Below are 254788 nucleotides of genomic sequence, written 5' to 3'. Positions count from 1 at the left end.
CAGTTGCATTTAGGTTCCCTTCCCAAGAGAAACATCCATGTTCCAATGTGCAGAGTGGGAAGGTTGTGTGCACTCACCCTAATCTGCAAGTTGTGGAGCATCCCCAGGTCCTAAACAGTAGGCACATCAGAGGAAACCACTATACTTTTGCAGACAAGAGTAAATTTATTCCCTTTCGTCCCAAGCTTGGGGAAGTGAAAAGTGCACTAAAGCTTTACCCGTACCTATGCAAAGTATGAGTTTAATGGGAGCTGAAAGCTTTCAACTTCTACCCAGAGGCAAATATGAAATGTTGGTTTAGAATGCTTGGCAGAATTTGCCCAAATATAAATGAATGTGACAGTGGAGGTATGCTCTATTTAACAGTTAAGCTAGGCTTGTGTCTAGGCTAGTCATGCTGAGCCCTGATCTCTGGACCATTCAGACTGCTAATATCCTGCCCCACATGCTGACATCTTCTTCTCCCACCTCTGCACCCACAAACCCTGTGCAACAATGAGATTGAGCTTCCTTCTAAATTTGGAGAGAGTAGGGGCCCACAAATCGCAATCTGTAAAGCACCCAGTTGGTGACCACCTCTTGCTAAGAGTGGACACATGTAAGTATCCTAACCTTGTGCCCACAGTACAGCATAAGCCGTATTTTTGTCTTTATAATGTAATAGCGGAAGAATGCTCCCTTAGTCAAGCTCCAGGCACAGCAGAAAGCTGGTGACTTTTAGCACTGTCTCCAGCTAAGCCCAACAGCTCAGACATAGGCCCAGTGGCAGCCTCACGCGGAAACACTAGCAATGAGACCCAAGACTCACCAGGACTGCTCTCTGGATTCAAGGTAGGCTATATCTGCCACACAAAATGGAACTACGCTTCTTCCAGGATAAATGCCATGGCTCTATCAGTGGTAAAAGATTTACATCCTCTGTGGACTGGGACAAGTAATGTGCACTACATTACACTGAATTACACACTAAATTAGTCTGTTCCCCAGATCCTTTCTCACAGCTTTGCCAAGGAACAGTATTCTTTCTTATTAAAACAATTCACATCATAATCCTGAGGACAATAAACTTACTCTTATTTTTCTAGTCTGACATAGTGTACAGTAAGAAGTGAATCAAATTTCACATAGTCATTAACCTAAGGTCACTGCTCATCTGAATTTGAGTGACACAGTCCTTTTTTGGTAGAAAATATCTTCATATCAATCTGAAGGAATAAATATTTAAATGCTACAGGCATGTAGAAGACATGATAGCGGTCACCACATGTATGCTGGCTAGCTACTTAGTGAAACATTGCTTCAGAGATAGTGGACTGAACTTTATTCAGGCCCTACATTTTTTAAAAAAGCAAATAAAAACAGACCCAAAATCACAGTTTTCAAAAGTAAGCCAGGGAGAAAGCCACTGGAGGTCCTCTGACATGCCTAACGCCACCCCTCTTTCTCTCTCCACTGACTGCAGAAGGGTTTTTTGAGATGAAGATAGCTTCAGTGCAGGTCCTTCTAGGAATATGCTAGCTCTATGCACACGTTAGAAATCTTGTGCCAGGAAGTCATTGTGTACAGCATTCTCAAGTCACAATCCTATATTCCTACCTTTATCTGAACTAGAATTGATACCAAAGCTCATCCAGAAAAGAGAATTCTTTTCATCATATGAGCCACAGAGATCTTTCAAGATAGAGGTTAGTTTTTATTTTACCCAAGTCTCATTGCCAACATACCCTGCCATATACTGTGCAAATAATAGAGGCCAGATGAAATGTATCTTGCTTGCAATTAGCATGTTATGCCCATTTTCTTTATCCTTTCATAATAAATACTTTCCAATGAAATGTAGTGCCCTGTGATCACCTTTAAGAAAAGGGGGCAGTCCCTTTCCATACCTCAGTATCGGAGAGGAGTTATTTCTTGCTCTGAGTACACGGAGAGATCATAAATCTTACTGGAGAAATTCTAATCAACACATATGCTCCTTTGGAGGGTGTCTGTTGACAAAATTGACAAAGCTATCTTGATACATTTGTTCCTTTGTATATTTTTGGAGTTTTTTCACCTTGCTTAGTAGATGAGCCTTGCTCATTAGATGGTTTTAGCATAATTTCATATACAAGGATGTTTTGTAACTACTCAGTCCATCTGCAGTGATCAATACTGTAAACTTACAATAGTTTAGTTTAAAGCTGTTGGCCTTTAAATCCCCCCAATTTTTCAAGCTGATTAAAGGGTTAGACCAATCATTTGAAATTTGATTGCTCAGCTATACTTGCAGCAAACCAAATTTGTTTAAGGCTAATTCTATTTCAGGCTTGAGAATTTTGGTCATCAAAGGTTGCTTCAATAATCATGTTAGCTTTACATTGGAACAGATGCTTCTAATTGTAAGATCAAAGTCCTCAATTGAAGTTTTTACTCAGATGAAGTCTTTATTCAGACAAAATTTCAATTCACCCCTTTGAACACAAGCTAGCATGCTCTGTGAGAGGAGTGAAGGAGCAGAGACTGAGCCAGCATTCTGTACTGGAGCTTGTCATGATTGCGAATGGATGACATCAGCTTTCTAACCAGAAGATTAAATGATGTCATTTAAAACAGCTGAGAAAAGATTGCAGTTTGCAGGGATAGGAAGATACTAAAAATTTTGTACTATACATTCTAAGACAAGTTAACATGGAAAGTCTGGAGAGTTGTTTGAACTTGTGTTTTTACTGCAACTTCAGTTACAGCAAAAAAAATTGAAAATTTGGCTGAAGATAATCTAACAGCAAATAGTAAAAATATCATTCTAGCAAGACAGGTTCTAATCTGCAGAATGTCAGAAGGAAATACCATGAAAAGTGTAATCCTTTCTAAGTTCCCACCCTTTCTGTGGAAACGAATCAGTGAATCAACAATACAAAGTGTTCAACCTCTTTTAACTCTCCTTGCTTAGGAAAGAGTTCATTTCTGTAGCATATCTAAGCGATAACTAACACAATAGCTTGCTATCATATCTGCCTTGATTTTTTTTTCTCTTCATCATATGAATCGACTCCTCAGTCTGATATTTTGATATTACAGTTGAGCTGGACAAGCTGTGTATTGTATAAGAAAAAGCTGAACTGGACATAGTTGGAGTTGGCTTGGACACAGCCTGAGAAAGGATACCTGCTGGCACCTAGCCGAGATGAGGCACAGGGACAGAAGCATCTGTGGCCAGAGGAAAGGAAGAGTGGAGGAAATGGCTAGGCAAGGGGACCAGGAGGGTGACGGCCAGGCAGCCTGAGGCAGACGGGTGGGACAGGTACCCTTGGGCATATTGGGAAAGGAGAACAGGACTGCAGTGAGACACCTCAGTGTGTGCTGCTCTCTGTGAGAATGGAGTGGGCCTGGTAGCTAAAGAGAAAGGAAGTAGAAGAGTGAATCAGGGTGAGAAAGATACAAAAATTAGTATGTGCTCAAGTTAAAAAAACAGGAAAGTGTGTTAGCTAGAAGAGACTTCTCTAGAGGTTCAAGCTCAGATGCCAAAGCTGCCTCCTGTAAACTGCAAGCAGCATGCCTCTGCACCCTCACTGAGATGATATCCTTCTTGCTCTAGTGGTTACTCTGTCAGAGGTCCATGCACAGATGTAAACACTGCAATCCCATGGAAGCATAAAAGGCTTGCTTGCTTGCTAAATCAAAAGACAAGGAAATTAATGTCAAGGCCCTGAGCACCTAGGCCCCCATTTCAGCCCAACCTAGCGCTATCAGTCCCTGCCCCACCACACTGTGAGTGCCTTTGTCAGCCCCATCTCCTGCCATCCCGGCTTGCCAATTGGACTTCCCAGGTTGACCCCAGCCTGACTCACCACCTCGCCTGGGCTGATGATTGCTGGACAGTGGACAGGTCCTGTCACTGTCACTACCCTGGGCCTGTGTAGATGTGGTGGGGCTGCACCCTGCCCTGCTAGTGCTGGGTTGCTCTGGCTCCAGCTCCTCCCCAGAGCAGCCCCACTCTGCCTGCTCCCTGACACTTTCACACAGACACCATCAAATCAAAACAGCAAAGTCAAGCACTTGGAAATATGGAAAACTATAGATAACCTTAATCTGAATTTGGCATCTTCCTTTGAGATCACTTTCTGAAATACAGCGTAGAAAATCCTATGAGCAAATGAATACTTTGGCGTTCTATAAAACATTTGTATAGTGTAGAACAGCAAAGATAGTATCACCCATGAATAACAAAGTAAAATGCTAACAGTAATTTGATGCAAATTTTGTGCATGCATCAAAGTGAGATATAGACTGGTGAGGATGAATTGTTGTATGAATGGCAGTGCTTCAACTAAGAGTCAAAATAAATCAAAATAACTTCCTTCTTTCAGAGATCCCTCATCACAAGTTGGATAGAATCTCTTTAGTTTCAGAAATTATGTCAAGCTGGATTGTTTGCTTAACCTGAGTCTGCCTCAAGATGAGTCAAATCAGATACAACCTAAATAGAACAGAATTGATTTGTTTTTTACCTCAGAAATGCTATAGTTGTGTTTTCAGATCTGCCTGTATTTTAACTCCCAGTCAGCTTGTACCTGACTGGTTTTATGACAACCACCTACAAGGTACCTTTCTTCGATGAAAGATGTCTGTAGTTGAGTCTTTTAGCTTTTCCTTTTAAGTATGACATGGTCAATACCACAGGATATTGCTTCCAAAGAACACATTAAATGTGAAACATACTGTAAGAATAATTTCCTGAAAGATGTTTGGAAAATATAGGCCTAAATAAACCCAGTGTATAGTGTTAGATTTTGGGTTCCAGTGAAAAAGACCTAATTTCCTGAAATCTGTAATGTTCTGTTACAGTCCTTATCTCATCACTCTTATTCATTTCCAAGAATAGCAGATAGACACCACGTCTGTCATCTATCACATCGTCCGATGTGATAATGTCTTATATTTCTAAGTCTGATATGAATCATCCTTCAGGTAAAATTATGGCACTGAGTTAACTGCTGCTGTACAGGATTTAGGCATACAAATTAGGCTGCTGCCATAAATTTGAATTATGGCACAGGAAATGCCAAACTTATCCACTTTCCCTCTAGTAAAACCAAAATGCCTATCTGAATTATATGCCCTGAATGACAAATACATGACAAATTTAAATTATGTTTTTTATCCTGGACCTGCTCTACCAGGAAAAGCTACTAGATACTAGGCAAAAAAAGGTTTCCGGTAACAAGCTACATCTTTAAGAAGCGTTAGTGTAGCCAGTTAGAAATTATTACTGTGTTATGTGGAAGCTCAGCAAAGCTTATCTGCCTGCTTTGCCTCAGGCCTCTCTCTCTCACGTCTAAGGTCTAACTCAGCTTTGATTAATACCTCTTCCTAGGACCAAATTGGCTATGAAAATGCTGGGAAGCCAGCTGAAACACTGAAATGGTTTGGACATTAGAGTAAGACTTCATAATTTATCTGTTAGCAGTGGGTGCCTGCCAAATGAGGAAGAGTCAAAAAGTAGCTTTTTGGTTACAACACTATCTGTCAAACGAAGTTTTTAATGGTTTTCAGTTAACAAGAGGAGGCTTGTTGGAAAATTACATTACAGCAAATGCATACTGCGCATAAAAACAAAATATAGTATGTGCTGTTAAACCAAAATTTAAAAGAAAGTGGCGAAAAAGAAACAGTTAGGGGTTGCTGAATGCAGCAGCCCAGTTGAGGCACGGCTGTTGTGGCTCCATGCCCCCGGGAGCTGCCAGGAGCGAGGAGGCTGAGCATACGGTCCTAGCCGGCACATGCACAAACACAGCCACGCAACGTGTGTGCGTACACACAGCCGGCCACAGAGATCAGTGCAGACACACTCGGCACTCACGCAAGCGCAAGCAGCCTCATCCTATCCACCTTTCTGGCTGATCACCATGAAGGTCCACTAGTGGGAAATGCATGCATGCACGTACAATGTGGGTCCTTCCAGGAGCTACCCCATAGCTCGCAGGGTCCACAGTGTCCTAGTCACTGGCACCAGGTCACGCGGGCCCCAGGGATGTGCAGTCCATGTGTAGACACATGTCTCCCCATCAGTCACAGACCCCACAGTCTCTCCATCACCCCCTGGGCCCTCTGGTATCCAACTCCTCCATCTGTCTTGTACATAGACACACACATATTTTATGGCTTCTTTGATACCTGGCTCCCAAACCACTTCTCCTACTCACTGGCCACTTGGGCTTGGTATTTGCTAGCAATCACGCACTGACATATGTCTTACTTGCTCTGGTTGCTGGCACCACAGACATGTGGGCCCCAAGACCCATGGTCCCACTCCAGTTCCTGGCACTTAGGCCTCCTAATACATGTCCACACAGAAGAGTATCTCCTCAGCCAGGAAAATAGTTAGAAATGGAGTTTAATAAGAAGACAGGACAATGTGCACTGAACAGATGCACAGAATTGCCAGACAAGCAGCCTTTTCTATCTCTTTATCTCTTTATTTTCCCATGCTCCCCAAACTGCCTTGATTCCTCCCTTTTTCTGCCTTTCATTTCTCCTATAGACATCTCATAGTAAGCCTTGTACACTTCCCAAATGCTTTTCCTCTGCATCTCGTAACGTGTCCCTTACCTCCTAGGCAGTAACTCCTCTGGTGTGTGAGATGCTCTGTAGAGCAGCTCCTACTGACTCCCAGTGACACGCGTGGCCCTCCCAGCAGCGTGTGCCAACCCGGCCCGGGGCTGACGGCTGCCCTGTGACAGCCCCAGGGGAACCCATGGCCCTTTCTGACTGGGTTGTCAGAGTCCCCCCTCGCTGTTTTGCCTCTGTGCTCCTGCCTGTGAGTGGAGGTGAGCCTTTTACAGGCTGATCGCTCTCCTGGGATGGGTCTGGGAGTAGGCAGCTCAGGGGATTTTTGGGGTTCCCCACCTGCTGTTGTTCCTCTGGGCTCCTGTGAGTGTGAGAAGAGCAGCCTTTATCACATAACCTAGCAGAAGCATCTGTGTCAGCCCTGACGCTGATCACTCAGCTTCGTGAGGCTGAGCCATGACGAGTCCCTGTTAATCATGCTGAGGAATGCTGGACAAAGCACTCAGCTAGCAAGACCATGGCAAGCCCCTGAAGTCAGCCTTTAAAAGGCAGTTGGAATAGTGCAAGCAAAAGAAGTCACTAGCTCAGACTGAATCTTAAAAAGGACTCTGTCATTACAAACACAATGAGGAATCAAAAATACCACAAGAGACCTGAGGCAAAAATCTCTAAGGCCATGTTCACAGCACAAGTTGTCCCACAAACTAGAACAAAAGCAGACACTGAGATGACATGTGACATTTGGAAAAAGATACAAGAGACTCAGAGGTTTATATCTCTTTGCTTGAGCTTGCATTGCCATTCAAGTGTGCAAAACCTGGGCAAACACAAAGACATGAGAATCACTAGGTCAGGGCAGTCACTGCTGCAATAAAGAACAGCAGATTATTGAACTACCATTTTGCACTGAAAAAAGGAAGGGACTTGCATTATTTTTGATAGAGATCTGTCGGTCAGAGTAGGAAAGACCTGCAAATCCACATCAAAACTTTGGACACCAGAGAAGCATTACTACTGCATTAGGTCAAAATAGCTCAATCACAGGAGCCATTGCAGCTGATTCACAGAATAACCCTCTTCTCCCCCAGTCCCCCCGGGAGCATCCATGGAAGCATGGTCCGGCTGGGCTGGGCCATACTGGTTTGGATAATAGAGCTCTTGTGAGTATTTGAGATTCCCTTTCCTGGCAATGTCAAATGTTATTTGTTAATTGTTTTTATACTCTGTTAGAGAAAAGTAGGAGAGAGGAGTACATTTAAGAAGCTCTGATATCAGTTGCTTTGAACAACATATATGGTACGCCTCAACCTTTGTTATATACTGATTCTTAGGCTGTAGACAATAACAGAATTAAACCCATGAGGCTGTATTTAACTTGCATCCTGCGATATATCTCTTTTCCCCTCACCTCTCTGTGTCCTGGTTGCCCAGACAGCATGTAACATACGATAGCTCCCTTACCATCTCTGCATCTGCCTTTGCTCCCTATGGAAAATGAGGCACAGCTACCTGGGGCTGGTACCTGCCCAGGTCTCACTGCAGAGCTGAGATATGGCCAGGGGACACGCATGGGAGGAGTTGAGTTACCACCTGAGAGTCCTTGCCTCCAACGGTATGTGACACGTTGTGACCTTTGCTGGCTTTCAAAATGCTCCTCATATCTCCTGCATAGGCAAAATGTAGGCAAAATGCTGCAGTCAGCAGCATCCAACTGCAAATATATCCCAGTGAAAGCAATGGCGAAAGGCTTTCAGTCACTTTGGACAGGACTTTGAGATATATCATAAGGAAAGTTAATATGCCTTCTGCATCCTCTATTTCTTGATCAACTTTACCATTTTTGTAGAGCCTCTTACAGAAGGCAAGAAGCTGTTCCCCAAATGGCAGCAGGGCAGAAAGGAAAGACACAGAAAAGATAAAATCAGATCATTATTTTTCCCCCTAAAACATGTAGTTTCAACAAAATTGTTTCAGAAGACATTTCATTATCATTAGCAATAAGGAAAAACAGAAGAGTAATCTCATCTGTTTTCACTGTAGCCTCCAGTCTGTCATTCTGTTACTTTTCACATAAATTTTTGTAAAATACTGCTCATGTGCATTCACCCTTGGCTGCTCTGGGAGACATCACCTTGGGGCCACCAGAGCAGCTTTTCAGGGCTGAGTGCGTTACTCTCCAGCTTGCAAAAGCATGTTCCATTACTGCCAGGTACAGCACACTTGCATTATACTTGGAGCATTTCTACCCTGAGACAGTGTCAGGCTGGCATCACCCAGAAGTGCAGCCATGGCCAAGAATACAGGCACAGCAATTGTCACATGTAAAAGAAAAGCTGTTAATATGCTAAAATACTACTTGGTGAAGGACAGAGAATTATACCATCCTGTAATCCCTGTACAGTGCAAAGAATACTCCCTCTTCTTGTACTGCTCAGCTCCGCCCTAGTGTCTTGTGTCCCTGTGTGTCATTTACCTTTTTCAGCCACATCATTTTAAAAAAAGCTATGCTGATTTCAAGTCAGTGTGATATTATTTTTCAATGGTCAAATATTCCAGGAGCATTATCTTAGCACATCAGAAAGTCTTTTTAAAAGGTGACTCACAGAATATTTTTTTAGATGCCCCTTTAGTTTTCCTTGTCCTGGAATCCTAGAAAGTACATGCCACATACATTTTTTCATGACATCCCTGTCAAAAATGGAATACTACTGCATGAAGATTCACCTGTCTGTATGCTGTCTCACCTAGCAGGGAAGCTGAAGTGGTCACCAGGTTTACAGTCTCAGAGATCCCTCGGCTCTGAATCAAAAAGTATGTCCAGCTTTATTTGTGATCAGAAATTTTCTTAAGTCAACATAAAAAGCTGTTTCTATCATCTCATCTGTCAACTTCACTTCTATAATCCCAGGCCCATAGGCTCAGCAAAAATACAGCCACACCATTTACAGCGGACTGGATACCATGAACCACTGACCACGGGTAAAATCTTCTGGATCTGTGAGGTGGAAGAAACAGAAGTATGTGCCAGCATGCAAAGGCCCCAGGGAGAACTGGCACTCTGCCGCTGAAATGCAGAATGACACAGTACCTGTCTTGAGGACCCTCAGGCCCCAGAAAGCAGTAATGCTATGCTTCAGCTGTCATAAAGCAAAGGAAAGTAAATGCAAGTTTCACCTTTTGCAAAGTCATTGATAAACATCATCTTTCTGCATGAGAGCAAATCATAGGCAATTTAAAATTTTGATTCAATCAGGAGGCTATAGTTAGTTTGCCAACACCAGACCACATAGTACTCCCCAGGAGGAAGTGACAGCCACCAAGTCTCTGAAGTTGTGTGACTGAGGTGGCAAACAGGGAAAATTGCAAAAGATGTAAGTACACTGTTGCAGCCTCTTTCAGCGACTCTCTTTCCTCTTCCCTCCGCCCTGCTCATCGACCAGCTGATTATATTACAGAAAGACTCTTTCTGTACTTGACCTATTTTTTATATTCTTGCTAAGCATCCCCCGCTAGCCGTTGCTGCTGATAAAATACTGAGTTCAACAGATCAGAGGTTGGACTCACTGTGGCCGTTCTGATGGCTTTTCAGCCATTTCATGTCACTCGCTCAAAAGAGAAGGCTCACCGCTTCCTGGCTCCTGCACTCGGTATATTGTTGGCACCTGGGTGAAGGGTTTTAGAACGAACCTGTCAGCATAGCAGAACTTTGCAGTCACATTTTCACAGAGTAGGACAGGGAATATTAGAACAAAGCACTGGGAAATCAAGCTGACAATTCCTGTAAAATCCTAGTTGCCTTTCAGAAAGCACAATAATATTTCCTGACTCTCAAAACTGCATCATAGCGGTATTAAATTAGAGATTTAATATTATTTCAATTGCATTTTTTTCACACTTTTTCTACTACTACATTCGTGAACTCAAATGGGATTTCTAATTTGATGCCGAATTTCCAGTGCAAGTTTTAACATTTATTTTCTGTAGTTTTAGTACTACTCTGGCCTGGCAAAACATAAGGCCAGTAGCACCTTTAGGGGAGAGACTTCCCTGCAGACTGAGCTGAAAATGCAGAGACTTGTTTGTTTGCATTCATCCATGTAGAATGCTGTCTCCCTGCAGAACATCTTGCTAACTGCAATCTTACTTCATTTGCAGCCTTGAGAAAAACTTACAAAAAAAGCTCTGCAAGGTCCAGAGGGTGCAGTCAAAGGCTGGAGTGAAGACAAATTCCCAAGTTCTCTGTCTGCGCAGAAGCAGCCAGAGCCACTATCCAAGAATGACACAAAGAGCCTTTGTGCCTGTCAATGAGAGATCCCTTTGAAGCTTGGGAATCCTGACTGGCAGCCTCTCATATCTGGCCATCTCTAGGTTTGGAGCAATGAAGAATGGAAAAGGGGGAAGAGATGGGAAGGGAGAGACCATGAAAGAAGAAATGTTGGACCAACTCAGAACAAAATCTGACTAAAAATCCATGACATCATCATAAATTTTGCATTAGCATACCCATGCCACTTTTTATTTAATGTTTTCTTATCAAAATGGAAATTTCCTATCTATTTTTGATCTTTTGACGAAAAAGCAGGAAATAGCTCTTAGCTGTAAAGACATATTATAACTCATTGTTAAAAAAAAAAAGAAATCTTCAGTTTAAAGGTTCGTTGTAAGACAAAAATAAGCCTCAGTTTCTCTTTAAAGCATGCATACATAGCTAGTTTCTCTACCAGATTATGTGGAATCCTTTGCACAAATTCCTGCAACAAATTCCAGTGAAAAATTCCAACAACAAATTCCTGCAAATAAACCAGTTTTGTTTGACTAAGAGTATTTCCAGGTTTAGAAAAGTCTAATTCAAGTCTCAGCTCTATCTTGTGATGAGTTTACAGACAGAAAAAATGTTTGCCCCTCTATATATTGCTTTGTTCAGTCATAAACCATACAACTTCCTGGTTGAAAGCTGTAAAAATGTTATAGCTGATTCTTGTACAGCAGCAAGCATTGCTAGTACAATGTTCTAAAAGTCATACTTATAATGTTAACAAATCTGTTTCATTAATGTGTTTATCTTCGCCACTGTCAGTTTCTGATTTCCTCAATGTATAAAAAACAAAAAATTGACACGTCTGATCAATGTGTATAAGTACCTTTCTGTAATATAAGTCTTTTGTATTTTCATTATTCTTCCTTTCTCAATTAGATGTCATTTGCTGTAGCTCAGGGAAAGAAAATGATTCACAAAATAAATTAACCTTTCACTCACTGGACTTCGAATCCCAAAGTAATCATAGAATCATAGAATCAGTAAGGTTGGAAGGGACCTATGGAGATCATCTAGTTCAACCTCCCTACTCAAGCAGGGTCTCCTAGAGCATGTCAGACAGGGTTGCATCCAGGCGGGCCTTGAAGATCTCCAGAGAAGGAGACTCCACAACCTCTCTGGGCAACCTGGTCCAGTGCTCCGTCACTCTCACAGGGAAGAAATTCCCCCTCACGCTCAGGCGGAACTTCCTGTGCTTCAATTTCTGCCCATTGCCTCTTGTCCTGTCACACGGGACAACTGAAAAGAGTTTGTCCCCGTCCCCTTGACACCCTCCCTTCAGGTACTTGTACACATTGATAAGATCCCCCCTCAGTCTTCTCTTCCCCAGGCTCAAGAGGCCCAGCTCTCACAGCCGTTCCTTGCAGGGCAGATGCTCCAGCCCTCTGATCATCCTCATTGCCCTATGCTGGACTCCCGCCAGGAGCTCCATGTCTCTCTTGCACTGGGGAGGCCAGAACTGGACACAGGACTCGAGATAAGGCCTCCCCAGGGCTGAGTAGAGGGGCAGGATCACCTCCTTCCACCTGCTGGCAACACTCTTCCCAATGCACCCCAGGAGACCATTGGCCTTCTTGGCCACAAGGGCACATTGCTGGCTTGTGGTCAATCTGTCCTCCACCAGCACTCCCAGGTCCTTCTCTGCAGAACTGCTCTCTAGAAGGTCAGCCCCCAGCTTGTACTGGTGCCTAGGGTTATTTTTCCCTAGGGGACCCTGTACTTGCCCTTGTTGAACCTCAGGAGGTTCCTCTCTGCCCAGCTCTCCAACCTGTCCAGGTCTCTCTGAATGGCAGCACAGCCCTCAGGTGTATCAGCCACTCCTCCCAGCTTGGTATCATCGGCAAACCTGCTGAGGAGGCACTCTGTCCCCTCATCCAGGTCATTGATGAATAATCTGAACAGGATGGGACCCAGTACTGAGCACTGCAGGACACCACTAGCCACAGGCCTCCAACTAGACTCCACACCACTGATGACGACCCTCTGAGCTCTGCCTTTCAGCCAGTTCTCAATCCACCTCACTGTCCACTTCTCTAACCCACACTTCCTGAGCTTCTCTAAGAGGATGTTATGGGAGACAGTGTCAAAAGCCTTGCTGAAGTCAAGGTACAAATCAACAATTCATTTTGTTTGTGATATTCTATAATCTTATGTGCTTCTATTCAAGTGTATAATTCTGATCTTATGAGCAAACAAAATCAATAGTATGCATTTCAGATAGAATGCAAGTGATACGCCTAGAATTTTTTGATTGAATAGATAAGGGCACCAAAAATTATGCTCCAAATCTAAAAATATGGCTGGCTGTGATTCCCCAAGGCCAAAGCAAGAACTATAGAGACAGGAACACATCTCAAGCATTTGTAATTCTGTCACAAGTTTCAAAACTTTAAGGCATACTTTTCTTAAAAGTATCACACTTTCAGATGCTTCCCAGTACTTTTTCCAGTGCTTTCAGTATTTACATTTTTATCATAGGCCTTCAAAATTTTCTTCATTACCTTACTAAATACACACTCCTATGAAATTTTCATCATAGAGACAGCCCAGTCATGATATCTGGCCAGTACACAATTCAAAAATTATGTCAGACGACAGATCTCCTGGGGTCCTGTGTTGTTGTAAGGCCATGTGGAATGCAGGCTCCTTCCATCTCAGCCTCATCCTGCTGGAGAGGCGCCCGCAGGAGCCACCACTAGACTCTGCTGAATGAGCATCCTCTCTGGGAGCTGCCTTTCCTCCCTGGTAACCACAACACCTGATACCGCTCTGGCCACAGAAGATATGGATAAGAGGGGATGTATGGTAAAGAGAGTCATTCCTTGTCTAGGGCTTTCACTTTTGCTTTAATGTATGAACACCTCAGAAGAAGATTTGTTGGGGTTTATTCTTCCTCCTACAGTTGAAGACAGGAAAGGGAAAGAAAATCCCCTGGATGATTAATTGAACGGGCAAGGATTTAGGGTTTTTTATTTTACACAGCTAGGTGGATAACAACAAATACTGACACTTTTCTTCACAGCCTGTCTTGGGTAGGACATGGGAGACTGATTTACTGACCTGTGTAGCCTCAAAAAAAATATATATATAAAATAAAAAAATATTATAATGCACTTGGGGACTTGCCTACAAATATTCTGCTAACTGGTTTTGCTTGATCTCTGCTGGTGGAGTACATCAGCCTGACAGAATTGCTGCTACATTACGGTGCACTCACTCTATTAAAAACTGGGGCAATTTTAAGATTATCGATTTCTCAGCTGGCCGTGATGATTCAGGAGAAGAGTCAGTCCTAGAAGAGGGGAAGCACAAGAAGACTGCCCTCTGCGGCATACCTGGAAGGCTGCATTTGCAAAAAGAAGGCCGAGCGAGCCCGCACGGCAGCGGGCGGACCCTCACGCCTCCTGCGTTCTCCGAGGATGCCTCCTCTTTGCTGGTGAAGGAGTCGCTGCAGAGCCAAGTGCAGAGCCACGCAGCGCACACGGCATGGCAGGACCACTGCTGCGCTGCCTCTTTACCAAGCAACAGCCACTAACATTGGATATATCCAGTCAAAATGCAGCATGTGCCACTTCCAAGGAGTACAGAGTAAGACTCTAAAAAGAAGGAAGACAACATTTTCATACCCACAGTCCATGGGAACAATAAGGAACAGCATTTTGAAAGTGGAAAATAATATATATACCTAGCAGATGTGGGGTCTGCATTGATTGGAATGAAGTTGTAACTAAAGAGATTACGCTTCAGGTGCGCTCATGTTAATTGAGATTCTTGGTTGCATTATATTGTTCTTTAAATCAAAAATTTTCAAAACTTTCATTTTTGTTTAATCTTCATTTCAATTCCCTTCATCACATGTCCCTTCCTGAGTCTACGTCCCAGCTGATCATCACACCAGCCTTTCAGAGTACCACGCTGTGTTCATACCAAGCTGCTTTACCCAGAGCATACTGCTGTTTTTGATACCGCTCCTGCCTGGGAAGCTTCTGGATCCCCCTCAGTTCTCAGACTCAATGACGAGAGATCAATGACAAGAGAAAAATCAATGGTCATTAGGGCAAGACTCATCAAGGTTCAAGCACACCCACAAATTCTGCCATGATTCGCTGGACAGGAAGCAGAGAACCATTACTGAAATCTAGCTCGTCAGCACCAGGACAAATATTTACCCTCTCGTCAGGTAGATCCTACTTTATGTCCAAGCTGGCGCCACCTGGACTCCTCACTGTTAGCTGACAAGACATCATAAAAACTCTTGCAGCCACAACTACTTCCTAGTCAAACAGGTACTTATTAACGTCTCCTTATTGAGTCTGACACAGTATAGTGCCCTGTACTCTTTCTGAATTAAGTACACGCTGACACTGAGAGCTTTAGTTATAATTATTGTTACTGCCAATAGAAAGAAACAGCAGAGCACTTAGCAGGAGAGGATTGCCTCCCCGCCTGGGAGCCTCTGCTCCCTCCCTCCTCCCTTCCTCTCGGACTTTGCTCTTCTTTCTCCTGTGGATTTTAGTCCATGCTATCATTACAAGTCTTGCTTTCCATTTTTTTCAAGGCTAATATTTTCTTCCTTGCAGAGAGTCTTGTAGCTTCATCATGAAGTCCTGTTACTCTGACTGGTCGGACAGGAATTTCACTAAGATAGCTACGGTTGTCAGTTTTCTGATGAAATTTGGAGAGGCAAAGATCTATTCATTTCAACCAAGGAGTCCAGGATCTTTCTCTCAGCCTTAAGACATTCATAAAACAGATATTTCTTTCACTCTGCTATCACATCTTAAAATACAACCTTGCTTTGATATACTCATTTGCAGTTCTGGTTCTGACAGCACTTTAAATAGGAGGCATTGCTAACCCTGTATGGGTGGGAATCTCACAGTGCAGAAAATCAGGTGACATACCCAAGACCGCTGAGCAGACATGTGACATTTACAGCAGTAAAACCCACGTCTTTTCTGTCCACGAGCTTTCCCCTAGAGTATTGTGGAACTGCAACAGGGCCCCAGTGCTGAAGGAGTCCTTTAGGATCTTCCATGAAATAAATAAATGCAATTAGATGGCATTTTCCATTAACACTCCAGCCATTTCTGGATTTTAAACTGTTCAACAGTCAACACAGGAATGTCAAGATACCATTTTCCAAAATGTTTGGCACCTAGAGACACAGTTATGTCCAGTCAGATGTTGGCCAGATTGTCCGACACAGATGGCTCCTGCAGCTCATGCTTAGATATGAGTTACATCCATATCCAGTGTCATCCAGGTTAAAAAGCATTGGTATCTACCATAGAATTCATGTAATTTGCGGCATGTTACATTAGCACATGTGATAAAAAGCTTTACATCTGAGTGAAAGAAACAGTTATTTTTCTCTGAACTGGACAAAAACTGACTTCTCCTGCCCTCCTCCTTTTTTTTCCAGGCACCTAATTGTCTCGGGAAAAAATGACCTGTTTATCAAGTTAAACAAAACAACTGCTCTCTGGAACAGACCAATAAAACAGGATTTATATGAAAAGCTACAGTTTTATTGGCTATTGGCTTAAGCTGTTTGCCCTATTTTAGGACCGTATCATTTTTATTAGGTTTTTTCCCCCTGTTGAAAAGACTATTAATTACGTTGTCATAAATAAGGAACTACATTGTTTAATATGGCTGTTAAAAAGGAGGTTTATAGATCACATGACCACGAGGGTTCATTTAGCTCTCTGAGTAATTAATCAAAATAGATGCATAGCAACAGTTCACAACATGCTTTTGTTTGACCTTTTCCCCTTACATTTTCAACCAGTTTGGGATTGTTTTATATAATCTCTCCAAAAACTGACCTTCGTTGCCCTCTGCTGGCTACATCATTTCCTCACTATACAGTGTAACTCACTGTGTGCAAAACAGGGGTGTTAAGTGGACAAATTACCTTGGACCCCAGCTTGCTCACCATCTAAACCACCGCTACAAGCAGGAGCTATCCCAGGGACTGCCTGCAGCAATGCTATGGTCTAGCTCTGCTGTCTGTTGCGCTCAGGTTAATGAGTTTAATGCATATTCAACTGCAGGTACATTACAGCAGCCACTCTATTGCTTAAGGCATAGACATCACCTTATGCACAGTAAGAGTGAATATTGCTACACACAAAAAAGAAAATCACACTAGTTCAAACCCATACCTTAGAGCCTGGTCAGACAAACTAGCAAAAAGTGAATTATCATTTATTATGTATTACTTATTTTTATTTTTATTTTTATTTATTATTTACTATTATTATTATTATTTATTATTGTACTTCACCAATACACCTTGAAAGTCTTTCTTAGTGCCTGCATTTAAAAGGATTTTATTTCAGGAAAAAATAGTCAATTTCTACAATATCATGCTTCCAAACACTTCTGTTTGTTAGTGTCTTGAAGGAACAGGTCATGAAATACTACACTGCAATAATCTGCCCTAGGTTACTGATACATGTCTGTCTCACGTCAAAAGTGAATGATATTTTTTAGCAATTTTGTAATTTATATGAATTGTAGTTGTAGGAACAGTCCACTTTCTCACAGATACATTTCCATGAAGCCAAAGAACTTGATATCCAGTCATTTGGTTGGCAGGGTCAGCTGAGAGGCCAGCTCTCCCTTCATATATTCTCATGTGCTTGGCAGGTGCTGGTCATATCCTGTAGGAAGCTGGCTTTGAAATAGTGGTGAAAATTTTCTTTCTCAAAGCAATAATGTAGCCCATGACTCGATGGCTCTTCTATTTTTTCAGCCGCATCCTCCTGCTTGAAAACTGTACTGCGATGTTTCTGCAAATATAAGATGGCATATTTGGTAGGGCATCATGCAGACATTTTTTCACCAAGAAGGAGGACCCCACTACATAAGTTAAATTCTGCAAGCGATTTATGTATGAAAAAAGTTTTAAATGAGGAGAACAGAATGTTTTGGGCACCTTGAGTTCAGCGACTAGGTCAAAATAAATTCACGATGAAGTGGGCATAGCAAACTGTAGAGCTAATTAAGTTTAAGGAGGAAAGACTTACCTTAAAAAACAGTGGGATGATATAAAGAGGAGGCAGAAAAGAAAGTTAGATGAATCATAGACTTGGAATGGAGAAGTGGGTATTTCTCTTTTGTTCTGCCCAAGTTCCCCTTCAAGATCTGCAGTGACGATGTCCCTGTGGTTTTCTTTGAGAGAGTTTTAAGACACAGAGGAATGTATCCATTTTCCCATAGTTTACCAGCAGACTCTACCACTGCTGTCTATAACTTTTCCAGTAGAAACTCTCCAGTAGTTGAGACCCTACTGTGCTTGCTAGGTAAGAAAGGATTTTAGCACAAGATCTCCGAGTTCCTTGTGCACAAGAAAGTAAGTCCCCTCTGCAAATCTGTCACGGAATCATTTAATGTTCAATACACCATTTTCTTTAAAGGAAAGACAAAGCAGGAGATTGCTATTCCATTAAATTCACATTTCAATAACAAGTTAATACAGCTCCCTAGTTCCTATCCCTTATTTATCATAATTGAGTCTTAGACTATTCTCAACTCATTAGAGGATAATAAACCGTAAGAAGAAAGCTAGGATTTTCATTAGAGCAAAAGATTAGACCCAGTCATCCAACAGACAAACTCAAAATGCTCTACAGACAAACTGCTTAGCCTGCGAGGAACCCCACAAGCTTTCCCAAGGTGCAATGTGCCCCCAGTCAACAGGACACAGGATCAAGGCCCAAAAGTTTCAATTCTAGTTAAATCATCTGCTTCCCCTCTAGTCTACACGACTGTAGAATCCGTAAGTCCTGATGGAGAAAACAGCCGCACTAAGTCCTGTGAGCTTCACGTATCTAGAAACCAGAAGTGTTTTTTCTTCTAGCTACAACACATTCCTCATAGTGAGTCCCAAGTTTGTCTGTCTGAGTGATGATGAGTCAGATATGAACACTGCAGTGTGGGTAGAGGAAGTCTCCCCAAACCAAGACACTAAAAGTGGCTACAGTTAAATTCTTCAGCAGCGCGATGCTTTCCCACCTGTGACTAATGTTGGCCTTCTTATCATGACCGAGGATCTGCTTTACATAGCCCCAGAAGGAAACATTTCCCCCACCACACCTCCAGGGGCTTGAAAACAAACAGAGTGTGATCTGCTGCTTCACATCCCATAGTAATTAGAAATGTTATCATTAAAATCATGTGCTCCTGGAGGATATTATGGAGGGCATACGTGAGAGAGCTAAGTAGCTGTCCACTAATTTGAGAGTTAGTCTTTAAATATTCAAGATTCTGGATACTGATTGGACTCAAATCCCAAAATAAGGTAAGATGAATTGAGGATTTAAAAACAAAACAAAAATAATCCCCGAAAAATCCACAACCGACTAAACAAAAAAAAACAACTTGAAGAGTTGAAAGTAAAGCTTTTATACTCCCAGGAGATAAGACAGAGGAAAATGTTTAAAATACAAGAAGCCCTTCCCTGTCACTAGAATTGAACATTAGAGTATCCATCCTATTGAAGAAAATCCACAGAAATGGGAAATGTCATTTATGAATAATTGTCCCCTTTTCTGGACTCCTACTCATTTTACCAAGCCATCTGCAAAAATGGCCCCACCTCCATCAGAGCAAAGGCAAAAGAAAATTTATTTTTGATGAGATGACAAAATGTCAGGAGGGGTCCTCAGCAGGATTCAAGGAAATTGATTAAAAAGAAGACAGGCTTCTTTTGAAAATGTTATGAAATCAGATTTTCTAATGGCATCCCATGGCTTTTTGTAGCCTCTGTTAGTCTGGAATGGAAAATGTTCAAAGGATCTTGCCATGAAAACACTTCCTATAGAATAATGAGAGTCTGTGCTTCCATCTTGAAAACAACATGAGCACCGGCCTGCTATACATTAAAACAAGAGACAACAAATGAAATTACCGTGCAAGTTCTGGGAAAGGGAAATGTAAACTCATACTTGTCTCTCCCTTGTTGTTTTTGGTGTCATGCATACATTCATTGAAGTGATGCAGAAATAAAATTGAGTGGAGAATAATGAGTCTGAGGAAAAGTTTCAGAAAGTCCTGGATTCCCTCTTCACAAACATCAAATCAATAACACTTCATTAGCTCGTAAGAGATCTCATCCAAAATCAGTGAAATCAGTGGGAAGGTTTCCAGCTGGTTTCAGTGGGCTTTGAATCATCAAGAGCACAATTACAGCTGCTTAACATTTTTTTCAGCAAAATGACTTCTTAAAATGAAAAATAGCCTTTTAACAACAGTGAAATTCTCATGAGACCTTTTGTTTTCATTTATCTTTCTTTTTTCTCTTCAGTGCAACAGCTGGAAATAAATAAATAAAAATATTTTCTTTTCCATTCTTCCCCCAAACTTTTAAATTTCCTTTATTACTTTTTCACTGGGAAAATAATATAAAAAGCAGTGTGAAGAGAGAAAAGTTTCAAGAAGGCAGCACAGCAGTCAGACGAGGTAGCTGGCCCACCTAAAAAGCTGGGTGCCCACTAAAAGAAGCAGGGAAAAATGACCCCAGAGGTGGGCAGATTGGCCAGTTCTCTCACTTGCTTGGTTCATTCTTCTTTGTCTTTTTTGACGTTGCACACAAATTAAGGAAATGCAGAAATGATACTGCATGGAATCTAAGAAAAACTTTCAAAAAGGATTAAAATATGCTGACAGTACTGATAGATATCCAACAAATATTACAGTTCAGTAGAAACAGAAAACATCAGCTGTTTCTTGGCCAGATACAGGTTTACATGGACCACACACAGTTACCGATGACGGCCTGCAGGGTTATCTGCTGTGATTCTTCTCTCACTTGTGCATTCAGTTATCTGAAGGACATTCAGTTGCTCTCATCAAATCTCCATCTTCCACCAGAATATTCAGAAAATCACCTTCTGCATAATTTCTCCTTTACATGGACGGTACGAAGTACATGATGCTAATCTATTCCAAACAACTGAAACGCATCTGTAGTAACATCAAACATCCAGTTTCCTGAAGGTAGTAAAACAGGCACCTTGGCTATAATTATCTGTGCCTGCATAACACGTTCTTTTATTTATAAGAAGGGTGTTATTAAATCGGTTGTATACCTTTCTATTGCAGATTATCATTTACGTTGCACTACTGTCTCAAGCCTTTGGTTAAAATAGGAATCCCACTACATAAAATGTTTCAAACATAAAGATTTCATCTCATTCTTTGCCAGCTGCTAAAAATTAATACATATGTAAGTTAAATCACCAGAAAGACATGTAAATAAATGTGTAAATGACATCAGTTCTTCCTTCTTTCTTTTCCATTCTTGTAAAATGTTCCACATACTTTCTGCCATCCTGCCATCCCTTCAACAACAGTCTCCAGCCTTGTGTTTAGCATTACTAAAATCTGGAGATACAGTCTCTCTCCTTTTTTTTTCCTTTTTTTTTTTTTTTTTAATTATTTTTTTCCTCCAGATGTATTAATTGGCAAAATATTTGAGCCTTGAGAGGATTTACTGCCTGTCAGCACACAAAGTGATGTTGTTTGAGTCCATAACCATTTCTGTTATTTCAGAGGCACTATTCACGGCATTCAAGTATCCTACTTGCTTTGCTAACTACTGCTAAATACTGGCCAAACCCATTTGCTGAGCTTTCTGCTGTCAGTCCTCAGTAACAAAGCTCCTTGAACAGAGCTGAGAATTGAGAAGCTCTGGTGGTCTGCAGCTTCTGGAGACATTATACCCATGGAGATCACATCAGACAGAATAGGCAGATTTTCCTCTCTTATGGCATTCAAGATGTTGCTCTTCTGATTCGCAGTTTCTGCATCCATTTGCAGAGTCAGTCTGGCTGTAAGAACTAAGAGTATGAGTTAAAGCCTCATACCTCAGCCTTAGTGAACCGAGCTAGGACTAGCTACCTGGCCACGGCCTGCATAAACTAGTCCTTTCCAACTGTACCAACTCATAGGATTATTTAGACACAAACTATAAGATGAAGCTCAAATAACTGTGGGACACAAAACAAATGTGTGTCATTCTGCCCAGTATTGTTATATACCATTTACAAGTCATGTATTTACATTCATCTCCCTTTTAATAACAAATTGTCAGGACAATTACCTACTTAACTCCTCTCTGTTGCATTCCTTGTCCTCTCAAAACTGCAGTCTTTTTCCTCTTTGCTCTAACAATCCTTTCTTTTGTGTGGGTTGCATACCTCCTTCAAATAACATGATCTTGCTGACTGGCACACTGTCACTTCACAAGGTAAGCATCAGAGCTCAGAACACAGAAACCTTAAGTCAGTATGGGTCATATGGCTAATATCCCAGTGTAAACTAGAATTTTTCACAGTTATCTAACATGGCAGCTGGTAGCATTGTATTTCCTGAATATTGCCATATGGCTAGAAAAAGATGCAAAATGCATTATACTTTCTGTACATACAGAAGTGTATGAAAAAATATATATGTTTGTTTTCCATATGGAGGAACTCTATGAACTCTATTTTTCCCTAAATACATTCAAATCTGTGACCACATCTGAAAATGTTTCCTGTCATCCCTTCATGTTTCCTATAAAAATCCTGTATGCTACCATAAATGTCTAGAATGAGGCCAGATAGTTTCAATTACTCATTTCATGAAGATGCCTTTTCAATCAGAACTTTTTACTTGAAGGACAGCTTCTTGGGTCACATTGCATGTCAAGAGTCAGATTTCATGGTTATGGAAATTTTCTGTACATGTCAGTCTCAGAAGCAGAGGAAGACTAGACTGCCTACATAAAATAGTGTTTCATAATGAGAATTCTTTCAGGCACACAAGCTATCAATGAAAGGGTGGAACTCTTGAGGGGAATATGCTTCTACTAGACAGAGTAGTTTCATCTGGTGTGCATCATTGCGGCCCGAGCAGTTCAAGACCTACATTTATATTCTTCCAACACTCCCAGCAAATATGGGTAAGTATCAAGTGAGGTTGTTCCATTGGGGACAAAAAGAGATCCCTCTAAAGTCAATTGATAGATTCTTAAAGGACAAAGAGGAATTTGGATGAGTTTTTTATTTTCTGTGATTTAGCCAATTATTTGAAGAAAATGTAAACAGGCCTTGTACATGGCCATGTATAAATTATTAACAGAAAGGGCCGGAAGATATGTATCCTTTTAGGAAACTGAAATTGCAATGATGTAGGGATAGGAAACCTTACTGTGGTGTGCCATACAAACCAAATCTGTCAGGTCGTCATGGATTTGTGTTACTCATCCATGCTAATCCATGAAATAAGTATCTTCTTCAAAACTGAGCTAATTCAGTTCAGCTGAAATCAGCTGCAAAGCTCCCTAGTGAAGGAGTTACAAACGAAGGCAAACTCCTTTTCCTATCTGTAGCCTCTTACACAATTCAGAGAGTCAATGAATAAAGATTCTCTTGCTGACTGAAAAGAAGAATCTCTGTAGCCCTGCCATGATCTTTACATCAATTTACACTTACATTGGTTGAAGAATCACAAAAGACTCTTCATTGTCTGTTTCCAAACTCTTTCCCACCCCATCCTAATACAAGGAGTTTCTATGAAAATTAAATCTGTCCCACAGGAGCAGGTATGGATTTTCCGAAGTAGTAGCTTAAAGTTGCCCACCCTTGTGCACAACAACCTAAACCAGCTCTACTATCAGGTACTGTCTCCACCTGTGGAAAGAGGTGGGAGAAACTGCTAGCAATTGATTGCTTTAATACATCAGCTCAAATCTTTTATTAAAATTTAAAATTGTCCTTTTTTGAAGTATGAAATTTTAAAAGAACTATCAAAAATCCTACTTCTGCAGCACAATACTGACAAAGTTCTGAAAAGGAAGTCCTGTCTAGACATTTTTAGACATGTCTATACTATTCACTTCTGAAAAAAGATTTAGGTGCCACTGCGGTAAAAGCAGTTAGGTTGATACAGGTAGTGGTTTGTCAGACTTCTTTTGCACATCCTGTTCTCTGAACTGAAGAAGAATGAAGCGGAGTCAGTTATAAAAAACATCAAACAAGTTAATTTTTTGCGGTAAGAGGTATACGGCTAGCTGGGGAGAAGTAAAACTGACAGCACATGGAAGTTCCAGAGTAAGATAGCACTTTTTCAGAGACTTGTTTAAAATATTTTGCTAGTTAGTCTCTATCATACTAATACGAGATCTGCAACATTGGTCATCACTTGCATTGGTCTTCTAGAAGCTTATTTCTTTATGTCATTGATATTTAAAAAAATTGTTTATACCACAACCAATTGCCATGAAGATACAAAGTTTTCACATGCTAAGGATCAAATTAAAGCAATTAAACACTTTACTTGAAACAGTGCTATTGCTGTTCATCTGCCATAATAATATAAAAAACAGTCCTATGGAAAATATGTTTACTGATTTTTTCCAGCTTCTCAGGAGTCATCTCTTTGCCCAACCTGAATAGTGATTGTAACAACACATGTTATGAAAACTCACACGGACTCTACATCCATCTGTCAGAAGTTCTGTGAAAGCTCTGATGGACATAATATTTTGAATGTGAAATAATTATAATTAGAACTGGTAGATAGTATTCATCATAATATACTTTAATGTATTTCCCAGAGGAAGAAACATACCAAAAATACAGTGATACCAAAATATAGAAATGGGGATTTCCAAAATCATATATGAAAATGATAGTTCAAAAGTAGCAGGAAATTCAGCTTTTGAGACTCAGTTTGAGTACAACTAATGGGCATCACCACAGAGTGACAGACAGTATAGCTCAACCCAACAGGCAAACATGGGGGAAACACTCAGCTGGTTATTCCAGTCAGTATTACTCAATGAAAAATACATACCCTGAGTAGGGAAATCAATAGCTTGTAATGCCTGCAAAATGTTTGATTAGCAGTTAAAATGCAACATGAAAATGAACAAATTTAATAAATCTGGAAAGCAAAACACTGAATTCACACAAAGATCAAGAAATTATTTCCATATGTCATACATCAGCCACCTGTGAAGCCAATGCTAAATCTGATAAAATTTATCTGATAAAATATCATCAGATAAATCAGATAAACAGTTGAACACAACAAGGAGTTGCAAGGAAGCTAAATGACTTTTTTCTTGCTCTTTTTATAGAAGTTGATAATGAGTCACCTACCTTATATCTTCACTTTTGAGGTAAAACGTTTGAAGCATTATCAAGGCGTTCAAGTATCACTAAGATGTTCAAAGTGAAGATGAAGAAACAAATTAATTTTGAAAGCTACTTTTCCATTCATTCTTTCACTGAGGTAAATTATCTTTCAGTGTTAATGATAATCAAGGGAGGCAGGTACATTTCTTCAGAGCCAATCAATAATCATGGAAAAAATCTGCATGTCTGTGCTCAGAGCTACAAAAGTTTTCGTATTTGTTCTTCTCTTACAGTTTTACATAGAAGTCCTTTAGGATTCCGAATAACAGAAAATATTCTCCTTCCTATTCCTATCCAACAAAAAATGTGTCCTGATCCATACCATAGTTTTGACAGTGATTTTTCACATTTCCCTTTCACTGAGTAGGGCTCTACCTGTTGTAAAACTCCTCCTCTGACGGATACTTCTGAGATATCCAAAAGATGGCTTTCAAACTGGTATTCTGGTTTATAAACTTCAATGACCAAGGAAACGCAGAGCCTGATCTTCGCCTGTTGTGCAGTTGACTGCATCGCCTGTATCTGCCTCATCCCACTAGCTTGATCCATAGTGGATGATACCTACAAAGCTCATGCAGTGTAGAGCAGACATACAAGCAGGTGCACTACACGTACTTTCTCAATCACCAGCTTCAGACCTTCTCCAAATTCCTGTTGGCTTCGCTAGTGTAGGATGAAACTCATACTGAAATAAACAGGGCATGGCTAGAGACTGGGGAAAACTAATCTCGTATTATGATTTGGTCTTGTGATATTACAGGCAGCTGTGAGGAGAGTGTTGCTCATAAAATAATGCTAGGACAGCGTAAAGAAAATATTATCCCTTTTTGGTTTCCGGACTTCTTTTTGGTGCATTTTTGATAGACTCAAAGAGTTAACCTAAACCATGATTTTTAGAAGGAATGAATGCACATTAGAAAGAAATAGAGCAGCTTTACTATTTCAAATCTACATTTTAATATTCTGAATTTTTTTATGCATTATTTAGGAGTGTTTGTGACAATCACAGCTTTACTAGTGAAGTACAGGGATTTTGGTAGTTGAAGCAGCAGATAATTTGAAATTTGAGAGAGGTATCAGAGATTTTTCTTCTTCTCTACTTTCAAGACCTTCCTCTAGTATTTCTGTTGTTCTTACCATACAGTAGCTTTGTCCAAAAATTCCTCTGATTATTTTTATTTTGTACATTTTCTCTGTTGTATTTGCAGGATGTAATGATTAAGAAATCAGAGATCAAATTCCTGTTATTGTCAGTATTAAACAAATGAATAAAATTCAGGTACACCACTCAGTAAGACATCAGATACAGTTTTTGATAAAAAACAAAAGGCAGAACCAAAGAATAGTGGAATGCAAGAAAAGATGCCAAGAAAGACTCATGAAGTTACATAAACATGCAGTCTGAGTGCTTAGGATAGTCTGAGCCTTAGTTCTACATAAAAATCCTTTATTTTTTTTCCATCTAATGCCTACATTTATACATGTGCAAGGCCATTTCCCTCAGCACAGTTAGCCTACTAGTTTCAATTGTGCATGCTGGAACGATTTTTTCCAGATTTTCTTGTGCAGGTCAGGTTAAAAATACTTTTGAGATACACCTCTAGGATAAATTTTGATACATATAATTCCAAATTTCATTTTCCAGATGCTTCCATGAATATCAGAGACATATGAGCATACCAAAGGTAGTTTTAAGAGTTACTTACAGATTGTGTCATGGACAAAACAGAAAACCACTTTACTTCTTCTCTTAACCAAGAACTTTTCCTTCCCTTTAGGACATGGTTGTGAAAGCACGATGTTGATGGGTGCAAAGTTGAAGATTTTAGCTTTAAATCTTTATTTGTGAACCACTAAATCAAACTGAGACATTGCCTTTATGTCCCTGCCTGCTTTTAATTGCACAGTCTTATCTGTGGCTTGTCCTATTCTAACCATTTCTGCTTTTCATCTTTTGTCTGGTTGTTTGAGTGGGATGAGGAACTAGATACGCTTTGTTTTAAGCCTAGTTTAATGTAATTATATTTCTGGAACATCACAAAATTCAAAAAGAATAAAAGTCCTGAACCTAGAATGAAATAACACACTGCAGCAGTATAGGCTGGAGACTGACCAGCTGAGCAGCAGCTCCACTGAGAAGGACTTGGGGGTCTCAGCTGTCAGTATACTAAAAATGGGCCAACAATGTGTGCTGGCAGCAAAGGCCGACAGTATCCAGTGCTGTATTAATAGGAGAATTGCTAGTGTTTATCTGCTTTACTTGGCACTTATTAGGCAACTTATGGAATCTTGCGTCTAGTTTTGTTCCCCTCAATGCAAGAAAGATGAAAATGCACTTGAGTAAGTCCAGCAGAGGTGACCAAGATGGCTGAGGCTGGAGCACTTGCCTGTTGATTAGAGGCTTTGGGAGCTGGGCCTGCTCAGCCTGGGGAAGAGGTAGCTTTGGGGCAGGGGGCCCTAATGGCAGCTTGGCAATGCCTGTGAGGATATTATCAAGAAGACAGAGCCGGGTGCACAGTGGCATGGATAATGGTTGCAAATTGAGAGGAGAGGTTCTGACTGGACACAAGGGAAAAAAAAACTTATCTGAAGATTACGGGACGCTGCATCAGGTTAACCAAAGAGGTCATGGAATCCCTGTCCTTGAAGGTTTTCTAGACCCAACTGGACAAAGCCCTGAAAAACCTGGTCTGAATTCAGCGTTGACCTTGCCATGAGAAGGAGGTTGAACCAGAGACCACTGGATGTCCCTTCCAATCTAAATGCTGCTGTATTTAGACATCATCAACCAGTTTGGACTCAGTTTGGAAACAGGAAGTAGATTTATCTTAAAACTGTTGAAGAAAACTTTGATTTCTCAATTTTTAAAAGTATACATTGGACTAAATCAAAATAGTATGTAAATATACTATAACTCTTAAAACTACCTTTGGTATGCTCATATGTCTCTGATATTCATAGAAGCATCTGGAAAATGAATTTTGGAGTTTTATATATATGTGTGTGTGTGTATATATATGTATGTATAAATATATATGTAATAGTAAATCAAAATAGTATGACTTGCTGGCCAAGAAAGAGATTAATGAAGAAGTAAGAAAGATAAACAAACAGGCAAGAAATGGCTAGGCTTTAGAGCATCATTCTGTTATCTGGAAGGCATTGTAGAACTGTAATTTGGCTTCATGAAGGACTTCATCAGGTGTTCTTCTGAGGATGTGTTCAGGATAACACAAGATCCAGCTGTTTTCCCCTCTTGCTGTTAGGATCCATGTTTTCTTATGTTTGCCCTTTGTTTTGAGGGAGACCATGAAGGTAAGAGATCTCCCCGCAGTAAGAGCCCAGTGTCAGCTTCTGTCCCTAATGTCAGGCTAGGGTTGGCTGCCGGTTCCTCCAGAGGCTGCACTGTGCTTTCCCCTCTCTTAAATTGGACAGCCAGACTGAAACACATAAGGTAGATAGCTCAGTTGGTTAGAGTGTGGTGCTGCCAACGCCACGGTCACGGGTTCAGTCCCCATGTGGGCTACGCTGAGGGTTGGACTAGATGGTTTTCAGAGGTCCCTTCCAACCTTACCACTCTATGATACTATGATTTCCTCTCACATCCTGTATATGTCTGCAGTGCAGATTTCCATATCTGAGCTAGTAAACACAATTTCCATAAAAGGGCCTTATGATCCGTAGAAACTGAAAATTTAGAGACTTTTGCCCGACCTATTTTAGACTTTACTTTAGAGTGACATCCTTTGCCAGTCAGTACTCCAGTAATACTACATTGTGGATTTAGTTCAGAACTCAGTATGGTCAATGTTCCTATGACAGACAACAGATGTTATTTACATCAGGTTGTTGGATTTTCCTGCCATAATTAAATATTGTAATTAAATTATTTCTTTTCTTTTTTATTAATTTATTTGAACTTGTCTTTCCCGGAATATGGGCAAATTGACTCAGTTATTTGCAGACGTTCATTTTCATTCCACAGTCTCGCCACTGTAATCTTACAAGCTCTACTAAAAAACTAGGTATTTTTCCTTCTGTCTTCATCCCTTAAGGAATGCCACAGAAGCAGTGTGTAATTCGTATGCACCTCTAAAATGACAAACTAATCTTCTCAGTTTATAAGTAAAAATTTCTCCTCTCATTCCTCCAGTTGCCAGCCCTGTAAACTCAGTCTCAATATGAAAATTTTCTTTCTTCCTCCTCACTAATGCTCATTAAAAAAAAAAAAAAGAAAGAAAAAAAAAGTCTTCAGCCATTTCTACTGTTTTACAGAGTGGCAATGATGCTTGTTGACCACCATGAGAATTGTTCTTATATGATCTCTTGAATAAGTATGGTTAGAATTAGAATCTTTAATCCCTTAAGAAAACTATGACAGAAGAGAAGTCAAAATGTTTTTTCTAATTATCAAAATTATTAGGAAATTATCTGGATGAAATGATATGCAGTTAAAAGATGCGCTTATGTTTCATATGGGATACTATCATATTGACAAAAGAAAAAGACTGCTGGAGGTGACAGCACAGCTCCATTAACACAAAGGACAACATGCCTTTTATTGCAGTAAATTCCAGATTTTGCTCTTTTTTGTTGAAATGACAGAAAAGTATGGAAAATAGTCTGAAAGTCATGAGTAAAGTCGGCACAAATACAAGACCTATATGCTTTCCAATGCTTTCCATAATCTAAAGGCTTTTCCAAGCACATGTTTTCCCAAAATATATTTGTTTTTTTTTTTTGTGTAGACAACAATCCTTGCAAAATATGGAGGAGTTTGCAATTATACAGGCTAATGTTAGTCACTACACCTAGCACAAAAGGCCAGTCTCCTCAGTATCTGCCTTCAGTCAATTGGGAAAGAAGGGTTCCCTCAAATGGGTGACTGAGAATAGGAGACTAGCCAGATCTAGACAAAGTATTTTTATCATTAGGCATGTAAAGCAACATGAATACCTCTTTACTACCCTTAATCTGAACATCTTGCTCTGCCTGTGGGCTGTGTTCAATTTGTAGTGGTAGAAAATGAGGGAGAAAGTTCATTAATATTCCCTTACTCATGAAAAAATGCTGTGGCAGAATCAGAGCAGATTCGTGCTGCCCTGGTGTTCGAGTTCATAGGCACACTCATGCCTTCACCAGAACACATTCTTCTTGAAACATCACACCAAAATCTTTCAGCCAAATTCCTGCTGCAACAATTTACAAGCATGTGCAAAAACAGCATGTTTCTTATTCAAGAAAGGAAAAGAAAAAAAAAAAGATAGGGTCCCTGCCATCTGTTATACCATCTTCTGTGCAATGTCACCATTGTCAATAACAAAAAACTGCTGACTTACACCTGTCTGTTGAAATACTTCACTAATTCAAATGAAAGATCATCTTTATTCTCAAAGAACATTTCTGGGAGCGTGCCTAGTGCCCCAGCTGGAAGCCACTACACATGCCTCAGAAATGATTGTCATCAGAGCATCAGTTAAACAAGTGGCCAGGACACACATAGAGCTGTTAACACAGACTTTAGTGTTTAGCATACCTAAATCTTGGGGCTTGTTAAGACTTTTTTGAGGTCTAACATAATCTATTTTGATGTACATGTTAAGGAACAATTTAGATAGATACAAGATCTTCCAAAGACGTGACTGGACCTATACCTAAAAGGACTAACATCAGATGACAGGTGCCAGTCTCCTAATCATATCTTTTCATCTCCATTGTCCAAAGTAGCAGCTTTAAGGAGACTAATTTCTTCATGCTAGATATAGCCTACATGAATAGGCATGTAGGGAAAAACGAAAGGGGTTCCAGCATCCATCTCTGTAGAGGCAAGCTCATGCAGATCTTCTAAAGATTAGAAACGGAAAAGGCAAACCTATAAGAAATTAAAAGGTTTGAAGAAGCGCATGCAGGTAAAATTTAGGTAGTAGCTCAAGGAGATACTTTAGTTTGGAAGAGATTAACAACATACTCATTAGGTTTGCTGATAATACAAAGTGGGCAGCAGCATCCATGTATAGAAAGTTACGATATCATGCTGGAAAAATTAGATGTTTTATAAGTATGGAATACATGTTTTGGTATGAAACACAATTCTACAAGGTATAATGGTATGTTTTTCACAAAGACTATGGGCAGACATTTCTGCTCAAAGATAGAGGCCTGTTGGTCAGAAAAGATCATGGAAGATAAAGACTTGGGTGTACTAGCCATGCTGTGCCTGATCATAAGTAAGCAATATAACAAAAGGTGTGAGGCAAATGTGACCCTAGGATATGTCAAAAAGGTATTCACAGAGAGATATTTACTGAAATATTGTGGTATATTTTTTGTTCAGGAAAGCTGAACTCTCACTGGAACTGGTGTAGAAGAGTGCAATCAATCAGGTTTGGGGAATAAAGACCTTTACCTTACAACGAGAAAACTCAAAATCCTTTTCTTGTTCAGTCCAGAAGATAGAAGATCAACCTGGGATATGATATTTCTGCAAAAAAAAAAAAAAAAAAAAAGAGCAAGAAAATAATTATTTTAACAAAAGAGCAATGCTAGCAGGAGAACGCCTCCCTGATAAGTTGCCATATGTATGTTTAGGCTAGTTAAATAAAAATTTTTCTCAAAAGAATGAGTTTCAAGGATAATCTTATGAAATAAGAGTGGGATTAGATCCCAAAGTAACTTGCAATGGTTTAATACATTTGTAAACAGGATTTTATGGTGTGGCCCTCTCCAAGAGTGGAGGACAGTACTTCATAACCCAGTCCTGTATTTCTATCTGTCTCCTATTAATCCTTGGCTTCAAAAAAGCAACAAGAAAAGACTGTAGCTAGATGGAAGCTAATCTGAAACTAAATATGTTTCTGTGTCAGCTATGTGGGCTATAAATGTAACAACAAAACAGAGAAAGGTTAAGTTGGGCCAAGCTAAAAATATACCCCAACACTAGAAATGAACTGTTAGTCAATGAAAGGCAGAAAGTAATGTTTAACAGTTTTTAATCGCCACAAAGGTAAAGAAAAGTAACACCTGGATACTTGTCAGCATTTCCAAAGACTCTCATCTTTTACATTCTCTGTAAAGGAATTCTCTTCCACTCTCCTCAAAGTCAAGTTGTTCTCAATTAGACGTAAATATCTTTGCCCTGCTTCTCAGACATGAATCTTAATAAAAAGAGGCCGTAGCAACCCATAAAATTAAAAACAAAGAAGCAAAAAACAGAACCAAAAAAACAGTGATTTGGGAGAACTACCCTTCTAATCAAGTTTTCTGAATACATTGTGTTATGAAGGATAATATATGTGAAATAGGCTTTCTATTTGAAGAATGCAGAAGTCTGTTGTCACTTACCCTTTTCAGACTGCATGAAAAATGTTCCATGTGAGAACAGTAGATAAAATGGTTGCGGCTCCTTGGATCAATTGAAGGGAACGAGCTCAGACTTGGTCTAACTGGTGAACATCAGTGAATTGTTCAGTGCAGGGACCTCTGAATACAGCTTTGCAAAGAGCTCAGGTTGGGAGAGCTGCATTGCAGTAGCTGAAACCTTTCTATCAGAAAAATGGCACGATTTGTTCAGCTGGTAAGGAGTGATCAGCAGGAGCCTTTTTCTAGCAACTCATTTTTGAATATAAACACTACTGCACCAGAAAAACAGGTCCACATCAGGAGAAGAGAAGCCTTCCTGCCTTCTTTAGGAGAAGCTTTCCTGAATGCCTGCCAGAGAGATCACTACCATATTCTCTGATCCTGTATAAACACTCAAAAACATGCTTAACTTTAAGCATATGAGTGGTCCTATGGACATCAATGGGGTTGCTAATATGCCTAAAGTTAAATACATATCACGTGCTGTGCTGGAATGGGGCCAAGGACTCAAAAACTTGCAGGATCAAGGTTTGGCTGAAGAATAGAGAGTAAAAAGGGAGATGAAAGCTGAGAGATGCTGAGTTGCTCTCATGCCCTCTTGTGTCAATACTTCATGGAAGCAAACCCTGGGATAGGCCCCTGATTGTAATAAAAGTCAAAGGAATACCTGTACAGAAATCTTAAATACTAAAAGAAGCTGTAAACACTCCCATTTTACAGCACACAATGTCATTTAATTTTTATATGGTATTACATTTTAAAGCAAAGATATAGTGATGTCAGTGCAGGAAAACATCACAAAAACATTGCAGCAGCAGACGTCCCTTTCAACAGATGCCTGGTTGACTCACTCTCACAGCTGCAGCAAAGTAGTCCAATGTGTTTCTGGAGAGCATTCTTGCTTGTGAAGTCTTTATTGGGACACTCTGACTGTAGGGGAATGCAGCCGCTTTTCATTTCTTGTGGCAGTCAAAAAGTTTCATTGAATATTTCTGAGCTCTCAATCTCTTCCAAAACACATGCTGAATTTCCTGGCTCTATTCCTTAAAATCTGGTCTGCGTTTCTACCTCCTTCCCCTCTCAAATTACTTTATGTACACATAAAATACAAAAAAAAAAAAAAGGTTGATTTTTCAAAATTGATTTTTAACTGTTTTTCCAAGCTTTGTGAATTTGTATATGTAATCATTTTATGCTTAAATGATTTGCGTTCTGAACTTATCACTGGAGTCCAGTAAAGTTAAAATAAAAACATTTGTTCTTTAGCTATTTGTAATGCAACACTGCCAACTAGAGGAATTGGGAATTATCAAATTCTTGTCTTAAGGACCACATCAATAAACTGAAAGGGTTGTATAACTATAAGTACTGAAAGATCATATTTACTCTACACTAGTCCCACCCAAAGCCTCCAACTACAAGAGTGTTTGCATTTAATTTTCTTTACATTTTGATGATTCACAAAGTCATTTATGCAGTTAAAACACCACAGAGATTATTATTCTATCAAAATTTGCTTCATCCAGAAACTCAAATATAATAAGAAACTGAGATCTGAAATTACTTCAGGCTCCTAAAAGAGTTAATGAGTTAACAGCTTTTGGAGAAATATCTCTACCAGATATTACAAGAATAAAAAAAAATGAAAATTCATAACTTACAAAGCAAAAGTAAATCCTAGATATCTCTTTCTTAACCTATGATTTAAAAAGGATTTCTTAATCTGTTGAAATACAGAAATTATACTCTCTATTCAGGTGGGCTACAAATTAATTTCTATGAGTTTATAGCTCCATAAAATGGTGTACGCTTCTAGGGATGAGGCATTTGTTCACCACTGAAGTTTCAAGATTTAAAATACAGAAGATACACATTTGGTCAAAAAGGCTTAGCTGCTGCCTGCTGCCCGTGCTTTCCTGACATGTGCACGTTTACAGAATGGTATGAGAACCAGCTCATAAAGCTGTTAATTTTCACACACCATGGACAGAGATGGGTCACTTAGGCCTCACCTGTTGGTGGCGGGGGGAAGGGGGTCCTGTTCCTTTTCCTGAAAGGCCCATGGTAGTAGGACACTGCTCTGCATCCAGCAAGAGCGCTGGAGAGCAGGAGTGGCAACAGGATCTTCTGCAGCAGAACTCACGTCTCCTTATAAGAATGCAACAAAGCCCCAGGAGAAGGCTTTTTTCCAGCTGTGCCCTCACTCTGCAGTTCCTCCTCTGCCACATCAAACCAAGCATAACCCAGTGTGTAGGCAGAGTCTTACTGCGCCAGGAGAAAACTGGGAGGCCTGAGTACGCACAACACTTGTAGGTTTATCTGCTACGCTCCAGACTATGTAGTGAAGGCAGTATGGCTCTCCTCTCGTCCAGCCGAGGTTCACAAACAGGGGATGATTTGGGGAGCTGTACCAAGCCTAGTTCCTTTTGGAAAGCTGTTCCCCAGAGGATCTTTTGAGATGGCTAAATAAACGCAGAGAGAAGACAACTCTGCTCCGTCACAGCAGTCTCTGATCTAGCTAGCCGCAAATAGGGAACATCTAGTCTTCCTCTCCAGAGAGGCTGGGTGGCAGTCTGTGCTCTCAAACACACCAGGAAATTGGTTGGCCAGAAGGCCTTCCAGGGCTTCCCCATGTGTGACATATTCCAAATCTTGCTAATACTCCGCTCTATTATTCAGACAAAAAGATACCTGAATCTACACAAACAGGACTTTTCTTACAGCAGAAGCCTGGAGGATTGTTTGAAAACTGCAGGGTTAGAAACAGAATATAACAGAAAAATCTGCTGATAGAAGGACCAGTTCTATCTGTCAGCTCACTTAGCATTAAATAAACAAAATGTCCTGAACATTTTGTACTTTTGAGCTGAAGGGAGGAGCCGGTAACATCCAGAGCTGGTTTCCTACTGTTCACCAAAACACATTTATTCTGTAAATCTCAGCAAAATTCATCAAAAATAATAAATTCCATTTTTCCCCTGACAGCCTTCCAAGCCTAATATCTATGAAAATGGCTTGGAAGTTTGAGAAGCCTAGGGGGGATGAAAATAATCTCACTGGGAAACGGAAGCAGATAGGCAGACAGCAGTGGCTCGTGGAGGCTTAGAACTTCACCGTAGCTGCAGGGAGCTGACAATGAGGTGCTGATTAATTCAGGAACTAGGTTTTCCAGGGGCTGTACTGTAGGGCAGCTTAAGGATGGAGGAGTTAGAATGTCCCCAAAAAATGGAGAAAACTCTGAAGAGGGCATGAGGTGACAGGACTGGAACAAGATAAAGGCTTAGAAGTGAAAGCATAAACATTGACTGGGGAAGCACAGAATATAGTTTGCAGCCAATATAAACCACTATAAAAACTAATTCAATAAGTGCTTTTTTTCCACTTTTATTATTGTGCTTATGTTCCATAACAATGTCTTTACAGGAAAACAAAGCCAAAAATCACAGTGGTCCAGTGTAACCAAACCGCTGGGAGCTCAGACACCCCCGGAACAGTTTATTCATTTGAGCTTTATCTAGAGTACTTTCTTTTAGAAAAGAAAACAGTGCAGGTGTTGTGAATCATATTATAAATCAGAAGTGCCATTTCTGTATTGATGACTATTTTGAAAAACATACACAAAAACAGAGAAGACCACCAGCATACCATATCTAGATTTCATTCAATTGTTTTATTGAAATGAATTAGAAATTTTCTAATAATGATTTTTGGCTGCCATTCAAAACCTAAGCCTAATGGACTCTTGCAGGGTTTTTCCATCTATTCATGTTTCTGTTTGGCAGTGAAAGTTAATGTTCAGAGCTCAGAGCCTGAAGTGCACTTCTCAGCCCTAGTACTGTTTGTTATGTTTGACTATGCCTGAGATCCAGACCTGTTGTACACCAATAGGTCTGTGTGAAAATATGTTTTTTATGAAGCTTTTTCAAGGTGATAAATTCGTGGGGGGGGGACACACTGTGGATGTATAATCCCTTAATTAATTTTGCATTCATTTTCTAAGGTACATTAGGCATGTGTAAAAGTCTTTTTCAGGATTTATCAATAGATATTGCAGGAACAGCTTTGAATTTTGGCTGCTGTGGCAGCTGTGTCCTCATCCCTTGCTCATGCATGAGCCAGGCTGAGTAGGACTCCACAAGAACCATGTAAGCAACCTCCCTTTCTGGGAAGCAGATAGCACTTAATCCTCTGAATTAGCCCCAATGGTCAGCCTTGCTGTTGGAATGCACCAGCTAGAGCTACCAGCTTTAGGTAAGACAGGCAAAAGGATTCCCAAACTTCTTGTAGTCAAAGCGTCCCGTTTCAAGGATGGTTATAAACTGCCCATTTATATTCTCCAGCACGGACATTTCATTGGAGAAGTTGCCGCTGCCGGGAAGGCATGGGCCACATGTGCCGCATAGGGGCAGGCTCCCGGCACGCGCAGTCTATGGGACGCACTGCCACATAGCATCGTTCCCACAACTGCTGTGAGGTTTCCATCCAGCTTGCACGAGGAAACCCAGGCATGCAGGCAGAAATCACAGCCTGCGGTCTCGTCCTGGTGTGAATGAAGACAGGGACTGGGGTGGTGGGCACAGCAGTTAAGATAGCCTGTCTGCTCAGTTAAGCTCCTTCCCAGACCTCAGCAAAACTTTCGCTTTATTGTATGTTATTTTATTGTATTGTATTGTATTTCATTTCATGTCCATTTCATTTTGAACCATCAGTTAAAGCACATTGCCGCATTCCTTCTGCTGAGCGAGCAGCTAACCGAGATTCATGAGTTTCATCAGAATATTGCCTATCATCATTTAACATGTCATAAAACTTTTCACATAAGTGAAAGTGAAACACAAGTGAAATTTTTCACACAGGTGCATTTAAAATTATAAGGATAATGCAATTTTCCTGCTATGTTATTTACTGAGGCAGTGAAATAAGCAACAGAATTACCCTCTGCTAGTCTTTGCCCCAGTGTTTTGAGCTTTGTTTTTATAAAGGCAGTTTAGCTTCAGGATTCATCTCATTAGTCTCATTGGTGTTTGCAAGGCAGGAGAGGTGTTCTCCCCCTGCAGTTTGTTGGGGAGGGTGTTGAAAAGTGACACTTTTGTACTCAACATCTTTTCAACTGCTACTTTCCCAATGAGGATGCGTTCAGACGCAAGCGCAGCTGAACCCCACGTGGCAAGTGAGCTGTTGCAGTGGGAAGTTCAACCCAGTTCAGTTTCTGCCTGCCCAAGGGTAGATGTGAGGAGGTGGTCAGGGTTGAAGGAACTTTATGCCTTGCATGGGTCATATTATTTTAGGGGGTTGTAATGCACATCTCATACTACTCCAGGTATCAGTGAACCCAAGATTGACTAGAATTAACACAGATATAATGTAGATTTCCATAGCAATAGGATTAATCACCTAAGGTGAGTGCTGTCCCCACAGCTTTGCAACATTCACAGGTTGTCCAGTTTCTCCTTGGAAGTCAATGCCTAGCACAGTTAGTAGTCTTCAAAATTCTGGAGGAAAATCTTGGCACCAGGTGAGCAAAAGCTCAAAATCTTAGTGACTTCAGTGGGACAGCACATTTAATTCCCAGCCTTCAATACTATATGGGTCTGACTAAAAGAAGCACTATCGAAAATTCACACTCATCTTGATGTTATGACATTTGTGGAACAATTCACACTGGAAAAGGAGAAGAAAATCTTTTGTATAGGAATAACTTGTCATTGAAACCTGAATCCTTCATTGCCTTTTCTTTCCTGCATCAGTGACTCTAATGCATTTTTGTTTCTTTTTAAACCCAAAGCCTTTTGTCTACATTACTGTAAAGGAGAAAACTGACACTCCTTGTCTTACAAAACAACAGGTGAAATCATTTGTTTTTGTCTGCTAAAGAAATGCGTTACGAGTTTAACATGACTGAGCTGAGCAAGAAGCAGTGTGGCCATCAGGCCCCTTCAGAAATACTTCACCAGGCCTGCTCTGCCCTTTCTATTCAATCTGTAACAATTATAAAATTAGGATAAATTGACTGATAAACTCAACAGAAAGTGTATAAACCATAGATACTTGAAGAGAAAACAGCTTTCTGAAGTGTCTTAATGTCCCCTTCTTACTACTGTATCAGTAGTGTGCTTCACGTCATCACCCTTTTTTGTATCTTCCCCAGAGCGTGGTAAGAGACCAGTACCCGAGGGATCCAGAGGGACAGGAGCAGCAGAGGGAAGGTACCAGAGATGAGTATTTCAGCTGTGCAGGTACTGAAGAAAAGCAAAACTTTCATTTTCATTTAAATCAAATATACTTTCTTTTTCCTTGTAATGGAGGTTCCTTCTACTGTGCTTGCTCTGATTCAGGGGATTTTATACTTAACCTTGTGAGGAGAAGCCATAGCCCATGACAAAGCACGTAGAGCAAAGATGTATCACTGGGGGATCTTTTTCCCTAGACACTTTCCTGTATGCTGATTCTCTCTTTTGTCTTTTATTCTAATACTATGAATTCTCACACTACGCACTCAGTGAATTCAGATTTATGTATACCTTAAGAGCTCGAACAGGTAGGTTTCTGCAGGTTAACAAGTCACAAGCCTTGTGACTGGCTCATGTAAGCAAGCTGTACTGGTGCAAAATATACTGGAAAAGTCATCTGGTATGTTGGACTACCTAGCCCTAGTGATCTTTACAGCCCATGGATGCGGGAGAACAGTTAGGCTTACGGCAGTGACACTCATCCTCCACTCTCATGCTCGAAGAGCAGGCTTGTCCCTGGCTTGTGCCCTGGGCCTCAGCAAGCTGCTTCAGTTTGCTGATTCACTTTTGATTTCACCACCGTTTTGCTTTTTGGCACAGAAAATTTTGTGCACCTTGCCCAAATAATAATTTCCTGTACGCTTTTTACTCAGTAAAATTTTATATGAATCCTAAGTTGTGTTTCTCTTACGCGGGTGGTCGAAGTTCACTTTAAATTAAACATATGCATAAATGAGAGCCAATGTCACGTGAGGTGGTCCTATTACCACCCCACCAGCTTGTTGTTCCTTAGGTCAGGATATCCCCTACCTTATGCCACTCAAGAGGACACACAAAGGGTGAGATCAGGGAACTGCTACAGTGTACAAAAGACTTTTTTTTTCCCCTATGAACTAGCATAGGTTTTGTTTGTGCAGCACCACATAGAGCAAAATTCAAAAGACAGTTTCACATTTCATAGATGAGTTGATACCTATCTAAATCTGCCTCTGCAAGACTTGCATGAACACAGTGGCAGCTGAGTCCAAATGCTGGTTATTCTCCAATATCTTTCTAAAAGGTTATCATCTTCTTCATTTGCTTTATTCGACCTAACCCGTATGTTTAGCTAGCTCTTGCATTTCCTAATTTTGACCTGGAAGCTGTATAAGTACAGTTAAACTCTGCTCAAAATGAATCCTTTAGGAAGGAAGAGAAAAATGCAAACACCTTCCCTGCACGTTGCCCTGGAGACGGGGCTGGCGGCGAGCCTGGGTCAGAACCGCGTGCTCGGAGCAGAGAGGCGGTGTGGGGCTGGCGGCCGCCGCTGCACGGGCCGGCGAGCCGCGCGCCAGGCGGCGGGGCCGCGGGGGAGGCCCGCCGCCGGTGCGAGCTCTCGCTTTGCCCTCGGGTCTGGGTGCTGAGCGCGCGCGGGAGAAAGCAGGGAGCTGGCAAGCTCAAACTACTGAGTACTTGGCCTGTCAAACGAGAGCAGTTAGTCTGTTTGACTGAATCCCTGCCCGCTCGTTGAAGAACACAGTACCTCAGGGTTGGGCGCTTCAATCCACTCGCAACATTTGAAATTTTCTAATTGTTAAATGGTCTGTGGTTAGTTGAAAAATAAGAAAGATTAAGGCTTTTGTGGAATTTCTGTGTGATGATCCAAAGCTTGGATGGATGGGTGGATAGATAGGTGTTGGTTGTTCTTTAAATTATCCTTTGTTTGATTTCAGAGAATCTTTTTTTTTTGTTCAAAATTTAATAAGAAAACGCAATACAGCACTTAGATTTAAATATGTGTCTACCTTTCTTTCGTAACCAAACCACATTGCTTTCTTCTTCAACCTTTCTAGGAGCTCAGATTATTACGGACTTAAATACAATTACTATGCTTTTTTTAAAATTGGAAATTAAAGTTTCTATTCTCTATAACAAAAGTTAACGATAACTCATCACTAAAAATACAAAAAGCCACATTTCACACTTTTTGGTGCAAAAAATAGCTGATTTGTTGCAGCAGCAAATATTGGGGAGGAGTAAGAGAGAAAATACCACCTAGAAAAAGAAGTCTTATGCTCAAATTTTACAGATCAAGCTGAAAGGCTTCTTGAATAGATATGAAAAATGTAATACGAGAACTGTGCATCCTTAATCTTATACGTATCAGTGACAACAAACATCAACAGATCAAAGCATCAAAGACAAATAAGAACTCAGACTTCACACAAAGAGAAGGAAAACCTGTAACCATAAAATCAATATAACCAGATACATGAGAGAGGAAGAACTAAAAGAGGATTGTGTTCGATTCCTGTGCAAAAGCAATCCAAGGAGGGGAAAGATGACCCAGCTAATTCTTTCTTTGCGCAAAGCCAGTGAATAAAAGATGGTTCCTTTATTATTCAAGGGAGATCAAACCTTATCATACATCACATCCAAAGAATCAGATCATAAACTACAACTTACAGCAATAATCAGATGCTTTAAACTATACTCTTATACTCTTAAAAAAAAAAGAAGAAGAATTTTCCCCTCAGAAAAGTTACTTTTATTTCTTAATTACATTCCTCTACACAAAGTAACCCTTATGTTTTCCTATTAGCTTCATACCTAATCTTTAAGCACCAGTGAACCCAGCCATTCACTGGGAACAAAAGCACCTACAGTTCCAGCTTTCATTGGCAGTTTCTTTTTTCACTGGACATAAGCCAGACTCAAACTATTTGAGGGGGGGAAGTGGCAGACACACATAGGCCACTATTTATTATCAGTCCTCATACAAGACACCTGATACAAGCCAAGATGAAGAGAACACCAAGGAGTCAGTGCACAAGCATGAGAACTCACAAGAGTAGAAAGCTGGAGGGATAGCAGGAAAGGGAGGGGGTGGAAAGGTGATGAGTTTGGTTTCCAACAAAAAGGTCCCTCTCGTTTCTGCAGGTGAATGTGCTGTTGTTGCCGTGCAGAGACCCGGGCAGCTCAGGTGCTCTGTGTTTCAATCATCCCCATTTTTAACTAGCCACCAGGAAAAGGACCTTCTATCAGGAGAGCTGGTCAGCTCTGGTGAGCAAATATTTCTCATTCTCCACTTTTCTTTTAATATACCAAAGAGCTTTGGCTGATAAATGCATTATAAGCTTAGTGATAAGAAAAAGACAAATGATAGATACTTAGAGGTTAACTTGTTTGTTAGTGGAGGAAGTGTTGGCTGTCTTTTTTTTCTTTAAATCAATTAACTATTGGATCATACAACATCACAAATTCAGAACAGTGGGTTTAAACTACCCCCAGCTATGGCTCCTTGTGTTATCCTTCTGAATGCCTGTGGACTTTCAGTAGGATGAAGATAAATTACTTAAGCTTGAGATAAATCATACTGTAACTTGGAGAAATTTGTACTTTGATTTGTTTTCCAAGATATTCATCCTGAAAGAAAGGAGTGATTTACAAATTCCATACTTGATTTATAGTTATGCATCTGGTGTGAGTTCAAAGCCATAATAATTCATGCTTAAATAGAGTTTTAACCTGTTAATGTAAATGTTAGATAGTATTATTAATATTTGATAGGTAAACTGATGCTAAGCATAGTTATTACATTTGTAGAGAGCTGTTACAAATACTTATTTGTCAAGAATACAAGACTAGGTTGTAGGGATAGACTTTTGCTGAATCAAGCTAATGGTCTGCACAAATATGTTGAAAACTTAAGTGAAACTTACTCTGCCCCTAAGCTAACACAAAATTTTTGATTTTTTTCTTCCTTTAGGAAACACTGGGAAAATTCACATTTTTTCTCATTCAACGTCCGTAATCTCCAATTGCTATATTAAGGGGTAAAATTAATAAGCTCTAAAGGAAACTCCTTTATGAAAAATGAACTAATGATGGCTAATACATAGAAGCCTAATGGGGGAAAATGTGAAACAAATAGCAGCTTGAGAGTTGTGATGCCAAAGAAGGGGACAGGGGAAACATCACGGGTGAGACTGAGAAGGGGAAAATATTATAGTAATTGATTATTTTAAGAAACGTAGAGAAATTTCTTCAGAAATAAGGAATTGTTATGATGATATTTTAAAAGAATTTTTACTTCTTTTTAAGGTGCAAATTTTCTTTCATCCCTTGAATGAAAACTTTTCTTTATTGAGTTTGTCAGATATTGAAAGTGGTATTGGCATTTATTCACATGAAATTGAATGGATAAAAGTGATTTTATTGGCACTGAGGGATCCATTTAAAGCAAGGAGAAAAGCTTTTATACTTTTCCTGACTGTCTGTCCTAAGAAGCGTGAAGTGTTTTCTTCTGCTGGTGCTCATGGCTGTAATGCCATACTAGATGTCATTTTTAAATTCCAGTTTGAAATTTGCCTTATAATATAGGCTAAAGCAGGTGTGCTTGGGGAGGAGTATGTTTAAGGCAAAAGCATTTCTCAACAGGTTATCTTGTTTACTCATAAAGCTCAACCTCTGAAAGTTGGAATATCCTGTAAGACAAGAACTAACAAGATGACAGGGTGATATCTCAGGCTCTGCGCATTGTATTTCTTAACTTAGTTCAAACCAGCAGGTTCGAATCAACCTGAAAACTGTAGCTTTAATGCCTAAAGCTGACTCTACCAGGAAGAAATAAGACCTAAATTCCAAAAAATGTGATTTTTTTTGTAACGTCTTTTCTGCAAGCTTTGCTTTGTGCTTTAACTTTTATCAGGACCAGAAGTTACTGCATTTTCTAGTGATCTTTGTCATGAAGAGAATCAAATCCCTTCAGAAAATTGAAACATCTGGGAGCACGGATGGATTTTTTTTTTTTTTTTTAAGGAGGACTAGAGCTGAAAATTAGTTTACAGATGCCATGAAAAATGGGAAAAATATTCATTTTTTCATTGTGAGAAATACCTGAAAGTCAGAACATTTGTTTCACATCTGTCTAGTTCTCTGCACATCCTGGTTCATAAACTGCAGGCTCAAGATTGAATGGCAGTTCTAATATTCTGGAGGAATTTACTGCCTAAAGTAGATTACTTTAGTGGGAGGCAAACACTACTGTTTTTTTTCCCCTCCTATTTTACTAAGGGAGAAATCATGAGATACTTTTTGACCAGTAAATTTACCATTCATTTTTAAAACAACAACAACAACAAAAAATGCTGTTATGTGTTACTGAAATTAAAAAATTAACAGAACAAACAACTCCTAATGTTATCTTGTTATATCCATGATCGATGAATTGTACTCATTCATGATAATCAAATGCTGGGTGACTAGAAATGAAACAGAAATCAATATCTGTTGTAGTGAGAATCATCACCTGCAGCCTACCTTTGACAGCTCAAAGCACTGTTGCATGCTATAGAGTTAAGTACCCCCATTTTGCGCTGTGCTCAAAGGAAGGTATTTATGGAAATAATCCAACCTGTCTCTGTAGTACAGGTTGTTAGAATACCATTAACAAGTTGATTTACTTTGTACCAGGCAATGAATCCAGGCATCTAAAGTCATTGTGTTATTTCTTCCAGATTCCCTGCTGAGCTGAAAGAGATCTTCCTGAAGAAATAATGCTACATTCAACGCTGGCCTTGTCCCTCCTGCTAATCGCAGTTTCTTCCAACCTTGCAATGGCAATCAAAAAGGAAAAAAGAGCACCTCAGACACTGTCAAGAGGTCTTGTATTTTTACTTTACTAACCTCCTTATCCCACCCAATAGTTTATCAAATGTTTTATTTAGAATATATTTGAAAGCATATATATATTTTATATTTATTTATTTGTCTATGAGATGTGGCTCTCTAAACCAGCATGTTCTTTTTCCATGACTTTTCATGCCTTTGGTTTGTCCTGAAGAATACAGCTGAAGGTCTCATGGAGTCTGCATAACTCTTATGGCTCCCAGTGACATAAGAGAGGCAAATAACCTAATCTGACTCTCCCAGACAAGGCAGCATTTTTTTTTTAACTTGGTGAAAAACCTTTTTTACGTATATCTGTTAAAATATAATTTCATATGATAACTTACAAATACTGAATACTGAAATAGAATATCATAAATCCAGTTTCTATGGAATGGACACAGACCCATATTTCTATGCAGAACAACAGTTCGAACTGGCTTTGGGTGGTTTTTTTGTTTGTTTTGACTTTTTTTAATCTTTTTTTATATGTTGTGTATATATAAGACAAAATCATGCGACACTCGTGGAATAACCAAATAATAATGAAATTACATTTATTTGAGATATTATAGAGTCTTGAGCATGTTACCTGTAACTTCCACAAATCGAAGAGGAATATTCAAATCTGCTATAAAATAACCCCAGCTGATGGGGGTTTTTTTGAGAAACTGATTTTGGCCAAGGCTGGGAACTTGTGGGTCAACAGGCCAGAATCTCCCCATCAACCAGATAGGTAAATCTGTAATCGGAATCGCTCTGCTGCGAGAAGAGAAGACCTGGCTGCGTCACAAGCAGTTGTCCCGTGAGAAGGTTAACGCTAAATCTGCGTAATCAGGGCTGGGCCAAGCGCTGCCCAGACGAAACAGAAGAAATCAAGCCTTAACCTGGTCTGGGTCCAGAAGCTTTTGTGCCCTGTCGCTTGGAATTCGCCTGGCAGCTCAGCGAAAGGAAACGGCACTGCTCGGAAGTCGGGAGCCTACTGCGCGAGGGCTGACGTCCTTGGGAGTGGAGGGCATGAAACCAGCTGGACCATTTGCTTTTTGAGATTTGTGGCTCGCTAGCTATGAAGCTGATGACCTATTCAGACTTTGTTTCTATGGAGATTTTTATTGAATAGTCTTTTTCTTTAATTATTTAATTGAATGGAGTACTTTCAGCTCCAGAGATATAAATTCATGACTCAGGAGTTGCTCTTAAAACTGTAATATGTAAAGCATATTACAATTGGTCTTATTTTTCTTTTAATATTTTAATTTTATTTTTCTCTATAACTTGTATATGCTGTCTTCTTCTGTAAGCCCCAGGGTCTACATAAAGCACAGATCAGCCAATATAAGGAATTTGAATCCTGATTTGGGCACATCCAAGTATTCCAAAAGAGATCTAGTGAGTTTGTCAAAGGATGTGAACTGTGTACTCTTGCCGCTGAGGCTAAATTAATTTTTAAGTTTAATCTTCCAGTACACCTTTCAGGAAATCTAGATACTGAAGTTTCTGTAAATCTGAGCCTGTTTTTTTTATCTAATTTTTACATAGCTGTTAAAGTTTGTACAGTAATCATAAGAATTAATATATCCATGATGACTGGGAATTTTTAAATTAAAAAAAAATGTGTTCAACTGTCGATAAATATCAAAAATATCATTTTCTTATGAATTATATGTCTGGCCACTATTTAATCCTTCTGTTTTACTTCTAGGATGGGGAGATGATATTACTTGGGTACAAACTTATGAAGAAGGACTTTATCAAGCAAAAAAAAGGTAAGAGCTCAAGTTGTTGATCAGACAGTCATGCCTCAATATACTGTAAAGAAACAGAACAAATAAATCTCATTACAGTTGATCTGCAGACCACTCAGCTTAATAAACCAGAACTGTATACATACACAAAAGTGGTTTTAGGGGTCTCGTGACTCAGTTGTTAGGCATGTTTGCGTTTAATGCTATTGTTTCCCTGTTACAATAGCAGAGCAGTCATTTGAATAATAATGATAAATGAATATTATAATAAATGCACCTATTTCCATGATATTATGTATTTCTGATTATTTTCTTAATCAACAACTACAGGATCAGTTGCATTTGCTCTTGCATGTTGGTCTTTCGTCTCTAACATTTTTCCCAACACTTTATATGTGTGATGTACCCACAATCCTGGTAGAACAGGAAGTTAAAAATGAATCTTTCTCTGGGATTCAGCTGAAAACATATTTGAAGATCCATAACTTCATATTCATTTATATCTCCATTGCAGTTCATCTTAGACCATAATAGAGTAGTACATGCTATTATTAAATTGAAGGGAAACTATTTTTAAAAGAAAAAGCAATTAATCTCATGCACACTCTATGAGAAAGGCTAGGAATCTGCTACCAAGCATTTCTTGACAGTGATAACAGATCAAGCATCAGTAATTACATTGCTAAAAAGTAGCAGTAGTTGAAAAAATTGCAGGAAAAAATGCACAAATCTGTTTTATTCATGACTTGATGTTCAAAACTTTAAATGTCAACACTTTGTAAAACTATTTATGGAAAAATCCAATTTACAGTGTATCAGTTAATGAAAGCTTAAAAAAATAAAACTTTTTATGGGAAGTGTCTGATTGTGAACCCAATTTTATAAAAATGATTTTATTCCAAGTTTATAAAGATTTAATTTTATTTTCTTAATCACAGAGAGAGAACTTTTCACTTAAGGTATGTTAATTACCTCTTCGGTACCAACAATTTGATTATATACTAACCAGGTTATGGCTCTGTGGTTTTGTTCTTGAAGAATCTCTTATTTTAGAAAAACTATTTAGATATGGGACATCTGTTTCCCTATTTATTTTATGACAGAATTGTGTTTTTTTCCCCCTTGCTCAAAAATTTTCAGTTCTTCATAGAGCATCTGCGTGGTTTTACTGTAGGTTAGCATAAGATGAAATACTACTTGCTTTTTCCAGTCTGCTAGTAAAACCAGTGATTTGCACACTTGTCAAATGATCTAACTACCTGTTTTATTGTTATTAATAAAGTAACAAGCCACTGATGGTTATTCATCATTTGGAAGACTGTCAATACTGCCAAGGTAACTTCTATTTTTTGAACTTTAAATTTTTGTGAAGATTTTTATAAGAACCTACAAATATCTATGTACTTGCATGATCCTTTCATGGAGAGACAACAGATCACCTCATCACATTCTTACTCAAAAGCATTTAAAGAAATAGGTGAATGAAAAGGTAGTTGAAGAGCTAAGAATTTATTATTATTGTTTATACAAACTCTACTATGAACCTGCCCCACAAAGAATGTGAAAAATCCTTTATGCTGCTGTGCTACTATCCCCGATGCAGCACTCAGCAGTTTAAGAGTCACAGATTTGCTACTGATTCATTGAACAGATTTAATATTGTTCAATACTCCTGATCTGGTAACTAGAGAAGGAGGTGAGGACAAGACTGCTGAAACTGATTTAATATAAATTTTCCAAAAATAATACACTCTTCTCAACTGAGATACGGTATCTATTGAAACTACAGGCCTTGTAAACAACAAAAGAGAGTTTCAATTTTCCCAGCTGGGAGGTTGTTCTGGCATGGGTTGGAAAATCAAAAACCCCTAACAGAGCCCTAGAGGGAAGTGTCTCCTTCCAAGTGTGAATCAACAGACATGAACAATGTCATCAGTCCTGAGCCAACATGGTGCCTAAAACCAGAAGGGGCAGCAGTTGAGATAATTTCAAAATTATCATGTCTTTTTTAGCGTTGAAGAAAGCTTTTGCAGAAAATGAAGAGATACAAGAAATGGCCCAAAATAACTTCGTTATGCTGAATCTCATGGTATGAGGGATTTGGGGAGGTGACTGCTATCAATTTTTGGCCTAGGTTTATAATATTCTTGCTTTTCTTTTCCTGCCATTTTAGCTAAATATCTTCTGATATTTCATTTACATGTAAGTGTATGTATGTGAGCATGTGTAAACACATGCTAGTAGTGCCTCTTATGGCTTTGTCCACTGGTAACAGACTGTTCACTGATGATGCTACTCCATCAAAATTCCCAGAAATATTTTAATAATCAGCTTTAATTTCTCTGTCAGCATGAAACCACAGATAAAAACCTGTCACCTGATGGACAGTATGTGCCTCGAATCGTGTTTGTAGGTATGTTCAGTATTTACGTAGATTTCTGCATCTACATCACCTCAGAGTGTATCGTTTGAGGTGGGGGGAGCTCAAAATTTCTCATTACTGTGGAATGAATCGGAACTCGGCTCTCCCAAATTCCGGTTCTCCATCCATCGCAGGTTTTGCCTCTAACCTGAGACAGTTCACTAACACCGTATTCTAGAGGGTGTCTAATTCCTGCTGATTTCTTTGGGAACAAGAAGTTTAAATATCTGTAAGGATCTGGGCTTTTGTTGCTCTGTGCTACTTGCTAGTGATGTTAAGAGACTTTGTTTACTGAAGACTGTCAAATATCTGACTGAATACAAATGTCTACAGTGCAGACTTTGAGAATCATACATTAAGGGTGTATTCTTAACATTAAGATTAATGAGATTTAAGATTAATGAGATTAATTAAAATTAACATTAAGATTAAATTAGATATAGATTAATATAATCTATATGATTATATAGATTTAGTTCTGAAAGCTCTAGGCAGGTCATGCTAATATTGCATAAAGTATGCACAACCCTCATTATTTGTGCATCCAGTCAAACTGGTCTTTCTCAAGGTAATCCCTGACCATGTAAAACAGGATATTTTTCTTTAAATATGGGTGAAATATATGTGAAATCTACCATTTAGAAATAGCTACATATATAAAAATGAGCATTAGCAATTGTACAGGGCTTAATGCTCAGTAAAGAGCAGCTGATGGAAGAGAGCAGAATTGCGTTGTAGTTGTCTTGTTCACTAAATCAGAACACCTCAGAACCAGGTCTGTCAAAGCAGCCCCGTCGTCATCGCCCGCAGCAATTAAGAGAGTGGAACTCAACATTTAATACGGTTACTCTTTCAGACCCATCTCTCACGGTAAGAGCTGATATCACAGGAAGATATTCTAATCGTCTTTACACTTATGAACCACAGGACATGCCGTTCTGTAAGTGCCACTTTTTTGTGTTACTTTGCATTTCATGTTATAATCAGCCAGCTATACACCATCCCCATTTGTGCTTGAGAATCAGTTAAGATTTATCCTCTTTCAAATTTAGGAATGAAGAAAGTGCATGAACATTTACATTAAGTTATAACTGTCTAACCTGTTCTAGCAAAGCAGTTGAGCACAAATATTGTTCCACTGAATTTATTGGGACCTACTCAGGTAGGCACAGATGGGTACCAATTTACAGGATAAAGATCTAAGCAATATGCAAGGGGAATAGCAAAAGTCTGTATGCTCAGAGGTATTCCAACTGCGCAATATAAGCAGTCAGGGGTGGGAGGGAATCTGAGGAAAAAAATGTTGCTGGTTTCTTGGGTACCACCTAAGACCCACGTTTCAGATAGGAATGTGGTTTTTCAGGTTCAGCTAGTCTTTATTCTATACCATCTATCTGACACCAGAGCAGTATCTCACCACAAGTATGCACTTCATATCTGATTATCAGGTTTGCTGTTGAGAAGTAATGGTATTGAAAAGAGCCTTGTCATGTCCCTTTAAACTGGGCTTTTTGATTCATGAAACTTTTCACCTTCTACTTCAGTAACAATGCCAAAATTCTCACTGTAGAAAACTCTAAAATACAATATGTGACTATAATTTAATTTTGGTGTGAATAGCTTACTAATCAAACAATTTTTTTAATTGTACAAATGCACTGTAAGTACATGCTTACAGTTCTTATTTGTTTTTCTTCCAGTAATAGAGAACATGAAGAAAGCACTACGTCTCATTCAGACAGAACTGTAACCAGCAAAAATGAAATGTTCGTAGCCTCTACGAGGTGAAGCTGCACCAGGGAACATGACATTTTTAAATATCTTAGTTAGCTGCTTTGTCTCTAATAGCATTTTGAACTCCTGCCAAACAGCTTTGGTATACTACATTTCATAAGAAAGTTATATGTATGATATGAAGAACAAATATAGATTACTGTGCCCGTTAGAAAACAAGATGAGAAACCTATTAAACACTGTCTGAATAACTGAAGGGGATGGTATAAGATGTAACAACTTTGAACTATACTTCTTCAGTTCAACTATGGCTTTATTTAAGCTGGCTATAACTACTAGCTGAAAGCTATAACCAACTCTTTTCACGTCTATTTGGTATTCATTATGCAAGTTAGCTACATCTCAACTCTTCATTTTTATTTTTATTGCATAGAGTGTGCAAGTCTTTAGCATAATTCAGCTTTATTCAGTTATTTCCCATTAAAGAAACAGAAACGTGTTGGCAAGTCAGAAAGGACGACACTATCTATGGATTCTGGAGTAGCTTATATAGAAAAAAATCAGTGATCTAGGTTTAAACATAGGAGAGACTCTTCATATAAATTTTCTTCTGTATCATTCTTTAACTATTACTTCTGCTAGCTGTTTTCAGCTGAGCTTATGGTGTCAAATAGCAAACAAAGGTTTTACTGTGAGAAAAAATACAATGATGTAAAAGAGAGAGAAGGAGATAATCCTTGAACTCTGCACCCGACGCCAAGTGATGCTTGTAAAATCTGGTATGGGGAAGATTAGCAGGTTTGTCCTAGTTCTTCTCATTCAAATGGAACTTGAGGCATGTGAACCCCATCACAGGTCTTTCCCTCTTCCTCTGTAGCATCCCAACCTCTGACACTGTGGTGGCAATATAATGAGAGATCTGCATGTACGAGCTCTTCCTCACAAAATTTCTCTAGGCTCGTTGTAAGCCAGGGCAGACACCTACTTATTGTAAAAAGTTTAAGTCAATTAAGGTGTGAAATTGTTGTCCTGACAGCATGTTTTTGGTTTTCTTTTTTTCCCCCATGAGAGCAAGGCAGCAAATGATTCATCTACAATAAAAGCAAGAATGCATCTGTTATGGTGCAAAGCACCACTGTTACTTTTCTGTTACATGCCATTTCCCGTGACACTGCCTAAAAGCACATACAGAAAATGAGGGAAGGCTCTCTGCAGGACTGCTTTGCTAATTACAATAGCTAGTATTAATTTGTCATGATAAAGTTATATTGTGCCTATCTATGTCTTCATAACTGTAAAACTTAGTTATAAGCATATTCTAACACACAGAAGTGATATACATACTAAAAGAAAAAATTATTAGTCATTAACAGTATTGTGTCCTCATAATCTGTTAAAATCTTTTTTAACCTACAGGAAAATGCTAGAAGCAAAATTAAACTGATTGATAGTTACATTTCTTTGAAGTGTGTTTACTTATTTATGTCCATAATCTACTCCAGATTTAGCAACATTCCTCCTCTATGGGAATATCCCCTGTAGAGCAGGGCAGAGGCATTTGGGAGAAAGCGATGTGAGCTGGTGGCCAGAGCTGGTGCAGGCAGCATTTTTGGAGTACGATCATGAGAAAACTTCAGAGAGAAGCACAGCACACAGTAAGTTAGGAAATGCTGAAGTACAGTAGATTTAAAATATTACCAAAAGACTATCTGGGAAGAGATTTTGCTATTATTTTGCAGAGAATTTTTTTCCTTCGTACGTTCACATTGGCCAAGATTGTGGGAGACACTGGCTTGGTACAACCTCTGCTCTAACTCAAGGAGGGAATTAAATGTGGAATAGTTACACCATTAACCAGTGCTTAGTTCACCTATTTAAGATTCAGAGGAGTCAGGTTACAGCTATAGACAGATATCTGAGGGAGTGTTGTACTTGTACAACTATTTGCATATAAATAAGTAGATACTCACTGCACACATGCACAGCCCAAGGCCATTGATGATGTCGCTTTTGTGCTTATTGCTGATGCTCTTCAGGCTTAATGCTGTTACACTGCTATAACAAAGAGCGGTAAGCTGCAAATAGAGTTTGTGTCACACCAGTCTAAGTCAGCAGTCCCATCTCAGCTTTTTTACTTTGAATTACAAGGAATTCCCTAAAAGCAATTTAGTTATCAGCTAAAAATACAGTAAATACATTGAGTGTCTGGAAAACAAGACCTGTGAGTTAAATAAAACAACATAGCTGTAAAACAGATCCATTCACAGCAAAAAAGTCTTCCTTTTCTTTTACAATTAAAACACGATCAAGGTAATGGAGGTGGGGGGGGGTTGCTTTCACAGCTGTTGACTAACTAATATGTAGCAGTTATTCCTAGATACACGGACATGCTGGAGCTGCTCTAAGATAAGGTTACCAAACTCAACCTCCATCTCATGTCCGTGGTTGCCCTCAGTAAATTTACTGCTCTGAGGAAACCAGATGTACAGCCTTTGCTCTGGTTTCTCTGGAGATGGCTGGTGCACATTGCCTACCCACACTGAGTCAAAATCAAGTTTATTTATTTTTCAGTGCTGATAATGATTGCTAACTCAGCTTAGAATAAGATACACCCTTGAAGAATTTTGCCTTGACTAGTTCAGGTTTAAATGAAAACGAATAGTATTGCCATGCTTCTCTTTAATTATCTATGCTATAGCAGGCATGGTGTCAACTTAGAAAACTAGACACTCATAAATAAAATACATCCTAACAACAACCCTTACACCACTTAACTCTGCTGTGGTATACTCAACTATGGGCAGAACAGATGCGTGTCAACTTGCTTGATCTGAAAGTTATACAAAATAATAATGAACATACAAACATTTGCATGCTTAGGGACTACATTTATGCCACTGCTTTCTGTCATTCATGAGCAAAAATGACTGTTAAGAATCCACAAATCTGGAATCCCCAAAGGTTTGTGACTCTGGACAACAGTCCAGAATTTCTATGGGCTCAATAATGTTAAATTCCAGAGCCTGACTGACCTCAGGGCTGTAACAGAAAATAAAAGGATAATCACTTAGTGGTATTGTGGAAAAAAATAAGCAATGAAAACCCTGGGCCCAGAAGTCTACTGTTATTTTCCCCTATTTTGAGCATTTGATATTAAGCCAGCAGGCAGGAATTATATTATCTGAATTAAATAACAAAATAACAAAAATATCAGAATAATACATTGACCATTTATTTTATTCTGGAATGAAATTTAGCCTTTACGTCTACCTTCCAGTGCTTGTAATTCTAATGTTTGAAGAAAATCAGAATCAGTTGCCTAAGGTCTTACTGATGTTGGTTGTGTCTGAAACCCAGAACAGTATTCTCCACTCCAGACTGTTTTGAGACCTCCTCCCCAAGCAGATAACAGCCACTTTCCAGAAATGCCACAGGCACAGCAATTGCTCGTGTCTGATGTGATCTGCTCTGCAAAGTGACCAAATACATTTTCACTCTCTTCTCCCCCTTCTCAAATCTCTGCATGTATCAGAATGAATTCTGTTCTCAACTGCAGCCTTGAGAAATAGGACTGAATCTTTATGAGTTTTAAAGATTCAGAGCCAGTCCTTTTGGTGGAGCTAGATATTCAGGTTAAAACTACTCTTTGTATTGCTCAACGATTTTTCTTTTCGTAGCTTAGTTCAACATCCATCTTTAATTTTACAATTGCCACTATCTTTCTCCTTTTTTCATCATGGAGATTATTTTGCCAGATAATGTCAGATCTCATATTAAAGTCGCATTGCTCAAAGACAAAAATCATACTTCTCAAGAGCAGACACAACCAACATGATTCTTTTCCTCCTGTTCCCCCCAAAATGAGACACTATTCCTTTCCTCTTTTCTTCTTGTCTTCTTGCATGCACCGATAACTTTATTTACAACATTAGTGGGCAGCTCCTTATCCATACTTTTTACTTTCATCTTTCAGAACAGAGTGGGAAACTTCCTTTTGCTCCTTATTTAGTTACAGTTAAAACAACCAGGGTTATCTGACCTCCACTGTTCAGTCCGCGGCTAAAGCAAGAGAATGAAAGACAGAAAATGAGGGTGAACATGCAAAGGTAATTTTGCACTGAATCAGTCACAATACAAAGGACCTATAACTGAGAAACCTGCCTGTGTAGACTGTGTGATCTTACAGAATTAATAGCATCCACAGATGTAGTGCACAGGTTAATATAAATGTGAGCATAATACAGCATGACCTGTGGAAGTCAGTGTTTCGTATAAAATAATATTTTTCTGAGTTCTGCCTTTGCTATGAACACGACACACTCTGGAAAGCAAACTTTGTCACCATTTGCTCACATATTCATACCTGCTTTACTCTCTGGACTTATCTGTTTTAATCGGACTAAGGGAAGTCAAACAAACGTGGCCTTAACGTCAGTGAGGTGAGGCATAGGAGTCGGGGAACTGACGGAACAGGATCCTCCCCTATGTATCCGTCTCAAAGCAGAAAGGCGTTGGCTATTCTGGGCAGATGGCTGATGTATTGGTCTGTTTTGAAGCTAAAACATTTTCCAGTGTGCAAATATTTGCACTGAGGCAGAACAAACGAAAAGCAACCATACCTTTGTGTACTATGGAGACAAGGGACTGTGGGACACCTCAGCGTTTTAATGGCAAAAGCAACATGATCTTGAGGAATGAGACTGATGTACTTTAGACTTGTTCATGTTCCACACGTGTTCTTGGCAAAGGCTGATTCAGAGAAATTTCCAAATGCTGAGGTGTCCTCCACAGGACTGGCCAACTCACTACTGTATTTCCTTTCGTTTCTGTCTTTGTTCAAACAGTTTGCAGAGATCCACAGTACGATGGAGGTAGACGATAAGTCTCTATGTCACTTAAAAAGCCCAGAAACATCACTAAGAAGGGTGTGGAATATTTGCTCTGGCACCAGGAAATCTCCAGAGTTTACAGTTTATATACATGTACCTTTTCCTTGGTGTTCCAGGTGCTCATGGTATTCTTCACTTGCCACCTTGGGTGGCTGCTGTGCACTGCATAATAACTGACCTACTTGTCAGCACCAGTGGATCCATTTCAGAAAAGTATTTCTTTGGGGAGATGTCAGATATTTAGTCAGGCTTTTAGAAGAAGAGATAAGACACAAACAAGCATTCCTAATCTTCACATAGTAATAATAAAAAAAGACCAAATTGCAGTAGAACCAGCCTTTAACTCATACTGCCATATCAAGGACTGCATTTACAAATTTTCCTATAATCTCAACTCCCACTATTCATAAGTATATGTTCAGCAAAAATGAGTCTCCATCTGTGTCTCAGAAGATGCCATATGCAATAATTTTTCCAGGTCATAATGCTCACAAGACAACACTCATCTGCTTTATTGTTGCTCAAACTTGGTTACTGTTTCAGGAAAGTGCTTAAAAATACTTGGAAATATAAGACAAAATACAATAGATCTTTTTAATGTCCACTGAGGCTCACTGATTGCTGCTCTTCACACTCTGGCTGTATATGGCCAAGTAATTCTTTATAAGAGGTTGGCACAAAAGGAAACCCGCTCTGCTATTAAGCACTCAGCCAGGTTGGAAACAAATGAGTTCATAGATAGATCCAACCAGCTGGCTTCCTTGCTCATGTCCACATACGAGGAAGATGACAGTGCCTGCCTAGAGCAGAAGCTAAGCTAAGTCAAGCTATACTTTGCAGGGTGGGAAGAAAAGGTGCCTTGGTCTGACTAAAGCTAATTTTTGCTTTAAGTCTAGGGACAGGTGAGGCTGTGATCTTACAAAACTCTTGGCCATTTGTTTTGGAGAATCAAGGAACAACAGTCAGCTGCTCCCAGATGTGCACTGCTCAGTTTGGAAGGCAATTCCATGTCTGATATATTTTACTGTTATCAAATATTTTCTTATGCTCACTGAGGAACAAGCTCACTCTAATTCAAAGAAATATTCCCTCATGGCCTCAGTGGCTTTAGTTCTCATTAATTTGTATATACGCAACATTGATTTAAAAAAAAAGGGGGGGGGACAAAAGCCCCTAACCCCCATAATGAATTCTCAGGAGGTCTGAAAGAATGTAAAGACTCTCAGTAACGACAGCCTTGGTCCAAGGAGACCGAAGACTCCTTGGAAGTTTGAGTCTCCACGAGACTCAGACTTTTCCTACTTGGAAGAATGCCCTTTCTTGTTTACTAATCAAACAAATTAAAGCATAAAAAAACCATGCTTCAGCGAAAACACATTATTGCTTGCTTTAACTAAAGATATGGGATGTGGAACAATTCTTTAAAGGGAATTAAAGGGATTTTATTTTGTTGTTATTGTTTTAAAAAGTCTAGAAAGAACTTTGGCATATCTCATGGATATTTTTAAAAGAATAAGTATTCTTTCACGAGATATTGGTAGGAGACAATGATGCAAATGTTAATATATCTTAGGTGTCTATATGATATCTGCCATAACAACATCATCGAGCAGGACTACTGGTCTTCTCAGGGATGCCTTGAGGCTGCCTTTCATGACCAAATGTGTTCACTACACAGATACTGAACTGACTCTCTACAGCCGAGGTACAACTATTGGGCCTCTTTGGAGCACAGTAAACTAGATATCTTAAGGTTTAGGCTACACTGTTACTCACACTCAGGTACACTGCATGAAGGTTGCCTAAAATGTGGGAGTAGCATTTGAAAGATGGGTAGATCTCTTGGAAAAAATTATGTGAGCTAAGGATGTTTAGTTATCCATATTTTTATACAATGGAGAACTAAAATATAGGTAGGTTAAGATCACACAAGAAGCATACGGCAGAGCAAGGAACAGAAGCTGCATTTATCCAACTAATGATATGAATGAAAATAAGCAGCTTCTTTCAGATCACAAAATGCATTTTGCTGGTCATTTTAATCTTTGAATTTAATAGAAAAGAAGACGCTATATTAAGACAAATGAAACAGAGGGCTTCTGGGATTTAATTACCAAGGCATAAGCCTTAAAGCATAGAGCTTTTCTTTTTTTTTTTCCCTGCCCTGAACCAAATCAAGGGATACGTGTCCTTCTAGAAGAGAAAGGATGACTCACCAAGAAAGCTATACAGCACAGGGAGAATTTTCTTTCATTTTATAACATGCTCTGTTGAGCCATAAACAAACCCAGAAGTAACAATGTCATTGAGAAAGGGTAAATTCCAAAAATATTTGTGGTAAATGGACAATTCCACAACCACAGCTACAGTGCTTCTGTGGCTATTGTATCACCAGGTAGAAAAGTTAAAAATAGTCAAAGAAGAAATTGGTTCCAAGGCTGGGAATATTGAGTAGTGCCAGTGAATACTTTGGCACTATTCTGTGCATATATTTTAGTCATGTAGATTCAATACACTTGTAACTGTGTGCAGATAAATCAGGGAAATGTTCAGACTACACAGCAACCACAGTGGCAAGCTGCCAAAAAGATGTTAGGTTGATAAGTTTCTTTTGAAACAGTAAAGTTGAAAAACAAGTAAAATCTTCCATTCAAATGATTACAATAAATTAAAACAGAGTGGAAAAAAAATAAACAAATTATGTATTTTTATACATAAATTATGAATTTATTGGCAAATCTCACTGGTGAGACCTAGAATTAAAACAATACTTCTCAGGTATTTCATTTGTACATACATGGATTGGTTTGCATGCTGATACAGTAAAAAAAAAACAAGTAAAGATCATTGTTCTTAAGTTCTTGATGTTAACTGCTCTCAGCACAAACTGCTTGAACACAAAGCTTTCCAAAAGTTCCCTTGTTCCCTCATCCCCACCACAACACAATATGCTCTAATAAACGTTATCATTTCTTTACAATATATTCGCTAACAACACACTATTCTCTAGATTAAAAAGTGAATTTAGAATATTAATATTATGTTAACACGTGTTATTGCCAGGTGAAGTGGACAAGAGGGAGACCTGGAAACGAGCAATGCAGGGCTGGGGGAGGCGCGCTCCAGGCGCATGCACACCAAGGGCTGAGAGGACAGCATTATGGCTCTCGCCTTTTGGGGGAAATCAGCACAGCTATGTGCCTTTTGGAAGTGCCTGTGCACAAACGCACACGGCACGGGGATCAGGCAGGAAGAAGTAGAGGTCTGCATAGAGTTGCAGGGCAATGTTCTCATTGGGGTTGCAGAGACATGGTGGGACAGCTCACCCAACCACAGTGCTGCCGTTGCTGGGCACAGGCTCTTTAGGAAGGGCAGCATTGGATGGGGGGAGAGCAGAGGGTGTTCTTTACCTTTATTTTAGCAAGGCTTTCAACACTTTCCCCATAACATACTCACTGGCAGACTGATGAAGTATGAACTAGAAAGGCAGACAGTCAGATGGAAATTGGCTGAGCTGCCAGGTGCTAAATGTTGTGGTTAGTGGCACAAAGTCTAGCTGGAGACTTGTCACTAGGTGTACCTCAGGGCTAGAAACTGGGACCAATATTGTTTAATATCTTCATTAATGACTGGCGTGATATGACAGGGTGAACCCTCAGCAAGTTTGTGGCTCATACAGAACTGGAAGAAGCAGCTGATAGACCAGAAGGCTGTGCTGCCATTCAGGGGCTGGTGAAATAGGCAGGGAGGAACCTCATGTAGTTCAAGAAAGGCAAGTACAAAGTCCTGCACCTGAGGGCAAATTACCAGTACAGGCTGGAGTCCAGCTGGCTGGAAAGCAGATTTGCACAGAAGGATGTGGAGGTCCTACTGCACAACAGCTTAAACATGGGACAGCAATGTGTCCTTGTGGCAAAGTAGCCCAACAGCCTCCCCACTGAAGAGGCATGCTACATGAGGAGACCAAGCAGCTCAGAGAGAAGAAAATCGGGCACAGTGAAGCATGCATGTAGTTGGTAGATAATCTGATAGAAGAACCACTTAGAAGGGTCATTATTTCATACCTCAAATGTATTTTCCTTGTATTGTTTTCATTCTATGATTCTATTTGAACAGAATACTTTCCATTGGGAAAATATGCTGATTAATAATTCCATCATTATTCTTCAGAGAGAACAGATATTGTATGATGAAACAGCTCGGACCTGCTGTGTGAATACAAAGAACTGATAGGAGACAGTAGCCCAGCTCCTTGGTCTGGAGAACAAGGAACAGACAGGAACACAAAGAACCGGAGGGATCCAGGTTTTTAGCCTCAAGGGCTGCCACCAAGGGATCAGGCATGCTGCCAGCCATGCAGATTTGTGATACACTGCTGGAGTGTGCCTGTGATATGAGGAAGGTCTCAAGCTTGAATTCGGGAAGAGACAGCTCTGAAAATGGGAGACTGCGTGGGGATTTGAAAGTGAAACTTCGTTCTTTTTGACTGATTTAGGCAGTCTCTGTTGTCATTAAAAATATTTGACCCTTCAGCAAAAGATGGCTATCCATAGCAACTGTGCAGCCCTTTGGTCTATCTTAGGACAGAATTTGGCCACAACGGCAACATTTAGGTAGATGCAAATACATTTCCCCTTTTTGATTATTATATTCTTCACATGGTATATGCCTTCATAAATAAAATGCACATTCCCTGGTAGAGAATACTGTCTCTGCTTAGATGAAGGGATGGTATGTTAGATGCTGTACTGTTGCACTGCTTGAATCATTTTGCTATGTGTTTAAACAATAATAATAATAATCCCTTGGTTATATCTAGTTTATCAGAAGTTTATCAAGTTGCTAAAAGCTGATTGTCTTGCCTAAATTCAGAGGAGAGGCCTCTGCTTAAAGCCAAGGCATCTATTACAGCTCTAGACATAATACAAGAGAAGTAAAGGGACAACACTATCTATTGCATATGTAGCTAAATTCTGCTTAGAGGACAGTGATCATTTCAGAGCAGAGCTTTGGTCTTCAGTGTGCGGCTGGTTGCCGACTGAGCCTTGAAGGATTTCTTAAAAGTTTTCATCTCTTATGTTAGCAGCATTAGTTTAAAGTCAACACAAGTATTAGCATAAAGTGCCTAACTGGGACAGATGCTCATGCATGCATTCAGATGTATAAAAATCCCTGTTTGCACCCGAAGTTGAGTGTACACAAGCATACTAGGAAAACCACTGTGTGTGCCCCAGGGACTTCTCTGCATACCAAGTGCTTTAATGCAGTTAAGGCACTCACTGGTACATGCTGCATCTCTTGCAATGTAAGGTAGTATTTTTAATTATTAATTTTGCTCCCATAGAAAGGACATAAACTTACTATGAATAAAGTTGAAAATAAAAAATCTGACATAAATGTGTTTCTGCAGTTGAAACTGTAGGGGATCGTAATCTCTACCTATTAAAGGCTTGGTGTACAAAGGCAGCATCCTCCTGGTAACTATTAGTTTTAATTACTACCTTATGCACCTCTCAGAGGAACAAAATATTTTAATTATTCAAATAACTACCAAGGTGATTACCATGCAATGAATGCAAAAAATGTTTAAATTTATCTCTTTTATAAGTTAGGCTTTATTTAGATAGAATAGAACAGCAGATAGAGATTAGTTTATTTAATAGAAGAGGACAGCTTACACAGTTGAAGTCATAGTCTCATAAAAGAGTAGGTGCTGAATTAAGTACAGAATTCTGAGTTTTAGAGACAAATTGATGAACATAAATGGTAATCAAAAATTTTTACAACCATATAATTGAGTATCCTACTGGAAAGTATAGATCATATCAGTTCTCTGCTCAAAGGCCAAGTCACCACCTATATTGAATATTCGCGTCCTAGCTTCACAAAGACAATGCTAGATTTAAAGAATCTGTGGTAAAATATTTTGAGACATTTGGAATTATATGAAGTCACTCTAGACAATGGATGGCTAGTAAGATAGCCCTTCATTGATACGCACTTTTTTTTTTCTTTTTAATTGAGACAGTTGGCAACAATAACTACTTCACTGCTTGCGGAAGTACGAAAGTTATCCTGAAAGCTTCATCATGGCTTTTCACCATTTTATTTTGGAGGCCATGTGAATTCCTGAGCTATTTCAAAGCACACTGCTCTGCAGTACAAATTAGAGCATTATGTAGAATCAAAAGGATTAGATACACTACACATTAGTTAAGCTTGAAAAATGTATTCTCTTTCTATAGTGATTTTTTTTTATCATTTTGCTAAATCCACATAAACCACATGTACCTAAGATCCAGCTTTCCTTTCTACCTCTTTCTTTGGCTGAGACAGCAAGAGAGACTATAGAGAAGCATATAAAGTATGCCATTAGTTTGAGTAATTTACTGCAAATTACTGCACAAAATTCACATTCTCCTTTGGTTTAAGGGGAAAAACAAGAAATATCAAATGTGAAAGTTAAGAATCTAAAAAAACAGTAGAGGAACAATAGAGAAACTCAGAAAATCCCCTTTATAGCTTAAAGTGTATCTTTCTAGACTTGATCCAGAATCAAGACAGGAACTAAATCTCTGGAAAAGAAGCCTGGAGTCAACTACCAGTAGCTGGCAGGGAGAAGGAGGGTCTTCACACTTACAGGCATATAGAAAAAGAGAAAGAATTTGTAATGTATAAGCTTGTCCTACTCAATAAAAGATGAAGGACTTTTGGAAGAAAATTTATCACAAGTTGTGAAGGACATCAATGGAAGATCTGTGCTGATCCGCTGTTTTCTCCATGTGGTCTATACTTGTGTAGCAAAATAAATTTGTTGTGCCAAAGATGCTCATTTGAGTTATTTTAAGCAGCCATTTACCAGTATAGAAAAGGAAAGACTTGGGAAATTGGCCTCTCCGTTAACAGCAGCCACAAGAAGCTCTCTCCCCCATCACCTGCACATGCAGCTTCCTCACACAGGCAGCCTGCCCCACATCCAGCCTTTGCAGGACCAAGCAGAAGAGGAGTTACGGGCATGAGCAAAGAAGGGCCTCCTGGATTACTCTAGTTGGTAAAGGGGGGCTGCAGTCCAATCAAAAAAAGGTAAGAGTGGCAGTTTCTACCCCAAGGAAACAATTCCCCAGCTGATTTCTCTCAAATGAGAAGAATGTTATTTTATCATCAGGACAGAGAGCCTGAGTATTATTCATAAACTAAAAGAATTTCCACAATCAAAAAAAGTTACCATAAATCGCATACATGTTTTTGAATATCGGGTTATTTTTTTTAGTGCAACAAATGCGATCTTACTTATCATTTGATCAGTCTTTATCAGTATTATAAGCTAGGAGAATATATTAGATAACCTGGAAATAGGCTTTTATCAAACATTCAGTCCTGCAGAGTTTTGATTTTTGTTCAACACTTTGTTGTTGTTTGGTTTATTATACTACTGATTCTGTTTACCTTCATTTACCTTAAGATTCTTCTTTCTAAAAAAATAACAAGGCACAAGCAAGCCAAAACCCTTCACAAGGCAGCTATGCGCTCTACGTGGCTCTAAGCAGTTGCTCAAGGTTACTTATCTCAAGATTGATTGCAATTGTTACCAAAAGGCTTGCTGAAGGTTTTCTGAAAGACAGCAGTGTCCTTTCCTATGCTACAGTAAGTTCACATGCTAAGCATGTGTATCGCAGCACTTATTCCTCCGGGCACAGAGCAACAGCAGGTGCAGAAATAGCCAGGAAGGACTATTGGTGACAATCGCGCCCCGTTTTCAGCACAGATATCAGGTTTCTTCCCTCTACGCCCCATGATGATACCTGAGCTTTGTCAAGGATCCTACACATAATACGTAAATCACAGTCGTAGCTCCTATACACTATTCCCATGTTTTACAGCATCCACCCAGCAAATCAAAGCTCTGAATTAAGCTGCAGCAGCTCTGAGATGTCCCTCCTTCTGCGGAAACTGAGCCAAGTCGGGGGTGCAAAAGATTCATTTCCCAAACACATTTGCCTTCTCAGGTTGGTTTGCCCAAAGCAGCCTGTGTAAGAGTAACTGTCCCTTAATGCTCTCCCACATACACAACAGCTTTGCGGAGCGCGCAGCAGGGCCTCACCCTGAGCAATATGGGCTTTGCAGGACCAGTTTAGGGATCAAAGGTCTTACCGAGTCTTTACAATGCAAAAGAGTATGCAAACAGTATGATAACAGCGATTAAGTATTCAAGAACTTTCTGCCGTTTTATTTGATAGAATATGCTGTTCCTTACACTCCCTCCCAAGCTACTGGGGCGGGGAGGGAGGATGGGAAAAACGCAGCATACTACTGTGCAGGCAAAAGAGAGGCAAGCGGGGTGTCAGAATGGCAACTATTTCCTCACGTGGGGACATTCAGGGGCTTTGTTGAACAGGCTTTTGTTTGAAAAACCTGCCCAGATTTCCCCCAGAGCTCTGCAGTAGCTTGTGCAGTTGTTTGCTCTCTCGTTTCTGGCAGTCGGGCCATTCAGCAGCAGGAATATAATTACAGCAGGCACTGAAGCGTTCCCCGGCCCGGGCTGGCAGAGATTAACCCCTGGCCTCTCCCCAGCTGGAGAGGCAGCGATCTCACTCTGCGGGGGCCTCAAGCCCAGCACTGTAACCAGAGTGCTCCCCACCAGGTGAAGAGAGCGTGTGCGCTGTAGATGGGCAGATTCATTCAGTTTGACAGTCCCCATTGACTGCAATGGATTCTTGTTTCAGAACAGATTCATCTGCAGGAGAACAGATATTGCGATTTGGACCAGCCCATCCAAAAAAACTATACCCCCTCCGTGGTCACTTGATTTTGAAGCAAAGCTCCTTGGCAAGATGTTTTGTTTTGTTTTGTTTAAATTCTCACGCTAGGAACACACACTCTGGAGATTTAACCTGATATAAGCTAAGAAAAACATACAATATTTTGAATCTAATTGAATAGAGCCTACAAGTTAGGATTAAATAGGACTGTCTTCCAGAATCATTCACAGGAAAAACCAAATGGCCGCAGATAAAGTCATTCTAAGTTAAGACAGGTTTAGCTCAGTTGGTTGGAGCATGGTGCTGCTGATGCCAAGGCTGTGGGTTCAATCCCCGTATGGGGCTGTGCTGAGGGTTGGACTAGATGATCTCCAGAGATGATCTTTCAACCTTACCATTCTATGATTCTGTATACTCAGAAGTAAGCAACGCTATCTGTTGTTAGTGCTAAATACTGGCCACAGATCACCACAAAAAGACCCCTGGAGAAATAGTGTTGATGTCACTCTTTACAAAAGAGTAAAGTCCATGAGGTTTCTCGATTCTGCAACAGCAAGTAATGATCTTCATGGATTTCAAAGGTTTGAAATAACTATGAAAAAAAGCCTATTTCCCATTCTCAAACATTTTCTGAAAGACGGGTCTAATGCACCACTGCTTCGGCAAGATCCTTTATCTTTTCTAGATTCTGCGTGTATACAGTCACACACAGATAGGTGTCAAAAAACAAACCAAAAATAGATTTGATAGAGAGAGATATAGCAATTTGAGATTTGTAGAGCAGGTATTAATGATACACTAAGACTTGCATTTACTACAAACAGGAAAGATAACAGGATTGAAAATGCAGTCGTACAGAGAGAACAAGATTTAGGACATGTCTGAGATTTAGGACAAATTATTTAAATCTAATCAACCTATAAATGATTGCATAATACAGGAGGAAGTTTTTAATTAGGAAATATTAATTAGCAGCAACTTGAGAAACGGAAGCCTTCACGGATAAATATAGCATGGATACAGTGTAGCCCTGAAACTGGCTTGAAAAACAGGAAGGTAGTAAGAAAGAGGGAGGCAACCATTCACAAACGGACACGTATTCTTTCTTTTAATAAAAGACTACCTCAACAAGTGTTTTGAAATGGCTTTGCAAGGCAGGAATTCCAAACTGATTTGCTATCGCTAACGAAATAGGCTGCAGGTAGAACAACATTCTCAGGAGCCATATTATCTGACCTAGTTCACCTGCTGATTAAACATATATAGATCGGAAGGAGATTAGTCATTAAATGGAGCTGAAATACACGTCAAGCTACAGCTCACTCAGAGAAACTCTATCCAATTAGTTTGCAAGTGATCTGAAAGCAGGAATTAAGAGGAAGGTAGTTCCAGGACTTTTCTGCCAGCACATCCTGTATACCCGATCGGGATACCCAAGCACATGCACGCGCCATTGCACTGATGATTTATTTAGTTATCTACATTTTGTGCCACAATGACAATGCAAGATTACTAAATCTTCATAATGGGGAAAGATGAAGGATGAAGAAGCGCACTACAAAATTTGGGGTAGGTAATAAAAAAGTTGCTCTGCCACCTTCTTTTAAAACCAATCATTATCATCACGATGAATACGTGTGTCACCATGCCCCCCAGTGTCATTCAGGGAGTGGGTTGAATTTCTACTCCAAGATGGTGCCTCTAGAGCTTTTACAGTTCAAAACCAGTCCCTCAAAACTAGTCTAAAACTAAGAATAAAACAAATACTGAACATAACCTACAGGCACACCATAACTAGCTTAATCTCAAAACCATGTCTGACTGAAGTAAAGCTCTTCCTACAGTCCTGATGATTGAAAGAGTATTCAGCGATATAACAAACCTCACCCAAGTGTAAATTCTCCCCAGTGGCCAAGAGAAGGGGATAGCGCAGGGATGAAGGTATCTGGCTAAGCAGTTATCTGGTCTCCCTTAATTATGAACCTGAGCAACAGAGGATAGATGCACTCCAGCTGTCAAAATAATAATGCAGTCGCCACTATCTCCCTACACAACCTCAGTGCTGTGTAGGCTGATTTTATTCCTTTGGGGACTAAAATAACTCATGGTTTCATATCACATAACCTAAGATTTCCCACTCAAGAGCAGAAGCTTTACAAATGTTCATATAGCTATGCTGTACCCTGCCAATTTCTTCACTTCTTTCAATTACATCTATCAGGTCAGACATCCCTGCCATAGGTGACACCACCAGCCTTCCTCTGAGAAGGTGGCTTTGTACTATGTATGTTCAGTCATGGTGCTCTAGTGGTGATCTAATAATTTTCTTTTTTAATGGAAATTTGTATTAATTGAATCCTTCTCTGAGATAAAATGCATGTAATATTCTTTTTGTACCAGACACACATAATTCACAGACAAAGCTGGCTAAAGGAAGCTATTATCTACCCTACCTACATATTCTGAAAGCAGAGAGGGAGATTGTCTACTGCCTCATGAAAATTTACCAGCATTTGTTAGTTCTCTAAACTACCATGGAATCCAAGGACTGCAAGAAATCTGTGGCTCTCACTTCTTTATATTTATATTACTTCTCCTTTTGTGATTAAAAGAATGCAGGTTTCATAACTGAATTGATACAAATGAATCACTTCATATGTTTGCTTTCCACTTTCTTTTTTAGCTATTGGCTTTCCTTTTTGGAGGATAAAACTCCTTTGAAGGAAAAATTAACTTAAGTTTTAGATATCACACTGAGATGCCCAGCAAGACCTCTAAAGAGACATAGGTTTGTGTCCTAAATCAGCTGTTCTAATGAAGTAAAATGTGTAGTTTCTGTATAGTGCTAAGAATATAATGTGTGCTTAACAATACTGTATCTAATCAGCAAGAATATTAGGGTGATTGAATACACTTTCTTGAATAAATTCATTAATATTAGGAACCAGGTGCAAAACTGAGATGTGGACCCAACTGCTGAGCCCAAACTATCTCAGATTTTAGTCATATTCCTAGAGTTCCAGTTTGAAAGAATCTCAGCTTAAAAACTTGAGCCTTTTGCTCTTACGTTTACCATTGTTTTCAGAAGCCTCACTGCACTGGAAGGAACAATCCATTTTTCACTTCTACTTGGCCAGGCAAATTTTCAAAACCCAATTTTCTACTGAGAGTGGAAGACTCCTGTGAAAAACTGCTTATATCATCTTCTCTACTGTGCCAAAATTTTCCTACCAGTTTCTTATGACTTAACCCGGCCTCCTACCAGACCGTCCACTTCGTCACACCCCTTGTAATGTGCTGACTTAATGACTGCTTCATGCTTTCCCTTATTCTTCCCGCTGCCAGTGCTTACTGGTTCTCCACCAGTCAGAGGCAGCGCACATAGTTCTCTGCAACAGTTTCACAGTTTCGCTATGGGAAGGGAAAGGAAACAAAAATAATTTTTCTCTAAACAATTTTTATTTCTTTTGCATGAGAAATTTGAAAACCTTACTTTTTTCATTCCAGAACGTAAAAATATTTTTTTCAAAAAGATAGACTTTGTGGCACCCCAAAAATCTTATTCTTTCTTGAGGCACTGTAGTATTAGGCACAAAAACCTTATGCTTCAGACTATGGCTCTACAATGCGACTTAAGTCATGGGAACTTCTGTTGGGTTTTCTTATGGTAGCTTTTAAAAGATGGCATATCCCTTTAGTTGACAGCAAATAACAATCTGGATTTCCAGACCTCTCTGAAAAAGTTGGAATAAAAGAAAAATGAATGAACAAAACGTAAGGAATAAAATACCGCTCAACTCTTTTTTTTTTTTGAAGATGTACATGGTGCGAAAGCCATGGGAGTAGGGAGAATGGGAGTAAAGTATATCCTCACTAAAGCAAGGAACTAGAGCTGTTATTACAGTCTCCAATTTTCCAAAAATCAGCATAAATTTTCCAAAAAGTTAGTATCGGCACTGCAACTTATAGGGAAAGAAGTGTTGCTGAGTCTCTCATTAATATCTTAAACATGGACTTGGCATGAACTGAAGAACAACTTTAAAATGGAGGCTTATATATATATATATAATATATATATATAAAGAAATTCTGGGGTGAGGCTTCTATTTGCATTTAGTTTTATATCTAATTCGCTTTCTGTTAGGGAAAACTGCAGTAACATTCTTTGTATAGTTTAGCTGTTAGCTATTGTGTAACCAGCCCAATAAACCCAGCATTAACTTCTAGTCATCTCAATTTTGTTAACTGAGAACTGCATTCCTGCATTGGGATGCACTGGTCAGTACCTTCAGAATGAAATCCTGTCCTGCACAAAATACCCAAGAGGAAGGAAGAGCATATTGTCCTTCGTGGACAGACAAAAAGTCTTCGTCATTTTTTTCCCACAACTCTTCAATTACTGCAACCAGTCGCAAGTCCTCTTCCTTAAAAAAACCTGAAGGCAGAAAGCGGAGTACTTGATTATTAACCAAACAAAGCCACTTCTGAATTGCTATGGTGCTAAACAGCAGGCAGCCAACACCCTGGGCTGCCGCAGCTAGTGACTCCTGCTTGCCAGTTCTGCAAGTCCTGGGCAAGACTTGTTCCACCAGAGTAGGAATCAGTGAAACAGTGAAATTAGGAGGGCAGCATTTTTATGCCGCTGGCTAGGTGCTTTTACAAAATACAGCTCCTGTCATGATGTGCCTCTGCCTCAAACTAAAATGCTTTATCCAGAAAGAATTCTATTAAAAAAAAAAAAAAAAAAAAAAAAAAAAAGATACAGTTTGTAGAAAGAGGTGAATTATTTTATTAGACCAACTGATAAAGTCAGAAAAAATGAGAAGTGTTCAGTTTGAGATTCCCTTGGTAACAGCTGACCAAAACCAGAGATGTTTTCAGGCTCAGAGTCCCTTCGCAGACTACCACTGTCACAGTAGCATTGCTTTATAAAAGTGAATTTTTGACAGGTGGTCAAGAGCAGAGCTTTGTTTTAACCTAACAATTCTTAGAAATTGCATCAAGAAAGACTTGAATAGGGAAGTCTGAAGCTTACATCCCTCTGCATAGTGTGGGCTGTGCAAATGCACAGGTTTATTTGATCATCAAACAGACAAGCAGTGAAAAGCTGACAGCTTGCAACATAGCATGTTCTCATGAAGGCAAAACTCATAGATTTTCATGGAAAAGTCCTTGCAATACTTTTATTTGATGGGGCTGGAGAGCAAGAGGGAACATTCGGCTTTACAGGAACAACACTGGTGACAGGAAGAAAACTTTAAAATCATGCAGTAAAAATCATACATCTGGAATATGAAAAGTACCTGTTTCACTTTCCCTGAACTGTTGAGAGCCTAACACTTCTTCACCTAAATGAACATCTTTAAGTATCTTTAGTGTTCCAAGGCACACATCAGTTGTCTGGAAAAGATCTGTTAAATTAAAGCATTTTTCCTCATTTCCAAAATCAGAAGGTACTAAAAAGCTTCTGAGTACTGCGGGCCCTAGTTCTGCTAACCAAATACATGTGCAGCGGAGTACTCGATTATTAACCAAACAAAGCCACTTCTGCAGTTCCCACGGACTGCACAGGAACACTGCACAATGTATACAGCACAATACGCAGGATTTTACAGCACGGGCTCTAGCACTCGCTAGCTCATACAGATAGATTCAAACAATATTGCAGCTCCCAGAGATTCTTACAAATACATTGGCCACTGAAATAGTCAAAAAGTAGAGCTACTTGCATAAGGGGAAAGCTCCTTGTTCCTGCATTTAACAGAAGAATTGGGTTGGTTTTATTTCAAAACCTGTCTGACTGCCTCAGTGAGACAGTTCGAAAATTTCTGTTACTATGATGCATTCATGCTTAAGTTTCGTTTTCACGGAAGTGTCAGTCCTCAAAAGGACGGTCTCCTAGCTCAAGATGTAACTTACTACTGCTCACAACAATTCTTAGGCTTCAGTGATGACTCTGCTTTAATTAATCAGTTATAAGAGTGATAATTATTTATTTTGGGGGCTGAGCCAGTGTAATAAGAGCGGAAAGAGAGACTGTTCCTGCATCACACCTGCATAAGAGACAAAGTCAAACGTACATATGCCGATACACCTCACACATCAACCAGGAAGTCTGCAAGGAAATACAGGTGCTATAAACTTATTGGTCTAGAGATATAAGAAATGAGACTGTAATGAACACCTTTAACAGAACAATTAATTGAACCCACTGTGTACAACTTAGCCTTCCAAAGGAAGGCTGGAGAGAAAAGGAAAATTTTATAGGAGGTTATGTGTGAAGTCACGACTCCCAATGGCAGACCACGGCTTCTCACGCGCACAGGCACGAGAATATTCACAACACCCAAGCGCCCACATCAAGCTCATCTAAACCTGCAAGTCATTTTGGGCTTCCAGACAACACCTCTGCCTCTTCCCTTCAGGTTCTTCAATAGAAAATAGAGAGAGCGAGGACTGAGAGTGGAGCCTCCAAACCATTTGTAGGTTGTCATTTGACCATCATTTGAGACAGGGAAAAGCTACTGCCATCACATAAACTTATAATGATAAGAATTTTCATCATTTTCAGTTTACAGATAAGATTGCTTATGCCCACAGACACCCCAGTGGGAGGAGAAGAAACAAGAGACCCATTGCTGGCTGCCACACCAACACTCTGTCGGCTGAAGCGCGCGGCTTCGTTTAGTCATGCATCCATTTAATCATGCATTACTGACAAGCGTAGCCTAGATTTTTTGTTTCACTCCAGGAACCTGATATCAATTACCTGAATTACCTGACTCAGTTATCCAATATCTTCCTTTTTTTTTTTTTTTTTTTTTTTTTTTTTTTTTTTTGCCATTTTCAGCAAGATATTTGGCATTTAAAACTCACGGTCAGTGGAGGGACAGCACTCTGTACTGAATTAGTAACTCGAATTTCAGCACTGTTAGCCAGTGCTGCAAAGTAGCAAACACTGCACCGCCAGAGCTTCACACGTGCAAATCAAAGACCAGGCACACATGGACATTTTCCCCTTCCTACTGTGCTGCTGCTATGCCCCACACCCTCACTCCCTCCAGAAACCAGGCCTCGTGGATATTTCCCCCAGGTAACACCTGCTGAGCACAGCTGGCTTGTCAGCAGCCTCAGCATCAGCTGCCCGTTTGCCTCTGCACTCTCAGCAGCTGCACTACATGAAACAGAAATACAGGAACCAAAGCCCCAACCTGTCAGAGTTCATAAAGGGTCCTTGCATTCAGCTCCAAAAGCTTAACTAATTCAGCCACGCTAGCTACATATCTTTCACCAGACAAGAAATGACATCTTATTTCATCTTTTTCTGTTAGACATGTTAAAAGACAAGCAGCTCCCAAAAGATCGACGTAACAATTCAACAAGTGTGTGTAATTTTATGTATATTTGACTCCTCATGAGATTTTAAGTGCTCTACTCTCAGATCACTCTCAAATCTTCATCTTTCCCACCCAGTTTTATGGGCATACAACAGACAGAACACTACTGATCTGACAGTTTGGGAATTCCCTGTGCCCCAGAACATCTCCAAATGGTGGAAATGGATACAGTGGAGCAGCTGGACGCAAAAGACCACGTTGCCTAAGCTCTCTACTATTTCAGCCATTCTCAGCTGTGGGAATGACCTCATGGGAAGGAGGAAAAACAAGCGTTGGCTAGTCTCTGAGCCTGAGGGCTTTGTCCCAACTTCTGCGTAGCTAGGCTAAACACAGTTCGAACATATCTCAGCCCTTGGACCACTATAAGCTAAGTAATTCACAAGATTTAGAATGGTGTTTCTTACGCCAACTACAAAAAATGCCATTTTAAAGAAGCAGAAAGAAAGCAGCTGAATGTAAAGATGGAATATCATTATTGTAATGATATAAACTGGAATGTAGCCAGCATGAGCAGTAACACCCATTCTCCTATCAGTTCTCTGTGACTGATATTGCTTATTTAGTGTCGCCACCTGAGGGAGTGTGCTTGCTGTTTCCAGGCCTTTACTTTTAACAAGACTTTAGTACACGTGTCCTTATGTCAGTCTAATTGACTAATCAGCCAGCTAACTACTCTGGTAGGGATATTACAACTGTATTTGTACAGTGGGATGACCCACACACTGGTGAAACCTAAGCATCTCATGGGCAGAAGGTAATAACCATTCTGTTCTAGCTATATTATCCCAATCTATAAACATAGTATGGAATTTTTAGATTAATTTAGCTTTTATATGGCTATAGATCAGCTGCAGCTGAGGGTGGGATATGTCCTGGTCCAATTATAAGTTCACCTTTACACTACTTAATCTTTCTTTCTTACGTGCTATATACACAGAATCACACAATAGATGAGGTTGGGCGGGACCTCTAGAGATAGTCTAATCAAAGCAGGATCAGGGAGACTGGGTCACTCAAGACTATGTCCAGCCAGGCTTTGAATACCTCAAGGGTCAGAGACACCGTAACCTCTCTAAGCAGCCGGTTCCTGTGTTTGAACACCCTGACCTCAGGAAAAAGTTCTTTCTTATGTTTCAATAGAATTTCCTGTATTTCAGATTGTTCCCGTTACTTGGCCATCCTGAGAAGATTCTGACTTTGTCTTCTTTACTCCCCCCATCAGGAGTACAGTAACAATGATAAGATCCCCCTAAGTCTTCTCCTCCCCAGACTGAACAATCCCAGCTGGCTCAGCCTCTTCTTGTATGACAGATGCTCCAGCCCTCTGTCATCTTCACAGCCCTTCACTAGACTCATGCATCTCGTATACAGCACTGGCCACAGCACTCCAGATGTGTCTCACTAGTGGTGAGTAGAGTGGAAGGATCACTTCCCTTAGCTTGCTGGCCAGGCTCTGCCTACTGCAGCCCAGGAGCTGTTGGTCTTTGCCATGAGTGCACATTGCTGGCTAGTGTTCAACTTGTTGTCTAGCAGGACCCTCACATTCTCCTCTGCAAAGGTGCTCTCCAACCATTCGGCCCCCAGCCTGTACTGGTGCCTGTGCTAGCATTATTCATTCCCAGGTGCAGGACTTTGCACTTCCCCTTGTTGAACTCATAAGGTTCTTTGTCCATTTCTCCAGCCTGTTGAGGGCCCTCTGAATGACAGCACAGCCATCTGGTGTACTGGTGACTCCTCACAGTTTTGTATATGTCAGAGCCTGGAGCAAATCCCCCTTCTAGGAGTTCTGTTGGCTAAACTGAACAGTTTGGTTGGTAAGCACCAGGTAAGCCCTTCCACTGGTAAGACCTGTCATGAAAAAAGCTATAAGTGAGACCTGCCACTCCTTGCCCTTGGTAGCTGCTTTTAAGCAGAGGCTTTACTGCTGACCCCTGCCTGCGCTACCTTGCGGCTGTGCAGCAGCTATGACTGCACTTGATCTCTTACTTCTGAGAGTCTCACTGTGACCCATTCCCATAGGTTTGGCTTCTTGAATTGACCTCAGACCTGTCTCATTACAGACATGCTGAGCGATCAGCAGATGGCATCTGGCCCTGATCCAGACTTGCCACTCTGCATCCCAGCTCCTTTTCGAAGTCACTGCCCCCACAGTTTGCTCCCTGCTCTCCTAACCTTGTAGGCCAGCTGGCCATCTCTGCTCCCAGACAGCATCATCTGCAAGCTTGTTGAGGGTACACTCTTTCCATTCATTAATAAAGATGTTAGGTCTGCCCATGGGGTATATCATTAGTGACTAGCCCCCAGCTGGACTCCATGCTTCTCCTCATTGTCCATTTACCTAGTCCGTAATTCATTGCTTTGTCCTTGGGTATGTTATGGCAGGTCAAAGATCAGTATATTGTGATGTGTTCTGCAACTGAGGAAACAGCTGAGTTCCTTCAGGAAGGATAATCTTTGAACAGCCACTGTCATTGATTCTGCTGCTGTGTGAACATTCTGGACAAACAGATACTTTAGCAAGAAATTCATGGTAGGGAACAGGTAAAGTGTCCTAGGAGATTATTGGCTATAAAAAGCTATTCTTAAAAAAAAGTAGAGAGAAAGATTCTCTTCCCTGTGAAATGGACTATTTTTGCAATAAGTAGGGTATATGCAGGAGCAACACTGAAAAGCTAGTGAAATGTTATACTCACACAACCACAGAATGCAAACAGAGGAAAAGCTCTGTCTTGCCACTTATGACTATATCAAGATTTGTAACTCCACAGTGATATTGAAGGGTAACCTTTGTTAAGGGTAACCTTTTTAGGCATATATCCTAACATCCTGTTGTATTGACAAATAGGGGGCTATTTTTAGAGTAAGTATATCAGTTTAGTGTGCACTATAGGGTATCTAGAATTAAAAAGATAAGGAAAAAATGAAGTTTTTGAAGAAGGCAAGCTAGTGGTCTCTAACATGTTATTAAGATATTATTTAACAAAAGGAAGCATATCATTAGTATAGTATACAATGCTAGGTAGAGTGCATTTATATATCTATATACGTGTGTGTGTGTGTGTGTGTGTGTGTGTGAAGTATAATCTACCAACATTTGCAAACAAGAATTATAGTGAGAAGCCTTCAGAAGCACACTCAACAATCTGCATTGGGAACTATATCTTGTAGTATCAACCAGCCAGAACAGGTTGCTGTGTTATTCCAAAGCCCACGTTAGACAGTGTAAAACAGAAGTCAGACACAGAACCAAGGTATTCTTTTGAACCCCATTCCTATGAATAATCACTGAATAATGGCATGAAGATTTAAAACTTTGTCAAGCCAGCTCTTGGAAACATCTGAAAACAGGGTTCCCTCTGCCTCTCTGGGTATTCAGTACCAGTGCTGCACTACCCTTGTCATGAAGATGATTTTGCTGATGTCCACAGTGAACTTCCCTAGACACAGCTTGTGGCCCTCACACCTCATCTACTGCTACTATCAAGAAGAGTCTGGATCCATCATCTTTATAACTTTCCTTCAAGTAGTTGCAGGCTGCTATTAGATTGCCCCTCAGCCCTATCTTTATCAAATTGAACAAGCTCAGCTCCTTCAGCTTCTTGAATTTTAGTAGAGGAGGCCAGTTATGAAATTATTACAGAAGATATTTTACTCTGAAGGGAATAAAAATGGGAAATATCCCCCAAAAGGAGAAAAAAAAAGAAAGTGAAAACAGTGATAGGAGCTTATCACTGATTTGGATCTGGAGAGTCAGCTTTACAATTTTTGTGGCTAAGACCCTAAAGATAGACCAGATAATTAGTAGGATCTGGGACAACTCAAAAAATGAGACTGCTGAATCCCAACAAGACAACTTGAATTGTTAAAACAGAGACAATCCAGTCAAACAAATCATTGTATAGGCACACATATAGGGACATATAGGTAGTACAAAAGGTACTGTTACCTGGACACAGTAGGGACATGGTGGAAATTTCAAAGCATGCAAACTGAGAGACCTGCTGCAGAAAACCTTGAGGCTGGAGTCTGTCCAAACTCCATAGTCTGTGCCCACGGGAACCATACACTCTGTGACAAATACAGAAGCCAAGACAATGTCAGGAATTTGGGAGAAGATGACAGATGCCGTGGAGCATGTTGTATGGCCAGAAGGTGCCAACACTACCAGAGACCATGCTGCTTGAAGAAAAAGATTTGACAGAAGGAAGATTTGAAGGAAAAGAGTTGACATCGTACATCTTTTTCTGGTTTTGTTGTGTCAATGGTCTCTTGTCAGGCACCTTAGAGAAGCGGAGCACATAATGGTGCACAGTTCTATCAGTTGCAGGAGATATTGTTTATTCTCTCAAATTATCTTGTGGACAGATTTCGGCACCTAATATGTTCCAGAGGCACTGATATTCATTAGAAGCCAAGGTCTTCTGATCTTTGAGGTTACATAAGAAAAACTGAGAGATCCTGCCCTAAGATTAACCAAATAAATTCAAAATAACAAAAACAAAGACAAGGAGGCACAAAGAGAGATCACAGAAAATTGAGTGCAAAATGGCAGCTCCAGGAGACTCACTGAAATTGCCAATATCATAGCGTAGCTACTTGTCTATATTAGAAAATCATCATCTGAGGACCACGGAATGCAAGTTTTACAAACAAGCTAGATTCACAGAAAATGTTAACTAAAACCTCTCCACGTGATAGCAAGTACAAATTAAGCTGTCCACAAATGCAAAGGTATTCCTGTCATCCTCATATATTATAGTACAGTAAAAATAGGAAACTATTGACTTAAAGATTCTGAGCAAGATCAAAAACAGGATATCAATATGCTCAGATAGGGGAGGAGTCATTGACTTTAATCCTTAGGTACAGAAGATTTTCTGTTTTAAACACAGCTACTTATCTGATTAATTAAAATGCATTTACATAAAATTAAGTTCAAGAATTTCATTCACAAAGTCTTCCCAACCACAACCAACTTGTTCAGTTAAGAAAAGTAGGTAATTCTTTTCTAAGGGCTGCGATACACCCATTGCTTCTGAACGCCTCTCATCAAAGAATGTCTCTTCATTCATTTGGTGCCTCTCTATAGGACTGAATGAAACATTTGAAAAATAACTCTAAGAGTTGTCAGCATCAAACTTTCTCTTACTGAACTTAAACTCAGCAATTAAGCCCCATATACGCTAAAAACCTTGACAGTCCCTGGTGGATCATGACAGTTTCCATTGTGAATAAGTGCTCTAAATGATACAAGAACAGGTACATGTACTCTGGGTGTTCAGATGACATGCTGATTTGAAAACATGTCATTCAGCAGTTCCTTCCAGCACATGCCAACACAAAAGAGTATATTATAAGAAACAGTTACATGATAAATTCCAGCCTTTATCTTAAGCTATTTAAAAGATATTCCATGTTCTCATTCCAGCCTGTCAATTTATATCAAGTGGTGGTGATTTGCATTATATACATGCATACGCAAGTGGGAAAGAGTGAGTTCAGAGGTATCAAAATCCTGATGTATTGGTACATTTTCTTTAGAAGCATTTTTGGAAGCAGTTATCAAAAGGTCAGAGACTTATAAATATCAAAAATCCTAATATCTCTTCTGCTATCAGATTTGAAAAATATTACCAATAAACTGTAGGTACTTCAAGTTAATAGAGGCATTCATTCAAGTGTTAGGCTGACATATTTTGGGAAATTATCATCAATCAGGATAAATCATCAGCTGTATAGCAGGTATTTACCTGAACACTTTGAACACTTCGAGAAATATTTTTAAAATGGCTACAATATTAGTCACCAAAGCTGTGATGATTTCTGTATAACATAATGAACAAAGGTACCATCAGACCTGAGAAATTAAAATCAGAAAAAAAGAGAGAGAGAGAGAGAGAGAGAAAAGCCAATGCCTAGTTTTGTAAAAGTGTTAAATATTAACTATAATGGAGTATATCAAATCTTTACAGCAAATGAGGAGAAACTTTCTGGAATAGTTTTATTTTCTTCCAAGCTTTCCTGGGGCAATTCCTGCAGGACATAGTCACTGAGGCAGAGAAAGCCTCTGATAAGTGGCCTGAAGCCAAGCTAGAGACTGGAGCTGTCTTCATGACCTGAGCTGGGAGCTGTAGGAAAGACTGAGCTCCCTTCTCTATTTGTTAACAAAAGCCAGGGCTGTTTTAGAGACATTTTTAACTAGTTCCTTCAAGATCACCGGGTATGAGGCGCAAACAAAGTCCCTGTGAGTAGCTCTGTTTGCATTTTTAAGGTTCTGATAGAAAATAATTCTTGAAGAGCATCAAGAAGCTATATAGAAATAGGCTAAGCTAAATGTATCTCTTAAAACAGGAGAAGTAACAGTAAAAATTAAGAGGAATACAGCTAAGACATGTGCCAAAGAGTAGGTGGGGACTTAGTTCTCAGAATGAATTTTTAGACGAACCTTTAAAAAAAATGTGTGAATGGGAGCCTACCCATTCATTACCTCTTCACATAATAGAAGTTCTAGTTGCTTTCAAGTTACAGGCTTTAAAACTACCAAATATATGCTGCTTGGTGCAACCTGAAAAGTCAGACAGCAAGAATACATTGAATTACAATTTAGAATTGCCAGAGAGAAGACTAAGATTTTAGAAGTGGGTGCACAGTTGCTTGACTCCTAAATCCGCACTGAGGTGGATTGAGGAGGCAACCTGATTGCTCAGAGAGAGCTATTCCAAATATGGACTTGAGGAACTTATTTTGACGTAAGTTTTAGAAAAAATGCCTTGGAGTAGATGTGATTTGGATTCATAATATAGTAGCTGACAAGACACATCTCCGAATCTTCAGGGAGAAGCACTTTAATTGGAGCAAAAATTCATATGCAATTTCTTGCTCTTATTTCATTCCATTATCACACTATCCATGACACGAATCACAGAAATGGTAGATAAAATGATGAGCCTCCCCAGAAGTTTTGGATTCCTATATTGTATCACCCTTCTAACACTTGAAGTCAGGCATCTAAGCAAAGCGCGTAACTGCACGTTTGGAAGGAAGAGTGATTATTTGTTGCTTGAATTCACCGTCTTGCTCCTTATTTTCCTAACCACTATTTTAAAAAGGTTAAAAAAACAAAGTGATCCAAACCACCATTTTCTCTGAGATGTATTCAGAAAAGTGTGTGTCATTAGCAGCTATCAGAAAACGCAATGAATTTCAAATAGAAAAATCCGTATCTGCTTGATTTCTTCTATCCAAATGAGTAATGTTAAGTGCTCACTGTTTGTGAAGATGTGATTTAAGTCTCACTAAGATGCATGAGGCATGCACCAAGGAGAACATACCTTAGTTTCAATATATATTACCCAGGACAAGATTGCTGTCCTCTTGAAAAGTACCATCTGCAGTCTGTGCAAATACTAGGGATGACCTTCCAGTAAGGTAAAATGGTCTACAGTTTTCCTGAGTGTTGCACTATACTACCTGCATTGGAAACCTAAAAAGATGGATTTTCACATTGTAGCTAAAGTAAGTGTCTACAGAATTAAATATGAAATTTGAATACAATATTTATTTAGACATCAGCTTATGAGCACGGTCTACTTTTATGGTTTCCACGTATGTTTTTAGTGAAGCTCTTTATAAACATTCCATTAGGTTCTGTTAAAAATTTTCCTATACAGTGCTATATGTGCATGTGTACATATATATTTGTATAATGTGCACAGTTAATTATCTAATTAACATCTAAAGTTCTGAGTCATCATCTAACTTTTTCAGAGGACTAGAAGACCAGCGGCCCAGGTTCAATTCCCAACCAATCAAAAAAAGACAAATCACTCCTCAGGCAAATCAGGAGTCCTGATTTAGGCTTACCTGGACTTGGATCTTTGCCAACATTTTAAAAATCACCTTTTAAAAATGTTCAAAAAGTCTATAAAGCCATCTCTGAGATTTATATGTAGTGTTTGACATGAAATGCTAATGTTATTTAATTAGAAAATTAGCCAAGAGCATGTTGGTAGAGAGGAAATCGGAAGATTTAGCTTTTTGGCAGTAGTATTCAAATCCAAAGCTCGTGGGTGGAGCTGGGGTGTGTGAAGGCACATAAATAGGCAGCAGGAACCGTAGCATTTACACTGGAACTCTGGACACCTTCTCACCTGGGCAGGCATCCGGGAGAATAAACAAGGTAAGGCAATACGCACGTCTTTGGAAAGGGCCTGTTAAGACCTGGGCTCAGGTTACGTAGAGCCAAGCAGCTAATCAATGGAGAGGAAAGACTGCAGCAGCTTGGGGACAGTTTGGTACAGCTTGCTAAGAAGAAAACGTACAGGGAAATGCTGTCTTTTCAGCCTAAAAGAACCAGGAAGGGAGGGGTTTTGTGGGGTGGAGAACTTAGCAAAAGTGCACATAGCTTTGCAGAGGTGAAGTTTTAAAAGAGCAGGTTTAACAATTCTCTTTGATTTCCTGGTTGGCAAATACTTTTCTTTTTTCAAGCATTACTTCCTCAATACAGATCTAACTAGAAAAAAATCTCTAAGCAGCCCTGAAAATCCACTAGGTTTCATTTAACTTTATGTAGTTTTCTTCCTTGCAAAGGAGACTTTTCTCAAGGCAAAAGGCAACCGGTTGCAAAATCTTATTTTGTGCCTTTGAAACAGTGACTCTGTGGATGTTGAAGGTCTACTGAACCTCCCAATCGCAAAAAGCACTGTAATACGGATTCAGACTCAGCTAATGCCTCCTCTGGGCAGTCCCTTCCAAAGCCTAGAGGAATGCTGCTGTTTCCCCAGACTTTCATTTTCACTGGCAGAATTTTAAAAGTTTCCAGCCCGCTGTAGTTTTTGCATGAATGTTCTGGATTTTCTGTATTTTGAAGGGGGGGGGGGAGTATCTTAGGTCTTCCTATTAAACCAGTATCCACTAAACTGGTATTCTAGCTTTCAGGAGGAAATTCAATGAGAAACCATAGGGTTACCTTGCTGTCATATTCCCCTCTACCTCCCCCCAATTTGAAGAAGCATCCTAGTTGGACTGCTGAGGAGCTTCCCATCAGACATACCTCATCTCTATCCCCAAACTCCAGTGTCAGGCTCAGGAAGAGCCCTCTGCTCTCTTCCTTGCTTCAACTTGCAAGCTGCATTTCAGTTCTCACTTTTCCACAGATAACTCCTTATCTAGAGACTAAAGAAGACTTTTAAGGGGCAAAGACATGTTCTAAAGTTTCAACACCAGCATTAAGTTGCATCCGTGCCAATGACTCACTATAAAACCTAGCTTACAATTTACTTCTCATGGGATTTGTCATAGCGGCAAAATAGAGGAATAGCCTAGACAAGTTAATTTTTCAGCACCTATGCTACTCGAGTGCTTGGCTACTATAATTTTGAGAGATCTAGATATAGCTGTGCCTGCAGAACTTGAAAGTCCTCTTGGATTCTTGTAGAAATTGCCAGAACTTGGTTGTTTTACTGAGCCAATTCAATATTTGCAAAAAGAGAGAGAGAAATTAGCACCAAAGTGAGCATCTAAGAGGACTATGGCCCAAGGGGATGAACAGAGCAGTGGAAAGTGACTGATTTCATGGCGACGATTTGCTAAGCAAACATCAGTCTTCCTTTGTGTTCCCACCAGCGCAGGTGTTCCCACCTGCCTAGAACAGTTAATTTCAGCACTGACTCACCCTGCTACCTATTTGTGACTTGAGCTGTCACTCAAGCACTGCACCTCTGTGCAGGCGGCAGTTTGGAAAGCACGGCAATTGCACATTTCTCTCTTTCCCAGGAGCAGCCATGGAGAAGAGCTATATGTCGGTGTTCCTGCTGCTTGTCGCCCTCTCTTGTGCTCTGGCTAAGGATGCACCCAAGAAGGAGACCAAAGAGACCAAGGAGACCAAGGAGACCAAGGAGACTAAGCCAAAACTGCCACAAACACTCTCCAGAGGTAATAAAAGGGAAAAAAAAAGTGCAACCATGCTACAGATCAGATTCCTATAGTAGTTCTAACAACTTAATTTCTGCTTCATTAACTGTCCTGCCCTGCCCTTTCCTCCCTGCAGGCTGGGGAGACCAGCTCACCTGGACGCAGACCTACGAGGAAGCCCTCTTCCGCTCCAAGACCAGGTACCCAGCCCTGCAAGCTCCCCAGCTCATGGCCCCCCTTAGTGCCTCCTGCACCTGTCCACCCCCCGCAGCCCCTAATGGGACACCTTCTTTTTCAGCAATAAGCCCCTGATGATTATCCACCACTTGGATGACTGCCCACACAGTCAAGGTAATCACTCGGCACAGAACAGCAGCAGCTTTTTGACTTCACGATATGTAACGTTAAAAAAAATTACTTACTCAATAAGCCTTAGTGAAATACCAACTTACAGAAGCAGGCAGAATATTTTAAATATCAGTGTCACATACCTTTTTTATTTTACCTCAGCAGGCACAAAAATACCTGTATTTCAGCATTATGCAATACCTGCATCTCTTGATGAACACAGGAAAGAGCAGGTTTTGACCCATAGCAAGCGAATTTTTAGTTTGCCTTAGAATCAGCTGAAACTGATTGCAAGATTCTTGTCTGTAATAACTGAAATTTTCTGGAAAGGGAGAGAAAAGGAAGTATTCAGCTCTCAATATCCTTGATGTTTGTGACTGAATCTGACCACAGACAAATCAAACAAGGCTGAAACGAGTTTAGGGGGGGGGGATTTCTAGTAACTTGGACTGCTCTCTGTGTTTCTGAACTTACTCAAGGGCTCCTCATCCTACCAGCCCATCCGTGCAGCAAGACCTTTGCTTCCCTCAACAGCCCCAGTAGCTCCAGAGGGAACTTGGCACAAGCATAAACTTCTCGCAAGACACTTCAGGTTGAGCTCCTACATCTCCACACTATATTGTCAGAGCTGTAAGGGCTGGAGCCTGAAGGCATAGTATTAGAATAGGTTTAAAGGGTCAAATACTCAAATTCAAATTTGAGCAGGGAAATTTTGAAGAGATCTGCACTCACTGAAATTCTGTACCATTATACTTACTCTTTACACAAAATAATGAAGCTGAATGAAATAAAAATCTTTGCTGTAACTATAAACTAGGAAGTCTACCAGGCAGCCACATTTGAATCAATCAGTTCTTTTGAGAGAAATTTTTTTAGGCTAATATTTCAAAGTATTTTTTTTTTTAACATTCTTTCACCATAGCACTGAAGAAGGCCTTTGCTGAAAATAAAGAGATACAGAAAATGGCTGAAAAGTTTATTCTCCTGAATCTTGTGGTAAGTTTCCTGATTATACTTCATTAACTGAAAGTAATGAACTTTTAATTATGGCTTCCCTAGCTATAATTACTCTGTTTAATAGCTAGGTTTGTTCTAGGAAAGATGGCCAGTACTGAAATATAAATCTCTTATAAAATCTCTCATATCTAATAAATCTCTTGTATCTCCGTAATAATTCTCTCATCTCTAGCTATCATAACCCCAAAATGCAAAGAGATTCAAAGTTTTATTTAATGCTACCTAATCTGTATTACTATCAGTTTGCAACTCCAGCTGTTAAAAGGTCATATCCCAATTAGCAAATTTCTTAAGCTGTAAAATTCAGCATTTAAGCTGTATTTCATAACACAAAGTATAAAATATAAAATATATTCTTGTAACATACTCTGCTGCAACTTGAATGAGAACCTTATCTGTTTTCTTTAAGTATGAAACAACAGACAAGAATCTCGCACCCGACGGTCAGTATGTCCCTAGGATTTTGTTCATAGGTGAGTGCCTTAAGCATTAGTGCTGGTCTTGGATTGAAAGCCTTGCTGCATCATGAGTCTCAAATCCTCAGGCATATTGACAGGAATTTATTCCAAGAGAAATATACACTCTCTGAGTGTGTTTTGCTGCACATGTGAGAAAAATCAAAAAAAAGGGGGGGGGGAGTTGCTGTGCAAGACCTTCCTCCCGGAGGAGGTTTGCCTAGCCCAAGAAACAGAGTAGTGACAGAAAAGCAGTGGTGCACTACCAGAGGTGAGGACACTGATCACAGCTGCACCTTGGCGTGGGCAGGATACAGCCCCTTCACCACAAACCCATCCTCTCTCGCATGCTGCTGCTGCCTTGAACTTGGCGCCCTGCTTCACCTGCACGCCACTGCCCAACCTGCCTTTGGTGCCCCTCCGGAGAGGGGAGAGCACCATGCTCTAGACCTTGAAGCTTTCACTGTCTAATTTAGATTAAAATTCAGACTAACCCCAGCCATGACATTAGTTTCATAAATCTCGAATTCAGCCTCCCATAATTTCATTGAGATTATATGATGCTACAATCATTAAGCACTGAGACAGCCTTGTTCATGATGTTATTTCTGGAATGACCACAAAGCAGACAGGTTTCATTTTGCCACATAACCTCACAGGCTTCATAAAAACAGCAGTGATTAGATACGTTTCAAGGGTTAGATTTTCAAAGCTTGATACCTAGTTCTGAGCTCAGCTTTCTTGCACTAACACCTCATAAGCATTTTCATTTTGGACATGTAGTGGCCATGCACGCATGCACCCATATATTCCTTCTCCCAGAGGAGCTATATAGCCTCATATACTACACATTATGTATGTGCATTAGCACATACCTTCACAAATCTAGGTCATAATGCACATTTCTATTCATCATCCCCTCAGAAGACTTGGATGAATACTATTTTCTGTTGACGAAAGCGACTGTTCTTTTTTTTTTTTTTAATTTGTAGATTGAAAGATGTCTCAGCTTACAGAGTTAATTCATGTACTATGCAATGACATAGGGTCTAAGGCTGATCAACATTACTTGGAATGAAATCTGTCCCCTCCTTGATAAGCATGCACACACAAGACTTAAAACTAAAACTTTGATTACTTTGTAGAACCAAGTGGTGTTGGCCGTTAGTGGAAGAAGAACAATACTCTAAACAGATTAGCAGATTCATCTTGCAGAAGTGCTCAGGATACAAGCAGAAGTGCAACTTTATCTTATACTTGGAGGTTAACGCTGTCTTCTACAATTTTTCTCATATTTTCCCAGATCCCACCCTGACTGTGAGAGCAGATATTACTGGAAGATACTCAAACCGTCTCTATGCATATGAGCCCTCTGATATTTCTTTGTGTAAGTACTGTATTCTCAAAGCAGTCAGATTTTTCACATAACAAGGAATAACACTAGACATTACACACTCTTGCAATCAATACTTGCTGGAAGAGAGTTATCTAACACAAGGACAAGTTTGGGAAGAACGTAACTACATGATTCATACTATCTTGTGACAGTAATACTCAGCATTGTTTCATTCAGTGTTGATATTCACATTTGAATTACATCTTTTAGTCCCACTGGAGCTCATTGGGTCTGCTTGACTTTAGCTTTCTAAAGGCTAAATCTAAAATCTTAGAAAATTAAAGGGAGTGCTAGACTTAGACTCACTGAGAACCATGGTACAGCCCTGGAGCCTTGAACATTCTTTGGCTTTGAAAGAAAATATAGGTTGTAGGAATTTGCATAATTCATAATGTCCACTGTAACCAAGAATTAGACCACAAGTACTCTCGCATACAATTACTGTCTCCGGAAAAGTTTTGCTGACCTGGGCCGCGGAGAAGGGTCACATACACAAGCCTTCCCTCGCCACACAAGTATCTCATAAGCAGCACAGCTCAGGTCTTGGAACTGCGAATATTTTGCATGTGCATTAAGGTAACACACTCTCTTCAAATGCAATTAAATAGACTGACGTTCATAAAACATTCGCGATAGGCTGCAGAATGGTGCATCAGAATAAATACATCCATATGGATTTGGGCAAAGACTTTACTATAAAAATGACAATTCTCTTAACATAATTGTAGTCAGTGGCAGAGGAAGTTGCAACAAAAATAACATGTATAAATATTTTACTTCCAGTGTACTCAAATATGCAGAAAGCTCTGAAGATCCTGAAAACTGAACTGTAAGGGGAAGGAGGAAACCTTTGAATACCACAAAGTCTGATCTTCCATCTCTTCTCCACGTATTGACATTGGTGAAGGGACTACTTACAGTGGTTTTTAGTGATGTATAGTGCTGGCTTATATATATAAACACTATGGTTTTACACCAGTACTTTTGTACTGGGCAGCATTTTTAAAAGCTAGAGGCTTTTAATCATGAAGGCATACAGAATACTGTATGATCCAGCTGTAAAAAGTGGGTTTTTTTTAATAAATCCATTTCAAATGTTTACAAAGATGGTGCTATGTTTTGTATTTCTTTCCTACCTCATTATCACCTGCTGTTATTAGTAAAATTACTGTGTTACAGGAGACCACAACTTGCAACTTCATACATAAGCTCTACAGAAGGAAAAGGAAAGCTTTTTCTATCTTTGATTTTAGCAACTAGTAAAGCTCTGTATTTCTCATCCTATTTTCTCTCCATTTGCTTTCTTTCTTAGAGCACCCAGAAAAAAACAGCATCAACAGTAAGCAACCTATCTCTAGTTCTCATTATCAATACTTTCTGTAAAGATAGATAACGAAGTGTGCAATCATTTTACAAGAAATTTCTTTATCTTGCAGTTAATTACATAGTAATGTGCACAATGGCTCAGTCTTTAAGAAATCACATTCTCAAATACAGAAAAGTCCTGAGACTAGAGGATGTGATTGTTTATGCATTTTTAAAAACTGGCTGCAGCCCTAAAGTGATCTCAGCATTACCTTATCTACTTGAAGAGCTACTACATAAGAGCTCCTCTTAAAAGATTCCTGCTTACATCAAAATTCAATAAAGCCTTGTGATGGTTATTAACAGTGATATTGTATTTAAGAGATGATTGATTTCATCATTGGTTTATGGCTTATGATTTCTTATTTACTAGCCCTAAAAGGGCTAAAAGTTGTAACTTAAAAAAGCCCTGTAGCTGGACACCACAGTATGGTACATCCCACCTGCCTTAAGGTTAGGTCAGAAGCAGACTTTCCATCTTCAGTGTCAAATATCTAAGTAAGCAGTAGCAACATGAAACACTTCGCCCGACTCCATTACCTTCTCAGCTCTTTAGCAGTTCCAGCCATCATTGACTGCCACTACAGTCACAATTACAACCATGAGTCAGGAATACATTTGGCAGGGCGGGGCAAGGCAGGCAAGAGAAGCTGTAAGGATTTCAACTCAATGGAGAAGATCAAAGCTAACAGAGGCAACAAGCAGATGCAGCAGTTAGTGTAGCAGTGTCTGGGCTTTGCTTAGAACTTTTGGGGACCTTTTTGGAGGTTTCTGGGGACCCCCAAGGAACTAGAGGGCAATTGCTGCTATGAGGAAAGGGAAACTAAGCAAGGACAACTACATGAGGCCTTAATTGCCCCTGGGAAAAGCTCTACCTAGATGTAGCTGCTGCTAACAAGCTCTCTTGGTTGCCCCTGATCAGAGGGAGTTGGAGCCTTTGACCCAGGTGGCCCTTGATTAGGGCAGGTCAAGCACCCTGTGAGTCAGTGCTAGGGAGAGGCCTGTGTAAGAGCCAGGCCTAGCACACAGCTTACAGAGGCAGTGAACAGATGCAACAGTTAGTGAAGAAGGGTGCAAGAAGGCACCTTTGTTTCTAATCCTAGTAGTGTACATTTCCTCAGATTCGCTCATGACGCGCCACAGAGCACATTCCGCAGTAGCTGTTGGAGTTGCTTCAACAGCTGTGCCAGACACTTCAACCTAGATGACTCTCTGACAGCAGATGCACAGTTCTCGGGCTGCAAGGGAGTGCTTGAGATGTCTCCGTGAGGCCTGGGCTGACAGTCAGCTCTTTTGCAGAAGGTGGGCTGTTGTTGATGAGTTGTGTTGTCAAGTAAAGGAATTGCAGGAGGAATTCAGTAGGCTGCAACACACCAGTGAAGATGAGCAAGACATAGGGTATTCTCAGAGACTGTACAGCTCAGGAGTTCATACAGCTCAGGAGTTCCAACCCTCCACAGTAGTGGAGGTGCTGCAGGATTCCCTGCAACGAAATGGTACATTGTAACACTGTAGAAGACGGCTGTAATTTGGTTACTCCTCACTGGTCACATCAAGGAACAGGTTTGGTGCCCTCCACACTGAGGAGGAACTGGGCATGGCTTCAAGGGAAGCAACTAGGCCAACAGACCCTGTGCCTTGCGGGAACACTCAGAAGTGGTGAGTGATTGTTGGGGGTGACTCCCTGCTTCAGGGGACAGAGACACCTCTCTGCCAACCTGACTTCTTGTTTGTTGCCTGCCAGCAGCTTGAATACGAGATACCATGGAGAGATGGACAAGGCTTGGCAATGTATCAGACTATTACCCTCTGCTGCTCTTCCATGTGGGCACTAATGATACCAAGGGCAAATTGGAAACCAATCAGGCTTTCAGAGCTCTGTGGGTGGTGGTCAAGGGTCTGGGAGCCCAGGTCATTTTCTCCTCAAGCCTGCCAGTAGGGGAGAAGGGTGGGAAGAGGAGTAGACAGATTTTCCTGGCTGCACCACTTGTGTTGGCAACAGAGGTTTGGTTTCTATGATCATGGGACCCTGTTGGAAGATTGACAGCTAACAAGGAGAGAAGAGATCCATGTCACTAAGCAGGGCACATGCGCCTTTGCCCACAGGTTGGCCAGCTTAGTAAGGAAGGCTTTAAACTAGGAAATCTGGGGGAAGGAGAGAGTTATAGAGACAGGGGAGTCAGCAAAATGTGGCTCAAGTTGGGGTGCCTCTAGCAGGTGCATGCAGCTGGGGAAGTGCCTATGGGACATGACTATGGAGCATCCTCTTGCACCCCTCCTCAGCAACCTGCACACTCAATTATCTCTCTAAAATGCCTGTATACCACTGCACATAGCATGAAGAATATATGGGAAGAATTAGAAATCTGTGTGAGGTCACAGGGCCACGATCTCATTGCAGTTAGAGACATGGTGGAATAGCCCACATGACTGGAATGCTGTCATGAATGACTCAAGATAAATGTGTTCTATTGCCCCCTGTGGAATTAGTTTCCAAAAGAACATCTCTAATGTAGATTAAGTCTTTTTTTTTTTTTAATCACAAATTTAAAGAGGCTGAAACTATTAGTAGGATAGAAAAAGTTTAATGCAACCACTAGCTTCAGATCTCTCTTGAAAACTAGAACAAGTCACATTAAGAGTTCTGAGACATGATAGTTTTTAAAGCAGTAACAAGTTCAGTGTTTCCTCAGTAATCCACTCACACTCCAGGATCACTGATCATATTTATGAAATCAGAACCACTCAAAACCAAGCACTAAAAACAATTAGGGGGAAAAAGTTGGAATTGTACTGGCCATATGGTATTATTTTAACCTTTATACTCCCTGTTCATAAGCCTTTTCTATTTATTACATTTATGTACAAAATGCAGAGCCAATCTAGACTAGGAAAATTAACTATTGCTACAAACAGCCATGAGATGATCAACTTCTTGACACATACCACAAACAGCTGGTTACTTGTGTAAACAAGGCAGTACTCTAAGAGCAGCTGTGTACAATTATTTAACACCTCACAAAATCTGAAGGCTCTAAGTCCCATTCCTTTTAGTATAGGCACACGATCTTACTGAGTGTAGAGGTATGTGCTTGAAACAAACGTCCACGCTTTCAGACTTATGAAGCGCAGTAACTCATAGATTAAACACCAGGAGATGGCGCTGATAGTAGACGTTGAAGAAACAGTAAGAGCTTGCTGCTCACTGAAGAGAAGCTGTTCTTACCAAGTTCTTCACGTCCTTCTCCACGTTCAGGATCAACTATTCCTTTTGACTCCCTCAAAGCAACTTTTCTGGCACCTTCAAATCCAGAAGTGTTCTGATGAACAAGTGTTTAAACTTTTTTGCCTCTTCTGCAAAAGAAAGAAGGCAGCTCCCTAGTAAAGGCAGACCCTATCAGAACCCACTTTCACTTGCACTTACTGTCTCCTAGAAGTCTCAACTTCATTCAGCTATAGTAATCCTTAGCAGATGGTCTTAATACTTTTCTTCTTTTCTTCCTGTACCTCCTTCAGAGTTGCTTTTCAAGCTACAACAGCTGCTTACCATACCAGAAACAGGTACTTACTGAAGAAAAGATACTGTACAGATCTGCAATGCAGTATGATTAAAACAACTGGAGCATTGTGCACCGCTAGTGTAAGATGCCCAAACTTCTACCTCACTGCATCACTTGTATCAGAGGTTGGACGATGGACCATGCTTTCCTTCAGCTCAGACAGCACAAGGATACTGCACAACCATTTAGACTTTTTATTTTTTTAAACAAACTACTGAAAATGCCAGATTTTTTTTAAATACACTTCAATCTCTCATCAAGTCTCTTAGCATATATTCCTGTCACCCAGCTATATCATCGTAACAATTTTACACCACCTGTAAAAGTAGTTGTACAACTTTATAGACATCAAGTTTCTTACATTAACAAGATGACAGACCACTATTGATTCTGATGCTGTGCAGATATCCAATTTCATTCACTTCCTAAAGACAAAAGTTTCAAGTTACTCAGCTGCAGATTACATTTTCTTGATCTTCATTCATTCTTCTTTTAGTGAAGATGCCCATTAAAAAAAAAAAAAAAAAAAAAGGTATTTTTAGTCTCGTAAAGGAATTCTAAAGCTACTAGAAACCCAAAACAAACAGAAAAGAGGGGTGGGGGACTGGAGACGACTACATAAGTCCATTAATATACACTTATGTGCACTACAGAAAATAACACCTTCAAGTTCTGTTTTTACTCTAGTAGAAGACTGAGAGACCATTATTAAGACATGAAAATAAATTTACTCTTATTCATCCTAATGGCTAACCAAATCACACAACTCCAAGCACCCAAAATATGTTTTTATCATTTTAAGGAGAAGCCACATGACTCTCTGTAATCAATGAACACAGCAGAAGATTTGTTTCTTAGACATCAAAGAAGCAAGTAGTGCTATAAAATTCACTGAATACAATTCACCACATCAATTGTTTAAGTATTAACAAAGTTATTTAACCAGCTCTGAGCAGCATTCTGATTCTGTCCAGGTACTGTATATACATTTCAGCTTCAAGATAGAGATTCTTAGAAAGAGGACAATGGAAAACTAAAGACAACAGCTATGGACTTCTTTAGAAGGAAAGTTTTCTTTTGAGTACATGGAGATTCCCATTATGGCGAAATGCCAAACTATGGAGAATTCATATTTTGAAGTAGAGGGCACAAGGAGAAGATTCAGTCCTGTAAAAACTTATCAAAGAAATGCACTAGGATTTGCACGAGGATCCTTTTGGTTCCTGTATCTGTAAGTCAGCCAGACTCCCAAAATCTGAAAACAAAGGACAAATACATCATTAAGCAGAGTGTCATCATCATCATCCCAACTTCCAGGAGTTTTACAAAAACTGGTTTTAAGCACAGAACTCTGATAATGAATTTTTAGTCCACAAGTTTAGGATACTTGACTACTGTTAAAATTGCGTTCACCAGATTTCTTAACCATTAGAAAAAAGAATGCACCTTTTCAGAAAGAATTTGCATCTAGCAATGATAGAAAAACAAACAAACAAACAAAAAATGCCAACACTATACCCACAATGCTAAATAAAATATTTAGTATGGAATGTCTACTTCAAAATTATTGTTTTTTTCCTCCCTCCCCTCAAAAGGTTATTCATAAATCTGCTTCTACTGAAATGATAAATAAAATAATCTCTCTCAAATTGTTCCCTGTGCTGCTTAATGCAATTTGCAGAAAGTTTATGGAAATTACAGCAGCAAGGGCTATACAGCAACTTAAGCAAAATCACTCTGTCTTCTGTCCTGATTTCTCTAGCAAGAACAGGAAGGAATTGCAGGGGGGGAAGATTTGAAAATGTACTGAAAGAGCAGCCTTCTGTTAAAATGGTAGATATAAAAGGAAACATTCTCACATGCTCTATTGTGGAGCTATGAAAGACCTTCCATGAGGAATTTTTTTCAGCGACAGACAAACAAGTCTAGGTACCATCTAGATACTAAAGCAAAGAGTTGAAAATATCAACCTAATTTCAACCTAATGCTTAAAATACAATTCACAGCACAGCTCTTTCAGTGCTGTATCTTTGCACTGTGGGAGGCATCAACAAATAGTAATAATAATATATAAAAAAAAGCAGAAATGTGTGTGAGGAACAGGCAGAAAAACAAGTTAAAAGCAGCAGCATTCCTTTATTATTTTAAGAGGAAGGTAAAGCTAAACAGCTAACTTTCCAGAAAACTTGAGCATGTTAACAGCATCACATTTTAAATATGGTATTTAGTCGCAGTTTGTAATCTAAATAACAGAAGTTTGTGAAAACTCCCAGTGTTGAAAAAGACAAGCCCTCCTTTTGACAAACGTAAGCAAAGTGATATCTTGAAAAACTTTATGTAATTAGTTATTTGACTCCTAAGACAATAGTGGAAGTATCTGTAACAAAACCCCTAAAATTTAAGGCTTTGTTCTATGAAACAATTAAAGGGGAAAAAAAGTCTTCCATTTTCAAACCTGCTCACTCACCTCTGTGAAACTGAAGAAGAGTCCTATGCCTCCAACAAACCTCAGTACCATTCCAGAATATTCTTCTATTACCAGTAAACATGGTCGACACTGGTGGCTTCTAAAGCAATCCTGTAACAAAATGTTTTAACTGGTTAATTGCACTCCACTTTCTGACACACTTTACTGACTGAAAGCAAGCAATTAGCTCTATAAAAGACTGCCAAGCACAGGCAAAACTCTGACTTTTAGAAGTCTACAAAAAGCAACCAAACATACAAATAACAATGGAACCCAGCCTTTGCAGGATGCTCCATCATTAGGTCTCCAAGAAGTTAACTAGGGAGCTTAGTATCATTGTAAAAACTTGTACATTTGTTAAAAATCTCAGGCTTCTATAAAAATGGTTGTACGTTTCTGAACACAATGAGAGAAAGTTGCAAGTATGTTCACCCTTTAAACAACTTACAGACAAGCAGGTTTCATTTGGATCAAAGGTTCTGAATCCACAACAATTCAGATTTCTCTCAATATCTGTTCTTGCGCTGTTTGTGTTATTCCAGCCAACCTCTAGAAGTTGACTCTAGAAGGCATAAGCATATAAATATTAATAGAACCGGTCTTGCACTTTACTGGAAACCAATATACCGGGTAAAGTTGATGAATCCCTCCTCCCTACCTTGATAAAAAGAATAAAATCAAGGGTACCAAAAGCATAGCCCAAAAAGACACTTTATTTCTTTGCTCCCATTCAGTGAAAAGACACCAAATGACAAATACTGTTGCACTGATCTTAGCCTTGTTCCACCAATTAAGTACTACTTAGCAACTAAAACTGGGAGATCCCCAAGTTAAACAGCATAATACACTAAAGTATGGCTTAACATTCGAACAACTTCAATAGCTTGTGGAATAGCAGCACCTAGTGTAGTTTATGGTCATAATTAATTTTCCTCTGTTCTTTTTCCTAAACCCAGCAACAGCATTAATAATGGAACATGTAACTAATCTAATTGAGACTGCTCAGATTTTTAATGAAAAATGGGCTTACATGCAGCAAGCAATGATCATCTAGTCATTATCTCCTTGTATACTTCTGGTGCAGTAAAGATTATTCATCATATCCCATGGTTTTACTTTCACACTTATGGGTCACCTCTGTACCTAAAGCAGTCATCACCTTTTCAGTTACACAAGAACAATTCAGTGGCTTTATCACCTATACATTATGATTACTGTAGATTTTCATCAGCTTATCTGGAATTTCTGAAAACATGATAAAGTCAAGGTATCATGCTGCTAGCTGCTAAACTCGTAACCAGAAACCTAAACAGAAAGCTTAAAAGCAAAAAAGGAACACACCTGAAAGAAAAAAATCTTTAAAGATTTCTGCTCGTCACAGAAATAAGATTTATAAAACTCATTCTGTGGAAGACTGAAAATTTATACACAGTCAAGACTTCCTGAAAAGTCAGGAAACATTTCTTACCTGCTGTTCCTTGTTTAGTGCCAAACAGGCACAGGAGACAGAAAACTGTACAATAAAGACAAGCAAAAGAATAATCATATACTGAAAGCGGTAGTTAAGGGTATACTCTCAAATTAGTTTGCTCATATAACATACATACCCAATAGTATTACTTACTTAATTGGATAACAACAAGTGGATATGGAAAAGATAACAATCTACTCAGCAATCAACCACCACTTATTACCTGTTTCTGGCTAATCATATACATACCTTGGATTTCTCGGTTACATTTCTTTGCCTGGCAAAAAGATATGAGCAGGGAGGTAATAAAAGAAGAACAAGTCAGCAGGAGATCACTTTTTCCTGATTTTCTTATACCCAGAACTACCTACTTGTCATACATTCTTGAGTTTTAACCCATATCCTTCAATCTCCCAAAAACTTGAACATCAACAGGAACTGGATTTAAGAGGACATCTGGAAGCAGTGATTTCTGAACTGTACAATTCAGAGCTTGAGATTTCCTGCAACTGCACAGTTCTTTATTAGAATTTTTGTTGTATCGTATAAAAAGACCAGAAATTTTCTTTAAAATGCAATTCACTCCTCCTGTTTGCCCTGATTGTTATTCAATATATGGACAATAATATGACTTAAAGCTAACAAAATTAGTTTAAAATCATGTTCCATATGTGGTCTGTTCAGGAAACTGTTCTTTTTAACTTCTGGAAACATACAACTTGGTTTGAACTCTGTGTTTGCAGAGCTGAAAGCACAGACAGAATAACATGCTCTGCAGGATAAACCTACCTTAGGCAGCACCTCTCTGGCACATTCCTTTGATTGGTGTTACCTCCTGCCCATACACATTAGAGAAAAGAACTGAACGCAACTGAAAGATAGAAGAACCAAACACAGCAGCAGCTCCTGTTCCAAAAGGATTTCAGAGGCCTGAGGAAGAATACGATGAAACACTCCGCTGCACAGAAGCCCCACAGTTGTTGTTGCTTCTGCACTTTTGTAGGTAAGTCTTAAGACCTAAGATTAATGTCTCCAGCAACAAAACAGTTATAAGGCAGTTCACTGCAAACGGTCACATTACAGCAAGTGATTTGCTAAATCTCTTTTGTGCATCTTTCCTAACTTACTTCCAGCTAGGTAAAGTAGTAAGGATTTCATAGTTTTGCACTCCAAATCATACAGGCATTACTGTCTCTGAATACAGGCCAACAACTTCTTCATAGTACCCCAAATGAGGGGGAAAACTGTCAGTCCATTTCATATATTAACATTATTAGCTATAAATACATGAACTGGTGTGATGTGTTCACTGGAGAAACTGTTTCCCTATATACCTTGCATTCAGCATCTGCTATGCATTCTTTAGAAAGAAAAATTTAGGGATCAGGTGAAGTATGTGACAGCATTTGCAAAAAATGTTTCTCTTGTCTCCTTCAAAGATAGTCTTACTTTTGAGAGAGAAACCTACAGCTAAATCCCTTAACTTTGGGGACTCATGTTGTTAATTTAAGATACTTTACCCAAATGAGGTAATAAAGAAAACACTTCTCTAGATACTCCATATTTTTTTCTCTCCCTTGAGGGGGTCTTGTGACTAGTTAGAAAGGGTCTTTGAACTACTATTAGAAAAAATAAGCGAGTTGCCTCTGGAACACACAGCCTCATACACTTTGAGTATTGCATCTAAAAACAGTACAAAAGAGACAACAAATCATAGTATAGATATTACAGATTAAGTTTTGAAAGTCAGGCACTGGATTTGTACCTTTGCTGTTCTTTCCTGAGGTAGATATCTATCTCATGCAATTAAGTTATTTGTAGAATCACCTTGTCACACTACTTACTAATAAGACTGCAACCAGAAAAATAAGAATTTCATCTCATGAATCTATTCTTTCACCAAAGCAGAGCAATTTTGTTATGCAAGGCAGCACCACAGACTGCTTATTCAGTGTCAGTGAACATAAAGCAGTGGCAAAGCACACTGAGAAGGTCTGTGCTCATTTTTAATCTGGGATCACAGACGAGCGGTAGGTATGAAAAGAAAGTGCTTATTGACAACATGCACTGGTAGTGATGCATTTCTCTGCCAGCTATCATCAGTTCACTGCCTGGAAGTATCATCTTCTTCCATTGTTAAACATTAACAGCTTGTAAATGTCTAGTTTATAAAATGTAATTGGATCAAGCATGCAGTAAGAAGCATCTATGACTTAGGGATCCACCAGAAACAGCTCTGAGCAAAATTAACATCTTATAAATTTTAATAGGAGAAGGGGTCAGTAGTTGTGTCTTCAGAGTGAAAACAAGAGAGATGAAAGGAATTTAGAATTCAGTAAACTGGAAAGGGGGTTTAGGCTGCACTTGATCAAAATAGACTGAATTTCTCTTCTGTTTCTGAAGCATCTATCACAACAGTTTCAGTCCACAGAGTAAGTTATTTAGGTGGCTTGAAAGAAACTGTAATTCAAGTAACACATCAAAAGGATACAAAGAACAGCAGTACTTGATGATGTTTCACCGCACCAATCAGTCCAACCAAGGCAATTAGGAAGAGAAAAATTCCTACTGCAATTGCTACTCCAACGACTCTGAAACTAGAGATGAGGCCAAAGCCAATTCCCCATGCTGCAATTCCAATCAGCAGCAGGCTTACCAGCTGGAGGGAAGAAAACACAAAAAGTTAGTTTGCTCACTAAAAAATAGGATCAACTTGCATACAGCTTTGTGTTAAAGCCATTGGTAGAAAGATACAATACTTCTTTCCAGTTCAAAGAGGAGACCAACCCACAAACCAACTCTACTTCATCCTAGAGAAGACTCTAGTTCCAAGTATTTAAAGGCCCACTGTTAACGTGGGGCTGTTCTAACTTAAACCATCTTCAACCCAAGCCATATTCAATTCAGCATCTCTAGTGAGGCCCAGAAATACAAGTGTGGATTGTAACTGAATTGACAGATAAGCTAAAAATAATTTTAAATTAATATTTTTATATTAATATTTTTATTAATATTTAATATTTTTAATAAAAACAACAGAAGAATGAAAATTCCAAATGCATTCTTAAATACCAACAGCATATTTAAAGAAAATAGGATATATAGCTCCACATCTCTAAAGAGGTAAAGAAAATAGACTTTCCCAAAACTTATTGTAATAACAAATCACAAATACAAATCAGTTAATGAATTGGAGAAGCTTCTATGTAATTGATGATACAAAAATGATTAATAAGCTCACACAAAGGCACTTCTTAGATCACTATCTCAGGAAAATAGCTCTACTATGAAGTCAACACTATTTCAATACTCAAAACACTTGTGTATTTCCTTCCTTAAAGGATGGTATTCAGGGAAGGTAAGCAGAAACTGTCCCAGTTAATTTACTGGAATTTATTGTTTATGTGGGCAGGAAGCTCCTGCCTTTCCTGTTTCCACACCAAAAACAAAGAAAACCATCATGGAAAGCTGCAGTGAAATCTGTAATGAGACATAACAGGAGGGAAGCAGCACACAAAACCAAACAAGATCTCCTAGAGAGAAGGAAGATGCATAAAACACTCACCTGAGAGAGAGGGAGGAAAAAAGCAACAACAAAGTTTGACCTATATATAACATACCACCAAGTGCATACTCTGTTAATTATCATTAATTCATCGGGAAGTTTTAACTTCCCCAAAACTTGACCTTGTCAAAAGACATTCAAAAAAAATTTTTTTTAAATAGTGACACAAAAGTGTTTGGCCTACTCCAAATACTTAGCTTTAATCAATAACAAATACAGACTGAGCGCTTACATCTGTTCACCAGTTTGCATCCAAACAAGATAAATCTCACAAATAAGCAGTAAGAGAGGACACTTCCAGCTCACTCTTTATTTCAGTACATTTGCCATAGAAGAGGGAGTTTTTGTTGTTTTTAAATACTAAATATGTCTGTACATCTTTTTCATCTAAATGAATTTTTAGAAGTCTGACCCCCTTAACCTTGTTTTTAAATACGGAAATCTAGAATGACATCAAGAAAGCCACTGAAACAAGCAGTGATGCTCATCAAGATCATGTAATAAAATGGGTGTTTTTCTCCTGTGTTTACATAAGAACATACCTTGAAAAAAGCTTATAAAATCCAGTAATCCAAAGAAGAAATTCTTAGCGAGTCTGCAAGGAGAAAAGGAGGATGCTTGCCCCACCTACACCTCTCAGCATGTGAACAGACAGCAGAACAATAAAAAATTTGAAGGAATTATTCAATATTGGAAGAGTTCTAAGATTAAATCACCTTAGCATTTGTTCCTCTAAAACATAAATCCTCAAATCACCAAGTTTTGTTAAAACCAAAACACCTGCCCAAGCTGTCATTAATCTGAGAGGGAGGGAGACAGCAAAAACCCCTGGCTCTGCAATTTGCAGATTTTATGAGTGTAAGCTGCACGAGGCTATAAACCTCTCAATGTTAAGTTAAAAATTAGCCCTGCTAATCAGACAGTTAAGTGCAAGGTCTACCTGTTCTAATCTATGTCTATTCATTTTACTTCATTGTCTCAAACCAATGAGATTTATTTTACCATTTAAGTGTCAGAAGAGAATAACAACAACAACAAACCCCACAGCCCACTTTCCAGTGAGACACTGCAGCCTAACGCCCCATATCCGCATCAGTTGCAGAGCACTGAACTCACACAGGTACTACACAGCTCTTGAAAGTGTTCTCGTATTTCTTATAATGAAATCTCAAATGTTATGTCATATATCAATTTATTTCCAAAAAAAAAAAAAAAAAAAAAAAAAAAAAAAAAAAAAAAAAAAGAACAAACCTTGCCCCTAATCACTGTCATCAATGCTTCTTTCTCCAGGCTTAGCTATGACTCTAGGTATTTATTTTCACCGACTGGCTTCCAGTATGCCAAAATTTATGTTTGTTCAAATCTTTGCTCATTAATTTCACTCAGTTGCTTTAGGCTTCTTATGAGATGTTTTACTGTTCAGAACTGATCAGAAACAAACCAGGAAACCTAAGGAAAATCTACCTAAAACATTCTTTTAAAAGAAAAGAATAGCTTAGATTCCCTTTTCAGTACTTTGTAGTTACAGAACCAACAGTGTTTTTATTTTCAGGCTTGTCCTCCACAATACTGTTTTCTGTTCTTTTAGATTAGAAAGTTATCCAATGTCTAATTCCTTAAAATGTCTGGAGGTTCAGTATAATCACAGGTCAGTGTTACCAGGCTCTGGTTGGCACAGTGTGTAGAAATGCTTTGTCTGATTTGCCAGATTCCCAATTTGGATCAAAATAACTAATTGGCTCTTTAGAGGAAAGAAAAAAAAACATCTGTTTTAAAGCTGAAATGGCAACAGTGGTTTATAAACTATTCTGGAAATAGACGTAGGATTAAACTATCTCCTCCGCATGTTGAAGAAAAGCTGAATTCATTGTTACAACTTCATTTTCAATTTTAGATTGGCAATCAGAATCATTTCCTCTTGGTTACCTCCGAGTTACCTCTTATTACCAAGTTAACAGGTGCTTACATAGGAAACTTCTCAGATGAGCAATGCAATAGCTCACCTGCTGTCAGATCCAAGCTGTAGAACTAATTAACAGCTCAAACATAGACCCTGAAGAAATGGACTCCCTGTCTTGGCAGCTAAACAGATGTCAGTTCTTTTGCCTCATCCCTACCCCCTGGAAATAACTGGCTTCCCCCCCCCCCCCCCCCCCCCGTATTGTTCATTTGGTTAAGTAATAAGACTAGATATGTAGTTTTAGAGTGCCATAATGTGAACAACTAACAAAGTCACTGCTACTGTAAACATGAAAAAAATAATTTAAGCTGTTTTGGGAGGAGTTTTTATAACTCTGTAAAACAATGCAAGGCTCGTAGCCTTAATAACTGTTTAGCCACTAGAAATTATAAGCAAACAATGCTTATTTAGGTTTTGAAACCAAAGGATTTAGATGCAATACTTCAAAAGTGGAATTACTAAGACTTTGAAGTAAAACATGCTTGAAAGAAAACCAATTAGTGACACTAACCACTTTTAAATAAGCAATTCTAAAGGCACAAGTTTCTTCTACTAATAAAAAAGCCACGTATTTCTATTTATGAAAAAGGTTTCTCTACAGAACTTCTATATAACATGTTTTGCTTTACTGAAACCACATTTCACAGCACAGAACTCCTATCCTTGGAACACTGAATTACAAAGGGAAACTCCATTTTACCTACAGATTCACTACATAAAGCCTTGGTTACTAGTGTTCCCTATAGTTGTCCGATAGTCTAGCAGAAATAGATCAAATCACAGTCCAGTTCTCAGTATTAAGACTGATTCTGTTTCCTATAGCATTCTCATTAGTAAGATGAAAAAGCATGAATTAGAGAAATGGACCATAGATTGAAAACTAGCTGAACTATTGGACTCAAAGGGTGGTAATCAATGCCTCAACATCCAATCGGTAGCCGGTAAGCAGTACGGCTGAGGTTGACCCTGGGGCCAATAATACACAGTAACTTCATCAGCAACCCGGGTGATTAGACAGAATGCATCTCCAGAAAATTTGTGGATGACACTAAACAGAAATAAAAATAAAGGAGTGGCCAACTCTTCAAAAGAGTGATCAGATAAAGCTGAAGGGTCGTTACAAAAACGACATAAGAAACTCTTCTTCGTATTGACAGACAACAAAACAAGGGGCAACAGCAACATGTAGCAGCTTAGAAAATTCAGACTGGACATTAGAAAAAAACATCTTCGAGGTAGATCAGCACCAAAAGAGGTGGGCCCGGGGAATGTGATGGCAGTTCCGTTCTCAGAAGCTTTGAAGATTTGAGCAGAGAAAGCCACAGCCAGTGGCAATCTAGCGTTGGCCATAATCCTGCTCCACACAGGAGGCTGAACCAGGTAAGCCCCGGAAACCTCTTCCAACCAACATTCCTGCGACTTCAACACCTCACACATCATGCCCAGCTTCTCCCCCCAATGATATCTTTGCTGTTCTCTGCACCAAAAAAAAAAATCAAAGATTTTAACAGAAAGATCAGGGCCACATTTACACTGATCAACAATGCTTCTGCATTATCCACCTCATGAAACAGCCAGGTCTCAAACTGCATGTCAACAGAACACTTAACTAGAAAAGGTTCTCAATAAAAGAGTAATGAACAAATCTTCACAAGCACTTACACAGCTTCAGAATGCAAGTCTTATTCCCAAAAGTGATTTAAAAGACCTAATTCATTTGAGACTTGCTTACAAAGAAGATAACAGGCAATCGAGTAGAAAAACTTATCATGATCTCAAAACAGAGCATGTTGCTTCACAGAAAGGTGCTACAAGCATATACTGTCCATGAACAAAGAGTAACACAGAGTTGGGAGAAGGAGAATGAGGGGACACACATAATATCTTATGTTCTAAATTTAACACTCATTCAATATAGTCTACCTTCTCTACCAACACAAACTCTATGAATCTTATTTAAACAAACAAGCACAATCTTAACATAATTCAATACATGTACTCATCAATTTGAAATTAAGTAAATGCTTTACTGGACCAAACCTATAGAATCAGACTCCACTTTAAGTGATTTCAATTATATTAAATATATATGCTTGAACTTCAGAGATATATTAAAAAAATATACACAAAGAAAAAAAAACAATTTATACACAAAGAATTCATCACAGAAGATCACAAGTTTGCTTGTCCTGTTCTCCAGTTAACTTAGTTATCATGATTAAAGCTTTAGCATTAGTCCTTCCTTTACTGATACATAAATCTCTATTTTTAACCCATCTAAAAGCTAAAACAAAACAAAAACAAAAAATCCATCCCAACATCCTCTTCTTTTGTTAAATTTTTTATTCTCCAGTATAAAAAAAAAATTCTCTCTTTTTTTAATCTCCCCTCCTGCTGTATTGGACAAATGCATTGATCCTCTTATTTACTCCTTGTGTTATTTCTCCATAAACTTCTACCACATGTTAAAAATAACCACCAAGATATAGAAGAATGATTTCACTAAACACAATTGAGAACAATTCAATCTCCAAAACCAGTTTTCCTCATTTCCTTAATGGCATGGCATAAGCAAGTCTCTTTTGACTAACTAGCAGTTCTTCAGAATTTCCCTCAGTTTGGGCTGCTTCCTAAGTAGAAAGACATACATGAAGTTAGTTCTCAGTAGTTTCTTACAGTCTCAGACCAAAAAGGAGTTAGTAAAAACTGCATTTCAGCACTTAAATTTCAAGAAGTATGTTCTCACCATTCCTGGGTAAAGAGACTAAATAGCATTTACATTGGTATCAGCAAATGAAAATATTTACAGAGGAGTTGTCATGCTGGATACGGAACAGGAACTAAGAGCACACAGATTACACAAATGATTAAATACATCCTCCTTAACCAATCCTTCTATACAGAAGTCCATAATTTATTTAAGGGGGCTTTAAAATTTAAACCTCAAATGGTATATACTTCAAAGTTAAAAATTTCTACTGCTCTCTCAAGTCGGCCAATCATTTCTTGGCAGATTTAGAAAATCTAGAAGACAGTTCTTCTGGTCCTTTGTGTATCATCTAAAAACCATCACATCAATACCTCAAGCAGCATACAGCTAAGCACCTTTAGTGAACTAAAGCTAGCTAAATTGATTTCTATCACAGTTGTAAGCTACACAACCTGTATGCAACTTTGTTTCCTTACAGTACTCCTTCAGCTTTACTGAAAATTAATTGAAAGAACTATAATGAAAGCTCTGGATAACTCCAAAGAATTTGTAACAGAAAACATAACCTTCCACCTTTAAGTGGCTTATTTAAATGAGAAATTATCAGAAGTCTGGTTACTGAATAGCCTTGAACACATGATGTGGAACAAAAGATTTACATGCAAGGCAACATTCCTGTCTCTTATCACAAAAGCCAAATCTCCTTTTGATTTGATGGTCTCTAGTTCAGAGTTCATGTTACTGGCCAATAATTAGGATTAAATTGTTTTTGATGAAATAACAAACTTGAACATTAAAATGGCAGAGAGATTTGTACTTATATTCACATTTCCTGGTCTTTGAAAATGCAAGCTTTCTGCTATGCAACAGGACTGCTCTAGTTTGTTGTTGCTGTGTGGGTTGGGTTTTTCTTGTTTGTTAGAAGTTGCGTAACATTTTCAGGAAGGCCAATGATATTACAGACCCTTCCTCTACACACTTTTTCCTCAACATGAAAGCACCAGTAAAAAAACCCAATGATTTAAGCTACAAGGCTCCTAAATGGTAATCTAAGGGCTCTTCTAAATTATGCTGTCTTTAAAATGTCTACCTGCACTGCTACAGTGTCTGAAGATGAGCAAAATACATCAGTCTCCAAAAATTCTCCTTGTGTACTCTATCATGCCCCAGTTCTAAATATGGTCTCTATTCATAGCTGTGACCAAACACTCTACACAATATAAATAAAAACTACACAAAATTCACTTAGATTCACCTACAGAACCACATGTCTACAATCAGGCCCTGCTACCAGGAACTGCTATAATTCTGTCTACAAACTGACATACAAATAAGCTGAATGTACTTCTAAACACTGACAGAAAGTCTTGAAATACACTTATATTTTTTGCTGCACCCACTGTTCTGTATTCTCATGGGTAAACATAGAAACTTTCCAAAGAAAACCCAGGCTGGATTGACACAACCAACATTAAGCTTTCTTGTCATGTACTTAAGAGTTTCCATACCACTGTTTTATTTACATACCAAGATGAGACAACACAGACATGCTGCCACTTTCAAAATGACCTTGGGAAGGCAGAAACGGCTCTAAAACAACCTACCACATCTGTTAAGCATCCAAGTAGGAAGAGGAGCTTGTACTGCCCAACCACATTCCTAAATGCTGCCTAAAGACCATCAGACACAGCAAACAACAGATTATTTATGGATCGCTTCTTACAGAAGAAAATAAGCTCATACAAGCCAAAATGGAACTGAACTTAAGAGATCAGAGACTGGACTACTACTATGAAACAAAATACCACAGCTTCCTTCACCTTGTGGCAGGAACTCTGTCTGCCAGTACCTTGCTCCATGTGACCACTACAGCAGTCAGGAATTATTGGAAAACATGGACAACAGCTACATTGCCTTTCACCTAGGAAAACTCAGATGTTTACACTATCTCTCAGGTGTAGTTTCCCTTATGGAGACTGGCAGAAGAGAGATGGAGTTAGCAGATTAGCATGGAAGATGGGGAGTACCCACCAAAGACAGGTTAGCATGTTGTAGTGACACAAGCATTATTAAAAACTGTACTATGACAAACAGTTGCGGTCCAAACCTGGTAAGTTTTGTCCTCATGTTTGCATATTTACAAAATGCAGGAAAAGTAATTTTGATAAAGAAGGCAGATAACATCAATGTGCTAATTATACTATCAATAATTACTTCACTCAGGAGCAACATGCAGCAATAGAAAAACAGGAGCATGAACTGCAATGCTTTTAACAGTGATGCAAAGAACAGCACACAGTACTCTGGAAACAAGTTCAAAACAAAGTACTATAAAAAGTAAATTATTTTAATATGGACTTTTCTAGTGTTTAAAGTTCATTCTTATGTGTTGAACTCTGTGCTATTAAAGAAATACACATATTTAATGAAAATACTGATACAAAGATACTATATCTTTTAATTTAAAAAAGGCACCCTAGGTGTGAGAAAAATCTGAAAGTCTACTCATCAAAACAAAGTCAAGACATTTATATAAACAGTTATTCCTGCAGCTGCAAACATTAACTGTTTAAGTGGGTGCTCAAGTGATAAAAACAGCATATATCATAAAAAAAATTTTAAAAGAGTCTAGTAGTCAGTTAATATATACAGTCAGTCTTGGCAGCTCAGCTACCTTTTCAGTCTTTCATCACTAAGTAGGACTTAGGAATTTCCTTTTCCTTTCTGAAAATCTGATCAAAGAAAGGTATTAGCTGCTCACACTAACTGATTACTCAGGACTTCCTTGAGAGTAACACTGTCCACCTACGAAAATCATTATATGTTTCATGTGAGCAAATACTGGTGGAGCAGGTACCTATGGTGTGAATGCCTGGAAGATTAGAAAACTCAAGTTAGATTCACATCCTTGAATTCAACTAAATTTTGGGAACATCATTTTATTCAGTTTGTCTGGGTTTGCTATTCAAGGGGAAGAAAGGTAAATATGAATGAATAAATACAAATTTGTGCCAATACAAGAATTTTTATACTAATTTTGAGTATGCAGACAGGTAGCTCTTCCATGTAAGACTTTAATTCAGAAATACACTTCCCTTTACAGATACTGTCAATGAATAGCCTCAATTATTTTTCTCCACTGTTCCTAAACCCATAATGAAGAAGACTCTGCACAGGTGCCAGAATTATTCATATAAAATAAATTTAAATGTGGAATCAAGGCCTAAGAACATTAACATAGTCCAGAGAAGAACCAGAAGTCATCAGCAAAGCACCATGTGAAAAGAACATAATTAGGTTATTGCGTTTCAAGTTTTTCTGTTTTAAACCAGCAACCGATTTATTACTGTTAGGACAGTTTGGACTCTTGCCCAAAAGATTCCAAGAGACTTGTCAGGACTCTTGCTTCGTGTATTACTTATAAATTAAAACAAGACAGCATCAAAAACCAGGCTCAAATACTCTGCTGTTTTGAAAATTAAGATATTCTATATCTTAAGATATAGAAAAAGAGAATACAAGTTATAACCCTCAATATACAATTTTCATGGTTATTTCATTCCCAGCACATGATACAAAAAGACACTTCAACACTAGTGTAAAATGTTCAAGGAAATTAACCTAGTTAACCTTATTTCCCTTCCTTCTCCCAGCAATTATTACTGCAATGTTTTTAAAAGATTGATAATGAAGTTTGTTCTGGTTGTCTTCTGTATTCTTTTTTCCAGCTTGGAAAAAAAAATAAACCCCTAAAACCATCATGCTGTTCCAACCCAAGTCCTGTAGTGTCGTCTTTTTAACTAAGGAGCAGCGGAGCCCACATATTTTGCAAGATTCGCTCCTCCAAGTTAACTAACACCTTAAATATTATTTCTGCAACTCAGAAATTAAAAGCACTGGTCTCATAACTTTGCCTGTCTTTAACAGGAAACAAAAGCAATGGCAGATATTCCAGTTACTACAGTATGAGAAGTTATTCCCTCTTTTCAGTAAAAGCATACGTCCTGCATAAGTCAAACAAAAGAATACTAAGTACTACCTACAAAGTAAATTTTACCTACAGAGGCATCAAAGCAAGATTAAGGTCACAGATATATAGTACGGATATTAGAAGTAGGACCCTTGCTGAGGCCAAATATGTTCACAAGACCTACCAGCTCCTTTAGATTTGGTCAGTATTTCACTGCAGGAGTAAGAGGTGGTATCTTAAGAAAAAAACACCTGTTTTCCACATGATTTTTTTTCATACATCACACTAGAAAGATCCAAATTTCTCTCTCTCCTGCTGCACAGAGGATTTAAAGGGGGTGGGGGGAAAGGCCCTGCATTAGATTTGGGGGGATGCAAACTACATCTCAGGGGATGCAAACAAGAGTCACTTCATATTCAAAATACTGTGATAACACACAATTCCAGCTTCAGCATAGGCTCATCCATTTAAGCTCCATCATGGTGATTACTATCAGGTCTCTAATAACTGCTAATTATTAGAACTGTTTGTTCTAACGAACAGCAGTAGACCTGTTTGTTCTCATGTCTTACTTTCAGTAACAGATTAGGCAATATTCTCTCAAAAGCTCTGCTATAGCTGCATGCAAGCATTAGCTCACCTCAAATTCAGTCGGCTGTAGGTCATCCTTTTATACACTTGTCCAACAACAAGTGTTTGTGGACATTAACTACTGGAGGACATACTACCTCTCCAGAAGTAGTGAGAGAGGAAGCCATTACATGTACCTGCATTTCTTTCTACATCTGTGACATTTTAAAATGGAAAAAAAAAAGAGAGAGAGAGAGAGAGAAAGAGAGAGCGAGAGAGAACACTACAGGTTTTGTTTTTTTTCTGTTGAAAATTAGTTCTCAGCCTTACCTGAAGGAAGGAATAATGGCAGATAATTGCCTTAAAATTTAAGCTCTTCAGCAAGTCAGTTATTACAGTTTAACATCTTTCCCTTTTTACCCCTCAAGCTCCCACCAGCCAAAGGTGCTTCACTCTGCAACTTCTTGAGCTCCTCCAAGGAGGAGAAGCGAAGTTCACGTGCGAAGCAGCTCGGAGCCTCGCCGACCCACATCGCTAAGGCAGGCGGGCATTTCCCGCCACCCCCCTCCCTCCCCAAGGCTGAGGTGCTTCCTGAATGAGCCTAACCACCCTGCACAGATTTTTGTGTCTTCCCTCAAAATACACCAACACGGCACTTCTTAATTCAGAGTGCGAAAAAGCACTTGTTTCAAAACCAGCCTAAGCGCTCGGGCAGAGAGACACCGGCAGCGCGACGCTGCCCTCCTCGAGGATCTTTCCAGATAACGCGGCCAGCGGCGGCCCCTGCCCCCGCAGCGGGAGCCCGCCAGCCGCGGCGCCCCCGCCCCGCCACGGGCAGCGGCGGCGGGGAAGCGAGCGGCGCCGCGCGCGCCTCGTCAGCACTCGCCGCGCCGAACAGCAGCGGCGGCCGCGACGCAGCCCCCGCCCCGCACGGAGGCCGCGACCGCGCGGCCCGGTCCGAACCGGCCCAGACCGGCGCCCCCCGCCGCGGCTCGGCAGAGCCCCCGCGCCGCCTCCCCTCCCCCCCGCCGCCGCCGCCGCCGCCGCCTCTGCTCGCCTCAGCGCGCCGGGCGGCGGCCACGCACCGTGTAGAGCAGGTTGAGAGCGCAGAGGCAGTTCTTGGAGCAGGCGAAGCCGCCGCAGACCATCTCGCCGGTGCTGGGGCGGCCGCCACCGCCCGCTCCCGCGCCGCGCCCGCACCCGCACCCGCGCCGGCCTCGGCCCCGCCCCCCGCCGGCTGCCCACCGCGCGGGCGCGGCCGCAGCAGGTGAGCGGCGCCCGCGGCGCGCCGCCGCGCCCGCTGATTGGCTGCGACCCGGCACGAAGGTAGAGATATGCAAATGAGCCGGCAGGGGGCGGGGCGGGGCGGGGCGGGGGGGGGGGCGGTGATGGCGGTGGCCGCCGCCGGGGTGGGCGCGGCGGTCTGGTGGCGGCCCCGGCTTGCTGCGGGGGTGGGCAGCGGTGCCCCCTTGCCGTGTCCTCTGTGCATGAAATGAGTGGGGGAAATAAAGGGAATTCGGCGTGCCTCACCTCAGGGTAGTCTGAGGAGGCTCGGCATCTCCTCAGCCATTTTGTTGTTTAGGAAACGGGAGCGCCTTCCCCCTTCCTCCCTCCGTGATGCCACGTATCTATAATTGATGACTTAATTCCCTGTGTAATCAAAAAGAAGTGGCTGGGGATTTATTTTTCCAGGACATTTAAGTATTTAGAACATGGTTATGGTGTTACCAGCTCTTCATTTCCATACTACTTTCTTTTTAAAATTTTTATTAACAGTCTTAAGTTTTCTGCCTATATGTTTTTACCTATTTACATCTTTACGTATTTCCTTAGTTCGAGAGTTCAATATTTAAACTTACAGGTAGTCAAAGGACCCCGTCCATGTCGTGGGGTCATGGTCTTACCAAGTTTTTGTCACCATTTCGGACTGACAGGAATAGCATCCCAGCTCACTAATCCTCTCCAAAATCTACAGTCCCCACAGGCTTGACTTTATAAGGCTTTACGATAAATGCAACAAACTTAGTAAGCGCAGGCTGGTTCAGCGTGCACATGTGTTGCAGGATCGGCACCCAGGATCTGTCCGTATCCTTTTGCTGGGCTTCACGGCGAGAGGAGGCGTCGCGCACTGCGATTGCTCTGGGTGCGCGGCTCCCGGCGTTATTTTGTCGAGGTCTGGTGCCGGAGAAAAAGTTGTGAGGTCAGGTCCTCGCGCACAGAGGAAGCCGCGTCTACTTTCCAATGAATTCATGACAATTCTTAATAGGAACTTGTCATCGAAACAATTTAAAAGGAAATTCCAAAAGCATTTTGTTTTATGTATTTTGGCTGGCCTCTGCTTAGGAAAGCCACAGCAGGCTAATAATCTTTTCCAGCACTAAGGCAAAAAGGCTGAACAGCAGCAGACTTTGTCTTTCCTGGTCTGTCACTCAGATCTTTCCTTTTTTTAAACATCTTTTTTTTCTACGGTCTTTGATATTTTGCCAAACTTCTGCGATTAAACACAATACATGTTTTTTTCTCACGCAGCAATAAAGACCTGTAGTTTTCCTACTGATGGATATCTACCTCTCAGCTGCTAACCAGGCAACAAATTAAAATTCTCCAATATTTGTGACCACAAATTAAATCTGAATGCTCAACAGCTGCTAAAGTTTTCTGTTTATTTGTTTCCAAACTTGAAAAGCCTAGACTCTCCCTGCTGCCAAAGCTTTGTAAAGTGATAGGATGAGTGAAAAATAAGGGGATGGGGGTATTCCCTTGCTAATTAAGTCAACTTGATGCTGTGGCTAATTCAGCCTGTTGAGAATAGGGATTTACTAACTTGAACTACTGCCTTCACTGGGCTATGCATATGAAATTTTGGGCCCAAATTTGCCAGAGAATAAGCTTAGGATAAAGTCACTTGCTTCAATAGTTTTTACCAGCAGCTTTTAGTTTTGCTCTAAAGACCAGTTTCAGGAATTGTTTAATGCCTTCTCAATAGGAAATAGTATCTTGAATGTATAGCCTTTCCCGAACACAAGAAGCTTTCTGCATATCAAGTGTTTTTGTTGGATTCTGTTGCAAATACTCACCTATAAAGTTACTGTACCATTGTTCCTTTTGCTATAGCACTGAATTATTCAATATTATCATCCACTGTCCTTCTCAAAAGATATCTTTCACTGTTAATTATTAAAAGGTATACCTCTGCATTCTTAACTAATGCTAGTATTAAGCATTTCTAAGTAAGTTCTTCCAACATAAGTAAGTATTTCTTATTAAGGGACCCTGGTGCCACAGTCGTTTTGGGGTTAGAAGTACCTATTACAGGATTAGTTCTTCATATGCAAGTATTTGTCTAACCGTATCTAATGCAAGTTGGTTTGTACCCGCCTCTGGCAGCTGCAGAATCTGTGGAGCACAATTCAACTATATAATAAAAGAATATATATTGATATTAATTATTTAATATTAGTATAAATAATCAGAAGTTTCAGTTAAGTAAAAAGTGCTATGAATATAGCTGAATGAACACAGCTGAGGTCTAGCTCTTTTTTTTCCCTCTAGTTCTGTTCACAAGTTATAGTACAAACTTTGGACAATATGATTTAGATTTAGCATAAAATTATGGCTGTTATAGCATTCAGCTGCACTAACTGCTATAATTTCTGGTAGTGGTCAGAAGTACATCTGTACTCCTATTCCAAATCAGGCTGACAGATTTTGCTTGTACCCTGGCTTTGGCTAGAACTAAATTCTCGCTCTCTCTCTCTCTCTCTCTTTTTTTTTTTTTTTTTTTTTTTTTTTTTTTGGTAAATAGATAATTTCAAAGAGTTACTTATACTCTCTTGTACTCTACACTTAGCTCTCCTGCACTTGGAGAGAAATCTTTCCTTCTCTGTAGGGAAAGCAAAGATAGTATTTATTTATTATTATTTTAAGGCTTAGCTTTTTAAACAACTGGTCCAAGTGAGGATCTTAAGCGTCTCTTTCCTCACCTTTTGTCTCTACAGGGGACAAATTCTGCAGTCCTGCCTGTTACATTAATCCAGTGTTGCCTGACATAACTGGGAACAGAATATACCTTTTCCTTTTCTTCCCTTACTTCTTCTGATGCTTGATCCCCACTTCCTCGCACGGTCTTTGTTTCCCTGCCCTTCCTTGGTGTCTTTCAAGGCAGTGCTGGCAATGGGTGAATGGTTTTCTTTTTTGAGAAACTGTGAGAGTGGGAGAGCACAGGGGCACTTGTCACGCTGTTGTTGCTGAGGCAGCAGCGAGACACACACTTACACGCAGGGTGGTGAAAATGCAGAGTTACTGGGCCACCGCACTTCTTATGATTCAGAAAAGATTCAGATGAAGCCATTTGGGTAGTTTACTACTCGTTTCCATATAAAGCTCATGTCAACTGTTGTACCTTTTGGAAGGTTTTCAGCATGGGGCCTTCTGCTACAGTACTCACATTGCAGATTCTGCTTTTCAGCAAAATTGCTTCTGTTTCCATAGGCTGTGATCCCATGTTCAGTTATGGTCCTGTTTTATTTTTTTAATTATGTGCCTGAAATTTAAGGTTCTGTATCAAGTCTGAGATACAAATTTGAAACCTGATGGCTTAGGTATATACAAATTGTCATAAAGTATATACTATTGTCTTAAAATTAGGACATTGTGACCCTTTTTCCTTGCTCAGTACTGTTACAGAGTGCCTAAAACATTTCCAGTGAAACTTTGTTTACAGAAATTGATTTTTATTGCTTTATTTTTCCCAGGTTTACAATGAGCAGTTGACAGCACTTTGGGTAATATATTTCATTCTTTGTCTTGTAAAGTAATTTTTCTTCCCTTGTTGTTTGTTTAAAGTCCCTCATGCATATCAAAATCAGGGAGGAGAAAGATAGGGTTAAAAAAAAAGCTAAGTGTTCTCAGGAGTGGGAATGCCACATGCAATCTCTATACTTTGTAATTATTATCAATTAGACTCTAATTTGAATATATCTTAAATATATAAACAAAATATTTGTGATAATAAGAAAAATACACTTAATGAGTCTAAATGATATGAACTGTGTTGCAAGACAATGAGGCTTATTAAAATTTTTGCTAATTCTATACATTTTTTAAAAGAAACTTAAAATACATCTTGTACAGTTTTCTTCTCTGGCTATATTTGTCGTGATATTTCTGTTTTTTAAAGTCATGCTTCAGTATTTTTGCTTGTTTTAAGGCACTATAGGAAAACTGCAAATGAGACTGTTAAAATCAGTGATGTGGTGCTTGAGGCTATAATGATGCAAAGAGAATTTCTCATTTTCCTTTTATATATGTAAAAACATCCCATAAGATTGTTTGTAAAGCTTACTACATTGGCACTAAAAAAACAGCCAAGCATCTGTCTAAATTATATTCAAAGCACTTTTTATATTCAGCTGACATTTTTAATGTTTATGTGTATAGTATATAGTGAATATTCATAAACGGACAGTTTTTCAATTAGTTTGGAGTAATGTAAGGGCTTATCCTACCTTGGCGGTTGGCCGGTAAAGCATGTTCCTGCCTGTGCAGTGAGTGTGCCTGAAGTTTGCTGGTAACTGTGAGATCCTTATAACAGCTGACGGTCAACAACATCTGTGAAGTAAAATGATGTTTATAGTCTATATAGAGACCTATAAAAATGATAACAATAATCTATAACTGATAATCTATAAAAATTATGTTTATGGTCAACTATGCCAATCCATGCAAAGCAGAGGTTCCTATGTCCAGCCATTTCACGTAGCACTGTGAAGGGGAATGAAGGGGAATCTGAGTCATCGTGGTCACCTGAGCCACTTAGTCAGCTTAGTTACCAGGAAAGCAGCAGGTAGAATATATGAAGTCAATAAAACATATACTAAAAGTGTTATCTGGAGTAACAGTCAGGACTCATTTTTAACAAGAACTAAATGCAGTGCGAATGTCCTGTGGACATACTCCGGTTATTCACTGGATTGTTTTGTAATGGATTCCTTGTGTCAGGGTAAGTATTTGTGTGCAGTCATAAATTTCTCTCGGCTTCCTGGAACAAAGTCAATTTACCAGCACTACTATTAAGCTTGTGCCAGAAGGCACCCCCACTCTTGAAAAAGCTCTTTCTGGCAGCAGGCACCAGACGGTCAGAAATAGCATAGGACAGTGTATTTATTGCATGGATCTTTGCCATTTTATGTGTGCCAGATGTAGAAACACAAGGTGGTGAGATGGTGTCTTGTGTTGAAGAACATGAGAACCTAGATTCAAGGAAGTGACGATTCTAGCATGAAGAATAAACTCGCCTGTGTTGTTCCTAGCATAGAACACGTACAAAAACTACTTTGTTGCTGTTGATAATTTTTTTAATGTGAAATGGAGCATTGTAGATTAAGAGAAGGAAATTAGGGCAGGAAAATATGCTGTTTAAGTACAGTGGCCAGAGCAATGCACTACTAGGTCAGAAATTAGTTCCTCCAAAGGCACAAAGATGTAGCAACTGTTCGGTTTAATAATTCTGACAAGTGGCTACAAATGATTACTGGTGAAATAACAGTGTATTCCAACTTTGCTCTTGGAAAGACAGGTGCTGCAGGTATTTGAAAAACTTTCTGACTGGAATCAAAAAGGCATAAACTTGAATTAAACCTGGAAAATTAAATCACTATTAGGAAGCTACCTGGAATGGAGGCTCTTTTCAAGCAAAAATAGCTGCAGGCAAGTATGAAGCCGTTGTTCCAAACTGAGCCATTGGATGTCTGGGCTAGCTTTTTAAGCCATGAATTAGAAATTCCTACCTCATCTACCATGCGATGGATGAAAACAGCATTTGAGGGCAACAATAGCATGTCTACTTGTTAATTCTGATAATACTCATTTTTTTTGAACCGTACCATGCGTACTGCTTGCCAGACAAAAAATAGACTGTTTGTCTGCTGTTATGTTTATTGACAGATTAAGGGGAAAAATAAGTAAAGAACTGAAATAGCATTAGGACACTGACTTTAAAGGGAAATTTTCTAGTATTTCACAGGTCAGCCTTATAAAAAAGTAAAAGAAGAAGATAGATTTTATTTTATAGGTTCAGAAGCAAGCTCTTGCATTTCTCTGAAGCTGTTATCTAATTGTAAGAATTGCCTGTAGATACATCTAAAATCCACTTTAAATTAAGCAGAGAGGGGATTAGGATAAGGAGAGTTCATTTCACCCAACATATTAAGAAGCAAACAACCAGAGGCTGAAAATAACACTACCAAATGATACTTTAAATAGTAGCACATCAAAGGGCTTGACCTGAAGTCCATTTCTTCTGTTTGTGTAGGCCAGGATTTGGGGATGTCCTGGAATGGACTGATTTTAGTTAGCCTGGGAGAGAAGAACGCAAGATTCAAGACCCAAACAGCAAAAGTGGTTTTTAGTACTTTCTGCAGCCAAATCCAAACCTTTTCTGTTGTTAAAGGTAAGGCATTTGCACGTCTCTCTCGAGAGGCAGCTGCAGGGGTTACCTACCAGAAACAGTGTTTTTCATGCTCCCTTCTAGTGAAAAGTAGGTGGATCATTTGTATCAGTGTAATGTGTTAGCATCTGAGCTGCTATCACCTTTTCACTTGTTTTGCTTTGTTTCTTTTTTTTTAACCTATCAAGTGACGTCTACCTCTAGTGCTGTAAGAAGGAAAAGAATTAAGTGACTGAAGCACAACCAAGTAACCTGCATCTGATCACATTTGCAAAAAGGTGAAAAATATAAGCTGTACTCAGTGGGTCCCTGCCTAGCGGCCCATGTGTCTTTTGGGCATCGCTTCCAACAATTTTACTACTCACAAATCTCATTTGGACTTCCTGAGAGACTTGTGAGTAAATTTTCTATTTACTTTGAATATACAGTGTTGCATAGCTATGTACACAACTGATGTATGTACTGCTTTTCTGGTAGACAGCCTTATGCCGATATTATATTTATTTTCATCTCTGTTTTATGAAATCCACAGAGCCAAAATTTCAACTGAGGAAGAATGTATGATATATGATGCATTGTACAGATAATACATTATAATGGATTCTTGCTAGTATCCTTCTTTCTGTATAAAAATATAAAAAATATAAATAAAATATATATATATTATATTATCTATTATATAAATAATATATAAAAGACAATATAATATATAAATTAAGAAACAGTGGTGCTCTAGCCATGATGTTCAGAAAAAATAAGCTTTGTAAATGGAAGTGGAGTCTGTTATTAGAGCAACTGCTAGAGCTGCAAAATTTTATGACACATTCCCTTCTTCAGGTCTGAAATAAAATCAGCAAATTTCAAAATTAAATATGAATTATGACTCTGAGATTAACAGGACATAATAATGTCGTGTGCACTAGCAGAAGGATGTAAGCAGTGGAAGAGTAAATAGTCTTCAAATTAACTGCAGTTCTCACTGGTTTATCTTCTGTCTGCTGCAGATTCTCATTACTATCAAATCTCAAAGGTTTCCTGTTTGTCATGGTCAGGTGGAGATCATCCCCTGGCTCTGGGTCAAAGGGAGGATGGGTACCATCTGTGAAACACCTTCCCAGGTGATCCCCTGAGAGAGTGTCAAGAAAGCCTCACCTCCCAGACTTCTTTTCTCCAGATTAAATAGGTGTAATTCCCTTTGCCTATCCTCACACATTACACATTTCAGCCCTTTAGCCATCCTAGTGGTCATCCCCTGGACTCTTTCCAATTTGTCAATAACTTTCTTGAACTGAGGAGCCAAAACCAAAAATTGATATTCCAAATGTGGCCTCATAAATATTGAATAAAGGAGAATTGTCAATCACTCCTCTCACCCCGATGGCTCTGTTTTCACTAATTCAGCCCAGTATGTGGTTGGCCTATTTTACCACACGGGTGCACTGCTGACTCATGTTCAACTTTTCCACAGGTCCTCCAGGTGGCTTTCTGCAGAGTTGCTCCCCAGTCTGTCATTTCCTAGCCTGTAGCAACGCAGAGATTTATGCTGTTCAGGGTGCTGGACTCTTCATTTGTCTTTGTTGAACTTTATGAGTCTCCTGTTGGCTCACTCTTCCAGTTTACTGAAGTCCCTCTGAATGGGAGCCCTGTCCTCCAGCAAAGGCAATTGCTTCCCAAATACGGTATCAGCTCTAAACCTGATGAGGTTGTTCACCACCTCCTTTTCCAGGTAATTGATAAAGATGTTATACAGCATCAGACAGTACTGAGCCCTGAAGAACTGGCTGCCGGTTAAACTTCAAACTGTTGACTGTTCAAACTGTTTAGCCTTTCAGACCAACGGTCCAGGCAATTTTTCATCCAGTTTGTAGTCCAAATCTTTTCAGTCTGGCTACAAGGTTGCTATGGGAGATTGTGTCGAAAGTTGTGGTAGGATCCCAGTAAGTGACATCCACAGTTCTGTGCAGGCCTAGGCATTTTATCAAAGAAGGTTATCAAGGCAGTCAAGCACTATTTGGTCATGATAAAGCTATGCTGGCTCTCCCCAGACTCTGTCTTGTTTTCCGTGTGTTTGAAAGCAACTTCCATGAAGACATACTTCACCATTTTTCCAAGAACTGAGGTCTGTGTTTTCCTGATCCTTCTTTTTCCCTTTGAAGATGGGCTTTCTTCAAGGCATTGAAAGCTTTCTCTGATCAATACAGCCTTTCAGAGATAATAGAAAGCAGCCTTGCACTGGCAGTATCCAGCTTTCTTGACACACTTAGATATAAGCACACTTGGTCCCATTGACTCGTGTATGTTATTTGAGTAGCTCCAACCTGATTGTCTTCTATTGTCAGTATTACTTCTTTTCCCAAAACTTGGTTTTAAGAAACAGAGACCTGCGAGACATGAGAACAGACCTTCTCAGTACAGTCCAAGGTAAAGAAAGCAGGTCCTTCATTACTAGGTCAGCTGCCCCATTCAACAGCAGGTCCACATTTTCCATGGTCTTCCTTTGCTGCTGACATACCTGTAAAAGTTCATGTTACCTATCACATTGATGACCAGTTTTAACATTGGTTTTAGTTTTGCCCTCTATATGCCATCCTTGCATGACCAGATGAGTCATCTGTAACTAATTCATTATCCATTCTTACTTAGGAGGTATAATCTGCTTCCTCGCAATGCTTCAATGCTTCCAGCTGACAAATTACTCAAAACACCCATGGTGAAGTCCTATTCTGTGTTTTGTTCTTGTGGCAAGAGACCATAGCTATGATTTTTAGTCTTTTAAATGTCAGCAGTATGATGGGGAATGTGTTGTAGCCTAGTATGTAAGAGGATGTGGGAAGTCTGTATAGTTAGTTCAGCAAGATAATCTGGTGACCGCATGGCTTGATTCAAAGATGATCCCTTCCAGGCCTTGCTTTTCACTTACTATATCAAGCCAGTACAGTTAGAGATTATCTTTCCTCACAATCCAAAAATTACATGCTGCTGTGTTGCAAAACTGTATTAAATTGTGGCACCAGCCCCAGCTAGGCCCAATCAGTCCCAGCTAGGCCAGTTCCACAAACTAGATGTAGCTCAAAAAGAGGATGAATGGTTTGTCTAAGAAAGGTTCATGTTTGTTTTTTTTTTAAAAAAAAAAAAGAGAGAGAATAAAAGAAAAAAAAGAATGCAGTTGCACTTTAGCTTTACCTCATTCTTTTAATTGTTCTGTGTCATACTTCAGATAAGCAAGCTAATTCTAAAACACACCCAACTGATATTTTTTCTTGAGGGCATGAGTTGCAAACTGATGCTATATTTTTCCCCATCAGTATGGCACTAGCTTAATGCTAATCAGCAAATAACTTTTTTAATCAAGACCTGACTTAAGCTGTGGTGTAAGTGAAAGTCAGCTCTGTTATCCCTTCACAGAGTGGGTGCAACAAGAGTATAGATGGGGTTCTGAGCAGAACTTGGTCTTCAGGGGAAAAAACACATTATCTTATCATAAAAAGCTCAGAAATACTAGAAAAGAGCAAAGCAGATACAGTATGCAGAAAGACCTGTTCACCAGCTCTTTCTGCATCATTCATTCAGGCGCTAGGGGAGTCCTTTTTCTGCCCGTATCATGTGCTGATATTTCCTTTGACTTCCTGCTTTACTTCTAAGAGAATAAAAAGGTTTGGTCCAAATCAACAGTTACCAGAGGAAAGGAAGTCAAAGGGAGAAGAGAAAGACAGAATGCCAAATTTTAGTGTATTTGTTGTTTCTTTCTACATTTTCTATAATTCATGGGCAATATGTTCACCGTGCTCCAATAGTATGGCTTATTTGTAGCAAAGTTAGTTGCTGCAGTCCTGTGATGATGTGCAAATCACAGCAGAAACAGAAAAAGAACATTGTGAACAAAATCTTTGAAAATAAGAGCATAAAATGGCTAAGAATGCAGAAAGCAAATTAAAAGAACCCCATTTCCTTTTTAATACTGTTAGCTTAAGCTAGTTCCAGAACCAGTTTAAAGACCTGACATATATTTTGAAGCAAGTGGTTCAGTAATAATGCTCTGTGCCCCAGCAATTTATCCTTCTTTAAAATATCTCCTTATTAGAACAACCTAGCTTCTTTTCTTGCAATGAAGTGACCTATATAGTCATGAGCTGATGTGAATCTGAATGATGTGTGTGCGGTACTATTAAGGAGCGTATGGCTATGGCTGGGTTTCCTCTAGTTAGAGAAACAGTCTGCCAATGCCAGCCAGTCCTTCTGCTTATTCACCATCATCATCTATACATAAGCTGGGGACAACCTGGAAAGCAATTTTGTCATTTGGTCTTTTCCCTTGAAAGCACTGAATAAGTATCTAACCCTCACATAAAAATGTAAAGTAATGTGAAGGTTCTGGAATATGTTTATTAATGTAGCTCTTAATTTTCCAGAGGTCTTTTTGCAAGCTGCCCAGCAGAACAGGGTTTGCCTAACTCCAAGGACCCAAGTCATTGGCTACTCTTCTGGCTCCCTGGTCCCACCACCTCATTTGCTCAAGCACTCATCAGGTCCTGCTGCCAGCTGCCAGGGTGTCCTGAAATGAGCAGCTAAGAGCAGGAGCTGGAGCGGAGAAAGCAGCAGAACTTGCCCCTTTCTGAAGTGCAGATCTGTTAGATTGCCTCAGCCACCTCATGTCACCTCCTGCCAAAGGGCTAGGTGGGATGGAGAAGGGGCTGATGGAGCTGTCTTGCTGCAAAAGAAAATCTTGCCACTGGAAACACGCAGAACCAAATCCGTCTACAATGGGCAAGATTGTCTGAACAGACTCAGTATGGAAGTAATTTCCTGGTGTGTGGCAGCTGCGGATGTAGCAGTGGTCCTGCCTGAATAAGGACCCCTGCCAAACTGCTGGCACTGCCAGGATAGTCACTGGCTACTCTGCCTATGTCTATCACTGTGGATTGCAGGGTGCATTTACTGCCATGATTGAGTGTGGTAGGAGAAACAATCTGTACAAGGGAGGTCACTGGCTTTGTCCCTTCATGTGCCCAGAAGGGCAAAAACACAATCCCCAGACATCTAATTTCTCTCAGTCTACCTGAGGCAGAAGAGACATAGCTCCTACATCATGTAGCTTGGCATAAAGACTGACTAGGGAAGATGCTGACAGTCAGATACAGATATTTGCAATAAGTAACTGTTCCCTTAAGCACACAAGAATTTTCTGTTGATTAAACTGGCTTGTTACAATTTTCCTTAAAGAAAGACAAAGATGGTAGAACATGACTTATCTTTCACCAAACAAAGTTTCTCTCAGAGACCCTCTGCCTCTTTCTGCTGCCTGGCTTGCCAGCTGGCATGACCTCTCATTCCCACATTAGGGCTCACCCCTTCTGAGCTGCAGTTTCCCGTGTAGCTAGTCAATGCTAGTCAACACAGCCATCAGTCAAAAGTGGTTTGGTTTGAACCATCCAGGTGTTAATTCCTGTTTGTTCATCTGCTTTCTATGCAGTTTACACAGTCACAAGGAAGGGGGTCCCCTTAGTGTGGGCCTTCATTTAATTATGTACTCTCACATTTGTCAGGAACTCAAGAGAGGGAGTAATAGAAACAAGCAGAAAGGGATGAAGGAAGGACATACAGAGGGTTTTGTGCCATTGTCTTCTCTTCTCTTCTCTTCTCTTCTCTTCTCTTCTCTTCTCTTCTCTTCTCTTCTCTTCTCTTTTTTTCTTTTCTTTTCTTTTCTTTTTTTAGGAATATGAATAGGTGAAGAATCCCTACATGAGGAAAAAAACCCCAGTGACTGTGTTTTACAGAAACTACTCTGAATTCCAAACAAAGCTAAATATAAATCTAAATTTGAGAGCATTTTAAGCAATGGATGGATTTTCAAGTTAAAAATAATTAGCTTACTTCTCAGTCTGAGCTAGAAAGCATTTTTTGGTGTTGTCTTTCATTTTCTTTCCGCTTTCTGTGGACAAGGGAGAGATGTCAGCTCTAGGAGCTGCCAGCCTGTCACCACAGGAGCAGCTCTTCCTCTAGGAGTGTATCAGAGCTTGTGGACAGGGAACAAATCCCTTGGAGCAGCCTGAGCTGCTTGCCTTGTTGGTGCCACTCAGAGAGACACAACTGCTGACAAAGTTGTAGTAACTATATGCTGCCAAAAAAACAAAGCCCTTCAGCAGTAGCAAGCCATTTTAAATACCAACCTATCTTTTAAAGGAACCCATCTTAAATGAATGATATACTTAAAAGAAATCACTCTTTAAGCCTACTTTCCCAGGGAAATATTTCTTCATATGATTTAGAGAAAGCAAGCAGTCAGTGGTATTTGGAGCATACAGCTTTGGAGCACCGATCACCTGTGAGTGCACTGCAGTACTTCTTCACAGAGACATTGGGTGTTCAGTGCAATCCCTGATGTAAGTAAGTGATAATAGCTATTACCACTGTTACAAGCCATAGTATGATAGAAGCAGATGACTAACAAAAGCCAGGTAGACCTTATGGCCCTCTCCCTATCAACAGTAAGTCAGTTTTTGTTTCCAATCTTAATTCTGTCTATTGGTGCTAAGTTTGCCTCTGTGGTAGCTACCATGAGTGGACATCATGTCTCCTTCATCTAGTTCTTATTGTTACATCTGTGTTAGGGCTGAAACCAAGCCATCTCATCCCCAGAAGTCTCCTATATCAAAATTCATGCAGTATTTCCAAGTATCTTGATGTCTGCCCTGAGTGTCGTCATCACCTTTGAACCAAAGAACGGGAAGGTCATAGGTCTGAGAGAATGAGATAGAAGATCCCTCAGAAGTACAGCTTTATTCCAAACACTGTGTAAATCCTTAAAAGTGCTGAAGCTGCCAAGCCAGTTCTTCTATAAAAAATCTATGCTTGCTTTATTTGCCATAGTGGTGTGGAAGGCACATGCTTTGTAGTAACCAAATGGTGTAGACACCTCCACATTTGCAGAGCATGTTTATCTGACAGTTTTTAGTTGATAATGTGTGAGGTTTTTTCACAGTGCTTTATCAGATCTACATAATTTTATTTTACTGAGCTGGGTCATTCTGTTTGTTATTTTGCTTCTTGAGAAGGATGTATTTCTTCTCGTTACTGGCTAGCACAGCCATAGTGATAGCTGGTGGGAGGTAGGTCAGGATTACAATAACAGGTTTAATATTCTCTCCAAACCTGGAAGGAGCTTCTGCTTCTGATGCTTGCATCTTGGGGGGAATATCTGGTTTTGCAACATTTCCATTTTATGGGATGGAATAAGAACCTTTGGGAATTTCAGAATATCTCTGGATTTCTATCATTTTAAGTGACATCTTGTGAGAACAGCTAGCATGATTTCCTCATGGAAACAAGATTTCAACTTATATGTCATCTAGGCAGCATGGTTCAGACCCTCCCACTGTTGCAGCATTTCAGCTGGAAGGTTGTTTTTCTACACTCTCTCTCATTTATGTTTAGAGAACACAATGCTTTTATGCGTTTCCTGTAATTTACTTCTAGGTTCCTATCTATATTATTTAAGCTATCTCTAGTGGATTCATTCACAGATATGCAGAGAACTTGTACTTTATTTTCCTGTCTGAGGATTAGTATTCCCAAGAAGACCACATTTTCCCTCAGTGCCTTTAACATGTTAAGAGTTTCCTGGGCTGCTTTGCAACATCAGCATCACCATATGTCTCTCTTCAGTGTCATCCGTATCTACTTACAGCTTTTCCCCAGACCCTATGGAAATCATTTGGAGTTTAGGATCGTGAGAACCAGTTGTTTTAGCACTTCTTCAGTAGATATATTCATATAACTTTGATTTATCTATGCTGAATTTTCTTTCCTACATCTGATTCTTGCATTTCATCTGTCCTATTCAAGTTTAGTAATTTTTAGAGGCGTGTTTGTACACAGGCAGGGCATACATGAATGGCTGTTTGCTTTTTCTGTCCTTGAAGGGACAGTCATGTTATTTAAGTTTAAATAAGAAGTCATCCAGATATATGTTTGCATCATTCAAGCTGCATTTGGACCTCAAAATCGTTCAGTTGAGGGAGCACCATCAGCTGGTGTTCTAGAGAGGTTTCAAAAAAAAAAAAAAAAAAAAAAATCAGATACTGTAACAGCCATTACATTGTAACATAAATATTGTAACATATATGCAACAAATCACTAAACTCCAACTAGTTGTTACAAAATAATAAAAACCACCCACTCAAACAAAACTAAGAAAACATGTAAAGGAAACCAGGAAATTGAATATGCACAAAACACAGCTGAAAGCTGAAAGAAAAGGAAAGCAAAGGAGATAGAGCAGCCCTCCGCTCCCTGTAGCAGTGATCTGTGGCGTGACTGTAAGGGCAGGCAGCACATGAGAGAGCAGCGTGGAAGTGTGATTTGGTGAAGAGGTGACAGCATTTGACCGTGATTTATGCAGTTATTTCAAATTACCTCTCCTTCCTGTTGTTTGTCTTCTCCCATTAGTGGTACAGGATTTTCTCGCCTCACAGTTTTCCCTGGTGCTGATTTTTCTCCTGATGACTTGCTGCCCCATTAGGGATCCCCAGAGACTGCAGCCCTACCAGGCAGACTGCCACGATTATTTCTGAGTTTGACGCAGATTTCCTTGAGCAACAGAGCAAGCGTGCCGAGAAAGACAGTTCCTGTGCTCTGCTTGCCCTGGTCCCTGCTAGGATTCTGCAGAGCTGAGGGGACACCAAGGGAGCCTGGTGCAACGCCCCATTGCCAGCTAGGCTGGGGCTGGTCCTTGCACCAGCCGTGTGGGCAGCAGCACTGGCAGGAGCACAAAGAGACGTTCCACCATGAGGGTGCTGGAACCTGGGAGTAAGGAAGTTGTCCAGCTCCACCCGCTCCTCCATTCCCTGAACAGATCCAGAATTTGGGCTATGGGTGACAAAATGCTCCAAAGCCTTTCTGGATACCTGGGCCAGTCTATGAGGGAGAGTAAGGTGAGTTACATAGTAAGTGAGAAAGGATCTCTGTGGGAGCTGAAGGTATTTCCATGTTGGATTAGTTGAATTATAGTTCTTTTGTGAGGGGAGGAAGAATTCAGGACATTCACAGCTGGGTACAGGATGAGATGCTTTTTGATTTGAAACCAGACTTAATGGTTCCTTTCCAAAATAGCTTTCTAAGTTCAGAGGTTGCTGGATTCACCAGTGTCTGAAGCTCAAAGCCAAATGCAGAAGATATGAAATCTTGGTGATAGCAAGAAGTGTAACTCTTCTTCTGTCAACCCCAGAATCCCGCTGTCTCAATAAAATCGCAGAAAAAATGTTTTCACATTCCAAAGGTGGGAAAAATTCAATTCTACAGGTCTGTCTCACTGCTCGCCTCTCACGACACAAGAGAAATTTGCAGTTGTGCAAATATAGTCCCATGTTCATGCTCTTTTAGAAGATATCTTGGTGTTGGCAGTCCCGCAACGGCTTGGATTAAAAAGCTAACAGACTCCCATGTTTGTCCATGGGAAGGGACAGTCTTGCCGCTGGGATCCTAGTCACAAGGCAGACTTCATTTTGTGCCAGTTGGTGCAGTGTTGTCTGCAACTCTTGGGCAAAGGTAGAGAAGTTTGAATCTCATAACCTCATATTTGAACTTCCTTAGGTTTTCAGCTTAATAAGAGAAAGATATTTTTGGGTATCTTTTAACCCTTCATGCCCTTCATATTCCACTGGCTGTGAATTATCTGCCTTTCTCCATAGAGATAGCCCCCTTATAATTTCCTTCTGCCTGCCTAGTCCCTCTACAATACCCTTCTGTTTCACAGGTACCATCTGTGTTTTCTTTCAGGTGATCTTATTGATACAAATCTAAGTTTTAGAGCAGTTGTTCTCAATTTGTGTATATTTTGTAAGGCTGTTGCTTTTGTTTTTGACCTGGAGAAGAACTAATGAACTTGAAAGCTTATTGGTTTTTCCCAGTTCAACTGATTGGGCTAATAATAGATGTCTGCATGCAAACGTTGTTTTGGTAATATCCCTGGATACATCAACAGTGCTGGTTTTCTACTTCTTCTGGCTGCCTGCATTATGCAAATATAATACATCCCAGAAACAAATAGTAATGATATAGAGAGGATTATATTGATTGGTCATGGCTGTTCATAAACTTCATTAGGGAAAAAGTAAGCAGAAAAATCTCTTGCGCCACAGATGTGTTGGGAGAGACTCAAAATGAAGCTGCCATGGTACAGTCACTTGCTCATTCTGGGTTGAATCTGCTTTTTTTTTTTTTTTTTTTTTTTTCTTTTCTTTTCTTTTCTTTTCTTTTCTTTTTTTTTTGTCTCCATGTGATCATAAATCAGAGAAATTTGGTGTTCACAGGTACGTTTCTCTCAGTGAGCCTCAGTTTGCAAAGTGCATTTGCAGTCCTGTAGGGTGAAAGGTGCTGGAGAAATGGGAGCCAGAACAGTACAGAAACAGGCACTCAGGTCTTGTAAGTGCTAGTGATGAGGATAGACTTCACTGGCAATCATTGATGTTGAAGTGTTAAATGAGCTACTTGGACTGAAGGAATCAAGTTGTTGGCAGCCAGGAGCTGTGGGAGTGACAGATCCAAGTAGCAAATGTCGCCTCTCCGTGTAAAGCCACGTCATGTGAGATGTCCCAGCCCAAGCCTCTGTGTTGCTGCTGACTGGGAGATGATGGTAGATACTGGGATACATAGTCCACAACGCCTCTGCTGTGGCAGTGGGCACGTCACGCATGTCTGGCAAACACAGCCCTCCCTATGGGCCTGCTCTGTGATTGCTGAGTGACAGCTGAGACTGAGAAATGCATTTTGCTTTTAACCGTGCAGTTTAACATCGCTGGGCAGAGAGACGCGGGCACATACTGTAAACGCCCTGTTGTTTGGATCACCCCGCCGTGACTCCCTGTGATGAGATGGAGGTTTACCCAGAGGACAGCACAGTGCCAATGTGCAGTCCAGAAACAACTGTCAGATACACGTACGCTGGGCAAAACCAGTGTTAAGTGTGAGAACTCTTTAGGAGAGTTATTTAGCGGTAATTACCCTCAGAAATAAAACGCCTGTCGCAGAGCATAGCATGAGCCCATGCATCGGCACAGCCCACCCTGCAAGCACCCACCACGTGCCTCCAGCGCTGGCGTGGCACGAGAAGTGCTCAGTGCCCGTGGGCCTGCCCCTGGGTCGTGCTCGCAGGTGCACGCTTTTTCTCAGCCTAGGCCCCTCACCGCGGCTTCCTCAGAGCGGCATTTTGGGCCCCCGGAAGGGCTTCCCACACGTTCGGCGCTTGCTCGCCAGCACAGGCAGTCCTGGCCCATGCCGGTCGCTGGGCCAGGGAGGCCCCAGAGCGTTTGAAGTGGATGAGGGAGGTGCGCGATGCTGCTGGCTTCCCGCACAGAAAAGGCCACGAGCTGTTTCTCTTGCAGCTCCCGGTCCCACAAGTCACAGCAGTTGATTCCCCAGAGCCCTACCTCCGTGGGGCCTAGGAATTGGATTATCATAGGGAAAAAATAATGAGCAGGTCATCCAAGACCTCAGCTCGACAGCCCTGGGCACGGGGGGCCGGGTTAGGGTTACGCGCACAGCGTGGGAGCATTGCCTGCCTAGTCTAATCTGCAGGTATTGGCATAACTGATTGCTCTTCCTCTCCTCAGGTTTGTTTCCACCACCATGTGGCTGCAGAGGCCCTTCTCTCTGGCAAGAGGTAGCAAGAGGTAACTCTCAAGTAGCACAGCCTGGAACAAACGCCTGGCCGAAACATAGAAGATGACACTGAAAATTTTCCTTTTGGTTTCCATGTTATCCCTGGGATATTTGCTGAAAAATTGAAAGATGTGGCTTTTCTGGAAAAACACAGTTATGTAATCTCTCCTTGTTTTGTTCCTTACAAAAATAAACAGTGCAGCTCAATCAGATTTGAATAATTGGCTGCAATTACCTTGTGTAATATTACTTGTGATACATTTTGGGGAAGGACTGTTTTGGCTTAGTCAACCCATAAGCCTTATCTTAAATATTGAAAAGCTCCATTTTTTAAATATAAATGTGATTTTAAAGGTAATTATTCTTGTCCATGAACATGACAGCAATTTAAAGCAAATTCTTTAAGATGTCAGAGAACTATTGCAGTTATCAGATAATTTATTAGTACCTCAATAAAAGCATGCTCAGAGAATGAGGAGTTTTGTTCTTTTTGACTTGCAGTTCAAACCTAGCAAGGCTGAATCATAATGTTTCCTAAATCTACCACACTGGTAGGGCTGAATCTGGTACTTCAGAAAGTTCACATTTTGAGGAAGGTGTTCAACCAGAGTTCAGCAAACCCTCAGCCTTTCCAACACTGTAAGTAAGAGATAGTTTTCCATTGCTTAGGTGCACAAGATGTCTTGGAATAAAATTGTACCTCTCAAACATTAAGCTTGCTTCAGGAGGCTGATGCAGTACCTCAATTTGGCAGCGCCTTGCACAGGCACCGCAGTCCGGGCGCTGCAGCGCCGGGCTGGGAGCCAGCGCCCGGCAGGAGCAGACCCCCGAGGGCTGTGCTGGGGCCGTGAGCCTGCGCTGAGCAGCAATGCGGGGGAAGAGCCTCCCGGGCTCTCCCGGTCCTCCGCAGCAGCTGGAACGTGGGGCAGGCTGGAAACTTTTGCAGTGCTTTCAAATGGGAGGAAGATGCTTACAAATTGCAGAAAGCAGCTCCTTATTGCTTGAATCTCAAGCAATGATTCAAGAAGCAACAGGGCTTTGGTGTTTTAAGCAAAAAAAATCTTGGAACTCGTGGCTTTAGTGAAAATGGTGAAAATCACAAGAGTTGGCTAACAGGAAGGCAGGGAAAGTGAGACCAGCTGAATAACGAGGAAGCTATTTATGACCCAACCTCACTCACTATTGCCAAGGACTGTGTTTTTTTCCTTTAAAAAAAAAAAAAAAAAAAAAAAAAAAAAAAAAAAAAAAAGCTCTAGTAAGCACTGATGGGGTAGTGCTGAGAACTTGGAGGGATTATGTTTTAGCATTTTTTAGTATATTTTAAGCTTTTAATGTTACATCACAGGTTGTATTTGCACTTCAGCTTGCTAGCTGTCAAGAGTTGGAAAATGATAATGAAAGTTTCTAACATGTCTCTGTTCATGTGCCTGGCTCTCCGTTTATAGGCCAAACGATTGGCATGAAATGTTTGGTGCTTGAAAGTCTTCCCAGGATCATGGTCAGGTGATTCAGGAGAGAACCCACTACCTCGTATCTTTTAATCAAGAACAGGAATCTTCCTCAAGCTTACGACAGAAGTAATAGAGTAGAAAATTCTCTTGCACATATGTGTCTCTATACAGCACATAGCACAAATTGTTCCTGGGCCATAACTCGGGTTCTAAGGCATTATTATATTACTCATACAGTTATTAATAAATAACATATCCTGGATTATACTTGAAGTCAGAGTTGATCTTTTAAGAGATCTTTAGTAGCCCTCAAATCTTTTAATTCAAACAGTTGCTGAACTAAAATAATGTATAGCTCCAACAATAACTTAGGAGAAAGGAAACCAAAAGCAATTTTAATAACTAGACAATCAAATGTGGAAGTCTTCATAAAGTAAGAAACGTCCAGCCATTTCTTACAGAATATCAAGGAAGAAGGCTGAACCATTTGTCAGTCTTCTCCGTTAACAGTAAAGAGTGGGGCAAATTCCAAGAAATTGATTGCACTCAGGCTAAAAGCATTACTTACTTACAAGCAATGCTTCGAAATTCAGGTGTTGTAGTTTTCTGTGCATTTCTCAGAATAAAGTAATTGAGTGAAGCTACTAATGCTCTCAACAAAACTAAAATATATTCTAAAAGTTACATACTAGTTTATATAATTAGAATTAATTTAAACAATTCATGGACTAAAACTGAGTTGTAGTCAAAAAATTCTGTGACTAATTATTTTTCTCTTAGTATTATGCATATTTCTTATAAGAGTGCAGTGATTTTTCCTAATCCAGTTTTTCAAAAATAATTGTGTATTTTATAAAATATTTTATGTATATCTCTGTATTATTTAGATATTTTAATATGTAAAGATAATGCATAAAGAAAGTATATTAGTTGTGTTTATAAATAAAATTATAATTATCTACATTAACTATGTTATAGTAAATATTTTATTATTTATATATTCTATTTATATATTAAAGTGTATTTTAGTAAAGTATATTTTAAAGTAGTTTTTCTATTTTCAAATATGTTTTGACAAAAGCATGAAAGGACAGGGCCTTAATCAGAAAGAAGTCATTAGAAGACTTCAGGGTTCTTTGTTGAATGAAAATACGCATCCGTTCCTAGATACCTTCTATGTTCTGAACTTCTCAAATATTAAGAGAGTAACCTGACGAAGGAGAGCTTTGTTTGCACAGTCATACAAAGATTAGGGATTCACATTTCATAAACTCTCTTTCAAGACAAGAAACCTGATTTTGAAAGTTGGCATTTACCAGCATCTCACTTGGCTTTGGCACATCTCCTAACTTCATTTTTTTTTTCAATCAGACAAAGCAACTAATTTCATCCTCTCAACAGAATGAGATGGAAGATTCATTTGCTTGTTACATAAACCAAACATCTGCTACGTTGGCCATTCTTTTAATACCTGCAACCAGTGGATGAACTCAGCAGCAAGCCATGCAGTCAGTTTGCTAGCAAACAATACTTAAATCTGTAAAACTGAACAAAGAGAAAAGTTCAAAGAAGCCCCATCCTTAATTTGCTGATTAGTTAATCAATCACTCATGTATAAAAATCTTAATCATACTCATGTGCCAAAACAAAAAAAAATTCCCACCACCGTAGCCCTCTCCTAAGTGCTGCAATGGGCTGGACACTGGGGAAGGTGCAGAAGAGTCCAGCCTGGATGAAATTCCTTTCTTCACTTCAGAAGAGGACTACAGTGCGATGGCATCATGCTGCATACTGAAGGAATATTTAAAAGCAATGTAAATGGCTATCACAGCAAAAACCTCAGCATGGTTTCAGAAAGGGTAGACCAGGGGAGAGAAATCACCTTCTAATTCAAAAATCCCCATCTTAAAGTGCATGCCATTGCGATTTATCTTAGAACAAAAGTCATAGCTGCAGGTCTGACATTTACATGCCATTGATATTTCAAAACTAAATGTAACATATCACGTGAAGCACATTTTTTTTTACTGTCTCTTATTCTTAAAAGAGAACTAACAACAGATTTGAACAATGTATTTAGTGTTGACTGCAATTTTCATTTCTCCAGCACAGAAATACTAATTTAATGGTGGTGTTAAAGAAATGCTTAGTTTGGGAACTTTTTTTTTTTTTTGAACTGAAATTCTGATTTCGTGATGGCTTTTAGAGAGGGATATCTTGCCTTAAGAAAGCTGCATCAAAACTTCTGCCCAGAGTCTAAATCCACCCCCCCCTTTTTTTTTTTTTTTTGGACTAGGCACCAAAGCCTAGTCACGACACCTTTTTGTACTGAAACGCAGTCTGACGGAAACTAGTTCCGTTCATATTTGTGCTGCCACCTAGTTCAGCTGCCGGTCTGGGCAGGAGTTCTAAATTCCATTTAAAAGCACACGTGGGTATGGAAAGTCCCCATCTGAACTGATTTCAAAGATTAAGCAGGGAAAAAATCCTGAAAACTAGAATCAGAAACATTTACTGCCTCAAGCAAAACAACAAGCTCTGTTGCTGGGGGAAGTGGGGGCTGAGGGAGGCTCCCAGGAGTTAAACTTTAGGCACAGATAAGAACGCATAAAACAGGTGCTGGGGGTTGTGCAACAAAAAAAGTCCCCTCCCTCCTCCAATCCCCATGGACACTTTGTGTGTCCTGTAAAGCCTGCGGGACTTGTTGGGGTAGTCCGAAACCCAAGTTGCAGACTGGGCCATGGCTCCTGCCTTAAGAGCACCGGTTTCTCTCCAGCGACCATGAAGGGTGCCAGGACAAACAGTTTGGCCATAGGTGCCTGGCTTGCACATGCTGAAACTTCAGCGAAATGGATCCCACCAAGTGTGACCCATGACTTAGCTTACATCCATTGTGCACCTGAAGACACTGATGCAGGCATCAAAGATGAGCTGAATTTAACCACAAGAGACTTTTGCCAGTGATGGTTTTTCTCTCCAGCAGATGGCTCATACAGCCTGCAGCCAGCCTTGTCTCACCATCCACTGCTTGCACCCACAGGTATATTTTATTGTATCCTTTGCACATTATTCTAGATTGAACCTTTGAAGTCAGCTGGAGTTTTAGATTACGCAGAAAAACAGTTTTACATACTCCAACTGAATATTCATTAATACCTTACAAAAAAAAAAATCACAATTTTAAAATTGAAATGTTTATGTCAGTAGTAGCTCTGTATCTGTAATCACTCAATACTACCAATTTATGGCGAAGAGATATTTTATTGGTGAAGAGATCATCCCAGGTCTGTAGCAATTGGAAAATTTATTTTCTGTAGGAACAAAGACTGAAATGGAAGGCATCCAGCTAGTGCATCGATTCTCCTTTAAAATGACTCTGTTTCCATCATCTCTGTGCTGCTGTAAGTTACTGGAAAGACCCACATTATATATTGATTTGTTTTTTGAAAGAGGAATATCTGCTACAAAAACACTGTTCTATACTGAAAGCTGGCATTCAAAAGTCTATCTCTTCTAAATCTTATTAATCCAATCATTCATTTATAATGTGGATTTAGTCCTATGTTAAAAGGGAAGAATTTTTATTTGGAAATTGTGAATTGTATAAACACAGTAGCTTTTCCTTCCAATACTATTTTAATATTCATACATCATCATACCAAGATGATGGACAACAGGCAAGTTAAAGTAACTATGAATAACAGAAAATGTACAATATTTGCATACAGACTATTTATTCACTATTGGGCATGTTTGTTGCTATGTGTATGACCAAGCACTTGCTTCTGGGCACCAGTGTGGTCGGAGGCATGGACTGCAAAGGGTGGAATGAGGCAGGAGAAGACTATTTGCAAGGTAACTTTGCCTGTGGAAAAATAAACGGTAGCAGTTTTTTATCTGACTGACTGCTGTGTGAAGAAAGTGCACGTTGGGAGGTGGTGCACTTCAGGACCCTCCACAGCGCAGGATGCCAGGAACTCTGATCCTGAGTGTTGGCTGAGTATTCACACAGTGTCAGAGCTCCAGTTCTGAACTTGTGTTCTGAGGGCTACATGCACGTACAACAAAGCTGCACATAGGCTCTATTTATACGACATCCTTGACAGGTCCCAGGCACCTGAATTATAAATGACATCACATCAAGGCACAGGGAATATTAAAGAAAGTAGAATCCAGCTGGAGAAGTTCATATATTCATTTCTGTATTTTGGTCAAATATTTTGCTGTGACCTATAATGTCACATTACTATCAATGAATTCCATTTTTCACGTGTTATGACTTTACTCATGCATGTTTTGAAGCTAATATTTCTAAAATGAGAATGGCATTGCCAATACCCAAGGGTAGTATGAACCCAAGATAGCATATTATTTATTATTTGCATAAATTTTGCACATGCAAAACTGGAACTCTGCAGACTTGTTCCTCTACATTTTCTTTGAACTAATAAACTGAATAATCCATCCACAATGATATAGAAGGCAAGATAATAAAGATTAGACAGTGATCCCAATTCACCAGGAATGGGGATTTTATGAATATATGAAGTACAAAACCAAAAGGTCTAATGACATTCTTGCATAATTTTCACTTTAAGAATTGTAAATTCTTAGTGGCACATTTGTAAGACATACACACTAACACTACAAAACTAAGATATAAAAGCCATTTATTCAAAAAAATGTGGTGGTGTCAAATCACATACACAAGCCAATATTGAGCTACAAACACAGACCAAACAGTCTATAAACAGAAACTGGAGTGTTCATATACCATAGTACCTGAAAAAGACTGTTAATAAAAAGGAGTCCATAAGTATTTCATTTCACCTTTCCTATATGGCTCCTTAATGAATGTCTTTGCCTAAATTAGTGTACAATGAGCCAGAGGTAGAGTCCCAAGTAAAGAATCTAATGCCTCAGGGCTCCATTAAAAACCTTTATTCTTCTAAACAAAATGAAAGCCTAGCCTATAGTTTTCTGTATGACACTGAAGTAAAGCCTCTTTGCTTGAACAGTACGGCATTCCCAAGCGCATTTGGCATTAACCTAGGCTGAGACTGTGCTTTGTAGAACTTAGTTCTCCTCCCCTTCAGACTCCGACTCTAGAAAAGAAAAAGTAAAATACTTCAGATAGGTTGCAAAAGGACAGTGATGTGGGTAATTCTATAAAATGGCAAGAGACATCCTACCATAATTCAAGTTAAATTTTTCTTTACACCTAACATCTCCTAGGGAAGGTTGACAAATTAAACAGAACAGACCAGAAAGAAACACACAGCATCAGAAAACTAAGATCTGCTCTGTTACACTCCACTGTAGAGATCTGAATTTAGAGATCTGTTACTAGAACAAACCCAGATCACTATGAATTATTCTGGTCCTAATCTACAGAATCAACCGATGCATATCTGAGCTCACTTTAAGTTTAACAAGCAGTCAGCATTATTTGCTTGTTCTTCTAGTCTCCATTGAAGTAGTAGTATGTTCTTAACTATTTGCTCTGAAAATATCATCATCATTCAGTTCAGCCTATCTCAAAAGCCATCTGTGGTTTTTCACTCTACAGCGGGCATGAAATCTGCACTAACAAAAATTTCTTAGGATTTGTATAGAGTAAAATAAAAGAATATTAGAAATAGGAACATAAATTGTCATTTCAAGCTATTTTGCATTACATTGCATTTCTGTCCTTTCATTCACCTGACAGGAAAGGGCTTGTTGTCAATGAATATTACATGTTAGATCAGATTTTTCAAACAAACATTTGTAGAACAAACATGTTCTGCATGTTTTTAGCAACACTTGGTCTCTGCCAGTGCTAAACTTTGTAATTATGGACACGTGGGAGGGAGGACATGTAGGAAAGGGGAAAAATACAAAGGAGAAACAGAAAGGCATAAGCAGAAGATTAAAACAGGAAAAAAAGCTTAATCAGACCAAGATTGTTGCTACTCTAAAGAGTGTGTGAAAGCACTTTTATACTGCTACCTGTATATGTGAACTGCTGCAAAGTCTTATCTGCTTCTCAGCATTACATATTCCCTCTAAGATTCTACAATTAGTTACATTACATGGATGTAAATTAACATTAATAATTATATCCCTGTCTATTATGCAGAAGTTGATCTTCCCACTTGATGCGGAATTCCTTTTCAAGAAAAAAAGAAAGAATCTATTTGTTCAGTACAAAGAAATATCTTCCTATGCAGAGCATGAGAAAAACAGAATTAGGGACTGAAGAATTCCCCTCCCCAGTAGCCTGTTTTGCAGCAGCAAATGCAGACTGCGTGTCCTAGCCTAGCCATTCAGCTAAAAGCAATGGCAGCTGTATTGGCACTGGCATGGTGATGCTATGTTCATGTAGTCGGTACAGATAACAATAGCAGAAAATACATGACTACAGAAAACTGCTATTGGTAGTTTCTACCAACACCAGCGCACCTCCCACTGTCATCAGTGCAATACAGTGAGGTAGCTCATGCAACACTTGCACTATCATTTAGCTATGTAGATGTATACCCAAAGATCCTCCCAGCAGAAGCTTAAAAGACAAGTGAAAACTGATGATTTCAGGAGTTTATAAGGATACTATCAGCATTAAAAAGCAGCAAGTGTTAGATCTGGACATGGCTGTAGGCAATTTGGAGCAGTCACTGCCTGCTATTTTCTATTCTGAGACTATATAGTTCATATGCCTAGGACAGCTAATATTTGAAAAACAGATTTGATTTGCCAAGAGGTGACCATACATATTTCTTTGTTTAAATGAATCCATACCTTCTTCAGCATTTTGCAGCCACTCCACAAATTTCTTCATCTGGTCAAGAAAAACACTTTTGCCTTTAGCAACATGCGCTTCTTTATACCACTTCAGGATAGCTTCTTCACTCAGAACATCAGCTGAAACACAGATCAGTGTTTGTAAAAAGTCAGTATAAGTTAGAAGATTTTGAACATAGGGAAAAGAAAGGTTCTTTTTTTTTTTTTTTTTTTTTTTAAGCAGCAGAAAATATACTAATACGATCACAGTGGAACAAGCTTTGTATCAACAATGTTAGGGTTTAACTGAAAACATCTGAGGTGTATTTGGGATATGACAAATGCGTAATATGTTAGGCTTAAAATAAAGCATCAAATACTGTGCTTCTGTAAAGGATAATTCTCTATTCATTTGCTTTAAATACACTGCATATAAGGTTAAAAGATAGGTAGGGATTTTTTGACATCTTGTCTCCCTAAAGGTTTTATATTGTTTTTAGCTAATAGGTATTAAGTCCATCCTCAGGGAACCACTCAGATAGATACTGCAGCTGACGTTTTTTGTTGATTATCAAGAACAAAATAACTGTTAGGGAATGTAAGGATGAGTAAGATTCAGAATAAGAAATTCTAGCAAACAGTGAGGACACTTAATGTTTCCAAGCGACGCCAATTTAGGTCTAGCAACAGATCTCTAGCCTCAGGGACAAAACCTGCTGAGATCTAGCTAAGCCATGTATCTCAATAATAGGCAGTTGTGGACAAAAAAATCTAGGATCCACAATGGCATTTTGGCGATTACACAGAAGGTGAGAACTAAAAATCAAACTTTATTTGTTCCATTAAAAGACTGAAACCAGCTTCCTACATCTTAAGATTTCCACTTTTTTGGGCATATTATTTAAACAAACTACCTTCCCTTGTACTGCAAGGGGGGGGGGAGGAAGGAAAAAAAAAAAAGAAAGAAAGAAAGAAAAAAAGATTTACATCAAGTGCTTCCTTGAACTCCTTGGTGTGGTCTCACCCATTTGGCATCTACCTGTTGAAGTGCCAGCCTGACCTCTTTAAAGACCACAATCACCTTCTGCTTCAGCTTAAAGGCTAGAGCAGATGCAGCAGTGAAAGAAAGAAGGCCAGTTGAAATAAATGAAATGAAAGCATCCAATCCAATGGGAATGAGACTGGGACCAGACACATTTCAGATAGATAAACAGATAGAAGTAACCAGAGGTGGGGGTGAATTTAATCAAAACTATCCCAAGATATCCAATGGTGACTGAATAGAGAAAGTCTCTCCAGAAATTTGGAATTTAGTGAACCACTGATTGGAAGTTACCTTGACTCTCAGACACTTTTTCCAAATAAAACCTCTTCTACAGTTTGCTGCAAATGACAAAAAGTTAAAAACAGAAAATAGGACTGCGCTGCCTGTGTGCTTCTTCCCATACAGATAAATAGCGCTTAGAGAATTGTGCAAGTGACACATAGAACTGTCTTTCTGAAATCACAACCCACAATACTGAACTTGAAAAGTAACAGAAACACTGGAGCAAAGAAAGAGCTTCCAAACATTTTGCATTAACTACTTGTCGACAATCTTTAGCAACATCTCACAGACATTACAGCATTTAGCACATCAGGATTTTCATTTAGCAAGCTTCAAAAATATTTCACATGGACTGATATAAAATTGGAATTTAACCCCTGTGTATAAAAAGCTTCACTACAGAAAAGATTCACACCAGAATCCTGAAAGTTCACATTACTACACCTCAGAATTACTGAAGCTATGACACAGATTGTGATCTTTAGGGATTAGGCAAAAAAAAAAAAAAAAAAAAAAGAAAGAAAAAAGAAAAAAGAAACACAGAAGAGACTTCAGAAAAAAATGAGTAGACCTGCCCCTGAGCTACCCATTGGGTGTTGCAGACATTTAAAAACATATATGGAAGAAAATACTGAAGCAATTTGCTGCATTAAAATCCATATTTAGGGTATTATAAAAGCGAGGGCCTACAGGCAGACACATACCTCAATCTGAAAGTAAAAAGGATTTAAGGCTGTACTCTTGATTTGCAGCCTATCAGCTCAATGAGTTTGTTGCAAAAGTAGAGCCCCTGTTAATGGGGCAGCATTATAACAGCTGTATATGGTCTAAATCCAGGATGCCAAGGCGGGGGTGGGGGGGACAAAAAAACATGACTAAAACTGACATAGAAGCATGCAATCCCACTATATGCCAGGAAGATTAAACATCCTCAGGTTAAGTGGATGAGAAATTCGCCTGTATATAACTTCATAGCAACAAGCCTTCTACACCAGCAGAGGGAAAAATAAAAATGCATTCAACTATGAAAAGGACAGCTGCAACTCTCATTTTTAAGTAATATTATTTGTAATACATTTAAGCCTCCAGTGCTCACAAGACATGATATTCTCCTGTCAGGACAGAGATGCTCAATTAAGCAATCAAGCAGGATAGGGTGCAGTTAATCATACCCTTAGGTTGCTTTGAAGCAATGGGAACAGAGCGGCAAGGGGAGGAGGCGGAAGAGAATGATTCATTTTATATATATAGTTATTTCTTATTAAACTTGATTATAGATATGTTTAAAGTGCTGAAGCTGAACATTGTGGTTTGTGGGTGTACACACATCATTTGCACTGCAGTTCCAGGTGCTGTCAGCCGAAGAGGGAGCTCATTTTCCTGCAGGTGCAGCCAACTGCCACTCAAACCACCCACTGACAGATCCTCAAGTGTCTCCTCATCTGTCCTCAAAGGGAGACATTCCAAAGCAGGGACTCTGAAAAGCCCATGGTCTTTACTGGGGGGTGAACTTAAATGCTACTTGAAGTTTAGGTCTCTGTACTAAATCCCTCAGTTTGAATGAATTTCTGCTTTTAACTTGAACTGCATAGCTATCAGTGGTAAAGGGCAACACACACCCTGTGAGCTGCTAATGCAGTCAATCAATCAGCTTAATTCAACTCAACTCTACTGCAACTAACTCTGCTGGGAGGACACAGCCTTAGGCAAGAGCTCTCATAATGCAAGGAACGCTACCCACAGCATAGTTATGGCAGAACACATCTTTCTGGTTCAACTTCTCTGTAGGGAAAAGTTTGCATCCTCTATTAAAACAGGGTAATTGAATAATGAAAATTATTTACAGAAAGTTGTGTTCCATCAAAAAAAACCCCAAACCTGTTTGTCAAATGGAGCTGAAAAACTGCTTCTTGTAAGTGCAGGATTCATAGTGCATTCATTTGAGAAGACAGTTCGCGTCTTTTGGTTACAGGACCGCACAATAGTTTCTCTGAGGCCTAATTATGCTGTAGCAAATTTAGGTACTTCTTATTCTTTCAGTATTTCATAAATGTTGACTTGAATTCTAATGCAATGGTACAGAGGGTATTGTGGCTGCTAAGGGTGTTTGCTGTCCAAAGAGTGAAAAATCCTGATCCTCATGAAAGAAATGGCTACTGACTTCAACAGTGCCAAGATTTCACACCTGAAAGATTTCACACCTCCACACTGGACACAAGCAAAAAGAAAGGAGACATTGCAAGTGAATGTGTTATACAGCATGTAATCCAATAACAACTATGCTTATTTTACACACATTGTACATTGTGTGCAATTAAGAAATGCAGGGCAACCTGAAATGCACTAAAAAACAACGTATATCTTACAACTCATGTACAGCCAGAAAAACTCAGCAGATGTCAGTCAGGAAATTGCTGTAATTTTCTTATTCTACAATTATCTTTAAGAATGTATGGTCAACATGAAGTTGGTAGTTACTTTTTTTTTTTAATGAAGTATAGTTCTAGCAGTTTGTACGGTAATATCAAAGACTAGTCTCTTCTACACAATTACAAATATATTGAATAAAAAGAGAATATTTTTTAGGTGAAAATAGAAAACTTAGTGAATTTAGCTTGGTATTGGGTCAGGCTTTGTAAATCCTGTATAGTCTATTTCTTCTCATTAGACATGAAGGTTTTAGGTCTTTTATTATTGGTACTTTTTAAAAAACACCTAAGAGCTGGATGCAAGTAAAAGCCCCCCCCCACCTCACTCAATAAAGTTACGACCAATCAGTAAGTTCTAGACGCTTAGAAAAAGCTATGTAGCTCTGTTGACAACAAACTCGAACAGAACCTACACACAGGTTCTCATGAAAAGTCAAAAAATAGACAGAAAACATATTGCACAGATGATGGGTTATTTTGCAGAAGTGATCTACAACTTATTGCCATATATTTCTGATCCTGTTGCTGTTCTCTTTAAGAGAGTCTTAAATGTTGATTACACTTTTACTGGCTTTCTGCAGTAATCAGAAAGCAATGTCATAGCCAAAGATCAGCGTAGAACTGGGCAGCTTTTTCTTTACCATACCAGGAGCAAAAGATGTAATAAAGCCAACAAGCTTGTAGCTTGTAGAAGCTATAGAACTGCTTTTGTGGATTATACCTACCATCTATGAAAAAAGAGCTTAGGCTTTGGTTGGAGAAAGAATGGATATTCCTGCTTGTTTAGAGATAGGACAGATTTCAGAAGAAAAAAAAACAGACTTTCAGACCTTTCAGATGCTAATACGTTCAGGTATTTCCAGGCAATTACCAGGAAAGTTCATGACGGAAACAGGGAGGATTTAAATGTAAGATGCTAGATATATCCATAAGAGAATAGTCATACAACTAAATTTATCAAAGCTTAGGTGGCACTTGATGCCCATCATCATCGATGACTATCTTAATGCCCAGGAAATACTCCTTCATAATGAGTAATAAGCATCAAAATATTCACATGCATGCTGGTAGAAAGCTACATTAATATCTTTGCCCATCCACAGATACTCCAGATGCCTTTAATCACTACTAGAAAAAGTTCATCGGGTACTCGGAAACCTTTCCAAAACCTATGGAGCTTACAATTGAAACATTACAGAAAGGGGAAAGAAGGGCTTCCCTCACTAGCCACCCAGCCAGTAATAGCTTTGGGGGGTTGTTGTCCTTGACTATTAGGAAATAGAAGATATGCTTTATTACAGTTTCATTGCTTACGAGAGCCTAAGTATCCAAAAGGACTTGGTGGCTTGTTGCTAGTAGTAGGTGCAAACCGGAGAGAAGGGGAAAGGAAGATCCATAAGCATTGAAATGAAGCAGAGGCAGGCCCAGGCAGTGCTCAGTCCCCAGTTCAGACTGGAATCCTCCTCACAACTTTGGACAAGCCAAAGCCATGAACAGTTAAAGCATGATATTATGTAGGAGAAATAGGAGGACAAATGCTCCCAAAGCCTTTCCTGGTTAATCCAGGAGCATGTCCTTGGCTCATGGGTGCTGTCAGACTCCAAAGCTGCTTTAAATAAATGGAGCTTATGATTTACTGAGTCCAGCACTAAGAAGGGTCTTATGCCTAGTGGTTGCAAAGGCAGGCTAGTAATTGCTAGCAGGCAGCAGTGTGTCTGCTAAACAGGACAGATTCAGCTTCAGTTTAAATGGGAGAAGGAACGGGTGGCAGCTGTGCTTGCGCATGACCGCATCATATGATACAGAAGCAGGTGCTTCAGCACGCCTATTTCTGCCCAAGATATCCTAGACAGAAATACAGGCACATGCAGCATAAATAATTTACATTCTGGACATACTGAACTCACTGTACAACAATTCCAGGATACATAGATTCCATACAGTAGATCTAAACACTCTTCTAGATGTTATGGGAATCTTAAATAATGTTGTGGCACCTGTAGTGCTAAAATCTTCTCATCCTTCCTAACAAATCTTCCCGCAAGTATATCTTCAGAGTCATAATAGGGGCATGTTAGGTGAGTAGAGTAGGTTGGAACTGGGTTTTTGGAGCAGCCGATTAAGTTTAACATACACTTTAGTGATTCTTTTTGGTTTTTTTTAATGCTCTAGAATGTCAAGGTTGCTCTTGCAGACTAATGCAGTAATGACTTCACAAAAACTTTGAAGAGAATCTTATTCAAAATGTAATGGCTGTGCAATCAAACTGTAAACTATGGTTAAAACAGGAATAATTTTGTATGAGTGTTACAGTGCTCACTCAGCATGTCCAAAGTGAATTTTCTTCTCTAAAGAAAATGTAATAAAGTGCTTGCTGCAGGTTGTAGTTTCAAGGTTTTCCTCAGTCATTAACAGTTTTACAAATTTTAGAATTTGAGGGCAGACGGACAACAAGGTTTATTGGTTTTTCATTTAATCCTTGAGGCCCCATATTGACCCAATAAGGATGGAAATAAATCTGACTCATTTAGTTCTACCTTCTGAAGCCATGCAACTGTCCTAACAGTCTGAACCTGCTTGCTTTGAAAGTGTACTTGGACACAACTGTGTGAAAAGGGGTCAGTGCTGGGTTTCTACTCCTGCTGCTTTTTCTCCTTCAACTATTTATAGAATGAATGTCAGAACAAACTGGTTGGCACCCACTCATCACACAGAGTGCAAGACTATTAGTCTCTATGACAACCCAATCTGAATAAACTTGCTAAGAAGTCAGCTTCACAATAAAAATGAAATCCCTCAAATTATGGTATCTGCAGGAAACTGACATGAAAAAAGAAAAGGGAAAGGAAAAAAAGCCTGTGACCTAGTCTTTCTTCTATTAAGGGCAAAACAAGAAGTACCATCCACTTCAACAGAAAAAGAAGAGCATCTTTAAGAAGGAAAAAGCTTCATTCTGCCAGGGAAGAATAACAAGAAAATCACAAACAACTTCCCCCCAGGAAGGTTTCCACTTTTAATACTCCTTAAAATCAAGTTCTCCTTCTGCCTCAGGACATCACGAATTTATAGAAAAATCTTCCTAGTCTTAGTTTTATACTAGGGCTAAACTGTACTTAAACAGCAGATGTTGCTGGGATCCTGCTCATGCTTCTTGACTCCAAGATAAATATGACAAAAAAAAAAAAAAAGAAGGGTTTGTTTTGACTTTTCATGGTGGCACATGGTACATAAAGTACCTTTGTAAAGCACTTCAGACTTCAGTTTCACCATAGCCTTTCCCATATGCAATACACAGAAAAATTCTGTTTCCTATTATACCAGAGGTAAGTGGTTGGCACAGAGAGTAACTATGCCTCTGGAGAATCATTTGTGATTCTACAAGGCCTACAAGGGGGCCATTCAAGGAATCTCCTGCTAGTTAACTGTTCTAGCAGACCATGAATTTAGCCCTGTCTGTAATACATGCTTAATAACTTAGTATAATATGTGCAAGTTAATGCTAGGTATGATGTTCATGTACAGCATACAACACTGAATATAGAGTCTTACCTTTATAAAAGAGTACCACTATTTTCTGAAAGGCTTTCATGAAGTGGATGTTGTCGTAACAGTATTCCTGAACCTTCTGGAGAAGGATTAACTCCGACTGGCCTTGAGTGCTGAAGACAGCAAGCAGGGGGGCATATTGCTGAAAGAGGGACAGGGTAAAAAGCAAAATACCTGTCAATATACTGGAAATACAACAACAGTAAAAACTTTTCTAATGTATGGTAGCATAAATTTCATCCCTGAAAAATAGTTTCACTGAAACCTAGAACTTACTTGCCAGTGCATTTGCCTAAATACATATAATGCACATGCATAAAGATCTATAAGCTTTTGTGAGATGTACAGCGTGCTGTGAATTAAATTCTAGCACTACATTTAGATACCACATTTTGTAAAATGAATTTATAAAGTTCATGTGTTGGAGTACTGCTGCTTGTACATTTCGCAAGACAACATGCTACTGTCTCAGGAATAATGCTTTCTTCATGTTTCCTATCTAAGAAATCCAAGGATGAAGATCCTGAAAATACAAATCTCCAGTTTCGCAAGGCTTTCAGAAGTCTCAAAGCAACAAAATAAAATTAAATTATTCCAGGTTAACCATGATCAAATGTCATTATTTTTTTCTCATTATCACTCTGAAACTTTCATGACGACCTTTCCTTTGATATAGAAACATATTTTCAAAGTATGATATTAAATGCTAATGATATTCTGACAAGACAATAGCAGTACACTTCACTGTCTTTTCCAGGATGTTAGCGTAAGTTTTAATTTTAAGAGTTTTCAATATGAGAGAAAAAGCTTAACAAAAAGAAGCTTTTATTTTTTAGGAGCAGCTACCTTTTTATTTATCTTTTATATTAAAGCCCTTCAAAAGAAAATGAGAGACCTTAATTCAGGCACCCATTTCTGAAAAGCTACCATGTTCATTCATCTTTCTTTCCTATTTCCTTTCCTCTAGCCTGTAATGAGTCTAAGACTGCAATCTTAAAACTAAAATTAAGCTAATATTAAAGGGGTTTTTTTTCAGAGCTGAAGAGAAGACAAATTACACCATTGGTCTTCAGAGCCACTGGCCAGATGTACTTTAATGTTACTATTTACATTGTTCTTGCATTGGTCGTTCTTCATAATGTTCAGTGACACTGTCAGCTCGGTGTTTTTCAGCTGCATTTGTAGTGCCTTGATGTAACAAGAGTTCCGGTCTGTGACTAGGACTAACGTAGTCTGATGCAGTCATAATGAAATACTAACCAACAGCATAGATTCACCCATTCTTAAGATGTTAGGACCTTTATTTATTTATTTATTTTTTAATGAGGAGTTAATTCCTGAGGTTTTTACTTAACATGTCCACTAGAAAAAACTATTAATATGGACAAAAACAAAGGATAACTTGCAAAAGATATTCTGGACCAATCTTTCAAAAATTATCATCTACTAATTTACTGAAAGGGACAGCAATAAATCACACAGTAACTGTCGTAACGGCCAGCTAGGAGGCAGAAAACATCATTACTTTTGGAAGAAGCTTTTAAAAAAAGTAACTATGAAAATGGCTAGAAATTAGCTAACATTAGCAATTATTCTTTCATTCCTCATACATATGTTGACAGGCACTCCACAGGCAAGCACGGGACTCCAGGTGGTGCAGCCCATAGGACAGGGGGTTGCTCTAGGGTGCTCCCCAAGAGTTAACAAACCCTGGGTACATCATGGTGCCTCGAACCACCTCATTAATGACAGGTCCAGACAAAAGCGAAGTGACACCACAGACACCTCGGGGCTGTGGACCCACTCCCTACAGCAGGGCCTGTTAGTGGGTGTGTTGTTACCCACTGAGCAGGGCTGTGGCTGGTGTGCATACTGGTGGTGCCTTGGGGTAACTGTGGGCTGGCATTGCTCTGAACGGGTATAAAAGAGAGTCAGCCACAAATGCTTGTGCGGACTCGGGCTCACTGGCAACTAGCCTGTGGACTCAAGGACCCATCCGTCAGTCAGGAGACCCCTGATGTCACCAGCACAGTAAGGAGAAGCTGGGGAAAACTATACTGCAGGGGTGGCCCATAAGGGGCAAGAGTGGTCATTGTACTGTGCACTTGTTCCTTGAGAATCCAAGAAAAACTATACCAGAGGAGTGGCCCTTGAGGAGAAGGTGAGAATGGTCGTTATATCACGCACCTGTGATTGAACTGTATAGCTTGTGGGTGTATGTGTATATATATATTTTAAGTACTGGTACATTTTTAGCTTTGCTAAACTGTTAGCTTTGTTATAACCTCTTAGCTCTAATATTTTATCACGCTTTACAAATGCTGATCTCTTGAGTTCAGTGCAACTAACCTCAGAATCCAAAAGAATCCCCTATGTCCCTCTAGTGGGGTGTCACAACGTATAAACACATCTTTTGAAACAATTTTGACATAGCACTGCAAAACTTCGGGTATCAAGACTCTCTGTTACCCCTTTGTCCCTTTAAACTAGTATTACCTGCCTTGGTACTTTATACTCCATAAAAAACTTGCCCTCTGTTTTTCGGCAGTGGACGTAGATATAAAGATGTATCTTAAAAAGTGTATCTTATTAAGGCAAGATGACTTGCTTGATTCAGTGGGGTTATGCACATGACTACGGACTAGTTTCAGTAAATGAGAACTGAAGGACAAGGCTTCAAGTCAACAGTACTAGAAAATAAAGGGATGCAGCACAAGTGATGTGATCAATTATCATATTGAAGGAACAAGAAAACATGTGTTTCTTTTCTTTTTGTAAACTATCCCCTCTTTCTATGCTATTTGGGTCCCTACAGCTGGAGAAGATTTCAAACTCTGCATTTCTTTTTATCATTAAGGGCTATGCAAGATCCCAAGCAACTGTATTTTTAGTGTGACGTATGTCTCTCTTGAAAAACCAAATTCAGAAGAATGGATTAGCAACAGCAGGAGCTAAATCAACATGGGAACTTGAAGTATGGATAGCATCCAATGTGAAGAAGAAAGGAATTCTAACCATGCTTAAAATCCATTTATCACAAAGGATAAGGTGCAGAACATCTTTGGGCAATCTTTGCAGAACAGGCTGTGAGGAAGTATTCTCTTGCTCACAGTTTACCAGAGGACTAATTTGTAGAGTCTCTCTGCCTCTGCTCTCAGTTCAAATGTCTTAAAATGTACAATTCTTCCAAACTTTGCTGATAAATATCAACCATAATAATGACTTCTGATGTCTCAGTATCATTCCTTATCTGAGGTTATAAGAGCTTTTGTACAACTGTGTAACTGTGGCCCAACCATTTGTCATCACTTAGCAAACTACAACCTGTATTTCTACACATTCAGTTCTCTTAAACACAAATATCCACCAGGAGAGTATCCTGGACTGGAGAGCAGCCATTCCTACAGCACACAAGCTCTCAAGCCAGCTCCATGCAGAACCAGCTTGACTCATTAGTTGAGAAATAGCTCCCACAGTCAACTTAGCTCAATCTGTGTGAAAATGTTTCCTGTCTAAGATCAAACCAGCTCTATGCAAAGCCAGCACAGATGCTGCCTCACCATGCCCCCAAAGCTTCTTTGCCTCTGGCAAAAACACTGCAATATGTCTAGGGTTACTAGTTAGGTATAAACAGAGCTGTTTCAACATTTGCTTAGCATTGTGGCCAAGGCAGAGTCCACACTACTGGAAAGCATAATGCAGAGATACTCAGACTATGACCACCTCACTTTGACCTAGTTTTCTGCACTGTACTGCATGCTTCAGAGAATCCTACAGTATTCAATAATCTGAACTACCTCACTTTTGCATTACTTTGTCTAAAGGAGAACAGACTACATGCAATATATTCCAATACTTTGGTATCAGTGTTAGCTCTCAAGACTCTAAATCTTCCGGATTTAAACATGTAAAACTTGATGACTGTAGAATGCATTCTGTTAATCAACAGCAGCCCTTCCCTTCTACACCCATGCACACACCTTTAGATGTTTAAGGGCTTGCTCTGCAACTAGCTCTTCCTTCTTGTTCCACTCCACAGCATTCATTACACAGGTCCAGAGGAGACCAATCACTGCTGGCTCTGGCAGCTCGTTTCTTTTCATTTCTTCTTTTACATAAAGCACTACCTGAAGCAGGAAATAAACTGCTGTCTTAAGCAACATTTCCAATCAGTTCTGACTTATCAAACATTTGCAGTCATTTACAAGTACCACCACAGTATAGAGATAATAAGAAACAAAATTAGAATAAGAATAATAAAAAGAAAGCATTTAGTATGTTTTTATTTAGCAACACTACTGTTACTTGGCTACAAGTTTTCTCCCTCCCACCCACCTCAGCAATTAACACAGTTAAATAAAATCCATTCTCATCGAGGACTAAGGGATACAAAATGTAATCAACTGCACTTGAAAATCCAAAGGGCATTTTGTTGTTTCAGTCCTTTGAAAACACAGTAAACTGACAAATAAATTAAGGTAACTTAAAAAAAAACAGGAAACCTGTAAGGCACCTGATCCTCTGTACCTACTGTTTATTCAAGTCTTTGGCTATGATTATATAAACAAAAATTTTTTTAAAAACACTCTTTACCTCTTTAATTGGGCATTCCTGAGAGAGACGTTCTTGTAGTTCTTTTTGAAGTTCTTTACGTGTCCCCAGTGACTGCTGAACTCTAAGGAAATCCGAGAGCTCTTTTAGACCTGCATCAGTAAAATACTTGGCAAAATGATCGACATTCTGCCGGTTGGCTGGAAATAGTTCCTAAAAGATAGTAATGCTCTTTGTTAGATAAATAGCTAATTATTCTTACTTAATAGAGCAGAAGGTGTATTTATATTTTTTTAAGAATGAACTCCATGAGTCAACTGTTACTGCACTTAAAAAAAAAAAAAAGTCAATGTTTGTATTAATAATGGAAAAGTCAACACTTCATTCATATTGTTGCATTTCATTGAAGCAGGAGGGGAAATGAATATGCAGTTATGCAAAAGACCTAACACCCTCTCTACATTAAGTGCATATATTTATTAATAGTTGTGAAGTTAAGATGTCACTCAAAACAACTCTTGGAGGCATTATACCTTTTCCAAATTCCAGGAGTCTTCTAGCAGATGGTAAAGCTACTACACGCTGACCACATTTATACGCCCTTCAACTGCATCTACATTTACCTCTTAAAATACCAGCAATACACAATTGGCACCCTGGCTTAATATCACTACTCTAAAAAATTTGGTCTATTGAACAATTTTTTTTTTTTTTTTGTAATAAAGGCTCAACTTTTTTGTAATAAAGGCTCAAAATTTGTTATGTAAACTGTTAGCTTTACCTCATTTAAGCATGTGAGACTTTACGCCTTCTAATTCAAAGACATTGTAAATCTGATTTATGAAAAGTCTAACTACTGAGAAAAGATAAAACGATTCTTAAATTGCTACAACTGATATCCCAATTTGACAAGGATTTAATGGTATTTGCTTATAAGCCAATTCTTAGTGTCTAAAGGAATGATCTGTGGTCTGGATAGCCTCTCTTAATATATATGTAAAACAAAAACTGCAGTCCTTCAGTCAAGATGAAACTTTCATCAAGGCATCTATGCTAGGCAACATCATCTGATATTTGATAGCTTTTTAATAAGTGGCATAATGAGAGTAAACAGCTGAAAGCTTTAGTCAGTAAAATTTGAAATAGAAATAGGATACAGTTGGCTTTTATTTTTCCTCTCTAACAAACAGCATAATTAGCCAGTTTCCCAGCTATGTGGCAAATTGTTTATCATTTGGACTCTTAAAAATCATATGAATTGAAGAGATGAAGGGACGCAGAAGGATGTTCTGTTTTTGAAAGACTTGTCTAAATATAAATTAAGGCAGAAATAGAAAATACTGGTGAAACTCTCTGGGTGGTGCTATAGAGCACGTTGTATTGGATTATCACAGTAGTCCTTTTAAGAATTAAAAGAAAGATATATTGATCCTCAGACTTTCAGAAAGACACTAGGAGTAAAAGGCACTCAACATATTACTGCATATTCAAACATACATTAAATACCTCAGGCCATTGCTACAATCCCAAGACACTGGTTTGAGTAAAAAGGTTGAAAGCTTTCCTGCATTGCTCCTAGTAGCTCTGCTGCCATCACCATAAGACCATATATCCCACCCAGAAGGCCACTGCTGTAGGAAAATTTAGCTTATTGTGCTATGTCTATTCTATTTTAACACTTTTGCATCAGAAAGCTACATTCTGATCATCTGTGATTACACAAACCCTTTATATTTAATATATACAGAGGTAAAATATTTCAAAAAAATAAAAGCCTTTACACACAGTTGCTGGTGATGTGTACTTTATTAGCAGCTCTCAGAGAATAAAAGTTTAATTAATTTCTGAGCCTCTTATAAATGCCTTTCAGAAGGCATTTAACTACAGAAAAATAAAGACAGAATGGAAAAAAACCCATGATATTTAATTCTCCTAAACCTGTATCAATGCTACAGCCATAATAATACTGCCATTATTCAAAATATTTTTTAAAAAATGCTAAGGGAGCCTGAGAGGGAGTTAACATGCTTACAAGAAACAACTATCTGAATTTTATTTTCTTCCCTTCCTCAAGGAGAGACAAGAATTTTTTAAAATACATAGTACTTACTAGCAATCTTTTATCTAGGTTGGCTTTTCTTAAAGCAGAGGTAACAGAATTGGCATCTTTCTCTGCCATCCATGCTTTAAAAAGCTTTACAGCAAAAGAAGCTGCAATCCCTGTTTGAAAAGAACAAAAAACATGCTTCAGCAATTTTCAACAGGGTTACAAGAATTTTATATGGAATGAGAATAAATTTTATGACCACAGGAACAAACATGTAGAGCTGAAGTGTACATTATTTTCCTTAATGCAGTATTAACTTTCTAAAGTATGTCAGATTGTTTGAAAACCTTCTCTTTCTGTTTCACCCCTCTACATTCAAGTGTTCACAAATCTCCCTTTCTCCTTTTCCTGAAATTGTTTTTACCTTCCACCGCAATTCACAGTCTGTGACAAATGCAAAACAGAAAATTCTGAGTTAAATCAGTTAGAAAGTGAAGGCAGGAAATAAAGACTAGTCAGGAATAAGAACTGAAAGACTTATCTAATTCAAAGGGCTTTTTAATAAGTCCTGGACTTACTAAACTTTAAGGTTACTGACTGTACCACTTCCTTCTAGGAGGTGTTTAGTAGCTGGTAAGACAATGCAACTAGGACTATGCAACACTATTTCAAGGGGAAGAACTTCAGTTAGTCATAGGTTTACCAAGGGAGGTAAAAACCCCAAGTTCTACATCCCTTTCCATCCAACACACTTTCCTAGAGTAGCACAACTGCTTTCCTTCTGCTACTCAGACACAAGTAGCAAGCGCAGGGCCCTGCAGTGCTGTCCGGCAGCTGGACATGCATCTCTTCCTGGTCAAAGTGCTTTCCTATAGAGGCCAGTCAATGCTTCTCCATACTACATTAATACCAATATTTGCAGTAATACTGAGGATGGCAATAATGACAATGGTATTCTGTGCTACTGCCAATCAGCATGGTTTTTTGTTTCACCTCCAAACAGTCCTAAAACTCTAGGAGCTTGAGGGGACTGACCACTAGGAGCTAGCTTAGTCATTCTCAGCCACTTTACAGGGATCCATTCTTTCTATTTCTAGGATACATTGATTAAGTGAGTCACCAAACAAAAAAAGGAAGACATCATTCCCCAAGCAGTGTAAACTTTAACAACGTTCATTAGAAATCCTGACTATTATGACAGTTTTGCCAACCTTATTTCAAGAATGTAGAGCTAAGGTATGATTCTTAGAGAAGTACTAGGTTTAGCTCAATTGGTTAGAGCATGGTGCTAATAATGCCAAGGTTGTGGGTTTGATCGCTGTATGGGTCACTCATTTGAGGGTTGGACTAGATGATCTCCAGAGGTCCCTTCCAACCTTATCAATTCTATGATTCTACTATATGAAACTAGAAATGCACAATGCCATAGAAGAGAGGGCTAAAAATAGTACTATAGCTTGTTTTACATATTGTATGTCATCTTCCAAATAAAATCAGCATGATGTAGAAGTCATAAATAAACATGAGCCAACTACTCAATAGTGACAAACCTTTTTCAACTAACAGGGGACCTAATAATAATGTATACCTATAATTCTGAATACAAAAACATAGTTCAGCATATGAAAAATGTTCATATGCATTCCAGTTTGGTTGTACTGTATAAAGATGCCAGAGGCATTTATAGCTAGCTATCCATAGTCCATATGTTCTGCAAAATAAGTGAGAATAGCTGTGAAAATATAAAGCCTTCATATGGGAGGCAGTGGAAATACAAACAAAATCTTTCCACTGCATCACCATCATAACTTTTATTTCAGCACTGCCTGCTAGCACACATATCACAGTTTGGCTTGAAACACATCTTTTATTAGACAACAGTAAAAACCACACAGCAGCTTGTTAGGCCACATGCTACTTCCTTAGGAAAGCAAACATAAAATAGCAAAAAGGCTGACCAATTGCAAAAAAGCACACCAGCAACAAAAAGTGCTTTCTTTCAGATCACTGAAATAGCTACCAAAATTAAATGGAACTGTTTGTGTCACCAAGTACTGTCCCAACAACCTATCTCTAAATCTTTTCTCAAATTATATCTTTAAGTGAGATTATGTGCCACTACCATTATTAGAGAAAGGTTGCTCCAGAGCTTCACTACCCTTCACATGTATTTGAGCTGTAAATTATAAGGAAGTTTGAAAACACTATTGGCCAGTTCTTATTCTATTCTATTTGTGTACTGCCAATGTCCTTTTCTGAAAACAGTTCTTTTTTTGGTTTTCTGCTTTCTGCAAATAGGGCTGAAAGGATTTTAATCACTCATTTTATTGATTATCCCCATTAGTTGTTCTTTGCATTTGCTCTAGTTTTGAACATGGATGACAATAAGGTTATATTTAACCCTGATAAGATGCCAACAGTGTCTTCTAGAAGAGACACTTGCGTCTCTTCTAGAAATATATTAGACACCCTCCAAAGGCATTTTTCCCATTACACTTCACACTAAAAGTAAGGACAACACTGAAAAAGGGCAATCCTAAAATGAGTTCAGTTATTGGTAACATCTCTCAAACTTGATGGATCTCCTATTAGCACAGTCTACCCTAACCTCCCTTCTAGCCAATTCTTTGCCAGTGTTGTAATTCTCATTCTGATCAACAACTCCTTTAGCTCACATAACTGTTTCTTCCTGTGTTTCACAAACATTTAACCTCACCTACTCACACATCTTTTTTTAATAAATCAAAGAAATGCATTGCATTTATTTTTGCACAATTTAGGTTTTGTAAGCCTTGATCTAGTCTTTATTTTTCATTTATCATCATATGTTTAATTCTTTTTCCCTAAAAAAGTCTATTCAAAAACACTGATTGAACAACCTTTTCCCAACGGCTGACACAAGTACATTTTTGGTAAATATAAACTGAGAACCAAAGGCATAAGGGAACTTCTGACAAACATTTAGAGCTCCTAAAAACACAAGTTCACAATGCAAATGGCTTTTTTTTCCAAGGATTTTTACCTAACACTTGTATTCTTAAATCTTTAGTTTAAAATATAACAAGTTACTTCAGTTTTAAAAAACAAGTTCAGATGCCTCTTGTGTTCCTATAAATGAAAACTTGTTTTTAGTTAAAAACATTCTAGGCCATTATCCTAAGTCATGGATTAGTGCTTTTGTTTGGATTTTCTCCTAGTTTAATTCTCATTGTGAAAGCTATGGCTGACAACAGAACAAGGCTGCAGCTGTGGCTTTTCCTTCTGCAGCATTTAGAAAACAAATGTAATAGCATGCTGCAAATCAGAATGTTCTGTTTCTGAAAGTAGAAGAACTTATGAAAGAATACATGTTATAAAGTTATACTATAACTTAGTTAATATATAGCTCTTTCAAAGAGAATATATATTTCATAAAAACTCTACAGCATTGGCAGTGAATTTTCAATTATTCCAGGTAATCAGTAACTGGAGAGAAAAGACACTGTCAAGCAAGCAGCTGGAAAATCAAGATTTCAAAGTGGATGATTATAAATCGAAAACAAAAACAAAACCTCATCACAAAAAGGCACCATGCCCTAAGATTGGAAGAACAATTACCAATTGTATGGTAGATGAGAGTTCATGGCATCAGTGATTAACACTGATCATTAATGGTATGAAGGCAAAACAGAGGGTTCTGGGTTTTTTTGTTTTTCTTCTGAAATATCCACTAGGGCTATATGTACACTGTATACAGTGGGTTCTGCCCCACTTCACACTCACATGCACAAAATGCTGGCAGCTCTTGAAAAATGGTAAGTATATGTCAGGAATCGATGTTACACTACTCACCCTTACAATGTCATCATAATTCAGATAGATACTAAGTTATATGTGTGTGTACACAAATGTGTACGTTCTACAAAACCTACACTTTTTATGTGGGTACTTTTTGTTGTTGTTTTCTGACTTTGACTGCCTTCTTGTTGGATTTTGTCACGTATGTTGGCTTTTGCTGTCAGTATATACTTTAAAATACTGCTTTATGCTGAACAGTCTTCCAACACTTAAAAGATGTCGTATAAAATACACCTCCTATTAAAGTTAAAATAAGGAAGAAAGACCAGAAAGAAAATTACCTTCTTTGACTATATTGTCAGTGAAGAGGCTTGTTAAAATTGTAGCAGGAAGAGTCCCATTGGCTAACAGGATCCCACTAAGCATTGCCAACTTTGTCTGTTCTGTTTCAGAAAAGGCTTTAAGAAACAGCAGAAGCTGTGGGTCAGAGAAGAGAAAAAAAGAAAAAACATAGATACATCTGAATTACAGGCAACAATAACAGGCAGAGAAAATATTAATGAACAGGTGTCCCGCTCCCACCCATCCCCCAAGTTCCACTGTAATTAACAGTAATGTCAAAATCTGTCCTGAATCATGCAGTGCTATTCCACTAGTTAGTTATGACCTCACTTTGCATAAGGACACAAATGTGGAGTTCTGCCATACTCTTACTGCCTTACAGACAAAGTCTATCCTGTCCAAATGCAAAAAACAACGGTGCTTGTTAAAAGCCTAAGACCTGTGGAAATTAATACGAATTACTGAGGAACACAGATTTGCTGATTTCAACAGGTTGAGAGGAGCCTGCCCTTTCACGTCCTCAAGACGTGAGGACAGGAATGTAGGAATGTACTTCTGAACCACTGAATTCACTATGAATGCAGTGACATTTTACAAATCCAAGTAATGAATAATGTATGTTATTAAAACACACAGAATGTTTTACAAATGCCTCTCTATCTGTGAACAAACAAAGAGGGGGGAAAAAATCTTTTCATTCATATTGTAGTGCTTATATAACATCACCTTTAAGTTAGAGTTTACACAGGCCTCAATGATTCAACCACAGAAAAATCATTTGGCTTTTATTTCTGTCAAATACTTATAAAACACAGTTTTAGCTTAAAAGAATAAATACAAAAGTGACTCACAACCAGAAAATGTAAGAAAATTTGGGATGCAAATGAATAGAATTATTATTTCTAAATACATGGATGAGAAACAATTGACATGCTGTATTTCCAAATGTAGCAATTAGCTGGTGATATAATGGTGCAGGATAAAGAAACAGAAGGGCCACCTTTAATGAGAAGACTGAAATCATTTTTACAGAATTTCAATATAAACCTAATGTAAAACATTTGGTCAAAGGCTTGGGTATTTCAAGTTTTCTTTATGCAAGCTTTATCAATAATATTCCACGAAAACATGATCTGCAGGAGAAAAGAAGCTAAATTATAACTTCTGCTCTTTACTGCGAGTACTGAAGCTGAAACTATTAACAAAGATGAAATAACTTCAGTTTTGCAGCATAAATTTGTGGGTAACCTACTTAACACCTACTCTTTCTGTTCCTATATAAGCAACAAATAAAGACTTTGATTAGAAGGTGGTCACACTGACCATTTCAACACATTAGACCAGCCTCTTGATTCATTTCTGAGCTATAACCCATACTGGCTTTTGTCAGCAGTGTCTAGACCATGAACAGTGTTGTATCCATTCATGTCAGACTGGAGTCATGAAAGCAACAATACTAGTAATTCCAGCTATAAAATGAGAGGTATGCAATCCAAGGTGAAAAGAATTCTAAGAGAAACAAACACCTTTACCTATCAAAGGAGAACAGCAGTAACATGCTAGCATTGTTCAGAAATGCTCTGTGTGCACATGATGATGATACAAGAAAAACTTACCTTCTACATAATATTAATTCTAACAGAAAAAAAAGATTGCAAACTTTAATACAATAAGAGAACAGGGAAAGAACACCCAAACATTTATCAGTTCAGTTGAGAAATTTGTATTTGTTCAAATGCTTTGGAAGGTCTGAAATCACATTATCTATGAAGTTCACAGCCTCATGTTCTTCCCTTCTCTTTGCAACATGTTTCTTGCAAGTCTTTTAGAACGAATTCTAATTAGGATGATTTTGAACTATACTCTTTCATAGCATCTTTGTAGCAGGGGCTGCTCTTTTATATGTCTCCCACTGCCTAAAGTGCTGTGGGTGCTACTAGCATAACTTGTTTTATTAATATTTTGAAAAATACCTCTAACAACATTATATATCATGTGTCAATTTCTTCCATTCAGAGACATTATTCTATATTTTCACGCAGTGCAAAACATAGCCTAATATACAGCAAGACAGCGATGGGAGGAATTGAAACCTTTAATTAACCCACTAAGGAACAAACCATCAAAAAGAACAAGATGTTCAGTTCAAAGTTTTTCTTTTAGATTTTTATTCCTGATTTTTTAAGAGTTTTTCTTTTGTCATCGCTTAATACAAACCTATACAGGAAGTTACAGAATGTCCAAATTATTTCAGAATAGCACCAAATCACCCACAAAGTTCTAACCTGATTCTTACCTGCTGTTAGACAAGCACTGGTATTACTGCATTTGTTATGAATATAGACTGTTTCCAGGCATAAAATGTGCAATTTCGGCTCAGTGTTATATTTCTAGCATATCTAAAAGAACTCCCACCTATTTTAGTGGGCGTTTAAAATGCCTAATAAGCACAAGATCAGACCTAATGTGCTGTTACATGCTGGTTTTGCCCATAAAGATTTTCTCTTTTTATTTTAAAGTCACACAAGTTCTGGGCATAAAGGATATACAGGACTAAACAAAAGGTACATCTGTAACGTTTAAAATCATACAGAAATAACAGTGTGTCTGTTCTCTTGCAATCTGGAAAACTTATCAGTGGAAACTAAGAAATTCTATCCATACAGAGAGTATGGTATCTTTTAATACCTTCATTACCCGAAATGATCTGTTACTTTAGTGTTTGACAGTTTGTCACATCTGTAGACAGTGCTGAATTGTCAACAATGTAGAAGGCAGCTAACATAACAGATACCTGATGCCTGATTCTTATCTTTTATTTAGCTGATTTAGAGCATCTGTTTACTCCACATTTGATCTCAGAATGTTAGTATCCTCATACCTCGTAATTCCCAGCTTGATTCTCTTTCATTAGAGAAACAGGAACATGACCAAAGGACCTCATAACATCTCCCAGAACTTCAGTTACTCTCATATAACTCAGTAATTTATACAAATTTAAGACCAAAAATATACTTATTTGTACTTTATCACAATTATGATGATAACAGAAACAATACAGAATGCTTTACTAGTTAAACAAATCTGACAGAACGCTGAGAATAAAACCTCTTAGACTACTAAAAAACATCTACTTAAACATGCAAATACACTATACAAACAGCTCATATTGCATGCTTCGTCCACTGACCTGAACAGAAAAACATATGTAAGAAAGATGAATACAAATTCGGAATGAGGAATTTCACTTAAATTATTGCAAAAATTTACCACAGGTCTATGCAGTTACGCTGGGCAGCACTGATATGAACTTGAACTGACTATATTAAGAATTAGCAAGTGAGAAAAGCACTTACTGAACACTTTATCTTCTATTGAAATGTCTTGCACAAAATTAAAAATTCAGATTAAAAAAAACACTTTGCAATTTTGGGAAGTGAGATTCAAGAAAAAAAATCTGAAAGCCAGAAATAGGCACAAAAGGGAAAGATGCCTCAATAATAGTGTCTTTAAAGACAAAATTATGAAAACATAAAGCAAATATTTGCATGAACACTGTCATTTGAGACAATCTCTCCTTAGGGAGCAGTCCCACTGACACCATCTGTTTCCTCAGAGTAAAGTTGCTGATTTTGCTTTGTTTTTTTAGCATGACTGCAAGAAGAGCAAATTTCCCCCCAGTGCTCTAAACTGCCTCTTGAATTTCCTAGAAAAATCTCTTCCATTGCTGGGACAGTGACTGGTGAAATACCATGCAGGAGTCACTTTCTTGTTTTTCTAACTGCAGTCTAGGTTTGCTGCCATTTGAACTACTAAACCTTGCAGTAACAATACTAGAAATGCTAATGTACCTGTCTTGTACCAGCAGCTACTCTCACGCACATATTGATAAAAGCATTAAATAGTCAAAAACCCAGTAGTAGCCTTATTGGTCAGAAAACAGCCACTGGAAGTGCAGATTAACAAAAACAGTGGGAGGAGAAAGGGAAGGAGAATGCCAACTAGAACCAGTTATACACAGGCCCAAATCTTCACAGCCACCTTCCTAGTTTCTAGTTCTCTGATACGGGATAGCAGAGGACTCTCCCCACTCCCATCTCAGCACTGGCAGACAGTTACACTAATTAAGGAATGTGCACACGGTCCACACCAAAAGGCCAGGTCTTCAGGAGCCACACTAAAATTTGCACAGAGCTACAGCGGGAATGGATGAGCAAACCCCAAAATTAATTCCCACTCTAGGACCAACATGTATCTGTAACTGTGCGATCACTCGTGCAAACTGTGATCTGATTCAGAAGAACCCTAGTTCTTCACAGGGCCTCTTAAAAAAAAAATAGAAAAAAATATCATAGCACTACTGAATACTATACAAAAATTACCTACATAAAGTTGAATCTTGCAGTCTGCCAGGTGAACAAAACCCACTCTGAGCTCCATGTTGACATGACTAGCATGCCTTCAAAAGCTTTAAGAAAGATTTCAGGTATCATGACTCCATTCTCCAGTTGAAACTGTACTTCAGATTTGTGCTTTTTCTCAAGCTAATGTATGGTTAATCTTCAAATAAAAGGCATTTGTTCCTCAGCTCAAGAGTCAAATTATTCTATATTGACCATGGTCTCATCCTGTCACTAGCATGCAAAATGAATTGTTATAAACTTAAAAGATTCAAAACCAGACAAGTTACAGAAAAGAGGAGGCAGTTTGAATTGACATGGCGTTTGCTTAATATGCTGAACACACTCTGCAACTTGAATGCTATGAGTCAGCACTTCTTGTGTCACTGATTATAGTAATTAACAGCAAGAACATTAAATCTGCATTGGGACAGAGGTAAATTTAGGTCTGTAGAGTGATGTATTGCGTAAGCAGCCTCAGTTAATAGGCATTCTGGTCACAAGTGCAAAAATAATTTCCTATATGAGCAAGAATGCACAAAAAGGAGCCAAATTCATTCAGCCACAGAAGGTGGTGGAGACATCACTCCAGACTTTCCCCTCTAATATTTAAATAATATGTAAATACACTTTTAACTTATGGCACAGCACCATGCTATTACTTATCCAGGCCATTAAAAACAAGAAAGAAAGATGATACTCACATCTGTCAGTAGGAACTTAAAATCATTGATATAAATATTTCTACCCAGATTTCTCCTATTTCCTTAAAATTCAATATCACAAAACAACAACAAAATCTACAAAAATCCACAACAATAACAAACAAATCCCCTGAGAACTCTGCCAGTGTGATAATGACTCTCTTCTTGCATCTATCTATGGCCTTAAATTCAAAGTTTGTCATTGGAAATCATTCTGTAAGAGCATAAGACCAATTTAGTACTCATGTATCAAGTGCCAACGCAGATCTGCATTGGTTGCATGGAAAAAAAAACAAACAAAAAAAAAAAAAAAAACACACACAACCCGGAAACCTGCTTTATTGGCAGGATAGTAACACCTCATCATAGTATGAGCCATACTCCCAAACATACAGAAGTCCTGCACAGAAAAGTGCAGAGAAGGTGGGTTTGGTCAGAGTAACCAAAGGGAGCACTATTTCAGAATTACTCTAGATAAAATGTTACTAGAAGTATTCTCATATAGCTAAAAGTTTTGGATTAAAGATGCCACCTCTGCAAACTGTAGAGGTTTTCCAGCAGAGCTAAATAAAAACATCACATTACATCAGGTAAAAAATATTGACCTGCAAGAGCAGACTGCTACCAACATTACCTTTTTGATTTCCTCTTCAAATGCCTTCTCCAAATACTTGTATCTCCTGATAAGTTTATTGAAGACCTAAAGATAAACAGACTAACATTAAATATGTAAACATCATAGCCACTCTTTTATCAGAAATGCAAAGGAACAAGACTGCCACTAGCAAATATTTCAAAGAATGTCTTTGGCTAATCCATGATGAGACTTTGTTTTTCAGTATCTTCACAATAGGAAAAAAAAAAAAAAAAAAAAAAAAAAAAAAAAAAAAGTAGCACGGGTGGCTTCTCCTACTTTCATATTTTCTGCTACACAGTTTTATTTTAGATGTTAATAAAGACATTGTTTTCAGAAAATCAGCAGTCAGCAGTGCAGTATTTGTGCAAACATCTGTTGCATTGTCTGGCAAGTTACCATGAAACATTTTCCTCTGTTAGGTTGTTCAAAACCGAAAAAGCAGAAAATAAGCTTTGCAATTCTTGCTTTACACCAGTAATGCTTGAATCAAAGAGCATTTACTACTGTTTAAGAATTTTATTGTTCCCGATTCTCAAAATTTTTTTCTGCTCTTCTTTTTAGCCTATCAGTGGATTCAGAGGTGGGGCAGGGTGAGGAGAAGAGGTAGAAGAAGGTTAACAAATACGGGAAAGTTCCACTCGGCACCCTTCCTATGATAATGCAGCTTTCTGGGGAAGCTGTTAGGTGTGGATCAACACAGTGAGGCCGTCAGGTAGCATTGCTGAGGTATCTTCACTCAATACAAAATCCTTAAAAAAAAAAATACTAACACAAATGCTTGCAAAGCATGCTACAGCCATGGAAAAAGGAAGATCGTTTTACATAGCTATTTTACAAAAAGTATGCACTCCTGAAAATGCTTACTGTTTTTTTTTTTTTTTTTTTTTTTTACTTTTTTTTTTAAAACCCCATCATATGACTAAATGATCATGAATGCAGGAGAAGCATAGGTGCAGGGTGCACTTAGATGGGAGAAGGGAGACATAAGAAAGTAAATATTCTGTGAGAGTAGTGATTTGTTGACTGAAATAAAACAGACAGCTTTCTGTAACAGAAACAGTTGCCAATTGTGACGAGATCCTAGATATCCTTTTATTTCCTACTAAAAATTACAGGTTTGATGGAAACAGGGCAGATTACTGCTTAACTCAGTTTTCAATTACTCCCTACAAGTAGTCATTGAAGGCTGTCAGTCTGTCCCATGATAATCCCTTTTCACACATAAATGGAAAACAGTAATCAACAACAGGCCCCTTAATAATCCTGACCTGAGCATAGTTTCGGATGGCATCATGATCTTCATCTGCAAAAAATACACAGTGGTTGGTCATCTTGGTCTTGTCATTGTCATCTATGCGTGTGCCTCCAGGAGCTTAAAAAAAAAGGAAAAAAATATTCTATCTAAATATTCTATTTAAAATATTCTATTTAAAGAATGCTTAACAATTTAACAATTCTTTTATTAGTATTACTGAGGCAAAAGGTGCAGTGAGAACTGGCAGGGGAGATAAAAGAGTAGAGGGCAAAAAGACAAAGCCAGAGCTTAATTAGCTGTAGTGGCATCTGACAGAAAGATCAGCTGACCAATATGGGCAATATTACCTCAAACGTATCTCTAAGGGACAGAAAAATTTAGGTCTCACTAAGAAACCTTAGCAGCTTTTGAGAGTACTAGGTGTGATCAAATAAGAATTGGTTGGAACATAACTGATACCCTCATACTTGTTTTAACTACTACTTTAAATGCTACAGTAACATAAATCTTTTCCAAAGGGAAAAGTAGCAGCACTTTGTTACCAGTTTGAGGGCTTGGAATGTCCTCCTGACCTCTCTAACTCTTATCAGCCCCATGTAAACATTCAAAACACTGCTGCAAAAACATTTCTCCTCAATTACTTTTTGAGAACTTTTATTTAGAACCTTCTACTGGCTCTCCTTTTCTGCATTCTCTCAAAGCTTAGGAAATAAAAAATCTTTACATCTTAAATACCAAAAAATAGGAACTAGGAATCAAACTGACGTGACCAGTAAAAAATGCCAACTTACGCTAAACATATAGGAAGGCAAAAGGTGTGTTTTCTCCCATGCTGCCACTGTTACCTGCAAGTCCCCATAAGCATCCACAAGGCCTCCTTACTATGCTTCAGTTCTCTTCTTAACTTGTCTTTGATATAATGACTACAAAAAGATCTTTGTAATAGCTAGTAATCTGGAGTGCCATATCACACTTTCTAATGCTAATAAATTCTTTCATTTCCTCTCATTAGTCTTTCTCATTTTCTTTTCTGTTGCATTTATATGCTATTTCAGCTTAGACTGAAGAGTTCACACAGCAGTATCCATTTTCTGTTATATTTACAGAATGTGTTGCACAACCGAGTCCCTAGGCTGTCCTGCGCTACAAATAATAAACAACACTATGACATTAGATCCAAAAGGTATCTACATACGTGAATTATAATACAGTTTATAATTTCCACTTTGTACAGGAAAATAGTATCTTAACCAAAATAAGGCAGACCCTCAAAACTCTGCACTGATACGCTGCATTTTACCTAGCATGCTGCCAGCTACCAAAATATCGAAGAGTGTGTCAGCATAACGGCGATAATCAAGCCGTGAGCCTGCTGCATCCAGAAACTTGGCTATAGCCTCCAGGTCACTCCCAGCTTCATTGAGACCTTGTACAATGGTATCCCTGAAGACTGTGGGTTCAAATTTCTCCTTTTCATCTGAAACAGAGATTAGGAAAAAGGAGAGACAGTCTAAGTTTTCTGTTAAACCTCCATACAATTAGCAATTGAAATCACTGTGGCACACAAACCTTCCCATTCTTTCCATTCTGGCCAACAGACTGCAAAAGCTTGTTTGTTTGGCTTTAATTACATCTGAAAATTCTGCAGCATTTTGGCCTGGCTTGCTCTCCTCCTCACCAACAAAAGACACCCAACACTCCTCACCCTCAAAAAAATACCCAAACCCATATAAACAAATAATGATAAATGAAAAGGGGGAGGGAGCAATGCAGCCATTGGAATTACTTTCAAATTTCATACTCTTACTGCTGTTGAAGATTTTATTCCACATGCATACTTCTATATAATGTTAAATTTGATAGCAGAATAAAAGATACATCAATTTTGTCTAAATAATCTCACTGTAGAAACACTTCATTTTTCATTTCTTGATTTTTTCTTTAAATAGTTGCATAGCTAAAATGTTTTCAAAATAAAAGTCTTCAAGAAGAGAGGTTATCAAAGCATTCACCAAAATAGTATTTCTGTAAATGTTTAGGAAAGTGTAATATGTTGTAACCAAGACTTTATTTTTTCATGTTCATAGACATGAGCAGAGCTAGAAACACAGAAGGGCACTGCTATTTCTACAGCTGTACCTAGTTCAACTCAATTAATGTAAAGTGACCAGACAACAACATCCCTAAGTCAAAGCCATTAGTCATAACAGATATAACTGCAAACTCCTGATAAAGCTAGGTAGATTTACCTCCTGTTGCTTTTTCCGGCAGACTGTTAATAGCTTACCATATACATTTGAAGCTTCTTAGCAAAGCAAGTCCTGACTTTAAACATGTGCGCATATGGAATGTCTGTTACTATCGAAATAACTTTGGTCTTCAATCACATAACTGAAAGGTGTTTTGTGACATTCTAAATAATTTTAGATTGTTATCACTTGCTAACAGAAATGTTGATACATGTTCCTAAAAAACCTAAATATATTACTTCCTGAACATAAATCCAGAGGCTTTAGTTACTGAGATGAATAAGAATTGGTTTAAAAAAAAAACTGTCTAAACATGTGTTAATGTAGTCTGAAACTTGCCAGATGCAACTCTTAATATTTTTTGGTTAGACATTACATACCCTCTGGCTGCAGGTCTCCTTTCTCTGCAATTCATGGTGCAGCTTTTTTATCCCAAATATTAAGCCAAACCAACTCACAAAATACTTCGAGTTCTGATAGTCTTTCTTCCTCCAAACTCCTTCCTACTACCACCACAGCCTTCAGGCAATTAAATAACTATCTTACAAGGCCTACTTTTACCAGCTTTAATATTCTTAACATAGAAACATTTCCTTCTTGGATATGTTTCTCTGCATTGGCTTGAAGTGCAAATACTCCTTCCACCATCTTTAGTGCATCACTTGCATATTCTCTCCCTCTTTCAATGGCTCCCTTCTCTCCCACAATACTCATTTCAAAAGCACAAAGCAGTGCTTTCCCACTTAGCCACAGACCACTTAGAAGCTCAGAGGATTAAGCAATGCATCATTCCAAGGAATGTGGCAGTAGGTTGCCAACAGCAGCTCCATTGCTGTCTGTCAAGTGCTCATAAGCATTTCCTGCACTGAAAAAAAACACATCATCTTATTCTCCAGAAATGTACAGCTATGCCTAGCTTTAACTAGCTTGTTGCTTTTATCACCTATCCCCATGAGGTTTGGTCCTGTATTCTCCTAAGGCAATTGTGAGGTTTATTCTGCTTCATGGACTCCTATATACATGCTCATGAAACCACCTGTTCCCAGTGCCAGTTCTTCCTCAAACGATGCACACAACCACAGTGCCAGCATCAGCTTTTCTTTTGCCATCCAACAAACCACTCATTAGGCCCCTTTTCTGGGCTACCAGTGACTTCTTCCCAGGCTTTTACTTCACCCCTGATCTTAGAGATAGTTAGGCTCTCAATCTTGTTACTTTGACCCACAGCCTTGATCAAGATCTAGTTGGTCATTTGAGTAACCATCTTAGAGATCTGTGGGGCATCCACATGGTGGACAAGCCCGAGATGGCTGAGTGGGAAGCTAAAGAACACGCCTTTGCTCTGGGAAAATGCCTACAGAGAAACATACTACTTGAATCCCATCAGGGATTCAAGCCACCAGGAGCCATCAGACTGCTCAGTTACCAACTGCTCAAGTTCATTTCTCTTCCAATTTGACCTATTAAAACCCAAAACAAGCAACACACCAACCAACCCACAAACAAACAGGGCTTTTACTTAAGTATAAGTACTTCAGTATGTGTACTCCAGGCAGTTTTATTTGCACACAAGAAACACAGCTCCACCTATAAACAAATCTGAGTATAATTATTCTCTTTAGGTTACCACATAAGTACATATTATTTACATAGTAAAAAAAAGCATACTTGATTCACTAACCAGCAGAAAGACAGCCTCCTGTCTTAAAAGGGGGGGGGGGGAGAAAAAGAAAACTATTTTACTTTTTCAATTTTATTTTTGTCAGAAAGTTTAAGATGTTCTGGTGTTTAAGCTGAAAGATAATATATGCTTGGTACCACAGATACATGGACCTCAGTACAAACACAAACACCATGACTAGTATTTGCTTAGCTATTTTAAATAGATTCTTCTTCTGCCTCAGAAGTCCTCCCCTCATCTGAAGTATCTTACTGTTTTCTTTTATATTATAATCTAAAAGCTTACACAGGAAGAGCAGGTGCACTCTTCTTACTGCATGAAGAGTGATTTATAGCATTACCAATACTTTTTCCTACCAAACTTACATACTAAAGAGTAACGTGGTGATCTAGTACAAGAGGCTGATTAAGAAGCCAACATCAAGAAGTGGAGATGGTATATCGAGCTGTCAAGTACATAATTACTAAACAATCAATTTCAATCATGGGTTAGTGGAGGAAGGTGTAGCTTACAGATGCAACACATGCAAAAATCCAATGGAGCAGCGCTATACAAGCTTTTCATTTTCAATGTTCCCAGACACTTCCTTTCTTTTGCTTCTAAGGAAACCACAAAATACATTTATATTTCTCTCCTTAAGAATTAATCTTAACTCTTCAGCAGAAGGTAATTTAAATAATATTAAATAATTTAGTAAATTAAATTACTTTCTTCATGAAAAAAAATAATCAGCATTGTTTTGCTCAGGTTCTTTTTATACTACAATTTACCTTTCTCCACTCTCTTCTTAGCCAGTATTAACTCCATGGGAACAAATTTAGGTCTCAGGTGGTGCCTCAGTCAGCTCACTTTAAACAACATGCACTGTTAACACTTCAGTAGACTTTTTGTCCTGTAGGTATCTGTCAACTTTCTGGATATGTAATGATTCCTTATTACCTACCGGTACTTTTGCGATTCCTATTTCCTCTAGACTAAAAGAAAGAAATTTGCATGTGTATAAGTACATAGAGTGCTCCAGTACAATTCATATCCCATATATCTGTGCCATAAATACAAATCCTGGTCAGAGCCAGCTACTGCCAAAAATGCAGTATTCAATAGATATAGAAATTATACGAAGAATTAAACAAATAATTCTTTATCCAGATTGTTAAAAATTTAATATGGAACTGTGACATGTCTTCTTGCCTCAGAAGGTTCTTCCACTTACAATACCAGTTCTCTGCCCTCACATCTTTTAAACCGATTTTAATGCCTGCCACTACATATGCCAGAGAGGCAAGGTATCAGCGTTGTATTATGTAAACTTTTATTAGGTCAACTGACAGAGCTGGAAAAAATGGGATATACAACTTCTTCCTTCAGGTCACAGTCTTCTTTTAAATATATTTTAGTCACTAAGCACATTTTCAAATTTAAAAATAAAAAGATATATGTATCATCATCTTCTTTCTGCTGGTTGAAAGCTCAGCAATTGTTCACATTCGGAGATCAGCTGTAGCTAGCAGACCACTAATGAAGCTTGCATGGCCAGTTCTTTTTATTGGATACCCAACTGCAGTGTCGCACCTCACCATGCTCTGAGGCAAGTACATAGCTCATTTTGCAGATAAGAAAAGCATTCACCTCAGACTGGTACTGCCTTTGGGAGCAGCAGAGGAGCAAAAGCATCCCAAGACACAAATCAGCAGATTAGTAGAACAAGCAGTCACCTCTCACTCAACTAACTCCCTCTAGCATTTGTGCATTTCAGACCCTCCTAACTGCCTGCAACACATAGCAGATTAGTCTGAGGACTGAAATGCTATAGCCAAACAAGCCGCTGAGCTCAGTCACAGCTGGGTTAAAAAACAAACAAACAAACAAAAAAAAGTAGAATAAAATCAAAATAAAAAACTAATATTATCTTTTAGTCTAAATCTTAATCCGTGAATTAATCCTACAAGGCTAATAATATCATAGCAGTGGCACAGATAATAAGAAATGTATATATACACACTGAAGGCATTTCTCTTCCTCAAGCCCTCTGCCCCTAGAAAAATGAAACAGGAATCTACAATTTTTATAAGCAGGATGCTCAAACATTAGGGCAACCAGGATACTACTATTTTTGAAGAAGAGATATTTATCATTTAAACACAAAGAAGTGTTTGCATGTTAAGATTTCTATATTAAAGTTGTTTCACATTCCAAATCCAATTTTTAAACAACTTGGTATTAAAAGAAATCTTCAATCCTCCCTCGACAGTCTTTCACCTTCCTCCACATAGTCATCTAGAATCCAGTGCCACTTCTGATCACTTTAACAAAAATATAGCAGATAGACATAGAATTACATACACAACTTTTCTTTAATTCAGCTATTACTTGTATTACTTGCATTGTAATAGGTGCCAAAGACCAAATCAGAATTGGGACCTACTATGCTAAATACTGTGCAAAACATGGAGAGAAAAGAAAGTCTTTATGAAAGGGAACCTTTTCTACTTATTTTTAGTAATAACATATGTACCATAATTGGCTGAACTAGACTGAATGATACATTTGATCATTCCAGCAGTACGTGTCTCTCTAACTTGCATTTACTGGTTGATTTGAAAAAGTTATTTCTTTAGAAATTGTTAGAGAAACTTGTCTATATAATACATATTTTAATTTTATTCCTCTACACATCTATACTGTTGCTAGTTAACACTGTGTACAGCTACCTACTGCACAGTGTTTTGGACCATGCTGACAGAAGGTTAATCCTACTAATTACTGGAGCATAGTGACATTTATTCACAGAGAGTAAAAATTTCTTTTACATTAATCACTATAAAAATATCTTTTACATTAATCACTATAAAAATTTCTTTTACATTAATCACACTTATAAACATTATATCATATATGCAGAGTAAGGGCATTTGTAGCTTAAGAAATTCTACCTGTATGAGCCCTGCAAGTCAAAATAATAAAGGAAATGATGTATGTAAAGGAGGAAAGATGAGACAAAGTAGAAATCACATTTTAATAGGACTGCAGTTAAACTATTTCACAACTCTTACCCAAGCTTCACAACCTTCCTAGATTTTAAGACATTCACTCAGCTCCTCAGATCCACAATAAATTTAGTAATTTTCTGAGAAAGGCTACAAACTCTTTTTGTTTCTTTCATTTACACCAAGAAAATACTTTTATTTACATCATCCTTCACGAGAAGCAAAGGCCAGGTATTAACTTTTAGTCAGAAATGGGAAAGTCAAGAAGGGAAGTCTGTTACATGACAGACAGGAATTTCAACTGTGCGTGCTAAAATAGTCTGCCACTAACAGAAAAATGTAGGCTTTATTTTCATGAACAAGGCATTTTCCTGAAAATATTTTATTTCTTAAATACATATTTGCTCTCTGCTTCAAAGTGTTGGACATTCATTTATTGTTTCAGACACTTAAACCATGACAAATGGATTCTAAGCTAACAAGCTACCATTCTAACAAGCATGGCAGAATGAGGTTGACCATAAGAATATTTTGATAAACAGTGTAATTAACACTACATAGCTTTCTTTAAAAAAATTATGAAATTCTGTACACAAAAAAGGTCATGCTTATAAAAACTCATTAACACGGACTTATCTAATGGTAATTAGGTATGTGATTAATAAGAAACAAATTATGCTTACATATGGAGCAGAAATAAATATTAGTGGGGTTTCTTGCTGTTTTTTTAAAAAGTTTTCTAACTCCTGTGGTTGAAGAAAGCCAGCCCAGTGAGATAATCTGAGCATCTCATGAAAGAGGGAAGTACAGGAAGGTAAGCAAACTCCTCTTTAATAGAAGCAAAAACTTCATTTACAAAGATACCATTAGTTTGACTCTGAGGAAAAAAAAAAAAAAACTACAAAAAATCCAGATGTAATCCTCAAAAGTGTACATTTTGCTTCCTTAATTAAAAGCGATATTTCAAGAAACAGCTGAAACAAGCATTTAATAAGCATTCTTCCTAATATATAAATATATTAGAATCCTAATAACAATTCAATTCCTTATCCAATGCTTCAATGAGACTAACAGTAGTTAAACTTTTACAGCTTTTACAGAAAGTCCTAAACCACAGAGAAAAATAATAAAAACTTCCTAGCTTTGTCAAAAATAGTAATTGTATTCTTAATATGGCTGAAGGAGAGAAAAAACTTTAATCCTATTAAACTTTTAGATACTCTACATGCATTGTTTTTAGTCATTTTAACATAGAGGAAAATAAAACAAACAAGCAAGCAAATATATATAACTTAACCTACCCCTCTTCCTAGTTTTGAACCGCTGGCCTGTTAGCACTGGCTTCTGATTCTTATTCATAAAATTTCTGGAGGGGAAAAAAGAAAAGAAAAAGAAAAAGGTATTTTTACTATGATGTTTATAGACAACAATATAACTTAAGGCAAAACAAACATCCTGTGTAGTAAAATCCTGTCATGTGAAAGGAAAATAAAGTTCTTGATGTACATTCAAAGAATAAATCGCATCATTTTAAAGATGACGAGTACTACAAAAGAAGTATAAATTTAATAAGGTGTGCTTCTCTCAAAGCCTGACTCTCAAAACTTGGCTCTTAGTATTTCTATTGAGAAAAAAAGACAACAAAAAACCCCTTTATGTTCTTTGTGGAGACACCTTCACTTTGCACACTTGGGCAAATGTACAATGTAGAAAGCTGGAAAGTAAGCAAGAGTAGAACTACTGCTCCTGTCCCCCTGTCACCTCGGCATCCCTTTGTTCAGCATCCATAAAACAAGAAATAGACCGAATAAGCCAATTCTCCCCACACAACATGGGGTTTCAAACCCGAGCAGGAACATAAAGGAGCCTCTCTTTCCCCTTACAGTCAGCGAAGGGCCACAACAGCGTAGCCCATACAGCAAACGCTGAACCTACAGTACACACCGAAGATGCTACAAAACATGTCCGAGAATTAACTCTGTGGGGCTCAACACAGCACGAGCCTCATCCTCCACGGAGCTCCTCACTGGGAACTTTTCTGCTGTCAAGAGCCTTGGGCAGAAAGGCTCTCCGGGCTGCACACACTTCCTGCTGAAGAAATAATGATGGTCTAACCACAAAGACAAATTTTAAAGTATCAAAAGCCTCTTGAATATTTTTTTCATAGTATCAATACATTTTAGAAACTTTTAGCTCCTAATACGCTGTATGTGTTCTAAACATAATAAAAGATAGCAAACTTTTCCTCCCTCATCAATTTTGTGTACAAATGCATAGTTAAGGGTGTATACAGCACAACATACCACAACAACAACAAATATTAGGCTTGCATGACTTCAGATCTTAACTGCAAGTCTCAGCACGCAATCTAAAAAAATCTGAAAGTGTATATATTAATGCCTTTTTATCTAAGGATATAGTTAGTTAAGTCACATGAGATGCAGCTTGGGTCACACGTAGCTAAACTGACAGATGAATACCAACAACCTTCAATACAATCAAGTCTTGTTGCACCTAGTAGTAGTCATAGTTCTCCCAGCCTTTCAGTCTTCTTCTTCCTCTGCCAACAGAGCTAGTGTTAAGACTAACAGCCTCTCTGTTTCACATTCTGCAGATCATTCAGTCAGTATTATATACTTTCCTCGTCCAGAATTAAGCCTTACCACACAAGAGACTTTGTCCTTTGGGTATATTCTAATAAGTTTGATTTTACATAAATTTATATCATTTGTATCTCTTCATGATAGACTCATTAAATTAAAAATTTAATACGAGACTAATGCTACTGCATGCCTACTTTAAAAGCACATACCTTTGCCAAGACTTCTTCCTACCACGCATAAAGAGAAACTCAGGCATGATGGCTAGAAAGACTCTATCAACTACACATTACTATACAAGTAATGGTCTCTCTACTCCTAATAATTTCTTTAATGACTTTGTGAAGATCCCTCTAACTATATTATATTCTCCCATTCACCAAACTACCTTTCCATTCACAAAGTCACTAGATGGCCACTTTAGCGGTGTTTCAAACGTATAACTCAGCAAACCAATGCTTTCTAGTCTAAGTCTATGGTCTATGATTTATCTAGGGTCAGAATATGCCACAGCATGCACGGTAGAGAGCCACTAAATTTCAAATTCAAGGTTGGTTTTGCTTCTTGCAAGGCATAAATAAATAAATAAAAGGAGCAACTAGAAGGTATATTGAGGGGTTCACATTCATAACTGAGATAATTATTACATAATTTTTTTTCAACAGAGTGAAAAGAGCTACAGTTTTAACAGACCAAGTTAATGTCAAAAAAGCTGCAACCCTAAATAGCTTCTGGAAATGCCCATTTGCAAAGAGAGTTAAAATTGTCAAACTAAAGTATCACGGGAGCTCTCAAAGTGCTTTAGGATTCAAGCTTCTCCTCACAACACAGGTCAAAAGTCCCTTTTCATCTGTGATCAAGAGCCTCACAAGATAAAGAGAAAGCCAGACTTTCCCTCCACTTATCTGTCTCAGTGACAAAGAAACAGGAGTTGCTTTTTTAAGTAAATTAGGCAGATAATCTACTAGTCAACAGAGATAAGCAAGGCACAGCTTCTAACTAGTGACCAGCTAGATCTGGCAAATTTATCCACTTTGTCTCTGTGATCATCAATTACTTGTAAAAGACTAATCTGTAAAGTATAATATTCTCCCAGGTATTTTTGATTGTTCATATGCTTTGCTAGTGCCCCAAACACCTTATCCCTTGTTATGAGAATAAAAATGTTAGTTTCAATTGGTTACAGGAGGTGCCCATGATGTTTGGAAAGGAAACATCAGGGAAGCCACACAACACAGATGAATTAATTCTACTGTCACTACTCTTTCAGAGCATAAATATGCCACCAGACTAGTATCAACACTGCTTAATGTCTTAATGAAAAAAACAGAAGCCTTGGGGACAATAAAATGAATAAAGACATCTGACCTTCAAACCAGTGTCATCAGAATGGCTCTCCAAGTGCTATAAAGATAGGACTTTTTTTTCCCTTTGGTGCAATGTCTTTTTCTAATGCTAGAAAAACTGCATACACCTGAAGCTCAGCTACTGGATTTTAAAACTGTTTTCTGTAGATATAAAATATGCCTTTTAAGACAGCAGGGAACAGCAATAACAACAAAGTAACACTCACCACTTGTGGCAGATCTAACGACTAGAGGTTCAGTGCAACAGAAGTCTCTTGAACAGTTAATTACTAGGCACACAGGATCTGCCTTCATCTATATTTAGCTTTGAATGCATTGTGCTATAATCTGCTCCAGCAAGGGACAGGCTTTAGAAGGCACTCCCTAAAGCACTGGCCCAGGAAGAGAAAAGGCACTTTTCATCAAGAAACTGCAGAAGACTAAGCCTAAGCAAAACTGAACCAGTGATTTGTAAGACAAACCTAGGACATCACTAGTACTACAAGTAATGCTGAATAGAGCAAACAAGATTTTATAGAGCTGTTGCCACCCTATCAGGTGCCTGAATGAGTGTTAAAAGTTATGAAAGTGCATTCAATGCAAAAACTATTTATTTTATTTTATATTAAATGAAGAATATGCACTCTCCAGCGATCACTTCTGTCCTGCTCTCAGTTCAGCATGGCGGCATACAAACTTGCATGGAACACTTGATTGCGCTGTAATGCAGCCTATCAAGTGACGTGAAGCCTAAAAGCCTTTGACACGCATCCTCCATTCTGAAAGTTAAGTGGTTCAAGTGGCTCAAAGCTAAAGATAAATTTGAAATGCCAGCTAGAGATATGAAAGATCTTCTAAAAGAAAACCCAAAACATGTCATCCTTGTATTTTGAAGCCCAGTGTTGTCCAGTATTTGTATGCGTTGTCAACAGAAAACAGGGCAAAAGATGTGGAAATAATAGCTCCTTAGCACACCATTTCACAAACATCACTGCTCTATCAGAGACAGGAAAAGCTCATCAATAGCTGCTTTTCTCATGATTCTCACTTTAGGAGCTAGAAAACCTCCTGTAGAAAACTCATGATATCAAATCCCATACCCAGATATTTGGTATTTCATAAGTAGATATTTTGTAAGCAAAGCTGGGCTGACTCAGGTGGGAGATGTCCGACAGCATTACAAAACAACGTATCACACACTGCAGAATGGATTCATATGAACCTCACAAAGAGTAAGCCTGCTGGTAAATAACCTGCAGCTACAAAATTCATCAGCTAATTAAAAACTGTATGATTTAAACAGTTCCCCAGATTCCACTCCCACTCTTATGAGGTTTGCACAAAATAGATTCAGCAAAATAAATCCACAATTTGTTGAGTTGCTACTTTCTCTTGAAACTGTCTGAGGTTAACAGATTCAGCTTTTCCTGCATTCTCATTTATATAATAAAATCTGAACAGTTAAAATGAGACTGAGGGACATCTACAATTATAGCTCACATAATTCAATACCACAGGGAAATCATTATGATGATTAACTCCTAAATTATTTAAATCTTCGATAAGGCTGATGTTTCTGCCAAGCTGAAATACTGAAAGTGCTCTTGGAAAAATACAGCTCAAACTGAAATAAATAAATACTGAAAATCTACACATAAATCATTTTTTTTTAGTATCACCTTACCTTACTTAACAACAACCTCAGAATCCAACATTAGCGTGCTAACACTGAATGCAGAAACAGTTGTTCCACAGCAGTAAAACTTTGCTACTGTAGTTGCAAAAAGAGGTAAATCAATGCCAGGCATCAAAAAAGAACAACTATTTAATAAAATTCGCTGCTGAGCTTTTATGGCTCTATATACATATTGGGCATTTTAACAACAAAAAAAGCCTACAGTGGCAGGCAGTAACGCAAAGTGTAGCTAGACTTCAGGCTGCTGCTGTAGGGCTCTATATTGCCGTGACCTGTGCTGACCATGTTTGATTGACACAGTGCTGAAAAGAGCATTAAAGCACCACCAACACAGCACTGTGAGTTCTCAAATGCACAGATGCTGGAAACAATTTTTTCCATCTCCCTTCCTTTGCTCAGACATCATAAAAGACATTAGTACACACTAGATAAGAAAGAAACCAAATAAAATAGAAATATAGATGGTGAGAGATTCTATCAGAAATTGCATCAAGGTCAATCTTCTTTCCCCAGAACGGGGATATGCTGGATGTTAAAAAGTTTTACTTGGTCTTTTTCATTCACAGTTGCTACTAGGTGTTTTCATCCTCTCACTATTTTAGTTTCAGACTTAGGGTTTTTTTGTGACAAGCCAGCCAGGGGTTATATTAAAAGCAGTCTGCAGAATGCCAGTGAGAGAAGGAGAGCTGTCCTTACAATCTTATTAGAGAGGAAATATGTCAACATACAGGGAGCAGCTGCCTCTGCTGTCCGGGAAGGCAGCAGACGTTTAGATTATGAGCTAACAAAATCTGTAGGTGGAAAACTCATAAATCATTTTCAGTAGAGAAGAACAAAGCATTTTAAGAGGATGACAGGATACAGCGGATATGATGCAGCCACAGGTTCTTGCCAAGCTTCCCACTTTCCACTATGATATTTAGTCAGTCCTAGGATTCTTTTTTCCTCTTTTTCCATAGACATTTCACAACAAATTAGTACAATGGGAGCAGAGCAAAAGCAACAAATATCTGTTATGCAAACTGCACAGTTGTTAGAGAGTTCACTTCATAGCAATGATGATAGTTAGAACTGCAAACATCTTCTGTTATAACACAGTTTTCACATGCTCATAATGCTGAGAAATTCATCTTGGGTCACGACATTTCCCAATTCAATCTCTATGAAGGAAAAGTTATTTATTTACACTTTTGAGCCAGTATGTCTGCTGACCAATATTATGAAGAGTAGTAGTCATAATCCCTACAGTCTTCTAAGGTTACTTTGATACCATTAAAAAAATAAGCAAATAAAAAGCTCTATCTATTTGCTGTTTCTAAGGATTCTGAGTGTTAAGGAAGGGAATGGAGCAGTGGTTAAAAAAAAAAAAAAAAAAAAAAAAAAAAATCTTCTCCTGGCCCTCCATCTCCTTTCCCTCTGAATAACATCATGCTTCAGGAGTGACCAAACACCTTCACTTAGGGTTGAGCTGCAGTGAAACAACCCAAATTTTATTTATACAGATTTACTTATACCATCTCATCACCATTTTCCTACTCTTGCCCTCTGTCCCTAAAATATCCCTAAAACCAACAACCTAAGGGTCTGTAATTTTAACTATGATACAAACCAGCAAAAAGAACACTGAAAGCCGTAAGGTTTATCTTGTTGTTTTGCCCATAGAGGCCAACACCAGAGTTATGATGTTTACAAACCCTTTATCCCAAAGACCTCATTTATTATAAAGTTCTACTAAAACAAGAGTCAGGCTTCTATCATGTTAAAATTCACTCACACAAATTTATATCCCATAAATGATCTCAATGGCAAAGCTTAGGGACAAAATAAATAGTTACATTACTATGCATAGGTTAAATACAATCAACTATTCATTTCACTATTTACAACTATGCATTTCACTATTTACATGCAATTACACAATACTGTTAATTCCTGTGTTTACTGCTGAAAAATACATCTTCTGTTATGGATTAATGTTGCTTATGACACTACAGTACATGAAGTAATTTGATACTGACCTTTAATTTTGTATTTGGAACACAGCCTTAGTTATGAGCAGATATCATGTTTAAGAATATCTGAAGATAGTGTGGTAGCAGGTTTTTAACAAGCACTGAATGCTCTGTCTTCCCTAAAAGAACTGCTAAAATGAGTTATACATGTTTCTTGAAAAAGAATCAAGAAATCACTACCACCAATTAAGGTACAATCACACACTGAACAAGAGATGCAGCCTACTGGACTTATTTCAGGAGAGTGGGACATTGCTTAGGTCACTGACAAAGAACTTGTAAAGAAGATGTTCCGCTGAATAACAAAGTAAAAACAAGAAACCTCCCACAACCAAGGCATTCCAGATGTACTTCACAAGGTCAGGACATCTGTAAATTGAGCCACCAGTCAATGGACTTCTGTGTCTCATATTCAGTGATAGTATCAAATATGCATGAGTTACAGCACAGTCAAAATGGAGGAAAAAAATTTAAATCATTAATAGGTGAAAATATAGTCAAGAAAATCAAGTCAAACATATGGGCTGTCACATACAAAAAGTTAACTTCCAGTAATAAGGATTCTTTTAGCAGCTAAGAGGAGGAATGAGATAACATTTTTCAAGGGCAGTATATTAGTAGGAACTTTACAAGTTCTTCTCTCAGACTGCTTTGCTTCTAATTGAAGTACCTCCAGATAATGGAGACTGTACCACAAATCAGTTCATATGCAATTAATAATAACTTTAAGGTGACAGTTAGTCATCCAACTCAAAGCTTGCACGTCTTGCCAGAAGCAAAACCTCTTAGAAAAAGAAGAGGATAAAGAGGATTGGCAGAGATCAGGGTCAGGTTAACTTAGAAAACAGGTAGAACACGGTACTCCCACAAACTTAATTGCCAAGGTATTTTTTCTTATACAAGACACAACTTGCAGTATACTATGCAAACGTTAAAACAGGATTCTTTAATTCAGAGAGACATTAGCTGTACTATCTATCCTAAAAATGCAATCATCTCAGCAACCACTGTAAGAAATGATCATGTTAAAGGAAAGACACTGAAATTCTAGAAAACATGAATATAAAGGTGCTGTCACAACTTAGCTCAGTTCTTCGGTAAAATAATCTTTAACAGAGAAAGTGTTACCAGAGACTGTTCACAGTACACTGGGAAGAATCCCTTTACTGAAGTTGAAGGTTTTTTTCCCCCAGTTCTCTAACAAACAAACAAAAACAAAAATATCCAAGCATTAGGAAGAAAAAGTATTAAAAGAATTACTAGGTAGGCTTCACACCTAGTAATGAAGTTTGTCAGACACAAGACAACATAAGACCAGCTCAATAACCACACCAAATATAGAGAAATAGGTGAGGTTTCCATGTAGTACTGAACTGAATCTTTGACCACAGCCGTACATCTTCAACAGCAAACTGTGAATGTGGCTGATAAATTTTGAAATTCCTGATACCTGACCTGCAAGAGGTAGGAAGACTGCTTTTTTCCTCCTGTTTTCTCTATTAATTGTGACTGCATTAGAATCTGCAAGGCTGCTGGCTAGTATGAGAAGAATGGATTTCTCATGTACAGTACCATTCTTTCTGCTCAAGTCCTCCATTTTTCTCTTTTGTATTAGCATACTTAAAGTTTTATTTTTACAATATCAGTTCTACTCACACAATTCAAATATCATAACAATAAAATCAAAAAAGTGACAGTTCCATTTTTCTTGCTATCTTAAAGCACTGAGCAGCAGCAATAGCACTGGAGATCACCAGTATCTCCAGGATACAGCAGCACTGTATTTGACAACCCATAAGTTGTCTTCAAAATTTCAAAGGCTATGTTAAAAAACAAGAAACAAAGTGTGTTGATTCTTCAGAAAGCAATCCCTTCCAGTAACTAACAGGTTTTCTTTTCTTTTATTTTTTTTTATTTTTATTTTTTATTTCATGAACTAAATACAGTAATTGGAGGAGGGACATACTAATAGTCAGCACCTCTTAGACACTTGTATCCAGTGAAGGCCTCAGCTTTAACAAATGCCAACTGCTATAAGCAGTAAAGCAAGTTTTAGGTTAGAATTTCCTAATTTCTTCTTCAAAGCACACACACAGGAAAGGAATGCACCAAGTTAATGAATGGCTATTTACCTTCAGAGCAATGAACAACTTTGGGATACAGGAATTCTGATATTTCTGGCTAAAAACAGACAGTGCAAAAGAGCCAGCAGGAGATATACAGAAAGCTTTGCACAATGTCAGCTATTCCAAACATATCAGCTAATGCTGATTATGCTGTTAGCAGTACTCACTTGGACAGAAAAGAGTTCAACTGACTTGTACCACTCTATCTCAATAGCAGTCTCAGGTTTCCTGTGACTGCTTCCCCTTTCTCATGGCTGGCTACACATTTTGACAGACTGCAGTCGTTTTGATGAACAAATTCCTCAAATGGTTCACAGAAGGAATAAACACTACGATATCTTCAATTCACAGATAATACATGATTTTCTAGGCAGTGATTGATATAATTCCTCCAAGTCCAAGCTGTAATATAATATAGTATATTGCATTATATAGCACATTACTATAGCGATAGCTAACAGATTAATATGCAATTGCACAAAGAAACTGCAACAGCACAGGCCAAGAGTGCCCACATAACCAACTACTATCCTTAGCTAGCCAGAAAAATAGACAGTATATAATGAAGAACCACTAGAACAAGCAGAAGGACACATCATTTGCTTTTCTGCCCACCATTTGGCAGTTAACATACCAGCACTCCTGGGCTTATTTCAGAATGTAAGTCTTCATCTCTACATGGAAGCCCCAAAAGCTTCATGAAGATGAATTCATGGAAGAAAAATCTGTCAAGGGCTATTAAACACAAGATTATATAACCTTCTAAACTGAATACTTCAGAAATCAAGACAAGTGATTGACAGAAAGATAAATGTAGCTCTCCCATCTTTTTATATGACTCTTTCCTTTTCCGCCCTCCCCCCCTTTTTTTTCACACTACTTATCTATCACAAGCCACTTTCAGAAATCAGCTTCTGGTCTCTGGGATCAGTTTGTCCAAATACATCCAGCTTTGGTCTGAGGTCAGATAATTTGTATGCATCATGTATTCCAAGCAGTTCTTTCTCACTCTATACTTCTAAAAAGGCTCTCAAAGCCACAAATGCCCACAAAAAGTATTAATCATCTCTGACAGTGTATTCCACTTGAGAGTAGTATGACAAGCACTGAGAGTTGTGTGGCAATTCCGGAAGGAAATGTAGTCAGGGAAGATAAAACAATAAGAGAACTGTCACAGGTCAGTATATTATATTACTGATTTCGTTAGAGGACACTGGAATTTGGGGAGGGGGGGTTTAGGATGAGGGAAAACATTCAAGCTAGTCTACTTTTAGTTATGAAAACAAAAAGCTGAACCACACCAATATTGAGAGATACTTTCTCCACACCACCATTAAGCTAATCTGCAGAGAATATTGTGATTTCCATAACTGTATGTTCTGTATTTTATTTTAACTATGCTTTTAATATTAAATACTCACACAAAGGCTGCTGCTTTAGCCCAGTTACCCCCTTTCTACTGCATATTCCTACGTGAAGCCATCGGTGTTGACATTATGACATCAGAATTTTCGCAGCTGATGTCAGACAGTGTTATAACTTCTGGGGGAGACTAAAAAGCAAAAAATAAATGACACGAAGGAAAACCAAACTAATGCACACATTTAGGCTTCTAAAATAGACAGGAAAGCAGAGCACATATAGTGCTAGGTACACTTTCAGTCCAAGTTTCAGATTTTTTCCACAGGACCTTCAATCTCAAGAGCGAAAACAATGATGATCAATGGCACAAGCTCAGTTTTCTTCAGGAGAAAAAAGTATAATGAAAACATTCTAATAATTCAGTTATGTTCTTATCTGTGCTGTAACACAAACACGCATATACACCTCTACTACCTCAAGTATTAAATAATCACCTGTGGCAAAGACTCTATTTTGACATACCATGCATTGACAGTCACCAAAGTACTCAAAACACTTCATCTTTGCTAAATTTCAACAGTTTAGCTTCCATTTCTTAATCTTATTCCAAGTTGTGTCTGTGTACAAATGGAATGAAATGCAATGCTTGTTTGAAAAGATAAAAGCATAAAAATCAAGAACGTAACATTGCGATGGCAATCCAGATTCATCTTCCCCTCCCAGGCCCTCAAAACATTCAGGAGGCTTTAAAAATTCATCATACTGTCCCAAAGAATTCATAGCCTATGTATAAACACAGCATTGTAAGTAATAGCAAGAAACAATGAAAACAAAGAAAAAAAGGTAAAATGAGGGTGAAAATAATTTTGGTTTGCACCTGTTTTGCTCTACATGCATCTTGATATTTTTGTTCCTCAAAAATATGCATTTATAAGTAATTGTGATCATTAAAGTCAAATGAAAATCCATTTACATTTAGAGATGACCAGAATTTTAGAATTAAGAAACATTTTCACATAATGAAGTCAAAAAGAGTTTGCAATATAAACCATCAGAGCTAGAAGCCAGAGCAATTAGGTCGTTGCTTCACTAATTTGTGTCTGTTTTTCACTATTAGTGTCATGCATTAACAGCATAATGGCATTATAAAAAGCTAGCAGAAGTTACAGATTCATACATACATACATATATATATATAAATTATAATATAAAGGACACCTAGATTCCCCTAAATTCCTGATTGTACTATCATTATGTAACAGAAGGGACAACCTGGGTCACTGAAACTAGTTCCCTCAAAGTTGTAAGCCACCATACAAGAGCTAAATCCAGACACATAAGAGAAAATTAGAAATTGATTGCTTTATTCTGCAGCCAGAAAGTCTTGTATTACTTGAACTTTCCGTATTATCCACGAATGTTAGTATCATGACTACACACATCACTGCCTGAGGAGATAGTCCTGCATTTGTGGAGTGAGGTAGTCAGTGAAGGAAGAGGAACAGGAAAAAGATCAGCCTTTTCTACAGATCAGTTAGCTGGTGTAGTTTTATTCAATAGATAGCCAGTTCTCATAACTGCCAAAATACCAGATGCTGGGGGGACATACAGAGGAGAACAGCGGTGGTGACCAAGGAAGATCAGAAACAACAGCAGAAATTCAAGATGACAATGCCCCCAAAATCCCCTGAACAGGAGCAGATGAGCCATATTTAAGTCCCTTTAAGCAAGGAAAGACATGCTGCTATCCACCCGTAGAAGCTCAAAATCTTTGGTACTGCTCAGTAGTAAATTTGATATCAGTAAATCAATTGTCATGATTGTCCTTATGGAGGCTTACAGCACTGTGAAGCAGTGGCTGCTGTATACATTACAAATTACAGCAACACACAGGAGGTTGAAGGCTCTGACCATGGTGTAGCTTCCAAAATAGAGCCCAAAATGCACGGAAGAAACAAATCAATTAATCCTACTCTATCAAATCTTACTTGGCAAATCAATCCTGCTCTACTTCAGATGGGATCAGACAAACACCACGTCAAAATACTCCTAAATTAAGTCCATCTATCAGCAAGCTGCTGAGGAAAAGGGCATTTCTGCCCCCTCCCATTCACTTCCAGCCATGTATTTCCACTCCGATGCTGGCATACTCCTGGATCATCTGCTCACTCCATAGGCCAACTCTCTCCCTTGGCTAACTTTTTGCTCTTATCTTCCCGAACTAACTTAACATCAGGTCAAATGACAACCTGTGCCAGTGCAAAGAAAGGCAAAAAAATGCAAAGCCAATGAGCACAGCTAACCTTTAGGCTGTCTTAACCAGCATCATGAAACTATACCCTACATTTAAACTGCCAAGCTAAAAAGACTGTTTCAGCCAAGCCAATTATTTCCTCCTGAAGTAGACAGGAGCATGTAGATAACATTTTACCCCATTCAACCATAGAGACAGAAAATTCCAATTGAGAGTGGTAACATTTACACTACAGCTGTTTCTGAAGTGCTTATATGTCTATACACTGAAACTGTGAAGTGAGAATATCTGTAAATCAACTCAGTTTGGTGCAAAAACTGACAATTTAATTCATTTTATTAGTTGGCAGGACCACTACCTATCTCACTGTTGCTCATTATAGCCCACAATCAGGTATGCTAAAACTACATATTTACTTTTTCTGACTGAACAGACAACTGACAGAACCCAAAGATGGGATTCATTTGACCTAACTTTAAAAGTGACTGACAAGAGATGTATAAATCTGACCTTGTGATCCTTGCCTCTCTTTTCAGTCAACAGAGAAACGTAAGCATTTCCAGAAAAGAGTTTATCAAAAATATTTTATTTTCCCACCCTGGAGTAAGATCTTAAAGGAGACTCTGGTAAACAGCTTCGGCTTTAGACATTTTTTAAATATTTGAATTAGACCAGATAGATCCTACCATAAATCTCCAACCTCTTCCAACAGTTTCTACAATGTTACAAAGGAAATTATCAACAGTAAATTTACAATCTTCTTGAATAGCTCAGTGATAGCTAAAAACATTTCAGGCAGAATAAGAGTTTAATTACACAGTTAAAATTAACAATAGTACAATTACCAATGGTATACTATTCAATTCTGTAGTTAATTCAGCAGGTTTCATTGTTTATCTTTCTTAAATCATTCACAGAATTTCCATTGTTCACTGAGATGTTTCAAAATCCAGTTTACCACAAACATGTTTACAGAATAGGCTCAGTCTGAGACCACAAGAACCCACCCTCACCCAACCCAGTTTCTGAAGTTAAAAGTTAGTGCAAGAGTTACTCATTTCTAACTCTTGCAGCACAATGACTAAAGCAGGTTCAATATCTTTAATGGGCATGAACATCACTATCCTAGCCAACCTTGCTTCCTTTAATAGAAAAAGCATACATATGGTTTGCAGTTGTTTGGCCTGTATTAATGTCAACTCAGTACAACGATATTTGACATTATTAATCAGGAAATTCATTTTATTCTTTAAAGTATTATTGCTCATGTAATGAAAAGATCACTAGCAGCAATCTGTTCCTGTAGACAATAAAGTTTCCACACGATATATGTGTAGGTATATAAAGAAAGTATACACATATAAAGAAAGTAAGAATGCAAATAAAAGCTATCTTAGATTTTTAAAACTCATTTCCTACAAGAAAGCAGGATATTAAGAAATTAAAAGGTTTATTAATGAGGCAGCTAATACAAAATTCTCCCCCCTCTTAATTGAGGAAACACTATGAAAAGCTTAGTTGACTTTGAGATTTTGGAAAAGACATCTGTTAACCCAGGGCTCTTGAACACAGGTTTCTAGAATGGATTTTATGAAATGATACTAGCTTTCAGTGAAAAGGGGACATATACCTTTCAGTGCTACATCGTGTATGCTTTTGAAAGAAACAGAAGCTTTTCAAAAGCCAAACACTGAAAGTGTTATCAGTTGCTGTATCTATCATACTACAAGAAAAATACACTGTTTCTAATTTAGAAAAGTTAACAGTTGCTAAAATCCTAAAACACAGATGTCTTTAGTCAAACCCTCAAAGTCAGTAACTGACTGTTACTGCCCATGCAGTCCAGCCCCAGCACATGTGCTCCCCATCCTGAATGCTTCTCTGACTAGCTTGATACACTTCATAGGGCTGAGAAAATGAAAATGCTGGCACATGTTCTTTGCTAATGGAAAGGTGGCAGCAGTGCTAACTAAATATATTTTAAAAATCTAAAATAAAAGAAACCAGATACTCAACATAATTCCCAATCAAGGGCTTTGTTGTAGTTTTTCCTCTCTATTCTTGACAACACTGCAAGGCTATTCCTCTTTTTTAAATATTGAGAGAAAAAAAGAGTTGATATTTCACATTATATGTTGCTATGAACATTACTGAAAACATTGATTAAGCTAGGTATTTAATAACCTACCAGCCTTGTCATTACAGGAACTGAGTAATTTATATCAGGATTATATATATATATATATATGTAAGTAAGTAAGTAACAAAGATGTTGAAAAGAATAAATAGACTAACATCCTGGTCTGCACTAGGGAAACAATGTCCTCTCACCCACCAACAACTTTTTGTTCTCCCTCAGTTTCAAAGGATTTTTTTTTTTGTCTTGTCTCCTCATGCCATAAAAATTGCTCTTGTACCAGGTCAAACTGAAAAAATATTTTGACCAAAGGACCACTTGTCAACAACTGTTTAAACTGACAGCACAAGACAAAGATAAATGGGAAAGAATCAGACCTTCCCACATCCAAGAAACAAAAACTCTTTGGGGGAGAGGGCATTAAGCTATTAAATCCTAATCCGAGCATCAAACAGGTTATCCCTGAAGTCTTTGGAAACACTTGGCTTCAGAAAGGCATGGACCACTAGTGACCATTGTCACTGCCTCAGAGGGGAAAAAAAAGATTTGTAGGTTATGATTCTCACTTAGTTATGCTGCATTGATGACAAAAGAGTCATAAGAGACTGCTATATAGATGAAAGTTCAAGAATCACACACCTCCATCATAGGAGAGTGTGATAGTCTGATACCTCACCTATTTAGAGGTGCAGGTCACTTAGCAACCAGTCCATTCTCATAACTGAGGATCTTGGAGGCACAATAGCAATGCAAATAAATTAAGTGACATACTATAGTAATACACATTGGGAAGAAGGAATTATGACTTTCCAATACACACTAATAGTACTGTAGACACTGTAGCAGAAATAAACAAATATTTAAAATACAAAGCCCTTTCTTGGCTCCTTCGGAAACGTAAATTCTGAGTATCTTTTCCTTTCTCTAATTCGAGGAAGAGTCAGTTGATGAAGTTAAGCAAAACAAGAAAACCAAACTCAAAACCTCACAAAAAAACTCATCTACTTATCTCAGCACAGGAGAAGTAAATGTGTTCCCATGCTAGGAACAGAGCTGAGACTGATACACAGAAGGATGGATCTCATGGGCAGAGCCAAGGATTCAGGAGGTCCTGGGGACATGCCTTCATCTTCCCCCACCTAGATTCTTTATAAAAGGTTGACTTGTCCTTGAGTATCTAAAACAAAGGGCACACCTTCTTTATCTAATTTTCCCTCCCTCACTTGAGGTATAAAATGGTAGTCAAAACAAAGGACAAGCTTTCTATCTGCTAATGCTCAGAAACATGTTGCTAAGATTTCATACTCTGAGCCTTACTGCAAAAACTAATTAATGCATAACTTGAACGGACTGAACGAATTTTCTCTCTAAAAACATTTCCAGAGAAGTAGGGGATTTTATTTATGCAAATAAAACTTAAAATTGAAGGATGACTTAAACTTGCATATTGCAAACTGTCAAAATGTTTAAACCTCCTTTTCTGCATGATTTTAAAAAAATTGTATTTCAATAGTGGTTGTTACAATGAAGCATAACCCCAAAGCCATACTTAATTGTTCTGTCTGTAGTAGTTAAAGGAGTTGTAGAAGAGTGTAACTCATTGGGATTCAAGATTCCTGTTTCCTTGACTGACCCTTCAGTTCCAGACTGTCTAGCATTTTCCTTGCATGTCTGTCCTCAATCCTAACTCTCACCAGTGATAATCCCTCTTTCTTACAGGCTGACTGAAACCAACAACCTCTGTCTGCTATTATGAATCTGCAATAGCTGCAACAATCTCTACACAGAACTCCCACATCCGACATAAGAGTCAGTGCAACAAAGCATGGCTTACAGAGGTCTCCAAAACATGTCTATGTATGAGGTACTCAATAAATTTTACAAGTCTTACGTAACATTTTAGGTGAATGTTTCTGCTAAACCACACTTTTAATTCCAGATGGTTATGAAGCATAGAAACAGTTACTTATAGACAAAATCTCTATTGCGGTAAGAATTAATAGTAATTCCTGACAATATTTTCCTGCTTTCTAGGAATTTATTTTGACAAAGAAAAATACAGAACTCAAAAGATTATTCATTCTATATGAAACACTTTAAGGATTCTTTTGTACTATATAAAATATACTTGTTGGTAAAAGCATATCTGAAGTCAAAGTGGGAACAAGGCTGAGCAACATACATGTTACCACACATATCAACAAACACCCAAGTTTCAGCTTGAGACCGACTAGCTTACCTCTGAACTACTTTCACTTTGCCTAGAAAGTATACACCAAAAATACCCTGTTCTCACAATCTGATCCATGTGAAGTGCCACTTGCAGCTCTTCAACCTTACTGCAAAGTTGTGGTCCAAGCCAGACTGGGCTTTAAGAGCAGTATGTTATAAATACATGATTTCCCTTCATTTTGCTTGTTCTGTAACATGACACTTACAAAAAGGCCAAAGCTAGTAAAATTACTTGAAGTCAGTGAATATTTTTACCTTGAAACACAGGTGTTTCATTCTGCTCTCTACAGTAAACAAGAGAGTTCTGAGGTGCACTACGCTGACTTAAGGATGACTGCCATACCCCTGTACTTACCAACACCACTGGGCTCTTTTTTTATTTTGCTCTTTATTTTGGATGGGCTTTTTATTTTTACTTTTGTCACCTCTTACATAATCCACAATTAGATTTAACAAGTATGGTACAACAAATTCAGAAGGGTTTGCAGGCATTGCAGAATATTATTGCACTCCACATTTTCTCTCTCTAGAGAGAAGCAATAGATTTTTCCATCTTCCTCTTGCATAACAGTGTTAACTAAAGTACTCAACGATCATTAAGAGATATTTTAAATTAACAAAATTTAATTTACTACGATAAATTGCTACAGTTAAGGGGAGAACTAGTATTTAATCAACGACTAGTGACATGGAAAAAGACCAGTAACCAAGTTCACAGTTCAACGGGCAACCATGGCAGTTCACAGGTGAAATTTACTGTGTATGACATACAGAATTATTTTTACTTGTAGGCTCAGGCAGTGAGATAGACACAGATGATTGTTTCTTGCCTTATGTACCACATAAATGTAAGAATTCTTCAACTTGAACAAGAGGAATGAAAACACAGTAAATAAGCTGAGAACCATAAAAAAAAATGAGGATGCACGCCAATCAATATGTACTTGATAACACAGAATCATTCAATGCATAATCATATTCATTTGTAGAAGTTTACTTAAACTTCTCTTAAATTAAAAATTCACTCTTAGAGTAGGTCTAATTAGATATGTTTATACCCAACTGCCTCTACCACTTCTGATCTGAAAAAAGGTTTGATAGTCACAGGTGGAAACTGCCTCAAAAGTCTCCCATTGGCATCACTGAATTACAACTACCGAAACAAAGATCTGAAGGATTTTTTTTTTCAATGTTGCACTCACAATTCCAAAAAGGTGGAATAGGGCCTAAATATATTGCATATTTTTTCAATGTCCTTCTACGTGGAGATAAATTTACCTTATAGTTTATATAATTTTACTTCCTTTACATTTCTGAAGTTTTTAAGTTATGTTAATAACGTCTCTCCAAAAAGATATTACGAATCAATTCTTATAGAATTGCTGTAGTAATACATAACCAGCTTATGAGTCACCAGTTGCAAAGCATAAATGGGAAAGAACGTACTCTTGCAAAGGTGCTTAGCTGGCTGGCTAATACACGCCAGTCAGTGAACACCTCTCAGCCCTTATCAACAAAAAGCTGCTTGTATTCCATTTGTTCCATTACAATTATAATAAAATTGAAGTATCCACCTACATGGAATTCATATGTATAAAACAAATTATTTTAAGGTTGGCTTTTTCTTTTTTTTTTCTTTTAAAGAAAAAGGAGTATGATGACCTGAAGGCACATATTAAAAAACAAAGAAAGATCCATTGTTTGAGAAAGTTGGTTATGTCAAGACCATCCACTTACAGAACAAACAATTAAGAGAATATGAAATCAGCCTGCAGCACAGTAAATTTTTTTTTCTGAATTACAGATCTATTGTTGAATACACATATGAAGCCAGGTATGCACACAATTGGTCTTAGTATGAAAACAATGGTATTTTTTTAAAAAAAGACATTTTTTTGCCAAATAGTGCAAATGTGCATTTACCCAAGATATTCACAGGACACTCATCATAATAGTTGAATGCCTCAAAATTCACTCTTTGTACACTTAAGCCTAACCTATCTGTGGGAAGATTACATGCAGCTTGCTCCGATACAATTAGGAGTTAAAGATATACACAAAAATAAAAGCATTTGCTCAAAAATGCACTATGTAGCCAATACAAATATACTTGTAGCAGTTCTCTCTATAGATGGTTGCTGCACTGGTATTTCCATATTCTGGGAGCAAAAACACTGAAGCAAGGTCCACTCATCCAGACCAGTCCTAAGAGTAAACCAGCACCATCCTTGCTAAATCAGACTAATAAACCCTGTTGAGAGGACTGCACTGTTACATGAAACTCCAAGTCCTAAACTGGTACTTTCACATTGTACAGCTATGCTGTATTTCTAGCTGGTGAACACAACAAACTTTGGGATCCTAATTTCATTTTTAAAGCATTTGACTAATCAGCTTAATTTCTCCAAAAGGTAACTATACTATATTTGAACAAATTCATTTGTGTATTTTCTTTACTTATCACAGTCCAGATTACCCCAGAAAAAAATACAAATTAACTATATCTTCAGGAACAACATGGAAAGAATTAAATGATAATTTTTCAAACAGAGAATGAAAGCACCGTTAATTTATACCATTTAGACTGTCTGTTCAGCTCACCTCACAATCCTCCTGACCCACCAGTATGAATCAGACAGCCCTCTGGAGGATATTTTTGTTTCCTTCTCACCCCTATCCTTAAGAATCTTTCCCATGTAAGTTATGATTGAAGACAGGGATAGAGCAAGCTCAGGTCTCACCTTGACAGACTTCAGATGCAGCCAAAGTCAAGTGATGGAATTTGCCCCTAAATTCCAAAGTGTGGGGGAAGCCTAATTAATGCAAGGTTCCACAGAGAATCTGTAGGAGATCAACATCTATATTCATGTCTTCCATGAAGAGATAGACACTCTGGTTACAAGAATATCCTGTCACTCAAGGATATACTCATCATGTTCAAACACGTAACAGGCACTTCTGTCCCTAGCTGTCTTCAGTCATTCTTTTGAGATATTTTAATAATCCATCTATTGCTACAAAATAAGATTTAGTAGCATTGACAGATCATATCACAGACCCATATCACAGTAGGTATTCTGAGATCCAATTAGAAATGAAACTTAAAAAAAGAACTACTGTAAAATAAGCATACTTAAGGAATTCAATGATTTAATATGACGCAAATCAACTAAAAAATAATCTATCCATAGATAACAAAAAGAAAGATCAGGTAACATGTAAGGATGTTTCAACCAATAAAGGACCCTTGAACTTGCATGAACTTGAATTCATCCAAATGAGCAATCATATTAGATGCTTCCTTTTGGACTATGATACAGCTGTTAAGAGTGGAGTTAATAGGACCAAAAACCAACAAAGGTTCTGTCTGAAAGGTGCAGCTCCACTTCAAGGATATCCTCTACAGCCCAGGTCCTGCAGAAAACACAACCATCTTACAGAAATACACTTGAGAGCTGTATAGAATGGCTCTTATGAATGGATTTAAGACTTCAGCTTGGCAAAGAAACAATGGGAAGATAATATAGCTCTATCCTACCATGAACTGCAGGTCAAAGGTGATTAGGGAACAATTTTTCATTGTCTCCAGAAACAGGAGCTAGACAGAATTAAATGAAACCATGAAGCAGCAGGTTCAAAAACGAATCAAAGGAGGCAGTTCTTCACACAGCTGTGGAACTTAAAACCACAGGAAGCTGCAGATGCAAGGCATACACAAGTTCAGAAAACCCCTTCAAGAAAACCCCTTTCATAGTATCAAATTCAAAGTTAAATGCAAGGATATCATTCTTGGTTCCGAAAGGGCTTAGCATTGAACCACTAGGAGATAGAAAAATAAGCATGGCAGTATCACTACTTGTTTGATCTGTTCTTATATTCTTCCCTAGACAAAGTGTATGGGGTCAGACCTGGTTTCTGATCACGTGAAGCCCTGGCATATAAACAAGCTGTAAGAATTTTGACCTATGCACTGTGTTGGCAGAACAACATAGTACATTGCCATAATTCAAGCAAGCCTCCAAGACACAAGCTAAGATTAGTCACTTAACTGTATTGGGAAGGGGGCAGCTTGAAACCATTGAAACTTGTTCAGCATTTCCTTTCCCTCTCTTCTGCAACTAGAGATTGAGAGTTTTGCAGTACACTCTTCAAGGCATAATACCAACCCTTGCCCCTTAGCTTGGATCAATAAAGCTTACAGTATACCGAAAGTAAATGTTACTAATATTCAGTGAAAGAATCCTTGCAAGGATCTTGCTCTCTACAGCTACTAAAAAAATCAAGCGTTTAGAATTACTGAATACAATACCCATTATACATTCTCACTACTAGAATCCTACACATTAGAATCAGCAAATGGAAGGGGAAAAATGTTGCTACTTGTACCGGCATCACAAACAAAAGTACAAATAAGCTGAGGATGAAATGAGGAATTCCCTATTTGTAATATTTATCATTTGAAATCTAAACAATACTTAGTTGTGAGAAAGCTAACATTTCCTTCTCCCTCTGTAATATCCAAAACTTAAATTATTAGTTACCTGCAGTAATACCCACAACTTAAATATATGTAAAAGATAAAGACAGCAAATAAAAGAAAATACTGTAAGAGCTAAGACATAATGTTTAAAACCTACATTTTTCAAATTCCAATTTCCTGACCTGATACAGACTTCCTGCATGGTCCTGGAAAATCATTTACTGTCTCCATTCTTCAAATCTTTTATATAAAATGGAGGTAATAGAACTTCATTACTTCATAAGAATTTTGCAAGAATAAATAAAAGATTGTGAAATGTCCACATACTATGGGACTATAGGACCTATAGATAGGTAAAGGGAAGAAATATTTTAAAATAGCATTAAAATATTTTATTAATCCTATAGATGGGGTACTGCTTTAGCCTTATTCACCACTTAGCTCCAGTGAGACTGCCAACAATGATCTTTGCCTGTTTATTCTGTGAACTAGGGTACAATGAGAGCACTTATGACATTCTCATAGCAAAATAAAATAATGCGACGTGCATATATTTGTACAGTCCATGACAGGTTTTGTTCTGGAGTATGAAAGGAGGCTTGTAGGCTTTCTTTTTTTTTTTTTCTTTTTTTTTTTCTAAAAAAAAGCTAATAGTGTTAAAAAGATTGTCTGCAAACCATAATATCGCAAAATTTGTTCTCAGCAGGTAAAATTCACACCCTGCGGCGAACCAACAAGATCACTTAAACCCTAATTACACTCTTCATGATAGAGCCTGTGATGGACTTCCGCCAGCATAACACAGGAATAATTTTTTGGACTAAAGCATAGAAAGCATTTCTCTATCTTGAGATCATCACCTTTAAGTATTTCAGGTATGCCACAAAGTTAAGGGAACCTGGTATAATCTGAAGTTTCAATTTAAGCACACAGCTTGTATCAGTCTCTCTTATTTATACTTGTTGATTCAAATAAATGTACATTCATGTACTTCCATGCTTTTTTAAAAATAGGAAATCAGAATTCATCTATTTTATTAAAATAAAATCATAGTGCATCTGTGTATCCTGGTTTTGTACCCAAATAGTTACAGAGATATGCTGGATTCAGAAAGTGTGCTCTTCTGTGAGTCAGGAAACAACTGGACTTCACTATTTCTGAAAGTCAAGCAATTAACAAAAGTGAAAATATAAAAGAAGATTAGAATTTAAGAAATACTTTCCAATGAATAACTATGACATAACCTGCAAGTACCAAGTGAAGAAAAATATAGTTCGCTGATAACGTTATGCTTTCAACAATTAATTACAGAAAAAGAAATACTTAGGCGTCTTTTTCTAAGGGTGTAAAATATATTTTGAGGAGTAGGCCAAGGGAGAAAAAAGTCACCACTATATGCTAGAGTTCTGCTTTTCTCTCCCTCTCGAATACACTCACTCGGACATTAGGGACACTAAACCTCAGAGCCTCTGTTTCTTGCTCAAGATCTGCAGGATCACTACGCCTACCGAGCTTCAAAACTGGAGGAACGGAAAGTTGGATCTGTAACAAAGATCATTTTTCCACTGGCAGTTTAATTTTAGAAAGGTGCTAACAAAAGGCACAGTTTTAAACACTCCAAACACGTTATTTCCCTTCTCTATTCATCAAACTCTGCTTCCTTTTGGGTGTATGATGTCATGACACAATTAATTCTTTATTCAGCGACTTTAACTAAATAAACAGCTTACCCCCCCCCCCCCCCAGGTAGAGACAAGTACGAATTAGTGTCATAAAAAAGAAACCGAGAATGCCGCCTCCCCGCCCCGAAGCCTTTCCCAGGTGCCGAAGGCGACCAGCAGCGGGCAGGGCCCCCCCGCCCCCTTCCGCCCCCTTCCGCCCCCTTCCGCCGTCCCCTCCTCACGCAAACCCAGCACCGCCTGTTTCGGGAGCCTCGGGCACCCTCTCACCGCGCTAACGAGGCAGCCAGTCCCTCCCGGAGGCCGGCGGAGACCAGGGACACCAGCCCGCCCACGGTGGCGCCTCCACGCGCGCAAGCTCCCCCCCGCCGTCCCCCCCCCCCCCCCCCCCCGCCGCGGGCAGCGCGCGCCCTGCCGCACGACTAACGGTCGCGGCTCCAGGAAGCCGCGAGCGCCGCGGCCCGAGCCCGGGCGCCGGCCGGCAGCAGCGCGGCCGATCGGCGCCCACGGCCGGCTCCCCGGCGCCGCGCAACCGCCTCGCCACCGCCACCCAGGCCCCGCGCCGCAGCCCCCAGCCCGCCCGCAGCCGCCCAGAGCTGAGCGCCGCTGCCGCCCGCAGCCGCGGAGGGCGCGGAGCCCGCCCAGCCCCGCGCGCCCCCCGGGGAGCCCCGGCTGCCGGCCCCGCCGGGCCGCCGCCGCCGCACCTGTCGGGTGGTTGCGCTCTCCGGGAGGGCAGGCGCGGCGGCGGCGGCGGCAGCAGACAATGGAGGAGTGAAGGACAGACACATTGACACACGGGCGCCGCTCCGGCCGCCCCCTCCGCCCGGCCGTACCACGCACGGCGCCTCCGGGGGGGGAGAAGGGCGAAGAGCGTCAAGGAAAACACAAGGGAGAGCGGAAATAATAGCAAGATCGGCCGTTTAATTTTACTGAGACTTTTGAAGAGAAACAGGCTCTTTGTTCGCGGCGGCGCCCGGCTGGAAGGCAGGCGGAGGGAGCAAGATGAGGCGGGATCCCCACACGCCGGAGCGCGAATGGTTTCGCCCTCGGCAGGCCCCTGGCGGGGCGGAGCCACAGGCGGAAGCTGCCATGCGGGGCAGGGCGGGGGCGGGCGCCGCCGGGGCTGCTGGAGGCAGGGGGCGCCTGGGGGCGCCGCCGCCGCGGCCCGCCCTGAGCTCCCCTCGGCGGGCGGCACCGTCCCGGCTCTGCCCCGCCGCTCCCGGGAGGCAAGAGGGGAGCGATGGCTCCTCCCAGGAAAGGCGACCTGAGCCAAGAGGAGAAGGACTTACTGGGAGTGATCGCCAGAGGTGAGCGCGTCCGGCCCCGCGGGGGTGCCGCCCGGGTGCGCCTGGCCCGCGCTCACGCGCAGGCGGAGGGGGCGCTCCGCCGGCTGCCGCGCGGCTGGCGGCCGTTACCGGCGCGCGCGCAGCCGTTGGCGGCGGAGCGCAGCCGCGGCGCCGCCTCGCGCGGGCCCTGCTGCCCCCTCGGCAGGGGGGCGCGGCGGAGGCCGTGAGCCGCTCGGACCCTGTCTTTGCGGGCAGGCCTGATCTGAGAGCGGCTTTTATCTCCCAGCCCTCTTCCACGGGCCCCATCGCCGTCCCCCTGCCGCCGCCCCCGCCCCTTCACCAGTGGGGAAAATGGCCGCTACCTCTTGGGGAGCGAGGGCGCTCCTTTCTCTCGGAGTGGCCGTGCGTGGGGCACACGTGCGTCATGCAGGAGCTGCGAAGGGGGCTCCTTGCCAGACGTGGGCTGGATGTGCATGCCCAGGCAGTTTCACTGGGGAAGCCTGACTGGGATGCTTGAAAGCCTACTTCGTTCTTGTCTGTATTTGTGCTGGTCGTGTATTGACACTTACCTAATGTCTTGTGTTAATGTATTCTGAAAAATGCTTTTGGGAGGATAATCCAGTTCTTTATTCTGTTTTATTTTCTGTATGTGCTGTTGCCAGAGCTGAATGACCTTGCAAACAGAATTGTTTTTAAATTAACAGAACTTGTGCTTGTCCAGAATATTGTACAGCTTTTATCATTTCTACTCCTTTATTTTGCATTTCATATAAGTGCTGCAGTTTCACCAATGTGTAGTGCATGTGTTTATTGGGGCTCACTGTCATACTTGCCTTAACAATTGCATTTTATGGTCCAATAATGTGTATTTCATGGCCCTCTATAAGTAGTTATGCTCCAAACTCTATTCAAACTGGCCAGGCAGACCACTGCCAAAAGAGTTTTGCTTGTGATTGAATCAGGGATCAGAAGTTTGTGTTCTCTGGCAAAATTAAATAAAATTCCCCAAATCAAAATTTGTGTTCATTTCTATTTGTTAAAACAAAGTGAAAGCCCATTCAAGTTATGCAAAGATCTTTTTACTGATTTCAGTGGTCTTTGAAGTGGTCCTTACATCTGTAAGTTAACTGAAAAGATTTCTTAAGAAAACTTTAAAATAAAAAGATAAATCCTATTTTTTTCAGTGCACAAACTTCTCAAAGATTTGAGTGTCCTGATGTATTTGGTAATTTCCAGAAGTATCAGTGACCATGCTACAACAGTCCTAGTACTTATGTTCCACTACTATTCTCTGTTACTGGAGGGAAGTCCCTTCCACTTCTGTGGAGCTGTGTTTTTGCCTGGGAGGTGAAATTTTACAGATTTTAAATTAAAATAGGAAAAGAAATAGGAGTAAATGATTTTCTTTTTAAAAAAGTTTCATGCTCCAAGGTGTTAAAATATTCAGTGGACATCATGTTCTGATGGAGTTTATGGAGAGACATTGGTATCCTGCCTTTGTGTGTGTATAGATCAATTACATTGGAGGAATTAATGTTTACTCATAATTCACACTGTCAACTACTGTTTGTTGTTATGAGTTTTTGGCTTTTAGCTTCTAGAACAGAGCACTGTTCATTCCTAAGCCTCATACTTAAATGTGATTTGATTTATTGATAATTAACACAAACGGTTAATCTACAAAGATTTTGATTTAAATCAGCAATGAGATCAATTTTCTTCTTGATTCTTAATATTTTTTCCTTTCTCATCCTCATTTATCTCAGGGAACACTGAAGAGGCTGGAAGGCTACTGGGCAACAAGAATGTCCGTGTCAATTGCTTGGATGAGGTACAATAAAATTGTACAAGCATTGTAGTGAGTTTAGCAAGGAAAATACTAGGTCTGAAAGCCTACTTGTTATTAAATAATGTTGCTATACAGACTCTTGGAAATCAGAATTCTTCAGAAGAAGTTTCCAGCCTGCAGCTGCATAATAAGCCTTTAAAGAGATCTTACTTGTTAAGAAAATTTAAAGTTACTGAATGTATTACAGAGTTTATATTGTTTCTAAAAGCTGTACATGAATTTTGCTATGGGTAAGGTAAGAGGAGCACTGCAGCAGGATACATGGAAGATGTTCCCTTGTTTCCTGTCACCTCCACCAAACTGTAGTGCCTCCATTTAGGTAGTAGAAGATAGCATGGATAAGGACTACCTGTCCCCATTTTTCATCCATCTCACATTTGTAGTGAGTCACCCAAAGCCTTGCCTTTGAATAACAATAAACATATAGAGAGAAAGCAGCTAGATCAGAAATGGCAAATGTAGTCTTTTCCAGAAGTAGGTGTTACAGCTGTGTAGAAGACTTACGTGTTACCTGCAGATAGGAGGAATTTCTTGGATAAAGGACTCTAGTGTGAGGTTCATGTCTATTTCCTTATATTCTTCTTTTTACAATATTTTCTGAAAATATGAAATGTTAATATAAAGTGTAACATGGAAGCAAAATTGTAATTGCCCAGCACACTTTAGATCAGTGTGTATTTTATCGAGTTAGGTGTCCAACTGCATGCATCTGTGTTTAATTAGATACTTTATTAATATATGTTTTTCCCAAGTTTATTAGTTCATACGATCCCTGGGAAATTCAAGCCAGAAGGGAGCTCAGGAGGTCTCTAGTCCAACCTCCTACTCAAAGCAGGGTCAGCTGTGAATCAGACCAGGTTGCTCAGGGCTTTATGCCTTTGAGTCTTGTAAATCTCCAAGGATGACGACTGCACAACCTCTCTGGGCAACCTATTCTACTGCCTTATTGTGCTCATGGTGAAAAAAGGTTTTCTTTATACCCAGGCTGAACCTCTCTTCCAACTTATGCCCACTGTCTCTCATCCTTCTGCCACATGTAACTGTCAAGAGCCTGGCTCCATCTTCTTGATAATCTCCCCATAGATACTGCCAGGCTTCTGGTAGGTTTTCACTCCTCAAAGCTGCCTCTTCTCCTAGTTGAAGAAGCCCATCTTCCTCAACTTCTCTTTATTGGACAAGTGCTCCAGCCCCCAACATGAGAGCTCCTACCATGTCTTGAAGGTCCTCTGCTGAACTTACTGTAGTTTATTGATGTCTGTCTTGTACTGGAAGGCCAAGGTGAGACTAGCAGTCTCACAAGTACGGATCGAAGGGATGTAATCACTTCACTCAGTTTATCGCTGTGTTCCTGGGATATTGTTAGCTTCTCCCTGCCCCCCCGCTAATGTATCAGTTTTCCGATTATTTAAATAGAATTCAGTATTTAACCTTAATTTCTTATGTATAAATCTCAGCAAACTTCTGACAAATTAATCAAACAAAGCTTTACAAACTTTAGGAACCCAAGATACATTGTAAGTAGACTTTCAAGTGTGTTTTATCTGAGCTTTAAAAGCATCTATTTTAGCTTAAACACTGAACTACTGCTTTGGAATCCTATGCAGTATTAGTGCAACATGTAAGATTACTACTGAGCGGATATGGTTTATTAATAGAAACCGTAACAGAGCTATGTCTCAAGCTGTTGTGAAAGAAATACTATTGACAGTACATGCCTAATGTTCACATCTAAGTAAATATGCCCAAAGCACATAAGGCTTAAACAATTTGTGCAAAGAACTTCTTACAGTATCTCCCCCCCCCCCCCCCCCCAAGAGTGGTGCTTGGTGAGTACATGGGACAAGAAAAGGTTCAGATTTTTTAGGATTCCTAATCTACAGTCATCACATGTCAACTTTCAGACTTTCTCTGTTATAAAATAGTTTTTCTCTAATGTGTTATTCTAATATCTGTACATAAGTAAATAGTGTGCAAGACATCAATTAAACATTAGTTTCATATGTTATTCAAGTTCAGCACAACTGGAGACTGCTTTGAATACATCAAGTCTTATTTGTCTTCTTCACTGCATCAGTTGTTTGTCTTGGAATTTGTGTTATTATTTATATTGCTACTATTACACATTTTTGTTAATGTTAAGAAATGAGGAAATGAAGCCCTGACAGTGAAATGCTTAGGTATTGATATCAGAGCATAACTGAGGTGGGAACTAAGAATTTTTTTTTCCCCTCTGTCAAAGACCTTTTTGCATGGAATACTTTTAATGTAATTATGCTTATTCTGTAGCCTCTCCCTTTTATTTGTGCTACAGCAAACATGAGTCGCATTTTAATAATTTCACGTGCTGGAGAATCTACAGCACCCAGAAGCAGGCTGTTTTGTGTTGTGCTTCCAAATTTTAAATACATAAATATATAAAGAGATGTCTCATTAATTTTGGGTTTGATTGTGTCTACCTGTACATGCTTAGGTCTCCTTTCTGCTAGATTAAAAACTTTGAGAGTCTGCAGTCCTTTCTCCATGTAACTTCAGTCGAGGACCAAGTCAGATTTTTAATGTTCTCCAGATATATTGACTTTTTAAATAGCAAGCAGAGTTATGTTTTTCCAGTAATCAAGCTGTTTTCATAGCTCTTCTCCAAATTCTTTCCAGTCATTTCAGCTTCTTTCTTCAAGAATATGGACAGGAGCTGTGGACATGGTATTCAAACATTACTTTTGCTACTGTTAGATATATTTCTAAGTAAATAAATAAATAATAAATAAATCGCTTTTATAAGTCTATTTGCTTTTTCTGCCTGTGTGTCCAATATGCATTTATGCTTCTCTTCCTCCTGTCTGCAGTACTGTACTGGAAGCAATAGATGTCTTCAAAGTGCCATAAGACCTCTGTATTCAAATTGTTTTTCAGGTGTCCATCTTCCAGAATAATGCAGATATTCAGTAGCGATAGTCCTGTTTTTCCTACATCCTTCTGGACCAAATCAAAAAAACTGTTGTTGTTTCTTTGTGGATTTAGGGTGCTGAATAAAGGAAAAGTATTTAGGCTTAATCACTGCTTTTATGAAAACAAAGAAATGTATTACTACTGTTTTGGCACTTTTAAAACTTTGTATGTGGGGTTTTTTTGTTATTTTTGTTTTGTTTAAGCTCAAGTGCCCCAAAGTATTAAGACAAATGTAAGGGCAATGGAAATGGATGCAAAATAAACACAAATACATATTTCATTTAAATGAATAATAACTGCTTATTTGTCCTATTTTAGACGGAAAGGTTGCTAGTTTAGAAACCTCCTGTGGAAAAAAAATTTCCAGAATTTTCTTCCTCCTGGGCGTACAGAGCTTGTAAATATTGTTGTGACTTCAAGTTGGCAGTTTGTAGACTTTAACTCCATCCATATGCAGGATGTGGCTAAGATCTTTCTTCTTTTTTTTTTTTTTTTAACAGAAATGTGGTTTGGGTTTCTAGCCATGAAAGTTTCCTCCAGTCATGCTGGTAGTTAATGTTGCAAAGGAGCACTGTAATACTACAATCCCATATTTTCTTCATAATTCACTTCAGTGGATCAAGCAGAGAGGCTTGACCTGAAAAGGCTTCCTTGTTTATACTTAAGATTATGAAGTACCTTGAAATTATTTTATGTACAGAACTGTCATTTGACATTTTCAGTTTTGCTATTTCCCTCTAGCTTGCTAATTCAGCTTTTCATTTCTATAATATAAAATAATCCGTTTGGAAACAGCCTACTTTTATATGCTAATTACAGAACTGAATAATTTCTAGAAGAGAATGCAGCAACCTGCTTATTAGTGTGTGAGGTCTTTATAGTTTTTTTTAATAGTTAGCAGAAAATATCCAGAATTTTGACCTTTACTGAGGAGCTGGCTCTTCAGTAAGGAGACTTCTGGCTTTTGACATTCTTTACGTAGTATTTCACAGTACGTTAACCAGAGAAAATTCAATACCTATCAAGAATCTCCTGGTCTTCAATTCAGGCCATTGGTTGATGTAGGATTTAAATTTTCATCACTGCAGATAATAGATTTCTCTGATAATCTTTCTGTTTGTGATACATATGTGAAATCAGTAGCTCAGCAGGAAGACTATAAAGGAGGAGCAATATAACTGAAAAGCAGTTTATATTATAATTAGTTTATACATAGCAATAGACAAATTTATTCCTAGATATACCTCCAAATCTAACTTGCAGTAAATGAAAGATAAGTAGGAATGGTCTTGTTCAAGAACTTTAAGGCTGGAATTTCTAAAGGCTAAAAAGCTGATGAAGAATGAAGTCATATGTTTCTTGACTAGCAGTGTTCAGTAGCATTTCTGTTATAGGTCAGTTAGATACGTTTTTACAATCTAGTTCTAAATATCATCTAGCTAAAATTAGGCTTCAGCTAATGAGTTGGTCTAATTTCAAATAATGCTCACTCGTCTTATTTAAGGAGAGGTGATTTTGAAGACATTCTTCACATAGTATCTCCTCTGTGCTTTCTTGTGGCATCTGCTATTTTTGCATTATTTTATCTCCCTTTTGGTAGCTTCCCAAGTACTGTCTCAAATAAAAGCCAAACTACTAGCCTATGTGATTAACTTACAATTCCTAGAACTGGTGCAGTTGCCAGAATCTAAAGGATAAAATAGGACACTTTTCTCATATTAAGGTGGGATTGGATTCCCCATTGCAAAATGAGCTGGGAAAGGGAGAGGCAGATGCTTTAACAGTGTCAATGTACAAGTGTTTATAGCAACTTTTCAGCTAAGGTTATCGCAGCCTTTTTTTCTGGTCCTACTTACTGGTATATGCCACATTACACCTTGCTTCAACTCTGATTAGATAGCTACCATGCCAACCTGCAATGTCATGGCATACCTGAATATCTCCTGAGAGAACCACTCCAGTGTGATCCAACCCATGTGTGCCATATATCAATTGAGCTTTATATGGTTGTGAAGCAAGAAGCATGAAGTGAGAGAAAGGTGTGTTCTCCATACCACTGGGAATGTTGGGACTGCATGTTTTTCTTGAATAACGCTGGTCTATGTGGTTGCTTCAGTTTGTGGTATTCAAATCATCAGTGGCTTTTAAAAAAATGACTTTTAAAAATATGGTTTTTATTTTTGTGTGTGTGTGTGTGTGTGTGTGTGTGTGTTCTTACATAGTCAGTATGAATGTTTAAATGGTGGCCACATGATCAGCTTTCCTACCAAAGATACATAGGTCACTGGCATCAAGCATAAACTATGTATTTTTTGATTCTCCTGCTGACATTTACTCCCTTCCACTTACCCCTATTCCTCCAAAGATGGCTGAGACAGTGTTGTAGAAAACTTTCTCCATAGTTGTAAAGACAGGAGATTGTTTTTCCAGGTTGCTACCTTTATGAATTTGGGTTTTTCTCATCCTGATAAAGCACCCCTTGATGTAATACTTTTCTGATACTGTAGGGAGAAATACTGATCTTTTTTCTTCTCCCTGCCCCCCCATCCCAGCTGTGGAGCCTTGTTTCTCCTACACGCAGGCACGCATGTTCTTTTCTCTCCTTGTGAGCTGATTCAGCCCGCTGAAGCTGTGGATTTTTTTTCTTCAATTTGCTCCTCCACTAGCAGCATTAGGTCAACTCATTTCATGAAACCGCCCCCTTCAATTTGTTTCGGTATGTTTTCAAAGTCAGGGACAGGAAGGATTGTGTGAGATAGAGCTGGGCTGGCTGTGCGGGAGATCTCTGTACCAGCAAGTCCTTGCTGATTGATTAGCAAAAGACCCCAGTCAAGGGAGGTGCCAAGTGATTCCAAGAGGCACTGCAAATTATTCCCAAAGTACAGTCAGACTTCCAGGGAATGCTTGTAACCCTGCAGAAGACAGAAAATGTTAATATTCACTGTAGGCCATGTAACATCCCTATGAAGAAAACAAGAAAATGGGAAAGTTTTGTTTTTATTGTAGGGAATGCATTTAAAAGAACAGATTTTTTTTGGATAGAAGAAAGTTATGTAGTTGCTACTAGAAAACTAATTCTTTGTCCTAGCTTCCATATTGGAAGAATAAAGCAATTTCTGTTTCATCTGTATGCTTAATAAACTGCCTGCCAACTTGGTCTGTTAAGTATGTTCTTTTGGTGATCCAAATGTCATCTATCAGGACACACACTGTGCCTGGACCTGTCTTTGATACTCAGCTTGTGAAGGAAGTTTGCAGTCACTTCAGTTTCTGTATAGGAACATAATAGAGGGTACAAAACTTTGCTGGCTTTTCCAGGCATGCTTGTGATTAGCCTCTCTCTCTCTCTCTCTCTCTCTCTTTTTTTTTTATTTACTGTGAATGTGAAAGGCTGATATTAGAGTGTCTTTAAATCCAGTTTTCTAACATCTATCCACATGTTTTCTGCTTGAAATGTTTTATGATCAATGTTACAGCTTCACACTTCCAAGATTTAATCATAGGTTTTTAAAAGTTTCCCAGAAGGAGGGGAGGACAGAATAGAATACCTACCTATGTCATATAATCTTCAATCAGATTTTTAATTTAAGCAACAAGCATTCAATGTATAATCACACTTAAGGTCATTGTTTCTTTAATGTTCATTCTCTGATCAAAATCTTACTGTGTTCTTACAATGTTACAGTGGTACTTTTCTATGCTGCTAAAGATGGAGAATCTATACTATTGCTCCAAACTGGGATTTTCCCATAAAAATTGGTTTATAGTATATAATGCCTTTATTTTCCTTTGCAGAACTGCAAATAAAACTTGGCAAAACCAATTATAAATTTTTTGCACGTTTGCGAAGTACTTTGTTGAGGTCTTATGTCTTTTTACTGGCAGATCATATTTCAGTATATCAAAGTGTTTCAGGCTACTTTAATGTACTGCATCAAGAAATCATTTTTATGATGTTTTCAGTTAAGATGGAATAATGGAATTGTAGTACTTTAACAATGTTATCATAACTTGAACTTGCCTCTTTTCCCTTATCTTTTATGGAATTTTGTGAAAATTATACTGATAAGTTTTAGATTTCATTCTGTCATAGGTAGAAACAAAATATGTAGTAGGGCTCAAACTGACAATTAGGTTATTTCAGAATATCACATCACCATGCATTTACAGTAGTAAATTGCAGTAGTAATGGTGTGAGTGTATGCATGCACGTAGCCTTAGCCTGCAAAAAGGGAAGAAAATGCCATTTTGATTTTGTTGTGGGAAAGACTAAATTGCACTTGCCTGTATTCAGTGCTGGGGAATGTTATTGGGCAATTAATGTATTTTGGCTAGTAACATGAATCCTGACTTGATGTTAAGTGAAAATAAACGGCATGTTGGAAAAAGTGTATCAAGTTGTAAAAACTGAATGTCCTGAAATTTTCTAAAAGAGAAATGGACTTCTCCCTGCCCTTTGGGAGGGAGAAAGGCAGTATTAACAGTTTATCCTCGTTCTGAAAATTTTCTGTAGGATTTGCCCAGATTTGCATTTATATTGACCCCAGTGACGTTTTGATGAAAACGTGGTGCCTCGTTTTCTGAGACTAACCCTTTTTGTACTGGTGCAGTGTATCAAAAGGCAAGGTTTGAGACTGTGTTTGTTAAGGTCTAGCTAGAACTGTACAGCTGTAGAAGAGCATTCAGAGCATTCATACTGGTATAACATCACAGGCACAATACCAGTAATCATGACTAAAAATGAACAGGATGAGTTTCAGAGACTGCAGATCATTGTAGTGGAAAAAAACGAGAGCTCTCCATTCCAATTTTTCCTGTTTATTAATATATAATGCAAGAGGAAAATAACAACTTAGGAACCTGACAGTCTCTAAAACAAAATTCTTCATCAGAAGTATTACTTGTCTTCAACACTAATGTCTTATACAAAGGACCATTGACTGATTGAGGATAAATGGTTTTGATTTATTGAAGACTGGTCTGCTTCAAATATATAGCACAGCCTAGTCAGAAAACAGTGATACAAGTCTCCTGTACGTTAGAAGTCACATTTATTCATCAAGATTTCGTGAGCTCATTTGCCACAAAACCTACATATTACGTAAGGTTTTGACAGTTCAAATTGAATGTTTGTGTACAGGTGAAAATAATCTGTGGAGCAAAGATCAAGAAATGTAACTAACACTATTCTGAATGCTTCTTCCTTTCTTTTGTTAGCATGGCATGACCCCTCTAATGCATGCAGCATACAAAGGGAAGGTAGACATGTGCAGGTTGCTCTTGCGACATGGGGCTGATGTTAACTGCAATGAACATGAGCATGGATATACTGCCTTGATGTTTGCTGGACTTTCAGGTAACTTTACTAAAATTAAGCCACTGATCTTTGTAATGTTGATATGTACAATATGCCAAAAGTTCGTAATTTAATGGAAAGCATTGACACTTTTATATCCTTCAGGCTTTCTGTTACCTATGTGAATCATGCTAATATGACTAAACCTGTAGAATTATCAGGACTGCGGAATAGGATAGCTGCTGTTAAGGATTGGGGTCTTTTTCTCATACAGAGATTGGCTTTGTTTGGATTTTTGAGGCATATAGTCTATCCGTACTTTGTCTGACCTGTTTAGTCACAGATCTCAAAATTCAGTCTCCTGTGGTATTGTCTTGTGCAGTAGGATAAATTCTGTTGAAAAAAATGCTTTACCATACTGCCTTTTTAGCACATCAGTAGCTTTTAGTAATATTTGCAGCATATCAAATCCATCCAGCATTTTAAGCTGTTCAGATTTTGTGTTTACATTACTTACATTATTTTTGAAACTATATTGTAGCTTTTTAAAAATTATTTAGCAAGTTTTAAAGGGGTGTTCTCTTGTGTTAATTTTCTCTCTCTTCTTCTACTCCTTTTTTTAATGAGACTTTTTATAGTTGTATATATCTTCTCCTGGAACTTTGGACTCTAGGTGGGTTGTTGCAGCTGTCCTTGTGCTGTTATTTTTCCCTGATAAAAGAGAGCTATTTCCTTGGGTGAGGAAAGGGCATTCCGTAAAGATACTATTCTTTCTGGGAAAAGGATTAATTTGGGGAATATTAGCTTATTTTAAATATCTTCTCTATTAGGCCACTTCCTCTTTTTTCTGGGGAAGTTAGCTAAAGATTTCCTAACAGGTTGAGTTATAAACTCTGCTTTAGTTCATTGTTATCGTAGAAAAAAAGAAAGACATATGTGTGCACATGAGCCTTAACTGGCTCGTCCATTTGCTTTTCTGCTAAGACTTTTGGGAAATGTCATTCTGTGGCATCAAGCAATATTTGAGCTGCTGCAAATAGATGGGAACAAACTTTCGGAGGTTGTTAAGTGACTGGCTTCATTGAAGCTGCTGGATTTTTGCCATTTTATCCCAGTTGAGATTCTGACCTGCCATCTTGTGTTTGAATGCTTCTGCATGTTGGCTTTTAAGAACTGTTATCTGTGAGTATAAATGGGATGTGAGCACCATTGAAGCAATGCCTTTGTTTTTAAATTGGAAACATTCATTTCCATCCACCACCCACTTCTTTTTTTATATTCACTTTTTTTTAGTTTACATGTGCACAAAAAATGGTGAAGTAAGATTACCTTTGAATATAGAACCAGCATGATTGGTGACAAATGTCCTTATTAGTCTCTGAAGGGCACCAATTAAGTCATTTAATCTTCCCATCAAATTTTAGCTTCATTTTATTTGGTACTTAGCCCGGTCTGAACGCCCAGTTCCCGCTGGGGAGAAAGGAACAATCTGTTCTCTTCTCTGTGCTCCTGCTACATAATAGTACTGAATTTGTTTTTCTTAGAATAGCAGATATTGTAGCTGAACTGTCAGCCTAGATTAGCACAATTTGCTTCTCTACTGCTATCCAAGGGGACCAAGTTCTGGTATAGTTATATACACGGAACTACCATAAGTTCCAGGTGAAGTCAAATGTGCATTGCAGAGAGCAGAATTTGACCCTGAATGAGTTAATTTTTTTTTTGGTTTGATCCTCTTGAACTATCAAAGTAAGGAAGCAACATTGTGTCTGTCTCTTAATTTGTTTTTAAAGTAATGATATTTAGAACATTCATTTTGATCAGTTTTGTTTCTGTGATTTCTTAATACATTTTCTGCTTGTTTTTTTCTGCAAAATAAAGAAATACAACTTTTCGTGTGTTCTGTCTTGTCTCCCACGTGTTCTCCTGAATTCAGGAAACAAAGAAATCACTTGGATGATGTTAGAGGCTGGAGCAGAGACTGATGTTGTCAACTCTGTGGGAAGGACAGCAGCACAGATGGCTGCTTTTGTGGGTAAGGTGAAAGTCTTTTATCATTTCCCAAATTTCTAATGAATGTGAAATGTTAGATTCTGTTGTTTTTTATTGGAAAAAACATTATTTAATGACCAGTTCTAAAATTACACTTAAGTTCAGCTTTTTCTCCACATCTCATCCTATAACACAGTCAATTTGTATTTTATTTCCGTGCTCTGTTTCTTAAAACCACAAATGATGATATCTGTAAGAGTAGATGCTGTTGTTCTTGAAGTGTGTAAGTTTATGCATTGTCATCACTTCTCAAATAGTAAGAGGAATCTGGTAACATTACAGGTATGTGCCTGAAGTGCAGGTATATGCAGTGTGTGTGATTGGAGCTTCCCCAGTAGGAAGGAATGAACACAGCACTGGGAGTCTGTAGGTAGGAATGAATATAGCACTGGGAGTCAGGAACTCGCATCTGAGCTCTGCCACTAACATGCTGTGCTGCAGCAGTGACTCACCTCCTGCCCTTCCCTCTCCTCTATAGGAGAGGGAGGGAGAGCTCTCAGAATCTCTTCTAAGATAGGTCAGTCCCTACTGACCTAAACTTGGCTAGGACAAGGTGAAAGATTTATTCCTCGCGCGAATGTGTTGTGGCCCTGGGCAAAACATGCTTTTTTGTTTGTTTTAAATCTTTTTTACTACTCTGCCACCTTGACAGATTCCTGGATTAACATTCCCAAACACAACCAAATATACCACTTGTTTTCAAGCAAAGATATGTTTGCAGAAAAAGTAGAATCTTTTTCATGAATCAACTATTGCTGTTCAGATGATCTTCCCACCAACCATAAATAAGAACCCCTTTTCTCTTTTCAACCCAGCCTTCTTGTATTGCTTAAATATGTCTGAAGAGAAGTCTGTTGCACAGACTTCTTGAATGCTTCTGCATGTTGGATTTAAGTTCTGTTATCTGTGAGATAACAGATATGTCAAAGCACATTACATGTTCTGGATCCAGAGTCTACCTTGCTGTTTAGATTTGCTTTCTTAAATAGTGAGATAGTGCCATTTCAATTCCATTGTATCTCACTGTCGTCTTTTAAAGAGGACAAGCTTGAACTTTCTCACTTGAGGTTCAAGCTGCAAAGCCTAACCATCAACTAAATACACTGAAAAAGTGCAGTCCTATTAATTAAGTTTTGGATTTGGAGGGTGTTTTTGGATGTGATACTGAACTTCAGTTCATACTGAATGGGGAATGGTATCTCCAACAAGATGTTTTAGAATTCTTGTTTAATCATATCACCAAGATAGAATAAATATCTTCAGACATACAAAGATAAGCTACTCTGTAAATGTCTGAATACTGGAATTTGTTCCTCTTCTTTATTATCTGTCCAATCAATAGGAATTCATCTGTGTGTGGGAAGTGAGGATACTTATTCCCTTGTCATTTGTCTTACACTGTGCTCTATTAGCTTTGAATAGTCTCTTCTGAAACAGTGGAGTATTTTAAATACTGGAATTTGGTTGGCTGTGTCTTCCCCTCCTGATTAATGGGGTCAGTGCCAAGATAAATCAATCAGTTTTTAAAGAATGTGGCCCTGAACTACAGAAGCTAAATTTTACTTTCCTTTTAGCCAAGTAATCCATCATTTTGTCAGATGTAGAAAACAAGAAGAGGATGTAACTTCTCTCATCTTGTTACTTTCGTCATTATTCTTTTTTAGGGGTAAATTTTAGACATTCTGTTCTTATGATTTCTCCCACTTCAAATTTATACACTGCTATCTGTTCAAGTGTGAAAACTTAGAAGAAATCCCAGGGCAAATGTCATTAATCTTTGAAAGGACAAAGGGGAGATAACTTTTCTTGAGAAAGTGTTAACACTGATATGATACTACTAGCATAGTTGTGCATCAGAATCAAAATACTGTCTTTCCTTATGGCTTAATTCTGAATATGTTAAATAACTTCGAGTAAATACTTATTCTTTTAGTTTTGATTAGCAGGAAAAAAGGGTGGGTGAAGGAGATGTGGTTCTTGAAATAAAATTTCATGAAATCATTTCTGGTTGAGTGTCAGCAAGTTACAATTTTAAAACAAATAGCAAGGGTTACCAGTTACAGGTGGAAAGCATATAATGCTTAGCTCTTCTGTGGTAAGCGTCATCCCTATTGGTTATATTATGTTTTTGTTTTTTAGTTACAATTTCATTCTTACTGGTGACTTTTTTCTTGTGTACTTTTAGGTCAACATGACTGTGTGACCGTCATCAACAACTTCTTTCCACGTGAAAGGCTGGACTACTATACTAAACCACAGGGCCTAGATAAAGAACCAAAACTGCCAGTAAAGTTAGCTGGGCCTCTTCATAAAATAATCACTACTACTAACATGCATCCTGTTAAGGTGGAGTAATATGTAAATTGTGTGTTTGTTAGGATGGGAACAGTTTCTTTATTTCAAAAGCATTCAGATCCTCAGAAAATCCAGCTGAGATCAAAGGCATTAGTCACTAGTTCATGTGCTTCTGAAAATGAGGACAAATTACAAATCTGGCCTATAATTTGAACATGATTCAAAAATGGAGCTATTTCAGTGTTCATGCTTGTGCATATCCTTAGGACACTTTGTGTGGTACAGTAAGCCAGAATCTTTAACTAACACCTTTAAGCAGAGAGAGTTGAATTTTTATTTTTATTTTTTTTTAATCCCTAAATTGCTTTCATTTTTGTCTTCATTCTTTTTTTCTTAGCCTCACTTGAAGTGGAAACAAAAAACAATTTCCTTTCTTAACAAAATCTCATTGTTCTCTCAGTGCTTGCCTTGGCATGTATCTTCCTAACTTAATCACTCATTCACCATAGTAACATCTGCTGCTGTTTCTGAATATATGTGTAAAAGACTTTAGTTTTTATTTCCCAGTATATTTGCTGAAAATAATCTATCTGTCATGGTTTGCTCCTCCTGTGTAGCTTAGAGAAATTCAGAAAAATAAACATACTTAAATTCAAAACCAGGTTCCTTGGTCTTGCCATTCGAAGTCAGCATTTGGCAACAGTTTCCAAGCAAGGTATATGCTGCACATACAAACACCAATGCACTTGCAGTGGCAGTTAATTTAGTCAGTAGAATATACAGGTACTTCTTAAAATGGTAAGTCCAGTGTTTAAATTAGTCTGTTCGAAGGACTCCAAATTTATGTGAGGCTGATCAGTTCTGTGAAGTCACTTAAATCATACAAGTCCAGTTTATTGTAGGGTGTTTGAAAGGAAAGAGAGTATTGGACAGTGTATGTATTTCTGTAAGTGTTTTTTATGTGATGGTTTTATTTCAGCAGGCAACTGTATTTCTACTTCCTTTTTAATACGAGCCTAAATTTTGAATGTTTCTTCTAAATAATTAGAAAATAACATTGACAAAAGGGGAACACAGCATAAGAAGAAAATGGAGAAATATTAGAAGACCCACTGAAATTATCTACAAGGAGCAATCTAAGCTTTATGCTACTGCACGAGTGTAAAGATAGTAGTTCCTAATTGGTTTACATTTTCTTCAATCTTTCTCATAGATTGTGTTGCTGGTAAAAGAGAACCCTCTATTGGCAGAGGTAGAAGCACTGCAGAAATGTTACAGGGTTCTGGATCTAATATGTGAGAAATGTATGAAGCAGAGAGATATGAATGAAGTACTTGCTATGAAAATGCACTACATCAGTTGCATCTTCCAGAAATGTATTACATTCTTAAAAGAACGAGAAGATAAACTAGATGGATTTATCAAAAGGTACGTATTTCTACAGATGATTCTGAAGGTATACATATGAACCAGCTTTATAGGTACCGGAAGAAGACTTTAGTAATAGTAATGCATCCACTCATACTAATTAAAACTATACTAGTTTAACTGCATTGTCTTCACTAAAGACTATGCCAAGTAAATTTTGAAGTAATCCCAATTACAGTGAATTCAGGTAGGATTGAGCCCTAGTTTCTCTGAAGTGGTGTTGACCATTCCAGGAGTACAAAGGAAATATTCCTAAATTTTCAGCTCTCTACTGAAACTTTTAATTAGAGTTGGACAATCATGTATACATAATGAAGCCGGAAAGAGCTCCATGTGGCAGAGTAAAAGGGGAGGTGAGTGAAAAATTAATTTCTAAATATCTGTTGTGGATCATCTGGGAACATTTCCCTTGTCATCTTACTCTCCAGCAGTCATAAATGGTGAGATTTTTTTTTCAAAAACCCTTAAGCAACTGAGAACTGCAAATCCCACTGGCTTTAGATGAGACCTGGGCTCTTAAATCATTTAGACAGATCTTCAGAACCTACTCAGAATTCCAAAACCAGCTGCCTAATCTTAAGTATTGAAGTGGCCTGGCTTTCAGAAGGATCGCATGCCTAGGGCCCCTATAGGCCTCTTAGTTACTTAGTGAAATTCTCTGTGATATTAAAAATAAATTATGAAGTCAAACAGCTTTCACATACTGAAATCACATAGCATCAGTGATCCAAATAAAAAAGTAGGAATCAAACGGCTGAATGTAGTGGCATCAGGACTGTACTATGTTATTAAAAATAAGTAAAGCAGAATTTATAGTTTAAAGTGCTGTTTTGCGTTTTTTCAGTGTTTATTTTGACAGTGCTCTTTTTTAAACATAAGCACTTTTACTTTCTACTTCAGTCTGACATAGCTGATAGTAGTCCACCTATAAATGACTATTTTTCTCTAGGTGGCTGAATTAGTAAGTAGTAGTTTCACAGCATAAATTTAGTTATTTTGTATTGCTATGCATTAGCATACAAGTTATTTAATTTACATTTTGATGCCTCTTTTGTGTTTAAAGTTGCAGAAATTATTTTGATTTATAATTCTTCTCTATAAGTTTAGTACAGCATGCTGTGTATTTGTTCCTGAGCATTTATTATATGATTTCTTATTTGACTTTTGTTTTAAAAAATACAGTCTCTTGAAAGGGAGAGAAAAAGATGGTTTTCCTGTCTATCAAGAGAAGCTAATTCGAGAAAGCATTCGAAAGTTTCCTTACTGTGAAGCTACATTGCTCCAGCAGCTTGTGAGAAGTATTGCTCCTGTTGAACTGGTAAGTTTCTCTTAAAAAGCAAATACTTGCTCAGCAGTTTACAGAGTAAATTAAGATTAAACTAAACCATCTTTTTATTTCTCAGCTTCTACAACATACTACATTAAGCAAAGATTTTGGAGGTCTCTGAGTTCTCTAGCAAATTGGAGTTTTATTGTACTTGTAATAGTACTTGTAGTAATACTTTTATACTTTATAAAATGATTTGAAATATTGCAACGTACTAGTTTTTTTTCCTGTGCCCATACTGAATGTTTAGATATCTTAGCTGTTAAAGAAAGCTAGAGCAGTTTGTTTCTGTATCAGAGCTTTTTGTTCCTTCTCCAGGATGTCTTACTAGTTTTTCTTTACCAGTTCAGTTTTACAAATTTGTAGATTCAGACACAGATGAAACTCATTTTGCACTTTTTCTTCCCAAGGTGCACTAAAATCAAATCATTTTCTAGGTTTAATACAGTCATTGCTTCCAGAGTGCATGAAAAGTTGGTAATATTTGATTTTAGAAAGAGAAACATTCTTTGAAGCTTCCTTTTTCGGGGGGGGGGGGGGGGGGGGCAAGATAATGCAGGATGCAGTATACAACGTGATGTGTATCTAAATTAGAAAATCAAAATTACAAGTAGAAAATCTAACTTAATCCTTCCCTTGCTAGCACACTCTCTGTTAGAGTACTTTTATTAATAACTAATTAATTAATAATAAATCTTACACAAGAATTATTTCTCTGTTTTAAGAATGCATGTTCTCTCTGGTCTCTGAAAGCTAGATGCTATATATACTAGTGTTGGGGAAATTAAACGATTTTGTGACGTATTTGGAGTACGCTTAGTAGATTAAAAATAGCCTCTATCTTAAATGTCTCCAGTGAACTAAAATGTCCTGAGGCTTAATGCCTACCACAGCAATCCCTACGGTTTGTGTAGGCTGGAAAAATAAACACAATGTGAAAACTTGAGTCATCGTACTGCATTAAGACTTGCTTTAGAGTAAACACTTCCCTTCCTGTCCCTTTTTTCTGGCAAGAGCTCGCAATCTTTTCTCCTTCTCCTTTCAAAGAAATCTGTTTTGTTGCATAAACACTGAACTGGAAAGGAGGTGATGCTGGTATTTTTAATTGCCTGGAAGCCTTTGCCCTTTAGCATGCTCCATTACTTGAATTCAATCTGAACATCTCAGTATATAATTAGTAGTTATGATCTTGCATATTCCATGGAGACCTGACAGTTTAAGGACTTACTTAAAGCTGCAGCAAACTGACTTTTTTTTTCCTCTCATGTTTACATCATTGAACATAAGCATTCTTTATTTAAGGTTGCCAGTAAAGACAGTAAATATTACTGCTTGTACTGCATGGGAACGATATCTGCAAATAATATCTAAATAGTAATATGCAAATAATTGTTTTGAGGATTCCGAGTTCTGACCACTTGGTCTGTAGTATCTGAGTACACTGAACATAGTAGTATATCAGTGCCAAGTACCGTATTTTTCTGTGTGCCAGCACAGAGACTAATCTGCAAAAACCTACTGTGTATTATTTACAAGCTGATGACAATGTTAAAAAAAACACTGAAGAAAATAGAGTTCATTAACTTACCTAACAGATAAAGGGGCATCAAATTATGATAAAGCAACATAAGCTGTGGAATATTCATATGTTCAGTGATACTTAAGAACAGATGAACACGTAAGTGGAATAGTTGAAGTAGTACCTCATTAGATGTACATGGAAAATGTTTCTGGAGTTATTTCAGACAGAAATGAAGAGACCAATGAGCAGTATTAATTTAGTATTATATTTGTGAACTTCAGTAGGTACAAAATTTATCCTTTAAAGCTCTGAACTTTGTCTTATTGGTCTACTGAGACTAACTAAGTGCATAACTTGGGTTTCTTAGGTTAGAAGTCTAGACCGCCTATATAGTTAATTGATTTAAAGGTGATGAGACAGAGCACTAAAAGCAGAGTCTACTGTCTTCACTGAATGATAAAGGAATCTGGTCTCCAAATGCAGCATCATTAGTAGGGAACATTGACACTTTAAAATATCTAGCTTGTCTTCAAAAGAATCTCTGAGGAAAAACAGCAGTTATTTGGATATATGGGAATTAGAAAAATATTTTATTATATGCATTTGCAACATTAAAATTTCTGTGTTCTGCGTAGGTAGTGTCATCTGTATAAGCCAAACATTTGCCCCTCATTGATAATCACAGAATCAGTAAGGTTGGAAGGGACCTATGGAGATCATCTAGGCCAACCCCCCTCCTTAAGCAGGGTCACCTAGAGCGTGTTAAACAGGGTTGTATCCAAGTGGGCCGTGAATATCTCCAGAGAAGGAGACTGCACAACCTCTCTGGGCAACCTGCTCCAGGGCTCCGTCACTCTCACAGGGAAGAAATTCCCCCTCACGCTCAGGCGGAACTGCCTGTGGTTCAATTTCTGCCCATTGCCTCTTGTCCTGTCACATGGGACAACTGAAAAGAGTTTGTCCCCATCCTCTTGACACCCTCCCTTCAGGTACTTATACACATTGATAAGATCCCCCCTCAGTCTTCTCTTCCCCAGGCTGAAGAGGCCCAGCTCTTGCAGCCGTTCCTTGCAGGGCAGATGCTCCAGCCCTCTGATCATCCTCGTAGCCCTACACTGGACTCTCTCCAGTAGCTCCATGTCTCTCTTGTACTGGGGAGCCCAGGACTGGACACAGTACTCGAGATGAGGCCTCCCCAGGGCTGAGTAGAGCGGCAAGATCCCCTCCCTCCACCTGCTGGCAACACTCTTCCCAATGCACTCCAGGAGACCATTGGCCTTCTTGGCCACAAGGGCACATTGCTGGCTCATGGTCAATCTGTCCTCCACCAGCACTCCCACGTCCTTCTCTGCAGAGCTGCTCTCCAGAAGGTCAGCCCCCAGCTTGTACTGGTGCCTAGGGTTATTTCTCCCTAGGTGCAGGACCCTGCACTTGCCCTCGTTGAACCTCAGGAGGTTCCGCTCCGCCCAGCCCTCCAGCCTGTCCAGGTCTCTCTGAATGGCAGCACAGCCCTCAGGTGTATCAGCCACTCCTCCCAGCTTGGTATCATCGGCAAACCTGCTGAGGAGGCACTCTGTCCCCTCATCAGGTCATTGATGAAGAAGTAGAACAGGATGGGACCCAGCACTGAGCCCTGGGGGACACCACTAGCCACAGGCCTCCAACTGGACTCCACGTCACTGATGACAACCCTCTGAGCTCTGCCTTTCGGCCAGTTCTCAATCCACCTCACTGTCCACTCATCTAACCCACACTTCCTGAGCTTCTCTATAGGAGGATGTTATGGGAGACAGTGTCAAAAGCCTTGCTGAAGTCAAGGTACACAACGTCCACTGCTCTGCCCTCATCTACCCAGCCACTCATTCCATCAGAGAAGGCTATCAGGTTGGTTAAGCAGGATTTCCCCTTGGTGAATCCATGTTGACTACTCCTGATGACCTTCTTCTCCTCCATATGTCTGGAGGTGACATCCAGAATGAGCTGTTCCATCACCTTCCCAGGGATGGAGGTGAAGCTGACTGGCCTATAGTTGCCTGGGTCCTCCTTCTTGCCCTTCTTGAAGACTGGAGTGACATTGGCTTTCTTCCAGTCCTCAGGCACCTCTCCAGTTCTCCATGACGTTTCAAAGATGATGGAGAGCAGCCTGGCAACAACATCCACCAGCTCCCTCAGTACCCGTGGGTGCATCCCATCTGGGCCCATGGATTTGTGAATGTCTAGCCTGCCCGGAAGATCTCTAATCCTCAACCAAAGGAAAGTCTTCCTTTCTCCAGACTTCCTCTCTCATGTCCCGGCTGCAGGATTCCTGAGGGCTGCCCTTAGCAGTGAAGACTGAAGCAAAGAAGGCATTCAGTAATTCTGCCTTCTCTGTATCCCTTGTCACCAGGGCCCCTGCCCCATTCAGTAGTGGGCCCACATTTTTCCTAGTCATCCTCTTGCTGCTGATGTATTTGAAGAAGCCCTTCCTGTTGTCCTTGACATCACTTGCCAGACTCAATTCCAGCTGGGCCTTAGCCTACCTCGCTGCATCTCTACATACTTTGGCTGCATTCCTATAATTCTCCCAAGTAGCCTGTCCCCTCTTCCACATTTTGTGTACTTTCTTCTTCTGTCTGAATTTGGCCAGGAGCTCCTTGCTCACCCATGCAGGTCTTCTGCCCCCTTTGCTGGACTTCTTACTCATAGGGATGCACCGCTCTTGAGCTTGGAGGAAGTGATAATACGTGCCTCCCAATCGTTTTTGAAATCAACAACATTAATTCAGTTCAGTAAGGGTTAAATTTGGTTCTTTATAGTGTAGTTCTTGAATAATTCCAAAATTTGCAGTTATTGAAAAGCCCTATTATTCTTACCATTATTTTATTTTATTGCATTACACTTTCATTGATAAGAATCAAGAGTGGTATAGAATGAGTGAGGGTTCTACACAACCATTAATTCCTCTGAATGCAAGCACGTGTTCTAATGCTATGAGCTACTTAGCTTCAAATCTGACCCCATTTTACAACGTAAAAGCAAATAATTTTTATCCTTCCTTGTACAGAAGTGAAGGACTAGATTAACTTTATATATGCATAATTGTATAAATGGTATAAATGTTAAGTTTTTAATCTTAGTTTAATTCCTGTGATTTAGTTTTATGTTCTTGTTGCTCCAACTTCCTCAGTCACACTGCAACTGGTCACTGGGAAGCTACTCTTCTGTTATCCCTCTTCATGATAGTGATTTTTTTATCTGAAACTTACTGTATTATTGCGGTATATCGTCTGTTTTACAGAATTCATTTGTTCTCATTGACCACTTCTTATCTTATCTTTCAGGGTTCTGATCCTACTGCTTTTTCTGTACTTACCCAAGCTATTACTGGCCAAGTGGGTTTTGTAGATGCTGAATTCTGTACAACCTGTGGGGAAAAGGGAGCAGACAAAAGATGTTCAGTATGTAAAATGGTAAGAATCCATAAATTATCACAATGAATTGCAAAAATGAGTGCCATTGAGTTGCTAGGGATTTTGAATGTGTGACTGTTTACAAAGTAGAATTATAAGGAATGACATGTATACCTTCACAGGAAATTTGTCTACATCTGAGAGAGGTACCTCAGATTCCACAAGCAGAAGCACTTGGATTTTCAGGTCTTTATGTTTAAAGATGGAGGGAGAATAAAATTTCTGTATGTTCAGAGTTGCAAAAGAAACTATTCTATTAGTGTTTTATATAGCTTAGAATAACTCCATATGACCTTATACATTGCTTAAAAATACCGTAAAGTACTATACATAGAGGAATTTAACTAGGTACTCTAAAAAGAATAATATTACTTTGTATTTTTTATTTCATAAAGATGAACTGCTAGCTCTTACAACTTTCAGGTGATGTACTGCAACCAGAACTGCCAGAAAGAACACTGGTTTACCCACAAAAAAGTCTGCAAGACACTGAAGGAAATTCATGAAAAACAAGAACTAGAAGCTGCCAAAGAAAAAAGGAAACAAGAAAAAAGGCAGAAGAAAGGTTAGGACTGACAGTTTGCTTGCTGAAACTAATGCTGCACTAACTATATGATATGGAACAATAGAAACAGATCTTAAAACCTGTAACAAGTGATGTTAAGGGCTTTGTTGTAAGGTAATAGCATACCTACATTTGCTGGAATTCTAGTCTTTCAATTTACAGATAATGTGTACTTTCTAAAAGCTGGTCTTTAATGCTAGCATTATACAGATGTCTACAGCAGAGCTCTAAGAATTATATTGCACTGTTTTAAAATCTAGATCTTAAAATAACATGGAAATTTCATGCAACTTTGTTTTCAAGGTGTTAGGACAAGTTGAGAACAAGAAAGCAGCCCACCACTTCCAGTTGGAAAAGTTAATGTAGACATTGATTCTCCTGTATTACTTTCTTCATGGTCACTATATAACATCAATTCTCGTGTGTACTGTGAATACAAAGAAAGAATTATTCTTTCTCTGTGTTGCTGGTGTTTTTCTTCCTTCCATAAGCAACTAATGCATTATGACAGAAAAAATTACTGTATGACCCTTCTTAGCCTACTCTGATACAATGTTTCTGTGATTGAAGTGATATGAAAATTTGAGGTGAAAAGCCTTTTCTCCTTTACATTTTGTTAGATTCTTCTTCCCTTGTTTAAAGGATTGTAAAAGTGACCCTGGACAAATCATGCTTGTCGTATAACGGAAGTACTTTTCACTTCAGCTAGACTGTGAAGTACTAGTACAGGGTATATATTAGTAATTGACAAAGTTTTCAACAACTTCCTCTGAGAGTTGCTGCTGCGTGGGATGAAGTTGACTGCAGAAGATGGAGGCAACAACACTAGAAGACTCTAAGTACATTGCATACAAGTATAGAAAAACATAGTGAGATGTGAGCACTGATACCTCACATTGGTAATGAACACACTCATTTGTGGATTCATCTTAACTAAACAAGCCAGTGGCCAGGTGCTGTCCTCTTCAGAAGGAGAGGCAGGATCTTAGCAAATGGTTCTTCTCTTTTCTCCCCTGAAAAGGAAGGCTACTATCTTTTATAAGGTTACTACTACACTACCTAGGTGTTAATCTTCATTAACTTTTTTAGGCACGTAGCCAACACATGATAGGCTTTATCAGATTATATATTGTAAGCAAGACAGTGAAGTCATCCTAGTTTCAGTTTACCTTGTCATGGCTTTGTATCAAAGTTTGTCATAACAACAGTAGTTTAATTTTTACAAGCTAATACCTCTACAAATCCCGTATATCAGGAAAAAAAAAACCCACAGCTGTATCTACAAGCAAATTGAGCATTTAAGAGTATCCACTACACAAGGATGAGTGATAGGGAAGTTTATGCAAAAGCCTGTGCTCAGGCTTGTCTTAGCTCCTTAGCCAAGTGGACCTATGGCTTTGGCAGTGTTGAGGCTAGTTACGGCAGTGTTTTCAGCTGGATATTAACCATCACAGAGAAAAAGAAAACAAAATGAACTGCTCTCCAGAACTCTAGTGTCTAAGTGTTTTTTTGGTGAAGCATGATTAAATTAATCACTTTTGTAATTGATAGTTTCCTAACTTTTATTATTCCTTAAAAATAAAAGTGTTTGCACATGAATTCAGTGTTTACTGATGATGGGATTTCTCTTTTGTTTAGATGAAATGCAACTAGCAGAGGCTAGTTCTACAGGTGAAGAACAGTCAGATTCTGGACCAAACGCTACCAAAGAAGCGGATCCAAATCATGCTGCTGACAGAAGAGAAGAAATTGAGCATACCAAAGAGTCAGAGGCACTAGCCCCACACCCTGACAGTCCATTAGAAAGTGAGACTGGCTTAGCTGACATTGCTCTTCAAAAAATTCAAGATTCTGAGGAATAGGTGGAGGATAGGAAGAGACTAAGTGTTCTGGCTAAGTCCCTGTACCTCAGTCATCATAAAAAATATTTAATGCTGACCATGTCTGACTTGACACAGCATGGCATATGCAAGGCTCCCTATGAAGGACAGCGTGTGTCTGCTTATCCTGAGATGAAATACTCACTAATTTGTTCACAGATACTTGGAGTTCTGTTGTAGATTGTCAAAATAGCTACTTATTATCTGATAAATCTGGTGTGGCATAGAGTCATCTACATTTATACCAAGAGAGTAACATCTATGAGATCTGTGGTCAATCAGCCACTTAGTAAAAATGAAGCATGTAAGTAATTCAGATTATTGTTTTCAAAAACTAAAATCTATCTTCATAGTAATTTAAAGGGTTTTCTTCTGCAAATACACAGAAGTACAGTTTAAAGTCTTGGGAAGCCAACTGTTAAGCTGCAGCACTTTATGAAGCTTCTTTTAAAGAATTCAATAGTGATTAAGTTTCTGAAGATATTATCTGAATTCTCAAAACCTTTCGTGACTTTGCTGTAAATAGTTTTGACTAGTCAGTGCACAGCAACAGTGTCTGTTTTGTGGCAATTTTATTAATGATACTGCTGCTTCAGATGTCTCAAATTGACTGTGAAATATATCTTTCAAGAGAATGTCATCTTTATTTATTTTCTCAAAAATATTCCAAATTTGTCAAAGGCTAATGAAGAGAAGACCTGAAGGTTTTTAAATACTTTGACTGGAGAATGATGGTTTCTATATCTCAACTTTCAGGTAAAGATGCCTTAGAGCACATTGAGATGTTGTATGTGAATTATTTGGTGAGCACATATAAGTTGTTTAATATTGAACAAACAGACTGAACTTGGTTCTAGTGAATTCAGTGAGAAAATCCATGTATACATTGATACAACTGGGATTTTATTTAGGCTTTCAACTAAATATTGTATCTTGAAAACAGTATTCCTTAATCATGCTGTTTTCACTCAGATTTGCTATTGGTTCTCATGAAATCAATGGGAATGTTACAAGCTAAAATACTGTAAAGTATTTTATTCTGTGTAAGGATGGCAGAATTTAATATTCTTTAATTTCTGGATGAATAATTGTTGCTTAGAACATAACATTTCAACATAGAGGGATCAGAACCATCCCAATGGAGAGGGAAAATGCTGTAATTTTTTTATTATTTAATATCTTGAAAGTTTTTAATATTCTGAAAATTGTCAGAGTGAGGATAGTTAAACGCTTGGGCAGGAAATACAGTTTTTTGTATGATTCATAAAGCATTTTAATTTCAAAGATTTGAAGAATAAAATGTGAAGAATAAAGAGAAGGTTTTCAAAATAAGGAAGCTGAGTGGCAATTCTGTTTATTGCATCTATAACATCTGCTGGGACATACTCTTCTATTCTGGTTTGTAATCGATTGCCCTCTTGTAGCTCATTGTGTGCAAGTTCAATTTCATGACAGTCAGGGCCTGGAGCTGCCAGGGGGGAAAGCAAGAGGGCTGGGGCTTAGGTATGGAATGAGGATATAGCCACAGGCACAGTCTGCTGGTAGATCTGGGAGTGCAAACTGCTGCTGGATTCCCTGATTTACACATTTACGCATAGCTACTGGGGCTCTCTTGGATGTCTTGCTCCTTAGGTTTCCCTGAAAATCCCAGCCCTGTAAGACACACACACACGCACACACACAATTTTTTCTTTCATTCTGCCAGCCAACCCTTTTTCTTGATAAATCAAAAAAGACCAAGTGATAGGAGAAAATATTAACATTGGATAAAGATGTGAAATACAGGATCTTTTTTGCAGGCAAAGTAGTTGCATTTGTTCTCATTCCAACTTGAAAAAGCTTCAAAGTCATTATAAGCAGAGGCTGCTATACTCCTTCCCTTGCTTCCTTCTCTTTGCAGTGAATCACAGAGGAGGGCAAATGCGATCCAAGTTAAGGCCCTGGTGCCCCTGAGAGAGCTACCTCTGCCTTCCTCAGCTTGAGCTTCTGCTGGAAGATCAGGGCTGGTAGGTTGAGATAAGCTTGGGATAATGACTAGCTTTTGTGGAATCATGAACTGCAGGAAACATTTCACGTGGCATGTTACTCATAAGGAACGTAGAGTAGAGTGAAACTTCATATGCAAATTACTGATTCCTAAAGTAAGGTTTGAGGGGACAATGAAGCTAGGCAGCTGTGCAGCGCAAGGCCAGCACATACGCACCAGCAGCTTCAGCGGTGGGTGATTCGCCAGACTTCCCCCCTGCCCCCTTGCTTCCTAGGAAACCTGGAGGCCTCACTTCTGCTTCTCCAACTGTTTTGCTAGGTACAAGAGCATAGCAGTTGTGAGTGTCTAGCCTGCTTCACTGCAGCTCTTGCTCCTTAATTCTCTTTTAGACTATATTTTTTTTAATATTGACTACTGTTTCTTCTACTGTCTTTTTCACTTTGGGAAATCTGAGCAAAGTAAGAATGTATAAAAGCTCCTAAAATTATTTGAGTGTAGCATCTAATGAACTGAATGTTGCATGTTGAAATCATTTTAGATTTCTGATGCCAAGGTTTTTGTTCACCTAACTAAAAGAAATTAATCCTTAGTAAAAGTTTAAATGACCTTTGTAACTTGAGTACTTCTTTGTGTATAAGTAGCTAATATTACTATTCCTTTTTCTCTAACGGCTCTAAAACAGGCTCTAAAACAGTTCTGGCTTTGTCTGAATTATATGCTAAAGCTCAGATAGCTGCATATAGCGGAAAGCACTGCTTTTTAACTATGGAGGACTTGTTTGGAAGTCAGTGATTACATTGACTTGTGGCTTTTTGGGCAGTGTCCAACTTTTACAGACTACAAATGGGATCATGTACCTAACATTACAGTGAAAGGTTTTTGGATGCCTGGTAGGTTTTTTGTGACTATCAGTGTATTCCTGGGGCACTTGTGTGGAACAAAGAGAGAACCACAAATCTACAGCTTTGAGGGACTTTTCACCATCAAAGATTATATATGGATAAATTAACTCACTCATTATTGTCTTCTCTGAGCCCACCCATATGTTCAAAAGAATTACAAGTAGTATTGTTAACATTCTTTTACAATGTTGCTCCTATAACATGTTATTTTTTCCCAAAATCTATATTGAGAAAAATGTCAAATTAGTTGTTAAATAATATCTGTAATAAAATTGTTGATGATGAAGCATCGCATTTTAGTGTTCTCGGAGCAGAAAATTTTGAAACAATTCTATATTTCACTTCAATTTTTTTAATCAAAAGAAGACAGAGGCAGAAAAATATTCCAGGCCAGAAATGTTCTGCATCTAATTTGATCCAAAATTCTGAAATCAAGAGAATTTACTCAGAAATGGCATTCTTTACTGCCTCAGTCTAGGTCCAAATTCTGTGGGGTGCAGTCTGCTTTCAGAGAAAACTCTCTTAAATACAGTCTTTGCCATGTCTACAGTGACATCAGAAATCTGTGTATGTGCAATCTGTGGCATTGTGAGATTGATGCTATAAAATTACCAAATCATAGACTCCCACCATGAGCATGCTCAGCTGCTGGAGCTGAAAAAAGTCAGACAAACTAGGGATTACATATACTTATTAGACCCTAATGGTTAGTTATTTAGAGAGAAACTTATTAAGAAAAAAATGTTAGGTGAAGCTTAGTTTGGTGCAGCTTCTCTGTAGACTGAGTAAATTTGAGAAATTAAATATCCTTGAAACCTAATACAAAACAAAGTGTTGATCTAACTTTTAAAACTGCTGAGATGAGGATGATTTAAGATTTACAAAATGCATGGAAGTTTGAGCAAGAAAAATAGGAAAGTGGAAATCAAAAATGAAGGACTCAATACCAAAAAGATTAAAGGAATTATGAGGTTTAACAATGACAAAGTCCTGTTCCTGGGATGGAATAATCTCAAGCGGCAGTACAGGCTGGGATCTGACTGTCTCTGCTGAAAAGGACCTGGGGTCCTGGCTGTCAGCAAGGTGAGTACGAGCCAGCAGTGTGCCCCAGCAGCAAGGAAGGTAAATGGTGCTATTGTTCAGTTCACCTACAGTCAGCAGACCCCAAGTGTAATTATTCCCACTACTTGGTGCTTGTTAGGCCACTCCTGCAACTGCATCCAGTTTTGGTCAACCCAGTTCAAGAGAGACACTGAAAAACTAGAGAGATTCCAGGGAGAGAGGGCTACCATGATGATCATATGTTTGGAAGAATTTGGTTTGTTCAGCCCAGAGATGTAAAGACTTAGAGATCCCTAATCATGGTCTTCCAGTAATTATGGAAAAAGTAATTACGGAAAAGATGGAAAAGTCTAATTCTCCAGTAGAAACCATGAAGAATGAAATTATTTATCCTTAATTTCTTAAAAATTAACTTGCAGTTTTGCTTTGTTAATTTGTGATAAGAACTGTATTTCAAGCAACTTTATTATGTTGCCACCATTTATCATTTGTTTTCTTACTTTCTTAACTCTGCATATTATATATCAGAAAACACAAGGAATGTTACACTTTATTTTTTTTTTTTTTGGCTGGCAGTTCATTTAATTGGATGCAAGCTTTCGTGTACATGTATTGCATAGATATTTACTCATATAACAGGTTTCTATCCACTCCAGATGGACGAATAAATTTTTTCTTGAGGAAGAAAACACTTATCTAAATTTCACTGTCAGCTTTTCATGGGGCTCTTCTGCTTTGTTTTCAAGTCGTCTTTCTTGACAGGTAGATACTTTATTCCAGTCAACAAAGGAAAATTCCATTACAGATCTTGTCATTGCCCTTAGAAAAACAGCATCTGCGGGGTTCTCAAATGGAATTCTGCAAAAAGAATGTAAATTACTTGAATATTTCCATACTACTGTAGAGCTAATTTACTATAAGTATTCTATGTAGAAAGTAAAGCTAGAAATCATAAACTTAGTTTCAATTTTTTTGAAGTTTTCCTTTGTTTCACTCTTACTCAATTTAAGAAAGAAAAACAAAATCAGAAGAAGAGCAGAATCATAGTACTTGAAGGAAAAAAAATCTTTAATCATGCCAGAAACTGTTTAAAATGCGTTTTACAAGACTTAAAAATATTATTTTGTAAAAAGATGGTATGTTAGCCGTTTTTATTGCTTATTTTTCACAAAAATTGTTAATGTTGTACACAGTGATTACATATTTCTATAAAACTGGCATAAAGAAATATATCATTGTTATAATAGGAACTTTAACTTTGAATGTCCTGGTTTTTAGAAGTATTTAATGGAAATCACAAAACTAACTGCAAAATTTGTTTCAATGTGGAACTTCTAAATAGTCACCATGCAAATATTCCTTTTGCAAGCTCTGAATCCATAACTCTGTGAGCTTGTGTGGTTCGTGTGTCCTGCTATAGCTGCAGTTTGGGAAAGAAAGTGGTAGGCTTACATCAATGCAGAACTGATACACTTCAGGTTAGACTGAAAACTTTTAACTCAGATACAGTACAACCTGAATTTAAAAGAACTTATTTCATAAAGGTATATAAACCTGCACCTAGCATAATATGAATATTTTCACTAAGTATAATATACTTCCAGTACTTACACCTTGTCACATGCTCAGGTACCTTGCAAAGCCTAAGTATCTACATACAAAATGGAAAAGAAGCTGTACACCTGTTGTATCAATAGCTAACGCCACTGAGAGTAAGCTAGAATTAATTTTTAATCATGAATTAGCCTGACTGTAAAGAGCTGTACTGAAAGTAACTTTATAAAATCAAAGTGTTAAAGGAAATCATCACACATAAGTTTTTATTACATCTTTGAAGTCTAAAAATATTTTTATATGTAAAGTTAGAAAGTAAAAATAAGCCTGATATCTTAAGTTTGTACGTCTTACAAAGATTGCATCTGAAAATGTTCTGCTGAACTAAAATGCAACCTTTAGTCTTCCTCAATCCTGCCAGAGATAATAAAATTCTATATTTATTTCTATGATTTTAAAACCTAACAGAATGAAAGTAACATCAACTATGGACTTAGAAGTTTCATGCTACAGGTCAGTAATATTTTCAGGGAGGGTATGTATTCCTGAACAGTCAGTAAAAAGATGCTTCTTCCACAATACAGAACAATTATTCTGATGCTCCCCCTACTTAAAGCATTCTTTTTCTACTAATCAGTACTTCGGCTAATGAAAGAAATGAAAGAAACAGCATTTTCTAACCACTTCCAGATGAGGAACATCCTTCAACATTAAGTGTTTTTTAAGACAGCAATAGATAGGTTGTCTCATGAGAACAGTATAGTGTTGCAACTATGTGCAATACAAAAGACAAAATATTTTTCAAAAAGTCAGCGTTACTATTTTTTTTTCTCCTAGTTAAGGGGTAGGGGGTTAGGTAAAGGAAGAGGAAATTAAGTAAATGCTGGTGAAATGCAAAAGCGACAAAAAAGATCCAAAATTTACTTACTTATTTGTGTGATTTCCAAATGTACAACCTATAAAGAAGTTCAAATTAAGACACTGATTAATGTTTGTACAGCTTTTTTGATTAGCTAAGACTTAGAATCTTGATACTAACTTACTTGTTCAAATGAACAGAAAAATTGTAGATGATTAGAAGGTCATTTTTCATTAAATTACTATAGAAACAAAGATCTTCTTTGAAAAGGTTATTGCACCAATTATGAAAAATTTCTTGCAACTGTTTATGTAGTTCTTGTATTTTATTTTCCCTAGACAAATGTTTCCATATTTTTTGTCACAGAAAAATGATGTCTGTAGTCTAAATGTGTGCATGAATGCCTGGTAGAGGTAAACTATATACGTATTTTGATAGTTATCAACAAGAAAAAAATATTAAATATAACTAAAGTATCCTTTTTACCAGCCTTTCCAAAATTATTGTTAAATACACTGCTCCTAAGATGATTATTGTGAAATGTACAATGAAAAGCCTTTTCAGTCACTTCACTAAAATGTCCAAAACCCATCTACACTGCCTGTTTAAAATGCTACCATTTCAGTCATTCTATGACTGAAAAACAGCTATGAAAAACAGCTTTGTTTTTCTTATCTTTAAAACATCATCAAAGCAGATGAGACTGGGTGAAATGTCAAGGTTTTTCTGTATTGTCATGATACTAGTCACAAGGTTATAGACAGTATCCACCCGCTTTCTTGCGTCAGGACCACGCTGTGTTACAGATGTGAATGTTTTTAGAACTCTATAAATTAAATTACATTATAAGAAGCCCTAAAGCAAAATGCTACTATCAAACTTTATTAAAAATATTCTTCAGCCTGGAAAGTATAAAGAGGAATCTGTTCACAACACTAGGCAAGATATACAAATTTTACAACACTGTTTAGAAGAAAAGCTTTTCTTTAGGAGATTAGTTTATAAAAGCACTAGAGGGCACCAAAATTCTATGATGCTAGTCTGTCTGAAATAGACACTATTTCAGAGTTTGCTGAAATATTTTTATTTAAATAAAAGAGCAAAAAATTAAACACAAGAATATATTTTGAAAAAAAAATCTGTTTGTTCAGCTCTCTTTAAAAACAACTCTTGTAGCTACAGGGAATGACTAGAACTTATTTGCCATAATACAGTTTTAGGAAAAAGGTTTCATTTATTGGCTGTTGCTACTACTACTTACTCTAAATATGAAGCAGTTTTGTTGAGTTTCTAATGCACTTATTTTTTATTACTAAGCTAATAACTTTTACCAGGTGAATGAAAATTACCACTTCTAGTTTGAACCACTCTATTATAAATACCTGAAGGTATCATCAATCTTCTGGCTGGCTGGGTGCATCTGTTAGATCCTGTTTTAGTCACCAGTGGTGTATTTAGCCTCTTTCCAAAAGCTATTGAGTGCACAACACAAGATCTTTCATGGTTGTAGACATGCAGTGCTGACTCCCTTTCTCTTTGTGTAACTGCTATAAAAAGAGATATAATAATTTTATTTTTTTCCACCAACTTCACAGTTTGTTATTAATCATCTGTTTGCATGCAGAAGGTGATTCACTTTTTTTGTGCAGTTTTATAATGACGAGGAGGTAAATCTGCATAATTCCACAATGATTCAGAATGGAAACATGGAGTGATACCTCCTCTGGTTTAAGAGTGAAGTCCTGTCCAGTAAAATAAACTTTTTCTTTTGGCTGCAATAGGATCAGAAGTTTTAAATGAAGAAACTAGAAACCAAGACTCTTCATGCAATTTAAAGGAGATCTATTACAGAATGGAGTAAAGACTCCTATATTTTTGTATGCAGAGTAAATCTCGTTCAAGGTCAATTCAATTTCCACTGCTTAATTACAGAGAAAACTGTAGGAGTGCAATCAAAATAAAAGTTTCTTATTTTCCTTTTTTGCACCTGGATTCAAAAATAACTTCAAACAAAGAGTTTGCGACTGTAAGTCAAACAGGAGATTTTTGACACTGTTAATGTGACCTGCATATTAATCTAGTACTGCAGACATGAAATAAAAGCGAGCTAAAGGATTAGAACCAATAACTTTGGCAGTAGCATTCTAAATTCACGTTTTTTTTTAAATCATGGTATCTAGGGGACCAATTAGAAAGGAACTGCAGTAGTCACGCCTGCAGGTAACAGAAGTGTGAGCATGTGTCCTGTGTAAAGGAGACAGCCAGGACTATACTGGGGTAGCATTCCACAGATGGTGAAGCAGCTTTGTAGTGCTAGAGAAATAGTTCACTAAATGGAAGTTAAGAGTACAACTTGATACAAATTAATGCCTAAAGTTTTAATCTGGGGCTGATTATAATATAACCGTATTTAAAAGACTAAGTTCAGGAAAATTTATGGAAATATTTCTAGACCTGTAAATGTAAAAAATTTTTTTTCAGCAGATTAACCTTCAGTCATCTCTCTCTAACCAAAAAAAAAAAAAAAAAAATCACAAGGAAAATAGTCTGATAGAAATGCTAATAATGCTAGTAAGGGTAGAGTACCCGAGGGAATACTCAAGAGAGTGGAGGTACACCAGAGAGGCACTACACTTGTCCATACACAAAGTACACGCCTGGGCCAATGGCCACGCGGTCGGATCTCGCAGCTCCTCGTACAGGGTGGCCTGTGCCGCAGCTGCTCTTCCCGGCAGGAGCAGGGCCCCTTCCAGCACCTGCTCCCAGCCTGCGGTAGCCTTTCTCCATCCAGCGCCAGATCCTCCCCTGGGCCTTTCTCCTCCCCCACGCCCTGAGCCTTCCCCTGGGAAAAAAAAGTTTCCAGGAGGACTTTGTTTCTCCTCACTCTTTTCCCATGAGATATAGCTAGGATAACAATCTCAGTACCTTTATCAGTGCTGCCCAGTAATGTGCTGTCCACCTGCATATAACATAGCACTTCAAACACCAAAGACAAAATCACCAAAGCTGATTTTCAGGCTCCAGTGTGGTTATGCTTATTGATTGGATGATTTATCCTCTGGCTATTATGAAAATGATTTTTTTTTTCTGTAGTTTTTACAGCGGAGAAGTTGTGAAATATTTCCTAATGATTTATGAAGTTTTGTATTTGACAACTTGATCAGCATGGACATTATCAAGAAATGTGCATATACTTACTTAAATTGTACAAAAACATGTAAACATCTGAGCACATTATCTGTGGTAAGTTTACTTACTTAGATAAGTAAACAGGTTCACTCACGTGAATACATCAATACGAATGCAAAATCATAGGAAACATATTTCTGAGCACAGGCTTTAATCTCTCTTACCTAAAACTATATTGACTATAAGACAAATACACACAATTTAAATAGAAAAAGAGAGAAACCATTCCAAGTAAACTGTTTATGTCATACAGACTCTACCTACATGACAAACAATAGAGCAAAGAACAGGTACCAGTTCATTAGATCATTTGCCACATCAGCAAGTGCAAGTGTAAGAACAGACAGGATTAAAAGTCACCTATTTTTCCACACTGATTAGAAAATGTCAACAGTTTGTGAAAAGAGGAAAGCAATCCTTACGTTTCCTGTCAAGGAGCTGTACTGAAGGAAGGAAGTATATCACATAAAGCCGGTAGCCTGGATCTTGTGCCAGAGGGTTATGGAATAGGTCTGCAAAGTTTATTAAAAAAAATCTATCTTAGCAAGACTGAAAAATCAAAGATCACTGGTAGTCAAAGATTTTGTACTAAATACTATTAAATTCAAAATATTTTCATATAGGTAAACAAAGCACAGTGTCTTTACACATGCAGAATTCCTCAACTAAACACGGACTGCAAGAATTGGTTATTGCAGTTTGTAAAATACCAGAGGCAAGACTTGAGTAAAAGTGCCATCTTTCTTACACTCTGAAACTTTGAAGTGGCCTTTATATTTTGTAGGGGGAGAGAGGTACTAAAACCAGATGAGCTTTTGGACACCTAACGCTTTATCAGAGCTGATATGAAGCTTTTATTCTGTAGACACAATATAAAACATAAATACTCAGTTTTCTGGTATTTTGACAAATGATGAATTTGAAGACTCCAGAAATTTATCTCACTATAGATTATAGTAAAGTATTTGAAAGGGCCTAAGGTTCCTTGAACTAGGGTCCTACTAACTTTCAGTGGGACCCGCAGTGCTACGTTCCAAAGGCCTCTTAGCAGCTTGACTAGAATGCTTACATTAAAGTTCACAATTATCTGAATAACCAAACTTTTGCAACACAGAGAAGATGTCAATCCTGTGTTGCTGCTTTGCCAGGAGATATGTAATGTTTGCTTTGATTAAATGCCAGTTCAGTTCGGTTCATGTGAATGATATGAGAGGTCGATTAAAATAGAGACTGGCCTATTCCTGGATCTGTGAACAGACAGCCAAAGTGCACTTACGTTTTTCTAAATTAAATCATAAAATCATTGAATCATAAAGCTATTTTTCTCCTTAAATGAGTGTCTTCTTGGACACCAAAGAAAAAAGAATTAGGAGGCTGCTACTTGGAGATTACAGAAATCTTTACAGAAAGAAAATCTCCATAAATTAGTAATTTTGACAATCTTTATTAAGGTCTAAGGTGACTTGTTGAAGAGTGGTTGTGGCTAATGTTTGCTCTAGGCAACAAATCCTTTGTTACATATAATTTCAGCAATTAAGGAGGGAAAGGGAGAAAGATGACATTACAGAAGCAAAGAGGGACTCTGATATTCCAGAGATCCTGAGAGAAGAAAAAATCTGGAGATATTCTAAACAGATTAAAAAGCTGCAAGACATCATTCCCTGTTCTTCAGGATAGGGACGACTGCCAAAGAAGGTTCATTTGTTTGATGCTACTGACCAGTTATTTTGAGAGCTCAGTAAGTCCAGAATGGGCATTTGGTATCTTCTATGTAGAAAATGCCTGTTGATGTATTCAGAGGGGAATTTAACAAAATATCTCAATTCTTCTATGAATTTTCCAAAAGGCCATTCATTATATTTAGAAGTATTAAGTGAGCCACAAGGTGGCAGTAAAAGAAAGTTTCTTTTTTACTGATGAGTACAGCAATGCATACTTTTCTAGAAAGTGTTAATCTGAAATACTAATTATATATCTGATAAGTCTGCTCTTGAGTCAAGAAACTATGTGCTAGAATTCAAGAGAGAAAAAAAATGCTTCAGAAAGAAGACTAAGAGCAGGTAAGGTTGGCATTTCAAGCAGTACTGGTATAGAATGAAGATTCTTGTCAAGAAAGATTTTTCCAAGGCATAGGAGTCAATACTAAGCACTTTTGAGCCTGGATATTACCTGGAGCACATCCCTGCTCAGCAACACTCTGATTTGTGGTTTTGTTTTAGAGTATATGAGTTTTTTAACTTCTGGTTCTTAAAGTAAATCCAATCACTGTATGGATCAAGATGGTCTTATTTTACAAAACATCTGGGATCAATCCTTGGTTCCACAATCTGCTTTCTAGTGAAAGTCATTTAATTTTACTTCTACAAATTAGGTATAATGCTTTCTTTCTCCACTTTTCTCTGTTTTCTCAATTCAGAATGTAGGAAAATAGTGTGCTTATCCCACATGGGGCAGAAAGGAACTATTGTGATAGAAACACAGTGCAGAGCAAAAAAAGGTTTCCAAGGAGTACAGCAAGGTTTTATCACTTGTGGATAATAAATCAGTTGAGGTTATTTACAGAGTACATAACAAAAATCTTGCTTTCCAAAAGGCAAATGTGAGCACAAAGTGAGCCCATAAAGAAAACCTCTCTATCTCCCAAAAGTCTGCAGTTGCAAGTAACTCATCCAGTAAATCTTTAGAAGATGAGCGTCTTCCACAATGGATGGTGTTATGCTCCAAATCTGATGCAAGGCAATGACTAAATATCACAAGAGAGCCTTAAGGAAGTGCAACATTTTGGCAGCTGGATGTTAGTTCCGAAGTGAACAATCATGGCATATTAGAATGCCCAATCTTTAGTAGTTCTAATGCTCACAAGAGTTATTCAATAATGAACAGATCTCTGCATCCAGAGATCTGTTGAAGGTTAACAAAGACTTTTGTTCGTTGGACTGTCCAGCAATAAAATAGTATACTACCTTGCAACAATAATAACCCTCCCATTCCTAAAATAATTTTTATTTTATAAAGGTGAACTATGGGCACAGGCCTTCTCAAAGCTACACAGCATAAATTCTGCACCCATTTTGCATTTCTGAATATTGCAAATAGATATGGTAATGCTTAAATATCTATTTTGAAATGTATTTTGCTCATTTACTGCTGTCATTTGCTTCAAATATGATAATAAATTTTATTAAATAATAAATTTGCTAATTTGGAACCTCCTTATCAAGAATTTTCTTTAAAACAAACATATTGCCATTTTTTTCATAACTTTAAAGTTCAGCAAGGAATTACTGTAAAGCATACTATGTTTCCTCCACTGATTAGCATTTACTCTCATATTCCTGAACTGAAGATTTTTTTATCAATGCAGATTAACATGTTCCACATATTCTTTTTCATAGTTCTCTCAGATACTTACTTTTCTATGATGATGGCCATCCAATATGCATCCCATTTTCACTATGTCTTTGTGACTGCCATACATAATAACTCAACAGCACTTTAACTATCTGCTGTTTCTCTTTATTTCCCACAGATAGTTGCAAGAAGCACAACAAACTGCCTGTGCTTGTTGAAGCTCCTTGCTAATTGGTAGAGCTATAACATTAAATTCAAGTGACAGCACTATTCATACATAGGATGTCTGTCCAGACTTTTCCTAATCACTTCAAACAACTGCAATTTTAAATAGTCTATTTTTAAATCTTGCACAGAATGAAAAAACTTACACATAATGAAAAAACTTACAATAATATGATTGGCATGTTGTCCTCCTAAACACTTGATTTGTTTTTGAATTTTTGGCGTAGTTTCAAATTCAATTAAAAATATACTTTTCAAGCCATATTTTCCTTTCCTGCCATGAGATATTCGGTTTTGAATGCATAAGGTATGGCTTGATGATGTTCACCTCCATTAATTATGTTCCTAAGACATAAAATTAGTTTCCTGTTTTCTCAAAGTTCTAAGAGTTTGGTATGATCTATGATGACATTTTTTTAGGAACCATTGAAAAAGACTGCTTATACTTTCGCTTTCAGCAAGTTAATAGCATATAATTCTACTTCCCTGGAGGCTATTTCTTACATTGCAACTTCATGGCGCCAGCACTGTCTTGTACAGTGTAATTTGAAATATCAGAGCCTATGCTACTTTCATTTCCACCAGTATATCAAAAATTATGCTAGTTAACAGTTAATATTTAATATTTAAAGTGTATATACTCTTAGACTCTAGAAATCCATCAAGTATGCCAAAAAGAGGCAGAAAATAAGTTCTGTGAGCAACAGAATTAATGAAGCCAGGAATTTGGCTTCCATGAACCTATAACCTCACTCATTCTCAACAGCAATAATACCAGTTTCTCAGCACTCTTCAGCTCTCTGATGCCCTCATTGTACTCACATGTCCCCTTAATAATATGTAGCAGTAAATTGCTTTAACTGCTTCCAAGCTACGCAACCAGCAGATTGGCTAGACAGCAGCCAGACAGCAGCAACAGTTGAACTCTTTTGGCAGTTTTTTTATCACTGGAGGTACTCTCTGTGCAATTTCCTACATCGTAAAGATTCTTCTGTCAAATTTAATTGAATTTGGTCATTAGGTTCAAAGAGTATTGGCGAATGATGTAGAAATAGGCAACAAAGATCCTGATAAGATACACTAACAAACTACTGTTCACTGTTCTGCAAAATAAAAAGATGGTATTACTTAGGGTCTGCAAGCTTATCATTCCTTTTAATTCCTCTACTGTTTTGCCCAGGTTTTTTAACTGGTTGTTGTGAAGCAGCAGAATCTGTAACGCACACAAGTGTTTCAGAGCACCTGAAATAAAATAAAAACTTATTAATTATTCTCACCATATCATCTGATTGCCTTGATTAGATACTGTTTTATAATGCTGCATTCTGAGTTTGATATTCTATTTGTCCGGCCATACCTGCCTTTTTTGTAACATGAGATCATTAAACAGCTGTTTTAGGTATCGGATTTCAACGTCCCTTTTACCTTTTCTATTCATGTCATTTGAACACATAATTCTTTTTTTTATTTCAGTTCCTTTCAATTGTCCCCATCACCCTCACTTCACCAGCATCCTCTTGCCTTCCTTCACTCCTCTTCCTCCTTTCCTTCCTTCCTCCTCCCTTTTTCCCTCTCTCCATTTTTCCTTCCTTCCTTCCTAACATATCACAGTAATTTTTGATCAGTTCCCCTTCCCTTCCTTTTGCCTCACAAAAAACACTATGTGTTTTAGAAAATAGCCCAATTTCAAATAATTATTAACATATGAAAATGTTACTCCTAAATACTGTTGTGACTGACCCAGATTACATCTTCACATCCTCACTCCACTCAAATTTAGACTGTTTCTGTAAAGTTCTTCCCATCCACATTTCTCTATCAATGATACCTGCCCTTCTGTTACCTATATTTTAGTACTTTCTACATTGTCTCCTCTTCTTTTATGTTTCTTGCCTTCAAAGATTCATTTCCCCCAAAACCTTGCAGAAATTAATCAGCACCATTTCTCCATCCCAACATTTTATAGGGACAGAGAAAGGTAAAATATTAGCATTTAAAATGTTTAAAATGCTCATTTTTTTAATATGCTATGATCTCTCCATTCACAAATATACTAGTCTGTTGCAGCCACTTTACAAGAGCAAGCAAAACTGAAATAAATGTATAAGACAATTTTTAAAGAAAAAGATGGAATTTTTAAAGAAAAACCTTGCATTAAATTTGCAGAATACTTCTGAATGTTACAAATATGAAGAAACAGCAGAATATTTATGACTATATTACAAGTGGGACAACTTATTAATTTATTGCTCTTTTATTTTATGTTATGTTTGTCAGCACTGCTACCAGTTTTTCATCACTTAAACATACATGGCTCTCAAAACGTACTTCTAATCAAATTATGGAGTACCTGCTCAGCCAGGGTACTACAAATAATCAGATGTGAGAAGAATTTTGCATATTTATTTTGAATATGAAATACAGTCACGTTGGATCAAAAATGTTTTACAATTGATTGATGTTACATTGGGATTGCACATAAAAAGACTAGCCAAAACCATCTTATATTTTCAGTTGTTTTAACGGAAGTAAAAATAAACATTCACACACAGACTTACAGCCTGTTAAAGCTGTCTACACTGTTTGTATCTGGTATGTTGATTATATTTGATATAGATCAAAATTGATAAATGATAACTATATAGTAACAGGTAATTGGCCAGCAAAATGATACTTCTTTCCCTTATACCAAGCCTAAACTTGACATTAAATATCAACTAGTTGCCCCTCAAGTATACCTGAACAAATCAAATCTCTAGGAAAATAATTAACATGTATTTTATGCATACATGGGAGGAATTTTCAACCATTAAGTCACCCTAGTCATATTTTTGAAGATTGATAAATCAAAAAGAATGTGTAGGTCTTTGCTCAATAACCTAAAAAGGGAATGTTGGTACCTGATATATCTGTGACCTCATTATTGTTGAGGTAGAGTTCTGTCAAGCAATGGTTTTTGACTAAGAAAGTCAAATCTTGGATCTGAAATGAGAGTTAGGAAAACTGTTATACGTCAGTCTAGATTTAACTTTGGAGAAGTGCAAACATGGCCTCTTTGAAAGCATTGCATTATAGGTAATTTTAAGTATTTTGGTGAAAGACTCTCTTCGTTTAAGGTATCTCTTGAGAGATTAAACTTCATTAGAAACTAATTGCTGAAACTAATTACACATGGTAAACACATATAAAATAGTCTTACATAATCTTTTCAACTACAAATTTAACATTTGTTTTGGGGAATAGATTTCACTGAAATTACTGGCCTTCAAATTTTGTTTTAGTTCTGTTCAGATTCAAAATACCTTTTTTTTATGTGAACACCCTTGCAGGATGTTTCTATATTGATTTAAGAATACTTCTAAAATATGCTAGGAATAGATACAACACCTAATTTCAAAAATTATTTCTGCACCAGCAGATCTGAATAGCACATATTTGCTCTAAATTTCCAAAAATTACATAATAAATAACAGTTACAGCAAAATTTGTCTTATGGGTATATTCCTAATCAAGAGTTATCTTCAGTCTCTATGAAATCTCAGCTCTTACTCTGAGGAGCTCCGTGCTAGTCTTGTCTTGACTTGGATGTAAAGTATATGAAATGGGATACCGAGCTGAACATTATAATAACCAAGAACTGGGAGTACTAACGATGCATTGCTATTTATCCAATAGCTTAAGTACAAGAACTGCAAACAGAATTCTGTTGCTGATACTACTTTAATTGGTATGATGCAAAGTAATTTGTTAGTGGGAAAAGGATTTCAGTCTTTGAATTGTGCCACTGACTTTAAGATAAATATGCTTTACTCCATGTACTAACAATAAATGAAAGTTGGAAGGCAGAGAATAAGGTGGAGGCTTGCCCCTTTCATACAGTTCTCTGAAATTCTAGGAGAAAAGATACTTTATAGTTCAAAACAATACCACTTAATGAGTCTTGCTGCACCTGATCAGAAAAACCTGATTCTGTGAAAAGAAAATTCTAAAAATAAAAAACAGTATTTTTCACAATCATCATTTCTTGTGCAGTATAAGACCATTATGTACCTACCTTTACCAGCGACATTTCTCTATCTTTGAGATAGAGAACTTTGAACTTCACTTCTTGGAAATAAAATTATTGTGATGCCTTTTTAAAGGAAAAAAAAAAAAAAAAAAAAAAAAAAAAAAAAACAGCTCTTCCAGGTTCAGAAAAACATGCTCCTTTTATTGGAGCATTTAGCTGAGACATCCTGTAAGAAAACCCAACAAGTCATCAGGGTTGACAGGTGACTGTAAATGACATTTCCACACAGGTTATAGAGCCTGTAGAGTTTTGTTTGTTTGTTTATTACTGCTTAAGTAGGAAAGGGAGATGCAAAAATCAGATTCATTTATCTTTTACTGATCAGCAAGTTCTTGATCATCAGGCCATTTCTTATTCTTCAGTGTCCTTTATAAATAATAGGGAAAGCCTTATCCCTGTGGTTTTAGTGCAGCCTTTTCAGTGCAGTCTCTTCATGTATCCATATTTTTACCTTTTTTGGAAACAGTTCGATAACCATAGGTCTTTCAATAAAGTCAACATAAGATGCTATGTAATTATTGTTAGCCTGGGGCAGCAGATATTCATACACTCCTAAATGATATGGAACGTAAATTTATTTTTTTTCTGCTGCTCACAGAACTACTTACTTATCTGAGCAAGAACTTCTGGTGTTCTAAGAACCTCAGTCCAATATGAAAGTCATGTAAACCATTGTACATTAAGATATTTAAGAGCAGGGTAGAAATTACTGTGTTTTATTTTTAATTATCACTGGCTACTGGTGAAAGTTTGGATTTGTTAAGGGATATAATAATGTTCGGCTACGTACGTGGAGATTTCTAAACCAGGTAACTGTATGGTCAAGTAGTTGATTTAGTGTAAAATATTATGTGCTTAGACTTGTGCCACAGATTTTTACAGAGCATTTGTCTCAAAACCCCTAGCACATAATGGGTAATATAATCTGAATTTGCACAAATGAAGAAAGTAAGGTACATGGGCTGAGTAACTGACTGGGGACCAGACAGCACATTGGAAACAGAACAGATTTTAATGTAGCTCTGAATGTCATACTCTAACCGCTGGCCTGGACATCTCTCAAATCGAACATGCTTAGGTGACATTATGGCCTGCAGGCTGACAGGAGATCCTTTCAACACCAGCATTGCAAGGTGACCTTCTGTGTACGAAGAGAAGCAAATCTCTGTGTGCGGGAGGGCGAAGAGAGGTCTCCCCTAGGCTACCAGCCTGCAATGAAACAAACTTGCACCTCCCAAAAGGGCATAACGAAACAGCCACACATCGCTTGCAGTTAGCTCCTTTCCTGAAACACGAGGAAGACCAGAAACTGTTGTAAGAATATGTTAGTCTTATCACCCCTTAGTCTGCTCCAAGAGCTGCCCACCAAAGTGATATACTTGCCATGAGTTCTGCTGGAAACTGCTATCCTAGACCTCAGATTATGTTACCAGACAATTTTTCTAAAAACCTAATTCCAAATGTACTCAATCTTTCTTTCCATTGTTACAGCACAGGTACAAAAATTCTTGAATTCTTCTTAAATTCACAAAATTTATAAATGTGATCTGAATCTAAAGGAAAACATATTATTTTATATTCTATAATGATTAATGAAATACTATGTTTATTCAAAACTGTCATCTTTAAATCAGTTAAATTTCTCAGAAATTTGAAATAATCTATTAAACTGGAAGTTATATTTTATCTTAGCAAATAATGCATCATTCTGCTTTTTAAAGGAGTGTCTTATTACCTTATTGTTATTAATCCAGAGGTACCTTAATCTATGAAACCGTGACAGACTCGGGATACTTCCTAGTCCTCTGGTGGAAGAAAACATATAACAAATTGCTTAACTTGAATGTTGCTCAATCATTTTATAAACAGTTTGTTGATAAATAACATTCTAAAAACACTAAAAAGCCACAATTCTATAGAAATTGTAGCAGAGAAAGACATAGAACAAGATGGTAGAGACACTGTAAGCATTCTAAACACAATAAACAAGTAAAAAATATGAGAATGAGTTGAATTGATGAGTAATTTTCACTATTTTTCTTCCTTATTTTTCATTGCTTTAAACAAATATTCTTGATTTTCTCTAGAACAATTACAGATGACCTTTAAATTATGTTTTTTTAAATCAACATAATAAAACTTCTCGTAGATTTGGAACATACTGCAGGACTAGTGTTAGTGTTTCAGAAGGAATTATTAGGATCAGTAAGTATTAACGTCACATCATCAGCCTAAACTCATCTGTGTATGTTCCAGCTAGGAAGCCTAATCTCCGGTTTCCCATGTTATTCTTTTCAGACACTCTCCAGACATAGGACAAAGCAACGGTGGACACCTTTTCTGATCTTGCATTAAAAAAAAAAAAAAAAAAAAAAAAAAAAAAAAAAAAAAAGCTATTGAGAGCAATCCACACAAAGCTAAGTGCTGTAGTTTCATTCTATATTTCTGGAAACTAGATAATCCAGTGCTGCTTCTTTGCTAAACTGATTACTAGGTTTCCTCAAATAATCCCTAAAAACTAACCCTACAAATTTATTTATGCGCTTGTTTATATTGTCACAAGTAACCAGAACTATATTACTCAAGTTAGCAAAGATAAGGACATGAATGTTGATAGGACATTGCTCTTACTGACCATTTTCTAATTCTTTTGTCAAGTTTTACCTGTATGCCCTCGAACAATTTTTCAGACTATGAAACTTAAATTTCCTCATATTCTTTGTCATTGCCATTTTATTTGTATTTTACAGGGTTAAATTTAAATTCTCTTCACTCCCTCCTTAGTAATATTCTCACTTTGACTGTCTCCCAGCCTTGATCTGCTTTTTTTCTTTCTTTTTTTTTTTTTTTTTTCCTGGTATTAGGACACTTAATTGCCCCAGGTAGAGAGTAATTCCTTTAACATATTAAAAGAGCCTGTCCATTTCTGTATGCCTTCTACACTTTGTGTGTCTCTTACAAACTGATGCCTCCAGGACCCTTTTCCCACCTACTGCTAAGTTAATCAGTTTCCCTAGGATGACAACTTTCAGTATCCAAAAGTAATTTTTTCATGTCCCTTTAATAGCAACGGTTTAAAAATATAATTTAATTCTATCTATTTGGACTGACTTTAATTATTAAATATTTTTCACTTTCTCCTTCATTTAGCCAGCAGAAAATTATGGCAAATCAACAGTAAGGAGACATGCTCCGAGACTGAGATTGGCTGAGGTTCAAGGTTTGTATAAATTGGTATAGAATAAAAGAATTCAGTTCTCCCCAATCATCAAAGCAGCCAGCTTGCATCACCTTTCTCAAAGTGACTTCATGGGAAGATAGATCACTTCTATTATCTGCCATCTGATCAGATCTTTTTATTCCACGCCAAAAAGAATTCCAGCGCCAGTGAAGGCACTCACTTAAGCATTTAAAATCAGAAAATCTGCCTATTAAGATTGCATATGCAGCTTTGCCTCTTTTACATGCATGCATTACAATAATTTTATCATATTGTTTAAATAATATATAGATGCGTCTTTTGTTTTTTCTTTAATTTCTTTCCTTACTTAAATTTTCTGTATGTTTTCATCTTTTCAAAACAGGTATTTCAGTAATTTTGCCAGTAACTATGTGCTTTACATTTTCTTTTTCACAAATCAGCAATTCTTTTTTGGTATAAATCAGGAGATGTGTCAAAAAAATAGAGTAACTAATGGGCTGGCACGTTTAGATTTTCAAGACCACCTAATTCCTACTAAAAACAAGCTAGACAACACTGAAATCTCAACACCTTTATTTGCATTCATAGGATGTAGAAGCTTGAAAATTTTGTCTTTTGTTATATATATATGATATCAACAGTACAAACACTAGATACAGTTGTGAGCTTGCAGACAGGTATGCAACACGAATTATGCTCTGGCCAGAATCATAGAAATTCAAGGTATGCTTTTAAACAGCTTTGAAGTATGCCCTGTCACGTATCCATCCTTCTATGCTAGCCTCTCAGTATGTTCATCTTAAAACATACCATTATCAACCTAGATCACCCACAAGCTCATGAAAGCTTCAGCCTTTCTTCAGTTAGCATGGTTTCTTCCCTTCCTCTCCTTCTCACCTGCTCTCTATCTCCAGTCACTTCGTAAACTCGCAGAGATCAGCTCTCTGATCAGCATTGCCAGCCCCAAGCAAGTGCTCTCACGTGTACTCACTTCATGCTGCCCTGTTTCCTGCCAATCCTTACAGTAGAGGTGCAGGTACTTTCAAAGGCTTTAGCAAGCCGTTCTACAATTGCAGAAACAGATGTCTTCAGGGAGAACAGAAATTTGGCAGTTCTCAGACTGGGCAGGTCCTGTGTTTTTTTTGTTTGCCTTCCTGATACTCTTTCCGCTCAGCTTTCCAAGCCAGTTAGAACAGGCAGAGATCAGCCCATTAAACCTGACTTCTCCACTCTCTTAGGTAGACATTCATGCAAAACTGCTACGAACTTGCAGACCCTCAAGCAATTCTGGGTTGCTAGAGGAGGACTGTATACCTAGGGCTGAGGCAGTCAACCACATAACTGTGAGTATAGTTTAGCTATACATGTCAGCATATCTTCTCCATTTCTTCTTACACAACATGTATGTACTAGGTATAAATATGAATTATTAGGAATAAATATGATTTTCACATATAAATGATGTTCAGAGACTACACATAGTACTATGAAAGGTTACCATATACTACGTGTTCTAGTTTTAGTAGAAGCCAAACATAGAAACATATTTTACTTACTGTCCCGCCAGATACAATACTAAGACATCCACATTCCTCTTAAAGCCACAGATCTTCAGGTGTTTTTCTACTGCCTGACAGTATATGGTACATGTGTGAGCATAATATACTGTATAATTACATATTCATTACAATTAAACATGCATATTCAACAAACACCTATATTAATATACATGTCAAAATTAATATATTCACCACAGTACCTTGCAAACAAAGTACAGTCTAAGACAGAGGTGCAGTGATACCAAATTAACAATTTCTATTTTAAATTGATGAAAATACTCCAACAATTATGTTAGGCTTACTCTAGTTTTCTTTTCCTGTGAGAATCGTGGTTCATAGATACGAGGGCAAAAAGGCATGTATGCTGACTGGGCTTCTCACTTACGTCAACCAACCCCAGTGATCAACTGGGAAAACTGCTTATCTTACATTTATGGATATGGAATTTATCAATCACTGTTTCTTGATGAAAGGTGTAACATCTACCAGAATACTCAACATCCTCCAGATCACCCTTGCTTAAAACATGAAAGTGATACAATTTTGCAAGACCAAAATGGTTCAGAAGTACTGACAGGTATGTTCAGAGGAGCCTGCCTTGGCCGCACAGACTCCAGACTGTTCTGGACTTACTGAACATACGTAAATACCTTTGGGTGCACTTGCAAGTGGTTTGGACAGGCAGTGCTTTCCCAACACGGCAAGCAATGCTCTTGTGGGACCTGTACCATGCGCCGGCCGTTTATTCACCACAGCTGACGTCTGGGTGGGGGCTGTTTGCCACAACCTCACCAGCACTGTCAGGTAGGTGAAAATCCTGAACAAGTGGTCACGTTTTTCTTTCCACTGGGACAAAATTTGCAGATAGGAAAAGAAATGCTATTTGGAGGAAAACAGCTGTATGGGAATGCCAGGAATGTCAGCTTCCGTACTGGGGGATTTTGTGGAACGAAAGCAGCTGCTAGGTGTATAGATGGGAACTGTGCACCTACTTTAAAAACAGACACCCCGGTGACAGCATTCGACAGCTATGCTTAAGAGAAAGGCTTCTATTCCCAGACTTTTATTTCTCAGACTTGCCTCAGGGCCCGGCCCGGCTCACAGCGGGGGCGGCCGAGGGGAGACGCGCGGGCCCGCTCACCTGCGCACCGGCGCTGTCGGCCGCGGCCGCCATTTTAGAGTGTGGTTCCTAGGCGACAGGGCGGCTGGGGGTGCTCGCAGCATGGCGGGGAAGGGGCGGGGAGCGCCCGGCTGCGGGCCGGGGCGAGCCGGGGGGAGGCCGATGGGGCCGGCGTGAGTCACTGAGAACTGTGGGGCGCCGGTGGCAGAGTCGGAGCCGGCCGGCCCGGCCTCAGCAGGGCAGCGGGCTGGAGGCGCCCGGGTGCCGCCGTGTCCCTGTGTGCGGCCTCGGGAAGGGCACTGCGGAAAGTCCCTTCACCTCCGGGAAGTCCCCTGGGTCTGGATCATTTGCGATCCTGAAAGCAGGCTTTGTTTTCCACTTCCCTGGTTTCAAGCACAAATCCTCAGTATGTGTGTGTCGCTTATCAGGAAAATACTTGTGAGCTTTAAGTTGCAGCTAATTTGCCCCATTACGTATATACCTGCTTGCAACTTGCAAACCACCTTTGTGCCTGAGCAGATGCGGTCCGTCTCCGTTCCCGAGACCGTGCCCGCTGCTGTGAAAACACATTTGGTTGGGCTTGATTGTAAAGCAACACAGAATATTTATGACATCCACGTGTACAAGCAACTGCTGCCATGTTATTTTTATAACCACTTTATTACATGGCACAAGCTGAAAAATAGAAAAAGGCATTGCCAATGCGTGTATGTGTACGTGGGACAATAGAAAACGTTTGATCAAGCTACAGCAAAAACACATCTGAAAACTTGGAGCTTTATTTAGAATTCAGTTTACATAGGGTATTTGAGTTAGCAGAAATAGCCATTATAAATTATGTGCAACTGGATATATAAAGAGTAAGAATTTTTGTGCAAATATATGAATAAGCTGCCCCTCATGGAATTAATTACGTGCATGCCTCTGCTTGTTCAGACCGCTGCAACTAGATGTAGTGTGTACGATGGAGGAATGGAGCTACAGTACAAGTATTATATTGCAGATACCTAATTTTTATAGAGCAGTTGTGTGGGTGGCTTCCATTTCAGCTAGGTAGCTTTAAACAAATGGAAATCTCAGGTAAGAAAAACTAGACTTAAAAGTGTAAAAATGACAACAGAAATGTCTTTAATCACTTATTCAAGCTTTTAAAAATACCTCTAGGGTATTAAAAATATAAAAAGAGGAAATACACCTGAGAAGAAGAAGAAACTGGTACACAGATACATACTTGCTCATTTTCGATCTGAGTAATGTGTTTTCACTCAACAGGATAAAGCTATCATTGTAGAATTTTGAAAGGTGAGATGGTTAATTAAAGTCAGCTTTAATAATGTAATTGTCTTACTGAGTAGTAGGATTACCAAATTTACTTGTCATATATGTTAATTTAAAGTATGGGGAGAGAGAGAGAGAGAGAGAGAGAGAGAGATCACCTCTAGAAGATTACTTTGTCCCATTCTAACGCAGAGGTGTGACATACCTGGGCTGAGCTGTTTTTCTGAGGTGCCTATTTCTATTAATAATTGGTAACTACTAACTTCTGAATACCTAAACATAGACTTTAAAATAAAATTAATCAATTTTCTCTTCTGGATCTGGATGTTGACAAAATCTCCACTGAGCTGGATGCGAAATAACAGTTTTTGTACTCAAACTGAACAATCAGCACACTTTAGACAGACTATGTATAATCCTTTTGCAAAATACATAAGCTATTTAATCTTATTCTTAGATTGTTGTACATAAGTGAGGTAAATGATCACTTGCACTTCTGGAAATTTAGAGTAATGACTTACAAGTTTTCCAGAAAGTCCTCATTATACTTGTGTGCTAAAAATATTTTCTTATAACATGTAAGAATATAGGATATATTGTTGTTAACAGGGCAGTGTGATCTCATAACACAGTATATGATCACAGAATATGAAAACAGGGGAAACCCTAGATCTTCCCTTTCACTGACAAAGGTGGCAGGACACTAGAAGAGATTCTTCATTTTGTAAACCACTAAAGAATCTCAGGTCCTTGGAGTGGTTCATCTGATCCACAGAGTAACACCTTTTACTCCCTGAGATATTACATCCTAGTACATTTAAATATGTCCATGCTTTAACCTCAGAATACGCTGACTATAATGGGGATTGCCATTATATTACTTTAGAGACCACATTTTAGAAACATTTGCTTTGCATAATAAAATGCAGGTTAAACCTGGTTCAATACATAATCTATCACTGTCCACATTGCTAAACCCATGTACATGGGCTTGGATGCCCTCTAGTCCAGGTCTAAAATTCATTATCCTCTTTTAGGAAACTGTGGTGGGAAGAGTTTTATCACAGCTTTATTAGCAACATAACAGTCATCCCAGGAACAGAAGAGGAAAAAGTTTGTAACAGAGCTGCTCAGCCAGTTTCAAAGGCTACTTCCAACAAACACAGAAGTGAGCAAGAATGTCTTGGAATGCTGTCCCTCCTCCTAAGACAGCCTCCTGGAGCTGTGGAGCTGCTCAGTGCTGTCCGTAACCTGGCTCTGAAGGAGAGAAGAGGGGAGGAGAGGTTTGGACGCAAATTTCAGCCTTAGCTGCAAAACAGTGCTGCTAATTTCCAGCTGAGATCCTTGATTTGCTCATCAGGGTGTTTGCACCAGTGTCATGTTGTAATCTCAATGCATTTGGGGCTAGTCTTACTGTAACAAAACATAGGCTAGACATAGCCTAATTAGCCTGCAAGAGAGGGCCCCAAATGTTCATTTAAAATAGCTATGGAAGTATATTGATTTTTCTTTTCCCATGTATAGTATTATTTAATTCTGCTAGCATCCACAGTATGTTAGGTATCCTCTTAACAAAGAAAAGACAAAAGTTCTTTCTGGAGATGACACTAACTAAACCAGAAATCCTATAGAAATTTATCTTTTTTTGTTTCATCAGCCATCTTTTCTGCAGTAGAAATAATCATCTTGGTGCTGTTCCTTAGGAAAGGCCGATGCATCAGTGCAACTGTTTCTACCTACATCTATATCTCAAGCTTTATTTGGATTCCTATAAAACTAAGTGTTACACATTGGAAAAATTTCTAGAAATAGGACAGCAAAATAATGCAATATGTAGTCTTTATGGAAATTCTACTACCTCCCTGAGACATAGTCTAATGAAATTGTTAATAGAAACAGGAAAATAATTAGAGCACCTTACACCATTCATCCTCATTTCTCTCTTACAAATAAAATATCAGTCTTTCAGTCACATTCTCATATGTATTTATCATCATTTCTATTTTATATTTCAGCTTACATATTCTAAATATTATTCTGTATGCTGATATGCACAGCAAAGATGCAAGTTTGTTGAGCTTAAGTGTTATCTAAATTCTACTCAATGTGCAGTTATTATTTTGTGATGGTAGGAATCAATTGGATCAATGAAACAGCCAGTATCTTATGCCTCTACTTGAGCTTAATTATTTATCCAGATACGAAATAATGCGACCAGCCTGTTTTTTTCATGTAAATTGTTCCTGTTAATATGCTGTACTCACTAAAATGACCTTGTCATGTATTTTAGCTTAAACTGCTAATGAGGTTAGTCCAGCAAGTGGTAGACAGTTATTAGGTGATGGGGTAAATCATTCAACCATTTTTCACTCTATTTGACTTTCACACTGATTTTGATAAGGAGTTTTCTGAAAATCTGATAGCATAATGGGTACTTGAAACTTATTCCATTGCTCAATAGCTGTGAAAGATGCAACACATTAAAACTAAATTCTAATAAGTGATATTTTTAATTGACAAAGTTTATGATCTTCAAAATTCTGTTGTTCTTTGCCTGCTATATAATTAAAACTATCATTTTTTTTCCAGGGTTTATCTTCAATTTCTGTTTTTCAAGTCCTATATAGTTTCTAAAAATTATAAATTTTAAGGCTTTCATTTTTAGGTATACTATATTAGTAAGTTTTTCCTTTCATATAATGTTCAAATGTCTTAAGTAAAATCTACTTTCATCTTCATGCAGGTAATTTAAATTACTTGCATGTTAGTCTCAGCTTTGTAGTCCTATTGAGCCCTGATTTAATGTTGAGTGTGTTTCAATGTATCTCTCTGACATGAGGTCTACATTTCTACAGTGTTTAGTATAAAAAGCAAATGTTTAACAATGAAAAATAAAATAACAAATTTCCACTTTTTAAAGAAAATGGATGCAATATACAGCATTATACTATCCTACTTGCCCAATTCTTTCCTTTACTATCTTCTACGATTAAATATTAATCATCACAGGTACTGTACTTTATGGCTTTTTCACATAAGGTATTCTTAAAAACTGTACCTGAATCTTATAGAACTGTAGACTGCTTTAGGTTGGAGGGGATCTGTGGAGGTCATCAACGCCAGCTTCTTACTCAAAGCAGATCTTACTACAGAAGTGTTTTCAATCTCACGTGTTTGTACAGTCCTACATACTTACATAGCATCTACCAGTCAAGATGCAAGAACTCTTAAAATTATTAACTTAGTAATATAAAATGTCTTAATTTATATAATACTCATGATCATACATTTTAATCTAAATATGAGATAAATTATATTTATGGACCACTTGGCCCTCAAACTACTTTTTCTTGCCTTCTGCCCTTGTAAAAACCCTGACTCCTCTGTCTCATAGATTTGATGTTTTGGGATCCTATAATTTCTGTTAGTCTATTGAAGCTACAATGACCCATGAAAGAATTACTTATCCACTATATTGCAATATCTGTTCTTATTCTAACTAAAATGATCCTCATATACTATTTCCAGTATTATCTTGTGCTAAGTACTGTACCTAAGCTTACTAAAAGAGTTAAGATCAAATGACATCTGGTCACTGTAGCACTACACCAAAGCTAATTAGCTGAATTAATTCTGAATTGCCTCTTGAATCTGTGTACATGCCAATAGCCACCACGACAATACTGTCCTGGTGTCAGAAGCCCAAGATATAGGATCTAGGACTGGAGCAGACCTTCTAGATCAAATCCACTATTTTCCTCTTACATTCATATAGCCACATTCATAAAGTTTCTGTATTGTTCCCAATTAGCAGCAGTACAATTATGTTTCATGACTATATGTGATTGTGTTTTTTCTTACTTGCCTTCATGCTTAAGAAATAGGGAATGAGTAATGCTTAATGTTGAAGGATTAGAGAAGGTGCTTGAAGAGATATGATTCTCATAAACTATATACTTGTGATTTACTTTAGAGATTTTTCTACAATTGGTAGGCATGGTAATTTCACTGTCACATAGGAACAGTTTAATAAATTCAGATGAAAAATCTCTTGTGTTATTTGTTATTTTACACTGATATGCAGGGTTCTCTGTGTTGGTATTATGCAGGTCTGAGATTAATATGGATATGTGTTCAAGTGCCCAAAAGGCAGTAAAGGAAGTAAAGTACTTAAAAATACATTCACAAAGCAGTAGGAAACCCTACTGAGTAACAGTCATTGTAACAGAGCACAATTTGAATCCATTATGAGTTCTTTGGAACTGACAAACTCGGAGGAAATTTCAAACTACCTGATTATAAAGAGCTTCCAGGCACACTGATACCTTTGAAAATTTGTCTCTAAGCCTGGCAGGCTGAGTTTATGATTTCTTTTAAAAAATATACATGTAATAATAAAATCACATACGGCTAGAGCCCGCTTTTGCTTCTACAGAAAGATTTGTGTTTTTAAAAATAGTGATGGATAAGTTCCTTGAGGTATACCAGAAGACCTTAAAAGAATTGTTATCTCAGAGAGCTGAACTATCTTCATATATTTTGGTGTATAAATGCTGTTTTCATCCATTATGCAGCTTTCTCCTCTTCTAAATCTATCTGGTAATCATTCCAACACCATAGTAAGCTAACTTTGGGGTTTTTTTTTTTTGTTTTTTTTTTCCTTAGTGAACAGTAGTACTTCATGATGGGACAGTTTCTAAGCACCAGTTTACGGTATTTATACTTCCCCAGGCTCCCACTACTTTGATTCCTTCTTAGACAAATGTTTCTAGTAGCTGCAGGTGTTAGAGTGACTTGGTTGTTTGCCTTGAGGAAATGTAATATTTGCTGTTAGTTAAAAGTTATTGATATAAGAAGGCTTTCTTTTTTATGTGTCTGCTTATTGATGAATTGGAATACATTTCCATTAAAAGCTGCGTATCAGCTATAATAAAAACACAGTCAAACATTTTTCATTGACCTATGTTATTTTATCTCATTTGAGATGATTAGAAGATTTTCACCTAAAATTATTACTTAAATATGCTGTTTTATTAAAGTCAAAATATTTGGGGAAAGTTTTTCTGGGGATCCAGGAAACTTGGGTCTCTCTAGAATGGAAAGGGCAATTGTATTAGCTGACCTTTTGGATCTAAAAATACTACTTTGGTACAAAGCATTTCACATAAAAGTTTAAAAGATTCTATTCAGCAAGGACACATTACAGAATCTTGAAAGACTGTTGCAAAATATAGTAAGTATCTTCCAGTTATTTCTTTTAGAAGAGACTTCTGTCTGTATTCTAAGGCCATCACCATTTTGTCAAGCAGTTCAGAACACAGCTGAGATTTGTCTTCATCCTGTTAATACATCTCAGATTCTCTACCCTGCTTGTGACAAAAATCATGCATTAAATTTAAGCTGGAATGCTGTAAAATTTAGCATAGATTCAGTTTATTTGTTTAAGTTACATAAAAGATACATTGATTAAAATAGTCTTCATAATCAAGAAGAAATAAATGTCTCTAGAAGAAGAATATATATCTCTAGAAGAATATATCTCTAGAAGAATATATATATCCCATTAAATTCATGCCTAAATTTCTGCCATTATATTTATATACTTTTGGTTCCCAATTTGATGCACTTTAATTTTTCAGTTTTTCAGAGAGTAACAAACATCCATACTTTGCCAATCATCTTGTCCTTTCTACTTTCCAGTTCATTCTTTATATCCAAGAATTTAGTTTTTACACCCTGTTACTGACTCTTCCATTTGAACAGCCAATATATTCGAATGCGAAGAATCACACAGAATCACAGAATGGTTGAGGTTGGAAGGGACCTCTGGAGATCATCTAGTCCAACCCTCCTGCTAAAGCAGGGTCACCTAGAGCATGTTAGACAGGATCAGATCCAGGCAGGTTTTGAGTATTTCCAGAGGAGGAAACTCCGCAAACTCTCTGGCAAGGTATGGGGCAGATTTCTAAGCTGAAAGGCATCATCTCAATCCAGCTTCAGCACACTGTATCCATTCTTCAATCCCAGTAACTGAAGTCCCCGAGCCAAATAATATAGTAGCCTAGATTAAAATCGGGAATGTAAATCTCTAAGAAAATTCTCTATTATTTCAGTTCCTCTTTGATTTTCTGGGACCAAGTGCAGACAGTCCTAGTAAGTTTTAAATCTTAAAACCAAAATCTAACTTTCATTAATATATTTGACTAAAATAACTGAATTATGCCTAGGTATTTTGGAAGGTGACATTAGATACTTGTTTGTAACTCTAGATGCTGAATAGATTTAAATCTAGCCCTTGGTTTTGGCTTGAAGGACAAAATAAAATGTACATATTTCCTAAAGCTATACTTTATATATGTAAATGTCTTGATTAAAATGTTCTGCAGGGTCAAGAATGCAGAATTGCTCAGTGTGCACTGGGATATTTTTCTGCAAGGTTTACTGTGTCTGAATTTACTGAAGGTGGATCTTCTGCATCTGCAAGCTTTATATACAGTACCATTCTAACCCTCTTAGAAAGTTTCCAAACACATACTATTAATTAGAACAATATTAGCTACCAGCAAACCTTATACTTCTAAATGCTAGGTAGCATTAGACAATGCTGAATATACAACTCTAGAGTAGACAGGGTTGTAGTGAAATGCTGTTTTCCATAGGAAAAAAAAATCCACAAACAAGAACAAACCAAACTGCCATCCATTGAAACTGCTTTTTCTTTTTTTTCTTTTTTCTTTGTTTTTGTTTTTTATTACCATGCAAATCACCTACAGAGCTTCAGTACAGAATGTACACACTGCTTTGTTAAGCAATAAGCACTCAAGAATTTTGGCTGAGCTCACAGACTGCCCAAAAGAGTCAAAAAAGTCCCTATTAACATTTTTAAAATAGCTTCAATGAAGATATGAAGCCATTCTGCAGACTTCTCTCAGAACTTGAGATGGGCTTCAAAAATGACCAAATGAATATCCGGAAATGGTGCCTGAGATATCCCCCAGGAAAATTCTGTGCAAATTCAAGGCAGCTTGATTCATCTAGGCAAGGCAGTCAGAGCTCTTTGCCCTTGCAGAACAACGAGCATGAACAAGTACCTTTGCAGCCCAACTGACAACTGCACAACTCAACACCTTCATCCTCATGCTCTAATCACCTTCCAGACTTCCCTGTTTGTCTTCAAAGTACTTAATTATGCAGCCTCTCATGACACTCTGAACTTCAGCAGATAGATTCATATGTCATTTATGTTGTACAGCCCATACTGCTTTGTGTCACAAGAACAGTTGAGGAATAGCAGACAAAAGTGAAGAAAAAAATTAAGTTGTGGAATCACAGAGAGATAAAGGTAAGATCAAAAAAATGGAAATAAGTGCTCTTGTCTTAAAGAGCATAACTGTGAAAATGAGCGGAAAGCAGTGCCTTGCTTCAGTGGCATTCTTCACCAGGAAAGGTGGTCTTTTTATCTAGCAGTCACAGGCAGAAGACCTAGGATAGATTTACAAGAGGGACTTTTGAGTTACAAAGCTTAGTATTGCAATGCCTGGCTCCTGGACACCCTCTTGCTTACAGGAATTCAGAATTTTCAGTCAATCATCTGTCCTGTGCAATACCTTGGAAAAGTTAGGCACCTAAAAGAGGATTAACCAAAATCAACTTTAGAAGGCAGAGTGTAAACTAAGCCAGCCAACAGAAAATGCAATTCACAGCTGTGACTTTCTCTGCAAGTTAGGTGCCCAAACCAGCCCAGTGCCCTTTTCTTTTTCTGCCTGTGAAGAGTCAAGAGGTCATTTCGGGAAGGAGACTATAATCAGAGGGTCTCTTCCTGTGCTAGACATTGTCCAGCATCAGAACAGTATCCCACTCATACCAATCTTTCTGTCTTCTTCACTTTTTCTTGAGATGATCTCTTACACTCTAAATCCAATGAGTAAAGGACCCCAAATCACTCCCCTGATAGATTTGCTGCAGGAATTTGAATCTAAGCCTTCCAAAAGCAAGCTATAACTTCTGGCCTCCTGGATATCCTGCAATGTTGAAGTCATTCCACGTAGATATTTTCTTAAATCTATTAACAATGACAGCTGTTCTCTTGAAATGGACTTCAGGGTGGCTGACAGTGTCTTTGCCTTGGCCTGGTGTAGCAGCAGCCTGCTTGCTTTGCGTGCAGGTAAGAGTTTATAACACTGTTCCCTTAAACAAAAGTCAGTCATTTTAGGAGAGAAAGTCTCAGAACTGTTTAGCGTATCAAGATATCTTACCACTTTTTTCAAGGAAAATTCTCAGTGGCTGAAAATTTATATGTTAAAGTAAACTGTAAGGTAATCCTACATTTTGGCTTGATCTGGACCATCACAGGATATAGTGACTGTTTTCACGTTCCATCAGAAATTTTGAAATACCTTTTTATCTGAAATTTTGGCTGAAAAGCAGGAAGTTTTTCAGAGAGATAACATACTTTCCCTCATCCAATCCTTTGTCAAAGTGAATCTGGTCACTCTTCTTGAAAGATATTTCCATATCTAATACTGATTTTGAGACAAACATTTTTTAACTGGCAACATTGTTATATTTTCTTGGCCTCACAAACTGAAAAAACAACTTTCTTTATATCTCATTTTAAGAAAGCAGATATTTTACTATAAAAAATGCAAGAATAAATGGAAGTGGAATTGAATATAAGTCCATACTGTAATAACGTATTTTCATATTTATATGGCAAAGACACAAGTCACACAAATAAGCAATTTTAATTGATCAGTGCTGATGAAATCCTGAGTCTCTGGAAAATGTAATCTGTTTTTGATTTTGGACACGAAAGAATCTGAATTTTATAAAAAAGACACGATGGGACTATGTATTATTCAAAGTTCTCAACTGTCAATATTACGATGTTGTTCAACAGTGAGGGGATTGTATTCATTTTGGCAATACTCAGAATGCAATCAACCATACATTATGAGTGTCTTTAGACACTGTGCAATGATGCATGAAACCAAACAATTATCTTTTTTGGCTAGGTTAATCTGGCACTGAGACTAGAAACCTGTTCTATCGTGAATTGTATGCACCTCAAAAATACATACAAACTATTTTTTGTTTCTGTTTGCTTAATTAATATACATGACATTCCTAGTCATATTAGGCTTGGGAATATTTGTCCTCCAATTTTCACATGTGTGTCCTAATTTATTAAATTTATCTGGGCATTGAAGAAAATAGTTTATCACTCTTTAGCGTCTTTATCTTCTTGTCTAAGTCTCATGTGGTACCACAGGAAGTTATTAATGAATGTGTTCTGTACAGAACTCACAACTGTTCAGCATACCATGAGATTTTTGCAGCATTTGGACCTCCACATGAAAGTGTGAAAGGCTAAATATGTTTGCAGTCAGGTTCCCTGGAGAATTACTTGAATTATTCTCCTGGTATAGGTCAGTTTGGATATTTGCCATCTCTGCTATTTGTAATCCTGAGCAGAAATGGACAATTGTGCCAAACTGTGCATCCTATCCATCTGGTTGTATGAACTCAGCAGCATCAAGGAATTTTCTTGAGTGGCCTCCCACAGAGGAACGACAAGAGTCTGAGAAAGATATTATATTCTCCGAGCTTCCTGCACAGCCTCTACTCTATTCAGAATGGTCAAAATCCCACTCATCTTGGTTAAATAAACTATTTGTTTAATTCTTGATTCTAATCAGTAATCCAGTTCACCATTAAATTAAAAATGGCACATCCTATTTTATCATTATTGTAAAGCCTAGAAGTTTTCTCCACATTCTTGAGTGTATGTTCCATTTAGAAGATGCTGCCTTCAGTCATACTGTTACTCTCTTGACAGTATAGTCATTGTTATTCATAAGGACTTGATGTTTATCTGTAAGTTGTTCAAAGTAGATCACATTGCCTTAAAATCAGAATGAATGAGATTTTTGTGTTCTATAAATCAATAACGAGCAGAGCAGTGTTTGTATTTTTCTCCTGGGAGATAAGAAGATAGCTACCTGTGTCCATAAGCCTCGGTACTTGTAGATAATTTTTGTAAGCCCCTAATGTATATGGTGGAAAAAACACTCCTCAAATGAAAATGAAAAGGAAAGTTTTCAAAACCAATCTTCAGTGTAAGTTGTTAAAGTAGGAGAAATACTGATGTCAGAGAAGGCAATGAATATATATGATCCAGAATCTTTGAGGAAGAGTTTGAAGACATTCCAGAAGAGCCTAACGTAGTTAAAAGAACTGTGGATAGAGAAGTACATTAAATAAATAACCAAACAGCACATCAGAGAAAAGTGTAAGTTATTATGGAAAACACAGATAAATATATTAGCCTGCTAAAGCAAAAATAAGTTACTCCTCAAAATTTAAAATTTAATGAACAGCAATATGTATAAAAATAGTAGCTTTAAATTAGTAAGGAGAAAATCAAATTATATTCCTCAGTATTAATTTTTATGAACTCTCAGGAATAAGCAACAAGGAAAAATAACTTTCCTGTTACTAGCAAAACAGCTATCATATTGATATTATGAAAAACTTCAGCTTTCCTTTTTCCAGTATGACAATCAGTTCCCAGAAATTTCCAAACGAAAAGTTTTGGTATTCTGTGTAACAACATTCAGCTCTAAAGGCAACTGAAATGAATAAGGGCTGGAGCAGCTACCTTTTGAGGACAGACTAAAAAGGTTGGAAATCTTCAGTAGTGAAAGAAGGCTGGGGAGTGAAATGATCAAAAGTTACAAAGTCATGGAAGTAGTAGGTAAGTGAAAGCAGAATTTCTGGTCTCCAAGTCCTGTAATATGAGAACTGAAAATAGTAGAATATCAGCTTAAAACAGAAAAAAAAGTAAAAAAGTAAAAAGGTAGTGCTTAAACACCAGGTAGTGGACTTGTGGAAATTGCTGTCACAGCAGGTTGTAGAGGCAGACTGTGTCAGCAGGTTCAAAACAGGATTAGACAAATAAGCGGACAATATCTCCACAGGGCAGGGATGTACCTCTAAATTCACTAATACAGCAGTGGTAACAGTGGTACAACAGTACCCGGGGAAGCAAAAGGGGAGTGGGCCTCAGCCAGGTTGGAGTATTCTCTGTGAACAGCCTCTTCTATTGCCATTGCTAGAGACGTAAAACTGGGCTGCATGGACCATTGGTCCAACCCAGTAGAGCCTCTCTTACATTCTTAATATATAATTAAGAGTTCTTTTTAAACGCAAGTGTCAGTCTGGTAGGCATTAGTAGTCCTAAAAGTGAATGTAAAGATGGAATAGTTAAGTTTCTTGTTAATAACCTTCTTAAGAAATCAGTGTTATTTGTCTTGGTCTCAGAAAAGTCAAAATCTGCTATGCTTAGTAAAAAGAGCTTCAGTAAATGATGTCCTTTCTTTACAGGAATATTACTGATTCCTGAAATTGTAAGAATTTGCTGTTGTTTTATTTTAAATATATAGCTTATATATGTTAAGATTCTATATTGTATCAAATAGGATATTACATGGTAGTGTGTGCTTATAAATTTATATTGAGGTTTTCTCTAGAAATCAGCATACTGCAATGTATTATAGCTCATTAGAAATATAGTTGGTGGCAATAATATTTCCCACCTACTTATTTTTTGCACTTGCGAAGTAAAAAAGGCCCGACTATAAAGTTCATTTTGTTCACATAAAAAGGGCTGATTGCATGAGCTTTTGTGGAGGATGAGCTCACAAAAGATCAGTAAATTTCCAGCATGTCAGCTATAATTATACACAGATGCATTTCTTTCTTTTTCTCTTTTCTTTCTTTCTTTTCTTTCTTTCTTTCTTTCTTTTTCTTTTTTTTTTTCTTTTTTTTTACTTTCTGAAGACAGGGGAAACCCTGTCTTTTTATTTGATTGCTTCATAAGAAATATAAAAGTAGCAAACAAAACATATTTTTTCAAGCAAATGTATAACATACGTGTCAGTAGTATTGTCTTCCAAATGCTAGGAAATTCAGTAAAATACCCTGCTTCTAAGTAAGCCCCCAAATCATTCATCCTACCACACCAAGAAAAAATGAATATGAAAGCATGTTCTGAAATTGAATTGTTTTGGGCTCTGTTAAACTAAGGAGAAAAGATTTGATCCAGGGCTTCTTACTTAGCTACTATATTTTTAACATGTCTTAGAATCTTATAACAAATCTTGAGGTATACAGAAGCCTTCCCCATTTGTGTTTCCATTTTGAAGTTAACTTTGCTGGATGAAACGAAGTTTCCAGATTCATAAAATCCATGTAGGTAGCCTCTGCGCTCTGCATGTAGGTTCAAGTGAGTCACATGAGCTATGTTTACATTAGCAAGTAGTGCAGCCTAATAGGAAAGGATTTGTAGCGTGAAAGAGTTAGTGCAGAAAGCTCAATGTCCACAACCACAAGTGTTTCAGGAGGGTTTACTTATGGTTATTTCTAGCCTGGTTCTGTGGCTGGAGAGCATTAGGTGTGCTTTTGGAGCACATCTTGTAGTTTATTTTCATCCAAAAAGAACCTAGTTCATGTGCTTTGAGCGTGTTCCAGGATGTGAACAAAAGCATAGTAAATACTTCAGAAACACATGCTAAATGCTAATGCTGGAATGTACTCATGGGTATCATCAACATTGAATATGAATTACGTTTCCATATTTTAAGTGCAAAGATCATTCATGGTCTGAGTTACTTTCTAAAGATTAGAATCTACCTTTCTGAAGGATTATCACCAGAGTTGTACTTTTAACTTGCTTTTAGTATAAGACTGGATAAGGCAAGGGAAACAGTAAAATGTCTGGACAAATACGAACTTCACAGAACAAAGAAAAAACTTGTTCACAAATACAGGTATTTGTTTTAACTATATTTATCCACCAGATGGTGTCCCGCAACATATCATGTAGAAACTGCCTGAAAGAATGATGAATTGTTCTACATCTATTTCACAGCTACCAACATTGCAGTTTTGAATCTCACAAATATTTTCAAGCTGAAGGTCCCAGGACAAATTTTAAATTTTGTCAAGATGCCATATCTAGAAAAAAAAAAAAAAAAAAAAAAAACAGGGTAAAAGTACTCTTTATTGCCCTACTACATTTTGTCTATTTTCATCTTTCAGTGAGCCATGGAGGCAGAAAGTACTGAAGTGTCCATACCCTATTAAGAGTGTAGAAAAAAACTGCGTGGTTTAGAGAATACTGGCAATAAACTAATCTATTCAAGCTGGTTTAGGAAGGAGAAGGTCAGGATCATGTATAAATAGCAGATACTCAACAGTCTACCCAAAAACAAAATTCTGAAGAAAAAAGACCACTAAGAAGTGGAAAAATAGATTCTTTTGATTAATGACTCAGTAGTGGAAAAAATGTTGCCCATACCCATCTGTATCCCAGACAAAGCCTAGGAGATGGTTTGTCTCCTGCCAGGACAAAAGCCAACATAAAAGGAAGATCTTACAATGGAGAATTCTGGTGAATTTTCACTTATGGTATCCCATGGGGTCTGCAGTAACAATAGAGAAAGGAAGTGTGACAGACTTAAAAAAAATCTCTTGGCAAGCCACAAGATGAGAACTTCAGTGTTTTTTTCACTGAACGGGGTTTCAGGTGTCTATCTGAGTGGAATTTGGTTTACAGAAGTATGCAGTATCACTTTAAATTCTCTACTAGCGGAGTAGTAACACAGTAAAATACAAATAGAAAATAAAAATATCATCTATGGTTCTTGTAGTGTGTCTTTCATTATTTATCCATTGACTACGCTGCAAGAGCTCATGGCAATAGGCTTTATGACTGTCTGTATAAAATGCTTCATAAATTCTCGATATTTAAGCCAACACTTTTAAAAATGAGGAGTCTAAAGCTAATTCTTAAATCAGTGGTCTGTTTTTCAATCATACCAAGTGCCCAACCATATCTGTTGAGTCAATAAGAACTACAGTGCTCAACATTTTAATATAACTTAGTACATAGCTTTGCAAACTTTCCCTCCCCCTCTACCACTACTCTTAGCAAGATATTTTCCACAGCTGTTTCGTCTTTCTTCTGCAGTATAAGAACTGTAGCCACAAGGGAATTTCTCTGCTCGACAAGTAGGGCACGTGCTCATGGGTACAGACATGGTGACACCATAGCATGTAGATCCCACGCTTACAGTCATGACTGATTTGGTGGACTTTACAGAGCATCATCATTTTTTTTTCCTGGTATTCTTTGCAGCCTCTGTTTTGGACAAGAAGGCAGGAGCTACCACAGCTGAGGAGGCAGTTTCACTTCTCTGCAGCCTCTCTCTGCTCCTGCCCTGTGCGCAGCAGCCCCTCTCCTGGCAGACGCTTCCTCGGCGCTGCTCTGCGCCCTGGCCTCTCCCCTGCTCCAGCCACTTCTCAGCAGCACGATTGGGAGTGACCTCCCACATGGAGAACTGCTTCTCTGATGATAAATGAATAGGAGATACACAAGCTGAAAAAAAAGCAAGAGCCCTGCCTCCGTTTGCTTTTGAGTCATGGATTGCCTATCTCATCCGGTCTGAACTCCAACTGGAGTTTCCCCCACCATGAGGGCATTCAAAATGGCTCTTGCCTATGCCACTGCTGGCATGTTTAGAAAAAGGTGAGGCTGTGCTACAGCCTTTTCTCAAGGGAATAGTACTGTCTCCTCTGTCTGGATGGTTACAGTCGTGCAGCTTGCAGGAACTTTATAATTTTGTCTTCTCTTCATTTCTCAGGCTGAAGGAGGAGAGGAGGGAACACGGCAACCACACACAAACTGTGATCACCCAAACCTTCAGCAACCAGGCCAAAAAGCCACAGAGTAAATTATTATTCTTGTAAGTTTGTACAAAAGTCATAAGAAGACCTGCTTATTATTTAGAAATGTTGAACTGAAGACTGTATATAGTTCTGTAGAGAAAAAGTTAAAGTAAGCATTCAAATTCAACATTCCTTAAATCAATAGGGAATATGGTGAAGACAATCCCTAGTGAGAAGAAACAGCAGGAAGAAATCATGCCAGACTACAAGAAACACAGCAAAAGTCAGGGTAAACCATCCTAGAAGATGCTCCATTTTAATGAATTTGTGCAAGTTCTGTTAACCTGAGTTAGTTCTAGTAAAACTGCACAGTGCCTCTTCGTTCGAGGTACAATACAGTGTTGTATTGTATTGTGTGTATTGGCTGTGAGATGCTGGTGAAATGGTTGAGGTAGAGCGCATCGTTTGATATAAAAGTGATCAGTAACTGTGTGCAGCTATTTGGAACCCTATTTATTAGTATGCTCTATCTTCTTACTCACTATATTCTATCCCCCATTTTCTAAGTAGTTTGCAACCTTTTAATTTAATCCTAGTTTATTAATAAAAGTTATTTTTTCTCAGTG

General features: G+C 38.4%; 6 protein-coding genes across 8 annotated transcripts; 3 read left to right on the top strand and 3 right to left on the bottom strand.

Moving 5' to 3' along the window:
* The first annotated feature begins 44185 nt into the window (after positions 1–44185).
* AGR3 (anterior gradient 3, protein disulphide isomerase family member) lies at positions 44186–50214 on the top strand. The gene is made up of 7 exons (XM_062567792.1): positions 44186–44291; positions 46000–46063; positions 47325–47377; positions 48055–48131; positions 48392–48455; positions 49321–49404; positions 50165–50214. Exons 1-7 carry the CDS (start codon positions 44186–44188, stop codon positions 50212–50214), a joined length of 498 nt encoding a protein of 165 aa, XP_062423776.1.
* A 29170-nt stretch (positions 50215–79384) lies between these two features.
* AGR2 (anterior gradient 2, protein disulphide isomerase family member) lies at positions 79385–85204 on the top strand. Its single transcript, XM_062567791.1, has 8 exons — positions 79385–79422; positions 81018–81176; positions 81292–81355; positions 81454–81506; positions 82426–82499; positions 82930–82993; positions 84279–84362; positions 85155–85204. The coding sequence occupies exons 2-8, from the start codon at positions 81026–81028 to the stop codon at positions 85202–85204; spliced, it is 540 nt and encodes a 179-aa protein (XP_062423775.1). The 5' UTR covers positions 79385–79422; positions 81018–81025.
* Positions 85205–89470: 4266 nt separating this feature from the next.
* Positions 89471–107211, bottom strand: TSPAN13 (tetraspanin 13). The gene is made up of 6 exons (XM_062567790.1): positions 107095–107211; positions 95726–95893; positions 93232–93312; positions 92212–92325; positions 91764–91874; positions 89471–90551 (listed from the first exon to the last, which is right to left on the bottom strand). The coding sequence occupies exons 1-6, from the start codon at positions 107155–107157 to the stop codon at positions 90477–90479; spliced, it is 612 nt and encodes a 203-aa protein (XP_062423774.1). The 5' UTR covers positions 107158–107211; the 3' UTR covers positions 89471–90476.
* A 24004-nt stretch (positions 107212–131215) lies between these two features.
* Positions 131216–189996, bottom strand: BZW2 (basic leucine zipper and W2 domains 2). Its single transcript, XM_062569192.1, has 12 exons — positions 189885–189996; positions 166558–166622; positions 159640–159816; positions 158353–158456; positions 157082–157147; positions 151343–151478; positions 147288–147397; positions 145220–145390; positions 144607–144753; positions 140630–140768; positions 133343–133465; positions 131216–131667 (listed from the first exon to the last, which is right to left on the bottom strand). Exons 2-12 carry the CDS (start codon positions 166613–166615, stop codon positions 131639–131641), a joined length of 1260 nt encoding a protein of 419 aa, XP_062425176.1. The 5' UTR covers positions 166616–166622; positions 189885–189996; the 3' UTR covers positions 131216–131638.
* Positions 189997–190290: 294 nt separating this feature from the next.
* On the top strand, positions 190291–216411 carry ANKMY2 (ankyrin repeat and MYND domain containing 2). 3 transcript variants are annotated; one of them, XM_062569190.1, is made up of 10 exons: positions 190291–190487; positions 192233–192297; positions 200479–200617; positions 202494–202592; positions 204795–204895; positions 206118–206332; positions 207515–207650; positions 212502–212630; positions 213054–213195; positions 214834–216411. In XM_062569190.1, exons 1-10 carry the CDS (start codon positions 190421–190423, stop codon positions 215055–215057), a joined length of 1317 nt encoding a protein of 438 aa, XP_062425174.1. In that variant the 5' UTR covers positions 190291–190420; the 3' UTR covers positions 215058–216411. The 3 variants fall into 3 exon arrangements, with proteins under 3 accessions (XP_062425174.1, XP_062425173.1, XP_062425175.1); XM_062569189.1 differs by having other exon boundaries at positions 204795–204955; XM_062569191.1 differs by lacking the exon at positions 192233–192297 and having other exon boundaries at positions 190412–190487; positions 204795–204955.
* Positions 216412–219568: 3157 nt separating this feature from the next.
* On the bottom strand, positions 219569–238420 carry LRRC72 (leucine rich repeat containing 72). Its single transcript, XM_062567789.1, has 9 exons — positions 238176–238420; positions 237032–237105; positions 234009–234078; positions 231105–231186; positions 229333–229446; positions 225051–225140; positions 222822–222986; positions 221509–221536; positions 219569–219884 (listed from the first exon to the last, which is right to left on the bottom strand). The coding sequence occupies exons 1-9, from the start codon at positions 238206–238208 to the stop codon at positions 219719–219721; spliced, it is 822 nt and encodes a 273-aa protein (XP_062423773.1). The 5' UTR covers positions 238209–238420; the 3' UTR covers positions 219569–219718.
* Between the last annotated feature and the right edge of the window lie 16368 nt (positions 238421–254788).

Source organism: Rhea pennata, chromosome 2, assembly GCF_028389875.1.
Source record: "Rhea pennata isolate bPtePen1 chromosome 2, bPtePen1.pri, whole genome shotgun sequence".
Classification (NCBI taxonomy): Eukaryota; Metazoa; Chordata; class Aves; order Rheiformes; family Rheidae; genus Rhea; species Rhea pennata.
This window is presented reverse-complemented; position numbering and strand designations above follow the sequence as displayed.

Bases quoted from the DNA above. Each gene is read 5' to 3' on its own strand.
- AGR3 (XM_062567792.1), top strand. From the start codon at position 44,186: ATGCTACATTCAACGCTGGCCTTGTCCCTCCTGCTAATCGCAGTTTCT. The intron at 46,064-47,324 runs GTAAGAGCTCAA...TTATTAATAAAG, and splicing joins CTTTATCAAGCAAAAAAAAG to TAACAAGCCACTGATGGTTA. The intron at 48,456-49,320 runs GTATGTTCAGTA...TTACTCTTTCAG, and splicing joins GCCTCGAATCGTGTTTGTAG to ACCCATCTCTCACGGTAAGA.
- AGR2 (XM_062567791.1), top strand. From the start codon at position 81,026: ATGGAGAAGAGCTATATGTCGGTGTTCCTGCTGCTTGTCGCCCTCTCT. The intron at 81,177-81,291 runs GTAATAAAAGGG...TCCTCCCTGCAG, and splicing joins GCCACAAACACTCTCCAGAG to GCTGGGGAGACCAGCTCACC. The intron at 82,500-82,929 runs GTAAGTTTCCTG...GTTTTCTTTAAG, and splicing joins TTATTCTCCTGAATCTTGTG to TATGAAACAACAGACAAGAA.
- TSPAN13 (XM_062567790.1), bottom strand. From the start codon at position 107,157: ATGGTCTGCGGCGGCTTCGCCTGCTCCAAGAACTGCCTCTGCGCTCTC. The intron at 92,326-93,231 runs GTAAGAAATGTT...TATGCCTTCTAG, and splicing joins CACTAAACAAGGAACAGCAG to AGTCAACTTCTAGAGGTTGG. The intron at 91,875-92,211 runs GTAAGTTGTTTA...ATTTTGTTACAG, and splicing joins CAAATGAAACCTGCTTGTCT to GATTGCTTTAGAAGCCACCA.
- BZW2 (XM_062569192.1), bottom strand. From the start codon at position 166,615: ATGAATAAGAATCAGAAGCCAGTGCTAACAGGCCAGCGGTTCAAAACT. The intron at 151,479-157,081 runs GTAATGTTGGTA...TCTGACCCACAG, and splicing joins TTGAAGAGGAAATCAAAAAG to CTTCTGCTGTTTCTTAAAGC. The intron at 140,769-144,606 runs GTGTGTGCATGG...TCCCTCTTTCAG, and splicing joins AAGCCCTTAAACATCTAAAG to CAATATGCCCCCCTGCTTGC.
- ANKMY2 (XM_062569189.1), top strand. From the start codon at position 190,421: ATGGCTCCTCCCAGGAAAGGCGACCTGAGCCAAGAGGAGAAGGACTTA. The intron at 190,488-192,232 runs GTGAGCGCGTCC...CATTTATCTCAG, and splicing joins ACTGGGAGTGATCGCCAGAG to GGAACACTGAAGAGGCTGGA. The intron at 206,333-207,514 runs GTACGTATTTCT...TAAAAAATACAG, and splicing joins CTAGATGGATTTATCAAAAG to TCTCTTGAAAGGGAGAGAAA.
- LRRC72 (XM_062567789.1), bottom strand. From the start codon at position 238,208: ATGGCGGCCGCGGCCGACAGCGCCGGTGCGCAG. The intron at 225,141-229,332 runs GTAATACCATCT...TAAACTTTGCAG, and splicing joins GATAAGCTTGCAGACCCTAA to ACCTATTCCATAACCCTCTG. The intron at 222,987-225,050 runs GTAAGGATTGCT...CTCTTTTTATAG, and splicing joins ACAGCTCCTTGACAGGAAAC to CAGTTACACAAAGAGAAAGG.